This window comes from Triturus cristatus, chromosome 7 (assembly GCF_964204655.1).
Source record: "Triturus cristatus chromosome 7, aTriCri1.1, whole genome shotgun sequence".
In the NCBI taxonomy this organism is placed as follows: Eukaryota; Metazoa; Chordata; class Amphibia; order Caudata; family Salamandridae; genus Triturus; species Triturus cristatus.
Genome location: NC_140590.1, coordinates 330417101 through 330705458, shown reverse-complemented (window position 1 = coordinate 330705458; position 288358 = coordinate 330417101). Strand labels below are relative to the sequence as shown.

The 288358-nt window shown below is 45.7% G+C and overlaps 1 protein-coding gene across 2 annotated transcripts; it reads right to left on the bottom strand.

The window, feature by feature from the left end:
• Positions 1-104805: 104805 nt before the first annotated feature.
• LOC146809601 (uncharacterized) lies at positions 104806-282672 on the bottom strand. Of its 2 annotated transcripts, XM_085616441.1 has the most exons (7): positions 282355-282507; positions 230586-230698; positions 220218-220352; positions 172207-172234; positions 163264-163281; positions 124822-124898; positions 104806-106537 (listed from the first exon to the last, which is right to left on the bottom strand). In XM_085616441.1, the coding sequence occupies exons 1-6, from the start codon at positions 282389-282391 to the stop codon at positions 124828-124830; spliced, it is 402 nt and encodes a 133-aa protein (XP_085472567.1). In that variant the 5' UTR covers positions 282392-282507; the 3' UTR covers positions 104806-106537; positions 124822-124827. The 2 variants fall into 2 exon arrangements, with proteins under 2 accessions (XP_085472567.1, XP_085472566.1); XM_085616440.1 differs by lacking the exons at positions 104806-106537; positions 124822-124898; positions 163264-163281 and having other exon boundaries at positions 169902-172234; positions 282355-282672.
• Between the last annotated feature and the right edge of the window lie 5686 nt (positions 282673-288358).

The following is a 288358-nucleotide window of genomic DNA, read 5'->3' as shown; positions in this document are numbered from 1 at the left end:
ACGCACGCCAACAGCCAAGCACCAGTCCACGCACACCGCCAGCCAAGCACCATTCCACGTACACCGCCAAAGAAGTGCCAGTCCACACACACTGCCAACACATTTAGGATTTTTTTAGCCAAAAATAAAAACACAAACAAATCACAAATACATAAAAATCTACAAACACAAAATCAGTAACTTAACACATTGCACTAAAGCCAACCTGGAAACAGAAACACATTTTCCAAAGAAAACAAACCAATCAGTTAACTTTACCACTCATGATTGCTCCCAAAACTTCTTTTGGGTATGGTACGCTCTAAAACAAGCAGGGACACACAGCCCAGGTTTAGATGGACAGTCGGAGCAGTACATACGAGTCTCCTTCCGCTTATCTCTTCGCCAACAGACTCTACATCTCCTAGTGGGAAAATCTTTTGCCGGTGTGGGAGGGATGAAATCAGGAAAGTGGCGATCTTTCAATCGAACCACATCCTCCACCACTCCAAATCTAGGAACACTTGCCTGTTCCACAACAACAAGGCTAGCTATCACAGAGTGCTGAAACTGAATAAATGTCAACTTTGACGCAGGAGAACACTCCTTGAACACAATAAAAGCATTGAACATTGCTAATTCGAAGAAATGGATGGCCAACTTCTTATACCAAACATAAGCCTTACGAATAGCAGAGTAAGGTTCCAACCTCTGATCTACTCTGTCAACACCACCCATGTGCTTATTGTAGTCTAGAATGCACACAGGTTTGCGCACTTCAGCAACCTGACCCCAAACAGCCACAGGTGAAGTACTCTCATCATGGATGGTAGTCAGCATGTACACATCCCTCCTGTCCACAAATTTCACAGCTAGTAGTTCATCACTACGCAAGGAACTGCACTGCCCCCTCTGAAGTTTTTTGCAAACAAGCTCTTTCGGATAAGCTTTACGGTTAGAGCGGATTGTGCCACATGCAAAAGTGTCCACTTTATACAATTCCTTAAATAATTGCACAGCAGTATAGAAGTTATCCAGGTACAAATGGTGGCCTCTGTTAAACAGTCTCCTAGCAAGATCCCACACAATTTTCTCTGCAACTCCAAAAGTGGACGGACATCCTGGGGGGTCAATGGCAGAATCTCTACCAGTATACACACGAAAATTAAATACATATCCTGTCCTACTCTCAGACAACATATACAGCTTAATTCCATAGCGTGCCCTCTTGCTAGGGATGTACTGCCTAAAAACCAAACGGCCCTTGAACAAGACCAAAGACTCATCAATAGATATTTCTTTCCCGGGAGTATAGATCTCAGAAAACCGATCCACAAAGTGATCAAGAACGGGCCGAATCTTAAAAAGACGGTCACAGTCAGGGTGATCTCGTGGCAACGCCATTGAATTATCAACAAAATGCAGCATACGTAGCAAAAGTAAATACCGATTACGAGTCATAACTGCAGGAAATATGGCAGTTGCCAACAAGGGGCTAGTAGACCAATATGAAGCCAAGGTTGGCTTCCTTACCACACCCATCAATAAAGTCAAACCCAAAAACTTCTTAATCTCTTCCAGATATGTGGGAGTCCACCGGGTAGCTCTAGACTGGGGCCTAAGTTTGTCACTGTTGATCCTCAAAAACTGTTCAGCATACAAATTCGTCTGCTCAACAATCTCACCCAAAAATACATCATCCATAAACAACTGAAAAAACTGAATAGGCAAAAAGTTTTCACAATTCACTGTACACCCTGCAACACCACTAAAGGCAGGCAACACCGGCTGCACCATGTTTGGATCAACCCAAAGTCCAGCACTTCCAGTAGGAAGCCTAGCAGCCTCACACTGCAATCCAGATGCCTCTTGCACCATCGGCACAGCAGTTTCCTCCTCTAAGACAGGCACTTCATCCGCACTGAGAGTTGCTTCATCCACACCAAGAGTACCTTCATCTGCACTGAGAGTACCTTCATCATCCGATGATTCCATGTTGAGAGAAAACTCACTGCCAGAATCTTCCCCTCCCTCCTCTCCCTCAGACGCACTGTCAGTCTCATAATCATGATCAGAGGAAGATTCAAGAAGCATACCGACCACCTGTTGAGCAGTCATTCTACGGCTAGCCATATTGCTTACTAATAAATGTAACTTGTCAACAACAACAAACTCTTTGTAAAATAAGTAATAAGCAAAAAGCACCTTTATCAAAAACTCAAATATACTCCAAAACAATACCACTCACTTGCCAGAGGCAGCAAAACTACTCACCACCACCTACTCTGTACAGACACAGTATGGATCAACAATATCCCACTAAAAAAGAAAGAGAAAAACAATTACACATAAGACTATGCAAAACACATCGCAAAGATTTTCATGCTCAAACCACTAACTAAATATGCCGCCATTATGACATCACTTACAAAAAAAATCATTCGGACATTACATTATTACTCATTTGGTGTAAATACAACAACAAAAAAATTCTTACCAACACAATGCAACTACACAAAACTGCAGAACAGCCACCGTTGAAAAGCTTTAGTCTAGAAAAAAAAGAGGAAAAAAAACTTTATTGTAACATATACATATAATGCTCTAGACCATCACGTACTGCGCAAAATGTTTTGCTTGACCCTCCCACTTTCAAAAAGGAAAGATTGATGGCCCAATCCTTTACAAGCAACGCGGCAAGATTCTGGAACTGAGCCTCAGCTCCGGACCACCCCCTCCCTCTTCCCAGTCCTTCAAAACTAACCTCAAATTTCTCCTCCTGCAAAGACACTTCCAAACTTAATTCACACCCTCTCCATTGTGTGAAGTAAGTCTTTACATTATAGGAAATTCTGTTCTCCATGCCCGTAGAAGTGCCTACCCAGTGTGTTCCTGTGTTTTGCGTGTCTGCCATTTATTGCACTTTTATACCTCTAGTCTTAGCACAAGCAGGTGTAATGTAGTGGTGTCAACTTACAAAGAGTATAAAGTACAACCATGGTGCACATTGTGTTTTCCAATTCACCCATCAACCAGGTATTGCAGTACCTACAGAAATGGTAACCTCTCCCACCCTAGAAACAACAATGCTGTTCAAAGGAAGACGAGAAAATGAAAGTAGCAAAACACTGGCAAACTCTGACGCTGGTGTACTTGGATGCAAATAAAATCAATCTGGCCACTTTGCAACCCCTCTGTCTTACATTATTTCGCCCCCCCTGGAAACAACAATGCTGTTCAAAGTTAGATGAGAAAACGAAAGTAGCAATACACTGGCAAACTCTGAAGCTGGTGTACTTGGATGCAAATAAAAACAATCTGGCAACTTGGCAACCCCTAAGTCTTACTTTATTTCGCCCCCCCTGGGAACAACAATACTGTTCAAAGTTAGGCGAAAAAACTAAAGACGCACTGCACTGGCAAACTCTGATGCTGGTGTGCTTGGATGCAAATAAAATCAATCTGGCCACTTTGCAATCCCTCTGTCTAACTTTACTTCGCCCCCCCTGGGAACAACAATACTGTTCAAAGTTAGGCGAGAAAACTAAAGACGCACTGCACTGGCAATCTCTGATGCTGGTGTGCTTGGATGCAAATAAAATCAATCTGGCAACTTTGCAATCCCTCTGTCTAACTTTATTTGGCCCCCCCCTGGGAACAACAATACTGTTCAAAGGTAGGCGAGAAAAATGAAGACGCACTGCACTGGCAAACTCTGATGCTGGTGTGCTTGGATGCAAATAAAATCAATCTGGCCACTTTGCAATCCCTCTGTCTAACTTTATTTCGCCCCCCCTGGGAACAACAATACTGTTCAAAGTTAGGCGAGAAAACTAAAGACGCACTGCACTGGCAAACTCTGATCCTGGTGTGCTTGGATGCAAATAAAATCAATCTGGCCACTTTGCAATCCCTCTGTCTAACTTTTATTTCGCCCCCCCTGTGAACAACAATACTGTTCAAAGTTAGGCGAGAAAACTAAAGACGCACTGCACTGGCAAACTCTGATGCTGGTGTGCTTTGGTGCAAATAAAATCAATCTGGCCACTTTGCAATCCCTCTGTCTAACTTTATTTCACCCCCCCAGGGAACAACAATACTGGTCAAAGTTAGGCGAGAAAACTAAAGACGCACTGCACTGGCAAACTCTGATGCTGGTGTGCTTTGGTAAAAATAAAATCAATCTGGCCACTTTGCAATCCCTCTGTCTAACTTTATTTCACCCCCCCGGGAACAACAATACTGGTCAAAGTTAGGCGAGAAAACTAAAGACGCACTGCACTGGCAAACTCTGATGCTGGTGTGCTTTATTGGAAATAAAATCAATCTGGCCACTTTGCAATCCCTCTGTCTAACTTTATTTCGCCCCCCCAGGGAACAACAATACTGGTCAAAGTTAGGCGAGAAAACTAAAGACGCACTGCACTGGCAAACTCTGATGCTGGTGTGCTTTGGTGCAAATAAAATCAATCTGGCCACTTTGCAATCCCTCTGTCTAACTTTATTTCGCCCCCCCCTTGGAACAACAATACTGTTCAAAGTTAGGCGAGAAAACTAAAGACGCACTGCACTGGCAAACTCTGATGCTGGTGTGCTTGGATGCAAATAAAATCAATCTGGCCACTTTGCAATCCCTCTGTCTAACTTTATTTTGCCCCCCCCTGGGAACAACAATACTGTTCAAAGTTAGGCGAGAAAACTAAAGACGCACTGCACTGGCAATCTCTGATGCTGGTGTGCTTGGATGCAAATAAAATCAATCTGGCCACTTTGCAATCCCTCTGTCTAACTTTATTTCGCCCCCCCCTGGGAACAACAATACTGTTCAAAGTTAGGCGAAAAAACTAAAGACGCACTGCACTGGCAAACTCTGATGCTGGTGTGCTTTGGTGCAAATAAAATCAATCTGGCCACTTTGCAATCCCTCTGTCTAACTTTATTTCGCCCCCCCTGGGAACAACAATACTGTTCAAAGTTAGGCGAGAAAACTAAAGACGCACTGCACTGGCAAACTCTGATGCTGGTGTGCTTGGATGCAAATAAAATCAATCTGGCCACTTTGCAATCCCTCTGTCTAACTTTATTTCGCCCCCCCTGGGAACAACAATACTGTTCAAAGCTGGGCGAGAAAACTAAAGACGCACTGCACTGGCAAACTCTGATGCTGGTGTGCTTGGATGCAAATAAAATCAATCTGGCCACTTTGCAATCCCTCTGTCTAACTTTATTTCGCCCCCCCCTGGGAACAACAATACTGTTCAAAGTTAGGCGAGAAAACTAAAGACGCACTGCACTGGCAAACTCTGATGCTGGTGTGCTTGGATGCAAATAAAAGCAATCTGGCCACTTTGCAATCCCTCTGTCTAACTTTATTTCGCCCCCCCTGGGAACAACAATACTGTTCAAAGTTAGGCGAGAAAACTAAAGACGCACTGCACTGGCAAACTCTGATGCTGGTGTGCTTGGATGCAAATAAAATCAATCTGGCCACTTTGCAATCCCTCTGTCTAACTTTATTTCGCCCCCCCTGGGAACAACAATACTGTTCAAAGTTAGGCGAGAAAACTAAAGACGCACTGCACTGGCAAACTCTGATGCTGGTGTGCATGGATGCAAATAAAATCATTCTGGCCACTTTGCAATCCCTCTGTCTAACTTTATTTCGCCCCCCCTGGGAACAACAATACTGGTCAAAGTTAGGCGAAAAAACTAAAGACGCACTGCACTGGCAAACTCTGATGCTGGTGTGCTTGGGTGCAAATAAAATCAATCTGGCCACTTTGCAATCCCTCAGTCTAACTTTATTTCGCCCCCCCAGGGAACAACAACACTGTTCAAAGGAAGACAAAAAAACGAAAGAAGCACATCACTGGCAAACTCTGATGCTGGTGTACTTTGATGCAAATAAAATCAATCTGGCCACTTTGCAATCCCTCAGTCTAACTTTATTTCGCCCCCCCTGGAAACAACAACAGTGTTCAAAAGAAGACAAAAAAACGAAAGAAGCACATCACTGGCAAACTCTGATGCTGGTGTACTTGGATCCAAATAAAAATAATCTGGCCACTTGGCAACCCCTCTGTCTTACTTTATTTCGCCCACCCAGGGAACAAGAATACTGTTCAAAGTAAGGCTGAGAAAACGAAAGTCGCACTGCACTGGCAAACTCTGATGCTGGTGTGCTTGGATGCAAATGAAATCAATCTGGCCACTTTGCAATCCCTCTGTCTAACTTTACTTTGCCCCCTGGGAACAACAATACAGTTCAAAGGAAGACAAAAAAACGAAAAAAGCACATCACTGGCAAACTCTGATGCTGGTGTACTTGGAAGCAAATAAAATCAATCTGGCCACTTTGCAACCCCTGTCTCACTTTCTTCGCCCCCCCTTGGTACAACAATGCAGTTCAAAGTTACAGGAGAAAACGAAAGTAAAACTGCACTGGCAAACTCGGATGCTGGTGTTTTTATAAGCCAATAAAATCAATCTGGCCACTTTGGAACCCCTAGGACTGTCTGTATTACGCCCCCCACCCCCATCCCACGCTAGCAGCACCCCCCAGGTGAAACAGACAAAGAAACGAAAACGAGCGTTTTTTTTTTTCGAAATTCGCATCAAATTGCCTGCGCTTTGACGATCAAAGAGCAGAAACAAAGCAGAGATCTCAAAAACCCACTTACACCCCCCCCCAACATTGTGCCCCCACCCTACCTAGCGCACACATCCACTGATACCCCCTCCCCAGCCCCAAAACTGACCTTTACTCTCCGACGCGCAGGAAGCAAATGGCTTCCAGCGCCTCGGAGAGCAAAGGGGAAGCCTCTGGTGACGTCAGCGCGGCTCCCGCGCTGACGTCATTGATGACGCGGGCGGGGGGGGGGCGGGGGGAGGCAGGGGAAGGTCTTCCCCTGCCTCCCAAGCAAAAAAAAAAAAGATCGCGGAATCACGGGGGGAGCGCCAGCGCTTCCCCCAAGGGTGGGTCCCATGACGAGCTGGACTCGTCATGGGCACAGCGCGACTGTGCTCCATGACGAGTCCAGCTCGTCATGGGCACTGAAGGGGTTAAACATGAACCACTAGTGAACTAATAGGAAGATAGTTTAGATGAAAACCCTGTAGGAGACCCAGATTGTTAAAGAGCAGCATTATAGTCTATTAAATCACACGCAATAGCTTTTTGTACATCTGGTATTCTGAACTCACATATTGAACAGTGATTCCATGTGCAATAATGAAGAAAAAGGAGTTTTGGTGAAATAGAATATTTGCCTAAGATCGCAACATTTAAGCAGGGAAGCTGTGATTTTACCAGGCTTTGCTTTGTCCAAATCAGCCACTAAGTGTTTATCTATTTGTCTTTGCTTTTTTATGCTAATGCTTTGATTTTACTGCTTTGTGCATTTTTGCTGTTGTGTTTATTTGGGGCAAGGCATTGGAACATTTAACATGAGCACCAGTTACATTGTTTTTGTGAACATGGGGCGATTAAGTGATTTGCCCAGAATCACAGGATGGTGAGCCGACGCTGAGACTCAAACTTAGTTAATCATCTCCTAAGTCAGCAGCTCTCGCCATAATACCACAGAAGCCACATGAAAGCTCGCTGACAAGAAATCAGGTTTGAAAGGGCTTGTAAAGGTCTTAAGTGCATCTACATAAGAATGCACTTCACACCAGCAGGTGAGCAGACAACATTGGTAACAGCCGCCTGCCCCTAAAGTCATACCTTCCAGAGGCTCCCATCAGAACAGTTATGGAAGAGCAAGTGTACTGCTCCTATAACAGCACGCACCAAAAGAAAGCTTCCTTTAGCGCTAATGATTTAAAAACTCTGGAAGTCTTTCTCTTGATGTGCGCTCCAGCAGAGGCCATGTGTGCCTGGATACAGTAGGGTGCGCACACATGCACCTTACGGGGAACATAGCTCTGCACCACTCCATACCACTGCACTCTATTCTACACTTTTGCTGCTCCACTCAACACTGCGTCACTGCACTCTTCTCTGCACCACTCCACTCTACACTACTCCACTCTGTGCCAATTGCACTCTACCCCACACTACTCTACTATTCAGCACTGCACTCTACAACACTCTGTGCCACTACACTCTATGCCATCCTACTCTGCAACACTGCGCTCTATGCCACTGCACCCTACTCCAATGCGATCTATTTTGTACCACTCCACTGTACACTAGTGCACTCTATGCCAATCACTTCTACGCCACTGTACTGTACGCCACTTCACTCGACTCTGAAACAATTCACTCTGTGCCACTGCAGTCTTCGCCACTCTATTCCACTCTATGCCACTGCACACTATGCCACTCTATTCTACACCACTGCACTCTTCACCAATGCTCTCTACACCATTTTACTCAAAACCAATCCACTCTATGCCAATCTACTCTGCAACACTGCACTGTATGGCACTATACACTACTCTACGCCACTCTACACCATTGCACTCTCACTTTACTCTGCACCACTCTGCCACTGCACTCTACACCAATGCACTCTATGCCACTCTAACGTTCACCACTGCACTCTACGACACTACTCTGCAGCACTGAACTCTCTGCCACTGAACTCTGCACCACTCTACTCTGCTCAACTCTACTGCACTCTACACCACTCTAATTTACTGTGCACCACTTCACTCTATACCTTTCTACTCTGCACGACTTTACTCTATGTCTGTGCACTCTACTATGCACCAGTGCTCTCTTCGCCACTGCATTCTACACCACTCCAGTCTAGGCCACTCCACGCTATGCCACTCCACAACACTGCACTCTATGCCACTATTTTACACCACTCGACTCTGCGCCACTTCACACTACCCTGAAGCACTCCACACTACTTCAATCTACTCTGAAACAATCTACTCTACACCACTGCACTCTGTGCCACTGCAATCAACGCTACGCCACTCTACTCTGTACCACTGCACTCTACCCTGCACCACTATACTCTACCCTGCATCAGTCCAATCTGAAACAGTCTACTCTATGCCACTGCACTCTACTCCACACCTCTGCAGTCTATGCTATGCCACTGTACTCTAAACCACTGCATTTTATACCAATGCACTCTACGCTTCTTTCCTGACACCTCTTGGACTCACCCTTTTGCCAAAACAACCATACAGTAGAAGTTAAGGCTGACCTTGAGACAGGGGCGTAACAAACACCCCTGCAGCCCCCGCGGTGTTGGGGAGCCCCCAGTCTTCAGTATGTGAAGGGGCCTCCTCAGCTCATCGGTAGAGAGCTGTATGTTTCTTGCTCTAAAGCAGCTGCAGTGTGCAGCCGGTAGAGAGCTGTATGTCTCTTGCTCTAAAGCAGCTGCAGTGTGCAGCCGGTAGAGAGCTGTATGTCTCTTGCTCTAAAGCAGCTGCAGTGTGCAGCCTGCTCTGAGCTCCTGTGCTGACCCAGGACTGAAGAGAAACAAAGTAACAACCTACATTCTTTCTCTTCAGTCAGAGCCGGTTCCATAACAAGGATGGGGAATGGGGCCCTCAAGCCTGGGATATGCATTTACAGGGATCTCTGTAAGTAGGCATGTTAACCCAGTGATCTTTCTGCGTGGGGTGGGGGGGATTTGGGTGACCAGGATTGCATCCTCATCCCAGCTTTGAGGCTGGAGTTTGATGCAGTTTCGGTGTAGCTCATGCCTGGCATTTATTGGATACTCTGCTGTAGTCTTGTAAACATGGAAGCATATATTGTTGGATGAAAACGACACAATTAAAAAAAAATAAACCCATTGATTGTTAGACTTAATAGTCAGGGCCGCTAGAGTTATATTGCAGTGGAAGACTGATTATGAGGAAGGTTTCACTCCGTTCTGCGTCAAGTTATTCTGCACAATGCTGGGCATTCTGCGGAAGTATTATTTTGCAATTTTAACGCAGAGTGCTTTAACAAATGTGGTGTTTTTTTGTAACTTTTGACTTACACGAGCTAGTAAATTTTTTGCCAAAATCAGCAAATTATTCAGCAGATGGTAGTTTATGTGACAAGTACGGTAAATGGATAATTACGCAGGAGACAGATAATTCCGGTGTCCTTGATAAAAATGCTTCTTGTAAAATAGAACACTAAAATATGCATATAGGGAATGCGAGAGCACTGCACATGTAAGTATTTTCTTTTCCGATTCATTTCTAGTACTCAGTTCGGCGAGGCTACTTGGGAAACTGTGCGTCAGAGTGTCTTCTGAATAACGTTTGCAGACAGTTCTACGTTAGTAAATACATTCATTGCCATTTCAGACTGCGCCAAAGGGTTAAGCGGAGTTGTTTATCCGCACCGCTGGGGCCCACAGTCTCAGCTTTGTCGAGGCTTTCAGAAGTTCAACACTACAGTCCCCCGTGCAGGCGCGAGGCTGGCCATTTAAATCATGCAGCTTCACTGGTAAAAAGGGCAGTGCTTCCTGCAGACTGCACATGATAAAGCATGCCCCGCCTCCATGCACACCCTGGGCCCACCCACTCCCTGGTGCCAGCACAGCCTGGCAGGCCTCGGACCCTGCACATCAGAGCCCTCCCCTGGTGCAAGCACTACCTAGCAGGCCTCGGACCCTGCCCACAGCGAACCCAGGAGCCCCCTCGGCAGGACCCAGCCCCGAGCCATGGCGGGGCCCTTGCTGCTGCTGCCCCGGGCCCTGCATAGCCCCTGCCTGCTCCTCCACCTGAGGACCCCCTCTGTCGTCCTGCAGCACCCCCAGGAAACCCCTGCTGCTTTGCAAGCGTGGGTGTAGCGCTTGGCACCAGCTGAGCTGCTTCAGACCACTGGAAGGCGAGGGCAAGTTGGCAATAGATGAGAGGATAAGCAGGTGGCAGAAAAGAGAAAAGTTTGAGTGTAAAGTAGACGCGCCCCCTTCCCTCTCCAATACCTAGCAAGCCCTCCCGATCCTGGCTTTTGGTACTCTCTGCAAAACCAGAGAGGCACAACTAATTCAAGTCATGCACACACGTGTCCCAGCCTTGCACAAACCTGCATGCACACACGTGATCCCACCCAAGAACCCCTACCTTCATATACCCACGTGTCCAACCCATGAAACCCTACCTGCATGTACCCATGTGTCGCAGTCGTGCACCTACTTGCATACATCCACGTGTCCCACCCGTGCACCTACCTGCATGGACCTGTGTGTAGCATCCATGCACCTACCTGCATGTACCCACGTGTCCCACCCATGAACCCCCACCTGTGACTGCACCCCCCGGCCACCACCTCTGGTTGAAATTTATGGCATGTCCCCTGCCTACAGGGATCATGAGACACTCTGTGCGCCCCAGGCGTAGCTCCACCCCCACTCCCGGGCAAGAGAGGTGCTACCCACGCACCCTATGCAGGGCCTTATCAGTAATTAGGAAGTGCCTTTGAGGAAAGACGGAAGACGGCCAATCAACAAAAGCCGCCCAGGCACCAACTGCAGGGGCACCCAGCCGCTCACTCCTCCTCAACATCCACACGGTTTAGTAATCCTGCGACCTTCCTGTTACTGGGTCACAAAGGTGTCCAGAACACAGCCATCCAATCGTTGGCCTCTCTGTAGAGCGCACAGAGCAATTGGTCACTATTCCAGTTGCGATTCTGTGTAATGTTCGCGCTGGAGATACACAGTTGTCCAGGGGAGGCTGGTGCATAGGGGCGAGATGGGCGTCGCCCTCCCACCCTGGGGGACAAAAAAAATGCCTGATGAAAAACACTGAGCAGCTAGCAATAAATTGTGCTGGCTGCTAGTGCTCAGTGAACAAACATGTGAAAATGTGGGTTTTTCTTTAGGGGGGGTGGGGGGATGGCCTTTGCTCTGCACATGCTTTTGGCTGGGCGAAGATTTCTTCGACCTGGAGCCAGAAAGCAGGGCAGTGACGACACACTGGTGGGTGCAGCCTGTGTCTCATTTACAGAATAGCATTTCGATTTTGGGCGTTATCCCCTTGGCCCAGGGAGGAGTTGGAGACACTCCATTCATTCCAATGGCTGGGGGCGGGGCTGTCTTGCAAGCTTAGAGTTTGTGGGGGTGTGGCAGTGGCCTTTGCCTCTTCCCCCAGACCCAGCAACAGTTGTTGTTGCTTTCAAGTGATTGGTTTGCTGGGGTCTGGGGGAGGAGTCCAAAGACAAAATCCAGTTTATTCAAGTTTTTGGCTTGCTTCGTCGTGGCTTGTGAGACCTGCGTGCTTTCATACCAATTCCACGCTGTGACCTGCAGACCCGAGGAGCCCGGCTTAGATGGACTGAGAGACTGAACCAGGCCTGGAGTCCTGGATTGAACAACATCGAGGTGAAGGAAGGTCATCATCACGTCGGAACATCGGTAAGTAAAGTAAACAGAATCTGATAATTTATCACTTTACTCTGACGCCTGGGGGCCCGGCCGGCAGGCAGGGTGACCTTGATTATGTGGTGGTGGGGGGTGGCTGTAGAGAGGCCTTGCCTTGGCGGCGCTTGTTAGTGTATACAAGTACTAATGAAAGCAGGTGTGTTTTGTGGAAATGTTCACACCGAGCCTTGAATCCGCTGGAAACCCCTCTAAGAAGAGCCTGTTTGCGGGGAAGGTGTCTTTTCATGTACATGTGTGTGTCACTGCGTTTTTCACACTCTTTACTGCCAAAACATAGAAATAGTTTGGATGTGAAACGTGGGTGGCTTCTGTAAATCACCGAAGACGTTTGCTGTAAAGTAATTTTCGCCGCATTACAGGTGCATTTTTAATGCGTGTCTTTTTAGTCGTTGTAAAATTCAAGCTGAAATGAAATTCAGGAGGCTCCAGATGTAGGAAAGTAGTTGCAAGTTTATTCCAGTAAAAGTGATCCCATCCATCCAGGAGAAGAAGTCAGCTGCAACTGACAGGTAGCATTAGAAGCATCACCACACCAGGTTCCATCACCATGGTGCGCATTCCAAGACAAGCAACATGTTAATAAATTGTACAGGAAGAAACTGATAAATACATAAATTGTGAAACTGAATAAGAAACTATATATATACAAGTACCAGATATTACACACCTTCCCCCCTAAACACCTAACACAAAATGAATTAATACATTGAAGATGGCATTTGGGAACCAATGCACATAATGCATGAAAAGTTAACAATAAACTGAGAATGAAACTATAACATAATCACATCTGAAACTCATTAAACCTTGAAGGTAGTTTAGTGAGCCTTTTTTCCCTTGGAACACTCACAGGGTTATCACCTACATCTGTATTTAGAGAAGTTCTATCTGAACCATGTTCATATCTATCACCATTCAATTTACTCTTTTTTATAACAACCACTCTGTTGAGATTCCAAACACGAGAATCCTCTGTTTTGATAGCGTTAGTCCATACTTTGACAACCTTGTGAGGTTTTTGAAACAGACCCGAACCTTTCTTCCCAAAAGGAGCTCTTATCATGACTAAATCACCTACATTAACCTTGGTGACTTTCACAGCCTTCCTCAAATCATAGTTTATTTTGCGTGCTTTTATTTTGTCACATTCCTTACTCCTCCACTTATCATCAAAATGTTCTTTACCTCTTTTGGATTCAGTATCGTTAATCCAAAAAGGAGCAACTAAGGTATTTGCATACCTCCCCTTGAGTAGCTCAAAAGGAGTTCGACCCGTGATTGCATGAGGAGTGATTCTGTAAATCTCAACCTTCCTGATGGCTTCTTTCTTCCAATCTAAATTGTTACTTTTTGCCAAGTCAATGGTTTCTTTCAGAACGCGGTTAAAGCGCTCCACCATTCCATTGCTTTCTGGGTGGTAAAGCGCACACCTTTTATGTTTAATGGAGCATTTTGACAAAAAGTCTTCCATTTCACACGAGACCAACTGCGTTCCATTATCAGTCAATAATGCTCCAGGTAACCCCTCCCTTCCAAAAACCTCCTTAAGAAACTCAATTACATGCATAGTATCAATGCATTTGGTGACTTTTATTTCCGGCCACCTGGAGAATAAATCAACTAAAACAAACACATAGCTCTCAACGCCGTTTCCACGAATGGGACCTAAGATATCAAAAGATAACTCTTCCCATGGCTTCTCCGGCCTTTTCCTGATCACCATGGGTTGGACCCTCGGCTTCTGGCTCTTCTCGCTTAAGCAACAAGCTATGCAATCCCTCACAAGGCGCTCGACTTGCATGTCCATCCCTGGCCACCAATAGTTGAGTCTCAGTCTCTCCTTGGTCTTGGACATACCTAGGTGACCTTCATGAGCCATTATGAGAAGTTCTTCACGCAGGCTCATAGGAGGGATTAACCTGGTGCCTCTAAAAATGAGACCTTCAGACACAGCTAATTCGTCTTTCACCATCCAATACTTATCACACTCGCCATTGACTTTCTTGTACCATCCATTCTTAAGTAGTGAGACCAACTCAACAAACTCTTTATCCTTTGCACATTCATCACGCCATCTGGTCTCTTTAAACCCATCGGCCTCAATGCTGCAGACCCATTCATTCATTTGATCTTCCTCCACTTCACACTTATCATCATTTTGTCCCACTAATCTTGAAAGTGTGTCAGCAACACAATTCTTAGCACCCGGCAAGTATTCAACTTTAAAATTATAGCATTGGAGTGCTACCACCCATTTAGAAATCCTCCCGGATATGGCATCAATGCCCTTCTTGTTGAACACCTGGCACAGGGGTTTGTGATCTGTCCTAACTTCAAATTTAATACCCCACAACAAATTTTTTAGTTTCTTAATTGCCCAGTGTACCGCTAGGGCCTCCTTTTCTATTACGGAGTAACGTAATTCTGCCCCCCTGAGACTTCGTGATAAAAATAACACAACATAGTCAGATTCCCCATCATTTTGCTGTAAGACACCACCCAAACCTTTCATGCTGGCATCAGTGATAAGCACCGTTCTTTTGCTGGGATCGAAGCTTTTCAATTTTGGAGTTTTCTTTAGGATATTCTTAATTGCAACAAATTCCTTTTCACAATCATTGGACCAAATGAAATTTACACCTTTGCAGAGCAGTTTTCGCATGTTGACACACATTCCAGCAAAATCCTTAATGAACTTGCTGTAATATTCAGACATTCCCAAGAATTTCATCAACTCTTCCTTATTGCATGGAGAAGCTAAGTCTTGGATGGCACTCACAAGTTCAGCTTTGGGCTGTACACCATGCCCAGTAATCGTGTGGCCAAGATAATCTATCGAGGATTTTTTAAAGTTACATTTATTCATCCTCACAGTAAGATTGTATTCTTGGAATCTCTTAAAGACCATTCTGAGTATCTTATCATGTTCCTCCTCATTCTTTCCATACACAAGTACATCATCCTGATAAATTTTCACCCCTGCAACACCTTTTAAAACCCTTTCTAAAGCTCTCTGGAATACAGACGCTGCGGACACAAGTCCAAATGGCAGCCTGACAAACCTGTAAGTCCCAAAAGGCGTGATAAAAGCTGTAAAATCTTTAGACTCATCCTCTAGTTTTATTTGATGATAAGCAGATTTTAAATCTACTGTGGAAAAAACACTTGCACCTTGCAAAAGCATCAACATGTCCGAAATCTTAGGCAAAGGATATTTGTCTATGATAACCTGCTTATTCAGTTCTCTTAAGTCTATGCATAGACGCAAATTACCGTTCGATTTGCGTGCGGCCACAACTGGCGCCAACCATCTAGTACCTTCAACCTCCTCAATGATACCATCTCTCTTCAATTTCTCCAGCTCACCTTTCATTTCTTCTCTTACTGACAAAGGTACACCGCGAACTTTGCAAGCCACAGGAACCGCTCCAGGAATCAGTCTTATATTGTGTAAATAACCTCTCAAACACCCTAATTCCTCTTTAAATACCTCTGGATATTCTTTCTTCATTAAACCAGCAAAACCTCCTTCACAATCTTGAGCTAAAACATCATTTACCTGGAAATCCTTTTTTAAAATAACAGGAGGGTCGCTGTTGGGATCTAACATCACCCCAAGATCCCTCTGGTGGAACCAGCTGATAATGCTGTCCCCTTTGTGTGAAACATATATCTTACCTGTGGTATATCTACCTCCATATTCTACCAAGCCAATAAAGTAACCCAATAATTTTATAGGTTCCCCCCCATATCCAGTGGGTTTTATGTCAGCTTTGAGAAGTTTTACGGTTTTGGCGAGGTTGTTTACAAAGAACTGTCTCGAAATGATGGTGATTTTTGCCCCTGAGTCAAACAAAACCCTTGTGAGCTTCCCTTCCACCTTAATATCATCTAGGGGTCCTTTTTTGTGATTGTCTGAGACTTGTGAAACTATTTGTCCACAATAACAATCATTTTCACTATCACTGTTGCTATTGGCATCATCCACAACTGCAGAAACCTTGTTTTTGTGTGTTTTAGCTTTACAAGAAGAAGTATAGTGTCCAACTTTCTTACAATTAGCACAAGTAGACTTGTGCCCAGGACATTTCTTATCATTGGCCAAGTGACTATCACTTCCACATCTGTAACATTTAAGTTTCAAATCCTTTATACTCTTCTTCTCCCACTTCATTGTTGTATTTTTCTTAAAGTCTTTTCCTTTATTTTTTACCTTTACGGATTCAACAGCATCATCTTTATTTTCACGTTTAGTAATAATGTCTACACATTTTAAGGAGTGTTCAATCTGCTTGGCAATGGAGAGCACTTCCTCCAGAGTGGGTTCATCCTTTTGCCAAAGATCACTCTTGACCTTTTCGACATTGCACCCCAACATGAATTGGTCCCTTATTCTTTCCTCTACCAAAGCACCAAATTTACATGAGGAAGCTAATTTTCTGAGGGCAGTGACATAGTTCTCCACTGACTCTCCTTGATGCTGTGTTCTCTTTCCAAAGTGATACCTCTCTAATATTGTACTCACTTTTGGCAAATAATGTTTGTCAAGCTTTAAAATACATATTTCATATTCATTTAATGTTTGATCATCCACATCAGGTAAATGATCAAACACTTCTTGTCCCTCAGAGCCAAGACAATGAAGGAGAAGAGCCGTGCGTCTTTCTGCGCTAAGATTGGTCCCGCAAACTTTCGCGTACCTTTCGAAAACCTTTTTCCACTTTTGCCATTTAATTGGCGGATCACCTGGAGTGGAAAGGAAAAAAGGAGGGGTAGCTACATTCTGCATGACGCACACCTTTTTTTTCCTTCTTATTCTTATTATTATATATTATTTATTTATTTATTTATTTATTATATATATATGTTTTGTTTTTGTTTTTTGTTTTTTGAAAAATTGAACCAAATTTCAATTTACGTAAGACTTAAAGAGTAAAGGGAGTCAAACCATTAAATTATCATAAAGGAACACACTCACACGGTAAAACACCTTAGAAGAGAGTAATGGGGACTAGCTCTGAAGATTGTTAAGGCTATAACCCAATAGCGATATAAAATAATGTGTATGTGTAAATGAACACCGTGGTTAAAGATGTAAGAACAACAAATATCTGAGGCAAAGTATACAAATGGAACGTGAATGACAACTGGAAGAAGAAAAAATAATAATATTACAGGCCAATAGATGGCGCTGCACTATAATGAAAGATATAGGGTTACTTGTTAAGTTTCCAGACGATTTTCAACACGAAAATCCATAGCTTGAAGATCTATTTGTAAAACGCTTTACAATGCATGTTAAATCGACAAGTATGTTGAGATTTCAATGGTCCTTTTGCCTCACGACGAGAGAATCTGTAAATAAATTTTAAAAAAACAAAGATGTCTCCTACGCAGCTTCACGCACGTAATGTAACGTGACACGTCAGGAGAGTGTGATGACAGCAACGAAGGGAATGATGGAGCAGAAAGAATCCTTGCAGCACGGAGAATGGAACTGTCACGTAACCTAGCTGCAGGTAGGCAAAACAACTGTTCCGAATGAACTTTGAAAAATGTAAGCGTGTGAAGTTTCAAATGATGCAGAGTTCAATTTTCAGCCCGCACCTCACAGGAAACAGTTTGGTTGGGTTCCTAGCACCAAACAAAATAGTCCCAAGTGGGAAACTTCAAGTGAGGGGAATAAAAAAAAATGCTGTATGACTTCCAAAACGCTGAGTCTGTCAGATGGTATGCAATTCACAACGACATGAGCCAGGCCTCTCAGCACCCCATACATTGAAGTCAAACAATGAAATTCGACCCCATGCAAGACAAAGTTCAAAAAGGGCACATGAAAAGCAAGTTTAACCTTCTGTTTTCATTCACCATCACTGGAACACTCGTGCTAAATCCTTTCTTTCCGTTCACCAGCCCAACAATATTCCTGATGGAATTCAATAGTGTGGCCACCTTTTCTCCTTTGACTTTAGGAAAGGATTTCAACAGCTCACTACTTGATACAAAAGTTCATGAGTTATTGGGATGATGAGCCACTAATTAAATTTAATGTCCATGGACTATCATCACTATATAGAGCCCGCACCGAAATCTCCCAACCATAAATGATTTTAAAGCTGAAGAGGTGAGATGTGCGGCGGTTGCTCAAAAGGTGATATTTGATTAAAATTGAAGTACTCACTTTAAAGAAGAGAACTTTCAGTTCTTAGCAAGTCCAGTATATGAGTTGCATAAAAATTAATAATTTGATGTTGGGATCACAGTCCTGGAGCGTGGGAAGAGTCCACTCGTCGCCAGTGTAAAATTCAAGCTGAAATGAAATTCAGGAGGCTCCAGATGTAGGAAAGTAGTTGCAAGTTTATTCCAGTAAAAGTGATCCCATCCATCCAGGAGAAGAAGTCAGCTGCAACTGACAGGTAGCATTAGAAGCATCACCACACCAGGTTCCATCACCATGGTGCGCATTCCAAGACAAGCAACATGTTAATAAATTGTACAGGAAGAAACTGATAAATACATAAATTGTGAAACTGAATAAGAAACTATATATATACAAGTACCAGATATTACAGTCGTCTACCCAAAGCAAACGTCACGTTTGCTTTGGGTAGACGACTAAAAAGACACGCATTAAAAATGCACCTGTAATGCGGCGAAAATTACTTTACAGCAAAAGGCTCTGATCGTCTCAACTGAGCCCAAAATAGTCACACATCACTACGGCTGCTAACGCCTGATCGGCTCGGATTTTACCAGTGACATGATTATTTTGTAGACCTCTGCAGTAGGTAGCCCAATCACTGAGCAGCATTCCCAGGACATGCTGGAAATAGGCAGGACAAGATAAGAGGTCAAGCCGTTCCTGGCAGCCCTGCCCATGGGGTGAAGATTACAAGCGAGCTCACTCCCTTCCACCTGGCAGAACATGCCGTCCTGCCAGCGCCGTGCCTTCGGGGCACACCCGGTATCCATGGAGGGCTCCGTGCCAGCAGTTCCCCAGGAATGGACGCTCGCCAAGGCCCTGGGAGCTCTCGCCGCGGATCTCCAGGTAAATACTGGGCGCAGTTCCGCACACGTGCATGCAGGTGTAAACAGAGCAGATACGGCCCTGTGGTGCACAACAGTGGAAACTGCTCAGCGTGCTCCCTAGCCATTCTCACGTGTGCCACCTGCAGCTAGTCATAGGGATGCAGTTCTGCGGCGGCCATTTTAGAGTCCTCTGTAACGTGCTGATTTCTTTTCTCCACCTAAAACCGGAACTAGAATCAAATGTGTTTTTTTAAGATGGCAGGCTTGAGGCTGAGTTAAACCTCCTTTCCGACCCCAGTGTATATTGCAGTGTTGCTTTTAGCGCAGACAAGGGACTTTGGCCATCAGAAGTCTGTGCAAAAGAACGGTAGGGTCCGCACAGGTGCATGAAATAGTGAACAGGGGTTCCATGGTGCGCATAGAAGTCCTCGGGCACAGGCCCCCATTCTCAGTATGGTGGTAATTGGAAGCGGAGCTAGCAGGCCCATGGAAACAGACTCTGGCTGGTATCTCGCCTCCTATCACGGATCATTCTGCCTTCTTTGGCTGGAAATAGAGAATAACACGCTGGGCCTGGACTCACCAGATCCGCCACCACATAGGATGGACTCTGTGCACATTTGGTTTTACAAGTGCATTCCTGTACCCAGTAAAGTGTAATCATGGAGGCAATACTTCTGTCCCCCAACACCCACCCAACACACTGGTGACACCAGTCCACCTGACGCGGAATGAGGCCCAGTGATACAGCCACACGCGGTGCAGGTCAGACAGGTGCAGACAGGGGCAGGGCCCAGGCACAAGGGGAAAGGAAAGAAAAAGAAACGGCAACATGCATTCGGTTTCTGTGGCTCCCGGTGCTGCCCTCAAGCCATAGCCTTCTATCCTGCAGGATTTTTTATGCACAGTCAATCCCCACACGAGAAGGCAGCGCGGCGCCTCGTGGCACACAGCGTGGTTCAAAGCCCCCACTCGTCGGGAGTCGGGCACTGTCCTCTTCTTTTCTGTGCTGGCAGCTGCCCCCTCCCCACTTTAATATTATTCCCTCTCTTCCTGTCTTGCTCCTCACTTACTGAAAACCGTAACTTGAAGAAACGGTTCACAACCTCTTTCCTTCTTTCATAGTTGCTTCCCTGTGAAATGGATCCAAAAAAGAAAAATACTCTTTGCGGGAAATGCCCTTTTTCTGACATTTTTCTATTCCAAAGAAGTGCAGCGGGATGGAGAGAAATAGAAGGTTTTAAATATGAAAAATAAATACATAACTAAATAAAGCAAGACAGAGTGGTTGCAAAGTGGCCAGATTGGTTTTATTCACATCCAAACACATCAGCCTCACTTTACAGAGTTTGCCAGTGAAGCGCTACTTTTGTTTTCTGGTCTTTCTTTGAACGGCATTGTTGTCCCCTGGTGGGGAAGTGTACCATTCCTGGAGGTACTGCAATACCTGGTTGATGGATGGATTGGAAAACAAAATGTGTACCATGGCTCCGTTTATGGATGTGGTCTTTTTAAACCATACTGCTTACGTTTATTAAGGATATAAGCAATGGACATTGAAACGGTTCCCTTCAGGGCCCTGTAGTCATGTCCTTAACTTTTCAGGTAAAACCACTCGCTGATTTCTGAATAGTGAGTGAGAGATCGTTAAGGTAACCATGTTGTTTCTGCTTACATTTCACATGCTTTACTTAATCTAGCATTCCCTATGAGTGTTTGCTTTTACTTTTTAGGCAGCATATTACTCTTATCAAGTGCATAATTTGAATTGAGCCACATCCAAGTGTTTATAGCGGGCACAATTAGGTTGTAGCTGAAGGCAGTGCGAGTTTCTCTCAGTGGGGCAGTATGGTGTTCAGTGGGGGAGAGGATGTGGCACTATGGCCAGTGCTGTCGAATTTGGAACTGGGGAATTGGGTTCAGCCTTCATGACCAGTCCATCAGACCACTCTACTGAGGGAGCATATTCCCATGCTAGACCTTAGAAGGCCCCACTAGACCTTAGAAGGGTTGATGTCTTAGCACAAGCAGGTGTACCCTAGTGGTGTCAATTGTGAGTTAACCTTGAAGGCCTGTCCACCACAATCCATACTAAAGTTCATCTCCAATCTTGCGGACAGGCCTACGAAGCAGCACACCCTAGAGCAACAGTGATCCAGTCACTGAGATTCTGTCACTGAAGTCACATGAACCTTGAGCAGGTTAGGGCGGTGCAAACGGTGTGACCGCACTGGGTACCTATTTCGGGTGGGTGCGTAGTGTTTGCAAGTATATTATGCTTTAAAAAAAACTTGCTGCCACCTTCCTGGCCTTCAGCAATTTTCAGAAACAATAAAAATGTCATGATAACTTCGGTGATTAATGTTCTTCCTAGAGAGAGATCCGAGTTTTGTCTAGTGGAAGGGTTGACTCCTGGAAAGGTAGCACAGAGGGTTAATATGCCTGCTGCAAAGAACATGTACCATGCAGATCACAAAGTGCACACCTTAAATGGGGGGACCATGATGAATGGTCATTTAATGTAAAGCTGTAGATGATGGATCCCTGAACAGTGTCATGTATGTGCATGTTTGCATTGTGCTGAGGGGGTTATCAGGTAATTGTTCACGCAGCTCTCTGATGGATGTCACATGCGGTTTTTCTTAGTCCCCAGATAGATCATGCAGTCTGTGTATTCTCTTGTGTACTGCCAGTCACTGCCAATCACCGGTGTATTCAACTGTGTAGCCTTGGACCGTGTCATGTATGTGCATGTAACTTGCATGATAGAGGTAACTATTAGCGGCGATAGTACGTGTCTCTCGGTCCTCTTTCAAGTGCTTGCCGTCCTTTTTTCCCCAGCAACCCCCACCCCCCCCAGGGGCGGCAATCTGAGGGATAGCCCCGGGCGCCATAAGCTCTAGCTACGCCTCTGATGGGGTCTATGCTGTTAACGATCAGGCAAGATTTCCATATTTGTGCACACTTTATTTGTGCGTGAGGTATGTTCTTAGGCATGGGTTGCAAGCAGCATTTTTCCAAGGGCTATAAAGTCTGGTCTTTGACCTCATACTAAAACATCTGTGCCGAACTTCTGAAGACTGTTTAAAATGAAAAACAACACTTAAACAGTTAAACTTTTTAAGTGTTGTTTTTCATTTTGTCACTGCTGCGATAATTTATTTTACTGACGCCTTTGGGGCTCGGCCGGCAGGGTGACTTTGATTCCATGATGGGTAGTTGCGGGGGTGGGGTGGTGGTGGTGGGGGGGGTGGAGGGTGGCTTTGAGGCCTGCTGCCTTGCCCTGGTGGCGTACGTACATTGTGCAATTTGTTGGTAACTTTTGGTTTCGTTAGTTGGATAGCAGACATTTTGAGGCCCTGTGCGCCTTTGTGTGCCATTTTTAACAATTCCATTCATAAAGATACAAGGACGACTTATCAACTTCAAACGATGGCACTCTAATACCAACTCAAACCCTGCAATTGTGGCACTGTGATATAAAAAACGGGTAGCGATTGTAGGTTTGAATACAGCAAACCGTGCTAAGTTAAATAGTTAATATTAAGGAGGTGGTGGTATACGGCTCGGAAATTCCGAGTATAGCCCAATAAAAGCAGATAAGCTGTCTCTTCAGTGATCACACACTCCCAATGCCACTCCTCTGGTCTAATTCTTACAGAGTATGGAACACATCCTTTTTTATGAGAATGACTCACATCAGGCAGACCATTCAAATCAAAACCATTTAGGACATAGTTGATACCCATATGGTAACAAATCCAACCAGATGGTCATTTGACTCCGTCAATTAATCAGTGTTAAAGCCCAGTTATGAGCAATGTGCAGCAGCAGCTGACTGTCCAAAATTCATGTAAATCTCCCCAAAAAATATTGCAATTGATCTGTAATAATAATTCCTAAGACAGAGGCCCGCAAGGCCCGTGACGTCTGCCCACTTCCTGTCCTGTGTCCGATGCCATATCTCAGAGTAGGTGAATGTGAGAAGGCCAGAAGTCGAATGCATTACATTTATTTTGCTCAAATGTGCAGCATCGCAGAGGAGAGTGGGCTTGCCCAAAGCTTTAAGTGGGCAGAGTCTGAACCCCTGCAGTTTTTTAATGGGGGCCTCGAAACAGGTCTCTAATCGGGCTCTGTTTTGTGCCCTGGCACAGGCAGCCGGCCCGTTTAGTTTTTACCAGACTGCAGTGACAACACATCATTCACGTAAGGTTCCTTTAAGTGATCAGACGGTTATACTCTGTAGTGCAGGGAGGGAGAAATCGGTAATCTGAAGCAGCACCAAAAACTTACAGAGGTACAACGCGGAGAAATCTCTTTATTTCACCTCATTTTTATTTTTTCTATGCATAGTGCCTTCTGCAGCACACAGGGAAAGAGGAAAACGCCTCTTGTAATTGCCCGCAATGCAGGCACCAGTGCACCATGGTGCAACAGTGCCTGCATTGGCGCACAGCAGCTTATTGTGTGCCGGTGCATGGTGAAAGGACAGGAATGCGCCGTATCTGCTGATTGATACGGTGCATTTGTGCCCTTTTCTTTTGCTGTAGGGCAGGGCAGCAGGAAGGCCTACTGTTCTGCCCTACAGCAAAACCTCATAAATGAGGCCCTAAATGCAAACTACTTTCTTCACTGATTTCAATTTTTTTTCTTGTAATGCTCTACATTTATATGTTTTATAATTTATGTTTCAATTTAAAAATTAAACTTATTGTGTTAACTCCTTTTTCTCTATTGTAAATTTTGAAACACTTTATAAACCATATCTGTCTTTTTCAGTATATCTTTGCTTTCCACCCAAAATCTTGTCGTCAGGTTTGTATGCTTTGCACCTCAATTTCTGTTATGTGGACTTTCTGTCAGTGTACATTTATAGTATATAAATGCTATATTTCGCAAAATAAACACAGTTTGCTGGAATATAATTTCTGTTTGTCTGACTAATCTTAGAAAAATCAAGGATGAACTGCAATCCTTGGATGGATCTCTTTCGCCATCTAATTTTCAAAGTATTTGCAATGTACGGTCTTACCAATGGTGTGAGCCTTGATGACTTAATTAACCAATACAGTAAAGAGGAAGAGATGTGTTACAGGTAGAAAACACTTAGAGGGCCTCTTCCCATTGGCTGCATGTGCTTGGCTTGGGGGTCGTTTTGCAAGCAGACCAGTTAGAGGATTGGGCACATTTTTGATATGTTTGTAATGTTTTCTTCACACTTGTGCTTTAAAATGCTATATTTGGATCCCGTTTTAGCAAAAATTTACAGTAAACATGTGGTGTAAAACCCACCATTTGAATACATTATTTGCAAAATTTTCTCCTTTTTCAGTTCGGGCTCGCTCGCTACGCTTGCTCGCGCATTGTACTAGGGTACACATTTTTCGCCCCACCAGTTTCAAAATCCACCAGCCGCCCCTGCAGCTGTCCAAAGGCTGATAAGGCCAAATAAAATACAGTGTTTATAGGTGAGTGGGTGCATTGTGTGTTTGAGCAATTAAAACACTGAAGATCACTACAGCTTCCACAGGTCCCACAATTTCAGAATTTAAAAAAATCAATAGTAATTATTTACAACAAAATAATCGCGGTTACTCATTTATCTTGAAAACCTAATGATCATTGATAGAGCCAATAGTCCTGGCTGATTTTAGGTTGTCAGTTGTGTTATATATCTGGATACAAGTACAGAAAGTTCAGAGAGAACCAACATACCGATTGGTTGGCACACTATCAGAATCACAGAAATTTAGTTTACTTCTTTAAGTCACACCCTTAATTACATTGACCATCCCCTCTTTTTTGCATCCCACGTAAAGCCCTTGTCAGTGGCGACAAGAAGGCTCTGCATGGGACTGGCTGCATCATTATGTATTAGGCCGGTCTCTACACATTCTTCTGCCGTATCTCGATTCTTGTACGTGAAGTCTTTTATAGCGCTTCGCAACCCACTTAAGAGGCTCTAGTTGGGTCAAGAGGATCACGTTTCTCTGAAAGAAGTATATGCATTCTCTTTTTTACAGAGCACAAAATGCAAAGCCAATCTGTTAAATGTATAGATTTTGTCATTTTTTTGTAAACGCAAGCACACAGCCGGTCTGCTTTTAGTTATTTAGGCTCTCTCAATACAAAGAAGGGTGTTTGATGTATTTCTTCACTAGCTTTGATAGTTTGTGACTTTTTGACTATATTCCTAATTAATTTTGTAACTGCACTAGATTGTACCGACTCTGTTTAGGAAAATTAATAACATCTCCAAAAATGCAACATGCTATTGGCTTGAACTGTCTGGGGTTTGTCAAACCTGCATAGTTCACTTGGTGGGGTGTCACATAATTTTTTTATTAAACAATTTTTATTATCAAAAAAACAAAATGTCGGCACATTACATGAATCATCACTTTGAATTCAATACCCACACATTGTGATCAGCGCTCTATATTCCATACATTACCCACACGTTATCAAACTCTGCAGACCCTCTGGCCACAGCCCACAGCCCCCGGGGCACTTTACTAGGGGAGGGCGTCAGGACAGGGACAACATAAACTTGTTTGGGCTGTGTGGACGGTAAATTTCTACTCTGGAGTGGGTGATGCCACAACCTCAGCCGCCAACTGGTCCAACATCCTCAACCGCTCGCGCCGCAGCTCTATCGTAGGGGAGACACAAATCCCACCTCGGTATCTGTTCCACTTGCCCCACCGGTGGTCCCACTTCCCAGGGCAGCCCCGCCTCTTGTATACCGTTTTTTCAGCAATCATAGCAGCGTCCATATCATTTGCCCATTCTCGTACCAATGGTGCCCCATCGACCCCCCACTTCTGTGCAATGTTGCGTTTTGCGATAGCAAAGCCCATTGTAGCCCATGCCTGTTCTGCCAGGGAGAGGTCAGTTTCCGGCCATATATTTAGCAGGCAGAGCCGGGGGGACTTCCGTAGCGATTTATCGCACGCTCTCGACATTTGACGAGTGACTGCATCCCAATAGTGTTGTATGTGTGGGCATTCCCATATGATGTGGAAAAGGTACCAACTAGATTACAATGACGCAGGCAGAGCGTGTCCGGACGTCTACGCAGCCGGTGCAAGAGCTTGGCGTCAAAGTTGACTCTATGGAGGATCTTCAGCTGGACCAGCCGGAGCTGCATGGGAATAGCTACTTCCCTAGGTGAGGCCAATGCGTCACGCCAATCTTCCTCGTCCAGGATGCCCAGGTCCATTTCCCACCCCCCTTTCAGCTTCTGCATAGTATCAAGGCAGTTATTAATAAGTTTTTTGTACGTGAATGAGATGGCCTTGCGGTCCATGGGGTCCAGTAGCAACCTATCTTCCAGGGGGGATGAGTCTGGAAGAATGGTTCCACTCGGTATCGCTGTCGAAATGGCGTGCCTAATTTGAAGGTACCGAAATGCCTCCGAGGGCGCAAGCTGGAATTTGTTCTGGAGTTCACCAAAGGAAGCCATCCTCCCCGCCACCCACACATCCCCAACTGTGGAAATACCTATTGTGTCCCATTTATCAAACCCGGGGCATTGACTGAGTCGACCCAGCCTATCAGGTTCCCAAAGTGGTGTCGCCTTAGTCATGCGATTGGACCACCCCATTTGTCGTGTAGCTTTATGCCAGGTCTCCACCGTGCGTGCGGTGGGGCCAGTTAGCTGCAGTTTGCGGGGAATCGTGTACAGCGCCCTATTGTAACCACCTTTCCCCATGAGACAGTGATCAGTTCGGAAGCTGGGGTCATCATATCGGCCAAACACCCAGCAGTTAATGGCGACTAATTGGGAGGCCTGATAGTAGAGTCGTAAATTTGGCAACCCTATTCCCCCATCGTACCAACCCATCGTGAGCTTGGATAACGAGATGCGTGGGGCTCTGTCTTCCCATAGGAGGCCCGGGAGAACACCGTCGATCTGGGCGAAGTAGGACTCAGGAATACGTGTCGGGGCGTTTTTTGATGCATATAAAAAGCGCGGCAGAGCTAACATCTTGAACAGGGACGCCCGTCCCAGGAGTGTGAGGGGGAGCGACCTCTAATGAAGGGCATCAGACTTAAGACGTTGGAGAGGCCCGACCAAATTGTGTTCGTGGAAGAGATCAGCATCGGGGGTGACGAATACACCCAGATAGCAGAAGCCGCATCTCGCGAACGGTATCTCATAGCCCCTCGGGCTGGCAGGAGGGGCACCCCGCAACGCGAACATTTGGGACTTAGACCAATTTATACTGTAGCCCGAATGAGAACCAAAGATATGAAAAATATGTAGCACCCGCCTTATCGACCGCGCGGGGGATGCCAGATACAGCAGGATATCATCGGCGTATAAGGAAATGCGGTCCTCGTGGTCCGCCGTCCACCTAAGCCCACGAATCTCCGGATCCCCCCTGACCCAAACCGCCAATGGCTCCAAAGCCAGGGCGAAAAGCAGGGGAGACAGGGGGCACCCCTGTCTCGTGCCTCGGTGCAGTGCGAATGTGGCCGATCTATGGTTGTTCACCGTGACGTGCGCAGTAGGCTGTGTGTATAGTAGTCTGATCCATTTCATCAATTTGGGACCGAACCCCATGCGCGCCAACACTGCAAATAGGTAATCCCATTCAATAGTGTCAAACGCCATGCTGGCGTCTAAAGATAGAAGAATCGCATCTTCTTCGATAGTAGTAAGTCTACCAAGGACCCCATTCACCCTCCGTAAATTACGGGCCGTATTTCTGCCCAGCATGAAGCCGGATTGGTCGGGGTGGATTAATTCCGGGAGATACGGCAGAATTCGATTTGCCAGGAGTTTAGCCAAGATTTTAGCCTCAACTGTGAGCAGGGAAATAGGGCGATAGGATTTACAGTCTTCCACCGGTTTGTTGGGTTTATGGATAACCACGATGGCGGCATTTCGAACGTCGGCCGGGAGACTTCCTGATTCGAAACACTCCTTATAGAGGTTAAGCAGATGGGGGGCCAACATTGCAGACATGGACTTAATAAGTTCAATGAGGAGCCCGTTTGGTCCCATAGCATTGCCAGAGCGGACTCCAGAGATAGCCTTTTGGATCTCAGTCACAGTGAAATCCACCTCCAGCGCTTCCCGGTCATGCTGAGAGATGCTAGTAATACCCATGGTGGCCAGCAGCTCATTAGACAGTGGCGCTTGAGAAGTCGGCGACGCGGCGTAGACCTCTCTAAAATAAGACGCGAAAATGTCTGCGATGAGTTGGGGATCTGTAAGGCGTGTACCATCTGGGGATACTATGACACGAACCCACCGGGCGGCCTGCTCCTTACGCTCCAGCCATGCCAGGAGTTTGCCAGTACGCTCCCCATGTTCATATATCCTATGTCTTGAAGAAAGCACGCGCATTGTGGCCTCTTCTAAAAGCAACTGTTTGTAATCTTGCCTCTTGACTTTGAGATTATGCTGCACCTCGCGGTCAGCATCGACCGCGGCGGACGCCTCGAGCGTTAACAGTTCAGCCTCCATCTCGCCCCCTCTTTTAGACCTCTCAGTTCGGTACCCCACCACCAACGAGAGGGCGCTACCTTTTATTACGGCTCCAAACGCGCCCCATAGAGTCGACGCCGAGGCAACTGTTTCCACGTTTTCCACAAAATAGTGTTCAGCGTCCTTCCGCAATGCGTCCTTAATATGGGGGACCCTTAATGTCCATGGCTGCACAGCAAGGGTGTCCCGGCTTCTAACTCCAAGTAGCGTGAAAGATGTCTGGACTGGGGAATGATCCGAGATCCGACTAGCAAGGCAGGTGGCTCCCACAAAGGAGTGTATGTCTTGGGCATGTGTAAATAAGTGATCAATACAGGATTGGCTACCATGTACCCCTGACTGAAACGTATAGTGTGTGTGAATAGGGTTGTGCCATCTCCAAATATCAACCACCCCCAAGGCGTTAGTGAATTCGAGCAGTTGTGAGCCTCGCAGGGGATCCCCCCGAGGTGGCAGTCAGTCATGAGACCCATCCATGGCCAAGTTGAAGTCCCCACCCATCACCAATGTCCCCATGGGAAGCTCCAACAGCAAGGCCCCCACCGCTCGTAATGTCAGTCTCTGCAACACCGGAGGGGCATACACAGAAACAATATTGACAACCCTCCCCTGCCATGTACCAGTGACCGCCGCGTATCTGCCCTGTGCGTCCGTCCAGGAATCATGGACAATGTATTCCCACTCCCCTGGAGCCCGAGGTAAAGCCGGAGTGGACCAGAAGCCGGTATCCTTTCCTATTTAAGGCTCCACAGGTGTTGCCAATGAGGTGCGTCTCCTGTAGCATAACTACATCAAGCCCCTGTCGTTGGAAATACTGCAATACGATGCCCCGCTTAATTTTATCCCCAAGACCATTAATATTCCAGGTTGCCAGTTTGAGCGTATCGGCCTTATCCATCATGGGGGTCGAGGGATGATCAGGTGTACACGCCTGTAGCCATATTCATGTGACGTCCCCCGGGCATCTCCCCCCCCGAGATCCCTGCGCCAGGGCCAGAGTCCACCGATATGGAGTTTGTGAGCGCTAGAACTATTGAGACCGTTTCGAGTGTGTGAGCGATAAACACAATCGAGCACCGACATATAACAAAATACAGCAATAAACTTTAACCTTTCTAAGCACCAACACCCCACCCAACCCACCTCCCCAACTACCACTCCCCTCCCTGCTTCCCTGCATACCGGACTTAAAACTGCCTGCCATCCCCAACTTGCAGAGTGCCTGTCGCCCACCCCAAACATTTCAAGAAACGTGAGCCAACCCCATTCCCTAAAGCATCAAAAGGGGAAGACAGTGCCCGCCCGACCCATCAGCCCTCTTATAGTAAGGTATGTCGCGACCCTATAGCCTCCCCTCTTGCTCTGCCGGTCGGCCAATAGTTCTGCTGCTACAATCTGTTCCACCATTATTGTCACCCCTCCTCCCCCAAAACCCCAAGTTCGTAACACAGCTGAAGTGTCCCCCTTAGGAAAGAAAGAAGAAATCAAGAGCTTCTCAAATACAGTCCTTGTGTGTGAATAGTGGGTGAGAGGGAACCTCAATCTATTTAGATGAGTGAAATACTTGCTGTTCCGAGTCCATCACCCCTCAGGGGCGCAGGTCGTCGAGTCGTCTTGTGTCAGCGCCCTCGGTTCGTGGCCACGCTCCCGGGGTCTTCCAGCGTCCCCCCGGGCCTGCGGGTACCCCTGCCAACCGATTCTCCAGCCATCTAGCCACTCCCAGGCCTCCTCCGGCCGGGTGAAGTACCAAAGCTTCCCTTCTGATTCGATACGAAGCTTAGCTGGAAACACCATGGCGTATTTGATCTCCTGCTCCCTTAAGGCCCGCTTCACCTCAAGGAAACTACGCCTCAGCTTCTGGACCTGCACCGTGAAGTCCGGAAAAAAGGTAACCTTGCTGTTATCGATGACCACCGGGGGGGCCGCCCGCGCTATTTGTAAGATTGTATCACGATCGCGGTAGTTGAACACCCTCGCCAAAATGGGCCGGGGAGGAGCCCCGGGCCGAGGACGGCCCCCCGGGACCCGGTGGGCACGCTCAATGGAGAAACTTTTTGAGAGGCCTCTTGGTTGAAGCTGCTTGAGAATCAGATCCTCCACATATAGGTCGGTCGCCGGCCCCTCCGTTCGTTCCGGCACGCCTAGAATGCGGATGTTATTGTGTCTCATCCGGCCTTCATAGTCATCGAGTTGCAGCGTTAGCACTTCTTGCGCCGTTTGGAGTTCAGACACTTGGCGCTTGAGAAGATCAGAATCAGTTTTGAGTTTGTTTGTGGTCACCTCAACTGCTCCCACTCGCTCTGACATTTTGTGCATATCCGCCCGTAGAAGGGACACCTCTGTCGCCACAGACGCTATGCTAGCTTCAAGGGAGGTGCGCACAGTCGTGATTGCCGTGAAAATGTCCTGTAGTGTGGGCTCCGGTCGACCTCCCTGGGCTTTGGGATTAGAATGTTCCCCCTCCTGACTCCCCTGCCACGCAAATTTATCAAGTTTGGCCTGGACCGCGTTGTGACCACCGCGGCCCGTCGCCATCTCGGTAGACGTGCTTCTCAGTCCGTATCATGTCCGAGGGCCAGCCCGCACCGGCCTGTCGGTTTTTGCCCGCACGGCGCTCCCCCCACCCCCAACGCGCCCAAGGACGCAGCAGGAGTCAGTAATAGGCAGGATGGGTGAGTAAATGCAGTCTCGCCGACAGTCGCACAAAGTACGGGGGGACAAGTCTACACTTTGAGGGCCCGGAGCAGGACCCGACGTCCGGCGCAGTTCGCCACTATCTCATTACATGGCGTTGTGGCCCTACCATGCGGAGAGAGGCGCAGCAGGGACATGCGTCCTCCCCTCCTCCAGTCCGCAAGGGGCCCGCCCAGCGGGCACCGCTCACCGCAGGGCCCCCACGCACCCTATTCCAGGCGTCCTGTAGATCGATGTGTGGCAGGATTCGGTTGTGACCACTCCGGGCACCGACTATATGGGCGACCTCAGCGGCTGGCAGGAAGGGGTCAGGGGTTCCAGCTCCCACCTGCGTCCCCACGCCGCGACCTCGGCGTCAATTAACTCCAGTAGCGGGCCCGGGCCGAGAGCCCCCAGGGCCCCTGACGCACCCCCACCCTAAGTGAGAGTTTCGCACTTGCCCCAGGCCGCCCTCGACGGCCCGCATGGGACCCACCGCTTGAGTTTGTTCACGGTGCGGAGCGCCACCGTCCCCGGCCCCCGATCTCACCGGCGGCAGCAAAATCAGACTCCTCCACCTCCAGGAGATGAAACGTCGCTGTCCGGCGTCCGCCGGCGCAGCCCTCGCACCACACCGCGTCCTCGGCGTCGATTTGCTAGCGGGCCCGGGTCCACACCGCTCCGCCGGCGTCTCAGGTCGCGCCGGAGGTCTGCAGCTCGCTCCGGCGCCTCCGAGGAGCAGAAATCGGGTCCCGTCTCTGGACACCCGGTCGCTGGTTTCTAGGCAGTAGATAGGGCGACGTTGGCCCGGGCAGGCAGCGATTAATCGGATATTACGGGAATGGCGCACCAGAGCTTTGCTACAGTGCGGCCATTTCCCTCGGCAGTTGGCCACGCCCCCACATAATTTATTTTTAAAAAGATTTTATAATTGCAAAGTTTGGCTCTGTTCTCAATATCTATCAGATATACAATCTCCTCTTCATCAGGCCCTTAGGCTGGTATTAATGTATAGTAAGTTTACCAGATAGGCCATGTCACCAGGGGCACCCTATTCAGGGCCATCTATTCCTTTTACAAAGCATTGTAATTTGGAATCTATCTGGCCAAAATAGAGAAATAAGGCTTTACATTTTTAGGATCATATATTGTATTAATCTTTGCAATCAAGACAATGAGGAATGTTTTTTAGAGCGTACATTGCCAGGATGAATATATTTATTTCACAAAACAGAAAGGGGCATATCAACAACAACCGGCGATAATTATCGCTAAGCGCACTTAGCGCTAGGATAATTATCGCCGGCTAGTGTTGATTTTTATCGCTGAGATAGCGTGCTATTAGCAACGCTTATCTCAATAGCGATAAACATCCTCACGCTAAGTGGCTAACATGAGATTATCGCTGGAAATCCAGCGATAATCTCACGTTAGCTTGTTGATAGGGACAGACAAACTTAGCCATGATATCCTGCTTCCATAGGATATCATGGCTAAGTCAGAAAAATACCAGACGTAAAGAAGCAGCGTTAACCGCGGTTAGCGCTGCTTTTTTTGTCTCTAACAGGGTTAGCGATATTCTTGATAATAGGAGAAATGTCGCTTAGCATTTCTCCTATTATTTTACTCTGGAACGCCCCCTTTGCATCTCATTAGAGATGCAAGGGGAAGCGTAGATTAAATGGGTGCTAACATGCAAATTTGCATGTTAGCACGCTGTTGTTGATAGTGTGCTAGTTTTATCTCTGCTTTTTTGGCTTTTAAAGCCAAAAAAGCAGAGATAAAGCCCTTGTTGATATGCCCCAAAGCGTCTGACACATGAAGTTTCTGAAAGTAAACAGTTCTTTTCGGCATCTTGTTTGCCTTCTGCTTTTTATTTTGATCTACCTGCCATGGGTCACAAGGGGAGTGCCATTGGTAGCAAGGTGTCGCAGGAGCCATCCTTGGCGACTTCTAAATGATAGCCCATATCTGCATCCTTCCTCTTGATACTTTTCATAGTCTCCTGCCTCTGTTGAAGTGCCTTACTAGGAGCCCCTGCTTCACAGCTAGCACTGACTACTAGAGAAGAGCACAAGCCACCAACCTCTGGAGTGCCTAGGATGACTAGGTGTCCTGGATTCGCCAGGACAGTCCAGGTTTTTCACCAGCTGTCCCATTAGATGTCAACAATTTTAGCACATGTCCTGGTTTTCAGAGAGGGTCGACTAAAGACATGTGTTTCATGGGCAGTATGGCGCGTCGCTGGCCTGAGAGCTCTTGACTGGCACGGAGAATGGAGGGCCATCTCCATGTACCTTGAAGGGGGGCCCCCCTCAAGTCTCGTTACGCCACTGCCTTGAGATGCAAATAATCAAAAGGGGGGAAGAAGAGGTGAGGTACAAAGGGGACTCGACCTCCTGTCACTTATAAATAACCAAAAAGAGTCCGCTTGTTTATATTAGACCATCATATCGTTGTACATCTCAATGTGTTTCTTAAGAAAACAATGAGTTTTCCTAAAATAACCCTCACCCACCAAAGTGGCCCATGGTGGCATGCTTCATCATTGGGTTCTTCCCGCCCAGCTGCAGGACGGGGCGTGCTACGACCGATGAAGATGTGGGAGCACTGGGGGGCATATTAACAAGGGCTTTATCTCCGCTTTTTTGGCTTTAAAAGCCAAAGAAGCGGAGATAAAAATATCGCCCTATCAACAACAGGGTGCTAACATGCAAAATCGCATGTTAGCACCCTTTTTTACTACGCTTCCCTTTGCATCTCTAATGAGATGCAAAGTGGGCCTTCCAGAGCAAAATAATAGGAGAAATGTCGCTAAGCGACATTTCTCCTATTATCAAGCTTCACGCTAATCCTGTTGGAGACAACAAAAAGCAGCGCTAACCACGGTTAACGCTGCTTTTTTTCAAACTTAGCCTTGTAATCCAATGGGAGATGGCTAAGTCCACCATGGGCTATCAACAAGGATATCCCTATCCTTGTAGTTTAATCGCTGCATTACCAGTGATAACCTCCCAAAATGCCGCTATCGCTGGATTTTTTATCGCCTAGGAGGTTAGCGTTGTTAATAACACGATAACCAGGCGATATTATCCAGCGATAGCAGGCGTTAAAAATATTAACGCTAAGCGCCCTTAGCGTTAATTTTCCCCGTTCCTTGTTAATATGCCCCTTTGTTGGTGTATGACTAAGAGGGAAGGGAATGAGAAGGACAAGTAGATTCGTAGAGTTAAAAAGTACCTGGCTATTTGTAGTTAATGATTTATTAAGTCCTATAGCTGGTACTAGCAAAAAAGGGTTTGGGAGACGTACACTGTAATGGGTGCCTGTCCCCTGGTCAACATGTTTCAAGCCTTCCCCTGAGGCTTTTCATCAGGACCGATGGATATGATCCCATATGCCACTCCTATATCACTTGGTGGTCTCTCGATATGAGTTGTAGTGTTGCATAAAAAAATATACATATATATGCTGATACATGTACTCAGGGCCGGCTCTAGGCCAGTGCGTTCGGTGCCTTTGCACCGGGCGCTGACTTGGGGGGGGGGGGGGGGGGCGCAATGTTAATTGTTCTAAAAGCACCTTATGCCACGTTCCTTGTCCCAGCAATAAAAACGTCAAGAGTACTCATTTGATTAATGTTCTTCCTGGGGAGAAACCGGAGCTTTGTCTAAGAAATGTTGACTCGTAGTGCAGAGGGTTAACATGCCTGCTGCAAAGAACGTGTCCCATTCAGATCACACATTGCATATAAAATAAATTGGTCAATGGGTTAGTGCATATAAAATAAATTGGTCAATGGGTTACCGCTTTTGTCAGAGAGATCCTTTTGTTATTGCAGTTTATACCTTAAAATCTTACGTATTAACTGTCATCAAAGAGCTGCATGCAAACTGAAAGGAATATATTAGAGCTATGTGTTTTTTTACCCAGTGTTTTGTTATCCTAATATTGCAAAAAGGGTTCATTTAGGTAGAAATCAATTATTATTATTAAAGAAAACGATGGTGTTACATTTTAAGTTCTGAATTTGCGTTTTACCAGACCAGGGACTCAAAGTATTCTGCCTACCAGAATGGATGACATGTGACTCCAACCCCTTCTAGGCCTCTGTCTTATGGAACATTTCCTATACACTCATTTACTCATGTATGATTGTCTCTGTGCAATGTGTGTGTGATGTAAAGTGTTCTGACACCTTAAACTTGTATGAGTGGTGCTATAAAACTAAATGATTCTGAGAGATAGTGGTTATGGAGACTGGAGGGGCACTGTACAAATGGTGGTAGTGAGGGAATCTGTGGCTGAGGTGGTCATTGGGGGGCGCCAACAGACATTGTTGCACAGGGCGCCACCAGTGCTAAAGCCGGCCCTACATGCAGTATATATACCTACTTGGTATGTATTCTCTTACTAGAGACCTACTTCGTGCATATTTTCTATTGATACCTGTAACGATGGAACATAATTATACCAGGCATTGTTAACAGTTGAAAGGATCAAACACATCACCATGTGGTGGGGATCGAAGTGATATATTTTTCACATGTGCACGACTAATCGATTGGATTTACATATGATATGTGGCTTGCTGCCCTTTGACGTACAAGACAAGACACAACAAATAACATAAATCACACACTCTATAAGTATTTATATCGATCTCATGTAAGAGAGTATCAGAGATCGTGGTATTATTTTATGGCTGTGGAAAAAAGATGGAAGAAATCGTGCAGAATCATTCTCTAATAATGGCCCCATGAGCTCTGTCCTGATTGGAAGGGGCGCTTGTAGTCACACACTGAGAAAATTAAAAAACGTAGGACCAAAAATTAGCATATTGGCTGGCGCTGGCTCGCTCGACAAACCGGAGTTTGATCGTTATCCAGGGGAAGAAAGGGGGAGTCTTGCATTCCTTGCGGCTATGCCGTACTTATTTCGTCAAAGCGATTCCCTTGCTCGACATAGTCTGCCTTACCCGTGGCTCCGATGACAGTAGACTGGTCGGAAACATTCCTAATAAAGTGTGCTTATGCTGACGTTTGCTCACGTCCGGGAGCGCTAGAAAGATAACTTTCCAAAATGACCGCCTCTAATGGCTTTACTTCCTTTGTACTTCACGAGGTGTTGGGTGGTTCGAGTAGCTTGTCTACCCTGTTAGTGGAGCAAAAAGTACTTTAAAAAAGAGGAAATTGAATATTCCAGTGGGCTCTGTCTGAAAAAGTAATAAAACTGAGTTGCATGGTTGATATGGGTGCCTTGACCCCTGAGTTCTCTGCTTTACTTTGTGCGTTTCAAATCCAATGCTCATGTCATGAGTAGAAACAGTGGTCGTGGGTAAGTAGTAGGGTTCCTCTTGTGTTGAAGAGAAAAGTACAAAAATACAAATGGAAAGAAAAAGAAACATTGTTTATGTTCAGGCTAATTAGACTTCCTTGGAGCAAACTAGGTTGAGCTGGAGAGGTACTCGCGAGCTTGTTTTTACGAGAAAACTTTATTGAACAGATTGGTGTGCAGTAAGTGTGACCGTATACATAAAGGCTCAACTAGCTGGAGTTGTGTTCTGCAGGGAAAGGATTCTATGTCAGGACCGGAGGCTCCGATTATGCTTCTCAGCAGCCAATCAGAAAAGTAAAAATAAAAATACACACTACAATACCCATAAACCCTAGTGGGTATCACATGACAACCATAGAGTAGACCCCTATATAAGGAGCACAAGAGAATACTACATCTTCTTTCTTTGCTGCTCCGCAGCCAGTTAAGTGTTTTCCCTTTTACTTTTGTCTGTGCATGCATGGTGCTTTCTGCTTATGTCTGATCGCTTTATATTGCAATTTACCTGTATTTTGATTGTGTTGCTATGCGCACTGCTCGCGCTGCCGTTTCCTTAGCTGTGAGCGCTCCATGCGCTTTGTCTATTGAGCGCTTCGTGGTCACTCGCGCTTTGTTTCTCCTTGTTTTTCGGCGGTTGCCGCACTATTTCTGTTTATGTGCTGATCCTTTTCAGAGGCACGCATCGTTGGAAGCGCTTCTTGCCTCCCGGTCCCGGGCGCATTGTGCCCGTGATCTGCATTGTGGAGCGGGGGATGGGGAGTGAGGACGCGCGCGTTCTGCTTGCGCAGTCCTCTTTCTGGCTCCGGTTTCGGCCGTTCCGCGCATGCACGGCGACCATTTTTGCATACCGGGTTTCCCTCAGATCGTATACTGGTATTTCTGAAGCGCAGGAGCAGCGCTTTTCATTGCTCTAAACCCACGACCTTTGCCAGACTCCCAGCGACGTCCAGGTCTTCTATAGGGCTTGGGCTGTATAATTGGCATAGGCTCTGCCTAGAGTGGCATTGCTAGGCAAGCCCTCCCTCCACATTTAGATATCAGTGCACACTTTGGAATTTCTACATTCCTGTGTTGCTTGGCTTGCCTGTGGTTAGCCACTCCCCCTTACTTGTCACTGTCATTACCCTTGAAGTTGTTTACACCACTGACAGTGCTTATTCTCTCCAATTTTTCCTCCTGTGGGTATATTTTGTCACTTATCAGTGCCAACAATGTCTGAATATTTTTATGATGAGACAGACTATTTTGAGGAGGAACCCTCTGGGTCATTGGAGCATGAGCTCGTCGAAGCTCTGGATGTGGGAGTCCAGCACTCCGTTAATAAGGCTATGGTCAGGGCAATTGAACCCTTGAAGCGCCATTTATGTAATAATGCCTTGCAGCAAGGCTGGTTACCTGGCTCAATGTCCCGTTCTTCATCTGGTGGTAAGCGTTATAAAAACCCCACACTCTTCAGATTTTGCGAAGCTAGCAAAAACCTTGGCCTCTGACCATTCTTATGGTTCTACGTCCAAAGACACTTCTTCTAGCTCGCCTCACAGAGATGATGGTAATACCTCCTCTGGTACGAAGTCTGAGTCGGAGGCTTCGCCTCACCCCGCTACGAAACCACGCAAAGAGCGGTTCGTGGACGCTCCCTCTCATCCTAATTTACTATCCTTTGAGCCTTCTGCGATTGTCTACCCTAACTCTTCCTCATGGCTCCCCTCTACTGAGGTTGCAGACTATGTACACTCCCACTTGCGTCAACCATTTGATAAGGATGTTAGAGCGCGTTTGCATTCCGAATGCTCACGTCCAGATCTGGCAGACAAGGTGGCGGATACTCCGGAAGTGGATCCTTCCATGTTCATATATCTAAAGAAATACACGAAGGATCCAAAGAAAGGTATAGATCGTGCATGGAGGTCCTGCCAGGATAAGTTGCTCGATTTGTCCGGCCCCCTAACGAAAATTTTGGATTTGGGTTTCAAATCCAAAGACTCAGGGCAGATCATAAATCCTGATGATTTAATTGGATGGGCTCAACGTGCCATATGTCTATTGGACAATGCCAACTGTGCCATGTCCAGTGAGCGCCGCCGCTCTATTCTTTTAAAACTCGATCCTAAATTGGCGGAGTTGTCTTCCTCCGAGTCAGGCCCTTTGGCTCAGGGTCTCCTCTTTGGTCAACCTTTTTTGAAGGAGTTGACTAAATTTGTCGCAACCTTCAGTGGCCTTGACTAGGCATAAGGTTCCTTAAAGCGGACTTTTCGTCCGGTTTTTGGACGGACCGGTCGACATCGGGGGCGATCACTCGGCCGAAGTTACCAACGAGGCACCCAGCGAGGCTATGATTCCCAACGTGGGAAGTATCAGGATTCCACTTCTTCTGCCAACTTCTATCCCACATGTGGATCCCGCAACTACAACAAAAAAGGACGCTATGGGGGTAACCAAGGAGGTTAACGTGACACCGCTGCTTCAGGTGTGCTTGATTCCCTTTTCAGAGGTTCAATTGGGGGGCCGACTCCAGTATTTTCTCAACAAATGGCAAGAGATCTCGCAGGATGCGTGGATCCTGGTTTCGGTGCAGAGTTCCAAAATAGAGTTTTTTCATTCCCCCTCTCAGACTCATCCCCCGCGACTGATGGTTTTTTCCCATCTGGATCAGGTTTTCATTTCCAGCGAGATCGAGTCTCTGCTTCAGAAAGTGGCCATAGTGCGGACGGTTCGTCATCCCCAGGGCTTTGTCAGCAACGTCTTCCTAGTTCAGGAGAAGGGGAGGTGGATCCAGGCTTGTCTTAAATCTCAGGGAGTTCAATGGCTGGGTGGTATATCGTGACTTCAAGATGGAGGGAATCCATCTTCTTCGCGATCTCCTTCAGGAAGGGGACTGGATGGTCCGGCTAGATCTGAAGGACGCTTATCTCTCAGTGTCCATTTACGGGCCTCATCGTCGTTTTCTTCAGTTCCAATGGCAGGGAATGTGGTACGAGTACAAAGTCCTTCCTTTCGGCCTCTCGTCAGCACCTTGATGCTTCACGAAACTTCTGAGGCCTGTGGTCGAGTTTCTTCGCGCCAGAGGCGTTCGCCTCATCATTTATCTGGACGACATTCTCATCATGGGTCACTGTCCTCGTCTAGTATTGTGACATCTTGCCTGGACCATAGATCTATTACAGAATCTGGGATTCTTAGCCAACCCTTAGAAATCTGTGTTGATTCCCTCTTAGTCTGTAGAGTTTCTGGGCTTTCTAGTCAACTCCCTCACTTGTCAACTTCTCTTACCCAATCAGAAGATCAGATCGATCAAGAGAGAGTTGAGGTTGATTTTGAACAAGCCGACTGTGTCCTTGAGGTCTGTAGCCCGGGTGGTCGGGTTGTTAGCTTCCTCTATACAAGCAATCTTCCCTCGTCTCCTTCATTACCGAGCACTTAAACGGCTCAAGATACGCCATCTCCAGAAAGACCTCAAGTATTCCGATCAGATTCCCCTCTCAGAGGAGGTGAGGTGGGAGATGTTGTGGTGGTTGGAACATATGGAGTCGTGGAACGGTCGAGCCCTATTCGGTACCACTCCGGAAGTAGTGATCGAATCCGATGCCAATCGGTGGGGTTGGGGAGCCCGATGCGGTCAAGTGTCCACAGGCGGCCGTTTGTCTCCGGAGGAATTGAATCTCCACATCAATTGCCAAGAACTTCTGGCGGGCTCCTTTGCGATTCGATGCCCCTCGCCCCGTCAGACGAATTGTTTCATTCTTCTCCGCATGGACAATGTGTCGGCGGTTCGTTATGTGAACAAGTTGGGCGGGACCCGGTCCCGCCTTCTAGCGGAGATTGCAAAAGACTTTTGGCATTTTTGCCTTCAGAACAAATTGTTTGTGGTGGCGGAGTACCTGCCAGGGTGCAGCAATGAAGTTGCGTATTGGAATTCCCGACATCTCCAGGATTTGCCTCCAGACTCAACAAACAGATTCCGGTGTTCTTCAGCTGGCGTCCGGATCCGGAGGCTCTTGCCACGGATGCTTTTCAGCAGGTGTGGCCCCCACCACTTTGCTATGCTTTTCCTCCGTTTGTAATGGTTCCAAGGGTCCTGGCCCGAGCCAAATGTTATCAGTCGGAATTGATTCTGATCACTCCTCTATGGAGGGCTCAACCGTGGTTCCCGGTACTTCTAGAAATGTTATGTGCGGTTCCAGTCCTTCTTCCCCAGTGGTGGAATCTCTTGTTAGATCCTCTCCAATCTTCGCATCCATTGATAACATCAGATCAACTCATGCTGGTCACTTGGCGAATTTCGGGGATCGCTGGAAAGTCCCGGGCCTTTTGAGAGACGCTACCAGATTCATCGACGAGGCTTGGTCGCCCAACACACACCAAGCGTTATGCTACAGCATGAAAACGATGGTGTGATTGGTGCTCTCAACGGGAGGTGGATCCCGTTACAGCAGATGTCTCCTTCGTAGTGAATTTTCTTGCGTCCTTAGCCGCTTCAGGCCTTGTTTATCGCACTGTCAATAATTTCCGATCTGCCGTCTCTGCGGGGCACGTGGCCATTGATGGCAAACCTCTTGGTGAACATCCATTAATATGTAAATTACTTAGAGGTATCCGGCTGGTAAAACCTCCCTGTCCTAAATATTCTGAGCTTTGGGATGTCTCCATTGTCTTACGTTTCTTGGACTCCTGGCCCGTTAATCGTTGTTTATCTCGTAAGCAGCTTTCTGCCAAACTCACTATGTTGCTTTGTTTAGTATCCTGCAAACGCGTTTCTGATGTTCGCACTCTAGATCTCGTGGGTCGCAGATTCTCTCCAGAGGGTGTTACTTTTTTGGTCACCAGACGCACTAAGTAACACTACTTCTGTTACCTATCCTGCATTTCCTGACAATCCAAAATTGTGTGTTGTACAGTGTATCCGGGATTACGAGGTGAGTACTGCAGGTCTTCGTCAAGATATGGGGGGTCAATTGCTGATCGCTCTACAGAAACCTTTTCGCCCAGTGACCCCAGCTACACTAGCAAGATGGGTGTGTTGGCTCATGGGCGAAGCTGGTATTGATGTTTCCTGATTTGGTGCGCATTCTGCTCGTGGGGCTATGGCCTCCAAGGCCTTTTCTGTGTGAGTCAGTTTATTTAACATTATGAATGCTGCCGATTGGTCCTCTGACTTCACTTTTAAAACTTTTTATTATAAACCTATTGTGAATGTTGCATCTGTTGTGGTGGCTCAGCTTTGAACAAGCATAATCGGAGCCTCCGTTCCTGACATAGAATTCAAAATTTGCGAACATTCGTGACAAGAATTTTCAATTCTATTAAGGACACGGAGGCGAGGATTATCCCACCCGTATTTCAGTACCGTACTATCTGATTTGAGTTGTTTATATACTACAATGTATGCCTATACTGTTATGACCCTCCCCTTATGCTTTATCTCTTCCTGGGAGTCTGGTATTACGGCTTATCTTTCCGTTTCAGGTTCTGATCTCAAGTAAAGTTTGCTGACTTTCGCCTTTGAAGAGAGTATTCGAGGTCTCCAAGAGGATGCTGTTTCGTTGAAGCTGCCTTCAAGTTTATGGTTGCTGTCCGTTGGCCTGGGGTTCTTTCCTTATGAAGAATGGATTTTTTCTTTTCCGCTGTTGCCGGATCTCAGACTGTGTTTTTTCTTGGACTTAACTGTTATTTCACACAAAGAAAGAGGTTGTAATATTCTCTTGTGCTCCTTATATAGGGGTCTACTCTATGGTTGTCATGTGATACCCACTAGGGTTTATAGATATTGTAGTGTGTATTTTTACTTTTCTGATTGGCTGCTGAGAATTTTCAGTAATGTTAATGTTAAAATGAAATGGCTTGTATAGCGCATGAATCACCCCCGGGGGGGGTCTCTCGGCGCTTGCGGAGTTGCAAAAGAAAGTGTAGTGACGTGTTATGCCAAAAAGAGAGTGGATTTCAGGGCCTTTCTGAATTTCAGATAATCCGGGCATTGTCTTAAGGGCAGGGGGAGCTGGTTCCATATTAGGGGCGCCTGATAAGAGAAAGCTTTTCCTCCTGTTCGTGTTTTTTTTATCCTGGGGATTTTGAGCAGGGATTTAGACCGAGATCCCAGGTCCCTTATAGGGATATATTGGTGGAGCCTCTCCTTCTTCTAAAGAAAATGAGAAGCATAATCCTTGCCTCCGTGTCCTTAATAGAATTGAAAATTCTTGTCACGAATGTTCGCAAATTTTGAATTGGTGTGCAGTAAGTGTACCTTATACATAAAGGCTCACCTAGCTGGAGCCATGTTCTCCAGGGAGCAAAGTGAAGTTGCCCTGATCAAGACAGCTGCTAGTCTTTTATTCTGCAATTGTGTAAAAAGCAATGTGGATCTGGTGTGGATGACTGCTCCTCTGGTTCAGGTGGTGGTGAGTGGTAGTATCTCTTGGGCTATCCTCCTCAACCTGATTCTGACCTTGTTGGTGGATAGTTCATATGCCACAATGGTGCAAGCTCTGTGCAAAGAAAAGTATAATTTATGGATCCTCTCTCTGTTCGGTCGCTGGAGGTGGATCTTCAAGTATGGCCATTTTGGTGTCTATAACTATATTTCTCATTGCACCTTAATAAAATGGTTCCATTGTATGTCATCATTCAATCTGTTAATGTGTGTTCCCAGGCAATAGACCCAGGGGAATATTCTCAAGGAGCTATCGCCACGTTATCGACACTTTATCGTAGCCAAAGTCGTGATAAATTTACCGCCCCATTCACAAGCCGGTGCTAACAGCCCATATCACCAGTTTTTCAGCGATAGCATCCTCAAAAAACATCGCCACGGATGACCCCGGCAACTATCGCTAATGAGATGCAGAGTAGGCACTCCCAAGCAAAAAGCCGCGACAACACCACTCCACAACATTCTCAATGACCAGCCAGATCGGCGATAAGATAACAAAACAGGCGATAAGGCGAGTTAGCAGCAGGAAACTAACATCTGCTCTGACCTGGTGTAAAGTCGGACAACAACCGGCAGCAGCCAAGGGAGCACAGCTCATAGCCAAACATGAAGAACAACAGATTCCCCCGAGCAACTGAACATGCAGCCCGGAGCCCGAATAGGGCAACAACACCCACCCCCACCACCCCCCCGGACCTCATCAAACCCGCCCCCTCCCTTTGGACAAAGAGAATGCACATCAACACCACGAAACCATGAACCAAACAAATCCCCTGAAGTCGCACAATCACAACACCTAACATACAGGTGCGGCCAGAAAAATGGAAATCATACATCCAAATCATATAATCCAAATAAAAACTTTATTGCAGATCAAACAAAAAACAACAATCTTGTAGAGGCACGGCGGGTCTTCTCTGGGCATTCTGTAAGTCACAGCCTGCAAGACAGAAATACACATAAGAAGGTATGTCATGCGCCCATCACAGTACAGAGAGAGTGAAAGAGAGAGAGAGAGGGGGAGAGAGAAAGAGAGGGAGAGAGAAAGAGAGAGATAGAGGGAGAGAGAAAGAGAGAGAGAGAAAGAGAGGGAGAGAGAGTTCCGACACTGCAGACCCAGGCCTCACTGCTCACCTGCAGCCACCGGTGTGTCTCCAACCACGTGCCGGTACACACTGCAATCCCCCAGGTCCCTCATCTGAAACAGTTGCCAGAGACATGAATGGCCATACAGTAGCACACGCCATCCGCACTTGCCCACCCCTGCGCACACAGGCTGCTGCACTCCAGCCCCTCCTGCCGCCCAGCAGTGATTGCTCACCCCTGCGCAGCCAGGCCTCCCTGCTCACCTTCCGCCACCGGCGTGTCTCCAAGAGGGCCCACCACGTGCCGCTGGGAGCACCAAACCTGGGGCCTGCGACCATGGCACCCTCCACATCATGCAGCCGCACCGCGGGCCAGCAGGTCACACTCTTGATTCTGGGTCTTGATTTGGCTATGGCAGAGAACATATCAGTGCACCCGGCCTCATCGCAGGCTGCACACCCGCTCAACACTAGAGGTGCCACTAACTCTGTGAACAGCGAGGCGACGCCACATAGCAGTAGGCCCGCACTGCCTGCTGGCTCAGGCTTACACTGCGGTCCAGCAGGGCTCACACCAATGCCACCATTCCGGACCGCCTGGAAGGTGCATCATCGCGGGCTGCACACCCACTCAGCACTTACGGTGCCCCTACCTCAGTGCACCTAAAGACACCGTCCCGTGGCGGTGTGCCTGCGCCTGCAGCTGTGTATCCGGTGCCACCAAGTCTGTGCACCGCAAGCCATGGACCTTTTATGATCGAGTCCCATGGTGCGGACGCCATCATGTCACGCCCGACACTGTGCAATGTGCTGTGGCAGGGCCCTAGGCCCTCAGGCAGACAGGATACCCACACAGAGAAACCCAGTGACAGAGTGGAAATGGCGTCCAGCACGTGCGCCAGACCCTTTTTATTGGCAGGGTCACATGTCCTGTGACGCCGGTGCTTAATGGGTGTGGTGTGGGTGTGAACCAGCCGTGAGGGAGTGGCTGTGGCATGCTGACAACTAGACCTGTGAGCAGCAGATCCCTACAGGGAAGACCTGGGACATGTAGCGTTGTCATCCCCCCTGTGAGCGTAAGCCGAGTGGGCTGGCCTGGCGCATGCCAGTCCAGTCCAGCATAAGGGTGTAAACAATGACCCTGGGGCTCTGGGCGTGCTTCTGTTCTGGGCTGGACAGGGAAGTGACTAATGCGTGTGTCTCCGTTCTAGTGTTGGCGCCACCCGGAACGCAATTGGCAATGTGTCATCCTGTGACCCAAGTCCCACAACGTGAGCAACTTGGACGTAAGGGGGAATCATTGACCCTACATTCATCCATACCTCCACACTTGCAAGACCATAGACATGACACATCGGTGTGACATTGGATGTTTAATGCACATTCAATGGAGTGTCGTAGCTGGAGCAGTACAGGGCCATGCAAACCCCACGCCATATTGACAGCTCGTGGAGGGCCAGCCAGTGTCCTTCAGGGAATGACAAGTACATCAGAAGAGGAGGAGTCCAGTCCGCAGTCTGATAGCTATGTCATTGGTGACCAAACAGGATATGGCAGTCCATGTCGAGGTCCAAGGTGAGTGTCGCAGAGTGCATCGGTGGACAGTGGAAGGTGATGATGCAGAGGACAGAACCAAGCAGAAACAGGCCATATGGCGGACATGGATGATACCGCTTCCTTATGACCACAAGGTCATATTAATTCGCATCTTCGTCCTCTGCTGTTTCAGGTGCCTCACATGTGGGTGGTGGTGTTCTGTCTCCAGCACTGTGTGGCACTGACATATCGGGGGCCGGGGATGTGGATGGAGTGGTAGCAGCAGCATGCATCAGCACCAGGCCTTGTGGCAGCAATGCCATGAGGAGGGTCTTTATGGCATTGAGGGACCCAGCTATCTCTCACTGGTGTGCAGCCATGGCAGCCGATCTTTCCACCCGCGTCCGCTCCATGTTCTCCATGAGCCTCTGCATGAGTCCCAACTCCCAGGAGAGCTCGCTGGAGCCACTCTGACTAGACAGTCGTTCTTGTTGCAGAGTCAGGACTCTGGTGATGTCATCCATGGTTCATTGGAGTGCATGGAGCTGATTGTCGGTGTCCGTTAGGGACTGTGAGTGGTTCCTGATGGGACTTAGACACCCACGTATGGCATCTAGTCTGTCTACCATGCGGTCGAACCCCATCTGCAACTGTCCAGCCAGCTGCTCCTGGCACCCCAACACACAGCGTTGGAAGGTCATGTGTTTGTCGTGGGCATCCTGGGAGGCAGCCATGGTGGTGGGTGCTGCCTGCTGTGTGTTCTGTGCAGGGGGTGGGTTCTCCTCGTAGCAGCTGGGCTGCCCTGCTCCTGGAAGTGGGCTGCGGAGGCTGTCCACGAGCAGTTGGAGGGTGTTGGAGTCAAAGGTGTCGTGGTCCTCTTCGTCATCAGAGAAGAGAGGTTGAGACTGCTATGCAGGAGGTGTTGAATTTCCATCTTCAATGTGAAGGGGAGATGCAGTGTAACAGTGTTCACATGTATGTTGTCGCTTTGTACATGTTTACATTCAGACTGCATGACAGTGTACATTGTGACTGTTTGTGGGGGGCTGCCTATATGGTGTGGGACAGTTGACATTCCAACAACATCACGGATGTGTGTTTGTACTTGTACATTGTCAACTCATATTTCCCTGCTATGCCACATGTGAATGGCCAGTTTCTGCACACAAGGGACACCAGTTGTGTCCTCTGTTCTGTGGTGGACGTGTTGCGGATTGTGCCACATCGTTGTCGATGTGCTCTGCAGGTGATGTGTATGTGCCGCACTTTGGGGGAGTCGTTCCTGCAGCTCTGATTTGGCTGTCCCTTATCCCTTACATGCAGTGTGCCTCTGACTTCTGTGCTTATACAGTTCTGAGATGTTGCATACTTGGATGCATTGGTCTCTTGGTGGGACTTGGGGGGGTCTGGCGAATGGTTTGTCCGCAGCTGTGCTATGCTTACTTGTGCATGTGTGCCATGGTGCCCATCTTCCCCCGCCCCCCCAGTACCTGGTCGTTACTCACCCTGTTGCTGTTGTGTCCGGTCAGGTTGAGCTGTGTCCGGGCCCCCCGACTCCTGCCACAGTCTCCCCACTGATGACTGTGGACACCATTTCCTCCATCTCGTCCAGCTCCTCCTGTGGCGCTGGGCTGCCACCTCCAGTCTGCATTGCTGCCTTCCCGTTGTTTGGGAGTTTCTGCTTGGTTTTGCGCTTGACATCATTTCAGCACCTCTTGACCTCTTCCATTGTCCTCTTCAGCACTCCGACTGCATTCACCTTGTCCACAATGGTCTGCTATATTCCATTTTTAGTTGCCAGTGACACAGTGGAGGTGACAAACAATAGTTGATGGTGTTCTATCACCTCCGTTATCAGGATCCTATTTTCCTGCGGACTGAACCTTTTCTTCCTACTCGTCTTCTCCTTGCCCTTCCCTGACCCCGAGGTCCCAGGCTGGTCCTCCAGGGGGCTTGTGGGGTTCTGGTTGTCCTCTGCACTTGCTCTGGTTGCCTCCATTGTGCTTCGCTGTTGTTTGGCTTTTGTATGTGTTTTTTTCCCCAACTTTTGTAGTGCATTTTCCCACATGTCGCGTTGGTATTGCAGGCCTGTGGCTGTTTTTCGCTGATTTCTGTATTGTGATTTGCATCATCGCCGCTTTTTTTGTGTTGGTGTTTTGCATTTTTGCGGCGTCGCGTTCATTTTAACGCATTCATTTGTCGCGTTGTGGTGGGTCTATCGCATGGTGCCGCCGTGTCGTGAATACCACGTTAACACAGTGTTATTTTCCCATGATAGACTGCGATGTGAAGAGTTGCGTTCAGCTACTTTTGCGGTAGTTATCACGCGTTCTTGAGAATATCCCCCCAATGTTCCTTTTCATAGAGTTGGGATTCCCTGGTGATTTGCTCGACGATAGTCCATTGTAGTTCCTGCGTGGTGTGTCCTTTTTCAATGAAATGAGGGGACATCTTAGTGGTGGTTTGTTCGCATCTCAGATTGCTGCGATGTTCACATATCCAGGGCTTGACCATACGTTCAGTCATGCCGATATATGAAAGTTGATAGGGGCACGTGATCATATAGATTACGTTTTTTGTATTGCAGTTGGTGAATTGTCATTGTTCCCAGGTGGTGTTATTGCTGAATGTTATCTTTCTGCTCTTGGTGGTCAAATGGCACATGCTGCAATTGCCACATGAATGGTGGCTAGATGGAGTTGGAATATAGACAGAAGCTCTGTCTTGGTTGGGGAAATTAAGTGTTGTTGCACTGTCTTTGTTTGTGCATGGTCTAGTATGAGCTATCATATCGCTCAAATTTTTGCCCCTTTTGTGGGAGAACATTGGTTTTGGGAAATGGAGAGTGCCAGAGTTCAGGACTTGCCAATGTTTATTAATGATTTTGCTCATTTGGTTTGAGGCGGTGTTGTAAGTGGTTACACATATGGGTCTCTCCTCTCTTGGTTTAGGTGTTTTTTTTCTAGAAAGGCCTCTCTGTTATTGTTTTTAGCCCGTTTCATGGCCTGATCAATGATTTGAGGTGGATAGTTCCTGTCGGTCAGTTTTTTCCGAAGTACGTCTGCTTGTTTCTTGTAATCTTGAAGGTCTGAGCAGTTCCGTCTGAGCCTCAGGAACTGGTCAAAGGGGAGGTTCTCCCGCAGGTGTCTGGGATGGAAACTGTCGTAGATAAGGAGTCAATGTCCCTTCTTTTGCCCTTACGTTTAAGTCTAAAAAGACCAGCTCTTTATTAGAGACAGTGTTGGTGAATTTTAAAAGTTTGTTCTGTTGGTTCAGCTATGTGAGGAAACGATGTGCTGTCTCTTCATTCCCCTCCCACATGATCAGAATGTCGTCGATGTAACGTTTCCACATTTTTATCTGGGTCAGGAAGGGGTTTATTTAATTGAGGATCCTGTGTTTTTCTAAATGGTGCACATATAACTCCGCTATGCTCGGGGCGAAGGTGCTGCCCATGCTGGTGCTGTGTCTTTGTAGGTACCATTTAGAAAACACAGGATTCTCAATCAAATAAACCCCTTTCTGTCTCAAATACGAGCACTATGCACTATATCAGTGCTTCATAGCAACCATGTTCCTATTGCATACGCAGTCAAAGTGCGTCACGTATGTCGTAATCCAATAAATTCTGAGTGGACCTGTTAAATAAAGTGTAGACAGAACTAGATGATTCGAGATGAGTCCACTCCTGGGCCCTATAGGTGAGGTGATCCAAGGGTGGATAAACCCAAGTGGTGGGCACCAGAATTTGTGCCGGCAAAGCATCAGTGCCTCCCCAGAGCCCACAGCTAGTCGCTAGGCTTGTTTGCCAAACAATAGGAACGTGGTTGCTATGAAGCACTGAGATTGCGCATAGTGCTCGTTATTGGATTGGCGGTTTTACTATACCATCAGTATACACCTCAAATTTTAGCTTGCCCTGAAGAAGTCCATTGTTTAGGACAAATAGACTCTGAGACCCCGGAGACCAACTCAACAGAATCCAGTTGGCCAGGCGAAGAAGGTGAAAATTAGCCAAAAGTACCAGAAACATCACAGAAGCCAAATGCCCCTGCACCATCAGCCATTCCACTGCCGGAAGAGCCTCTAGGGACATCAAGGCCAGGACCTGTGACTGAAGAGAGACTAGGCGCCGGTCAGACAGAGTAACATGGACGACCAGAGTTTGAAAACGAGCCTCAATGAACACCATGTCTAGAGAGGGGGACAAAGAGGCCTTTTCCTAGTTCACCAAAAAGCAGTGTCCTTGAAGAACCTCCACGGCCCTCTCGACATGAGCGAGCAAAAGAGACTCTTTGGCTGCATGTAGTAAGAGGTTGTCCAAATAAGGATGAATGAACACCCCTTCCGCAAGAAGGAGAGCCAAGAGAGGCGCCAGGACCTTCGTAAAGACCCTGGGTGAGGACTTGAGGCCAATGGGAAGAACACAAAACTGAAAATGGGCGTCTCCCACTGTGAACCTCAGGAAACACTTAGATGAGGTGGTGACAGGGACGTGGACATAGGCGTCCTCGAGATCCAAGGAGGCCAAAAACTCGCTTGGCCGAACCAGGGGAATAATCGCTTGAAGGGTCAACATACATAAGTGAACAGTGTGAACCCAGGAGTTGACCCATTTGATATCCAGAACTGGCCAAAAAACGCCAGACACCTTCTGTACCAGGAACAAAGTGGAATAAGCCCCGATGCCGATGTCTGTGACTAGAACCCAGCGGATGGCCTGTTTGGCAAGCAATCTGGACATCCCCTCCAGCAGAGCCACTCTGCGTGGACCGGAGACTGGCACAGGAAGCATCCGAACCCCTGTATCTGGAGGAACCTACCAAAAGTCTATCACGTAACCATGATTCACAGTGTCAGTACCCAGCAATCCGAAACGTCCTGTTGCGACCTTGGAAGGAAATGCCTCCTACTGGAACCGTCTGGACAGTAATTGTCAGGGACCCTTCTTGGCAGAGCCCTTAGGCGTGGAGGCAGCGTGCTTGGGAGAAAAATGGGGCTGAAAACGCCTCCAACGGAAAGACTGACGAGACTCATGCTTCGGGGGTGACTGGGAGGCCCTATTCCAAGGCATACCAAAATAAGTCACTCCCCCCTTATAAGGCAAGGCATGCTTCTGCTCTTTGAAAGCCTTAGAAATCATGGCTGGCAACTGATCCCCAAAGAGAGCCTGGCCATCAAATGGCAATTTCAACAAAGCTGCCTTTCCCCCGGATCAGCCTTGCAGTGTCGGAGCCATAAGGAACATCTAGCCTCCACCGAGGCCCAAGTGGACATAGCAGACGACTTAATAATGTCAGAGGAAATGTTGGCCAATAGCTTAGCCTGCTGCTCCATCGCAGCGAGAAGGTCAGAGCATTCAGAGCCATCCTGAACAGCCACCACCAATTTCTCGAAATCTTGCACCAAGGACTGTGCAGAATAAGCAGAGAAAAGGCTAGCCCGCAGCACTAAGTTTTCTGCCGCAAATGCCTTTTTAAGGCCAGAGTCCACCTTCTTATCAGTTGCATCAGTCGGGGTACAATGCTCAGGTTGAATTGCCAATCAGCGTGGCCAGGATAGAGCCCAACTTCACATTGTGTGTCAAGGGGCCGTCTCCCTCGAACAAGTAGAGTTTCTGGAGGAAGCGAGAGACCTGGAATTTGTCCACCTCACGCCATTCCCTCAGCACATCTCTTTCACAGGGTCCTGAAAGGGTATGCCCAATCGGGAGGGCTTCGTGTACTGAGGAGAAAGAGTCCCACCGTCCTCGCCCAGCTGGAAAGGAGGAAATCCTAAATTGTCCCTCACACGAGGCAGAATGTCCCCCATCTCGTCCCTGACGACATTCTTTATGCCAGAGGAGGTAGAAGCAACCTCACCATCCGATAGGGATAAATCGCCCGCAGGATCCAATGTACGAGGACGAGACGGACCAGAAGGCCCAGGATGAGCCTGCAAAGCTTGAGTCACAGCAGGCTCAATCATGCCCTGCACCTACTCTTTAGACATGAGAGGCTTGTCACCCCCCCGCAGGGCCCAGGCTTCTAGAGTGCTTCAGGGGGACTGGAGATCTATCTGGAGATGAAGAGGAAGAAGATGACAGCAGGTTGTTCCTTTTGAACAACCTCTTGCAACCCATGGTTGCTGTATAATGAAGAAGCCAACCTACAGCCACCAAATATATATGGCAGAAACCAATCCTGCCGTCATCCAATAAAAAGCATACAAGAAAATACCCCCAATCAGGAAAAAACATTCATTTTCACAGAAGAAATAAAATAACGAGTCAAAACCCATCCTACCAGGACTCACCGATGCGTGTAGACTCGGGTGCAGTGGCCGCATCGCAACCCTGACCCGGAAACACAGCCCCAGACACAGGAGGACCACCGGACTGCGTCACAGCTTCCTTAGGTAGTGTCCCGTCCCTCGACCACGTGGAGACCGTGGAGACACTGCATCACCAGGAAAACGCTACTGAGGGCACCACCAATGCAGAGAACCAGAACAAAGACTCCCCGGCACCGCCACAGAGAGGAAGACTAAAGGTAAGTCTCACCTAGGGAGACATAAAAAGAACAGGAGGAGGTGGGGGTGGGTGGGGTTTTTATAGGCTGTGGTGGGTCTAGAGGGAGGCGTGGGCCTCACACGTTGAGAAGGAAGGCAAGGGAGGGACAGGAGTTCTTGTGGCTATGCTGGCATTATGTACTGTCTTATTGTGGTTCTTGAGCAAGCCTTGCATTATGAGAGCAGTTTTACTTTCAGCAGCTTCAGAAAAATGTAATTAATTATATTGTGTCAACATTCTACAGACCTTTACAGTTGATATTTGGTATCAAATTATAAAGGTGGCTTCCACAATATCATTGCTTCAGGCAGTTTTCTGATGTCAGTCAGAGGCCTATTTGCCAGTGCCAGTCCATCGAGACATTCGAAGGTTCTGCGGTTTGCATCCTCTTAGATAGGTCACTTTCAGTTCTGAGTTCTTCTCTTTGTTTTGAAGTTGGCCTGAAATTCCAATTCATTACAAAGGTATTGAACCAGTAGCAGGTCTATCTCCTGCATCTGGGAGGGCATTTATGTACATCCTTATGTGAACGATTAGTAGATCAGTGTTAATTCTTTTGATCTGCTTCTGGTGCACATTGATATGGTGTATAAAATGCTCCTGCCTTTTGACTGGATCTTAAATCAGGGGATTGTCAAACACATGTTCCTATCTTCAGGGTGTTCATCGGTATGCAGACTGCCAGGGCTGAGAAGAGTTTGGCTGAACAGGGCTTCGGTCTGACAATGGCTGTGTTCTCTTCCTATGGTGGCTAGTGACAGCCCATCTTCGTGATCTTTGTGTAGGAGTTGTGCTTTTAAATCAATTTCCTCTAATTAAAACACCAAACGCCAATTTTATGATTTGTGATGCCATCCTGGACTCTGCTGAGGTTCTATGGCCAGCTGAGGAGTCCTAACGAACTGAAAGCTGTCTGGATGCGAGTGCGGATATTTGGCATTCAGATCTAGGCAAAGGCTATTATGGCGCCGGGTCACAAACTCACACATCAACAGGTGCTCTAGATCGGTCTCATTGCCACTCGTAATGCACTTCGTATTGATGTGTGAAATCCTATGTTCCCCTCCAGGCCTCCAACATCTGGGGGAGTAGAATGCCCATGATGGTGCTCAGAGTTGGGTCTTAACATCTTATGATGGAAGTTTCTCTCAGGCTGAGGATTTTTAAGGTGATTAAAAGACAATTGGGGGAGTAGAATGCTCATGCTGGTGCCCCGAGTTGGGTCTTAGCATCTTATGATTTTTCAGGTGGTTAAAATAGGTCCTCAAGGCGAACTCCATCCCCTCCTAGAACAAGGAATCCTAGTCCTCACGGCATGGAAGATTTCAGGCGACAATGGGAGATCCCTGGCCTTTCGCTCGATGCTTTTAGACTCATATCTGAATCTTGGGCACCTGGAACAAGGAAGGCATATCGACTGGCATGGAACAAATGGGTTCGCTGGTGTCTTCAACGGCATTACGATCCCGTTTCAGCTGATTTAGTTCACGTTCTTAATTTCCTATCGGAGAGATTTGCCTCCGGACTTAGTTATAGAACCGTTAATGTCTATAGGTCAGCAATAGCTGCAGGCCACTCTCTAATCGATGGTGTTTCTGTTGGCCAATCTCTTTTAACTAAAAAGATCATGAGAAGCATGCGAGTTCTCAATCCCCCAACACCCAAATACACTGCATTATGGGACATGAGAAGTATTCTACATCTTATCTCCTCCTGGGGAGATAACTCTTCACTCTCTCTCAAACTTATTTCTTACAAACTTACTGTCCTACTTTGTTTGGTCTCTTTTAGAAGAACATCAGATGTTAAAGCCTTAGATATCTCTAGCAGAGCTTATCAACCCGAGGGAGTTTGTTTATATCTTAAAAAAAGGACCAAAACTATGTCTTCATCTATTTTCTACCCTTTCTTCCCTGAGAATGAATGTTTGTGTGTTGTTAAATGTCTTAAAGAATATGAAAAAATAACCCTTTGCATAAGAGGAACTGACACACAACTTCTGATCTCTTATAGATCTCCTCATAAACCTGTTTCCTCCCCACGCTCGCGAGATGGGTGAAAGAAGTGATGCGTGACTGTGGTGTCGATACTTCTATTTTTGGCGCACATTCTCTTAGAAGTGCGTCTGCTTCCAAAGCTTTTATGCTTGGTGGAGGGCTACAAGATATTCTAAGAGCCGCTGACTGGTCTAATGAAAATATGTTTAAAAAATGCTATTTTAGACCTATCATTAATGTGATTGACAGTGTACTCAATTCACTTTAAACTTGCATAATGTTGGCCTCCGTGTCATGCCATAAAATTTAGATTTTTCACAGCCTGATGGGCAGAAAATCTGGATTTTATTAAAGACACGGAGGCTAATATTATCCCTCCTCTATGTTTACCCTTCCTAAGGAGATTCTTGTTACTTTAACCTAATTACTTCTTTCTTTCAGAATAGAATCCTCTCGTTTTGGATTAATGCACTCCTTCAACGTTATTTAGAAAATTTGGATTTGCTGATCTTTTTCTTGGATTTGCAGCTTTGAACAAAGAAGGATGATAGCTGTGTGCTCATGGACTTTATACTGTTTTACAGAATGTTCACAAGTTCTATGTTCTCTTCATTGTTACTGCTGAGCTGTGGCAATAAAGGAGAATTTGCATATTAGCCTCCGTGTCTTTAATAAAATCCAGATTTTCTGCCCATCAGGCTGTGAAAAATCTAAATTTTGTGTTCATCTGGGCCAAATTTGACGCCATGAATTTCAGGGTTAGCTCTTTTCTTTGTTGCCAATGGCTCTATGCAGAGGGCGAAAAGAATAGGGGGAAGGGGGCACCCCTGCCTCATCCCCCCGTGAAAGCGGGACGATTTCAGACACCTCTCCGTTCACAAGAACTCGTGATCTGAGGGAATGATAATTAGCCTGGATCATACCAATAAAACTCTCGCGAAAACCCAAAGCAGCGCAGGGTGCGACACAGGAAGGCCAATCAACCCGGTCGTAGGCCTTCTCTGCGTCCAATGACAGGAGGGCAGCTGGAACACGCTTGTTCTGCACTTTATCTATTAAATGTATTATCCTGTGCAGGTTATCGTGGGTTTGTCAACCCTTAATGAAGCCCGATTGGTCGGGATGAATTAGCGTGGGTAGGAAGTTCTCTAGCTGGTTGGCCAAAATGTTTGAGTATAATTAGCGTCTAAATTTAAAAGGGCTATAGGTCTATAGGACGCACATAATTGCTGGTCCTTCCCCGCCTTATGAATTATTGTAATTAGTTCTTGCCCCATTGATGGGTATACCTGTTGTTTAGCAGCTATTTCATTGAAGAGGTTTGTCAAATGTGGGGCCAGCTCCGCCACAAATGTTCAGTAGAAGTGAGCTGTTAGCCCATCGGGGCCAGGGGCTTTCTGGAATTTGAGGGTGTCTATCGCTTTCTGTACTTCTTACAACATGATAGGAGCGCTAAGCTCACTATTGATGGGGGCGGGAACCAGTGGTAGGTCCAATGAGTCTAGGTAGCAGGCTTGAGCTCGCTCAGATAGGGGATCCGCTCTATAGAGCGAAACTATAGAAGTCTCTGAAAGCGTTTGCCTTCCCTCCCTCGCTAGAATGTATGTAACCCGCGTCATCGACAATGTATTTAACATATTCTTTCTTTTCTCAGAGCTGTTGCACCAACCAAGAGCCTATTTTGTTGCCCCCGTCATAGCCCCGGGCCTGAAGGCATATGATTGTCTTTTCTGCCCTGTTGGTGTATACGGCTTGTAGTTTCTCCCTCTCTGCAGTCACCTTTCTCAGGGTCTGGACAGACCGGCTCTCCTTATGTGCTTTCTCCACCTCCCAGACCTCCCTTTCTAATAGAAGCCACTCTCCTGTCTGCTGTTTAAAAAACGTAGCCATGGCAATGCATTTCCCTCTCACGATCGCCTTAATGGCATCCCAGTTGTTTATGTAGGTTGTGTCCGCGGGGTCATTAGTGATAAATAAAATCCTTTATTGCCTCTCGCAGGTCAACCCGTAGCAATCTGCCTCTAGTTAAGAAATTGGGGAAGTGCCATCTAGCTAGTTTAGATCGCAGGGCCAGCCAAACAATTGACATTTCCAGTGGGGCGTGATCCGAGAGGCAGATCGTAAGCAGAAAAGCCCCCGCAAGCGACTGGCGGAGCATCTGGCTGGTAAATATATGGTCAATCCTGGAGTATGATAAATGGGAGTGGGAGAAGAACGAATAGTCACGTGTTGAAGGATTGGGAGCCCTCCATGCATCTTTCAATCCCAAGCATTGCAAGGACACCTTAAGGGGTTTACTAAAGACTCCCCATGCGGATCTATGTGGGTGGATGGTATCTAAAGCTAGGTCCCAAATAAGATTAAAACCTCCCAGTAGGATTATGTCCCCCGAGGCGAAGCCCTCCAGAGCTAATAAGAACTTGAGGAGAAAGTCAGATAGTCCCATGTTGGATGCATATACTGTGGCGATAGTGCATGGGCGACCCCGCATGACCCCCTTGACCATGAGAAACCTCCCCGTTTTGTCAGAGTGAGTGGCGTGATGAAGAAAATGGACGGAGGAGTGAAAGAGAAGGGAAACCCCATTCTGTTTAGTGGTGGACGAGAAGTGGAATATCAAGGGATAGGATTTGTGTTTTAGGCGTGTGTCTTTCCCCTTCTTTAAGTGGGTTTCCTGTAGCGCCACTATCTGAGCCTGGTGGTTACCCAGGTATTTCCACAGGTGCTGCCTCTTATTCGTAGAGTTAAGTCCTCTCACATTCCACGATACATAACTAACCGACATTTAGTCTAGAGCGCGTAGCACCCTTCCCCATGGTGCACCCATCAGCTGTTATACCCCTCAAACCGGCTCCAACCCCCATCCCCCCCACCCCCCCGAAGACCCCGCAGGGCCTGGTTTGTAGGACACCATGGACAAAACATTAATACACAACAAAAACAATAACTTTGAACTGGGGAGTCTCCAAAGTGATTGATGTTCACCACCCTAAGTAGTTCCAGGGCGAGTCCACGTTCGTCCCCGAGCCCCATTGTATGAGTAATGAGACACAGGACAGTTAATAGACACTTATCCGCAAGTTGGCTGGGATGGCAGTATTCGAAACCAGTGAGAGAGGTATACTGCATGCCGACAGGGAGATCTTTGTGACGATCCTGTCCGAAGAAGGGTACTCCTCAGGATTCACGCGATACACTAAGGGGTCCACCCCTTGACCTCCCCAAACTCCTACAACAATTGCACGGAGTATTGGAATGATCAAGTGAGGGAAGGAAAGGGAGGGGAGGGGACAGCAGGGAGTAGAACCTGAAAGACAAACAACACAATATGAATTACACAAGAGCATGCAACACTACTCTTATAATGTCTCACTAGTATGACCAATTACCTTGGGTGAATTCACACGAGCAGACTCTGTCTTCCTTCAGCCAACACAGTATTTCCTCATACCGAAGCTAGGAAAGACAAAATACGCATGCCACCATTAGACCACCAGATGTACCATCTAACACAACCAAACCACCTCCCCTGAAATCCCTACACACCTGCACTGAGCAATTATAGGCCTGAATAGAAGTCCATAAACGAGACACACTTGGAAGACACAGCACTCCTTCCTTTAAATAACCAAAGGGTCCCATGAAATCTCAGCCCTGCCTACGATGGCTCCTCATAGAGCGTTCTTAGGTCACTGCTGGAATACTCCGGTAAACAATATTGGGTCCGTGTGCAACCCTATGGAAGTTAATTGGCAAAAGAAAACATTCTTCGTTGCACACCCACTGTCCTGTGGGTTCAAAGGATATACAAAAAGAAAAATAGGAAGTTCTCCCTGGAAAGTTAAAGTGGTTAGAAAAGTCACGAAAACAAACAGAGCAACCACCTCGAATCGGGTCCCAACGAGTTCACTAGCAACACCAATTCCGATTGGTCACGCTTCCATGCAAACGGCATAAAAAAAATCCAGACCACTGCTGTAGATGGAAACATGAGACCCAGACTCTAAAGCTAGAGGAATGGAGACAGGGCTGCATTTAGAAATTCTATCAGGCCTTTTGGTTACCAATTAGCTGCTGATTAGTCTTCCTGAGCACTTTCATCTGTTGGATGGTAACAGTGGCCTCATAGTGGAGGAGTGTTGCCCCACTGCTTTTAAGCAATGCAACGTAAAGGAAACATAACATGATAATAACTTTGAGTTATTATCATTTTATATTTCTGTGGTGCTTAGTTTACGGGCGGGCAGGTTGGCGGGGCAGCTCTGCTCTTGGAGCAGGGTGGGAGAGGGTGGTTTGCCCACTCCTAAGTGCACATAACTGTTTGGCCTTGCCACCCAAAACAGTCCGTCTCTCTTTCCCTGTTCTCCATGCCGGCTGCATTACAGCCTGCATGGAGAACATGCCCAGGCCCCTATTCCCTGGCTGAGCGTCGAAGCAGGATGCTCAGACCAATCACAACGCTGCTGAAGTGGGGCTGAAGACATGCAGGTGCAGAAACGCTCCCACCTTTTTGTGCCTCTGTTGCAGGTGCTCAAGGATAAAGGTAGTCCCATTTCTATCTGCTGTGAAAAGCATCACTCTGAATAGAGGCTTTGTTTGTTTCGGACAGTGTATCCAAATCCCCCTGTCTTGAAGTGTTTTATAAGGTTTCCATATTTTACAAGTAAAGCTCAGTAACCCCTAACGAACTGAAAATGTTCATGTCGATTCTTACTGGAAACCACCGATTTTCTGTTTTACATTTACTATTATATATTCCGTAGTCCACCCAAAAACTCTATTACAGCAAAGGTGGGGGGGGGGGGGTGTATTCATTATGTACGGCAGCTTCAACGTTTCAACTGACAGTAGTGGGTTATGCAATCCAGGCTAAGCCCACCTCCTTCCAGTTGGAAGAGTTTTCTCTCTGTTCTAATTTCCTGGCGTTTATGGCATACTCTTTCCCTGACCCCTGCCCCTCTCCACTCAAGCTCTCCCTCCTCATGGGAGTCTCTAACGCGTGAAGCCGCACAAGCAAATCCCTGCCAAGTAAGCGTGGGCTCGAGCATCTCAGCAGAGCTCTTTTGTGACGGGGATGGGATTTGGGTATTATTTTTAGGTCTCGCCTGACCCAGCGCATGCGCTGGTCTGGCGAGACTTATTGAGAGGGCTCCAAAAAGTGCTACCAGGCCAGCCTAGAGCTACAGTGCATGTGCGCGGGCGCGCGCGCCAGTTTTACCGCGATTACTTTCACTTTAGTGGCGGCATGGCCGCTTTGATGTTTGATCGCGATCACTTTCACTTTTTTTGCCGCGCGGCGTTACTTTTACTGCCGCGCGGCCAATGCTTGTTGTTTTTTTGGTCCCACTTGGTGCTTTCGCATGTTAAGGCGTTTCTTTTGTGACTGTAATTTCCAGAGCAGTTCAGGAGTCCGTTTTTCACATCCCTGCTCCTGCCTGAGACCCGGAGGCGGGATCCTAGCCACACATGGCCAGACTGGCAGGTAAAGCCTTGCAGGCTGGGAGCAGCTGTACAGGGCTCTTGAAAACACATCAGCTGCTCGGCGTGCACAAAGAAGCCGGGCTTTCTTATCTCGAAAATACCATACAGGGGCGATGGACTGGTGGAAGTTGGCTGAACGAGGTGTGAGCATTCCTTTCTTCCCTCCAGAAGGGCTACCATTAGATCTGGCAATTGACATTGTGTAGCGCCAGGTTTCCACATATCTGACACTTTCCTCATAAATGTACAGCCTCGCATTAGCTGCAGGTTCACCTTCATCCTTTTCGCTACCGTATTATGTTGTAGATTTACAAAGCACTACCCCGGACAAGGCTTTGAAGTGCTTTGCTAGCGGACTTGCAACTCTGCTGAGCCTGGAGTTACTTTGTAGAGCTAGCTGTAACTGCTGCATTTGGTGGCAAATAATGCACAGTCCCTCGAATTATATGGTAGAGAGAGACAAAATTATGAGGCAAGAAGCGCGAAATTTATGCAGCAAATACATTTCTGGCAGTATTACTTCACTATTTTGTGGGTTTTTTCACAATGTTAACATTTCTGGGGCAAATGTTTCACCTCATTTGCATTAGGTGAACAGGGTTAATGTCTAAACACAGCAACGAGCAACTGGAAAGTGACACTGTGCACTAACACCGATAGCAGCATTTCCGGACCCTTTTAATTGGTTAGAGTTAGAAAAAGACATAGAAGATGCTGGATTATGTGAGCTATCTCAACTCTTTGCCAGGGCCTCGAAGGTCTTTGTGGTCTGGATTCCTCTACATTCGCTTGCCACATCAGTGTAATCTGAAGGGTAGTTATGTGGCATAAGAAATACATTAATAGTATATGTACGGCCTCAATAAGGCTGAGAGATCTCTGACCTGACCCTAGAAGATGCGATCGTAGAGAGAGATAGCTCTGCTGTTTATGAAGGTCGCTGTGAATACGTTTGTAACATGTGGTTAGTTCCTTCTACAGCACGAGAGCAGATTAATTTAAATATTATCGTTTCAAAGCTAGTTTGGCGTTCTCTAGCCATGTTCCTGATCTGGGCTAGCCAAATCAAACCTGGGGCTTGCAGACTTCAGCCTCATGTGACGCCAGTTTTATGGTCAGTTACCAAGAATTGGCTTCTGCCTTGGGTAGGGGTATTGTACAAGTTACAGCGCATTGGCATGCAGCTTTAAGAGAGTTTCATTTTTTTCTTGGTTTGGATGGTAATGCAGACGTGACATCCCTGATACAGTGTGCCAGTCTGTGGCCAGGAGGGCCATGCCAAGGTGGCGACGGGCAAAGAATCTCAGTAAACAAATTACCCTTGTCTGTTCCAGGCCTTCATTAGAAGGGATTCTGTGCTGGTAGAAAACAACCTGGGAAGCTTCCAGCAAAGGAGGGGGTGTAGTCTGGTGATATAAAGATGATTATAGATCCAGGAGACCAGGCTTCTCAACCTGAGTTCTACATGTGACACGTGGTGTGATCCTAAGCACATCAACCTATCTGTCAAAATTTAAAAATAAAATCAAAACGGACTAATGCCTGAAGCTCTAAAGAAATAACTAGACATTTGCAATTTGAGGACACAAGGCTAGGAACGCTCAGTGGCATGCTGTGCATGGATCAGTAATCGCAACAGGTGACATTTCAAAAGTATGACATTTCAATCAATACGCGAGGCAGACGTCTTTGACAAAGACTCATACTGATAAACTTTCTGAAAATGCATACATTCACATCTAACTTCATTAAAAATAGACTATTCAGATAAAATCGCCAACCATAACAAACAAGCATTGGCATAGACAATAGGTCTCGCCTTTGGGACCTTATAAGTGTTTAGCCATGCAACAGCTGATGTTGATGCACCAAGGATATTGTGCTGCATAACTAAATACTTAAAAGGTCCCAACAGCGAGACCTATTGGCTATGCCAATGCTTGTTTTCTTTATTTTTCTTCATCACAATTCATAATAGTATCCAAATAAGAATTCATCAATTTATCAAAAAAAATCAATTATAATACTTGTATATATAAAAAAAAAGATACATATTTTAACAGCAATTGTGAGTGGCAACTCTTATACCTCACGTCAATTAATAAACAAAATAGACAAAAAGAGAAATAAATTAATAAATAAACAATCCTCCTTTTACATGGACAGAGCAGAATAATCACAAATACATGTAGAAACGTATTGAAACTGGTTATAAATATTTTTCTCTTAACTCATTATTTCTAACTGGAGAAGACTCACGAGCCAATAGTTCTGACTATCCGACTCCTTACCAATTCTGCCAAATTTTATTAAAACACTTAGTGGCACCTGCTCTCTTTTCGTAAAGGTCTTAATGATTTTTTATTTTATACATGTGGATACACCATTGAATTATAGTAGGCGCATTTGTTGACTACCAGTTTGTAAAAATAATGATTTTGCTATTAATGTAGCAATAAAGCAAAACTGATTGAATTTGGTAGGGAGATTGTCAGGGCTTGACGGGGTACCAAAAAGGCCCCCCAATGGATCGGGAGAAATCACTCGCCCCGTCTGAATTGATTCCTATTTCATAAAAGATCTTAGTCCAAAATGTACTTAACCTAGGACAAGTAAATATCATATGAAGCCAATCTCCTGGCTGCGACCTGCATCTAAAGCATCCAGCATCGGCTGCTCTGTACATGTTTGTAATATTTTCTGGAGTGTGGTACAGCACCCATTTGCAATAGAAAGCCATAGGTTTAAGATTAGCAGCACAAACTGCTTTCCTACTGAGCTGATTATAATAATGCCAATGTGCCACCACAGCCTGTAACTGGCGCTATTTTACTAATATGATTAGATATTAATTTAGGTCCAGGGTATTGGAGTAATTCTCTATACCAATTACCAGTTCCAGCTAGGCTAGAGATGAAAAAGGCTTGACATATTTTCTCCACTACCTCATTCTTCTCTGTCGAATAGCTTGAACATAAGTGTTTTATTTGAGTAAAACTAAAAAAGAGCGATGGACAAATTAATGTATACTCATGATTGAGCATTTGCCATGAAATAAACTGAATGTTATGAAAAAAATATCTTAATATGCGAAAACTAAAAAATGTCAATGGCTGAGCGCAGAACAGCCAAGCTTTAAACCCAGTCCAGCACAGCTGTCTAACTTCATTTGTAAATGAAAATATGGAATCTTATATTCTGACCTGATATAATTAAAACCTCAACTATTATTCGAGGTGTCTTACAACGGGTCCTTTCTGGTAGTCTTGCAATCTGTGGGAAGGAGATGGGATCGATTTCCGCAGTTCTTCAGCATATTGTTAAGATAGTAATTATCTCCTACAGATACCTTGTTTGAAGCAGGAGTTAACCAGGTTTAGGAGAGCTGCTTGATAATATCTTCTGAGGCAGAGGAGAGCCAAACCTCCCTCCTTTTGTTTTAAGTCATGCACCGAAACCTTAATCCTCAGTTTGCTTTGCCAGATAAATGTGTGAATATCTGTTTCTATAGCTTCAAAAAAGGCACATTAGAGAAAGCAAACAAAAACAAAGGTAGCAATTTATTTTTTATTAGCAAAATATGGCTGATATTTGTAAAAGGAAGTTTGTGCTTAATTAACACAGGTTTTAGCTAATAAGGATATATAATTCAGGGCATATAAGTCATTATAATTTGAGGTGACCTTGATGCCCAAATATCTAATAGGGCGTCCAGCGTGAAATGCCATACGCATAGTTGCTGGGAGCACTTCCGGGGAACGATTAAATAATAAAGCTTCAGATTTCATCTGATTAATTTTATAAATGCTAATCGCAGTAAATTCAGGAATTTTATTAAAAGTTTGCTGTATATTTTCCTGATTGGCAACTAAATATGAAACAGTTTTGTCTGCGTACAGTTTAAGTTTTGGAGCAGGGGTGGAGTAATGGATTGATCTTGTCGAATCGCGCAAGCTAATGGCTCTATAAATAGCGCAAATAAAATGGGGGACCTTTGGCACCCTTGATGTGTGCCACGTTTAATGATTATGTTCCCCGTCAATATATTGTTTATCATTATAATAGACTAAATCGAATGCTTTTTCTGAGTCAAGCATTATAGAAGTGGCTTTACTATTTTGGTTCATGACTCCCCCCTTCACCCGGCCGTCCCAGCGCCACTGTGGTTGCACCTTGTGTGCTAAATCGGATCCCCCTTTGCCCTGAGCCTAAGTGCAGGAGCTTTGCTCCCACAACCTTGTGGCCTGCTCGTGAGCAGCCACCAACCGGAGGCCCCCTATTCCCCATTGGATAACATTGGGCGTCAGCACTCAGCACCCGGACGCCCTGGTGCCGCTGAAGGTCCTTTGAGAGTGCATCCTCGACCCTGGGAGAACCCTGGTTCTAACCCCAGAATAACAACTCCAAAACCTAAGTACTTACTGATGAGCCGATAACACTGTTTTCTCCCTTAGGATTGCATTGACTGCTTTCCTGAGAAAAATCTTTTAAGTGTGGAGTTGGTTTGTTTGAAAACCCTAAGAAACTGCATATGTATAAAAACTGAATTACTTAGCTTTTGTTTAGGAAATGTCCCAGTGTGGTATCTAGGCATATCACACGGAGTAGCAAAAGTTACTTAAAAAGTAATCCAAGAAGTAACATACACAGTAGTCTACAAAGTAACTGAAAAATAATTTTGACTGTTGACTTACCTGTAAATCAACCAACTTCATTGAACCTGCACTCAACTGTAATTTACTACATAACTTGCAAAGTATTATTTCACTTACCTGCACCAGGCCTGGCTTGGTTTTAGAAATGAAATAACTTAATATTTTTATACAAACAACCTTGATCTGAGTTCAGTCTTTGAATGTGTGACATAATTTCTTGTCTGAGTGTGTAGAACAAATGCTTAACACTGCCCTCTGATAAAGCCTCACTGCTCGCCCACACCACCACAAATAGAGAGTAAGGTATTATCTACTTTTATCTCTGCCTACCTTTGGGGTGCCACTGGACTCTGTGCCCACTATACCTTACTTTGGTATAGTATATACAGAGCCATCTTCCTACAATATAGCACTAACAACCAACCATACACCCAGTCACGTTGTGCTATACTACATATCTGAAAATGCACTTGAGCCCCTGACATAAGGTTATGAAGGGCTTTATAACTGTACAATAGAAAACATACAGTATTTCGTCAGCTAATAATTAAAACTTAGCAATTTGTTCGAAAAAACATGTTAAAAACAGGCAAAATGCCATAGATTTTAATATGGGGTTCTGCTTAAATTGCTCAGAGAAGGAAGAGAGTCAGTGAGAGGTAATTTAGCATCAGATGTTCAAGGGCTTTAGAATGGAAGGGGAGTTGGGATACCAGACAGTCACAGTTTTTTTCAGTAGGAACAGAATAAAGAAAAAATTAAAACACTACTGGTAGCTTCCTGAAAAAGTGAATGGTTAACAAGAGAGGAGAGGTAAAGAACAAGTTACTTACCTTCAGTAACAATGTATCTGATAGAGACACAGTCTAGCCGCAAATTCCTTAACTTAGAATATCCTCCAGGTGCCAGTCTGGATCCGGAGATTTTTCAGCAGTACCTCTGCGCGCCGGGGGTCAGCATCCTATGGCTCCGCCCTCTCGTCGTCCACATATACGATGTCAGTGAAGCCATATAGGTCCCTCCCGGCTCACTGACGTTCGTTTTCTACTGTGAAACCTTTCAGAGCCACAACGCGGATCCACTACTTTAATGGATCCATTAATATCATTTTAACGAGAGGGCAATTTGCTTCAGGTGACAAAACGCTAGTAGAATCTACCTTTCTATATGTACTCATTCTGTAGATCCTTAATTTTTCAAGCTGACAGGTACTAGCATTAGTCTTGGTCAGTCACTATCTTTTATAAGACCCTGCAGTTGTTAAATGCTCATTTCAATGAATCTGTGCTGACTCCTTCAACGTCAAGAATGATCTAATATTAATGTAATGCTCTTTAATTTAATTGTGTATTTGAAGGCGCTTTGGGTAATCATTCATTTGTATACTTTACTGAGTGATCCGTTGTATGTCCTATGAAAGGTTATCATCTTTTCTGTTGGTATTGGCTGTACTTTAATCACAAACCCTAGGAAAAAAATTCAATTTTTGACTTTCCTTTTAATTTATGATGAGGCTTTGTGATCAATGTCGTCGTGATTAGCAAGACTGAACTGGCAGGGTCGATGGTTGTGTTGTCATTAATGGTGTTACAGGGCTGGACTATTCTAATTGATAATGAACATTTTTTTTCCAGTCGCTTAATGAGTGAAAGCATTGGCAAAAGTATCGCCACGTGTTGTCAAACCCCTTTGGGTAATTGAGTGATAAAAAGGATCTTTGAGTGTTCGAATTTAGTATTCTATGTTTTTGCAGGCCTTGAGTAATTGGAATTTGAAAGCAGTCAGACATAAGCAATATGTATGGAACATAAGAACTACCCTTAAAAATATTTTTTTTCATAAACCAACTTTATTGTTTTCACATAAAGACACATAGCACTGTCAATAGTAGCAACAATACCCAGTCTACAGACATCAGTGAGAGAATATAAAATACATTTGGCCTCAGGCATATTCTAGCTCGTAGAATACCCACTATTTGCCCCATGTCTTTGTTTGCCTCTGAGGGCAGCCTGTCGCCTGGTAGATCGGCTGCTCCATTTTAGCACACTAGTCCACCACTGGTCTCCACTGTCAGGGCTGGGGTGAGGGGGGAGCTGAGGGGACCTCCATTTATTTAAATGCCCCTCTTGCTGACCATCATGGCCACTCCCACCATCGTCCGTTCCTATCAAGGCCCACCAAGGTTCTCCAATCTACAGAGAAGACCCACTTTCGGAGTCAGGTCAATTGACAGATCCAGAACTTGTGAGGGAGTTTTTGCAATCTCACACCTGAAGCGGGATTTCAGAGGGCAGGTCCATACCATGTGAAAGAAATCTGCGCCTGTGTGAACGCATAGAAAACGCGTGGCGTGTGGCAGTTTGCCTATGCGCCATAAGCGTCGGTTGTGAAGTATGTTATATGTAGGTATTTTAGCTGATTAATCTATGCCTAAAGGCGATGGCTATTTCACAGGGAGCCATCCAAGCATCACATTGCTATGAACATGTTTTTAAGGATATAATTAACCTATCCTAAAGTGGACTTGAGGGTCATGGTTGCTAAAATTCATGATGTTATCTTCAGTGAACTTATCAAGTCTAATTAGAATCTGTGTGTTCTAAGCATGCAGTAGAAACAGAAAGTTGTGCGAGTGTAGCAAGGTGGGGGACTTAAGTGTTAAAAAGTGAGAGACTCAGGGGCATATGTACAAGGAAATGATGTAGTGCGGAGCTGTGGCAAATTTTGCAGAGCCCCGCTTTGCTATTTCCAAAATGCAGAGATGCGCCGTATTTACAACAATACGGTGCACCCCTGGGTTTTACCTAGCACCGGTGTTAAAAATAGCTGCCTAGCGCCAACTCAGCCACCATTGCGCCATAGTGCAAGGGTGCCTACGTTACAGGGAATGTTTGTTTATCATTAGTGGCATTCTGCTTCTCCCATGTGTGCTGCAGAATGCAGCAAACATAGACAAAAACAAGGCGAAATAAAAGTATTTCTTTTTGTTGCGCCATTCTAACACCTGCTACTGCGTGGCGTTAGTTTTTGACGCTGCCCTAGATTGACACCTCCTTGTAAAACTGAGGCAACGTCAAAAGCAATGCGTGTTGCAGTGGAATGCCCACAGCAACACCCATTGCACGCCCCTTTCATGCAGAGAGAGGTCGACTTCCAACCTGGGGAACCGGGTTGAAGTCTCGGCAGGGATGCTCAACATCCTGTGATTCTGGGCAAATCACTTAATCTCCCTGTGCCTAACAAAATGAATGTGCCCGTCTGGTGCTCATGTAAAGCACTCAGATACCTTCGGGTCGAGTTTGTGCTATATAAAACTCAGAAAAAACAGAGACCTGCTTGAAAGAGTACCATATTTACAAAGCGGCGTTAAGCCACAATAAGTGGCTTAATGCCGCTTTGTAAATATAGTGCAGGGCATTGCGCCACGGGAAGATAAAAAACAGTGGCATTCAGGTGGGTCAATTCCCTTGCACGTCCCAACTAGAGGCCTAATACATGAAGCGGAAAGGAGGAGAGTGGCTGCTTGATTGTGAACTATGAGAAATGGCTTTAACCATTCCAATGCCAAAGAACTGGCGTTTATGCAGTGGCTCTTCGTCATAGGAGCGGAGGATCATCGCCCCACTTTCGTGCCCACAAAAGCCTCAGAGATAACAAATAAATTGGTAGTTGATTACCATATTATTTTTTATCGTCCCATCCCGATATGAGCATCAGGACGGAGCGGGCCTGCTGAGTGAGCAGGGAGGAGTGGTGGGCAGAGGGCTGCCTTTGCACTGTTTAAAGTGCGCATGTCTCTTTGACTGGCCGTCTTGAGACAGCCAGCCACACATGTACATGTTAAACCTCTCAACCCAGCTGTCGTAAGACAGCTGGGTTGAGAGCAAGTGCAGGCATCCAATACCCTTGGGAGTACCTGAGAGAGGCTGCTCCTACCAATCAGGGCACTGCTCACATGCTGGTTAACAGAACGTGAGCAGGCCTGGATTGGTCGGGGCAGTTTGCTGGGGCCTGCATTGCAGTCCCAGAAGAAGACGTCCAAGTGAGGAGGACATTGTCTCTCACGATCAGTAAGTATTTTTCTGTTTTTAAATTGTGTTTGCCCACCCTACACCCTCAGTAGATGCCAGCCGCCACTGCGTTTAAGCCCATGCAGTCTAGCAATGAGAATATGGTCGACAATGCCATAGCTAGCTGAATGGTTAGCAGTGTCAAAGCTAGCCTTGGTGCTTTAGCACTGCGGCAATTCAGGGCAATATGAATATAATTTAAGGCTGATACAAGGAATGCCTCACCTCCTTGGGCTGGTAGAAACCTAAGTTGAGTGTTGAAACCAGAAATGTACCCCAGACAGATTTCTTTATCAAAATGTATAAATTAACCATACACCCATAGAAATCAAGACAAAGTATAAGCAGAAGAACTCATCTCCAAACTGACCTGCACTTCTCCTCCAACTACGACAGATGCCAACACAGTGGCAAGCAACCTCCACCAATGGATCTCCAACTGCGCCAACACTCTCGCCCCCCTCCAGAACACCACGAGATGACAACAAGAATGCCAACTGGTTCACCACAGATCTCCGCGAGTCCAAGCGCTCCTGCCGATGACTGGAGAAGATGTGGAGAAACAGCAAAACCCGGAAGCACACTCTGCCTACAAAACAGCCATCCCTCAGGTCAATCTCCTTCTTGTGAATCCGAAATCCAAGTCACGAGCAAGCAAGCTGTTTTGCTTGTGGTTTGGATATCAGACTCAGACAAAGGAGAATGACCTGGGGGTACTACACCACCCATCTTATTAGCTTGATTTTGTACCGGAATTCTGCCTTTATACTTCACTCAATGCAACATTGTGATTCTACCAACAACCTAACCCTGATGAAGTCTGCATGGATGAAATGCGTTGGCTGGGCTGCTGTGCAATTGTCATAATGAATAAACTTAAATAAAGTGGATTGAAACGGATATACAAGGCTCCTGAGGAATTTGATGGGACATTAAGAACGAATATATGTTGATATAGAACTGCATGGAATATGCTGTAATGCTGTGAATTGAGCCAAACTGATTATATAATTGTATGCTCCTTTTCATTTTTGTTTGTTAGTATTGGATTGTTTGGTGAATGCAGGGCAGTGTGGTCATGAAAAGTTGAGCATAGATAAAATAGACTGTAACACAATTTTACACTAGTGCGATGTCATAGGGCCCACACTGCTATCGCATTATGTTTATACCTTATCAAAAGTGTTGCGGTTTGGAGAGGGAAGAGTACATTTAACTGCCCCACCCCAAAGTCTCAGCATGTTTTCCAAAGTGTTTAAATTGGAGTGGGAATAGTAAGTTTGACAGCCCCAATGCAAAGTCCAGCACATTCCTCAACGCTGTTTCATTTTGGAGTGGGAATAGTAAATCTGTAACCCCCCTTTCCCCACCAAAGTCAAACACTTTCCCTAATGTGATTAATTTTGGAGTCAGAAAAATAGATCTCACCACTCTAAAATTCCAAGACTTAACAAAAAGTGGTCAAATTTGGAATTGGAATAGTAAATTTAACCACCCCACCCCACCATCCAACACTTTCCCCAAAGTGGTTTCGTTTGGAGTAGAATAGTAAATTTGACCGGTCTTCCCTTAAGTCCAACACTTTTTGGTAATTTTGGAGTTGGAATACTAAATCTCACTCCCACCCCCAAAATGTAGCACTTTCCCCAATGTGGTTAGGTTTGGAGTTAGAATAGTAAATCTGACCCTACTAAAGTCCTAGACTTTCCACAATGTGGTTAAGGTTGGCGTGGGAAGAGTAAATCTGCTACCTCCCCTTGGCCCACAGAGTCCAACACTCTACCCGATGTTGTTAGGTTTAAAGTTGGAATAGTAAATCTAACCCCCAAAAGTCCAACACTTTACCCATTGTTGTTAGGTTTGGAGTGGGAATAGTCAATCTGCCCCCCCTACAAAGTCCAACAAGTTCCCTAATGTGGTTAAGTTTAGAGTGGGAATAGTAAATGGTATTCCCCCCCACAAAATCCAACACTTGCCCCAGTGTGGTTAGGTTGGGAATGGGCATAGTAAATCTCTCCCCCCCCACTCCCCCAACACTGTCCCCAAAGTGGTTAAGTTTGGAGTGGGAATAGTAAATCTGAACTTTTGCCTTCCTCCCACACCCAAAGTTCATAACATACCCCGATGTGGCTCAGTTTGGAGTGGGAATAGTATAATGAAGTACAAATGGGCAGATAACACGGGTAAGATTAAGAGGCTTTTATTATCACTCCATCCATCAGCGAGTTCGATCAACTGTCTTGCATCGAATCCCCGCACAACACGCACTTGACGTTCCAACATGGAACCAAGCTACATCACACTTCTTCCCTCTTACAATTAACATGAGCTAAGGCAAAACTCCACAGCCTCTTCTCCTTTATAACAAAAGAGTCAACCTGGACCAACAAAAACAGAAGAGAAGAGAAAGAGGGACGAAACAAATCAAGCTGGGCTCCTGTGAATATACAATTATTTCCTCACAAAGTCCATAAGAAATGCTTTGCTTCTGGATATTCTCCCACTCCTCCTTGTAGACCCTGAGCACTCCAACTGAGACGGAGCTCCAGATGATGAGTTAGTGTTGCATGCACTGTCATTCCCTGGCTTTACGTGAACCACACGCCCATGATTCCAGATACGTCCATCATTGGATTTTACTACATTCTTGAACAATTTCACCACTATCTTCACATTTGTGAATTTAGACCAGTCTTGACAGCCCACAGGTGCTTTGATCTTAACTTTGTCTCCAACCTGGAATTCAACTGACTTTGCACATTTACGGGAATCAAAATACCCCTTTCTTTTCCACTGCAATGACTTCTCCTTCTCCATCCACTGGCCAATGCCATTGTCCTTCACTCCTTTGTCAAGCATCATCCACCCAGGACAAATCTTCGTATTTGGAGATCTCCCCATGAATAACTCAAACGGAATCTTCCCAGTGGAGGAATGAGGCGTGAATCTGTAGGCTGAAATCCTGTTTTACAACTCAGTTCTCCAATTCAAACAGTTCACCCTTGCCAACTGTATTCCTTCCTTCAAAGTCTTGTTCAACCTCTCAATAGCACCATTAGTCTCCAGATGATAGAGAGAAGTTTTCTCGTGATCTATTCCACAACCTTCCAGATATTGCTCCATTTCATATGAACAAAAATATGGACCATTGTCCGACAACAAGAATCTAGGAAAACTTTCATGTTTAAAAACCTCATCCAGAAACTTTATCACACATTGAGAAGTAATGTCACACACACAACTCGCTTCAATCCACCTAGAGTATAAGTCTACAGGTACAATCAAATACGGAGTCTGATGCTCACTGTGAGGAGGTCCAATAATATCTATAGTTACCTCTTCCCAAGGATACATGGGTAATTTCCTGCAAACCATAGGTGACTGTCTAGGCTTGAGTATCTTATTACTTACTCAAAGAACAAGGTACACACTCACGCACAACACGTTCCACCATAAGATCCAAACCCGGCCACCAAAAATCCTGCCTAATGCGTTCTTTGGTTTTTGAACTCCCCATGTGCCCTTCATGAGCCATTTGAATGATGTTGTTCCTCAGACTCACAGGGGGAACTAACTTTGTGCCCCTAGTTAACATATCATTACTAACAGCCAGGTCATCACTCAACAACTATCAGGGTTTCTTAAGCTTGTCCCCTTTGTTCTGAGGATCAGCATTGGAGACTACAAGGGAGTCTAGTGGTACGGGGTCCTTAATGTAAGCTGGGACTGCTGGAGCAGCCTTGTATTTTTTCTCGATCCTGGGGTTAATAACCCTAGCCCTGATATGATCTTTAAATACCTCAGGTGCATGCTTGGTAACTCCTTTTAGCATGGGCAAAATAGTGGTGGACCTTTGTGGGTTATCAAAGGTGTCCATAAGGAAATCCTCTTCCACAGGGTCAGTATGTAAGTCAACCCCGTGGTATTGGGTAGCTCTGTGTAGGAGCGGATGAAAACCCATTGTGTCCTCCGGAGGGGAAGGCCTGGAGGGGTAGATGTCATCCTGTGGAGCATTAGGGACATCTGGCGTACTATAATCGTCCCAGGGGTCAGGGGAATAAGGTGGATCCCCTAGTGGCTCATCATCTGCACCCCCTCCTGTGTCATCAGAGGTGTCATCATCATCATCCATTGGTGGAGGAGATGGTGTAGGAGAAGGGTGTGGTGGGGGAGGAGGTGGTGGAGGAGGGACCCTGAGGGGAGATGTGGCAATGTCCCTTTTTTTAGGTGGTGGAGCCGGTGCAGGCGTATCCAATGGTCTCTTGTACTTAAAGTCAGCTGACCAGTTTTAGGGTCTTTTAGAAGAGTTTTCTGTTTAGGGTCTGGTTTAAATAGCTCTTCAACGGTTTTGTGCTCCTTTGGCTTTGAACTGTGATGTTTTACAGTCTCTGCCGCTTGTGGAACCAGGTGTTTTTTCGGATCCAAGGCTTTTTACGGATCCGAAGGGTGAGAATCCAAAGCTTTAGGGATCTGCTTTTTGCTCGGTTCTAAGTGTTTTTCGGAGTCAATGGGGTGGTGTCTGTAGATTCCGAGTGCTTGGATGTGGAGGCAGCGATCGGCACGGAGGACGAGGGCAGTTTCTTTTTCGGTGCCGGTGTCCGCTCGGTATCGATGGTAGACTGACTCGAGCCCGAGTCGCCTGAAGGCTTAGTAGGCTTCTTTGCCGGGCCCGAGGGCGGAGCATGGGAAGCAGTCTCTCGGTGTGCACCTAGGCCCGAAGGTGAAGGTGTGACGAAGCCTTTTTCTATGATGTAGGGAGGGGGGAGGGTCAGGGTCGACGTCTGTACTTATGACCTGCTGCCCAGGAGTGATGTCTTAGAGGTCGGAGTCATAGGCTTCGGAGGCGCTGACGGGGCCTTCTTCGATGCGCTTCTGTTTTGGTACATCAACGCCCTCCTGGAAGATGTCATCGGGGATGGGTGCCGACGAGTGAGCCATTGTTCTCCTGGCTCAATGATCTCGAATGGTCTTCTTCGAGCGGAAAGAGGCACAAGCTGCACAGTCTCTGGCCTCATGCTCCGGAGACAAGCAGAGGTAACACACCTCATACAGATCGGTGTGGGGAAATTTCAACCCACATTGAGGACATTTCTTGAATGGCGTCCTTTCCATGAACCAGATACCAAGGCCCAGGTAGGCCCGAAGGCCATCGTCGACTACCGGAATCGAGGACTTCGATGTTGAAGAGATGTGCGTCGACTAGGGATCGCGATCTAAAACAATACCGGAGAAGGGTGAAGGATTGCGTCGAGAGTGGAATCGGTGATGGTTCCGAACTGGAGCGCGAGAAACACATCCAAGCCCGATGGCGGAAAAAAACAATCTGAAGATGGAGCCGATGCCCATGCGCACTATCATCCAAAGGAGGAGTCACCTATCTCGTGACTTCCAAAGACTTTTCCTAGACAAAAACAAGTGCAAACAGCTGGGCCCAACACCAGATGGCGATCTATGCTTAGTGTGTGATCTGCAACTCATATGCCTCAAACAGAATGTTCTATAACCTACCTTACCTCCTGATAAAACATGAGATACTGCAGTGTCTCCTCTCATAGGTGCCATGTAGCCCCAATACATGTTGATGTGAGTAGTCTGACCCACCTAGAGGATAGTTTACAAACTGATGTTGTTCCATCAGTGTACCCACTGGGACTGCACCTCCTCTTCCTTCGCTGCCCACACCTCCACGACAAACTTGGGTAGATTCAGGGTTCCAGCTGCTTGGTTCCTCTCCAAGATCTCCCCTGCTGTGCAGTAAGGTCTCACATTGACCTCTGGCTTTTCTGGACTGTGCTGTCAGGGCCCTCTTAGATCATTACAATTGTGGCTCCTAATTTCAGGTGTCTCCCTTGCCACGCCACTGATGCATGGTGCTGGACGACATTGCTGGATATTCTGCCTTTGTTGAGGCCTAAGCATTGGGAGCCTCATTTAAAGTTTGGCGGGAGGCCTACTGTCCGCCAGGGGAGCGTAGGTAATAACCTCCACTACCATTGCAGACCACCGCCTGCCATATTTAGAAATCTCTGTATGAGTGGCAGAGGTCTCTATGACTTCAGTGCAGCTGCTGAAGGCATTGAATGATTGCTGAGCGGCCGCCATGTTTAATATGGCCGCTTAGCAGACTGGTTTTAGAAATCCAAATTCCCAAAGCAAGAATTTGTTTCTGTAAAATAAAAAACCAAAAAACTAATGACCCCAGCACCTTGGAGTTTTCATTTTGTTGTACATGTGGTGGCCAAGCTTTTCCACGAGGTGCCAAAGAGGAAAATAAATGCATCAGACTGTCCTACCCCCCAACAAATGACCAAATGTGCGTGTAAGGTGTTCACCAGCAGACCCAGTAGGTGCTCCGCCAGAAGAAATACAAGAGTCCGACAGACTCTAAACAGAGATGGCAGGTCATCAGTTTGGCAGACCGCTTACTGCGCAACATCTGCCGCCGAGCACCCTGTCCACCAAACTGTAAATCATGTCCATTGGATGTAAGTGTTTTTTCCCTGATTTTGGCTGCTATGGTTTTGTAGGAGATTCTGGGGTGGTGTGGGAGCTCGTCACATCTATCTTGCCATGCTGCTTCACCACACTCAAAATAATTAAGCACATTGCTTTCCCTGCAATTAATGCCTGAGTTTTGTAACTTTGGAGTACGAGTAGAACAAAAACTTTTTTTTACTTTCCTTCAATCATTAAAAATGAAACAGTCGGATTTAGTTAATCACTTTGCCGATTATCCTCTCGGTATTTAGATCGATAAACATTTCCATGGTGAAGCATTGAGAAATATACATTGACTAGGTTTACACTTCTGTGTGGTAATATTTGACAGGCTACTATAGATACTGAGCTGTAATCTCCTTAGACCGGATAAAGTAGCTCACATTAAATAATCACAATATTTTTTTCTGAGCCCTTCTGTTCAAAGGCGGAAAATCATGAAGGCATCTAGTTAGCTGATGCTGAATTTCGTTCTCACTTAAAAAGTCTCTTTCCTCTAAGGTGCTGTGCTTATGGATTCTTTTGTTGACAATTCTTTTTACTAGTTTTTTGCTTTTTACAAAAATAACAGAACAAAACCAAAGAAAACACAGTCAAACCCACCACTGGGCCACAGACTGAGTTATCAAGTCTTTAAAGGTAAGCATGTATAATCATCATCAGGGCGTAGCGGTTGCATTAGGGGCAGCGGGGCCTGGAGGCCCACTCCCTTCCTGGTTGTCTCCCTCCTGGTCCCTATCCACTGTTTGTGGCTTCCGCTCCCCTTACCCTGCCAGTTTGCCCCATCCATTCCCCACTGCAGCTGTTCTAGCTTCTCTGTCCTCCCAGGCTAGGTTGTGATAGGCCCTCTATTGTCCCTACACTTTCAGAAACTTTGGTGAGCAACCTCCGCGCCTTGTAGGCCACTCTTTCTGCCTCCATGCAGTGTACCATGCCAATATCCCACTGTCGTTTTGTGGGAGGGCTTGAGCGCCTCCACTTGCTAGCTGTGTCGTGTTTTGCTGTGCAAAAACGCAAGGCACAGAAAATAAGTTGCCTTCTAGGGAGGTCCACATCCCACAAGATTCTTAGTAGCAAGAACTGTGGCATAAAGGGGATGTCAGTTCCCAGGACGTATACGAGCTTGGCCACCACCTCTCCATTAAATTTGCATGTTTGGACATGACCACAGAGTATGGAAAAAGGTGCCCACATCCTGCCCACACTGCAGGAATTAGGGGTCTGTGCCCTACCCATTGTAAGCAGTCGAGATCTAGAGCAGTACACCCTATGAAAGAAGTTGTATAAGCCTCAGGCTAACCTTTATTGCCACTTTCCATGGATGCATCCGGGCTGCTTTCCAGTCCATGTCCTCCACTGGTCCCAAGTCCATTTCCCACTTAAGCCTCAGCGGACCAAGGTCAGGCTATTTTCCAGGGGGGTTTACTGTCTTTCATCTTGTCCCATGTTATGCCTTCCGCTTGTAGTACATGATATATTTGGATATATCAAAACTGCTGTGTGGCATATAGGTCATATTCTGCCCGCATTTCCCGGAATGTTATGATGCCCCCTCTTTCCACCCTATGTATATAAGTGTTGAAATCCCAATCAGGTCCCAATAGGATCTCCGCTGCAGCCTCCAAAGCTCTTTCAATCACATCTCCAAGTCAGAGTGGAGTCCTCAAGGAAGGTCTGCCACTCCATCTGACATAGGTAACTGTCTTATCCCAGGCTTCAAAAGTGCTCGTCGTGGGGCCCACAAGGTGGGAGCGGAATCATTTGCAGTATATATAATGTACATGAGACTTTACTTCCATGAGCAACCTCTCTATTCGTGTTGCAGGGTCCAATTGGGGCGCAAAACACCACTCATTGAGCACTTGGAGTGGGGCTGCCCAGTAATGTACCCTCAGGTCTGGCAGCGAGAGACGCCCAATATACAAGCTCCTCTGCAAGGTCTGGAGGGCAATGCACGTTGTGCCTCATCTCAGACCAGGGCCCGAGCGTACCATAAACTCCATTAATGAATTCCTCTGGCACTGGCCCAAATGTGTTCTGAAGAACATACAGAAATTTGGGCTAGAATGGCGACCTCTCTGGATCCGCTAGTATACCAAGAATGGGCCAGTGTAGTATATTGTCCCCTGCTAAGACAGGGGCACTTGGTTCCAGCAAGATGTGTCCTTGAAGCAGTACCATAACAGGAGCCTATCCCTTAAGGTATTATGAGACCACCCCCTCTTGATCTTGGTCAGGAGACCAGTAACATTCCATGAGGTAATCGTGAGACAGGCTACTATATCCATGTTTCAAGTGATTTTGAGGCTATAGACAGCTTCCTGTGATCCTCCCTCAGGGTGGTATTGTGTCAGTGGTCATCTATGGGATGGATTGCTATCTTCTTACCATTAAGTGGGGTGTGTGCCTCCTGTTCACCCAATGCGTCTATGTCAGTTAGTGCTGGATCTCCATTGCCACCCCCGATATATATAACCTTAGTGTATGGTGCTGTGGTGGTGTGAAACATCAAATAAAACATCAGATACCGCAAATGTAATGGAAAAGGAATTTAACAGCCCATCGTAGTAGTGAGAAACCACAACTCCAAACCAAACTTTCCCCTTTCCCACACTTCTGCCAAAGTAATATCTGTTGCCCCTCTATAAAGTTCTACCCAACATAGCCTAAGAAAAGAAAGAACACCAAACAACACTTGTATTGGGTGTTTCCCTCATATGACTCTTACATGGTCAAACGTCTCCTCAGCAACCCATTCACCACATCTCCGGGGACTGATCAGCATGAATTGGTACCTGTGTGTCCCCCTTAATCAAATCCCACCCTCCTGACCTCCGCGAAGGTCCCCAGGGTTTTATCATTCCACTTGAATTCTCTGGCACGGGCTCCAGGAGGGGCACCTAGAGTGCATCCGCCTGCTTGGGAGTCGGCCTCTTCTCCCGATGCGGAGGAGTCTCTGTGCCTTCCCCCACATCGGTCGAGAGGGCTATTTGTCAACCTCACTCGTCTCCATCGGTTTCTGTCAAAACAGGACTGCGTCACTCTGGAACAACCCACAGACCGCAAATTAGATATGCCTGATGCAACAGCTATCAGGTTTCCTTCCTGAAATATTGAATAGCAGGTTATTAATGCATCTATGATGCCACGTTCGCATACATATTGACACTCTTGCGCCTTGAGAAAGCCCCAGGCGTGCATGCCAAAAAAGGGGGCGAAACACATGTTGGCTGTTCTGGTTCTTCTTTCACAACATTAGTGATTCTGACCTTTTAAGAATCACTGGTGACTATGGGATTTTGTATAAATAAATCGATCATGAATGGAATTTTCAGTGTATTTATAACTTCACCAATTTTGCCATGGTATACTTCATCACTTTGTACACAGGCAGATCAAGCATTTTACTTTCCGGCAAATAAGGTCCCGACAATTATTTATCTCCTAGCTTCACTTTTGGGTCACTTCTTCCTTTGTTCCTACTGGAAATTTGTTAGCTTGACTAGTGGCAAGGTGACATGCATAATCCAGTTGTTGTATCAGTTTCTATGCATGTTTCAGATGTGATTCTCTGTATGTTCCATCCGAATTTTCCCCAAAACATAAATCAGGTTTAAAGTAAATAATTGTTGACAACACAAACTAAACGTTTACTACATATTGTAGAGCGACTCAAATGCCAAGTAATGTGCATTTTAAGCATTCTCTCTGAGAGTCTATTAGGAGATAAGGGGGATTAATTGCTTCCTGATGTTAATGCATCCATTACTTACTGATAATGGAATTACTCCTAGTCCTATTCCCTCGTGTTTGCGAGGAGAGACGGGAGGGAATGGCATTTTCACCTCATTCCTGGATGATAACCTCATCTTGGATATCTCCCAAAGTTGTTTCAGGTCAGAGCACGGCACGGAATACGCACTTCTCGCAGTTACCGAGCAACTTCGTAGTGCCCTGGACGAAGGGCGATCTTCAGCCCTGGCTCTGCTTCATCTGAGCACCGCATTTTATGGTGTCTCGTAAAATGTTACTACAGCACTCACTGACATAGGTGGGGTGGCACTGTCCTGGCTCGCGTCGTTTTTTTTATCTGAATGCTCCCTTCATACCATTGCTCCCCCCTACAGTTCCCAACCCCACACCTTACATCACAGCATTCCCCAGGGCTCTTCATAGAGGCCAACCTTGTTCAATGTTTATATTCTATTGTTGCCACAGGTTATCAAATCTACCGGGATTCGGCTGATATCCTATGCCGATGACACTCTGCTTGAGCTCTCCTGCACAGTTAATCCCAGCTTGACTGAGCTAAAGAATTGCTAGTTCTTGGGGAGTGGACACCAATTGTCTTTGCTTGAATGGAAATAAAATGGAAGTTCTTTTACTGGAGGCCTTCCTCACTTGGGTCCCCTCCTATACCTAAACCAGCCGTCCAAAATTTAGGAGGGGGGGGGCAGATTTACAAGCCCCTTGTGCTGCCAGTGTGACGCACCGGCAGCGCATTTTTCTGTCCCTAAATTACAAGGACACGAAAAGCCACCCTGCGTGGCTTTTCCTGTGCTTCTAAACACGGCCTCTTTACACGTAGCACTTTGCGTGAAAGGGGCGTTCCATGCGTGTTGCTGTTCTCACGCAACACCCATGGAACCAGACACATCTCCAGATTTACAAGAAATCGTAAATCTGAAATGCGTCCGAATGCTACGCCTCCCCAGGGGAGGTTTAGAAAGGCACAACAAGGAGAAATTTATTAATTTCTCCTCGTTTTCTTCCTCTTTCTATGGGTGCTGCATTCTGCAGCCCACATACAATGAGAAAATGATCTCTAATGATTGTTTAATCTACAGGAAGGTGTCCCTTCCTGTACATAAACAATCCTTTATATCAATGGTGTTTTGCAAGTTCTATGTGTGATAATGCAGCACACAGAGAAGTTGTAAAACACCATTTCTGATTGTTTATGTGAAGGAAGGGAACCCTTCTTGCACATAAAAAATCATCCCTGTGACACTGGCCACCTTGCACCATGGTGCAAAGGTGCCTGCGTCGGTGCATTGCAGCAGTTTGTTCGCCAGTGCAGGGGGAAGCACAGAGATGCTACATATTGTTGTAAATATGTTGCATCCCTGTGCTTTAAAACTAATGCAGCGTGGCACAGCAAAATTACATGCTGCACATATATCATTTCAAGACACAAACAGGCATATTTTTATACAGAATCATCTGTTATAACATCATGGGTCCTTGAAATGTATCCGCTTTGATTCACTGCAAATAGTTGTTAGCATATATATCACCTTATTGCACCCCAATAATTAATCTAATGAAACAATCTGGTCCCGTAGTGTACAATTATATATTCTATTTTTCAGTATGCATTTCATTCACATTTTCCACATGGCCGGCCGACAGCCTCGCATTAGATAGGGCAATATAATCTAAAATAATATGTTTACTTTTTAGAAACTTCCAATTATAAACATAAACCTTTGCAGAAGAGTTTTGTAGCTTAGGATTTAACTGTACATATCTGGGGGTCAGAGCCCTGCATGTCCACAGAGGATAAGGAGATGAAAGGGAAGGGCTCTCCCCCTTCAGCAATCTCTATTGTTCGTATAGTCGCATCCCACCACACCGTGTAGAGTTGGAAACATCAACATGGTCCAAAACCACCCACGGTGGGGACAGGACAGAGCCACTATGCTTCATTCTCATCACTTGGATCTTCTCGCTCCTCCGCCCTCTCCTCGTCGCTGGTTTGTGTCGGCTGTTCCCATTACACCATCGCCTATTTCCATTGATCAGCTACAGGTTGCTTTTGCATCCGACTCGCCTCCTCCCAACTCAGTGCTCTACCCTCTGCACCCGCCCAATTAATGACATCCCGCTTCCAACTTTCAATATTGGGTCCCTGTGTTGATTTCCATTCTAGTGCTATTCTGCATTTGGCAACACCCAAGGCTAAATCAATCAGCCTATTTCCAACTTTTCGTTTGTGTGGATGGGGGAAGAGTACCAGCACCCGTGCCGAAGGAGCCAGCCCCCTTCTCAAAACCTCCTTAATTTTGGTAATAGTAGCTTCCCAGAAGGGGCGTAGTTGTTGGTATTCCCATGTCATGTGGATAATTTCTGTGTCAAGTTGGGGACATCTCGGACATTTCCGTATGTACCCCCCATTTGTGATGTTAAGGCGTTGAGGTGTCATATAAGTCATGTGTATGATGTTGAATTGCATATATTGTAGGCATGTGTTAAGAGAGATCTTCTTGGGGGACTACAGGAACTTACCCCATTCAGCATCTGTAAATTCTCCACCCACTATCCTTTCCCATCTCCCCCGCAAACCACATAGCGGGTCCAGGGATGCCGCAAGAAGAGTAGCATAAACCCACTTCACCTGGTGCCCGACCACGCCGAAGGTTATCAGAGCATGTAAGATTGGGTGCATCTCAGGCTCCTCCCTCCCCTCGCCCCATAGGTATCCGAAGGTATGGACTAATGCTGCATAATGCAGAAACTGTCCCTGGGAAAGCCCGCAGCTGTCTACCAGTTCTTCAAAGGGGATTAGGGTTTTCTCCAAATAGCAGTCTCCCACGTTCTCCACTCCTGCCTCCATCCATGGTGCCAATTGGTCCGCAATAAATAGTGACATAGGAATTCCATGTGGCAAGCCCACGAGGGGCAATATATGGCTATATTTCGAGGATCTCTTCAGTTTAGTTAGAGATCTTTCCAGGCCAATAACACAGTGCATTGCAGGACCAAGTGGTATGGAGTATGGGTAGTCGAAACTAATAGTTTAGCTAGCAATAGGCTAGGACAGCTATCAGGCTCGGACAGGCATGTGCCCGCTTCATTCACCCCCTCAAACCATTGTGCCAACAATTGCAGTTGGGCAGCCAACATGTAGAACTCAAAGTTCGGCACTCCTAGCCCTCCCTCGGTCATGGGGCGCTGTAACGTCTTTAAGGAGACTCTCGGACGCCCATCGCCCCACACCAGATCTCGCAGCAAGGAATTCAAAGAGCAGAACCAACCTGGTGTCATCAAGACTTAATGGTTGACAAAATAATACAAAAGCCAGGAAAACAACAATTTTGGATAGGGAGATCCTAGCCGTGATAGGAGGTTACATAAGAGATCGCAAGGCTCTGCCTAGGTTACCTTGCCTCCGATCTTCTAGGGAATGAAAGATGTGGATGGGCAGATATTTAAATGAGTGGGGGGTCCAGAGGATGTCGGATTGAAGGGCCTCCAGTCTGGGTAGCGGACTCACTACCGGAAATATTTACATCTTAGTTTTATTAAACCGGAGACCTGATACTTACCCGAAGCACTCCAAAATCTGCAGTGCCGAGGGTGTGCCCATCAACGCCTTCTCTAGGTAGATCAGCAGATCATCTGCATAAAATGAGATAGTATGCGCCTGCATGCCCATTTTAAGACCCACCCCCTCGCCCCACAATCGAGAGGGGACACCCCTGCCGCGTGACACGAGATATCATGTACTGATTGGATGTTTTTTTCCCGTTTTGACCCTCGCAGTGGGCGCAGCATAAAGGAGCCGTACCCACTTCTCCCAATGCCAAGACCCATCCACAACATAACTTCAAATAAGTACTCCCAGCTAACAGTGTCAAACGCCTTTTCCCGGTCGATTGACAATATTGCCGCCTGCTGGTTAAGCGGCGCTTCTTCATGGTAGGGTATGGAATAGAGTCTACAGAGGTTGTAAGAGGTACAGCGAGAGGGAATAAATCCGTTTTGATCAGAGTGAACAAGGGATCTCAAGTGGGGAAGTAAATTGCATGCCAAGACCTTGCTAAGGATTTTGAAATCTAGATTGAGCATAGAGAGCGGTCTAAAATCTACTACTCCAGAACTTATCTCTTTGGTTCTTAGGGAGTGGGACTGCAAGTGCGTGTCTGGGAGTTTCCCCCGCTTGAGCGTTGCAGTGTAGAGGATTTCTAGCTGTGGCGCCAGGCTAGTGGCGAACTGCTTGTAGAATTCTGCCCGGGAGGCCATCGGGGCCCGGCGTCTTACCCGGCGCCATGGCCCCAATGGCCGCCCAAATTTTGTGCACCGTCACCGGGTCCCCCAACTCCTCCTGTGTCTGGCAATCTACAGTCTGGAGTGGCAAGGGGTCTAGAAAGTCCTTAATAAGTGATGGGCTGGTAGCTGCCGGGGCAGCATACAAGCTCTCATATTAGCGTTAATTTTGTCCGGGCTGTAAAGCAGGTCACCTGTTTCCTGTCTCAGCTGGGTGATAGGTGGACCACGGGGCTCTAGTTTAATTAACCACGCCAAAAGCCATTCAGCTCTCCCTTACTCCCTCTGCACCCTGGCCAGGTATTCCTTGTAACTGTGCATTGGAGTCGGACCAGTGCTTCATGGTAGCTCGCTCGTGTTTCCTGTAACCCAAGCATTGAAGTGGGATCAATCCCCTGAGCATTGTCTAACTGGCACAGTTTTCCCTCCACGTCTAGAATTTCCTTTCGTATTGCTTGTTGTGCCCTAATCGACTGCCCCGTACAGTGGCCCCGTACCACTACCTTGAAGGCCTCCCATTTCAGCAGGGCCAAGGATGCAATGTGAGCATTTGTGCGAAAGACTCAATGAGAGCAGTCAAGGATGACCAATAAGGGCTATCCTCCAGAGCCAATGGATTGAGCCTCTAGGAAGGGATCAGAGGTCGTCTCCCTACAGGTTGGTGAATCCGCAATAGATGGCTGTGATCAGACAGGTTATGCCCCAAATACTCAGTGTATGCAATAGAACCACTAAGAGTCGGGGTACAGAGAACGTATCAAGTCAGGTGTGTACTTGGTGGATCAATGAGAAGAAAGAATATTCCCTGTGTCTGTCGTGTTGCCTTCTCCAGGTATTCTTTAGCCCCAATTGATGGATCCAGTCCCAAAATCCCGCAGCTTTGCGGTGTGGTTGTGCCCCCAGTAGTGGTGGGTGGGAGCGGTCAACCATGATATCTGCAACACAATTACTTGCCCGCTCATATATGTAGCTATCTGGGCTGAAAGGTAGGTCAGATAAGTGACCTGGTCCTGGTTGGGTGCATAAATGTTGCCTAACGTTATCTCTCGACCCGCCAGTCTACTTGTCAGGATTACATACCTTTCCTCAGCATCTATCAGTGCATGTGCAAGATCAAAGGGGACTTCAGGTCTTATCCAAATTAATACCCCCCATAAAAAGGCCGCAAAAGGCATTGTGTATACCTGACCTCTCCAACTTTTAAGGAGTTTTCCAGCTTCATCCCTGGTTAAATGAGTCTCCTGAAGGAGGGCTATAAGTATATCCCTGCGCTTTAAGTAGGAATAAATATTGTGGCGTTTGGCCATGGATCCCATCCCTTGTATATTCCAGATTAAAAACCTTATTGCATTATGTGTATGTGTCATGTTTGCAGTCTTGTTTAACCACTCTATTCTGCGAACATCAAAGAATAAACTAACATAACAACCCCTTTGTTGAACAACTCCCTGGCCCAGGGCAGTCCGACAACGGGCAACCACCCAAACTGCATTTAGAACATCAAGCACAAATTGAGGCCCAACCCTAATCAGGTATGGGTCTCAACAGGGGGCGACAGAGACAGAAATGTAAACTAAGATGCGTGAACTGCCCATGGCGCACCGGCCCGGGCCAGTTTAGGGCAGATCAGGTCCCAAGCAGACATCTAGGGCCCTCCCGCTTCCCCAGGGGCCCACAAAAAACACTATCCCACCTCAAAGTCAAATAATCTCGTCCAATGTTTTAGGAGTCACCACCAACAAAGTTACACTGCCACTGTGGGAAGAGTCTGAGTCGATCCCCCTCCATTTCCCTCTAGGAGCGAGACCCTATCTCCAGGGGAGACTTCCTGCCCTGCACATCTACCGCTACTGCCTGCAGTGCCTCCGCTCTCTCTCTTTCAGTTTGTGAGGAGGTCAGTCGCTTTGGGGCATCCCATCTGGATCGTCTTTTGGTTCTCTTCCTGGGCTCTCGATTCATGGGCGCCGTCGTACTTGAATGCGCAGATTGGGGACTCCGGTTCTATATGTTTCTACCCACTCCCGTGCAGCCTTTGGGTCTTCGCACAAATGTGCTTTTCAATCAAGGAGTATATATAAGTGGGCAGGGAAGATCAAAGAGTACTGGAGGCCCTCTTCTCTCAACACTTTCTTGACCTTCAGAAAAGAGGCTTGCTTTCTCTGGACGTCCAGTGTGTACTCAGGGAAGATGGAAACTCTACTGTTGTCTACAGTGTATGGCCCCTCCATTCGGGCCTTATGTAGGAGAGTGTCCCTGTCTCTAAAGTCGAGGAGTCTGGCCACCACCGGGCGCGGGGGTCAGCCAGGAGCCGGCGGTCTGGCCGGCACACGGTGCGCTCTCTCAAGGGTATGAAAGGTTGACAAGCCCTCAGGGGCCACCACAGTTCGAAGCCATTGTTCCAGAAAGGACACCATATCATTGCCCTCTGCTCCTTTGGGCAGGCCAAGAACCCTGATATTGTTTCTCCTATTTCGACCTTCAGCATCCTCCGCTCTCCACTCCAGGATGCGGACTCCATCTGCGAGGTTCCCTACCTGTGATGCCAAAGACTGTTGTGCCGGTTCGAGATCTGTTATTGTGGACTGCGTGGTTTTCACTCTCTCGGCCAATTTTTTGTGTTCCTCTCTGAGTAGGCCCAGCCCCGCGACACTGTACTAATGTCCTGGTGCAGGGTGGCCTTGGTATCCGCAATGGCCTCTAGGATTTTTGTTAGTTGCTGCTGCACTGGATCATCCAAGTTTTTCTTGTGAGGTTTCTTCGAGGTCCTTGGTGGCCCCTGTTTGCTTTGCTCTTGGTTTGCCCATTTCAGCAGAGAGGTCATAAGCACGGCCCTACTATGCAGGGGTGCCTTTAGAAGTTATTGCCTCGGTTCACCTCCCAGTGTGTGGTATGCTGCAGTTACTTCCCCCACTACCCAGGCGCTTGCCTCTAGTGTGTTTCTGCCCAGGTTCTACATACAGCGCTCCCAAGTGTTCAGACGTGACATCGTGATTGCCCTCTTGTGGTGCTAAATCAGTAGTTGGATATCCAGTTTTAAGAAAGCTCAGCTGCAGGCCAGTTCCTTTAGCAGTCCTCCCCAGAGAGTTATAATTTCAGTGTCACTCACATGGGCCCCACTGACCGAGACACTTGCATGATTTATGCTACTCGGGGCATATGTTGCTCTTCACCGCTAGTCACGTCTTTGTCTGACCCTATCTGAGGGTCTCAGCCTATGTGCAGTCAACTAGGGATGTCCACAGCTACTCGGCGCTGTCCCAGTGCCGGGTCAACCCCCACAGGTTCTCCCACAGCCAGGGCATCCTCAGCATGTAGGTGCACCCTGCCAGGTCCACCACAGGCCGCGGCCAGAGCACTCCAATAGGCCTGCACCACCTCCCTGGGAACTTATCCTCCTCCGAGCTGTGAGGTAATTTCAAGAGGGGTCCCCCGCTCTCTTCAGCCTCTTGGGGCCTGCTGCCAACACCTATCTACTTTGTCCCACTGATCTGTGCCGAGTTTGCTCTTGTCTCTGATCCAGGCTTTGGTGCACCGCCGGACTCCTTACCGCAGTCTGGATCGTGGGGCTTCACCTCCCAACGGGTGCCTCTCATAAAAGTTCTCCCAGCCTCGTTCCCACTTCTGTTAGAGGCGACCAGTCCTCCCAAGGGCCGCCATGGCGATCAGCAGTCTTAAGCCCTCTCGATCACCAGGGCGGGCTGCAAGGGATGTGCCAACCTCTTGTGATGCTCAGGGCAGGTCGCCGCTCATTAAGCCCTCGCATCACCGGTCTCGCAACCAGTGGGAGAACTCGCAACCCACACCGGGTTCCTCTGATTCCCAGGGCCACCCGTCAGGACCCAGCGTGTAGTCCCGACTCCTCACCGCAGGGCCTCACCACTCAACGGTCAGCTCCTGCACAGGTTCTCTGCATATAATTCTCGCCACTGGTGGGTTACGGGGCCTCTCGGCAGAGCCCCAGGATCTCTACCCACGCCGGCGGCCAATCTTCACACGGGCACTCTCTGCGCTGCTCCAAAGCAGTAGCTTACTCAGGGATTCCAGGCCCTTCGATCTCCCTGCGGGTCAAAAGGTCTATGCCGTCATCTTGGAGGTGATCAAGCCGTGTCGGCGATCGCCCAACTATCAACGCATCGGCACCCCCAGGCAGTGGGGGACCCAACAACTGTCTCCGGGTTCTCTCTGTTGTCCTGTGGTTAAACCTAGCTTAGTATTCGGGCCCGTCTGTCGCCAGGATATCAGGGTAATTGCGGGCCAGCATGGAGCTACAGGCTCATGCAACCGCCATTTTCAGCGTCCAAGCCACGCCCCCACCGCGCTGTGTTAGTTTATTGTAAATCTGACCCTAGGTGTCTTCAATCACAACACCCTGGCCTTCGAGGCTCAAGGCAAAACAGTTTCATGCACCAGCTTTGGGCTCCTGAGAAGCCTCAAACCCTTCCTCTTTCTTTTCAACCCGAGCACCCGACAAACTATCATTCAGAAAGTAATCCTGTCATGGTTAGACTACTGTAATATCCTTTATTTGGGAACAAACAAGTCAGTTAGTAGAAGACTCCAACTGGCCCAAAATGCTGCGGGCATGCTGCTTTTCTCCCTTCCAAAAGTTTGCTCCGTTTCTGGTCTTTTTCATAAATTGCGTTGGCTCCCAGTGGATAAGCGCATTCACTTTAAGACCTTGTGTGTCGCTCATGAAATTCTGCACTCCCGGGGGACCCCAATCTTATATTTTCTTACCATCTCTCCGCTCCATATGCTCAGCTAATCTCAATTTGGCCATTGTCCCTCAAGGTAGGAGAGCGAGAGCGGGAAGCTGCTCTTTTCTTGCCATGGCCCCTGTTCTCTTGAACTCACTGCCCCTTTTCATCAGGAACACTGAGAATCACCCGCATTTTAGAAAAACCCTGAAGACATGGCTTTTTTCCATCTAGGATTTTGTCTGTTTTCTTCCCTCGGTCATTCAGCCTTTCCAGTACTACCACCCTCTAGGTCCAGCACTGGGAAACTGCATTCTTGGAGCAGCTACGCGCTTTATAAACACTATACCGTAATATAACACGGCTACTAATGTCAGCATACATTTGACAAACTGAGATTCAAAATCTTCTCCTTGAACAAAACTGAAGGTGAACTATAATGGACAAAGTACCTTTCCCCTCACAAATTTAGCAACAGTTATTGCCTTGTAATTAGGAGTGTGCGCAACTCATGTAATTTGCTTTCGCACAGTTATGTAAAATGGTAAAAAAAATATGCAAAAGTACATGTATTTATGCGATGTATGAACAGCCACTCTCGTCTTTCTTGTTCCTGCAGTCACGCCCTATAATTTTGCCACTAAAAGCAGTGCAATTACGCAAAGTGGCATATAGGCATAATTTCGAGGATTTCACATGACCAGCTTAACTTCATATTCCCAAAATTACATTAATTATATACAACACTGTTGGATTGAGAAAGTTGTCAGTAGTATTGATTCTTTGTACAGGATCCCACCTTATGCAATCAATGTTCTCGAATTGCATACAAATATGATTGGGACCGTTTACAGCATCTACAGGGTGTCCAGATTTTGGCATTCAACAATGCAAATATTTTTGGATCAACCTGAATCAATTACTTTCTATGAGCTCAAGGAGACGAGGTCAAGATAAGACGGACTTCAAATCTCTTAAAAAGAGAAAATAATAGAATTATGCCTGATGTGGGGTGGAAGTTAATTCCACAGGTGTATGACATGGAATGTGCACACCTACAATCAAGTCTTCTTCACACTGGTGATAGCTAGCAGAAGAGCTCCAAGGGACGCAAAAGGGTTGCGGTTGGAATTTGGTCAGTAAAAAGCAGACACATGCTCCATAAAAGTAGTGCCACAAATTTGATTTTGCCTGCTCTGAGCTAGCGAAAGTAGCAAAGTGGCAGGTGAAATGGGCCCTTCTCTTAATAAGAAGCAGATGTGCTTATGCCTTTTGTCTTATTGGCGACTCCTGTGAGATTTGTTATGTTGTATATGAGTCAACGGGGTGTAGCACCTGCTGCCTGCCAGCAGTGAAGAGACCAGACGTGGGGAACTGCTTTAACACAGGACGTGTGCTCGAAGTCAACAAACATCCCTATGTCAGGGCTGCTTTTAAGAAGACATTGCCTACCTCCATTCATTTATTTCCTGGGAAGCCAGATCATCTTTTATACCATCATCCAGCATGACAGAACACATTATATTAATTGAAAAGACCAGTGGGACTTAGTAAGCAACAGTAAGCTGACAACCATTAAAATAAGAAGGTAAACTAAACAGATCCAGCAGTGCTCATATGAAGTGTAATTATTATTATTTATTTTTTTACTTCCTAGGATTCCAAATTACTTTGTGCAAAGTGATGTAATAGGCAACGCTGTTAATAGTGCTGGTATCTGCATGTGTGCCAACTTCTTTCTAAGAGCTCTTATGAGGTCCCATTTCAAATATGAGGTGGTTCGCCAGTCGCGATTTAATCACTTGGCCCTCATTGCAAGTGATGTTATTAGGTGTGCAGCTTTTGCAACTTGTAAGTATTGATCTTGCAGGGGTCACTACTTAGAGAGAACGGTATTTCCTCTTCCTCTTTTGCCTGCTTTATCCTAACAGCCGGCTATAACATATAGAATTAAGATGAACACCAGGACTCAATGCTCTCAGCAGAAGAATGTTTATTAATCACTAAGCAAAGTTTAGACATTGGCAGCAGAGATTAGGAAAAAAACACAGCTTGTTAATACCATAGAAAACCAAAATGAAACATTTTTAGAAACAATACAATTTATAAAGAAAGAAAAATACCATAGCACCATTTGAATTGCGAATGAGTTTGGTTACATAACATATCATGGGCTCTCAACTGTTTTTATAATATGCTTCTCTCCCAACATACAAATAAAAACATTTAATCTCTGCTAAAAATACACAATATTTGTTTTTTGTAATATTGCCAAATAGAAGAAATGTGTTACCCTCAGTTTATGCACACATCATTCATACTTAACCAAGGCTGAGGCAAATATTTCTGGGTGGTTTCAATTAGCAATAGTACCAGAGGCTTGCAGCCTGAAACCCTATGTCATACACTGAACCAATGTAAGAGGAATGAACAATGTTGTCACTTTAAGACCACACTCACACGGCCAGAAATGCTGTTGAAACCAGTGGTAGTGCCAACAGACCAATAAAGTGCATTTTCAAAGGGGACACTTAAAGTTCCTAGCCTGTGAATGAACTCTCCTAGGCAGCAGGTGTAGATTTACTACTGGTAATAAAATGAAGTGAGTTTTATTGAGGAGGAGGAGCACTGCCAATTCAAGAACATCTACCATATTTGATAGACTTCTAAAACAATCTAAGAAACACAGATATTGACTGCAATGCACACATCCTTGTTGCCGAATTGGCAAACATAATGATGACAGGCTATAGCACAGTGTTAATAAATAGCTTAGTATTTTAATTTGACTATATTGTTCTTCACCTCCATTTCCAGACATGCAGCGGTCAGTGCAAAGATACTTTAAGCAGATTAAATTGGATTAATTAATATTGGATATATGTTACGTCATCTGCAATTATCATTATTAAAAAGTTATTTTGGAGGCTCGAAGTAGCCCGGTCTCTGTGGGATTACAACTTCAGTATACCTCATTTCCAGCAAACGTTTTGTGTTACAAACCATTATTATTAGTACAGTTGGTCCAACAGAGGCAATCCAAGAGTCCATCTCCTAGAACGCATACATTTCTCAAATGAAAGACCTGGGGGCATATTACATAAAGTGCCCTGGGGGCGCAACGGGCGCTTGCGCCCACTTTGTGCACCCACCCGGGCACTCTGGTATAACAGAATATAAATCTTAAGGGGGCAGTCCCTCATTTGCATGGGGGTGCTCCCCATGCAATTGAGGGAATCCCTTTGCCTCTATTACAGACGCGGTCACAGAGGCAAAGTAGCTCTCAGGAGGCGCACTGCCAGTGCAGCCCCTAAGAGCAGCCCTCTAGAGGGAGAAAAGGGAGTCCTATGGACCCCCAAGACATCCCCTGGCAGGTGGGTGTAGTCACTGACTGCACAAACCTGCAAGGAAATCTCTAATCCATTTTAAAAGTGCACTGAAAAAATAGAGCAGCTTCAAAGCAGCCACTCCATTTTTCACACAGAAGCGCTGCCCCCAGGGCAGCGCAAGTTCGCAGCTGCCCTCAGAGCAGCACATTCATCCTAATACAGCGCATTTTCTTTATTGCGCTAGGCGCACCTTTTAAAAGGTGCTCCCAGCGCAATGAAGGAAAATACGCCGCATGTATAAAGCGGCCCCAGGACTAGAAAAATGGTGTCCGGATGACCTGAAGAGTCAACCTATGGCAACCTTATGACCCTGTGAGGCGCTGGTTTTACTATGGGTGATTAGGCTCCGCACCTTAACTATCACCCCATCTTGGTCTTCTTTTTTCATTTCTAGATCTAAACTCAGCATTGTATCTTCGAGATCACTGCTTATCTAGCTCTCTGCTTGACTGTGCCCCACCTAAATTTCTCTCTGCCCTGAAGAAATTCCTTACCCCTGCTTTGCTCGACATTCTGAATAATTCACTTAAACCTGGAATGTTTCTAGATTCCTTTACAAAAGGCATATTTTAAAATATATTTTTATGAAGATTTCCATCAACAATAAACCACATTCATACAAACGTTACAGCTTCTCGCTTACGATGGCGCCATGTTCTCACAGTATTTACTCCCGTATACATTAATTTTTTTTCTATTTTCTAATACAATAAAGACCGGCCAAAATGCATTGTTATTCCTCTTCTAACAAAATCTGATACTGCTTGATCCATTATCACCATCCAACTAAGTTTTCACGCTTCTTCCAGCTGCTGCTAAAATGTTAGAATCTTGTATTGGAAAGCTTTTATGTCAATACCTTGAGACTAATTCCATCTTGGATGTCTCTCAAATCGGATTTCGTCCCAAACACAGCTTGGAACTAGCCTTTACTGGCTGTTGTGGATGATCTGCATCTATAAGCTGCCAAGGGACTTTGTAGCGCTCCGCTTCTTCTTGCTCTGTCCTTGGTGTTTGACACTGTGGGTCACCACATTTTTATTGAACGGCTTTTGGCTATTGGAATTCAAGATATCATATTTGTGTGTTTTCTATCAGATAGGTTACACCAGGTGTTCTGACACAATTGTGCTCTCCCTGTCAAGATTGCTTGTGGTGTTTCACATGGAAATACTATAAAACTATCTTTTTAATATCTTTATGAGACATTTAGCTGCATGGTGCCATTGGCGTTAAAATCTACATTTTTGCCAATGATAGATCTTGCTGAGACTTAGCAACACCCCTCAAGATGTTTTACTGTTATACTGTCGTGTAGCTTTTACACGTGAATTAATACCCACTGGTTGAAGTTTAACAAAGACAAGAGTGAAATCATGATTGTTGGTGGTAAGCAGCTCTCACGGCAACTTATCTGCTCGCCTCTGGACTTTTGGCCATGCCCTTCAGTGGCAAGTTGCATCAAAACCCTTGCAATCAAATTTGATACATCTACTCCAGATGGACTGCCAAATAGCAGTAATATAATTGCGTTATTTTCGTCTATGATGCTTTGGCGCTCTATTACATTTTCTTACCTTTGATTGCAAACATCTGTGTATATCTCCTGTAATTGGAGTTCACCTGAACTACTGTTACAGCTTGTATCTGGAAATGAAAAAGCTACTTCTTACTAAACTCCAGGTAGCACAAAATCAGGCAGCTAGATTAGTGACAGGCCCTCCACGACTCCTCTGTGTTTTCCATCTTGCATGAGCTTCACTGGCTCTTTGTGCAAAACGGCGTAGCATTGCTTAGATAACTCTTTATTGTACATCGCTTTCTATATGAAATATACTTCCACTAGACATCTTTGCACTACTGCTTCTACCTCTTCCATTGTTCCCCAGTTCTGTCGCGGCCCCCTCAATAGCTTTGTATTTTCCATTCAGGCTCCACGCCTTTGGAACCTTCTTCCACAGAAGAGCCAACCCATCTTTATTCACATAATGTTTAAGTAAACCCTTAAAACATTTCAGTTTCCTTAATTTCTCTGTCTTTTACCAGTAATACCTGTTTTGCTGTGCTTTAATACAGCACCAAGAGCCATGCAGGTGTTAGAGTGCTTTATAAAACCTAATCTAAGATTCTCCTATCCACTGGGAGTAGCGGATCACTTCCATAACAATCTATCCGCTACCTCTAATCAGTTATTCTACAAACATAGCAGTAGGGCAACAAGTTTGCATCAATAGTGGGGCATAGAATGACTTAACTAACGGCGCTTTATAACATAGACAATATGGCACCAAAATAATTAAATGCCACTTTCAACTACAATATCTTTGTTAATTAAACTGCTTTCTGCTGCTGGCTGCTACCTTTGTTTGCACTGCAACACATGAATTGTGCCTCTCTCCATTCAGTCAATCCTAAAACAAATCCGGGACATGTATTATATTGGTGAAAATCTGGGACGCCTGAGCACCCTGGCACCCTAGCGGTCGGCACCCATATTTATCATCCAATGGACCAGTTATGGGGTTGCTATACACAATAGGAATTTTAATTTAACAATTTTGTGCTGTTTTATACATGATCCATGTATACTGTGGAAGATGCTAAGCTATTGAAAAGCCAAAATTTCCACCCTTAGTTCTAATCAGTTTTAGCTGGTTATTAGCAGACATAGTAGGGCCACAGAAGTAATCGCAATGCATAATTAGTGGCACCAAATTTGCTTCTAACGCTTTCTACAAAATTGGACCACAACATATACTACATCATTGATTGTACAATATCTTCCAATGTGTTATGTACTGTATCAACAATCGGAAAAGCAATATCTTTCTCTCTCCGCCACATTATATACACACCTAAGTAACTAAAATGTACTGCAGTAGAAGGAAAATATACATATGCATAATACACTCTGAAATACTCAATAACCTTTGACAAACAGCATTCATACAATGTCCTCCAAGGTATGATTTGCTATCAAACATACAATACCCCCCACTGCATCTGCATAATATTAACTGAAGTATACAATATTTCCAATGATATATACATATACATATATCTATCTATCTATCTATCTATCTATCTATATATATATATATATATATATATATATATATATATATATATATATATATATATAGATATAGATATATATATATATATACATACCAAAGTCCAAACGAGAACGCACTCAACAGCAATCGTGATTCCTCCGATCTCTTTATTCATGGGAAACCGGCATTAATCCTCCTGATATTCTGCCGCCTGACCGGTTTTGGAGATCCCGCTCCTTATTCATAGGCTTGGCTGTAAATCTGCGTTCTCGTTTGGACTTTGGTGAAATATATATATATATCTATATATATATATGTATACACACACACACACACACACACACACACAGCACACACACACATATACCATCCACTGAAACATTCAATATGCCTTATTACAGAACATATTCCGAAACATAGAATATACCCTATCACATTATTATTATTATCAGATTTGTAATGCGCGTGGCTGCCCCAGCAACGGGGCGTCACAGCTCGAATAGAGACTTGAGACTAAGCAAGGAGAGAAAGGGTTACGCCGGGAAGAGCCATGTCTTTATGGCTTTACGAAATGCAAGATGATTCTGGATCCATCTGATAGAGACTGGTAGCGAGTTCCAAAGTTTAGCCGCAAGAGTACGAAAGGAGCGGCCTCCAGCTCTGGCTCTTAAGACTAGAGGAATACAAACCAGACTTTAATTGGTTGATCTTAAAGTACGCCAAGGCGCATAGAAAGCTAGCAGATTGGCTAGCCCTAATGGTGCTTGTTGGGTCAGAATCCTGTGAGCCACGCAAAGCGTTTTAAACTGGATTCTTTTTTCAACTGGCAACCAATGTAGTTTAAGTAGAGATTGAGATAGGGAGCAAGATTTCAGAAGCGCCAGAAGAATGCGGGCAGCTGCATTCTGTATTCTCTGCAGACGCCGGATACTGGACTTGTTGGCGCCAAGGCAAAGAGAGTTACCATAGTCCAGTCTAGATAAAATCGTCGCCTGAACAATGGTTTGATGAACTTTCGAATCAAAAAAACACAGAAGAGGTTTTAATCCACGCAGGAGCCCAAAACAGGTCCCTGCCACTGCTTTAGATTGGGTGTCAAAAGTGAGACCACTATCGATCCAAACACCAAGATTCTTGCCTGCCACTTTAGGCGAAGGTGTTGGTTTTAGTCGATCTGGCCAGTATTGCTCAGACACATGTCCCGATCCTTCCCAAACATCAGGATCTCAGACTTGCTGGCGTTCAACTGCAAGCAGTTTAAAGCCATCCAGTCTGCAATCTCTAACAAATCCTCCTTAAATTTCTCAAGGTTATGATTACATTTCTTAGAGAAGGCAATCACCAATTGGGTGTCGTCGGCGTACAACACCAATGACAGCCCTCTGCTTTTAGCCACCGCTGCCAAGGGTTAAACATAAATGTTAAAAAGTAGAGGGCTCAATATTGAGCCCTGTGGCACCCCCTGTTGTAGGGTAAGTGCCTGCGAGGGAAAAGGTGGCACCAAGACCTGGAAAGATTTCCCCTCCAGAAAGGAACGAAGCCAGTCCAGGGCCAACCCCCTAATTCCTATCTCCTGGAGGCGCTTTAAGAGTATCGCGTGAGAGACAGTGTCGAAAGCGGCGCTTAAGTCCAAAAGAACTAAGGCCGCAGTGTTTCCGACATCAAGACTGCTCTGATTTCTTCCGTCACAGCCAACAAAGCGGATTCTGTACTATGGCGAGATCGGAAACTGTTCTGCGAGGGATCCAAGATGGCATTATTCTCGATATACTCAGTAAGAATGGTATTTACATGAGATTATACTGTCTGTATACTGACATATACGTTAAAGAATATTGTATGTGACACACTGAAAAAGGTATTATTTTCCAAAACATAGCACATGCCTTGTCCTCCAAAGTATGATATGCTCTATAAATAAGGTACTATCTCCTGTAAATAGCATCATTTACAAATATTATATATGTTCATATACTCTGGTGAATTCTATACCCTGAAACCACTTGTATACTTTAAAACATACAGTAATAACTAACATATTAGATACTGACAAATATATCAAGTTCTTCAAATTGTAACAGACTAAAACCATCAGCATATCATGCTCCCAAACATGACAACTTTCAACATAATACAGCTTAAAGCAACACATACATTATACTTTAGCACACTACAAACACTAAACCATTCTCAGCATTCTATTTTGTGGACAATTAAAGATACAACTGTCTTCTGCTATGTACACTAATGTATATTTTTGTAAATTTCTGACAAGTGACATCTGTGTTTGAAGGGAGAACATACAAGCTTAGAGGAAGTAAAAATTGGGCAGGACATCGCTGCATAAGGTTTTACAGTACTGCATTGTGCACAATGAAAAAAAATGTGTGCATTGCCATAGTTACAAAGAGTCATATGCTGATGAGGTTACTGGGCATGCGCACACAAAAAGTGCCACTTTGTCACAAAGCTAATCATCATGCCATGACACAAATGTTAGTAAGAATTGTCTTGCCTCAAGTTTGACCCTGAAGCACACCATCCACAAATGTTTATGCAACGAAAACCACCCAGGGATAAGCTTCCTCAAATATGTAACGTTCTTGAATTTACAAAATATGCTTGAACATATCAAGCAATATTTTGCTTGCACATTATTTGCATTTGATTTAATTGGGTGTTATAATTTCACACAAAGTGTGGTGGTTTTACCTCCCGCTATCAGGACAGCGGACGACATTATGTTCGCCACTGTGACAGTCAGAGGACTGCCATAATTGGATATCACTGCCGGCACATTGAGATCTGTTTGTACTCTTAGAAAATGCTGCTTGGTTGAGTTAGTGGGAATATCTTGACTTGAAATAATATATTTGTATGATATTATCGCTACTATCTTCCAACTATCTATAATACATGGTTTACTACATACTGTATACTATCTTTATTCTCCCTAGTCCACCTTTCCTATTTCTTCCTTTCCAGGTTTTATGAATACCTCAACTATTGTATCTTTTGATATCTGTATTATCCTTTTTATATTTAAAAATCTGAGAAGGTAACATCTCATAGTAATTTATTGTGTGGCCATAATTTGATTTGTTTATACTCCCGTTTTTATGTATTGTTTATAAACTGACATGTACTTCTCAATAAACATATACCAAAAAAAAAAAAAGAAAATGCTGCTTGGTTCGGGACCACGCACAAAACCTTTGAGTTTTCCACAAAAAAAACTCTCAAAGCCGAAGTTATGACTCTGGGCCCCTGTAAGTTTTCTCCCAGGGAGTGTGGTCATTTTTTTGGTTGTGACCACCAGGTTTTCTCTGGCAGTGACAGACTGAAAAAAAGAAATTACACCACCTGCTCTCAATAGGACGAGCAATCGGTTGCCCTTACTCCAACGGCCCCTACGCTGTCTAAGTTTTGCTAGGGCAGAGCCAGTGGGACACCACTGTTGGAAAACTGACTGCCTGACTCAGACTGGAGCAGGTGGAGAGAGGTTTTGGCAGACACAGTACAACATCACATCTGTGACAGAGTACCCTGTCTGCCAAACTCGAAATCAGGCCCTAAATCTGGATTTAGGCTGATTCATAGGGGTGTTTGGTGTGAACCACTCGGTTACACTTCCTAACGCCTTTGTATAGATTAGCAGGGGTTTGGCATAATGTGACACAAAGGCATTGGGTGATAAACTTGAGTTAACTTTGGATGCAAAATTCTTTTTTTTACTTTAAGGTCGATCAGCGCTGCCCTTTGTGCTGCTTTACATTGGGAAGCACCATGCTAATCAACAGTAAATCTAGGTCCACATTTCTGAGAACTGTACTAAAAAGGAGAGTGGTCTTAATAAATATACCAAACAACTGCTGACATCCACATTCTTCAACGTTAAAAAAGTAAACATTAAAAAATACACACATGCAGCTGACTGCATGAGGAGTATGGGAGCTGCCACTATGGGACAGCGAACAGAACACCCTCTTAAATCGTGGGTTTCTTCAACTGTCATGTCCATGTCCAGAAAAAACAGGAAATTTTGCAAATGCACAATGCCACTAAGCTAAAGACCTTATTCAACACTTGGTAGAGGGAAGCAGCCTCCCTCTGCTAAGCTACCGCCTCCCATCGCACATACACGCCATGCAAGCTTTTCCCCATGGCATGGTGGATGTACGACTCACCAGCTCAGACCTCCCCTTTTATTTTAGTGCACTGTCCACCAGTGCAAAAGGCATGTAACTATGCTAATATTTTCTAAATAATGCTAGTAACAATGACATTTAGTATTTTCTGCAAAACGAGGTCTATAAAAATAAAAGTGACTGTGTGATACTCTGACCCACAGGTTGTGCTTAGAGATATGTATGTTTGTAATGTATGGCCTACAAGTTTGATAAATTCAATCAAGTCCCACAGGCTTAACATTTCTAAATGACTAACAATGATGCCTATAAACTGCTTCACACCTGTTCGATAAGCAACCTGTGTAGTCATAAAGATTGCATGTTGAGAGAGGGAGAGGGCAGAAGGCAAGGGATGATCCAGCAGTACAGAATGAGGGTGATTCACATGCAATGTTCATTGGTTTCTACAGAAACCTGCTACAGACAAATATTTTATGTATGTATGAATGTTGTATTTTAATAGGGTGAACTTAGCCAAAAAGGCAGCGCTGTAGAGGGTCAAATGCAAACAAGAAGTCAACAAGTGATAGGTGAGGTAGCAGGTTATTGGGATTGTTAGTGTATTGTGATGTAGTGTTCTTTGAAGAAGCGTGTCTTCGACTCGTTCTTAAATCAAAGCGGCATTGGGCCTTCTTAGTCTCAAGCCTGATTGTGGCCAGGCTGCCAGGGTGCAGAGAGTCATCAGAGATGGCAAACTTGTCTGAAAGACTGTGGCGAGTCCCTCTTTACCACATTCTAAATCGGGAACTCTGTCATGGGTGGTCGGGTTAATGCAGTAGCAAAGTAAAGCTGAAGACCAAGCAGTCTCTCCCAGAAATACTGGAAGGGCCCATGGGTGCCTTGTGTTATCTTCTGCTGTGAACCAGGCTATCCCAACCATGATTAACAAGCAAAATGGCACAGGTAGACAACAGTCTTTGGCTGCTTTCAAACAACTATCTTAGTCCCAATTTAAGGACTTGGCCAAGGGAAGCTGGGCAGCTGGCACCTCCTTTGTAACTGTCCATCATAGATCTTACTGTTGAGACTAGAGGAATCAAAGCAACCCCCCTAGGACGGATCTTCTCCTACCTATAGAGCAGTTTTATCACTATCCCTCTGTCCTCATTTAATTTGGTACGGCGACATATCCAGGTTTTAGCTTTTCACCATTCCTATTCAGCATCTAACTTGGCTCATTTCCAAGCCCTCATCTTATCCTTCAACCAAACTTGCTCCAACTAGGTCAATGTCATCCCGATCACCCTAAAACTGGCAAACCAATGAATCTAGACAGGTGAGAATTTTGAGCCATCGACTAATTTATTCTGGGTAACCATCTGAAACGTAACTGTTCCAAAACTTAGAACGAAACCTGGGTAAGATGGAAGCATTAATGCCCTACAACTCAACCAACCAAACCCACCACTAGGGACACGGATTGAAGCAATACATAGTAATATTTATTTTATTTATGGCATTTATAAAGCGCTCTATCACCTAACAGGCATTCTGGCGCTGAACCAACAGTGTAAACAATCAGACTAGTGTTCTGGGAGACGCAAGTGACCAATTACGAACTAGGAAAGAGCCAAGTTTTTAATCTCTCCCTGAAAGGGAGGAGGTCCTCCATTTGTCTCAGCTTCAGAGGGAGCCTGTTCCACAGTCGTGCGGCTGCGGTGCCAAAAGCACAACCACCTAATTTTATTTTTTTGTAACTAGGCACCTTTACCAACCTCGCTGTAGAGGAGCGAAGGCTCTGCACCGGAATATACCACGCAAATTTCCTTCTCAGCAGAGTCGGCCCAAGTCCATGCAGGGCTTTAAAAACTATACACAAAGATTTGAACTGGACTCTCTGGAATATCGGGAGCCAGTGCAGCTCAGCCAAAGCCAAAGAGGTAGAAGATCGCCTTGATTTCCCCAGAGCAAGTTCCGCAGCTATTGCCTGAATCCTCTGAAGCCTATCCAGTAAATATCTCGGGGACTCAAGCAATAAGGCGTTGCAGTAATCCAATCTGCTTACGATGGTGCATTGCACAATCAGTGCTCGTGCATGCATTGGCAGAAGTGGGAGAATTTTACGCAGGGCTCTAATAATAGCGAAACAACTCCCCACCGTTTTTTTTTTACCTGCGATTCGAGAGTCAGCTTACTGCAGTTGGATTTCCCTCAACCTGCCCTTATGATCTATGCCCTCAACCTTCTCCTGTATCATAGCCCCTCCAAGGCCATCAATGATAATTTAAATTTTTTCATTGAAAAACCTTGCCAGGCCATCACACAAATCCTGAGTAGGGGGCGTCTGATTCTTAGCACACTCAGGACTAATCAAATTATTCAAAATATTAAAAATGCTTCTGATGCCATTGGGTGCATTTAAAATAGTCCTAGAGAAGTACTCGGATTTTGCCATGATTATTTCTTTTTTATAGCTGGTAATTAGAGATTTCCAGGTGATTTTATCTTTCCCTTCATACGCCCTTCTCCATCTCCTTTCTGCCTGTTTACACTCAAGTGTAAGATTTTTCAATATATCATTAAACCAGGGTGCCGAAGGTCTGCCCACTTTCTTGTGGTTTTTTTAATGGGGCGATCTGATCCAAAGTTGAGATAATCTCTGTGCACAAGGATCCATAGTTCTCCTCCACCTGCCTATTAGTCTTAAAAACAGTCTTCGAACACCAGAAGGGTGTCATGTTTTTTGAAAAGGGATTTCCACTGACATAATTTCCTAGATTTTCTGATATTCAAACCATGAGATTTTAGGTCGGATACCTGGAGCTTAATCAGGAAATGGTCAGACCATTCCACAGGTGCAATGGCCAAGACTCCCAACCAAATTTTATCTGCAAAAATCAGATTGAGCATGTGACCTCCCTTATGTGTTGGTTCGTCAACTAGCTGATATAAGTTAAAACCTTCACATGATTGGAGGAAGTTGGTATGGCCGGAGTCAAATGTTCCATTGCACCACAGATTAAAATCACCTAACACCAGTAGTCTGGCGTGCGTAGCCGCCATATTACTAATGGTTTCAATCACAGACTGTAGTTGTTGCGCACTAATAGCCCCTGGAGGTCTATAGCACATAATCCCAGTCAATACATAACCATTGAAGTCTTTTATCCCAAATCCCAACATTTCAAACCCCTCTGTCGCATCAATATCTATTGCGGTCAGGTTCCAGGTGTCTTTAAAGATTACCCCATCTCCTCCACCCCTCCCGCTTGTTCTAGGTTTAGGAACAACTTTATAACCAGGTGGACAAGCCAATCCTGGCTCTAAGTCGCAATCGGAAAGTGTCCAGGTTTATGTCATGAATAACATATCCAATTCATGGGATTCCAATAACAATTGGATCTCAACACAATGCTTAGGCAGTGATCTAACATTTGGTAGACCACATATAGGGCGATCCTGTTTAATAAGATCTGATAGGGGATATGCAGACTCCTCTATTTTCAACTTTCCCCACTCTGTCCCGGATTCACCTATCCTCTGCAGTTCAGCACCTGAATAACTTAAATGGCGGTCGAGCGTGCCGTTTCCCTGGGACCACCCCAACCGGGCAGCATGGCTGGCGCGGTCTGCTGATGGTGCGCTGACTGGCTTGCATTTGGCGTGCCGGTGGCGCGCCCGCTGCGCTCGTCCGCTGCGCGGCCACGCCAGCATGCGCCTTTATTGTAGTGAGCCCCCAACAACTGAACCGCTAACCTCCAAGATGGCGGGTCTGCTCTAACGAACGGGCACCGAGCGGCAGGAGTCCGCGGGATCAGTCACCGTGAGTAGCCCCGTTACACTCCCACCAGCAATGCCACTTGTGCAACACGATCAATTATTTAAAAAGTTTCCTGGCTGAACACGATTAATTTAAAAAAAGATTCCTATGCTATGTGCAATCACGCCTCAATGATTTAAAAATTCAGTATAGTGTGCAAAAAATGCAATAAAAATCACAGTAGCCCCCGTGCAACACCCTTAAAGTTCTACACAATTTTAGTCTCTTTCTCTAATACATCTGGGAGTTATGAGAGACAAGCCTAACTCACAAAATGCACTTTTCACCTCATGCCTGCTCTTTGATGCATCTTCCCTCTATGCTAAAGGCCACCACTGCTCTTGTATTGTCTTTTCTAGACCAAGCAAATGGTCTTTACCTTGGGGCCCACATCTTCCTACTCGGAATGCTGGAAAGCATCCAAAATGAGGCAAGTTAGCTCCTATACATTTGCCTATAGCAAGCATCACACTGGGGCTGCAAACAGTTCACTGGATCTCTATGCTGTGCATTCAAGGCACTCTCCATTGCCCACATGGCCAACCACAAAAAGGGCCTAGCCTTCTTTAAAGTAATACTCCAAAGATGCTTACAGATCCTAAACCACCACTCTAGAGTGGTCTACTAGTAGGTCACACTCCCTCCCAGAAGGCATGCATCCTCTGTAGAAGCAGCAACATTATGAGATTCCTTTAATAAAAACACAAGAAATAGCCAAAAACCCTTGGAATTCTGGAAGATGTTAAGACCTGGCTCTTCCCAAACAGATAATGCAGAATTACAATGATCAATACAGAGAACCAATCTACCACAGAAGGAAGATATTGACATCAGATTGACCATATCCTCAAAAGAACTGGAACCTAGTCCCCACAAACACAGTAGGCACGCTCACTCCATAACACTCCAGGCACATGTGCAGTTACATAAGCACAGCACTATGAGTTCAGCAATGCACTGCACATCACATAACACCAAAACACTTTCTACATAGGCCACCCTCCAAAACCACACTCTTCCAGCCAGACACAACAATAATTTAAAGCTATAATGTTTTACGCCTTACTCTCATTTGCTCACTACGTGCTTTAGTGCAGCAAAATATGATATTAGGGCACTACTGTGGTCATCATGAATGACAGCAAAACTCTTCTCCATAGGCCTCACGACAAACGAACATACTTTCAATCAAGCATAACACATGTTGCAGTGTGCTACCCACTGACTAATACCCTTCAATGCATTTTCAAATGTATAGATCACTACATGAAACTCAACTACAATACAATACCCTAATGCTCATGAATAAATGCCACATGGTGGGCTGCAAAGCTAATACTTACTGTACAGGTACAAATCCTTAGAACTCACTTTCAAGATAATATGGATCACACAGTAACAAATGATACTGCCTCAAAAAATTATGGGAAACTGAGCTGTAGTGTGCTGGAGATTGCAATCTATTAAGTCTACCCTACAAATGCTTTCCGATTTGGCACACAGGACCAAACATGGGTTGGAATCCTATTTATCTGTGTTCTAAAGATGTCATAGGAGGGTAAAACTTGAAACTGCACAAAGGCTGACAGCTCAGGCTTCCAGGTAACTTTCACCTCACCTGTGGACAAATAAAGTGGCTCTGTATCTCAAAATACCAATCAATACATGTATGTCTGCAACAATTAACCTCTTGAATTGTGCTGAACTTGTTATACCCAACCCACATACTACAAGGACATTAAAAGAAACAGACATCTGGGAAGCAACCACAAACCATACTTAAACTTCATGTTACCGGTGTCTACCTATAGTACATTGTGTTGTGTTTTAGCATTTGTATAACGCTTATAGTACACTGTATTGCCTTTTAGCATTTGTATAAAGCTTAAGACCCTCGATGAGGCCATAAAACACTCAAATTATAATCAGTTTCTTCAAAATCACTCAAGAGTGTGTGTGGTAAGAAGGCTGTTTGATCTGGTGTGTCCAATGACACCGGTGCTGCTGGATGTTTCAGCTGCAGCTATAGAAATGCCACTTTTTCCTGTGTCATGACATGGTCTGACTATAACCGCAAGAGGGTGAAAACCATGTGCATAAACAGTACCAATGTGCCTCCACGGCTTAAAGTACACACCAGTGACCACGCACTGCTATGGAAGTACTTCTTTGTTATTTTATCCACAGAGTGACATAGGCAGAATGTAAGAAATTTGTGTGAAGAATCCCCCAATTACTTCCTTGTGAGGGGTGCATCTTTAGGTGCAATCCTCTACTTTGCCTTAGTAAGATTTGGTTGTCACTAAAATAAAGCAAACAGAACTCACGCATAATTTGGGAGTATAGCAATTCAGAAAGATAAGCTACATTCTTAGAAGTCAATAGTAAGGCACAATTCGTTCATGCCAATAGCATCGAAGGAAATACTTAACTTCCAAAACATAATAAAAATCAAATAAGGAAAAATTAAATAATGTATGTAAAAACATTGAACATGGGATCAGCCTAGTCCAGGAACTAGTCTAACGTACAAAAACTTGAAGATGTTCTATAGTAAAATATTACCAACATTTTCCAAACGTTATCCAGCAACTTTAGAGCCAGCTGATGTTCAGGGTATTCCGGAGGTGTGGATAAGGTTGATGGTGGATACGCTCATCTGAAAATTTGGGTATTAAGTATTCGTTAGTCTGGAAGACTGCTTGCAAGTATAGACTAATGTGGAGTGAAGAGCATCAAAAAATGACTAATATAAGTGGAGAATGAAGGTATTAAGGTTAAGCAGGGAAAAAAGGGTGTAGGAACAAGTAGTTTCCCCTATCTTTAAAATATTTTAGTTATGTACGCATCTCACAATTGACCTTGTAGGCTTAGATCCAGTTACCCCTGCGTAATATTACCCCACAGATGTATAATATTAGGTATGAACGGTGAGGAGTGTGTGGTTTGCTTTCTAAATATGCTGAAAGAACACAGACACCTCGGTTTGTGAGCATCCGTAAATTTATCCATAACTGCTTCCTTTCCTGGAAACCTTTGAAGGTTTCAACTGGTCAGGACATGAGAGTAAATAGCTTTCTAGGGTGCGATTGGTAACGGAATACCCCTAAATTGTGTGGAGGGGAAGGGATTTCTCCATGGGAAAAATAAAATGTGCATATGCACAGCTGCTATGCCTTTGTACAATTCCCCATTGCAGACATGCCAATACACTAAAATGCCACATGAAATCTGCGACTGGTGCAGCGTTCATGTAAAGGTTTGTGAATTTCCAAAACATAAAGGTGAGTTCAAGTGGGAGAGTACATTTCTGAACGTACATGTTCCTTTTTTTTTATGGCACATCATCATGCAGTATTTCTACGAGTGACAACATTATTTCTGGCTATGCCAACCTGAATGACATGGAACTTGCTCAAATTAATGCGCTTGATGAGCACCACCAATGATAATTCCCTGATTTTCAGATGACAGCCAATAAGATGTGAGTTCATCCCAGCCAACACACCCTCTACAGTTGCCTCAGCCTTGGTGCATTATGAAACTACTAACTCACTCACATAACTACCACCTAAACCTCTTCAATTTTTTAAAGAACAGGACTAGTTCAGAGTCAGAATGTGAACCTTAAACCACCAGGAAGAATGTTCTCATTTTCTTTTTGCTGATATTTTACCACTGTGGCATAAACAAAGCTAGTCTTAAAGCAGTTTAAAAAATAAATAAATAAAATTGAATTTCAATTTACATTTGATGCTAAAGTATAGAATATGGATCCAGGACTCTTTTTCCATAAAAAGTTTGAAAAATTGATTTTCAACTAAGTGCAATTTGTAAGAAAGCTTCAGATTATTTAAAAACATATTGCCTTCATTGATTATTCTAGCTAAGCCTAAATATGATGTTGCAGCTACATTTTAACTATGTGCAATTCCGCAGGATAAATGCTATTTCCACAAGATACATCTCCATAAATATTCCATTTTGTATCCAGAGAATACACCACACAAACATAGCAGCAAAGTATTAAAAAAGTTGTAGTTTCCTTCCATCGCACCCTCCACAAGATGAAGTGGCTTGTCTTTTGACCGGTTGATCCAGAGCGTGAGCTACGTCATCTTAGCAGCATACAGTACTGAAGAGGCCTCTGTCCAGTGAAGTTACAGGATAAGCTAAAGATTTCTCCTACTTCCACAGAGAGAAGAGACTGCAGCTTTCTCAGATGCTCTGTGGGAAGAAAACAAAGCAAACTGAGTTACTTTTACTGAGGCGAAAAAACAGCTCTGTGAATTATAAAGAATAAACGGAGACAAAAAAGAGAATCTGGTGGACTTCTCTAACTCCAGACCACATAAGGTTTAAACACCTTGGAAATGCCTGTAACTGGTGCCTAATCATATCTTTAGTGGCAACGTAAGAAAACAATACTGGTAAATTCAGTTGAATCTGATGTTGAAATTTTTACTTTTAGGGCCAGATGTACGACCCTGTTTGCGCTTGTAAATGGGAGATCAGCCCGTTTGTGACCGCAAAAAAGCATAATGGCATGTACAAACGCTATTTTGCGAGTCACAGACTCACAAAATAGCGTTTGCGACTCTCGCTATTAGAAAGGGGCGTCCCTTCCTAATAGCGAGACTCACTGCCATGAGTTTACCACCTACTCAAGTAGGTGGCAAACCACTCGCATACAGGAAGGAGTCCCCAGGCGATCCCTTCCCCTTTGTGAGTGTGTGAGAAAATATTTTTTTAAGAGCCCTTAAAAAATGAAACTGAAAAGTTTCATTTTTCTTTTTTAAATGCAGCCCGTTTTCCTTTAAGGAAAATGGGCTGCATTTTTTTAAAAAACTGCTTTATTGAAAAAGCAGTCACAGACATGGTGGTCTGCTGACCACAGCATGCCACCATCCCTGTGAGTGCTAGCCATTCCCAAAGGGGTTGCAAATTGCGCTTTCCTCATGAACATTGATGCGGCATGCAATTTGCGACCCCATTGGGAATCGCAAACAGTGTCTGAGAACCTGTTGCACATTGCATTTTGCGAGTCGCAAATTGAGAGTCGCAAAGCGACGCAATTTGCGAGTCGCAATATGCAAGCATCGTATATCTGGCCCTTAATGATTTGACTTCTTATGCCTCTTTGCACTATGAAGGTGGTGCATTTCACCTGAAGAAAGACGGGCAACTGCGAGGAACAATACCATCTATCAAAACATAGGGGAATCGGAGAGTGGCTGAGGCTACGGTGGTGAGAAAACCCCACTATTAGAGACGGATGGTCACAGTCAGTGGGCTGGCTGGGGCACACTGGCATAAAGACATTTCCCAGGTATATGCATTCCACCCCTTACGCAATCAGCTCAGCACTGAATCCAGAAGTGAAAAGGGTGCACACTTCCCAGAAATACACAAACACTTTGATGGTTTAAATGTGTGCAGTGTGCACACGTCTTCACCTCCACAATACCCACAGAACAAAAATATTGTCTCCTTATATACATTTGATTTTCTATTGAATGTGGGCTCACAACTATGCTCTATACACAGCAAGTCATATTTACTAGATATTGTGTTTCAATACCAATGTCCTGTAAACCACCTTACTTTTTTATATGACCTTTGCAATGATCTAAAGAAAAACTGATCTCTTTCCTAACAGAGCTGTTACTCTGAAAGTGCAGTAGCCCTTGGCCAAAGTCAACAGTATGACAGGAGGTGCTACTGAAAGACCAGACGAGCTGGGGCACAACCAAGGGGGTGTTAGGTGATGAGGCCTGATGCGCATGTCGACGGCCGTCCTGAACTTTCAGCTGCAACATCTGGAATGTCTAATCACTGTATTGTGGAAAACGTAAGTAATCTGCTTAACTAACGCTTATGGCACGAAACCAGAATAGACAGGAAGAGCTTGCAGAGGATTGGACATTTTATTTTAAAAAGGCATTATTTTTACAACATAAGGCACCTAACAGATCTCTTACCACTTTCATGCTAGAATTAAAGTTCTGTTCAGTCTGAATCAAATTACAAAATGCTAGAGGAAATTTGTTTTCACATTTGATCTCCGTAAGATACGTATGAACGAGTCCGCACATCACACTTACTTTAATGAGAAAATGTCATAACCCACAAAATTGAGCTATGGGTCTCATTTATGGGGAATTGGCGTAGGGCAGCGCCGCAAGTCTTCTTTCTCCGCTGCCCTACGCCAATGTGAAAGGGCAGGAATGCACTGTATTTAAGAAATACAGTGCATTCCTGTCCTTTCCCCCTGCACTGGTGCACAATGTGCTTCTTAGCGCCAGCGCATGCACCCTTACACCATATCCATGAGGCGATGCAAAGCCACACAAAGTGGCTTCAGTTGCCTCATAGATATAGTTGAGAGGTTTACGAAGCCAGAGAATCTGAAAAAGTGACGTTCCGGCAGCGCAAGCCTCTCATAAATAAGCTCCTACAGATGTTTGAGTTGCCCCATTACCCTTAGATTTACTGTCCCCTTTCCCATGTGAGCCAGTTAAAAAAGGTCAGTCATGTTTGCAGTTTTTTAACCACTGTAATTGTGCAGTCAGACACAGCGAGAACTCCAAGGTCTGTATATCCCTCTGTATATCCCTCTGCAGGGGTATCAGTTAGAGAACATGCCCGTGGGAGGAACTGGGAGACAGCAATGTAAGACAAATCCAGGACCAAATTTGCCCTCTAGGTGGATTTGTCTCACTCAGTTGAGCCGTTTAAGGACTTCCTTTCTTGACACACATTTAAAATAAGGTGTTGTTTTAGAAGAATTGGGCTGATTAAAAACAGTAACCAAGCCAGAGAATTACCCACATTGACAGGAGGTTACTGAACAAAACAAGGCAAAAAATGCACCTGTCACTATAAAAAGCTGCTGTCCTTCTTTGAGAAAAAGATCATTAAGCACTGGATGGAGATATTATCTGGTCTATTACAATGCACACCAATTTATCTCCCAAAACCCTATACCCATTCTCATTATTTACAATTCTGGTCAGTGGAGGTACTTGCGACACACAAAGATGGCAAACTTTGATATCTGTTAAAATCCTGCAGGCTCTGGAGTTCTTAGACCCTTGTTAACACAACATCCTTTATTTGAAGAGCCCAATGAATTGGACCCTTCTGGATTCGCTCCGTTGGAGTGTTTCAGGGTGGATAACGGTGGGATGGCAGCAGATTGGGAGCAAGGTGGGGGAGATCCATTGTATCTTGAAGTACCTAGAGCAGTCGGACAAGGCCTCAAGTGATGGATGTTTAGGAAACATTCTGGGTTCTTCGTGGGCTTAGCACAAAGTGCGCAACCTACTGCAATCGAACCGCTGCAAAAAAAAACTGTCTGGGAGCTACTTCGATGGGGTGTAAGCTGCAGTACCTCTCCTTGTTGCCTGCAGCTGGCCCTGGAGCAGGCCGAATGCAGGGGTAAAATTGCTATGCTACTCTAGAGAAACAACTCTAAAGCCTACTAGAAACTGCTCCATGAGACACTCTGGAAGAGGAACCAGCACCGAGAGGTCAGAACAGCACAATATATACGATAACGAATAGTTTCTTACCTGTCGGTGTAGTTTTGCAGCTTGAAGATCTTTCTGGATTCACTATGCTGTGCATTATTCCGCGATCTTGTGGTTGGGTCCGGATTCGTAGTCTTTTCTTTGTTTTTTTTTTTTTTTTTCGTAGCCCAGGTGGGCGGCGACGACCCACCATTTGGTGCACCTCCCGTGACGTCGTCGTGCTTCCTGCGGAAGTCCCACCTTTGGGGCGCCATCTTCGGGTTCTTTTTTCCTTTCCTTTTTTTTTTTTTTTTTTTAACCCTAGGCGATTGATTAATCCTTCTTGTCCATTTCTCTGTACGTTTTCATTCCTTTTGATCTTTTCCATTTTACCCCCTCTTCCTCCAGTCTCATCTTCCTGGCGGAGGTGGGTGGGTTCGCTAGTGAATCCAGAAAGATCTTCAAGCTGCAAAACTACACCGACAGGTAAGAAACTATTCGTTTTGCAGCGTGAATCTTTCTGGATTCACTATGCTGTGCATAGAGTTTGTAGCGGTTTTCCTAATTCTGTGGCGGCTGGGTGGTAGATGAGCGTTGGTCGTTGAAAATGTGCTGAAGCACCTTCTGTCCAACCTGTGCTTCCTTGTTCATCTGAATGTCCACGCAGTAGTGTTTCGTGAACGTGTGCACAGATGCCCAAGTTGCCGCGAGACATATGTCCTGGATGGGCGTGTTCGCCAGGAAGGCAACGGTGGCCCCCTTCTTCCTTGTGGAGTGAGCCTGAGGCCCCTCCGCTAGCTCCTGTCCAGCCTGTTTGTGGCAGAATTGAATAGTGAGGGCAATCCACCTAGCGATGGTGCCCTTAGTCACTGGCCTACCCACGAAGCTAGTAGCAAAGGACACAAACAGCTGCTTCGACTTCCTGAGTTCCTTGGTTCTCTCAATGTAGTGCATCACCGCTCTTCTTGCGTCGAGGGTGTGCAGGGCCTTTTCTGCGTTTGAAGTCGGGTTTTGGAAGAAACTTGGTATCTAAATACTCTGATTCATGTGGAACGCCGACACCACTTTGGGCATGAAGTGTGGGTCCGTCCTCAGGACTACCCTGTCCTTGTGAATCTGAATGTAGGGTTCCTGTAGCGTTAGTGCTTGAAGCTCGCTCACCCTGCGTAGTGAGGTTATGGCCACTAGAAAGGCCGTTTTCATCGTCAACATTTGCAGTGTGGCCTTGTGAATGGGTTCAAACGGTGCCTTCATGAGCTCCGTCAGAACCACGTTTAGATTCCATGCCGGCGGCGGCAACCTTTTCGGAGGGGCCATCCTTTTGGCTCCTTCCATGAATCTCCTCACCACCTGCGAGGTGAAGAAACTTTCACCCTTTTCACCTCTGGTGTAGGCAACGATCGCCGCTAGGTGTACCCTTAGGGAGCTCGAGCAGAGGTTACTCTCTAGAAGGTGTGTGAGGTACCTCAGTACTGTTGAGTCTCTTGTCATTCTGTTTTGCAGGCCCTTTTTCCTGCACCACACAGTGAATCTCTTCCATTTTGCGCTGTTGCATTTTCGTGTAGTTGGTTTCCTTGCCTCCCGTAGCACTCGCATAGTGCTCGGAGGCAATCTTAGGTGTGCGAACTCTATGTCTTCAGGAGCCATGCCGCCAGGTTGAGGGTCTCTGGCTCTGGATGCAGGACCTCTCCGTTTTGCATTGAGAGCAGGTCCTGTCTCCTCTCGAACCTGTATGGATTGCCTTGTGCCATTTCTTGAATTTGTGAGAACCATGTCTGCCTTGCCCACTGCGGAGCCACTAGGATCAGAGTCATGTTGCTGGTTCTGCACTTTTCGAGCACTCTGTGCAACAGGGGTATCGGTGGAAAGGCGTAGGCAAATGTCCTCGACCAGCTTATCCATAGGGCATTTCCCTGTGATTTGTGATCTGGACGCGAAGCTTTGGCATTTTGCATTTTGGCGTGTTGCAAATAGGTCTATTGTGGGAGTTCCCCATCTCCGGAAAAGCTTCTCCGTTTCCTGGCCATTGAGCTCCCACTCGTGCGACGCCGAGGTCTGCCTGCTTAGCCAGTCTGCCTCCACATTGTCCTTCCCCGGTAGGTGAATTGCCAGTAGATCTATCCTGAGAGGTATGGCCCATCTCCAAATCTCCTGAGCCAGAGAGGAGAGAGGGAACGACTGTGTCCCCCCTGTTTGTTGATGTAAAACATTGCCGTGGTGTTGTCTGTTTGAATCAACACCCTCTGGTTGTACAGGTGCCTCTGGAATGCCTTCAGGGCTAGCAGGATTGTTTTCAACTCGAGGTAATTGATATGTCGAACCGCATCTGCCGGAGCCCACAGACCCCTCACTCTGAGGTTGTCCATGTGTGCTCCCCATCCCTTTTGCGATGCGTCCGTGGTAATGGTCATTGTTGGGTTTGGTGGTGTCAGGCTTCTCCCTGCGGTCATGTTGTCTCTGTTCCACCAAGTTATCTCCTCCTGCACTGCGTGCGTTACAACCACTAGATCCTCCCAACTTCCGTTTGCTTGTGACCATTGCTGTTGTAGCCATTCCTGGAATGGTCTCATGTGCAGGCGTACATTCGGCACCAGCTGGATACACGATGCCATCATCCCCATCATCTTGCTCACTGACCTCACTATCAGAGCTTGCCCCTTCTGGTAGAGTCGCGTCTCCTTCAGTAGGGCATCTGTCCTCCTGTCGCTGGGCACCACTGTACTGTTCAGGGAGTTGATTTTTGCCCCCAGAAAAATCTTCACCTGCTCCGGTTCCAGCGATGACTTCCCCCAGTGAATCGAGAACCCCAGATTCGTGAGAGTGTCTGTTACGCGTTTTGCGTGCCTCTCGCACTTCTCGCGTGAGTTTGCTTTGACCAGCCAGTCGTCTAAGTAGGGGTAGACGTGTATCCCCTGCCTTCGTAGGTGGGCCGCGACCGCCGACAGGCATTTTGTAAAAACCCTTGGCGCCGATTTTAATCCGAAGGCCAGGGTTGTGAACTGGTAGTGTTCCTGGTCGATGTTGAACCTTAGAAGGCCCTTGTGTCTTCTGTTTATTGGGATGTGCAGGTAGGCATCCTTGAAGTCCCCGTCTGTTATTTGGGGTAGTACCTCCTGCAGCGAAGTCATTTTGAACCTTTGCGTTCTGATGAACCTGTTTAGGTACCGCAGGTCCAGGATGGGTCTGAGGTTTCCGTCTACTTTCGGGACCACGAAGTAGTTTGAGTAGACCCCCTTGTTGCGTTCCCTGAACGGCACGGTCTCTATTGCTCTCTTTTCTAGAAGTTTCCGTGTTTCTTCTCTGAGTAGGGCCAGTTCTTGAGCCGATCTCTGCCTTCCCTTTGGTTTCCTGTTTGGTTTTTTTTTCTCCAAATCTACGCAGTATCCGTACTGCATGTCGTTCAGTATCCACTTGTCTGTGGTTATACGCCGCCACACCCGAAGGTAGAACCTCAGTCTTCCGCCTACTGGTGTTGTATGCTCCTAGGCCTTTGATTCTTCTCTTCCCCCTGATGTTACTGTTTTGCGCCTCACCCTTGGGGGCATGTCGAGGGTAGGCGTCCTCTTGCGTGCTGAGTCACTTTGATGAGGGCTGGTCACCCCCTCTCCTCCTCTGGCCACGTCCGTTCCCTCTCCCGCGAAAGGACTGGCCCCGAGGTTGGTACTGCCAGTTTTGCTTTTGTTGACCTTGTTGTCCGTGACTTTCACCCTGCTGACCCTGCTGGAACGTCTGGTGCGACGCCCCCTGCTGGCTTCCTCCCCTACCGTAGGGTCTCCTCGAGGGGTTGCCTCGCCTCATTCCCCTCAGCTGTAGGGCCCCCATGGACCTCGCCGTTTCGTTTTCTTTTTTAGCTGGGTGAGTTTCTCGTCTACTGTTGCTCCGAACAGTGTCTCTCCGTTGAAGGGGGTGCTAAGGATGTTGTTCTGCACCTCCGGTTTGAATCCCGAGATTCTTAGCCATGCATGCCTTCTCTCGGTGACCCCTATGGCCATTAGTCTTGCTGAAGTCTCTGCCCCGTCCAACGCCGTCTTTATACAGGAGTTGGCGATGTTTTTGCCTTCGTCTACCAGGTGCGAGGCTCTCTGGCGGTATTCTTCGGGGAGGTGCTTTACTAGCTCCCCCATCTCGTTCCAGTGCTGATACTGGTGCCTGTTGAGGAGTGCATTGGAATTCGCCATGCGCCAGTGCATTGCGGCGTTCCTTCCTGTGAGGTCTATCCTCCTGCTCTCTTTATCAGGTGGTGGGCCCGAAGTTGCTGGTACGTTGGCCCTTCTCCTGGCCGTGGAAGCTATGATGGAGTCGGCGGTGACGCTACCTTTGATGTAAGGGGGGTCCAGGGAAGAGTGCTTATACTTCTTCTCAGTCCTGGGCGTGATGGAACGGCAGGTCGCTGGTTCCTTGAGGGCTTCTCTCCCCTGATTCATCACACTCTGTAGCATGGGGAGGAATTGGCTCCTCGTCTGGATGGGGAGCAGGGTCTCGAGGAGAAAATCGGCTTTCGGCTTCTCCTCGTCGAGTTGGACGCCGAAGGCTGTTGCTGCGCTCCTGACCACCATATTGTACACCCCGATGTCGTCGGGTGGCAAAGGCCTTGAAGGGTACGTGTCCACGGGCTCCTCCGGGTTTTCGGTGTCGAGATCCTGCCATTCGAGGTCGTGGCTGGTAGATGGCGACGAGCCGTAGACCGACTGCTGGTCTTCTTCCTCAGCTTCGCCGTCATAATAGGTCTCGTCTTCCTCTTCGAGATCCCTCGACAGCCCCTCGGTGTCGAATTCGTCCTCGACTTCGACGACGTCCGTCGGTGGAACCGTCGGAATCTTGAATTCCTTCATCTTGGCGTCGAACTCCTTCTTCCTTTGAAGGATGTTCCCCATTTCGGCCTCGAGCCGCCTCTTCTTTTTCTCCATCTCGGAGATGCTTTCGGCGTCGACCGCGGGTCTTTTCGGCGAAACTTGCGTCGACCGTTCCTTCTGCGTCGATCGTCCCGTTTCCTGGGTTGTCTTCGACGACCCTTGCTTTTCGGCGTCTTTCGGCACCAGGGAGTCCTTTTCGAAGGATCCGCTCGGCCTCTTGTCCATGCTTCCCCCTTTGGTCGTCGAAGTTTTCGGCGCCGGGGCTGCCTTCGTGGACTTAGACTCTGATTTTCTCGAGTCACCCTCGTGTTTGAGGTATTTTCTGTTTTGCGCTCGACGATTCTCTTACCTCGTCTTCTTTTTTCTTGTCGGTCTCTACGACCGTGAAGTTTTCGGCTGCCTCGGCGACGTTGTCCTCGTCGTCCGTGGAGAGGCCCAGATCGTAGAGCGACGGGGCCTTACCCTTGCCATCCATGCTGGCGTTGGCTCTTCTCTGCCGATCTCTCACCCGGAGTGTCTTCGGCGCGAAGGCTGAGCAGGCGTTGCAGTCCTTACTCTGGTGTTCGACCGGTAGGCAGAGGTTGCAGACCGGATGCTGGTCCTTCTGCGCGAACTTGTGGTGGCAGTTTGGGCAGAACTTGAATGGCGTCTTGTCCATTACGCTCAGGGCCTCTGAGTGCGCATTCTCCAAGGCCGTCGAAGAAAAAGGCGCTGAACCTCCTTTCTTCGCGCTCCTGATGAAATCTCTTCCTTTCCTGTGATATCTTCTTAGTATTTATCGATGAAACTCGCTTTTCTTTCTTCTTCCTTCGATTGTAATTCTGGAGCTTCCCGACGATGATCCAGACCCAACGGCGGAAAAAAGAATATGAAGATGGCGCCCCAAAGGTGGGACTTCCGCAGGAAGCACGACGACATCACGGGAGGTGCACCAAATGGTGGGTCGTCGCCGCCCACCTGGGCTACGAAAAAAAAAAAAAAAAAAAAGAAAAGACTACGTATCCGGACCCAACCACAAGATCGCGGAAGAATGCACAGCATAGTGAATCCAGAAAGATTCACGCTGCAAAAATCTAAATATTAGCTGCAGGCACGTGCATGATCCATATTTGAGAAGTAATGGGAGAGTGGTGGGAGCGAAACAACTCAGGCACAGCACAGCAACAGGGGTGTGGAATTTAATTAAAAAATCTACTTGTCCATGGGGCAGGTTGCTTCATAAATCTACTTGTGTAACAAAATCCACTTGTCCCTTTTGTGCCATGTAATGCAGCGACATATTATCTCAGCATTCTAATTAAATAAGAGCTCTTATAGCCTCTCTGATTATGCTTGGGCTCAAACCATAGTAAGGTTTGAATATCAGCAATTCCCTTATGTTGCCACTTTTCCACGGATCTACATACTGGGGCTGAAGGTAATGGTAAGCATTAGTTCCAGGGTTGTAATGCCATTTTGAGTCTGTGCAAACCTAGTAATTTGCATGTTTTAAAGGTTTTCCCCAACTCTTCTCTAATCTTTTCCTGTACTGAGAAAGGTTGGAAATGTTCTCCTCACAATGGCAGACGTAAAACTTCTTCCAGGGCAGGGTTGGGATAAAAGTAGTTATAGGGAAAGTGAACTTGGAAACACTAAGATTTTTGCATGAGTAGATCTACACCTGCATATTTGCTCATGCTAAAAATGCAGTTCACAAATATTTTCTAGGAGTACAATTTCTTGGTCTTCTTCTGTAAATGCTTTTGAATCCACGAAAGCCGTATATCTGCAACCACATATGCCATGGGTGCACTTTTGGGACTTTCTTTAAAAATTGGGCCCTTAATTAGGTCTGGAGTTTACCATGAACTTTTATGTTATTTAAATTCTCTCTCTATCTATCCGCTAGCTTCACTGTGAGTGAAAGCATTCTGTTATTTTACAAGGAGCATATCGGCACACAAAGTAGTTTTGGTCAGTACCAGGAACAGCTGTGGCAAAGTGTGCTTTTTGAGTCCAAAATCAATTTTTGTTGTTGCCAATGTTTGTTATAATGGTGTTGGCCCAGCAGCTCCCACACCAATAAAGTTATACAAAACCCATGCCAAAACAAGTTACCCACTGACAAAACCAAAGGGCTTATCACCAATTTTAGACCTACTGGCTTTGCCAAAACTTGTTTATTTTTGTTTCGCATAATCTTAATTAAACTGGTTACACTGATTTTTCATTATGAATATGTTTTGGAAACACAAGCATACATCACCACATTTTACTAATCGATGCTGCAAAGAAATGGTACCTAGAATTTCACAGTAGTTAAGCAAAATGTTCCCAAGGACAAAATACACATGAAAACATGTTGCCCTTTATGTCCTGGGTGTCGGGATATAGGAATTCCATATATCTGCAGCAACGAACAAGCTGAAAAGATGATTGGACTGAATAAACAGCAAGAACTCAGGGGCAGTCTGCTTCACATATCCAGATCATGGCAATACTTTGAATTTGTACTGAATAGTGTAAAGGGCGGGAGACAAGCCCTAGCTTGGACAGAAAAATAGAAACAGTTCAAGCACAATGCCCAATTCTCATAAACTAGCAAGCCTCACAATGCCCCAGGAGTCTACGACACCAGGATGGGCAAACCCAAACTCACATTTTAAGGTTCGCTCCACTTACAAGGACCATAACATGAAAGAGAACGAAGCACCTCAAACCAAGGCAATAAGGAGGACCAGGAAATTAAATAGCTGTTGCAAGAAATGAAGCAAAACCTCCAGGCAATCAGCAGGAAAAAAGGAAAATAGGTTCTAAAATAGACCAAATGTCAGAGTGCCTAGACCGTCAGGCCTCGAGAATGGACATGGCCAAGATATGCATTTCAGATACTGAAGATGATATGTCCACATGCAAGGAAAAGGACATCAACTCCAAAATTTTGGAAACCATCAAACCAAAAATGGAAGTCCTGGAAGTGTGCTGTAGGCTCAACAACATCAGAATTACAAATGAAGCAGAATCAACCAATCCTGGCAACCTTAAAACTTTTGCTGTATCCCTCCTAGTAGAATTCTGTGGCAAAGATACATTTTTCATGGTCTTGATTGTGGAAAGAGAGCACAGATTAAAGGCTGCAAGACCTGCCTCAAGAGCACTTCCTCGACCGACAATTGAATGTCTGCCCGATTGAGGAGACTGAGACACAGCTCTAAGTCTAGTTCAACAGCCCCGATAATTAGTCCATAATGGTGTCTCAATATCCCATTTTCTGATTTTACACCACCCATATAGGAGGCCACGAGATCATTCAATAGCGTCAAGAACAAACTGCAGACACTGAACGAGCAATAAGCCAGGCATTACCAGGCCTGGTTCAGATTTAGTGTTGCAGATAAAACTCTTGAGCAGCCCAGCTTTTTCGTAAGATCTATGCCAGAGAAGGACGGATCTCACTCCGCGACAGAATATGAGACAGACGGGGTGGACATGAATGATTAATGTGGGGACATGTGGGGTCTGTCTTAGAAACTAAATGTAGCATCACCAAATTAAGAATTAATGTGGCACAACTTAATGACACAAAGTTCCCTTTTCCTCTCCTTGGCACAACATTTGCTTTGAAATATGTTTGGAAGGGATTAGCTCTGAAATTACAAGACAACTTGAAGCCATGAAATAAATTGACAGATCCATTAAAATTACTAGGCAACCAACACTGTGGTGTATGTGTGCCCATCCTGGCGCCCCCACATGCCCTGCATCGCTGTATGTTATTGCAAGTTGGGTGGGAATAGCGAATGCACTGATAATTGGTGTTTTCAGTGTTTGGTGGCTCTCAAGGTTGTGTTAGAAGGAAATAACTGAATAGCACGCAGGATTTTGGCCCTTCTATGAGAGTTACAAATCGGCATATGTATACAGATCAGGAAAAAGAGGAATAACACAGTAGCAATTGCCATTCCACCGGACTACTGAAGGCCTCAACAATTCCAAGAAGGTTTACAAAGTTCTAATATACGCACCTAGAAATATAACAGATGTAACATCTTTGAGAAAAAAACACTTATCCAGAGAAAGAAAAGAGACAAAAAATGGCTAAAACGGGTGACCAGTATTTTTCATATTCTATAGTAAACAGCAGATTCCTAGATGAACTATATTTTGCCAAATCTGGCCAGCTCATGGAAGACACTCCCTAACTCCGTAACTAGTTTGATAGCTCTTTCTCGATTCTATGGGTGGTGGTGCATGGCCGTTCTTAGTTGGTGGAACGATTTGTCTGGTTAATTCCGATAACGAACGAGACTCCTCCATGCTAACTAGTTACGCGACCCCCAGCGCCGATCTGACTTTTTCTGTTATTGCCTATGTTCATGCACCAAAAGTCACCTTTTAAGTCACCTGCCTGGGTTTAGGAAATCGGCTGGTTTCCCCTTTTACCCTGTCACCGTTAGCTCACTCACCTGTTTTGCTTATTAGTAGCTTGTGAAACACAATTAAATTGCATTTATTATTATTCTTTGCATTGACTACGTGTATAAATCCAATTTCTCATTGTATTAATTGTGATACTTTATCTACTTTTTGTGAATGGGACCACTGTTCCTTATAATATATGTCTACCCTTGGTCCCGTCCGACTTCTAGGGTTTCCTTGTCTCCTACTTTGCACTTTATAAAAGTGTCATTTTGAAACACACAATTTAAAAGCCACCTTTACTAAAAGATGCGTTCTTACATTTTGAGTTCAGAGGGCCTAATCTACATTTCTCTATCTTATCCCAATGGAAAGTTACACTTGCAAGATGTTACAAGGCAGCTTCCATGTTCACCTATGAAACATACAGCCTTTCATTAGTAAAAAACAAAATGCACAGTATTTCACTATCCGGTTGGACATGTAAAACACACCACTACATGTCCTACCTTTCAAATACACTGCACCCTGCCCACAGGGCTACCTTGGGCCTACCTTATGGGTGTCCTACATGTAAGAAAAGGGAAGGTTAGGGTCTGGCAAGTGGGGGCATTTACCAGGTCAACATGGCAGTAAAGACTGTGCTCAGAAACTGCAGTGGCAGGTCTGAGACATCTTTGAGAGGCTACTTGGGGGTGCTGCAGGACCACTAGTAGCATTTGATTTACAGGCCCTAGGCACACACAGTGCACTGTACTAGGGACTTACCAGTAAATCAAATATACCAATCATGGAAACCCAATCATAACGCAATTTACAGTAGGAGCACTTGCACATTAGCACTGAACAGCAGTGAAAAAGTGCGTAGAGACACCAAACCAGTAAAAACGAAGTCCATCATACCATCAAAAACAGGAGGTCAGATGGCAAAAAGACCGGGGAAACATTCCAAAAGATGCCAGCTCTAACACCCATCTTCAGCATTCCCTTTATCAGCAAGATCATGCTAGAAGTGGTCATACAAACTCAGAATGCTGACAGTATTGCTGGGCGAAGGCATGCAGGAAAGTCCATAAAGCCACCTGGTATATCTCTGCAATCGGTACACCTTTTGCAAGGGCAGAGTTGGTACATTTGGCACCAGTGGCATGTGCCCTGACCCCTTCTGGAGGTTCCTTCTTGGCTAAAGCATAGCAGATCTTGATGCAGAGGATGATCAACCTGGATAGGGTCCTTTTTCAGTACCGCTTTGCCTTTCTATGCATCACAGTAGCCCACGAAGAGTGGGTCATTCAGTGGTGTTCCTTGGTGCAATCTGGGCACAGTTTACTGCCCACCTAGGATTCAACCTGTGCAATCACTCCTCCTCCTTAGTGGTATGGGGCGAGGGATCAAAGGTTGGGAGGGGGTGATGGCCTGATTTAGATGGAAGTCACCAGCTTTAGCAGCAAAGCAGCCTGGATCGCCACACCAACTTGTCAGGATAAAAGGAAGTAAAAGGGGTATGGGAGTTTGCTTACTTGACTTGCTGAAGTGATACCCACCAAAAACACTATTTTTAGAGTCAACAGCCTCAAAGGACAACTATGAAGTGCTTCAAATGGAGTCCACGTGAGAAAAGTTAAAACCAAATTAATGCCCCGGTGGGGCACAACAAAGTGAGCTGGAGGATACTTAGTTGTTGGCCCTTTCAGGAAGTGCATTACAGTGGTCGATTTGAAAAGGGACGGCTGGTCTGGCAAACAGAGAAATGCTGACAGTGGCTGCAAATACCCCTTGATAGTACCAAATGCACAACCCCTTTGGCCAAGGGTAAGCGATAATTGTAGAACCTATGAAAACTTGGCTTGCAAAGGGTCTATGCTACTGTCAGCGCACCACTCAACAAAGTTACACGATCGGCCAGAGTAGGCAGATTTGGTAGAGGGACATCGCTCTGATAGAATGTCATTCACTTCCGGTGGCAGTGGAAAGAAACCTAGATGTCCCCACTTATTCTCCATGAAATTGGGGTGCAGAACAATTCCTACGGACTGGGTCCATTCTGAATGGCAGCTTGAACCGGGCATAAGTGGAGAAGTACAGAAGGTCCACTTACCACACCCTCCTTGGCCAATTTGGGGCAAAAAAATGACTTGGATTCTGAGGAAGAAGCACCACAGGGCCCAAGGATTCAAGGATATTGTTGGGGGAAGTGGATTGGGTAATTGCATAATGCATCCGAAAAGGTCCCACTGAAATGCATCCCCCAAGGCTCCACTTAACAAATACTGAAGGGCACAGAACTGCTGGCGCTGAGCATTTTCCAATGAGGCGAACAAGGCCACCTGAGGAGTGCCCCACTGGGCGAGGATTTTCTGGACTATCTCTGGTAAAAGACCCCATTTGTGATCAGCAAGATAATACAAGCTCAGGTTATCGACCCTAACATTCAGAGAGACGCTAGGTTATTGGAGGTGAGCCACATCCCCTGGTGGTTTGTCCATGTTCAAAGTCTCAATGATTCCTGGCAAAGGAGGCTAGACCCTACTCGCCCTTGTTCGCTGACTTGCCATTATCACTGTCATTTTGTCCGTCAAGATGTGGACAGACCAACCCTAAATGGAGGGGAGGAAAGCTCTGAGCTCAAGCCAAATCGTCCACAGTACCAACACACTGGTGTGAAGAACCTGTTCCTCCTGAGACTAGTTTTCTCTAATCTCCAGACCCTCTAGAAGATTTCACCACTCTGAGATCGAAGAATCTGCCACTGTTTTGATTTTTTTAAACTTGGAAATAAGGAGCAACATGTAGAATTGGTATTTAATTGTGATTGAAATTGATATTTAAAACAAACACAAACTCCACTTGTTTTGCTCTTTACCCGGGTGTCTTACCCGGATAGATTTCAGCAGATTAGACCTATCATGGGAGAACAGTCAGGTTGTGATCATTATAACACAATTTGGAATAACGATCCGTGTCCAAACTCCAGGGATCTGAATTTAAACCCAGCATGTAATCAGATTATTAGTAGGAACAATTAGGTTAGCAATCCTATGGTCGCAAACCTGAGTAGCCAAGGTTTTCTCAAGCACATATTTGAAGCTAGAAATGCAGATACAGCATTCCTGGTACACTAAAACTGAATGCCCAACCTGTGGTTAACCTTCAAAGATTAATAGAAATTTTGTTTTGCAGATATACAAAGTGGGAAGGTTAATATGTGATACATATTTAAATCAGAAGGCCGTTACATTCATTCCTTTGACAATATTATTCTACAGCACTGCACTTAGATCAACTAGGAGGACTTCAGGTCTCTTTGATTTTACTACAATATTTACTAAGTCAGTAGGACAGATGTGTTAGAGCAAAGGAATCCAATGTAACAACCTTAATATGATATGCCTGGTACTGTTTTAATCAGCTCTGGGTATAATAAAAATGTGCAACTCAGTGACCTGAAATCCCAGTTGCTTTGTTTTCAGTTTAAAAATTGGTAAGTCCTTTCTCAAGAAATCCAGCCAAAACAACAAGTGTCCCATCCAAGCAAAACCAATTATAGTGTTTTTAGGCCGCCAAGAGCCTTGATGTGCAAGTCAATAATGGCCCGGGGTCTTGTAAGCAGTGTCCAGTTTGCATTTTACACAGTAGTAAACGTCTAAACCAGTGTCATACTTGGAACTGGAGCTGATGTAGTAGTGTAAGTAAGTACTATAATGCCCTCTGGGGATACCTATATTTACGTAGCTATATCTCAGCTGCTACAGGTTACAGTCACATGGCTAGGTAAGGCACTGGGAACACTCATTGGATCCCAAACCTTCTTTTGTTCCCATGGAGAGCTAGACGTTTGGGGTGAGAACCAAAGGCAACTTAAAATGAAAACATCACCTGAACTATGAAAGGCCAGGGAAATTGTTCCTACTGTTTCAGAATCAGGATGGAAGGCACTTAGATCAGGTAGCATGACAGGGTTGTGATGACTTCATAAACTCAAGTTTCTGTGGGATTTTAGAAAGGCAGGTACAGGCATTTTAAGGTTGCAAACGTGTGGACTCTCTACGGATGTTCCAGAAAAGCCTCTCCATGATCCAAGTGATGCTTGTATATAATGTTGGTTTCTTATAGACCAGATAATATTCAAAGATCTTGGCTCGCCTGGCTAGTCTCAGTTTCTGTGTCAGATAGGGGATAGGTAGACCTTCCCGTGGCATCGGTTCCTCTCAACGCAGGGCAGTACAGCTCCTTTTTAACAGATGGTGGCACAATAGTCGCTATAAAACCACACTTGTCTTCAACCTGAGGAATAGCAATCTCTAGCAACTATTCAGCGCCACACAATGTGTCTGGAGGACACTGGTCTGAAAGATTCTCAGTTTTCAGATGTTGTACCAGCTATTGGCTTGATTGGACCGGTATTTATACTCCTTGTAATAGCTAAAGGAAAACCGGAGACAGAAACGGTCTACCTTTTTCAAGTGAAAAGTCCATCGCTCAATCAGGAAGAATTACATATTTATTCTTTGTCTCTAATATGTACAGGTTTCCAAAGCAAGTAATCCACAGTTTTACCAATATACACTGGTCAAGGCTTTGGACCGATCAAAGTAAAGCCCTGGTACAGGGGTATTGTATCTAGGCCATGGCCAGAAACATAATAGAGTAAGGGTGGGCTGTACTCTAAAAGGGTAAATCTACCATGAACGTAATAAGGGATTGGAAAGCGTCACTTCTCCTACCATGCAAGACTGGTTTTAGTCAGGCGGTCTTCATCACAATGATGCACAAGCAGTTTTGTCCACTATGGACAACTGGAGACAACCATCATGTGCCTGCAGGAACACGGTGTCCGATGACTCTGTTACAGGGGAAAAAAAACACCAAGCGCATACACATATATCCCACAAATGATATGCATAGGTAATGGCTCTCTGATTAGGTGAAAATGTCTGTGTAACTGAACTATAAGAGAGAGACCAGTAGCACCCATACTCCTCACTGAGGTGGGGGGTTTCTTTGCTGATGAACAGCATAGTACAAATGTAGCACACCACCTGTGGACTCTGATGTCCACTGTAAGAAAAACACAAGGCAAGCTGGAATTAAATGCACATGGCAGGGTGGCAGAGCCTTTTCAGAACATGCAATCCAATTTTGTCGCAAATGACAAACCAATGTAGGACAACAACTGTACTTGGGCCCCTCATTTCAATTGCCGTTCTAATTACTGGAATGAAAACAAAAGTTTGCCCCTGCGTTGTAATTACTAACATTGCACAAATGTCAGGCAGATCGCACCCCCGTCCCCCATAACATTTTGGCACGTAAAACGTGATGACATCTTTGCAAAGTACCATTAAATATATTGAGAATTGCAGCTGGGAATGGGGTAAAACATGCAGCATTACCACTATGACGAGCTGAGGTTTTGAGAATGGTGCAGCAATATTGCGCCTGGGACAAGCCAAACCCCGTAGTATGGGAATAAACCCCTTAGTGCCCATCAAGGGCCCCCCTTCCCTCTCTGGAATTAGTGCTGAGGTTTCCTTTCCCAGCATGCAGCAGGAATTATGAGTAATTGCAGAGAAATGGTGGTATAAGGAACTGGTGCCTCTTCACCTTATGGACACCATGCATTCCTAATGTCTGCAGCCGCCTGACTGTTGGTGGCACAGCTTCCTTTTGTTGTGGACTACTCTTTAATATAAAGCAATAAGCTAGGAGCACAGTTCTACATCCAATGAAAAATAAATGCATAGCTCACCTGTTTTTAAATTATAACTAGAAGCAGTGCTCCCAGTAGAACATATAGCATGGGGTATGGCATGTGACTGGAACGGCCTGTAAGGGAATGCAGAAAGGGTCTCAGTTAGTCACAAGGCAGAAGGAAAACCTGTTCCACAGAAGAAAAATGTACTTACCTTCCGGTAAAGGCTTATCAAATGCTATAGCTGCAGGTGCCCCCATTCCATATACCTGGAAGGGGGCAGTGATCCTTCCAATTCATAAGGGATCTCGAACAGACCCTAGTAACTATCGCCTAATCAGCTTTATTTATTGATAGTTTTCTAAAGATTTTTACCAGGCTAGTTCTTGATAAATTAACATCCTGGTTGTTGTGAAATTACATTAATAGCCAGAGATATAAGCACAGTTGACCAAGTGCTTTGTTTGATAAAATGGAAGACTGAATCTCTTGCGGGGTGTAGGGGTCGCCTTTACGTTGTCTTTGTAGACCTTTGCACAGCTTTTGACATGGAGTCACGAAGCAAGCTGTGGGAAGTTCTGCGAGATATAGAAATCCTCCCAGACATTTTAGATTTACTTAGCCAACTACACTCCGACAGCTATGCTCAGGTCGGTGGGGCCCAAACGGCGAACGTGTCCGTAGAATTGAAATAAAGAAAGGAGTACTACAGGGATTTGTTTTGGCTCTTTGTTTTAACATTGAACAACAGATTTAGTGTCTAAATTTTTTTTTAATCCAATGTGCAACTTTATCGAAGCACGCTTTCCAAAGAGTCAGAAAATTATTGATGAATTTTGATACCTTCTCTTGAAAAATAAGACAGTTTCTCGCAAAATCCAGGGAGGGCGTGATCACACAACTGCAACCCGTGGGGCCAGAAAAGATTTCTCTGTGAGCACAGTCTGCTGAATTAAATCTCTGAGAAAATACCTCAGCCTGAGTCTTTCTTATTGATTCATATCTTTTTATAGCTACTTTGTAGATCACTTTATCAGATGGAGAACAGTTCCTTCTCCAGGTTCGTTCTCATTGCGATTTTCAGCCCAGAGGTCGGCAGAAAACCAAGGGGCTGAATATGTTCGACATAGGGAGGATTTAACTCAGAGGCAGAGAGGTGATATATGCAATCGAGACAGAAGTCCTGGTATTTGCCAAGCACAACAAACAAGATACAGTATAAAACTGGATCAATTACATGAACATTGACAGTTTCAATCCCCTACTCTCACTGAATGCCAAATCACTTGGATGCACCCTGCACACCGACCTCTCTCTCCAGGAACACATTGCCAAAATCCAGACTGCCTTGTACCAGCTCTCTCTTCTAAAGAAAGTCAAACAGTGTTTTTCTAATCATTCATTAGAGACGTAGGAACTGCTGTTCATGCCCTTGTAATCTTACATCTGGATAGTGGTAATGTCCTTCCTCCGTGGTCTCTCAGACTCCACACTGGCATCCCTTAGAGACATCCTACATGCCACAGCATAAGGCCTAAGAAATGTGATCACCCACACTCTAAAGGGACTCCATTGGCTTCTCTTGCAAGCCACTATCATCTTCTTCAAAACTAGCTGCATCATTTACAGAGCCCTCACAAATAGCACCCCCACTTATCTTGCAGGCATGGTCACATTCTATGGTGGTTCTTGACAAACGCACAGGACACAATCAGACTGCAGACTAACATGTGCAAAAAAAAAAGAAAAACAAGACAACAGGCCTTTCCCATCTATGCACCCAGGATCTGGACAATATCCCAATATCAATCGGGACCACCCCCAATGCTGCTCCAAGTTAGTAAAGAGTTGAAGACTGACCTCTTTAAAAATCACTACACCACAATGCATTAACCTTCCATGACTCAGCTTCCTTTCCTATTACTTGCTGACTTAAAGTTGACCTTTGACCATGTTTCTGATTCTGCACATAATTGGGGAGATGGACAATATCCTATTCTAGATGAAGGTAGAGAAGAAGGTGGCCCTATACAGTAGTTCGAGAGCATGGTCTTCACACAAGAGTCGGGAACCATTCATTTCGGAGGTAAGTTCTTTATTCCATGTTAGGTCCATATATTACAGCAACAGCAGGCATCTCTTGCAAGGGCTCCAATATTCCTCCAACTTTAATCAGCTGCCAGGCTTCACCCAGTCCATCACCAGTATGTCAAACATCATCACATTCTCACAACGTTCGCACGCAACATACTACAGCACGCCCACCCAGTCCACACAAGCACCTCACATCACCTTTCAATTCTAATACGTCTCGTTCAAGTCAGAGATATGTGAGAATCTTGTACGTGCTGGGATGCTCTGGAAAACATTTTCTGGACAAGACGAGGGCCGGTATTTTCAGCTTAGTTAAACTCAGAAGCCTGGTGGGATCGCTATGATGGGAATTCTTGCATCACATTTCAAAAGCAAACCAACGAAATTCCTTCAGGCTAAGTATGACGCTTTTTTCTTCTGTAAATTATATGGGTTTCAAAAAAATGCAGTTCTCTGAATTCCCCAAAACTCATTTTTTGCACTTTGTCTTCTGAGGACCTGCTCCTCTGCGGCTGTGTCAACTAAGAATTGGAAACCCGAGGGGAGGAGCCTAGCGCGCAACCAAGATGGCCGCGTAGGTGCGAGGCTCCCGAGGACCACCACGACCTCCTGAATTAATCCTGCCTATATCCTGTCCTTGTTGAGGGGACTGCATCGGTGAACCCGAGCTGAGGCGCCATCCGTTTTTCGTTTTCGAATCGGACCCCGGACACCGGTGGGAGCACCGATTGAAGGTTGCGGCCTTCTCCGCGCTGGCCCCCCGGATTGGAGTAGTGGGGCGATCCGGGGACAAAGCGAACAACAGCGGCGGGCAGGGCTGGGCGACTCGCGTACCCCGTGCTTTCACTTTCGCTTTTGCGCTCTCCTTGCCCTCAAGCGAGGTAGGGTTGCGGAGCGGGGTGCGGTGGTGTGGCCTTGTCCAGGTGCCCGGCTGACCCGCCGGCCGTGAGTCGTCCTGCGGCCCAGTGGTCGCCCTCCCCCCCCCGGAACCCGTGAACTGGTTTATCGGCCCTTTCGAGGAGATTGGCACGACGGTGGGAGAGCAGGCATGTCCACCAAACAAGATGGCGACCGGGCGAAGGTGAAGACGACCCGCCGCGGCCCGGTGCCTCAATCCAACAGTATGGACCGCTACACCCTCCAGAAGGGATCTCCGGAGACATCGCGCACATCCCCGGCGGGCCCGACGGAGGCATCTGCTCAACCGGTGGATCTGACCCTCCGGGACGTCATGGGCGCCATCGCAGAGATGAAGGCCTCGGTGGACCAGCGCTTCGACACCCTAGCGCAAAAGATAGACTCGGTCCTGGTGGATGTTAGCCTTGTGAGGGCTGACTTGTCCAAAACCAACGACCGGGTCGATTCCCTGGCCCACACCACAACGAGCCTCACGACGGACGTGGTGGCCCTCCAAAAGGAGGTGCGCCGGCTTGGCCAGGCGAGCGCCCTGATGGACCGGCGACTGGAGGATTCCGAGGGTCGGGCCCGGAGGAATAACGTTCGCATTGTGGGGGTGCCGGAGGGACGAGAGGCGGAGGCGGCAGATCTTTTTGTGGAAGAATTGATCCTTACCCATCTCCAGCCCCGGGGGCTGAGTAAGCTTTTTGCGGTGGAACGTGCTCACCGGGTCCCTGGGGGCAGACCTAAGGCCGGTGCCCCGCCGCGGCCTCTCATTGCCCGGATTTTTAATTTTCGGGACAGAGACGCTATCCTGCAGACCTCCAGGCAACAGGGACCGGTCAAGCTTGATAACATGGATGTGCATTTCTACCCAGACTTTACTCCGGCGGTCCAAAAACAGAGATTGAGTTTTCTCGGAGTTAAACGTCGCCTACGGGACCTGAACCTTAAGTACTCAATGCTTTTTCCAGCTAAGCTAAGGGTGGAGGTGGATGGGCGCACGCACTTTTTTGACCGACCCGAGGCGGCTGGGGACTGGTTGGACACTCTGCCTGGAGATCGGGGCCGAGGGGGTGGGGGGGGTGCGGTTGGCGGGGAGGGCCCGCCGGATCAGAACTGAGGGGTTACGAATAGGCCTGGCTCTGGACAACATTCCTTCACCATTTACGGATCGTTTATGTTCCCCTCCTATGGAGGTCGTGTGGGGTCTGTTGGGGGCTTCCCTCCTCCTCTGGGGGACTAGTTAGTTTTTCATCTATGGGGCGACAGGCACACTGCACTTTGGGGGGGCTGTCTGGGCTCATGCAGGGGTGCAGGGAGGGGGGAGTTCTGTTGGGATGGGGGGGTGGGGGGGATGTGTTGTTTGTTTGCACCGCAAGGCAAGCCCTTTACTGTATTGTTGCTCTCGAGATGCTCTGTGGGGGACGACTGATTGCTTCTACGTATGATGGGGGGTAGGGATTTGACTGTGTTGTCATGGAATGTTAACGGCCTGGGGGACAGGATTAAGCGTGGTGTGGTCCTGCAGTACCTGAAACGTATCTCACCAGATGTTATCTTCCTGCAGGAGACACACCTTATAGGTAACTCCTTTCATGCCATGAATCGGCGAGGCTATCGATTGGTGGCCCACTCGGGCTTCACCTCGGGCTCGCGGGGGGTGGGTATCATGATTAAGAACTCGCTCCCGTTGGAGATTGATGAGGTGCGCCATGATGAGAGGGGACGCTACACTGTTCTGGTGGGTAGAATGGAGGGTAGAGTGTTTGTCTTTATATCAGTGTACGTCCCGCCTGGGTTACAATCTACTACATTTGCGGACTTGGGGCGCCTCCTCCTGGACCTCCCGGGTGGCCTGCTGGTGGTTGGGGGGGACTTTAATGCGGTAGTTTCTGGGTCTATGGATCGCCATCCCCCTAGGGACCTCCCCCGGGCACGGGCTTGGCTGTCCGGCCTTTTAGATACACTGGGCCTGGTGGATTGTTGGCGACTAAAGCATCCCGCACAGCGGCAATACACCTTCCACTCGGGTGCCCATGGTAGCCTCTCGCGGCTTGATTACATCCTTGTCCCGGCGGCCTATGCTGGGAGGGTGGGAGAGGTGTGCCATCTGGCGCGGGGCATTTCAGATCACTCCCCATTGCTGTTACATTTCGATGTCTTCCCTAGGGGGGAGGGCAGGGTGGCTCCAATCAATGCTTGGTACTTGCGTGACCCCACTATTCGTGCCGACTTGATCAAATCCTTACAGCGATACTTTGATGAGAATGTGGGGTCTGTCCCTTCGGCCATCTCCCTGTGGGAGGCTTTTAAGGTAGTTCTCAGAGGGGAGGCCCTCTCCTTTATCTCCCATGCCCGGAGGCGCGAGCGGGAGGAGGTAACCCGGGTGGAGGCCGAAATTGTGGAACTAGAGGGGGACCTGGGGAGCGGGGTCACAGACGCCAAGTTGCATGTTCTGCACCTCAAGCAGGCGGCCTATAGGGCCCTCGTCACGGAGGCGGCCAGGGGCCTCAGTAGAGAGCAACAGGGGCGACTGTATGATGTGGGTGATAAGGCTGGTAAATTGATTGCGTGGTTGGACAAGAGGGAGAGAGCGAGTCGTGTGGTTCCTTTGATTGAGGGGATGGATGGTGTGCCTGTCACCGAGCCGGAAGCCATTGTCTCCTGCTTCGCGGATTACTTCCGCGAGGTGTACTCCCCGGTCTCTCCCTGCTCGGAGGAAGATTCCCATGCCCTGCTTCGGGATATCGCGCTGCCCTCCCTTACGGTGGAGGACAGGGATTTGCTGGACGCTCCTCCCACCTCGGACGAAATTGCCCTGGCTATTCGCTCGGTCGCATCCGGCAAGGCCATGGGCCCCAATGGTATCCCCATCGAGCTTTACAAGCTGCGACCGGATGTACTGGCGCCCCACCTGCGCGCGATGTTCCTGGCGGCCCACTCGCAGGGTTCCCTCCCGCCGGACCAGCGTCTGGCCACAATCGTGGTGATCCACAAGGAGGGGAGACCCCGTGAGCGGGTTACATCCTATAGGCCTATCTCGCTCTTGAACGCGGAGCCCAAAATCCTCGCCAAGGTACTGGCCAACCGGCTGGTTGGCGTGGTGGGCGATTTGGTCCACCAAGACCAATCTGGCTTTATACCCCATCGTAACACGGCTCTTAATCTGCGACGCTTGCACGGGGTGCTCGCGCGTGTCCCGTTTGTGCGGGAGCCGGCCATCTTGGCGTCCTTAGACGCCACTATGGCCTTTGACACGCTTGAATGGCCATACATCTGGGCGATGCTGGCGAAATTTGGATTTGGACCGGGATTCATTAGCTGGGTCAAATTGTTGTATTCGGGCCCATTGGCGCAGGTGGTGGTGAATGGGCGAGTCTCGGCCCCCTTCGCGCTGGGGCGGGGCACGCGTCAGGGTTGCCCCTTGTCACCACTCTTGTTTGCATTGGCCTTGGAGCCCTTGGCGGAGTGGCTGCGGTGGCACCCCTCTATCCGTGGTCTCCGCTGGACCCCCGAGCATGAGGACCGCGTGTCCCTCTACGCCGATGATATCCTTTTGTATCTCGCCTCCCCGCGTAACTCGCTGATTGTCCTGGTTGATGTTCTGCGCTCCTTCGGTCGTAACTCAGGCCTTGTCATCAACTGGGCGAAATCCTGCGTGTATGTGCTTTCCGGGGAGGCTCCGGCCCTACCACGGGACTGCCCGATCCAGATTGCCTCCCAGGGGTTCCGGTACCTGGGTATATATATTACTCTAGACCCGGAGGCCCGCTACGAGCGGAACTTGCTACCCCCCCTCCAGCGCTTGCGGGTGGACGTTGCGCGTTGGCGGCGTCTTCCGCTTTCGCCGCTTGGCCGAGCGGCCTTGTTTAAGATGATGTCCTTGCCGCGCTTTCTGTATGCGCTTCAGAACACTATGGACTTGGTTCCGGCGCGCTACTTCCGTGAGGTGGAGAGCCTGCAGCGGCGCCTGTTCTGGGACGGGAGGCCGCGTATTGCTCTGGCTAAATTGACGCTCCCGTGGTACGATGGGGGAGTTGCCCTCCCGGACATTAAACGGTATTACTGGGCCTCCCAGCTAGCTGCGATTAATCATGGCCTTTACGGGCCCGCCCTGAACCCGGCATTTGAAATGGACAAGATGCTCCTGCCCGGTGGCGACTACAATCGAGCGCTCTACTCTGGCGCGCCCGACTCCCGTCTGACGGGACCGACGCGTGTCATGGTGCGTGTCTGGCACGCGGCTAATGCAGCTATGGGGTGGAAGGACCGTTTGACCCGGGCGACACCGCTATATGCGTCTGAGAGGTTGGGCTCCCTGTGGACATCGAAGGGCTTCGAGAAGTGGGACACGATCGGAATCAGCACAGTGGGAGACCTCTGGACGAGGGGTGGATTCAAAACTTTTGAGACGCTGCAGACGGAATTTCAGCTGCAAGGCAGTGAGTACTTTCGGTACTTACAAGTCCGCCACGCGCTGGGCTCCGTCTTCCCTGATGTCGCGTCCATTCCGGAGTCTTCCCCCCTGGAGGACAGAGTGCTGGATGGCCATGTCCCAGACAGCACGATCTCCCTTATATATAAAAAACTGATCAACGACAGATCGTGCCTGCTGACTAGTCTCCGCGAGGCCTGGGTTGCCGACGGGCTGGAACTGGACGACGAGGACTGGATTTCCGCGGTGGCCTCTCCGAAGGAGGTGGCCATCCCGGCTCGCCTTCGCTTCGTCCAGCTTAAGATCCTCCACCGGGTTTACGTGACGGGGCCAAGGCTTCTACGTATGGGCTTTGTTGGTGACGGATTGTGTAAGCGTGGCTGTGGTGCCTTGGCAACTTTCATGCATATTCTGTGGGAATGCCCACAGGTGGAGCGATTCTGGCGTGGTGTGCATGAGGTCCTGCGTGTGGTGACGCGTGTTGCGCTGTTGCCTGAAGCGAGGAGATGCTTGCTGAATGTGTGGGAACCAAATGACTATTCGGTCCCGCAGACGCGGTGGGTGACTCTGGGATATATGATAGCTAAGCGTGACATTGCTCAATTGTGGGGATCCCAGAGGCCCCCAGCGGTGTTGGCCTGGAAAGAACATATGGATTGGTGTATGTTTCGTGAAAAGGTAGTGTATGTGGCGAGGGGTAAGCCTGGGGCGTGGGTGAAAATCTGGGGCCCCTGGAACGCCTATCGCGGGGGTATTTGTGAGCCGCCACTGCTGCCGGCCGCCTCACCAGCTCCGTCCCCCTAGCCGACCCCCTCCCTCATCCACGGGCATGTGGTTCCCCAGTCCCTGATCTATTCCCATTCCCCTCTTCAGAGTTTGGCTGCTGGTTGGGATCCCCCACTTAAGGAGCACGTGCCGTCACTTTGGATGGCGGGTTGCCTTGCGGGTGTGGTTTTTTGTGTTGTTTTGTTTTGAAAAAAGGAAACCGTATTGTGGGCTTGGAGTTATGTGGCCTGCGCTATTGATATCTCCTGATTTACCGATCTGCACCGCCAAGAGACTCTTACTGTATGTATGTCATATGCTTCTGCCACTCTAGCGGCCGGCCGGATGGTTGTAGGCCCATACTTGTAACCTTTTTAAAATGTAATAAACGGTTTCAAAAAAAAAAAAAAAAAGAATTGGAAACCCAACAGGAACAATGTATTAGGCTAGTGAGAGCAGGCGTAAGGGGTGTGTTTAGCTGGGTGGGCAGCATATTGTGAATGGAGGAGCACAGGGTTGGGTTATTAAGCTTAACCCCTTCCCCGCTCATGACGGAACCACTCCGTCATGAGCCACGGTTGCGCTGTGCTCATGACGGAGTGGTTCCGTCATGCTGCGGCCGTTGGCGGCCGCTCCGCCCACGCGGCGCTAATTCCCCGCCTGTGCGGGCGATTAGCGCAGTGGGCGGAGACGTGACGGAACCACTCCGTCATGAGCACAGCTCAACCGTGACTCGTGACGGAGTGGTTCCGTCACGAGCACAGCGGACCCGTAACTGCCCCCAAAACCCCCAGCGCGCGACGGAATTCCTGCCGCGGCGAAGGGGTTAAGGTTCAGCAGGCAGCACAGCGGTGAAAGCTCTGGAAGCTGCCGAAGTGGGCTACGTTTCCCATCATACAATTTGTTATGGGGCACCACTGTATTTCAGGGAGCCTGGGCAGAACAGTGTATACAAAAACCCAGTGATCCCTTCAGAGATAGTGTAAGCCTAGACTTCTGTTGTGCTCTGTACAGGAAGACACTGGTAGCTATGTTGTAAGTTTCTAAGTCTACTTTATTAGATCCGCATCAGGGTATTAACAATCTTAGTCCAGCCAGCTCTAGATAGGTACAAGTCATGTACCAGCTCCTACACCAGCCCCACCAGGAGCAGCTGTTCAGTCCTTGAGTACGCTTGGGTCCATCCCATCCTCGTCGCCAAAATTAAAAACCCTGGGGACATGCTTGCTACAACCTCGAGTGAGATTCATAAGGAGTATCTTTCATATACCAGGCCACACCTCTACAGTTTGATTCTACACTCAAGATGACATATAACAGAATTTGCTGTGTTGTTTGCTGTTACGCTGCATCGAGGTGATGTCTGAGGCAAAATGGATTTGCTTGGTCTCTGGTAATGTGAAGTGGACACACCTGTCACCTGCCTTTAATTCGTGGGAAAATACAGGTTTCAGTGGATCGTGTACTTGTTGTGTACATGCTTGGAGTCTACGCAATTCTGAGCACTATGTTTGGGTTTTATTTTTGAAAGTTTTATTAATTTCTTCATAGATCACAACATTTATTTTGGCGACGAGCTGACTTGGACCCTAGAGACTCTTGGTACAGCACAGAAACAAAGGAACTACAAAGAAACTTAAAGAGAGACCAAGAGATCTAACAAGCAACTACATCTACAAAGAAAGTATTTCCAGGCAAGCCAGCGCCAGCCCCACCAGTGTCCTCACCAACGGACAGCCCCACAGAGTAGTGTCATCACCAAAGGACACTACGGCCTGGGAATACTACAGCTAACCTAAAGGAGTACAGTGAGTTGGAGAAGTAGTTAAACTACAACCGCATTTGGTGTGCCAGCCACAACGCTTTCTAATGAAAGGATTACAGTGAGTTGGAGGAGTAGTTAAACTACAACCGCATTTGGTGTTCCAGCCACAACGTTTTCTAATGAAAGGATTTTGTGATTTGGAGGAGTAGTCACTACAGCCTTATCTGGTGTTCCAGCCACATTTATCTACAAAGATCACAATGTCTGTCAGTCTTACTGAATGTACTTTACAAGCGCCACACAGGAGTGGTTTGTTTTTGCAAATACTATTGCTTCGGTAATTCTTGGAAAGCACAGATTTGTTTTAAGCAAACTTTTTGTTTACTTTGGAAGTGCCCTTTATGGTTAGTGCCACTGCCCTGGATAACGATGCTTCTACTCTGTGAGGAATGGCTACACAACGTGTGCTTATGGTTTGAAACCCCATACTGTAGTGTCTCTGCATGTTTTACTCGTCATGCTATTGAGGATCCTTTCCCTTGCTTGGTTTCGTTGCCTGCGGAAAGTCGGGACAATCTAGGTGAGTCAAATGCTGATTTATGACATCCTATCGCCAGAAATGACTTGCTGACTCTGGGGCACGTGGAACTCTTGTGTTTCGTTTGGAATTTGAATTGTGGCCGGAGCACATTTCTAGAGTGCTTAGACATACATGTTTTGTGAGTTTTACATGGGTTTTCTTACATTTGTGGCAGCAATGGCAGTTCAACTGCAACAGCGCATTTTAAAATGGAACGCGCGAGCACGCTTACCTTCAACTTGGGGTTCGCGTGCTGTTTCTTCGGTGAAGTAATTTCATCACGAGTGTGGAATCTTCAGTTGTGACGTGTCTGGCAGGTTCAGCTCTGCCTTGGACGTTTTGCTGCACGGACGCACCGTGAGCCACTCGGTATTACAAACTAGCAATAACCCCATCCTTCCCCATGAACATTTGAAAATAGAGTAGTGAAGGGTGCAAACACCCCACGACCAACACCCGAGGTCAGAAACAGACAACAAGGGTGAACCAACACTACAGATACACGTGTACCACAATATGGACAACATAGAGAGTACACACAGTGAGGCGCAGGGCGACTTACACACGACCACATCTGAAGCGCGGGGCGACTTACACAGGACAACACGTGATGCGCAGGGCGACTTACACACAACAACTGAAGCGCAGGGCGACTTACACAGGACAACACGTGAGGCGCAGGGCAACTTACACACAACATCTGAAGCGCAGGGCGACTTACACAGGACAACATGTGAAGCGCAGGGCGACTTATACACATAACAACAGCCAAGACGTGCAGCGCAAGACGACTTACCAACACAACACAAGAAGATGGGAACCAACCACCAAGACCAGAACCACCCTCATGTAAGGGATAACCTGTGAAGTCCACCCACCAGGAGACTACGACGTCCCAACCATAAACAGCATAAAACTGTGGAATCACGACATAAAATTGCTGTAAATGTTACATTTCTAACATAAACTTTAAAGAATGCGACCTATATTGTTGATACAGTGTAAATAGGCTCTGTCGTAGAACATTACAACAATACAAGAAAATAAAACACTGTAGAACACCAGAAAACTGTGCCATACGCCGGTGAGCGACCTCTCACCTGAGTACTACAATGTGCAATAACATCACCTTTATAAAAATCAACAGAATGTTGGGACTTCATATCCGTGTGTAACTCCAGTACCATAAGTTTCACTGATTAATTTTCCTTCATCCTTGACCACACGACTGTGTGCAAGAATTGTCAAAAGTATAGTGCAGAGAACTAAGTACCTGTGGTTTCCTGGTGCTCAGCCCATCTGCAACTGCCAACACTCATCCACTCAAGACACCCAGGCATTCCACGCATCACAGGCACACCAACATTCTATGACCATCTCACGCACTGGCTGAGCAGCTAGTGGCAGCAGGGCTGGACTACAATGTTATTCAATTAAGTAGGATATAACAACTTCCTTAGCTGATTGGATATGAATAACAAATGCTTTGTGAAAATATAGTTACATTTATTTACTGTACGATTTTGTCATTCATTTGAAAATAAAAGCACACTGCATTGTCATGAAGGTGCGCCAACAAAACGGCGCAGTGAAAGTGAAAAGTGGTAAGTGCGGAACAAAGTGTGCTGTGCTATATACAAGCATGTACACAATACTGGGGGCTGATAAAAATATGTATTCTTAGCAACACAACATAAGAGTATATTGTGCACATTACCATAGCGGATATCAGTCCACTAGTGCAATTGACAATGTTTCTACCCTAAAGAAATATTTTGAACAGGGCCACCATCAAGGCCAAAATGTGGTAGAAACCAGTAACAGAGCGATGAATCAATGAGAGTTATAGTTAAGTAGGTCCCCCAATTTGAAAGCACAAGTCGACTGAAAAAGAGAAGTTGCCAAGAGGTCGATATCAGATGCAGAGGATCAGTAAGGGTAAGCCCATATTTGTTAGGCAGTCGTGGGCAGACGCCGACTATCGGTAAAGCTGTCTGCTATGCGTGGCGGAGTGTCTAGGTTGGCAGGTCTTTTGAGGAAAAAGCGCATTTCCTTTTTTTCAACCATTATCAGCATTGATTTTATGGCTCTAAACTGTTTAATGGACATTTTCATAATGAATGGCATTTACCTTTCTGTAGAAGCCAATTCATAGAATGTCTTTTTTGTCAAAATTGGCTTTTTAATGCTTATTTTTTAAGTGTAAATGCAATAGTTGCAGGTCTTGCTTTCTGAAACAGTTTTGTTGGAGATATTTATTTCAGTGTTTCACTTCAGGGGACATTATTTCATATTCATATCTTTTACATGGTCAAACAATTACTTTGGTTGCTGATCCTTCACAACCGTCCAACACCATTAATCCCTGCCCCTTAAAATCCCTCATCACACCTAAAATACTCATCCCCGAAGCCTAAAAGCCCTTTCTACCCAAAAATACACCATCCCTGAACTATAAAATCGCTCACTACCTCTAACTCCACCCATTCCTGAACCCTAAAAGCCCCTTTCTACACCCATCCTATACCCTAAAACACCTCAGCACACCCAAACTCCACCCATCCTTGAAACCTAAAAAACCCTCACGCCTTTAAACACTAGCCATCCATGACCCATAAGAACTCCTTAACACCTCAAATTACTCATCCCTGAACCCTAAAAACCTCTTTCTGCATCTAAAGTCCACCCTTCCCTGAATCCTTAAAATCCCTTACCACTCTAAACTTCACCCCATCCCGAACCTTAAAAACTCATCACCCCAGCGGCTACCCATAACTGAACCTTAAAAACTCCCCAGCCCTAATCTCTGCCCATCCACGAACCCTAAAACCCATCACCCTTACACTTCACCCACCCCTGAAACTTAAAAACGCCTTGCACACCTAAACACCAGTCATCTGTGAATCCTAAACACCCCTCTGCACCCGTACACTCCACCCATCTCTTTACCCTAAAAGTCAGTTTCTATGCTCGAACATCAATTATTCTTGACCCCTAAAAACTACTCCTCATCCTAAACATTACCTATCCCTGAACTCAAAAACCACACAGGAGTCCTAAACTCCACCCATGTTTAATCTAATTTAGAATTTTTCCTTAAAATTATCTTTCCTTTAACTTTTGATTTTTTGAATTTCCTAAATGGTCTTTCCTTAAAGGACAATGTTACTTACCCTATAAGCATCTGTTCTTGGCATGTAGTGCTGTAGATTTACGTTCTCTGCTTACTCCTGCCATCTAGTGTTGGGAACAGATGTGTGCAAGTTGTTCTTGTTCAAAGAAGTCTTTCAAGTCACGAGGTAGAGTGACTCCTATTCTTGGTGTTAATACGCATGAGCACCAACTCCATTGTTGGATTGTTTTTCCGCATGGCAGCTGAGGATGGAGTGTGAAACGAAGTGATAAGTAAAGAGATGTCCATGCATAAGAGGAAAAGTAAATATTAGAAAATATTGCAATGGCCGCAGGAGTCTGGGGAGGAGGGTGGGTGCATGTGAATCTACCGCACTACATGCCATAAACAGATACTTACAGGGTAAGTAACATTTTCTGTTCGAGTCATGTGTGGCTGTAGATACCCATGCTCTACATAGATGAAAAAGCAGTCCTCCTTAACAGTGGTAGCTCGCCTGCGGGGGTTGCAGGGGTTTGTAAAAGTGTACGAAAAACTGCCTGAACAACATTAGCTTGTTGTCGGGCTAGAACATCCACACAGTAGTGTTTTGTGAAAGTGTGTGGTGTAGACCAGGCTTTTCATATATCAGCTATTGGGATGTTCCCTAGTAAGGCCATAGAGGCTCCCTTCTTTTGAGTAGTGTGTGCTCTAGTAGGAGTGTGTAGAGCTATTTTAGCTCTACCATAACAAGTTTGAATACATTTAACTATCCATCTGGCAATGCCTGACTAGGATATAGCCTTCCCTTTATGAGATTGGCAGAAAGCCACAAAAAGTTGTTGTGTCTTTCTTAAAGTTCTAGTTCTATTGATGTAGTACATAATGACTCGTTTTACATCCAACGTATGGAGAGCCTTCGAGTCTGGTTGTGGGAAACAAATAGGTTTGTCGATTGACTGATTAAGATGGAATAGAAACACTATCTTAGGTAGGAATTTGGGGTTGGTGCGGAGAACCACCCTGTCCCTAAGTATTTTTTTTTTAATTTGAAATTTTTCTTTAGACACCATACATCATACATAAGTACCAATTCATACAAAACCGAGTATTATTGATGTCTAGATTTACACTTACATTACACCCTGACCCCCCCCAACCCCTTCCCCCACCCGCTGGATCCAAAAGACACCAAGTTAAATATAATAAGCTAAATATATACTTTGCATGATCTTTAGATATATATTCAATATTTTGCATTTATATTTATATTGCCACAAGGCTAAATTCCTAATTTATCTGCTCAGAATTCATTAGATCCACGTTAATCCATCTCGTAATAGGTTCCCAGATTCCAAGACCTCTTGTCCTAGCTCTGTTACCTCTTCTTTTGTATACCGCAGTTTCCCACCTGTATAAGGATAGTAGTTTCCCAAACCAGACATGGTATGGAGGAGGGACAGGATCGAGCCATGCATTAGCCAGGCATAGCCTTAGCACCATCAGCAACATTGACAATGTTTTTCCCTCTGAGGCGGAAGCCGGAGGTTTGCTCTGTGTACTTTTGATGATTTAAAAACGATTGATTACTATATTCGTTTTTAACCTCTGTAAATATTTTAAACAGGTTCTGTTTTATATTCCCGCCCCCCCCACCCAGGCGAGACTAATTCGCCGAGGCTCGGGTTCATTTTCTTCCCTCAGCGACGCTGTTCACGCGCTGGGGAGCTATCAGCTTGACTTTGGGCGCCATCTTGTGTTGGGAAGGCTGCCCGGTTTGCTCGGCGCCCCTCCCACCCTCCTCTCGCCCGCCCCGCTATGTATATTAACAACAGAGCCGCCCGACCGCGCAGCGGGCGGGCGCAGCGGGCGCGCCGGCGGCGCGCCAAAGGCAAGCCCGTTTGCGCCCGTCCGCGCCTGGCCCGGGCCCAGGGCCACCCCCCCTGGTCTGTCCCATCCTACCCCTCGTATCTGTTACTCAGCCGCTCAGCTACAGTCTTTTCGCCCCCCGACCAGTCATTTATGTTGCATATTCCACCCTAATGCCCTGCCCACAGAGCTTGCAGCATACTGCCCTGGCTGTCACGCCATTTGCAAATCTTTTCAGATTGGTAAGCACCATCCGACGAAATCTTACACCATTGCGCTCACAAACGTCCGCTCGCTTGGCAAACACAGCCAGGACATCCATGAACTGATACAGGACCATAAAATAGATATCCTGTTCATGACGGAAACTTGGATGGGCCAAGCATCGGATCCGGATCTTGTCATAGCCGTTCCTGCTGGGTTTGCCACTTATAGACTGGACAGGCAAACCAAGAAAAAAGGTGGCGGCATTGCCATCATTGCCCGTGACACCTATATTGTAAGGCACACGCTAATTCCCCAGACTTCCTGTGAAGCCTTAGAATTCGCAATAAAACTGACCCCTTCCTATACCTTCAAAGGGATCCTCCTTTATCGACCACCGGGACCCAGGTGTGACTTCCTGGGGGCTCACAGATCCTTCCTGGAAACATCCGCACTGGAGAACTCCTTCACCATTCTAGGTGATTTTAATTTCCATTTTGATGTGCCCAACAATCCTGACACAGCCACGTTTTTAGCTGACATGTCCACTTTTGGTCTATCCCCTTTGGTTCATTCCCCTACGCATGAAGGAGGGCACACACTAGACGGCATTTTTTCTAATGCCTCGGGCCTCAAACGTACAGAAATACTCCCTCTAATTTGGTCGGATCACCATCTCATCCTGGCTTCACTTCCAGTGGGCGACCCCCTGGTCGACAAGCCCCACCCTAATTCCTGTCTCCCCTACCTGGCATGGGATGACTTAGATGTACGCAGGCTGGAAACCTTGCTTAATGATACCCTCCCTACGTTATCTCCGGACCCCAATAACGCCACGTCCCAATTTTACAACTGGGTGAGCTCAGCAGCAAAAGATCTGGTCCCACTTAAACAACGGTCACGCAATAGATCTACCCCCTCGGCCCCGTGGTACTCAGAGGAACTGCGTACCCAAAAACAACAGTGCCGAAATAGAGAGAGACACTGGCGGAAGGACTACACACCCGAAGCCAAACTCTTATATAAAGAGTCAGTAGCAAAATACAAACATCTTATCTTGGGCGCAAAAAAAAAGTATTATTGCAATAAAATTGAAACAGCACAAAACTCCAATAAATGTCTATATGAGACCACCAAACAATTGGCGGGTTTCTCTGTGGATCTCACACCTCCCCCGTCCCAAACCCTTTGCGACGCTTTATCTAAGTTCTTCTTCAGCAAAGTTGATGACATTTACAGGGTTTTCGCCAATAATGTCACTCTCTTCCACAGCCCATCTATTCAACCTGAAGGACCTATTCTCTCGCAGTTCAGCGAGGTCACGTGTCCGCAGGTGCTAAAAACGATATCCACCATCAAATCGGGATCGGCCCTCGACCCTTGTCCCTTGAAGGTCCTGAGACCTATCATGGATGCAGTCTTACCCTCTATAACCAATATCTGCAACTCCATGTTTAGCACCGGCATCTATCCCGAGACACTAAAGAAAACCCTAATAAAACCGTTGCTCAAAAAATCTACCCTTAATAAAGAAGAACCCAAAAGCTACCGCCCCATCGCCAGTCACCCACTATTAGCAAAAATTGTGGAAAAAATTATGAATGCCCAACTCTCCTCCTTCATCGAGGATAACAAATGCCTAGATGAATCACAGTTTGGCTTCCGTCGCTTCCACGGAACCGAGACGGCCTTGGTCAAAGCGGCGGACGACATCAGATTTATCCGGGATGCGGGAGGTACCGCCGTCCTGATATTACTAGACCTGTCGGCGGCCTTTGACACGGTCGACCATACCACCTTGGTCGACCGTGTCGAGAGCATAGGCATCCAAGGTAACGCCAAAAATCTTCTTGCCTCCTTCCTGGCCAACAGGACCCAGGTCGTCACTGTGGGACCTTTTGAATCCTCCCCCCTGTCACTACCGTGTGGAGTTCCCCAAGGCTCATCCCTTAGTCCGACACTATTTAACATTTATGTGTCGGACCTTGCCAATGTCATCAGGGCACATGGGATGAGCCTCACTTCATACGCTGATGACACTCAACTGGTCCTAGCCGTCAAAAACGACGGCCTTCAGAAAGCCAACATGTTCAACCAGGGCATGTCGGCCATCGGGAACTGGATGTCACACAATTGTCTGAAGCTAAACTCCGACAAATCGGAGGTTGTAATCTTCGGCAATCTCTCTCCGGAGTGGTCCCCCCGTTGGTGGCCGTCATCTATGGGCCAGCCCCCAGTCCCGGTTGATAAAGTGAGGAACCTGGGAGTCATGTTTGACAACCGTCTGAACTTCCTACCACACGCCAATCAGATATCCTCTTCAGCCTTTCATAAACTTAGGCTCATCAAAAACATTCTGCCCTTCTTACCTGAAAACATGGCGAAAACGCTGGTAAGCTCCCTGGTGCTTTCCACCCTAGACTATTGTAACGCTTTGTTTCTAGGGGCCCAGGAGAGAGTGTTAACAAAAATGCAGTCCATACAGAACGCGGCCGCCAGGCTCCTAGGGCGAATCCCCAAATTCCATCCGGTTTTACCCACCATGAAACAACTTCATTGGCTTCCGGTGAGGAAGAGGATTATGTTCAAAACCTTGTGCCTGGTATACAAGGCTTTACACAACGCTGTCCCAGCGTTCTTCACTCAGAACCTTACCCCCTACTGTCCATCCAGACAACTGCGCTCTTCCAGCTCCCTGGACCTGGTGATCCCCCGAACTAAATCTGTCAACTGGGGTGACAGAAGATTTCTTGTGGCTGCTCCAAAATTATGGAACACACTGCCTCATTTCATCAAGACCAGCACGTCCCTCTGGTCTTTCCGAAAAAACCTCAAAACCTGGCTTTTTAATCATTGATCTCCCAGTCCCCTTGCTGGCTAAACATTGCAGTTACTTAGCGCCGAGATGCCCACGGGCCTTCGTTTCGCGCTTTACAAATGTCAAAATAAATAAATAAATAAATCGCTATAAATACCAGGCTCTGATTTGATTCACCCATTTCTTGATTACTATTCCCCAGTAGTATAACCTGAGGGGTTAGTTCAACTGAATGTCCCAGCAGATTAATAAGGCATTGCCCAATTTCAGTTATCAGTTGGGCCAGCCTTGGACACGTAGCAAACATATGAACGCAATCAGCGGCCAACATTCCACACCGAGAACAGTGTATCCCTGAATTCCCCCCCCCCCCCCCCCCCCCCCATCTATAGATCCGTGCTGGAGTAATAAATAAATTACACCAAGTTTTAAAACATTGCACTTGGAGGTTAGCCGAGATAAATGCTGTCTGACTCAATTGCAGAGAATCTTCACAATCTCCCGGTCCCACTTGTACCAAATCTTGCCACCTGTTTGTCTGTTTGACAAAATCATCCCCATTTCCTTGTTAATTAATTTGTATATTGTAGACATAGATGGACGTGTCCCCCTTAACAAATCTAGTAAAGGTATTTGATTGCAGTCAGTTATCGTTTTGGAGATAAGTCCCTCACCTGCAGATATTTAAAAAAAATGGATTATTCCCCTTCCCGTATTTTTCCTTAATTAAATCAAATGAGAGAATTTCCTTATCAACCATTAAATCCCCCAAGTGCATCATCCCTTTCTCAATCCAGATTTTCATATAACCATTGTGGAATATGTCTGGGAGTAATCTATTAGCTACAGAAGAATATCTGTGGATTCTGCCGATCTGCAATTTTTTCCGGACTGATGTCCAGACTTTAAACGCACCCACCAAAACCTTAAATTTTACCCTTTTGAAATAAGCAAAATCAATATGACGCAACAGACACCCTTTGGCTTCAGCCCCATGGGTAAGCTCATAGATTGAAATTTTTCTAGAATCCCCGAAATCCCTTCCCAGCAGGTCAGCCATTTGTTTCAAAGCTGCAGCCCAATAGTAAACTTGAAAGTTAGGGACAGACCCCCCCCCCCCTCCCCTCCGTCTCTAGATAAAGTCATATATTTTAATGCTCTACGAGGTCGCTGACCTGCCCATAGAAACCCCGAGATCAGTTGATTCAACTTTAAAATCCAGAATGTACTTATTTCTAATGGGAGAAATAACATTGCATCTACCGACCAATGCGCAATGTAAATTATTCATCCTGTTAGAATCCGTCTTCAACTTCTGCATTAGTGGATCAAAATTAGTGTCAACAATCTCTTCCACGTATGCACTGATCTCAACCCCTAAATATTTAGCACTCCGCACTATCTAAATTCGTATTATTATTAATGACAATTTGGGTTTTGCTTTTGTTGAGGTGAAACCCCGAGAGCTTGCCGAATTGACTCGTCAGCTTATTTATTTCCAGAAGGGCATCACAAGGAGTGGGCGTGATTATCGCTAGGTCATCTGTGTAGGCAAGGATTTTAGTTTCCCCTCCCCTGGAACACAGAGCTTGAATTCTAAGGCTCTCCTCAATTTTCCTGACTAAGGGGTCGATGTAGATGGCTTACTGTAGAGGGGAACAAGGACACCCTTGCCTCGTGCCGCTTGTGATCTTAATTATATCAGAGGAGACCCCCATCAGGACTATCCTAGCGATCGGTTCCCGATACATACTTTTAATTGCCTTTATGAATCCCTTTCCAAGGCTACTTTTTGACATAGTTGCCCACAAAAAGGGCCAAGAGACCCTATCAAATGCCTTTTCGGCATCTAAGAGTATTAAAGCCATAGGGTCTCCAATTACCTTAGTGTAGTCAAATAGGGCAATAGTCCGGCGAATGTGGTTGATGGTCTCCCATCCGGGGACGAATCCATGTTGGTGAGGAGAGACTAATTTCTTGATTACGGATGCCAATCTATTGGCCAGGATTTTTGCATAGATTTTCATATTGCTGTTAATCCGCGTAATAGGTCTGTCTATATGACCCAGGTTCGTTTGCTGTTTTTTTTTTCTTTTCAAGAACACTACAATATTAGCTGAGTTCCAAGTTTCGGGGGATGCCTCATCAGCTTGGACTCGTCTTAAAATCTCTAGCATCACAGCCAATAGTTGATCCATGAATTTTTTATATAATTCCCCTGGTAGAAGATCTGTCCCTACAGCTTTGCCGCTTGGAGGAAGTGAGAGTGGCGATAGAGACTTTACCCTTTTAACTGGAGCCTCTAATATGTCTTTCTCCATAGGGGAAAGTTGTTCCGCAGTTGGATCATTAAGGTATTCCTCAATCTCATTCTCTATCCCCAGCGTATCCTCTGTGTATAATTTCTGAAATGTCGATAGAATTGCGTCGGGGTCATTGACTAAGCCAGCATCAGGGTCAATGATTTCTGTAATGCGAGTTTGGACCGCTTTTTCTCTAGACCGGACTGCAAGCATATGGTCCAACCTTTCATTGCTCTCATAAATCTTTCTCCGCCAGGCCATGTATTTGCCAGCTGATTTTTTATGTGAAATTTCTATAATTGCAGACCTGGCAATTGTTATCCTTGCAATCTCTGGGTCACCACCCTCAGAGAGAACCTTTATCAGGTACGCTTCAGCCTTATCGAACACATCATATAGTGTAGTTAATGTATCCCTCTCTTCTTTTTGCATCTCCCAGCCATACTTAGAAGTCTCTCCTCTGATGCCCGCCTTTAGGGTGTCCCATACAGTTTGTATACTAGTGCTGCCCAGATTTTCATCGATGAACCTAGGTATCCACCTCTCCATATGCTGAATATAACCCTGATCACTTAGCAAAGCCCTGTTGAATGTCCAGCGAGTTACTTGTGTTTTTCCCGAATATTGATCCCCAGAACCAAAGTATTGTGATCTGACATTACCCTGGGATACAGAGTTATTTTACTGCCATGCACCATCTCCTGTGACACAAAAAAATAGTCTAATCTTACATGAGTTTGTGAGGGGCAGAGAAGTATGTATATCCCAGGTCATCCTTAACTTGTTTTGCCCACATATCTGACAACCCGTGTAGCACTCTTAATTGAAGCAGAGATTTAAAAACTTTAGGTTTCCGCCCTTGATACCTTATCCCAGGATAATTTGAAACTGAGCAGCTCATATTTATATTAAAGTCTCCGCAAACAATAATGGGAAGGGGCCACCTAACTAATTCAATATTCAGCCAATCAAACAGTGCTGGATCATCTAGCACTGATCCGTAGATTGAGCAGAGTGTAAAAATTCTATTGTCGGGGGCCGTGGCCGGGCAAGATGGCCGATCGGACGTAGACCTTCTCGGCTCCCGGTCCACGCGCTGTTCCCGGTGCGAAAAAGGGCGGTTGCAGCAACCTGAGAGCGCCGCAAATGAACCGTCTCTGAAGCGGAAGACGTGACGCGTCGGTGGGGGCAACTTACACAGCTCGATCGCAGCCGGAATCGCCCTGTTTGGCTCCGCGCTGCCTCGGAGGGGGATCGGCAGTGAAGGCCAAGATGGCGGCATGAGGCCTGATGCAGCGGCGGGAAGCTCTCCTGAATCCCTCTTGATGAGGCAGACACTGGCGCCCGCATATGAGGAGCGGAGAAACTTGTGAGGTGAGAGGCGGCATTGGGGTGATTGCAGCGGCGAGCGGTGCTATTCTACACGGCTGGACTTTCTTTCCACCGCGCGTGCCTGACCCTAAGATGGCGGCCACGTTGCACTAAATGGCAGCACCCGCTGCCACTCGCGACTTCAAAGGCGGGTCCACCCGCTGATCTCACCTGGAACGTTAAATACACCACCGAGCACAGCGACTGACCCACTATGACTGCTGTTGATCTGGCGCCTAATAATAAATGCAATGACAGTCTGCCTCGCTCAGTCTCGTCACTCCAATGGGGCTTATCTGCTAAGACCCCTCCTCCACACCTACTGATCGCCCTTGCGGCGCGAACCACTACCCACATGCTCATATGCCCATGCCTGGGACATCGGAATTTGAGGCTACAATCACCTCTCTCAGCGCTCGCATTGCAGCTACTCCACGTCTGCCTCGGTTTCGCCGGTTGAGTGGTTCTGAAGGTTTTCTTCTCCTCCAACGTCATTCACTTCTACCAGGCGGCCCTGCTCCCCAGTAGCGACCGCGGCTAACACCGAACTCTGGGCGTTTGGTCGGATGAAGGCAGAGTCTCGCTGCTCAGGACCCAACACTTACCTACTAGCCCATACAGCACCTTCATTGGAGTTTGGCGCACTCACACTACTCTTGATAGTCCCACACGATTCAGGGTCCACATCCATATACCGCCCAAAAAGACGGTGAGCAAGACGCCGAACAGGGTTCCCAACTTCTTCTCATCCTTCGAGAAGCGATTGCCGCTCCGAGGAGAAGCAGGCGCGGCAACAATGGCTCTCATAAAGGCGGACCTTCTAACAATGTTCAAAGACTTCAATTCTGAACTGTGCAATGAAATTAGTCAAGACATCAAATCATCCATGGAGCAACTGCGGTCGGACTTGACAGAACGCCTGACATCCCAACAACACGATGTGGACTCGGTGGGCACTAGGGTTCTTGACCTCGAGACGCAACACCAGGAACGAGAACAACTCTCCAACGAACTAATGGACGATGTACGAACCCTCAAGGATCAGCTGCGCCAGTCTCAGCTTAAAACAGAGGACCCTGAAAATAGAGCACGAAGAGAGAACATACGAATTTGGGACCTAGAAGAAGGTGCGGAAGGGCCTGATCTGGAGGCCTTCGTGGTGGGTCTCTTCTCGGAGGTTCTGGCCTCACAGTCTCTTAAAATAAAATTGGATAGAGTTCATCGAGTGGGATCCTTACAACATGGTGAGAAGAGGAGACCCTGCGACATCCTGGCAAAATTCCACTTTTACCGAGTCAAGGAGGCAGTGCTCCAGGTGGCACGGGCGAAAGGCTCCATCTCATTTCAAGAGCACTTTTGCACCATCTACCAGGATGTGGCACCGTCTACCTTGGCTCGAAGGCAACTGTTCAGACCCGTCACCAACAAGTTACGCGATGACAAGATCAAATATAGGTGGACCTATCCATTTGGGCTTAACTTTGAGTTCCAGAATAAACAACACCACATTACCGATCTGCAGGAAGGTTTAGAACTGCTGGGCCTTCCCTCTGAGGGGGACGGTCCCCCCCGGGGTAGGCAAGGAGAATCTGCCTGAGCAACTGCATCAACTTCAGTGTGGTCTGTTGGGTCACGCAGGGGACGCCCATGAGCTCTACGGGTCTGCAGCACGAGATGGAATCTCACAGTCTCGGCGGCGCTGTGGTGGTGGCAGCCGTCTCCCGCAACGTTCAGCGAGAACCCTGCTTATTCCAGGGGTGCTTTTCCTCTGACTTCCTTGCTGTCCTTATGCGAACTCCCTCGACCACTTGCCCGGGACAAGAGGAGGATATGGACTCTCTTGGCATTCTAATCCTGGGCTGTGCTGTTCTCGCCTTTATATTGTACGGCAGGTTTGCAAGTCGCGGTTACAACAGCCTCTAGATATGCGTCACTATTCGGGGTGGTGTTGTATGTTCTTCTCACCGTTGCAGATGCCTTACCAATGTTGTTCTTTCAGGTATCGGCTTGTTCTATGGTCTGCTGCTAGGCTGCACAAATATGTTTCCTTTACATTCTACCACCGGGACGGATGTGGACGGGGTCCTCGGACCTGCTGTCCCTCCCCTGGTCCCTGCGGGGTCATTTAGACCCTACAGGGGGATTACGCTATAGAGTTTTCTTTATTGTCTCATTGTTAATATTTGTTTTCATTCTTTTATGGGTCAAAGGGTAGGATTGGGAGGGCTGTGGCGACGGCTTTTTACTAATTGATTTTGAGGGTTTGTCTGACTTATGGAGGGGCAGGAACGGTGGGCTCTGGCACTTTATATCCGTGGAGGGCGATCTAGGGTGGATGTCCTGTGGGGGTCTTTAGGACTCCAAGAGAGATGTAGTTTTTCCCTATGACATGATACCGATCGTTATTGGTACTTGGAACGTTAAGGGTCTTAACTCCCCCCAAAAGCGCCACAAAGTGTGGAAGGAATATGCTACTTACCAGTATGCATCTGTTCTTGGCATGTAGAGCTGCAGATCTACACACTTGTGCATAGATCGCCATCTAGTGTTGGGTCCAGATGTTTGCAGTTTGTTTTTCCTGTTGGAAAGTCTTTGGAAGTCACGAGGTCGGTGACTCCTCCTTTGGATCGTATTGCGCATGGGCTTCGGCTCCATCCTCAGATTGTTTTTCGCCAGCAGGGAAAGATGGAGCGTAGTAATAATAGTGAAGATGCCCATGTGTGTGTATCTAAATAAGATAAACTGGAACAGATACCGGCAGCCGGGGAGACGGGTGGGCGTGTGTAGATCTGCAGCTCTACATGCCAAGAACAGACGCATAATGGTAAGTAGCATATTCCGTTCGAGGCATATGAGCTGCAGATTACACACTTGTGCATAGATTATATAGCAGTTCCCAACCTTAGCGGCGACCACCCGTATCTGTTGCAGTGGTTTGAAATAATGTTTTGAGTACAGCCTGGCCCACACTAGCCTGTTGCTTAGTTTGCACATCTACACAATAGTGTTTAGTGAAAGTGTGCGGTGTTGACCATGTAGCTGCTTTGCAGATATCATCTAATGGGATGTTCCCTAAGAATGCCATGGAAGCCCCTATCTTCCGTGTAGAATGGGCTTTAGGGGGAACGGATAGCGTTCGCTTTGCTTTGTGGTAGCAAATTTGAATGCATTTTACAATCCACCTAGCAATCCCTGATTTTGAGATAGGGTTGCCTTTGTGTGGTGGAGAGAAAGAGACAAACAGTTGTTTGGTCTTACGGAAAGGTTGTGTTCTCTCGATGTAGTAGAGTAAGGCTCGTTTGACATCTAGAGTGTGAAGAGCCCTTTCTGCAATGGTTTGTGGTTGCGAGAAAAATACTGGTAGTTCTACTGATTGGTTTAGGTGAAAGGGAGAAATGACTTTAGGGAGGAATTTTGGGTTGGTACGGAGAACAACCTTGTTATGGTGCATTTGGAGAAAAGGTTCTTGAATGGTAAGTGCTTGTATCTATCTGACCCTTCTAAGGGAAGTGATGGCTACAAGAAAAGCGGTTTTCCATGTTAGGAATTGTAGTTCACATTTGTGCAGAGGTTCGAAGGGAGGCCCCATTAGCTTTGTGAGAACGATATTTAAGTTCCACACAGGTGAGGGTGGCACTCTGGGGGGAATTATTCTTTTAAGGCCTTCCATAAAGGCTTTAATGGCAGGTACTCTAAAGAGTGATAGATGTTGCCTGTTTTGTAAGTAAGCTGCAATAGCTGCGAGGTGTAGTCGAATGGACGTATAGGCTAGATTGCACCTTTGTAGGTGGAGTAAGTAGCCTATGATGTGTTTAATGGACACGTCCAGGGGATTGATGGTGTTGTTATGGCAATAGACAACAAAGCGTTTCCACTTGGCGGCGTAGCACGCTCTAGTGGTAGGTCTTCTAGCTTCTCTGATGACGTTCATACAGTCAGGGAGAAGATTTAGGTACCCGAATTCTAGGATTTCAGGAGCCAGATCGCAAGGTTGAGCTGAGCTGGGTCCTGGTGTCTGATCTCTCCATGGTTCTGGGTTAAGAGGCGTGAAGAGAGGTGTAGTTTTTGGTGCGGTACTACAGATAGTTCCAGCAGTGTGGTGTACCACGGTTGTCTGGCCCACGTTGGAGCTACTAGGATTAGTGTGACGGAGTGTTGTTGTAGTTTGCGCACCACAAGTGGAATGAGTGGGAGAGGCGGAAAAGCGTACGCAAATCTGCCTGACCAGTTCATCCATATCGCATTTCCTTTGGACAATGGGTGTGGGTATCTGGCGGCGAAGCTTGGGCATTTGGCGTTTTCGTGGGTGGCGAAGAGGTCTATCTGTGGATGTCCCCATATTTGAAAGTACGGGTGAAGAACTTGTGGGTGAAGTTCCCACTCGTAGATCTGTTGTGTCTGTCTGCTGAGCAGATCCGCCACATTGTTTTGGACTCCTGGGACATGCTGAACTAGGAGAAAGATTTTCTGGGGTATGGCCCATCTCCATATGCTCTGTGCTAGTTGAGAGAGCTGTGGAGAGTGTGTGCCGCCTTGTTTTTGAATATAATACATGGCTGTCATGTCTGTGCGGATCAGGACTGACTTGCCTGAAATTTGTGTTTGAAAAGATTTTAGGGCTAAGAAGATTGCTAGTAACTCCAGATGGTTGATATGGAGTAACTTTTGTTGAGGTGTCCATTTGCCCTGTATGGTGAGATGTAATAGATGAGCTCCCCAGCCGGAGAGCGATGCGTCCGTTGCCAGTACTATCTGAGGAACCGGGTTCAGGAACGGTCGACCTTTGGAAAGGTTTGTGGTGTTCCACCACTGCAGAATGCGATGGGTGCGACCGTCTACCAACACCAGATCTGTTAATTGAACCTGGGCCTGGTTCCACTGTCGCGCTAAGCACTCTTGGAGAGGACGCATCTGGAGTCTTGCGTGAGGTACTATGAAGATGCAAGAGGCCATCATCCCTATTAGTTGCATGAACACTCGAGCTGGAAGGGAGTGTTGTGCTATGAATTTTGTGCGTAGAGCTTGAATGCTTGCAATCCTGGCAGGATTGGGGTAGGCTAGCGCTCTTGAGGTGTCTATGGTAGCACCGAGGTATTGCTTTATGTGGGATGGTTGTAGATGGGACTTCTCGTGGTTTACTGTGAAACCGAGTTGGTGAAGTAGCTGAATAGTGGTGGATGTGTGTTGTACACACTGATTGTATGACCTGGCTTTTATGAGCCAGTCGTCTAAGTATGGGAAGACGTGAATGTGTTGTCTTCGCAAATGTGCTGCCACCACTGTTAGGCACTTGGTGAATACTCGTTGCGCTGTTGTGACTCCAAACGGGAGCACTTTGAATTGGTAGTGTTGTCCGTCCACTACAAATCTGAGGTACTTCCTGTGAGCGTTGGGCACTGGAATGTGGAAATAGGCGTCTTTTAGGTCCAAAGTGGTGAGGAAGTCGTTTTGGGAGAGGAGCGGAAGTACCTGCTGAAGCGTCACCATGTGAAAATGGTCTGAGTGTATGTATTTGTTTAGGGGTCGGAGGTCTAGGATGGGCCGTAGAGTCTCGTCCCTTTTTGGTATGAGAAAATATAGGGAGTAGACTCCCATATTTTGTTGGTTGGTAGGAACGTGTTCTATTGCCTGTTTCTGTAGGAGGGAGATTACCTCCTGCTTTAGGAGTATTAGATGTTCTTGTGACATTGGGCGTTGTCTGGGTGGAATGTTTGGGGGGGTAGATATTAGTTCTAGGCAGTAGCCTGACCGATTTATTTGTGTCACCCATTTGTCTGAGGTGATAGTAGCCCAGGCAGGAAGGAAGTTTTGGAGTCTGCCCCCGACCGGAGTGGGATGGTCTGGGAGGAATGGGGGGAAGTCATTGGGTAGGTGGCGTGGCAGAGCGGGCGTTGTTTGTTTTGCCTCTGCCTTTGTTATTGTTACCCCTGTAGCCGCCTCTTTGATAACCCCTTGTGAAGGTGGACTGAGTGGGGGATTTGTATGAAGTGGAGGCGGTGTCTGAGGAGTAGCCTCTGGATGTGCTCCGAAAGGAAGAGCGGGGAAAGGAGCGTCTGGGAGGGTGTGATTGCAAGGCTCCCATAGATTTTGCCGTGTCCGTATTCATTTTTTCTAGGGCCTCATCCACTTTTGGCCCAAATAGATGATGTTGGTCAAAGGGATGGTTGAGGATGGAGGCTTGTACTTCCGGTTTAAAACCTGAGCTCCGTAGCCAGGCATGGCGACGGAGGAGGACGCTAGTGTTGATGGCACTGGAGGCTGTGTCTGCTGCATCTAGGGCACAACGTATGGAGGTATTAGTAATAGTTTTGCCCTCCTGAATTAGTTTGTTGGCCCTAGCTTTATATTTCTCAGGGAGGTGGTGCATTATGCCTTCTAATTCGTCATAATGGGCCCTGTCATATCTGGCTAGTAGCGCTTGAGTATTGGCGATACAACATATGTTGGCAGCTTGGGATGCAGTACGCTTGCCTGATGCGTCTAATAGTTTAGATTCCTTGTCAGGTGGTGGTGCTTCACATGACGCCTGGGAGTTTGCCCTTTTACGTGCGGTGGATACTACCAGAGAATCTAGTGGCGCTGGCCCTCTGATGTAGGAGGGATCTGTGGGGGCGGATTTGTATTTTTTCTCGATGCGCGGGTTAATGACCCTCGCTTTAACTGGGTCCTTAAAGACCTCTGGCGCAAGCTTTACAACTCCTTTTAGCATAGGCAATATGGAGGTGGACCTATGTGTGCTGTTGAACGTGTCGAGGAGGAAATCTTCCTCCACGGGGTCGGTGTGTAAATCTACCCCGTGATAGTGTGCCGCCCTCTGTAGTAGGTGGTTGAACCCCAATGAGTCTTCTGGTGGAGAAGGTCTGGAAGGGTAAAGATCGTCTTGTGGGACGTTGGGGATATCAGGGATATTGTAATCGTCCCATGGGTCTGGGGATCCTGTAGGGGTGGGGTCCCCTGTGGGTAGGTCCTGGGGCACATCCCTTATGTCATCATATGGGTTCCCCTGATCATCATCGTCCGGAGACGGGGTCGGGGAACGATGAGGTTGGGGTGGAGAAGGCGGAGGAGGTGGAGGAGGAGAAGGTGGAGGAGGTGGGGAAGGTACTCTGAAAGGAAAGGTAGCAGAGTACTTTCTCTTTGGAGGTGGAGGCGGAGCAGGTTTGTCCAAATGTCTCTTTTTGCTAGAGAGCGTTAAATGTCCAGTTTTGGGATCCTTGGTCAGTGTTTTTTGCAAGGGATCCGGTGTAAAAAGTTCTGGTGAGGCTGGTTGGCCCGTCGGCGCCAAAGGCGTCGGGGCTGTCGGTTTTTGGGGCTTTTCTGTGCCAGTTCGTTGTTTGGAACCCGGCTTGGGAACCTCCGGTTGTTTTGTAGGCGCAGAGATGGGTTTCGGCTTTGAAGTGTCGGTGGCCCATTATTAAATAATTCTAATTGGTTTTTGGGACCAGAGGGACAGCTTTTAAATATACACGCATTACACCATCACTGCACACTCACCTTGACAATAAACCTGCTCCGCTGCACACTTGGGGTACTTTCGGTACCCCTAGTGGGGGCCGATGATGAAGCATGCCACCAACTAGGTTGGTGGGGGAGGCCTTTCTTAAAAACCTAAATGGTTTCCCTTGACTAAAGAGACTGTTCTGTTTCTTCATATCTACATACACATATCCCCCTCGACCGTGGGGCTAGTTCCTTTTGATTTTCCACATTTATGGTCTGACATTACGCATTTCAATCCCTCCTCAGAGCTTAGGGAGGTTCACCTGAAGACCATGATGGATTGATACCTGCACCCAGCCAAACTTAGACAGATCTTCCCCACCACTTCCGATAGATGCTGGAGGGGGTGCGGATTTCTTGGGGACTTTCAACATATATGGTGGGACTGCCCGACTATCCGCCCCTTCTGGGAAGAAATTTTAGCACATATAAAAGATATGCTGGGCTACCCCATCCCTACTACCATGGCGAATGTCCTTTTGGGGCTCCGCGATGCCTCCCTGGAACACCAAACCCGAGCTGATAAAATGAATATGTGGCTTTGTCTTGGAGCGGCCAAGATTACTCTAGCAGCCGCCTGGAAGAAGAGGGAGGCGCTGGCTATTTCCGTCTGGCACTCCCGCCTTTGGCACCTGCTCAGTCTAGAACGTATGTCTGATGTCTTCAGGAACAACTACAAGAATTTTTTATTTAAATGGGGCCCCCTAGTTACCTTCCTTTCGCGAGGCCTTCCATCAGCTGTCTGCCCCTCTACCATTAAGAGGCCTGCATCTCTTTCAATTATGATTCGAACTCTAGTGTCATACACTTTCGGCACTATACAAATGTAGCCGTCACCACAGGGAGGGTGGGGGTGGGTACAGGGTCGGGTTTATTTTGTTCTTTCTTTATATTTAAGTTCTCATGTTTGGGGTTTGTTCATATGTGACTTATGTTCACTTTGTATAATACCTTCCAGTTGGGAGGCTTGGGGAAGTTACTGCTGCAAGAAGAAGAAGTAACGCCGGTCATATTGCTTGCTCCTATTTCGTGCTCGATTGACTTTATGACATACTCCATTATTGTCAGAAACTGTATTCTTTATTTGAGCTACCCACGAGGAAAGGAGTTTGATTTATGTTGCACGCTGCACCTTGACCAGCAATCATAATCCTGCTGAATTATTCTGCTCCCCTGCGTGGGATGCTGTGGTGGTTTTCTCTTACATTGTCTGCTGAAAACTTAAGAAAAATATCTTTGAAATAAATTAAAATGCTATTGTCTACCCCACATTGTATAATTGCCCATTTTATCCGCAGTACAGCGTGAAAAACCTGCCAGACCCCTCTGGGCGAAAATGGCCACCCCTCTCGTCCTAACTTTCTGTGTGGTGCAAGAGATCAATTGATAGCCATCCAGAATCATGACCCTGCTTCTAGAAGCCTTGATGTGTGTCTCTTGAGGGCAAATGATATCAGCCCTCAAGAAACAAATGTCTTGATTAATTCTGCATCTTTTTGCAGGGTTGTTTAGCCCACAAATATTGATTGAGGCAATCCTAAGCTTCCCCATAGGTCATTGGGTGCACCCCTGATGCCCTGTGGCAAATCTGTAGCATATCTAAAAAACAACCAACACAACCTCCCCTTAAGAAACTTTTGGATCACTCCCCACACCCTATCCGACCCACCTCATCCCTCTCAATAGGGCAGAAAAGGTCCGTAGACCCTTGCGATGCCTCCTGCATTCCACTGTGCTTCCGCACCCTGAATCAAGAAGACCATAGAAAATACCAAGTAGACCCCATCATAGTGACTTATGCCCAAAAAGATTAGATACCTAAGAAACAAAAAACAAAAAAAAGGAGAACATTAGAATCCATAGCTAAAATACCCTATTATCCCTTTGTGAGTTCCTTCAAGTGTTCCGTGGCCTGAATTTCTGAAGTGAATAGTCTAGTGTTCCCTTTATGGATACCCTTGAGTCGAGCGGGGTTCATAAGAAATACTACACAGCCAAGCTTCTGGAACAGGCTGATCAACTGGCGAAGCCTCCATCTTCTTTCTACCGTTGAGTGACAGAAATCTGGTCGTACAAAGAAAGATTGTCCTTCGACTGATCTCCTGGCGTCCGGTCGTGGTTTCTCAAATATTGTTTGTCGTAAGAGGAAATTTCCAAAGAAGATAAGAATAGCTCTGGGTTTATCACTTGCACCTGTTCTGTTCCTCTTCAGCATCAGTGGGAACCTGTGTACCCTCTGCACCTTGGTCTCCCAATCCCATTGGGATAGCCCCGGAAAGGCACTTTTGAACAGTTTGATCACAAAGCCTCGTATGTCATTACCTTCAACGTTTTCCTCTATACCCAACAGTCTCAGATTATTTCTCCGCTGCCTGTTTTCAAAATTCTCCAACTTCCAGAGGACATCACCCATTCTGGCTTCATTTGCCTCCATTTTTTGCTCCGTGCCCTCAACCACAGTCTCCAATCCCACCACACGCTCCTCTAGCGCGGTGGTTCGGTCCGAAATTTCAGAACAAACTTAAGTCACTTTACGGATTGCCCCCTGAAGTTTCATATTTGCTAGCTGTGCCCTCTTAGGATCCTGTCGGGCCTCAGACTGCATTTGTTTTAAGGTAGCATATATTAACTCCATAGAGGGAGGGTTTTCCAGCTTCCCAGTACCAGCGTTAGAATCTCTGGGGGGGGTTTGTATCATCAGATTCTAGCACGAGCTAAGTGGCAGAATAGTCGCATTGTAATTGGCCTGTGTGACTATTATCTGAGTTTGAGCCAATGTCTTTGTTTTCCCCCTTCTTACTCCTTCTCTTAGATTTTTTAAGAACCCTCCTCTGTGTATTCATCTTAGAAGGGGAGCTGCTGCTATCCTCCCCCGTGGCCTCGGGCTCTGAACCCTCCACTTTGCTCACATTTGTGTGGTCAGATTCATCAGTCAAAGAAAAAAACTTATCTCCATCAGGAATTCTATTGGGATTTGCAGGTACAATACTGTTTAGCGAGTTATCAATAAACAGCTGGGCTTCGTTGCCTATCATTCCATTAGACTCAGTGTTAGGAATATCTGCAATAACTTTATCAGTTACAGAAATCTCTGACATTTCCTTTGCCCATGAAGTTTTTACCTTAATTGGGGGGCCATGAGATGGTAACTCCGTATCTGTAACGCCGGCCGCAGTCTTGCTGGACGTCTTGCCTCTCATTGGCATTTTTGCCTGCATGCCACTGTTCCCACGACCGGAGAACATCCCAGGCACCATCTGATACTTGGGCCTTGTTGCCGGGTCGACAGGAAGCTTTTCACCGCCAGGAGTCCTGCCGTCAATCTCAGCCCCTTCCGGAAAAAGCGTGGGAGCAGCGTCTCTGCCATCCAGCTCAGCGGTCTTCCTTGCCAAGGAACTTGTCTTCGTAGCGGTCAAGGCGCCGTCCTTCAAAGGCTGTTTCGTCTTAGGGGACATCTCGAGCTCACCAGACCCAACCAAGTTCCTTCGTGCAGCGGCGAGGATCAGAAGAGCCCTTCCACGCCAAAGGTACACGGCGAGTTTCAATCGATGTATGCCTATGCGAAATGTTTGCACTGTCCGTATTACCAGACCCCCCCTATCCTCGTGCTGTACTCATCCGGAGGCATTGAGTATCGTGTTTGAGTGCTTGCGGCATATTCTTCAGGTTCTAATATTCTATTTAATGGGGTCCCTGCTGTAACCGGGCTACTGTATGACAAGGGAGGGGAGCAGCGTACGCAGCAGTCAAGCAGCCGCCATCTTGCCCATTTCCAATGTCCCTAAGTATTTGGAAGAAAGGTTCTTCCAAGCTTGAAGCTCACTGACACACCTGAGTGAGGTAATAGCAATTAAGAAATGCCAGCTTCCAAGAGAGGAATTGAAGGAAGCAGCTGTTCAGGGGCTCAAATGGAGGGCCCATGAGTCATGTAAGCACAATGTTAAGATTCCATAAGGGTGCTGGTGGAATCCTGGGAGGAAACACTCTTTTGAGACCTTCTGTGAAGCCTTTAATAACTGGTATTTTGAAGAGAGAGATGTGTTGTCCATTCTCAAGATGGACAGCTACTGCAGCTAGATGTAAGCATATGGAGGTAAAGGCTAGCCCAGAAATGTGTACAAGAAGCAAGTAGCAAGCAATTTGTTTTGAGTGACAGTAGCAGCAAAACATATTCCATTTGGCCCGTAGCAGGCATGGGTGGTAGGTATGCGGCCTTCCTTGAGAATGCTCATGCACTCAGATGGCAGATTAAGGTTTACAAATTCTATGACCTAAGGAGCCAGAGCGCAATTTGAGGGATCTGGGTGCCTGATTTCTACATGGTTCTGCGTGAGAAGATCCAACCTGGTCGAGTAGAGTTGTGATCTATGACTGGTGAGCTTATGTGGGAGCTACCAAGAAGAGTGTAAGAGACATCTGCCGAAGCCTTCAAACCACAAATAGAAGGAGAGAGAGACGTGGAGAAGCATAGGCAAATATCCCTGACCAATTCATCCATAGTGCATTGCAGCTGGACTGCGAGTGTTGGGACCCGGAAGTGAAGTTTATGCATTTGGTGTTGTCTGTGGTTGAGAACAGATCTATTTGAGAGAGCCCCCATTTGTGAGGTTAACAGGAGAGGATTTGCAGATGGAGTACCCACTCGTTGACTTGTTGCCGCATCCTGCAGATGAGGTCGGTAAGATTATTGTCCATCCCCAGAATGTATTCCGCTAACAAATGAAAGTTGTGTTGGCCAGCCCAACGCCAAATGGTCTCTGAGATAATTGAGCCAACTGTGGAAAGTGTGCCCCCACGCTCACCGGTTTTTGAAGGTAGTACATGGCTGTCATATTGTCCATCTGGACAAGGACAACCTTACCTATCAAGAGTGGCAAGAAGGTTTTTAACACTAGGTGAATGACTAGAAACTCCAGTTAGTTGATGTGGAAACCCTGGTAAATGGTCTCCCACAGAACCTGTACCACCAGATCCTGTAAGTGTGCGCCCCACCCCAAGAGTGAGGCGTCCGTTCTAACGATGGTCTGCAGAACAGGGTCGAGGAAAGGCTGCCCCTGCAATTGTTTGTTGGTGTTCCACCACTGCAGAGAGCGATGAGTGTGGCAGCCATTCAACACTAGATCATCCCAATGACCTTCTGTCAGAGACCACTGTTGCACTAAACATATCTGCAACGGACGCACCTGAAGCCTTGCATGGGGTACTATTGCTATGTAGAAGGCCATCATGCCCAAGAGACGCAGGACCATCCTAAGAGTTGTTGATCTGGTTAGAACATGGGAATTAGTGCTTGAAAAGACTGGATCCTTGCAAAATGGGGATAGGCCAAGCCTACCTCTGTGTTGAGAATAGCCCCTAGAGAAGGCTGGATCTTTAGGGGTCAGAGGTGGGATCTGGTGGCGCTGATGGTAAACGTCAAGCAATGAAGTAGATCTATTGTGGTTTGTGTATGGTTTTGACACTGGTGACAGGTGGCAGCTTTCATGACCCACTCATCCAGATATGGGAAAACATGAACACCCTGTCTGCTGAGATGGGCAGCTACCATCGCAAGGCATTTGGTGAATACCGGAGGTGCAGTAGTGACCACAAAGGGGAAGACTTTGAACTGACAGTGCCTTCCGCCAAACAAAACCTGAGACTTTGACAATGACTCGGATGTATCGGAATGTGGAAGCAGGCGTCCTTTAGGTCTAGGGCTGCCATAAAGTCATCTTGCTGGAGAAGAGCGATGATATCCTGAAAGGTTATCATGTGAAAGTGCTCTGACAGGATGTATTAATTTAGGGGCCTGAGGGACCCACCTTTGTGGGTATGAGGAAGTATAGTGAGCACACTCCTGTATCTTGCTGATGGTTGGGGATGGGTTCTCTAACGCTAAAGAGAAGGAAGTCCTTGACCTCTTTAAATAGTGTTTGATGTTCCTTGGATAGTTTGTGTTTGCGAGGTGGAATGGTTGGAAGTGTAGTAGTGAGCTCCAGACAATAACCATGTTGGATAATATCCAACACCCACTGGTCTGAGGTGATGGTTTACCATGTGGGAAAGAACCCTTGTAGACGTCCCCTGACAGGTGTTATGTGGTTGGGAGGAAGAAGAGGCAGTCAGAATTTGGTGGAGGGTGCAGCTTCTTTTGAAGAGCTACCCTTGCGCCTCTGGAGTTATTGCCCGTATAGGACCCTCTATAAAAAAAAAAAACCTGGGATAGGATTTTTAGCCCTGGGTACGTTGGTAAGAGGGGGAGGCTTCAGAGGAAGTGGTCTTTGAACCTCCGCAGTAAGATGGGTGACGAAATGAACTACGAGGAGCTGGTGTTTGAAGCGCCCCCATTACTTTTGCCGTCTCCATATCCATTGTTCATTTTTTTTCTAGAGTTTGGTCCACCTGTGGGCCAAAACGGTGTTCCCCCATCAAAAGGCATGTTCTGCAGATTGTGCTGAACCTAAGCCAAAAATACAAAGCCATGAATGTCTGCGGAGAAAACTAGTATTCAACCCCCCATATCCCCCTCCCCCAGCCGCGGTGACAGCGGAGTCCAAGGCACAGCAATTGGAAGTATTAAAAATGGGCTTGCCCTCTGATACTATTTCTTGGCCACGTTTCTTATGCTCGTCATGGCGGTATTGGAGAAGCTACTCCATTTCATCCCAGTGGGCACGGTCACATCTTGCAAGGAGACTTGTGGAATTTGCAATACACCAGTAGTTGGCTGATTGCACTGCTACCCTTTTCCCCGCCGCATTCATGTATTTGCTCTCTTGATCTGGCGGCGGATCATCTCCGTTGGCCTGGGAATTTGCTTGTTTACGGGCGGTGGTCATGAAGAGTGAGTCAGGAGGCAGCTGACAACAAATAAATATATGTATGTACATATATATTTATTTGTGGTCAGTCATGCTGCCAGATCAAGAGAGCAAATGCATGGTCACCGTAGGTATTATAACCTAGCTCTGATGGGATCTTTAAAAGTGTCAGGGGTGTGACAAAGCATGCCCTCAAGCAGTGGAAGATATTGGGCGGTGTGGTGAGTTGAGGAAATGGTTTAAAAAAATACACTCCTCTTCTAGGGGCTCCATGTGGAAACCCACCTTATGGTAGGAGGCAGCTCTATTAAGGAGTTCTTGGATAGATGTAGAGTCATCAGGAGGGAAAGGGCAGGCAGGGTAAAGATCTGGGTTGGTGACTATATTGTAAGAGTCCCATGGGTCCTCCTGTGGAGGAGTATCAAATTTGTCCCTCCCTCCCCCCAACGTGCCCACCTGTGTCAGAATGTGGAGAACCCGGAGGTGCAATGTCATAGGGGATCCTGTAAAAGGAGATAGAGAGGGAGAAGGCAAACATGGGGGAATGGGTGGGGGTGATGGTGGTGCAAGTGGCCTTATCTGCTTTCCTGTGTACATTTGCAAGAACAGGAGCGTCCAAAGCTTCCTGGAAGGATACCTGCCATTTAGAGGATGGAGCAGCAGGTCCTGAAGGGCGGGCAAGAATGCGGCCAGTATGAGGGTGGATGACCAGCTGCTTTTGCCTTGAATCGAGTTGTTCCTGTAGCTTATGGTGCATGGGCTTGAATGGTGTGCTGATGTCGGACTTGGAGGTCGACTCAAAAGTTTTCAGCTCCGAAACTGGATTTTGTTTCGGCACCGATAGTTCGCTCGGATGAATTCAATGCCGAGGGTCAACTCAGTGCCGGGGAGGTTGGAACCGAAGCGCTCGACCTGGAAGGTTTTTTCAGTGTCGAGCCTGATCTGGGCAGGGTGTTCGAAATAGTTGCTGTGCACCAACCATGGCCTGAAGGGATTGGTAGTCCAAAAGCTTGTCTCTGATGTTCCAGAGAGGCTGCATGCTTTTGGCAGAAAGCTGCTCAGGATAGGGAGTGATATACTCACGGACTGCTGAGTAGGTGGAATGTCTCCAGGTTGGAGCTGGAGTGGTCTTCAAGAGAGAAAACCTATTCAACTGCAGTCAATGGCTGTGGGTGTTGTTCCCACTCGACATCACAGGGATCAACAGGTCTGGTGTATCTTGTACTCTCCAATGCAACATCTTGAATCGACGGTCGTGAAGAGTCTTTTTGAAGCGGAAGGAGCAACAGGCGTTGCAGTTCACCTTGTTGTTCCTGTGACGGACACAAATTACAGACCTGATGTAGAGCGGTCCAAAGGTATTTTGCATGACAGTAAGGACAATAGCGAAAAGGTGTCCGCTCCATCACCATCGAGACATGGTGAAAAGATATGACAGAGGCGGTAGTAGGCTCCGCCAGGCGAGGCCCAGGAGGGGCCGTGGTCGATACGAATCCAGCTCGATCGAAGTATTCGAACGTCGACCGACACAGGAAAGAAGAGGAACGTGATCGTTGTACAATTCCAATGGAGGGAAGGTACCGTGTGAACCGAAAAGAGCACTGCAATGGCATTGAACCGAAGCACAGGAGCACACGTCCGAACCCGGCAGCGGAAAGAAAACAATCTAACAATGGATTTGAGGCCCATGCGCATTATCACTAGGAGAAGAAGTCACTCTACCTTGTGACTCGAAAGACTTCTTTGACAAAAAACAACTTGCACATATCTGGGACCAACACTAGATTGCAGGAGTACGCAGAGCATGTTTATCTACATCCACAAATGCCTCGAACACTGTTTTTTCATTATTTAGTATCCTACAATGTGGTTTCTCAGTTTTCTTTTTACATTAATTCGTACACATCACCTTATACATTGCCCCATCCCCCACTTACACGGTTACTGCACCTGTGGAGACACAGCTTTGCTAATAGTTACCTGAATTCTGCATTGCACCTGAAAATGAAATAAAATAAGTTACAGAAGTTCCATGTCTTGTAAGTTACCAACCATGTGCTAAATTTGTACATGCAGTTACTTTCATACACTTAGCATTCAATAGTATATGCAATGCCATAACTCTTATCTTACGGTACACAGATATTCCAAGTGACCAAGAAGGAAAATGCTACTTACCAGTATGCATCTGTTCTTGGCATGTAGAGCTGTAGAATATCATACTTTTGCATAGATTGCCATCTGGTGTTGGGCTCGGATGCTTGCACCTTGTTGTTGTCTTGGAAGAAGTCTTTTGTGGTCACGAGATAAGTGACTCCTCCTTTGAACGATAGTACGCATGGGCATCGACTCCATCCTTAAATTGTTTTTCGCCATGACGGGAAATGATGGAGTTTGTAAGAAACAGAAAAGATGTCCATGTGAATTTATCTAAGTAAGATAACACTAGAACAGATACAGGTCCCGGGGAGGCGGGTGGGCTTATGATATTCTGCAGATCTACACGGCAAGAACAGATGCATACTGGTAAGTGGCATTTTCCGTTCGAGGCATATGAGCTGCAGAATTCATACTTTTGCATAGACTGTACAGCAGTGTCTCCCTTAGCAGTGGTCACCTGTATCTGTTGCAGTGGTTTGGAAAAGTGTCTTAAGAACAGCCTGCCCTGCAGAAGCCTGTTGCTTCACCTGCACGTCCACACAATAGTGTTTGGTGAAGGTGTGTGTGGTAGACCATGTTGCTGCCTTACAAATGTCTTCTAGGGGAATGTTCCCTAAGAGTGCCATGGAAGCCACTAGTTTGCGTGTTGAGTGTGCTCTATGGGGAATTGTTGATGTGCGTTTTGCCTCCTGATAGCATATTTGAATGCATTTGACTATCCACCTGGCAATTCCAGCTTTGGAGATGGGGTTTCCTTTATGCGGCGGAGAGAAAGCTACAGACAGTTGATTTGTCTTTTTTTGACGTCTAGTGTGTGAAGAGCTCTCTCTGCAATGGAATATGGGTTTTGGAAAAACACTGGTAACTCTACAGATTGATTAAAATGAAAAGCAGAGATTACTTTGGGAAGGAATTTTGGATTTGTTCTAAGAACCAACTTGTTACGATGTATTTGTAAGAATGGTTCTTGTATGGTTAAAGCCTGGATCTCACTCACTCTCCTGGGAGAGGTGATTGCGACAAGGAAAGCTACTTTCCATGTAAGGAACTGCCGTTCGTTCAAATGGAGGACCCATGAGTCTAGTAAGGACAATGTTTAGATTCCACACCGGAGAGGGCGGCAGTGTGGGAGGAATTATCCTTTTAAGGCCTTCCATAAATGTTGTCCGTTTTGCAGGTAGGCGGCAAGGGCAGCCAGATTTTTGGATGAGTAGGCTAGATTACATCCTTATAGATGCAGTAAATAGCAAATTATGTTTTGTATTGAAGCATCTAGCGGGTCAATTTTGTTGGGATTGCAGTAAATGACGAATCGTTTCCATTTGGCTGCATAGCAAGCTCTAGTAATAGGGCGTCTGGCTTCTTTGATAATGTTCATACTGGTGGGAGGTTAAGGTAACCAAACTCTAGGACTTCAGGAGCCAGATTTCTAGCTTCAGTTGTTCTGGATCTGGGTGCCTTATCTCTCCATGGTTCTGCGTCAGCAGCTTTGGGGAGAGATGTAGTTTTTGGTGTGGAACTACTGAGAGTTTGAGGAGTGTTGTGAACCATGGTTGCCGTGCCCAGGTGGGAGCAACTAGGATCATCTTGAGAGACTGTTGCTTGAGCTTGCGTACTACTAACGGAATGAGTGGGAGTGGCGGAAAAGTGTACACAAATCTGCCTGACCAGTTCATCCATATCGCATTGCCCTTGGACAACGGGTGTGGAAACCAGGCGGCGAAGGTTGGGCATTTTGCATTTGCGTGTGTGGCGAACAGATCTATGTCTGGGTGGCCCCACATTTGGAAAAATGGTTGAAGAACTTGAGGATGAAGTTCCCATTCGTGTTTCCGCTGTGTCTGACGACTTAGCAGATCCGCAATCTGATTGTGCACTCCTGGAAGATGTTCTGCCAGGAGATATATGTTTTGCGGAATGGCCCATCTCCATATGCTTTGCGCTAGAAGAGACAGCTGCAAAGAGTGTGTTTCTCCTTGTTTCTGTATGTAATACATTGCTGTCATATTGTCTGTGCGGACCAGGACAGTCTTGTTGAGGAGATGTGCTTGGAATGACTTTAACGCTACAAATATTGCTAGTAATTCTAGGTGATTGATGTGGAGCACTTTCTGTTGAGTGGCCGACCTGCCCTGAACTGTGTGGTTTAGGAGATGGGCTCCCCAGCCGGTGAGTGAGGCATACGCTGTTAGCACTATCTGTGGAACTGGCTCCAGGAACGGCCGCCCTCTGGAAAGGTTTTGTGTGTTCCACCACTGCAGAGAGCGATGTGTGCGGCTGTCCACCAACACCACATCTGTAAGTTGACCTTGAGCCTAGTTCCACTGACGTGCTAAACATTCTTGTAAGGGGCGCATCTGAAGTCTTGCGTGAGGTACTATGATAATGCAAGAGGTCATCATTCCTATGAGCTGCATAAACACTCGAGCTGGAAGGGAGTGTTGGGGTTGAAATTTTGTGATAAGGGTTTGCATACTGGCTATCCTGGCTGGATTGGGGTATGCTAGAGCTTTGGAAGTATCTATCATGGCCCCTAGAAACTGATGTAGGTAGGAAGGTTGTAGACGTGACTTGGCGTGGTTTATTGTGAACCCCAAGTGGTGTAGCAGTAGAATTGTTTGGTGAGTGTGATGAACACACTGACTGTGACCTGGCTTTTATCAGCCAGTCGTCCAAGTATGGAAACACATGGATCTGCTGTCTTCACAAGTGTGCAGCTACTACCGCGAGACACTTTGTGAAGACCCTGGGTGCTGTGGTTACTCCGAATGGGAGAACCTTGAACTGATAGTGTTGGCCATCCACTGTGAATCTTGGATATTTCCTGTGAGCAGGGTGTATGGGAATATGGAAGTAGGCGTCCTTGAGATCTAATATGGCAAGGAAGTCGCCGTGTTGATGCAGTGGAAGGACTTGTTAAAGAGTGATCATGTGAAAGTGATCTGACTGTATGTAGAAACTGAGAGGTCTGAGGTCCAGTATCGACCTGAGAGTACCGTCCTTTTTTGGGGATTAGAAAATATAGGGAGTAAACCCCTGTCCCTTGATGCTCTAGGGGAACTGGTTCTATTGCATGCTTTTGAATCAGTGAGAGAACGTCCTGTTTGAGGAGCGTTAGATGTTCTATGGACATGGGATGATGTTTGGGCGGTATGTTGGGGGGAGTTGCAGTAATTTCCAGGCAGTAACCATACTGGATAATTTGTCTTACCCACCTGTCTGTAGTGATGGAATTCCAGACAGGTAGGAACTGCGAGAGTCTCCCTCCGACCGGTGTGGAATGGTCTGGAGGTAGTGGAGGGAAGACACTGTTTGTTAGTGGGGGAGATGCGAGTGTTGTTACCTTTGCCTCTCTTTTTTATTTCCCCTGTACCCACCTCTGAAATATTCCTTGTTGGGGGTTGTCTGTTTGGGACTTTCGTTATGAGGAGGAAGCAGTGTCTGTGCTGATGTTCTTGGATGCGCTTCTACAAAAGGAGGGACGAAAGGAGCCTCGTGTAGATGGAGACTGTAATGCTCCCATAGATTTTGCAGTCTCAGTGTCATTTTTCATTTTCTCTAAGGCTGCGTCTACAGCTGGGCCAAAAAGTTGTTCCTGATTGAACGGGTGATTCAGGATAGTTGTCTGCACTACTTGTTTGAACCCAGAAATGCGCAACCATGCGTGCCTTTGTAATAACACACTAGTGTTGATTGATCTAGATGCAGTGTTTTCTGCATCGAGGGCACATTTAATGGATGCGTTTGTTATGAACTTGCCCTCCTGAATCAAATCATTGGCTTTGGCCTTGTATTGGTCAGGCAAATGCTGCATTTGGCCCTCAAGCTCGTCGTAGCGAGCCCTATCGTATCTGGTAAGTAATGCTTGTGCATTAGCTATCCTTCAGTGATTAGCTGTCTGGGAGGCAACTCGTTTGCCTGAAGCGTCTAGCAATTTAGACTCTTTTTCTGGAGGTGGAGCATCACCGGAGGTCTGAGAGTTGGCACGCTTCCTAGCATTGGTCACTACTAGGGAATCTAAGGGGAGTTGGCCCTTAAAGTAGGTGGGATCATTAGGGGCGGGTTGATATTTTTTTATCAATCCGAGGATTGAGAATCCTAGTCCTGACAGGGTCTTTGAAGACGTCTGTAGCATGTTTAATAACTGACAGGGTCTTTGAAGACGTCTGTAGCATGTTTAATGACCCCCTTCAGCATGGGTAATGTTTGTACTGTCTTTTGTGACAGTGCAAAAGTGTCTAACAGGAAGTCTTCCTCTGTGGGGTCTGAATGCATTTGAACGCCATGATATTGGGCAGCCCTATCAATGAGCTGACTAAAGCCAACGTTGTCATCTGGGGGAGAAGGCCTTGTTGGGTATGCATCTGGATCAGGAAGGTCTGGAGGATCTACAGGGTCATTGTAGTCGTCCCATGTATCCTGTGGTATGTCAGTGTCATCATCAGGTTTATTGAAAGGGTCATTATTTCCACCACCACCCCCTTGGTCATCATCGTCCTGTGGTGGTGGTGAGTATGGAGGAAGTATAGGAGACTTTGGAGGAGAGAAAGGCTTAGTAGGAAGAAAAGGAGAAGAGGGTCTTAATGGTGAAGTTGCACAGCCCTTTTTCTTCACAGGCACCTCAGGAATGTGTGGGGTGTCCAATTTTCTCTTGTTCTTGGAAATACTGACAATATGGCTTGTTTTAGGGTCCACATGCAGTGTTTTGTACTTCGGATCGATGAGATCTGGTAGAAACAGTTCTTCCTCATCGGCGTGTGCTTTCGGAGGCGGCTTTTTCGGTTCCGAACGAGGTTTGGATTTGTGCTCTGGAGCCTTAGAAGGGGTTTTTGGGTCCTTCGGCTTAGGTGTAGAGTCCAAAATCTTGTTCGGATCCAAAGGTTTTCGAGGAGTCTTCGGATCCGAGGCCTTTTGTTCTTTTAGTGCCGAAGCGCTTGGTGCCGAGGCCTTTTTGGAGACAGCGGGAGTAGGATGTGTTCCCGCTTTCAGCACTGACTGTGTCTTTGGGGCACTGACGTACGGCTTGCACGGTCACGAGCCGCCGGAAGGCTTTTCCTTTAGCTTCAGAGCCGGGCCCGTGGGCGGGGCTTCTGAAGTCTTCTTTTGGTCACGACTAAGGCAAAGTCTTGACCGGAGCCTTCAGTTGAACTCACTCATTGACCTGGAGTGATGTGGTCATCGGAGTCGGAGTCATCTGCCTCAGATACGATGTCGAGATCCTCCGAATCCTATGCCTCTGGTATGTTGGGCCTTCATCGAAAATGTCTTCTGGCACCGGTGCAACCTGATGTGCCATAACGTGACGTCGAGCCCGGCGATCACAGATAGTCTTCTTGGACCGGAAGGAGGCGCAGGCTTGGCAATTTTTCTCTTCGTGCTCGGGCGAGAGACAAAGGTTGCAGACCTTGTGTTGGTCGCTGTGTGGGGATTTAGCTCCATTTTTTGAATGGAGTCCTTTCCATTAGCCATAGGCCCGAATGGTGTTGCCAGGCCCAGCTGCCCGCGTTGACGACCGGAATCGAAATTTGAGTTAGCGTGTCGAGAGGCACGCAAACGAGAACAATACCGTTGTGTTTGCGATGGTTTGCGTGTCGAAATGGTTTGGAAAACACAGTACCGGAGCGCTGAAGTTACATCCGAACCCAATGGCGGAGAAAAACAATCTAAGGATGGTGTCGATGCCCATACGCACTATGGTCCAAGGGAGGAGTCCCCTATCTCATGACCACAAAAGACTTCTTCCAAGACAACAACAAGGTGCAAGCATCCAAGCCGAACACTAGATGGCGATCTATGCAATAGTATGGATTCTGCAGCTCATATGCCTTGAACATATTGTTGTCAAACAACAAGCCCGTATGTACGCGTTCCTTAATGGTCACAGAATTCCCAGATGACGTGCCATATACCTTTACATACGTTAGGTAGGGCACACCCTCGATATTATAAACCATGGTAACAGCATCTAGCACGCGCTTTAATACTTGCGGTCATGCTTTCTCTGATGGAAGAGATACTTTGGTTGCAGATAAGCAGAATAGAGCATATGCACTTTGATCTAATTAGATCAATGTGCAATTGTAATTTGTTACAAATGTTTCATGCAGTCAAATAAAATGACTTTGAAAGCTCACCTAATGCACAGTAACATGCAGGCGCATGTTTGATCCTCTGATCTTTATTCCAGTAGTGCAATAAATAAAAATAATAATATTGGTTATTAATGTATGTTCTTCAAAAGAGGTTAACTGGAACCCTAAATGTACCAGATTTAGTAGCAGTGTTTCTTAAATTCCTGTTCTCGTCTGTGAACGTTCATTATGACATTAGAACTCAACTGAAATAATAAGGTTGACTTGTGATGCCATTTTCCTACAGCAGGCGAGTTGTGATGCCACCACTAGAAATAATACATTTGCTTATTATATAAGCAATCCAGGAATCTATTTTATTATATTGCTGTACTATAGAGCTTACTGATGAAAGTTTGAGGTGCTGAAAAGGACCTGCGATTCATATATCCTCTCAATGAAGCAAAGTACTTTTATGAGGAATTTGTTTGGAGGGTGACTTCCTGGCAGGCCGTGCCTCTGGATTCTGAGATAGTTCATTCATTTACTAATTTGCTACAACTTTAATTTTAGAATGTCCTTATCCATCATTCCCCACCAATCATCCTGGATCCATCTTGCCTGATCCAGCATTCACTATTCCTTATCCATTACTTCGTGTCCATCTCTCTTCATCCGTTACCCATTATTCCTCATCCCTCATCTCGGATTCTTCTTCCCTCAGCCATCATCCATTATTCCACATCCATCTTTACTCTATCTTTCTTCACCTGTTAGCCATTATTCCTCATCCATCATCCTTGATCCATTCTGCCTCAGCCAATATCCATTATTCCTCATCCATCATACCACGTCCATCTTTCCTCATCCATCATCCTTCACCTGTTATCCATTATTCATCAACTATCAACCTTGATCCATCTTGCCTCAGCCCTCATCCATTATTTCTCATGCCGCGTCCATCCTCCTTCACCTGTTAGCCATTATTCCTCATCCTTGATCAATTTTGTCTCAGCCAATATCCATTATTCCTTATCCATCTTTCCACGTCCATGTTCCCTCATCCATCGTTCTTTATCCGTTAAACATTATTCATCATCCATCAACCTTGATACATCTTGCCTCAGCCATCATCCATTATCCCTGATCCATTTTGTCTCAGCCATCATCCATTATCCCTGATCCATTTTGTCTCAGTCATCATCCATTATTATTAACCCATCATTCCTTGTACACCATCCCTCCTCTTATGACCTGTGCTCTTCTAGGATCTCTCTGCCATGCCCAGCCCACTGCTGCTCTTTCAGAAGCCCTATGAGTGTAATTCACTTTCTCTTGCTCGTTCTCCACATCACAAAGGGAGTTACTTCCTGCTTTTGGACTTTTGTGGGTCGATGGTTGATGTGAGTGTTCCAAGGTTTCTGGGCCAGCTTGTACTGTGGCAAATGTGCCCCAGGCAAGCTGTATGGCCTATTAACAATCTTCCATTGAATCAATAAAGTAAACTAATGAGATGATGTTCCTTTTCATCTTCCAGCCATCCTTTGATCTTCCTGCTACAGACACAAATTGATCCCTGTGATACCGGATGGGTGCAGTGTAAGATTCATCACCAGAGTGCTCTTAATTATTAGCATCGCTCAGTAGCAACAAATTCACAATTGGCTCACAAGGAAAGCAACCTCTGGATAGCAGTGGGCTTTGGAGAAGAGTCCAAAGGCATTTCGTTTTGCAGCATTATACAATGCAAACTCAAATCGAAGGTTTACATGAGCACCAGTTGCATTACACAAGGTCACATTATTTTATTAGGCTGGGGGAATAAATGATTTGTCCAGGATCACAGGATGTTGAGATGACACCAGATTAGAACCTGGTTCCCCAGTTCCAAAGTTACAGATCTGGCCTTCACGTCTCATTCTCTACCCATATTCATACCATGTCAGTCAAACCATTGAACCTGCAGTTAAGATAACTCTAGGGGCAGAAAACGATGTGTACTTACCGTCAGCGCTTCAGATCCCAGAGTGCCTTACGTCTTCCCGTGGATGACAAAGTCCAACGATGGAGCCATGTGACAATAATGCCTTCTAACACAAACACTCAAAATGGGCAGTAAACAATTACTATTCCCACGTGCCTTTTTAACCTCAAGTAATTGAAAGAAGAGCTGCGTCGACTCGGCTACGTCTGTTGAGAACACCGTTGAAATACAGCAAAGCAATAATTTTGTGGCAATATATTAAATATGTGACAATTCATTTAATTATCTCAATGAATGCATACATGAGGAGATGTACACAGCATGGTCTAGGGCTGGGATGGTGTCACCTTTTTCCACTCCATCAACTAGTAAAATGGCCAAATTTCATGCTCCCAGGTGCAATTTTCCCCCGTCTGTGGTAGTTCCCAGCATTGCCCTGTCCTACAATTGGCCCTCTGTCCATGTTCGAATGGATTAATCTCGAGCAGGGCTAATTCTAAGGTAAGGCAATTAAAGGTCACTGTCCTGAGTACCCTCAGGGGAGACACTAGGTGTAAAATTACTACTACAATTATTAAATGTTGCTCCGTTGCAGGCGAGGGGACTGGCAAATTGCACTTAGGCTATGGCAGCAAAAATCCATGGAACTGTCAGAAACAACACAAAGATTTACAATTTTGTATTTCAGTAGATAGAGTATAAACTTACGTGGACGAAAATAGATATGTAGCTCTTTCTGAAAGAGAAGGAAAATGCAAATCAGAAGAACAAAAAACAAATCCAATTGCAATTTTTCAATAATCAGTCTTGTGCAATGTGAGAAGTATATTTTTGAAAAAAGGGGACCCCTACATAACCAATAAACTTGCTATACGCAGGGACTTGAACAATGATAGGAAAAAGATAGATAGCAAGTAGCGATCAAATTATGACAACAAATACCAGGTATATAAACGTAACCAAAAAGCTGTGCTCCACATATAGATCAAAGACACAAAATTAATATTGAAAAATGTACATATAATTTTATTTGTATTCATCAATTATTTTTCTATATAAATAGACATCTTTTTAAATTCATCTATTAAGATAACTTCCTTATTTTCTTTTCAAAAGGTAGAAAAAATATATACACAATGGCAATTATTTACAAAGAGTAAATCACAAATATCAAGAGTTGTATTTGGGAAAGAAATGCATAAATTCGTATAACAGTTGATGTGTAGTTGATGAGAGCAATGCGGTAGATGGAGACTACGCGCGTTTCGGCAAAACTTCCTTCATCAGTGGACCGTCTATTGCAAAACAACTATGTGGAACATAAAAATAACATAGATAAGTGGTAAATGGGACTGCATCACTGACTTGCATTACTTTTAGAATTCTTGTACATACTGTCAAAGTGTTTTTATTTCCAACATAAAGGGGATCAATATAGTTGGTAGGAACCTTTACTGATTTTTAACTGGACCTGTCCCACATAATCCTCTGGCCTCAGCCTTTACACCACTGGGCTGCTTGAAACCCTAGAGGCCAGTGTAATGCAAAAAGGCATTGCTTCCCACGAGGACAGCTAAGTGTCCAGTTAACGTTAGCAGACCATCCAGGGCACCGGTGCCACAGAACTGCTTGTTCCACCTCGTCCCCTACTCCCTACACCTCCTAATAATGCAGTTCCAGGCATCTCTAGAGGATGCATAGGCCGAAGCACATGATTAGTATGGAACAGGCACAGGCCCAAGGGGTACTCAACCAGGAAGGTCTGCTGTCATTCTGTGCATGAGAGTGTGCCAACCAAGCTGTGTGAAATGCAGTTTTCTACGACTACAGGAGATTACTTTGTATGACATATTCCTAGCAGGTGAGTTTTCAGACGAGGCACTGAGGCTAAAAGCACACCGGCTAACAGCTGGCCCTCGTCTACTGGCCCATCGACGAATTCCCGACCTCCCAATCTGACCCTGCTTCCAAGACCCATAAATCCCTGATATGTGCACCTGAACAATACAGAATATTTTGCCCATTAAGTCGTAATTGACCTCGCTTCGACACTCTCACAGACATACTTCATTGCACTGCTAGACACTCACCTGTGCCACCATGACGTGTCCTCCTGCGGTGCCAGGGTGGTCTAGAGAGTGTGTTTGGCCAGATTGTTGGGAAGAGGGTCACTCAAGCTGCCGGCAGTACTATGTAGAGTGGCTGTAGGTGGCTGTATTGATGTAGTGACACTCGCTGCCACTGCGCTAAGCTGGTTTCTCCAATTGTGTCCCTCTGATGGCCTTGGTCTGGTGGGATCCTCTTCCAGGAGCTATGGTGTAGGCAGGAGACTGAAGGCAGCTTTCCTGTGTGCGTGTGCCGAGCTGGGGCCGCATTGGTAGAGGGCTGCTTTTACAGTGCGTGGCTCAGCTGGACTGGGGTCCAAGGTTGAGATTGTTAAATAATCTTGCAGCATCGCTAAATTTAATTAACATAAAAGGGCCGACAGGCGGGGCCCCCGTACCAATGTCTGGTGGTCACAGGCACCAGGGGGCTGAGTGTGCAGTAGGGGCGGCCTGCAGGACTTGAAACTCCAGGCAGAGTCTGGCCTGGCTAGTGGCCTGGAAAAATCCTGCAGCCTACGACTCGAGGGTCCTCCTCACAGTGAGCATGGATTGGGAGGGAGAAGCAAGGGTCTGCGCAGGCTACAGTTCCTTCATTGTTGGTGGGCATACTCAAGTGGAAAAGAAAGCAGCAGGTCCACCACCTGAAATCACCAATGGCAGAATACTGTATTTTTTTTCCTTTTTTACAATTATATATAGCACAAACTTGAGGGCGGAAGCCGCTTTTCATTTTTTTTGCTCCCCGTCTGTTGAACATCGGCACTGGCAGCCGCTTGTTTGTAGTTGCAGCACGTCATGCTCACTTTCACTTTATGAGGCGAGTGCTGTGAGGTACAGCAGCTATTTTTAAAGTGAAAGTGGCATGGCGCGCTGCAAATACAAACAAGCAGCCACCAAAACAACAGGAGTGCAAGACAAGGGAACACCGGCTTCAGCAATGGCGCTACTTATTTGAATTTGCAGGGCGCCATGCGCGCTTTTACTTTAACAAGGCAGATGCGAGAAGGCATTGGACTGCGGGAGGGGGGTGGGGGCACACCATAGTGTATACTGCTGCCTGCACCACACTTGACGGTTAGCTCTGTCCTTGGCCCCTTTGCTTTCTGCCCCAACTCTACAGCCAGCGGTCCTAGCTGAGCCCTGTGCAGCGCCCTGCTCCCTGCTGCTGGTCCGCAGTACTCACCCCTATGGTTCTGCTTCTGGCAGAGGAAAGAGCTGTCAGGACAGGGTAACAATGCAGCAACTTTCAGGGGTGTCAGGGCAGACCACTTCTGGAAAATAGATGAGTGTGCGTGGAAGGGGCCGGGGGCAGAAATGGGCAGCTTCGAGCACGAGGTGTCACTCTGAGTGACACTGTATGAATGGAGAAATCCGAGTGCCCGGGAACAGGGAAGTAGGTGTGTTGAGGGGACGGAGCCTGCATCTTACCACAGACGGAAGAAGAAAAGAAACGGAAGTGAGTTCATGGCTCTTGTAGTCCTTCTTTAAAGTGGTGTGAGACGAGGAAACTGAATCAGTCACACTTCGTTTATCGGGCCGCCATCTTGGAATGGCTTTTTTTCCCCTATTATTTTATAATCAGCGACCTCTGGCAGCTTCAATAGTATCTAAAGCTGGTTTGTTATTTATGCAGTTTACTTTTGGCTTAAAAGACGTTTTCTTATTATACGGAGGCAGAAGTCGATTTGTTTCGAGGTCGGTAGACATTTTATGTTTTTGTAATGTGGTATTACCGTAGACTATCTATCCGATAAAACAAGCATTTGTAACAAGAGTGCGGGTGCTGGCGGGGGGGAAGAGAAGGCATGGACTACGGGGGAGGAGGGAGGAGGAGGAGACTGAACGTAAGAAAATAGTGCTTACAATTTTTTTTTAAAATAAGCATTTGCAATGCAACACGACTCGCATTTACGCGAGCGGTATTGCATTACAAATATCAGTGCGTGTGTTTAAAAAGGCACGAATGGGAGTGGGGAGGGTCAGGGTGGTGCCAAAAGTTCCAAACTGTGGGAGGGTGGGTGGGGGGACACAGGACACAAAATAGTGTTTCAGTAAAGGGGCCAATAGCCTCGGAAGTATACAAATGAAGACATGGACGTCAGGAGGAGGGACTAACAAGTCAAAAGCCAATCAGAAGGCAGCATTTAGGCTGTAAGCCAAAGAAAAAGATGGGCGGGGGAAGTGGGCGGAGCTTATGCGAAGCTTCCCCCTAAAGTATATACTGCATGTCTCGGAGAGACAGCGCATGCGCTGCCTAGGCGAGACCTAAAACAGGCCAGGCACTCCGATCTAACATGAGAAGTTAAGAGGAGATCTGGTGTAAAAAAAAAAAAGTCTACAAAACAAAAGTCACTGTGCACGTGCAAGAAGCAACCAGAAAAAAAGGAAAATATAACCAACGATACAAAGTGATAACACTGCTAGGTCTCGAAATACACGTGTAAACAAAGTTTACAAAAGTGCAACAGCATACAAACCTGTAATCTCCGGCACATACCACCACCAATCTACCCTTACCACGTGCAAGACCTGTGTCGAGGCAAATGCACATGTAAACATGCATCCAAGCTACAACTGCACCCCGTTAAACAAACAAAAGCACAAGTTTCCCCCCATCCGCTACTCGGATGTTACTCACCAGGGTTGGAAGTCGGCAGCAGGCATGAAAACCTAGGCTCTGTGCTGCTAACGCCCGCCCTCTATGACATGACAAAGGGGGTTTAAAAGCCACTGCTACGAGAGGAGGCAGGCACACACTGGGCCGGCCTGCCTGCCGCCCTGTGATGATACTGTGTGTGCAGGGTACGCCGGGCTCCCAGCCTGCCCTGGCTTGGGCAAAGGGATAGCACCGTCACCTCTAGGGCACCTCTACAAATAAAAACTTCTCGAAACTGGTTGCCACACAGCAAGGCACCGAGCAAACTTTGCAGCAGTGCACGTGTGAGGCAGGAAAACCAAATCTCTGCAGGTAAAAAAGCTTTACAACAGCGATTTGGTGTAGGAAGAAAGTGGAGACGGAGTACTAACACTTGCACTCGTATGTAGTGCAGGGAAAATAAAAAAAAATAAAAACATTTAAAAGTACCTCAGATGCGCACAGCAAGTGGAAGGACACTGGCCATCAGCCACTAGTTTGAAACAGTACTTGGTCCAAGCGCCAGAGAAAAGCAGAGGAAAGAGTGAAACCTGATGACGTGACCCTGATGCTGCGGACCAGTGAGAAGTAAGAAAATAAGAGTGACCATGAAGCCTATGAATAGTAAGTAATGGGCATGCCCCTTTTAAGATTTTTAGTTGGTTTTTTTATTACATGAAATTTCACACGTGCTGTGCAGGCGAAACCTAAAAAATAAGAATGGAAAATAGGGATCTATACCTCCTTCACAACTACTATTTATTTCATTTATTGTATGGCAAGGCAATCTCCAGAATGCTCCCAGTGGTCACCAGACTCCCACTTTTATGTTGCCAAGAAGCATTAAAATACATTCACTGGTACAAAAAACCCAAAGCAATTACCCCTCTCTGGCGAGGTTCTTGGCTTGCCCAGTCAGCTGGACTGTCTGGTGAAACCAGTGGACATGATGGGTATATCAACGTTGGGAGATGTGTGGCGAACTGACAATATCAGGTCTTTTGAAGATCTGGCCACAGACTTTCACTTGCAGAAAACTCAATTTTTCCAATTCCTTCAACTGAGGAATGCCCTTCACAGACAAGGGAGCCAATTAGCTACACTTTCAGAATTCAGTATTCAAAGCTAAATTAGTCAGTGAGGCTTTGGGAAAAAAAGAAATCTAACCGATCTATAGATCTCTAGGGACCAATTCCCCAGATCCCAACTTAAAATTGAAAGAGATATGGGAACTTGATCTAGGCACACTAGATTAAGATGATTGGATACAGGTAAGGATAGTGTTGCGGGTGCTATCCAACTTGGCCTGACTACGCCTCGTCCATTTCAAATACATATAACACTTATAGCATATTTATACCACTAAAATCTCTCAAAATTATGGCAAATGGGAAAATATAGTAAGTACTCCTAACCACCAGAGGTGTAACTCTTACCTCGGCACATGTTACTAAATGATACGGCAATGCTCCAGAATGAAAGAATATTAACACCCTTGTGACATGCTGGGCAGGAGAATATTCCTGGACCACAGGTGATGATACTTTATGTAACATTTAGGTGCACCTTGTTACACCTTTATAGTTATAGCCATTGACTTTGATAGCCAAGAGGGATCTGGCCCACCAAACGAGAGTAGTAAATACCACCACACTAAAGGAATGAACGTCTGTGGGACTACAGAAGAACTTGTTTACATGGACCGTGGGGTGCAAAAGAAACATACTAAACTATGGTGGAGTTAAGAGAATGATGGGTTGAGATGTCCCAGCTTTTGCTCTGTCCGGCTCCTGCAATTGTGTTCATGATATTATTGTGGTCTGTTGCCCGAATGAGTGCTGTAATTAATGCTGCAGTGCCTGTTAATGACTCATTCACATCCAGTTGTGTATTTTTTTTGTTGAAATATATAAAAACGAAGATTTACATAAATAAAAAGAACTAAAAAAGGAAATGGGTTGGGGTAGCTAACTGTAATGAAGTTTGACAAATTTTACAGGTTTTGCACAGGGGCGCATATGTGCTCAAACCTTCAAGTTCAAGTTGCATTTGCAATGTTTTTTGAGACGGAAGTTCCAGAAATGTATGTTATTATACAGCTAAATTAAGAGAAAGGAGTTGGAGGATAGGGGGGTAGGTTTTTCTCCTCCTATTATGATTGTCTACCAGGCGCGCAACACCCATTGGACTCGCAGGGCTTCAGCCCCCCCGTCGTGTGTGGCAGCCCGGGATGAGACAGCTTCCCGGCGCTCACACAGCCGCACCTGAGCACTTCACAGGTCTTTAAAAGACCATTTGTATGTTAATGAGGCCTCGCTGTTGTTTCACCCCTTCTAAGAGCCCCTGCAGCTCCACTCTGCCTATGGCTTAAAAGATTCAGCCCCCCCCCCGAAATTTTTTCTTAGCCCCCCCCCCCGAAATTTGGTTCTAGTTGCGCCTCTGATGTCTACCAATAGAATCCACAAAGGATCCCAATAAAAACCTACCCTAGATTAGGTCCTCTAGAATTGGTAGAGTCCTATACTAATTATTCCTGGAAAAACACTTGTTTTTCTAGAGTCCCCTCACTCACCTAGGGTTGCCCCAGGGTGACATGCTTCATCATAGGGGTCCTCCCAGGCATCTACTGTCTGGGGCGTGCTGCAACTTGCGAACTACGTAGGAGCACTTTTTTGTTGTACTATGTGTAGTGCTGTGCATGTGGAGTGTATAAAGTGAAAGATAAAAATTACCTAGATAGTGAGCCCTGACTTTATTCTGCTCCTATCTGGTAAATATATGATAAAATGGGGCTAGTAACAGAGAACAGTAACAGTTATGTGAAGCTGTCCCTATTTACTTGGTCGACATGTTTCGTGGTTACCCCAACCACTTCCTCAGGACCACACAAGGACCAGACCTGTGTGTACCACTCCGTGCCTTACAAACTTAATAGCTTGTATTTTAACTTTTATAGCAAACGCACTAAGTCTGCTAAATACATACGTTTCCCTTATGGAAAGATTTTCTTGGTTGCATAAAGTTGATGTATTTTTTAGAAAGTAATACTATACTCCATGGTGTTGCTGGGGCGGAGAGTCTCTCGATACTTGTCTAGGTGGAACCTCCAGCCGTCAAGCCTACTGACTCCCAGGAACACCGCAGAGGACCTAATCTAGGGTAGGTTTTTATTGGGATCCTTTGTGGATTCTATTGGTAGACATGTCATTATACAGCACCTTCCTGAGAGCCAGCAGTGGTGTAGATGACCTTTGAATATATATGTTCACCAATTCACAAGATATTTTGGTAGTGGATATGATGCATATTTTTGGCATGTTGTACATTAGCTCTCACAGCAACGCGCGACTTTCATGTTTTGGACTATTGCTTTAACAGAGGGGTTTCGCTTCGTAAGTGCAAAGCATTCAGATTTGGTGGATATTTATAGGCCAGTCCTAAATGAATGAATGAGCTGGTTAGGCTTTGGGTATTTGTTGTGAATAAAGGGCACCATCTGTTTTACTTATCGTAGGGTGAAGAAAGCTGAATGAACTACAGAGCTGATGTGGCCCTCAAAATTCAAATCTGCATCCCAAATGATTCCTAAGTATTTAGTGAAGGGATGTTACAATTCTAAAGACAGAGGGGCTGAGGAAGATTCAGTATTTCAAAGTCTATTGCTTGAGGCCAAACTAAGCACTTCAGTTTTTGCTCCACAGAACCGGAGGTCATTTCTATTCATCCAAATGACCACATAGTTCCAGCCTTTCTTGGCCCCTTTAGTGCTGGTGTCGGCCAATGGCCAACATCCGCATTCCCTCCCCAGTCCATCTGGTAGCCATTGGCTGACCCTGGGGAGGGTTTAAAGGAGACCTCCGGTGCTTGCACCAGAGGTATCCTTTTTTTATGGGTGGGGGGTGAAGCGGAATCACTGCTGCTTCTGCTCTTTTTCCCTCCCATCCATCTGTGACATCAGCATGCAGCAAGGAGCGCTAACATCACAGACTCTCCAGGCCGAAAACTGCCTCCTCAGTTTTGAAGGAGACATCATTGGAACTGAAGAGTCTACCCTTTCCAATTATGCCTTCCTCAGTTTCCAGCTTGTTGATCGTGGTTGCAAGACACCAGGGACTCTGTGTGTTTGGGATGTCGGCCACCCATGAGAAATGGGCCAAACCTCCAGGGGAGCAAAGACATAATTGTTAAAGTATTTTTTCCCCTTGGGGTAGTGATAACTCAGAGGGGGAAACAATGGCAGCCATATTTATCTTGATTTTGGGGTTGGGGAAGGAGGGGTTGGCCCACATGGGGAATGGGCTGATTCCCCAATGGGGAACTGCTCCCCACGGAGCAATAAATATTAATTTAGAACTAGGTTTTCTCCCGGGGGGAGGCCTAATCGCACCCCCAATGAGTTCTGCTCTCCCCAGGTGACGCAGAGCAGCAGCTTTGCTCAGTGCATTGCGCCACTTCTTCCATGAAGTTTGTTGTGGTATTGCATATGTGCCATGTTGGAGTAAAACTTTCTTTTTTTCCCACTTTTTTTTTACTGTGTCTTTGACGAAGATGCAGCAGCATTGATAAGCTAAGTGTTTTTTTCCTTTTACACTTTGACACACACATCTCACAGATGCACACACCTGTTTAGAACCATTATTATGTCTTTTACATAGGACAAAGTGTTTTAGAAGAAAGGTTTCTACACGGGTTTTGGATAGTCCACAGGGATGGCGTCTCAGTGGATGACTGCAGCTCAGGCCCTAACTTGAGTTCTGGAGGACAGCTCTGACGTAAGATCAGATACTAAGACAGCACCTGAGGAGAAGAGAATGGAGCAGAATCTAGGAGCGATTTTTCAATCGTCGGAGTTCCATTGAATGACTCGTTTTCCAGTGATTCTCATCATGACGTCCCTTTGCAAGCAATCTGTGCAGGAAAGGAATTGTTGACTAGCCCAGAGAGCAGGTAGGTGCTGTGGTAAGCACAGACCAAGTGCTCTCTTGGCAGCTCCCAATTTAGTGCAGGCCCTGTTGACTGCAGACGCTGGAAGTAGAGTTGATATAGCAATTTTTTGGCCTACTGAGTACGTCTATCTCTTTTTGGATGTTGACTTCCTCGAGGAAATTGTGCACAGAAATATGAGTGATGAACAGTTTCTGAGGGAACATGGAGGCGTTCTTAGACCTCATTCTAGAGCACACTGGTGGACTCCAACTTTACTTGGGAGTTGAAGACATTTCTAGGCCTTAGCCTCAAAATGGGGATAGTGCACAAACCAAGCATACAGTTGTACTGATCTATCCCATGGTTTGGGTAACACCAAGCTTCCCACCGGTCAAGAGCAGAGATCGGTTTCTGCCTGTGCTGTAAATCAATAATAATTCAGCTGCAGTGCCCCGGGACCATTAAGTTGTTCAGAATTCCGCCTGTTGTAGAACATTTATCTGCCAGGTTTCCAGAAACGTATACTCCTGGAAAGAATATAGCAATTGGCGAGTCCTTGAGGCAGTTCATACCAAGCAAAAGAGCTTAAAGAATATCAAAATGTACATTCTGTGTGATAGCTCTACAGGTTATGTACACAGCCTGAGAGTGTATAAAGGTAAGGACTCTGCTCTATATCCTGTAGGTTCCGCTTTCACGCTGGGGGTCACAACTGTCACTGATCGACAAGACAGAACAGTAGCAGAACCCTCCACAGAAGTCCGCACACCCCTAGCTAAACAGAAACTGCTGTGCCATCCTTTGCTCACACCCCCACACCTGTTGCAGTAAGCACCTTGCCTTTGTCAAGTGTCCCAATCATTTTACCGACTGAGGAATCTGTTAGTACCATTCCAAGTCAACCTTTTCCAAGTATATCCCAGGACCCAACCTAGAGCCCTGGAAGGATGGCATTGGTTCCTCTACAAGGAGGGAACTCATTCAGTGGGGGGATAGGAGGTCAAACAACCAGCACTGACTTTTCAGTTAGCTTGCCAAGTGCAGGGCAAATCCCACAACAAATCAATCTCACGCAGCCAAAAACCAAATATGAGGTAATTGTCATGGGTATGTGGGAATGGATTATCTGGGTCATTACGGGGAAAATGAATTGCTTTACATGAGCAAAAAAGCGGCAAGAGAGGCGCATGCAATGATGGAGAAGGTGGCAGATGTATGTGGAATTGATATAACCCTGTTGAGGAAGAGTGCTAGGATGGCAAAAAATGATAAGGAGCTATGGATGTTGAGGTTGAGAGGACTAAGGACACGTGAGAGAATTGATTGAAAACAGTAGAGAATGGAGTGATACTGAAAAGTTCAGAGAGTTTTGATCCAAGACAGAGAAGGTCAAGGTGAAGCAAATAGAGAGAGGGATCATGGGAAGGTGAGGAAGGAGCCAGAGGAGGAGTGGCAAAAGAATATCTTTTACTGGAGGCGCAAGGGAGAGCATATGTACATGTCTTATGATCATATTCAGACCTTTTCTACTTTACAAATACCCTTCTTAAGCTTAGAAAGAATTCCGATAAAGGTACACCCAGATGGAACAAATAGTGACCATCTCCAAACTTTTGTGGGAAGACCTGGATGTATTATTTGAAGTGGCCATCCTAAAGAACCTGTGAGCAGAGTATAAAAGGGCAGTTGACTGGCCAACACAAGTACCGCCTGGGGTAGCAGGGAATAATGCCCCTTCGCCCATTGTTAAAACCAAGTACGATGAGGTCATAAAGCGCCTGAAGACAAAGTCCGGAGGGATTTAGGGGCACATGCATCAAGCTAGGCAATAGCGATTCCTTATTAGCGATTATTAAGGAATCGCTATTAAGGAATCACAATTGCCTATGCATGTAGGTTTCACTAAAATATTAGTGATTCCTACATACTCCTTAATTGCGAAACGCAAATTGCGATTCACAATTAAGGAATGGCTTCCCATTCATTCCTATGGGCCAAGTGGACCCTTAGGAATGAATGGGATTGCGTTCGCAATTTGCGAGTACAAAATAGGTACTCACAAATTGCGCACGCAATTTCAAGGTGCAAGGAGGCCAAAAGGCCACCCTGATACACCCCCAAAATAGGTAAGTATGCACTTGTGGTGCACACACATGCCCTTAGGGCATGTGTGTGCACCACAATGCAATTTGAAAAATGTATTTATTTGCATTTTTCAAAGAAATAAGCAAGTTGATGGTAATTTGCGTTTCCAAATTGCGAAAACGCAATTTGCAAATGCATAGTGCATCGCATTTAGGGAATCGCAATTTGCGATTCCCTAAATGCATTCGAAATGTAGGTAATCGCAAAAAATTGCAATTAACTAATTTAAAAATGCATTTTGTTTGATGCATCGCAAATTGCATTTTGCCAGTCGCAAACGGGCCGATTCTGTGAATCGGCCTGTTTGCGACTGGTAAAATGCTTGATGCATGTGCCCCTTACTCTCTAATGTATGGGGAGGGGGGGAGGGTTTGTATTTTTTATCCACCCAGGGGGTGATTAACTAAGTTTTAACCAACTACATGATAAAGTCAGTAGCAGTTGTAAGCATTCTCTAAAGCATGGGGAGGAATTGTAGGGAGCGCTGGGTGGATGACATCCTCTCCAAAAGAAAATCCTTGTTTTCCTTGACCTTATGCATCTTTACTATATGAAAGGTGGCGGCCTGATGCAGAACTTCTTCGTAAGAGGTGGAGCCATCTGGCAGGGACAGTTTGGCAAGATAAAGGTCTGGGTCAGTGTCCAATAGGTCGTCATTGGGCTAAGGGTCAAACGGGGCATCATACAGATCCAGTGGGTAATTTGGACTCCCACCCAGTAAAGGCGCGTGGGGAACCCTCTGCTGACTCAGGCAGGGGTGCTCTCAGTGCCTATTCTAGAGCTTTTTTGCTCTGAAATGGTGGTTCAGGCTCCAATGCAGGGTCCTTCTCAAAAGTCAACTTCCTTTAGGGAGGACTAGGTGCCTGTGTCTTTGGCGAAGGCTGGGTGAGGATCCTGCTGGTTTGTGGATGTATGAGAATCCTTTACTGTCAGGCATTAAGTTCCTCCTGTAAGTGCTGCAGGATGGGGTGCTCCTGGCCCTCCAGGGGACAAGGGGTTTTGTGTCGGGGCTGGATTCTGACTCGCTGGTGCCGAGGCCGGTTAGGGCAGCGAAGTAGTTTTCAGAGCCAAAGAAGGTTTTGAGGGTGTTTTGGATGTCAGCATCAAAGGAGGTGTTAGTATTGAAAGTGTTGTCTTCTGCAGTGGTTTTAGTGCTGGCGAGTGGCTTGGAGCCGGATCAGAGGCATGCTTTTGGTGCCGACAATGGCTTCAGGCAGTGTCAGACCAAAAACGGATGCTGGGGGCTTCAGGCCTGGATGCTCAACCCCCTCAAGGACAGTGCTTTGCCTCGGTTCGATGACTGGTAGTTGGTGGAGGGAGAGATGGTGTACTCACGGTCGATGTCTTCCGACCTGAAGGATCTGTGATTCTTCAGCCTCAGAGAGCGAGTGAGATCTCAGCTCGGGCGGAACTGAAGTGGCTGTTAGCCTGACTGCCCTGACCCAGTCTCCTACTCGACGTCTCAGTCCCCAAAGAGGTCCAGGGTGTCGTCTCCCTGCCGCTGCGCCATAGGCCCTCAAGCACAATCTCGGTAGAGCAACATCTTACTGCGGAAGGCGAGGCAGGTGGAGCAGGAGGCGTCATCATGCTCTGGGGGACAGAGAATGCAAACCTGGTGGAGGTCTAAAAGTTCTTTATCACGTACAGTGGGATACATTCTCAGTCTGTCAGCCAATGGACAATTTTGAAACTGAGTTCTTTCTATCACGAAGTCACCATTTTCAGTGAGTCAATGAAAGAGTAGGCCCGAGGGGGTGAGGACCCCAAAGGGTGTGCAGAGTAGAGCCCGGTCGCTATTACACCAAAAGTGCTGCAAGCAACAACTGTTGTCATGGACGGGAATGGAGCAACTGAAAATGCTCAAAGACGATCACCGCAAGATGTCGACCCAGAGCTCAGTGGATGCACGTCCAAACCCCACGGGGAGAAAAGCAATCTAACAATGGAGCGGATTCCCATGCGCATTCTCAGTAATTGTGTTCCAAAGACTTCTTCAAAGAAAAACAGGTTTCACACGTCCAAGCCCAACACTAGATAGTAGGAGTATGCAGAGCATACCTATCTACTGCTACACATGCCACAAACATGTGGTTTTGCATCTAAATTTGAGTTGGGCTCCTGAAACACTTTTTCACAATCTTGCCTGCTGATGTTGTAACTCATATTGATTTTCCACTTAAATGCAATTCTGACATAAATGCGATTCATGGTCATAAAGTTTCTCTTACTCCTGTTGATGTTGAACCTCAATGTGCTGTGAACCAAGTAGTAGTGGTACCTATAATCAAATTAGCAAGTGTCCAAAAGAGGTGCAAGTGAACATGTATTATATGGTTCCTTTGCTGACCTGGAATCAAAATGGATTTAATTTCACCATACTAACACACATATTTAAAAGTATCAAATAGAAATTATTTATTTATCATATTTAGTCAGAAATGGTTTACCTTTATCAAGTGTATACAGAGTAGCAACCTATTTTGAATGATGAAAATGATAACTGAAGTAGAGAGGAAAATGAAAGTACAATACTGCTTATTAAAGAATTATTTTATATTTGTATGTAGTATAAATCCTTATTTGATTAAAACAATAACCATAAAAAGATTCATATTAACAGTTAAAAATCATAACACCAAGGTAAAAGTTATAAAAGATTAAGAATAAAAAACACAGAAATAAAATTCTATAAAAACAGGTGTCCAACAAGACCTTAATGAAACACATAACATAGGGTCCGACCCACAACTGGACCATTATAATATTCAAAACAGTACTGTTTTCAACTTAAAAAGATACCTCAAGCATTACAGATAATATAAGGTGCCTCCACTGGGTCCATCAGGCTCTAACTGAAACACAGCCGCCATCTCATGTCCACAGTAAAATTAAATCCATACCTCCCGTAGCTTAATTACACAACTCAAATAGTTGCCTACACACACATGCACAGGTATAGACATCCTTGAGCATCAGAAGGGCTTACATAGCCAGCCTCACTTGTTTGAATTTTAAATCTTTTAGAAGAGGTATTAAAAATAAATTACTGGGCCAAATAAAGTATGGGCAAAGCAATACAAAATGAACAATCGTTTGGGCCGATAAATGATCACACTCACAAGGACTAATGGTACCATAAGCAAACCAACCCTTGAGAAAGCTCATCAGCTGTGTCACGATTCCCCAGCGGCGCGGTATGCATGTGGGTAGGTAGGGATGAACTACACCACCCAGCATGCATCAGGGCAGGCAGCCGAATCTTACCTGGAAGGTTGAGCCGCTATTAAAGGCCTTCCTCTAGGGGGATCCGGTGCTTGTCACCTGCTGCAGTATCCAGATCTTGAGAACCAAACAGACTGAGCCTTTTGTTAAGCGGATTTCATTCACGCCACGAGGAGGACGCAGCAGAAGCCTTGGAGGCTTGTACCGGAATCCAATCCATCTAGAGCAGCTGGGAAGCTGCTTGCGTTGCTGCCTTTGTAACCAAGCATGTCGGCTTCAGTTGAGGAGATTCCTGAGTGGTCTGGAGTCCCACGAGTGCACTGTAAGCCACCAGGTCTCCTGAGACTGTTTTTAGGTCTCGCCTGAGCCAGCGCATGCGCTGCCCTGGCGAGACATTTAGTGAGTGGGCTTTCAAAAGTCCGACCACAGCTTTTGGGGTGGGATAGAGCGTGCGGTTATGCACACAATGACGAGCAGAGGCGCCATCTGGCTTTCCTCTCTCATCATGGTGCACGCACATCGCTCGCGATCACTTTCACTTTTGCCGCGAGCACCACTCGCAGGCTCACCTCCTGCTCCCCCTCTCAGTTAACAGTTCCTCCCCCGCCACATAGCGCGTCTCGCGGCCGCGCGTCTTGTTGCTTGTGTTTGCGAGTTGTATTTTATATGATAGAGCCACGTTCTGGGCAAATCTCCCTTCTGTTCGATCCTGACAGACTGTTTGTCAGTTAAACTCCCCCTGTCATGTATCCCAGGCACTGCCCACTCATGCGCGGAGACCTTCACTTTTACTGCTACCACTTGGACCCTGCGCAACCCTGCTCATTGATCACTGATGCAGGCCAGTGCCCCCGTGTTCTTCAAGTGCCCACACAAGTAATGAGGTGCTTGCGCTGTAAAATTAAACTGTCAACTGTCAGCGATTGATAACCACAGCAAGAGCTGACCTAGAACACCTGCACCCGTGGCCAAGACAGGTGTCACGCGTTTGATCGCTGAGGCCTGCTAGTCATTGTGACCCGAGAGTGTCCCTCCTGGGCTTCCGTTCACGAGGCGGCTGTCGCGGGCCAGATGTACATTTCAAACCCACCTCAAAACAGTCGCGGTGCTGGAAAAAAAACTCCTATTGTTCGTCGTGCCTTTAGTCAATAAACAGATTTGAATAATGGCGCTAATATTTGCAATCTGATTGGCAAGACAACTTTCTGAAAATGTAGGTCTGATGTTCCCAACAACCACGTCTACAGGCGTGCAAATGGCAGCACCTCACCTCAGTGATTTGCTTGGCTGCCACTTCTCCATCTGTCAGCGCTCTGTCACCCCCATCCACTCCTGTGTTTGCGAGCCAGCCAGCTCTCAGCAAGTGTCCGTCCAACCCACCCTTCCTCCCGCCTGAGCAGACTGCGGCAGAAACAACAGCTTCTTTCTTTATGTTTCTTGGATGAGGTGGCGGGGGATCTAACATTTTCATTTGCTTTACTGTGAAGAACAAAGTACTCCTAAAAAAGGGGAAATGTTTTATGAATATCTTTATTTTTTCTTAAAAGTATGAGATGTTCCCAGTAAATTGCACAGTTTAAGAAAGCGCTTTGAAGGATCTCGCCTTCTTTTAATATGTTACAGGAGTCTACAGGGTGCTTTTGTTACTCTACAAGCCTGACAGGAACAGTGCGAAGATTATCGGCTCCACAAGCAAAAATGTATTTTTTTGTCCATGACTTTCCAACCACAGTCAGACTGGCCTATACGGCAATCAGGCAGTGCCCCATGGGCTGGTCTGACAGGTCAGTGTGTGAGCCTGTTTTTTGGGTTGTTTGTGGGCCTGTTTTATAGTCAGCCGGTTTCTGCTGCTGATTTCCCTGATATTAAAACAAACATTGCCTGTAGTCAAGCTCAATTTTATCTAGTCATCCATAACTTGCAAAACACTTACACAGCTTGTGTTCAAAGTTTAAAACTGCAATCATTATGCAAACATAGGACACTTTTTAGGCATCTAATTCAGTAATTGATGCCCGAACATATATTCTGTCGTAGTCCAAGCCTCGCGTCAACAAAAGTGCCAAATTTGCATTTCCTTCCAACAGTGCAGTAGACCCAGCTGCCAGCGTCTGGTGGCACCATCAGGCCTTCACCTCATGGGCGTATTGGCATGCAGTCAGCTTTTACAGGATGAAGCAGGAAAGACCACGGGATACACTTTTGAAATCTATGAAAATAAAAGTCTATTTAGACTGATTACAATGGGATCTTGAGGGAAAACTTGTAACCCACGATCACCTCTGGACGTTTCGGGCAGGTGGTGTGTTCGAGCATTTTGGGACCTTATAAGTATTTAGTTATGTAGCAGAATATCCTTGGTGCAACAACACCAACTGCTGCACGGCTAAACACTTATAAGGTCCCAAATGGGAGACCTATTGGCTATGCCAATGCTTGTTATTGCTTCCGTTGCCTTTGCGCGGCGCGTGCAGATAACGTGCTCCTTCAATTGTCAAATGGAAGGAACCATTCCGGTTCCTATTTGAAAGGATATTTGTTTTGTTCGGCTGTGTGACAAGGGGAACAGACCAGAGTGTCACACAGAAGTTCAGCGTTTGCTGAGCAAATCATGTTCATTGCACACGTGTGAGACGTATCACAACAACGTTTAACTCATTTTCATTACTCTTGACATAGCGCTGACTCTCATGGAGAGAGCCTTTCCGTGCTAATCGAGTACTTTCTCTTTGACTGATAACACCTCCGCTAAGCTGCCTACTACAAGAGGGCTAGCATGAAAGGGTTGCATGTAGGTGCACTGGCAGACAAGGAGGGATGACCTACCATTAGAGAGTGAGTGAGTGAGTGGTTACTGTATTAATGTTTGTTCTTTCTTTTATATACAGCGCGCTGTGAGCTGTTCATGAGAATACCATAGTGTGAGCATATTCCGGTGATCCCCGAAGTAGGACATTCGTTAGCAAGAGTGCAGCGGAGTTTCTTTTCATTATCCCTTGTTTCTCCCCTTTCCCTTGTGCACTGCAGTGCAGGGTGGAGTGGAGGGTTTCCATCCCTCTGTGGGGTAGTGCAAAGGGGATTTGGGATCTACCCATCGCCCCTGCTGGATTTGTCTCTGGAGGTTACTTCAAACCATTAATTGTAACCTGACAAGTTGACAAAGATTTAACCTGAACCTTGCCAATAACTGATGGTGAAAAACATTAGTCACCCACGTCAGATATGGTTCGGCTAAAGGTACTGTTTTTTTTAAACAGTAAGCATGTGCAGATTTCTGCCGTTCCTTACTTTCCTATAGTGCAGCAGCATGGATGGCAAAATTATGTTCGACCCACTCTAAATCTGCTTTGGTGATCTTTTCAGGGCAAAGATATAAATCGCTCTTACATTATTCAGAATAAGATAATCCCTAATGATCACTCTGTTTAGGGTCAGCTCACTTTTGCGCCACACCGATATACACCATACCAAAGGTCATAATGCAATTGTGTCTGAGATGTATTTGAGATGAAGTTTCCTGTGGAGGGCAAAAGTTGAGGTGCTTTGTGGACTGTCAGGAAACCTCTGGCGGACATATTTTCCTCAACCTGGATAATACTATGGTCCTTGAAGCCCCAGATAGCACTACCATTGGTTTGCGGTATACACACAATTAGCACTATAAACTAGGGGTGGGCGGCATTTGCGAAATTGCTCAAAATCTCTGCAAGCACACGGAACTTTCGCGAAGATGCAGAGATTGCTTTTCCCGCCCGTTCGCGAGTTGTTTTTGCATGCTAGCGGGGAAATATATCTCCAACTTGCCCATGCGGTCGCTAATGGGCGCGGCCATCTTGCTCGCGATGCTGATTTCCTGTTCCGGGTCGAATTACGTGTTCGCGATCGCAAACTCTCGCAGGATAGCGCAAGCGGCTACCAACAATCCAACATCTCGTGGCGCATGCGAACGAATAGGAAAACTCGTCGGCGAACGCAGGGACGCGGTAAGTCATGACCGCATTTTTAAAGCGCTAACAAGAAAAATACTTCCGTTTTGCGGCAGATTGCGAAAGTTTTGACATTTTCGCGCTCTCCGCGGAACGCGAAAATGTCAAAATATCGCAAATTCCGCGAGCGGAACGAAATTTACCGCCCAGGCCTACTATAAACTTGAACAAGGGGCTTAATTGGTTTCCTGCCCAACTTTGCGCCAAAAAAAAACATAACCGCCCCCCATGAAATGGCAAGCAGTAATCTTTTGGATGTAAGAAGAGGAACCCAGGCATTTTTATTCGCAAACAAAATGCCCAAATAGTTGAAGGTGTGTACTTGTGCAATATTATATTAGTAGCAAAAAAAACAGGACTTTTTGTTATCTGGGCTTCACTCCGGCAACCATTACATATGATTTCATATGGTTTATAGAAAGATGTAAATGATCCATGAAATCTGAAAAGGTGTTGAGTAATATTTGCATCCCCATGGCCGTTCGACATGAGGACGGCATCATCTGCATAGAGCAGAACTGGTATCAGACGGTGGCCCACATGAGGAACATCACACTTCTTACCTATGAACACTGCTTCTAGCCGATTAATATAAATGGCAAACAAGAATGGGACCAGAATACATCCCTGTCTAACATCAAAGGTTATTGGGAATGATCTTGTACAACAACCATCCCGTCCGTACCTTATAGACATATACATGTGTATGTTCTCCAGGAAGAACACCAATACTGGGTCTACCCCCATTGACAACAGCATGGGCCAAAGCTTGGTGCAGTATACCTGGTCGAAAACAGAGGTAAGGTCCATAAAACTTACAAAAGGGTGTTTTTTTTGGCCACAGTATACTTCTGGATTATTAAATGTAGGTTCAGGGACTGGTCGATGGTACTTAGGCCACGCCTGCACCCATACTGAAGGTCAGATCTGATGCTATTCTCTTTGGCCCACAGGGATAATCTTTCCAAGATCACCTGACCCAAGACCTTGACAGTTGCATCAATCAAGGAGATGGGCCTGCAACATCTTGGATCGACTCGGTCACTCTTTTTAAGGAAAGGAACGATAATGGATTGAGCCCACAAGTTTGGAGGCCAGAGTATCACAGTGGCATTTACTACCTTAGATAACAGGGGCATCCAAATAAGAGGATCATTTCTGAAGAGGTCTGCTGGGATTCAGTCAGGGTGCAGAGCCTTATTGCCAGCTATTCTCAGAATGGCACCCGCAACTTCTGCAACAGTGAATGAAAGCTTAGAATTTCCTAACTGCATGGTAAATTGGGATAGGGATCTGACCCTAGCTCAAGGGAATATATGTGAGAAAAATGGTCATACAGGTCAAAGTGGGCCCATACTAAAAATGTACTAATAATGACCCTCCAGAAGGTGGCACTATTATGGGGGTCACAGGCACTGGAAAACTGATCCCATTCATTGTCCTTGAGGGATTTATTTCTTTCCTTAGAGGCCTTTCTGTAAAGGCTAAATAAGACTTTCACCTCGTCTTTATCATTGGGTGAGTGTTTGAGGGCCTTCTTTAAATCACAATGGGCTGTGGAACATGCCTGATCAAACAAGCGTTCTACCCTAGAAGCAGCTTGGTCTCTACTGGTAACAATAAGGGCATCCCTCACACTTTCACAAAGTACAGAGAAACCATTCAGAACATCTTTGGGCTCAGAACCAGGAATTGGACAACATTCAAACTAGCTACTTCTCTGACCAAACAAATTACCAAAGAACTCCTCTGGGATCGCTTTTGTCTAGTTCAGATACCTGCCCTGATCTGCAGGTGCAAGATGTAGAGAGGCAGGAGCCGGCAAGGGCTGCTTCTGGTGTGAGTGCTTTAACAATAGAAGCAAAGTGTTATGATCACTCCAACCAGACCCTAGAACCCTGCACTCAATTAATAGGGATGAGGAGATTAAAGTATAATCCACAATAATTTCACATCCCCTGCCAACATAGGTGGGATACCCCAAAGAGCTTGGTATAACCAGATTCAGGGATTGCACTAAACAATTTACCCTGTTCCTCTTGAGTGGTGTGCTCAAAATGGGCACTTGAACATTCGATCCCCCAAGCATGAATCCTGAAACAACTGAAACATTTTTGCAGGGATGAATGGAAAAATCACCCATAATTACTACTGGGATAAAAGAGATAGAACTTGGGCCGGACTCTTGGGAGCATGTCTTCATTTTCTCAATGACCAAAGCAATAGAGTCGATGATAGGGTCGACATCTCCTGAGGCTTGAGCCGGGAGATCGAGGCTGTTGCGCAGTGCGTGGGGTACTGGAGGTTCTCTCTTGCTGTGTGGCTGTTTTATTATTGTATTTTACTGCCGTTTTTAGCGTGGGCATTCACTGCTATTCTTCGTGTTTTTAAACATTTTACTGAGCTCACTTTTAAGGTATAATTTCAAGGCATACTTACTGTTTTCCTTGCTCCCCCTCCCCAAGACATCTCAATCGCTGTACTCACGTCTCCTGGCTGCCCGGCCGCCATCTTGGAGGTAACGTGGGGAGCAGTCTAGTGTCTGCTTCCCACACGCTTCTTAGAGGGCTATGGCGCAGGCGCGCAGCGGGCGCGCCGGCGGCGCGTCAAAGGCAAGCCCGACACATAACCATTCGAAATGCATATATGCATACAGTAGGTCTGAACTCAAGCTTCTTCAAGGTGAGTGTCGCCTGACCTGCCCCTATAGGAGGCTGTATCCACTGGAAGGGCCCTTTTCATGTATTCATTGCAAATTTCAAAGCAACTGCGATGTTGAAACCCCTCTAACTGCCCTTAACCCACCGGCTTTTGGACAGTGTGATATTATACTCTCGGCTCCCCCAGACACTAATACTGCAGGCAATATCCCGATCCCTCAGACCACTCAGGGCCACTCCTTGAAGGGCTTTCTGGGTAATATTAGGTCGCTTCCAAAACACGTTCTCGAGATCTGGGATATTTTAAATACTGACTCTCCTGATATGGGTTTCCTGACTGAGACCTGGTTGAAACCCTCCAGCTGCCCCGATATTAAAATCGCTATTCCAGTAGGGTACAGAATTTTGCAGCTTGATCGGCAGCAAAAATCTTGGGGGTGGGGTGGGGGGGGGGGGGGGTGGGGGTTGGGGGGGGTTGCAATTATTCATAAGGAGCATGTACAAATCACGATGCTTGATCTGCGTATCAACCCCCAAATTGAAATTTTGGTCTTCAAGATGGTAATCGGTCCACACGACCTATGGAGAGGGGCTTTGGTGTACCGACCCCCGGGCCCTTTAATAACTTCTCCACACAACTAATGGAAATAATAGCCCCTCATGTCATTGCCTCTAATAATTTCCTACTATTAGCAGATTTTAACATACATAGTGAAAATCTTTTGCTTCCCGAAATATCATCTTTCTTTGCTGATCTTTCTACCCTCCACCTCACAAAAAAGAATGATGGCCCGACACACACAGCAGGCCACACCCTTGATATTATCTGCGCCAATACTGAGCGGCTTACCTGTGGTGCCCCAGCCTTATGTGCTGGACGGACCATGCACTTATTAACTTTCAAGTGCAGTGTTCCCAAATGCCCATTATAACGGCAGCACACACACAACTTACCTACAGACAATGGTATAAAATTAACCATGAGTCCTTCTCATCGGTTTTCATACCCCCTAGCTATCCCCTGACTAATAATATCGAAGGAAATCTCACTCTCTTTAACAACTCGGTCCTAGCAACCATTAATTCCATCGCCCCTGTAAAGACGTGTACCAAAGCCCCTAGGAACACTTTAGCTATCTGGTTTACCCCCGAATTACGCACGACAAAAAGCCGCTGCAAACAACTGGAAAGAAGGTGGCGTCGCACTCACCAAGACACGGATAAAGCAAACTACAGAGCCGCACTTACCCTTTACCATAATGAAATTAAACAAGCCCGTAGATCGCATATAGCCCAACAACTAAAACAGGCAGGTAATTCTCCCAAAATTCTTCACCAAATTTTGCAAGATTTTATATGTCCTAAAGCCTGTGAATTGGATAACAACTTATCCCAGTCCCTCTGCAATAACATTAGCTCTTTTTTTATACAAAAAATTGACTTTATCTATGATAAATTCGCCAGTAATTGTCACGCACCCTTGCCTGATTACACTTTTAAACCCCATAATGCCACCACTACAACATGATCGACCTTCCCTCCCCTCTCTAGGGATGAAACCATCACACTTCTGTGCAATGTCAAATCTGGCTCCCCTTTAGATGTTATGCCTGCAAAAACTGCGGCACCCCTTGCACATGGACTCGCAGAATCTGTTAGTCCCCTTCTTAACTCCTCCCTTGATAGCGGTCTGGTCCCCTCCACTTGGAAAGCAGCCCAGGTCATTCCATTGCGGAAAAACAAGAATCTTCCAATGGATGACCTCTCTAACCTCCGTCCTATCTCTCTTCTGCCCTATCTGAGCAAGGTCTTGGAGAAGCATGTGAATAGACATATCTCCAACCATATCGAAGCAACCGGATACTTGGACCCGTCTCAATCAGGATTCCGCGCAAACTATAGCACGGAGACTGCGTTGGTAGCCGTAACCGACTACATTAGACTTATTCTTGATCAGGGACAGTCTGCCATCCTGGTCCTTTTAGATCTCTCCGCTGCTTTCGATACGGTGGACCATCCGACCTTGCTTGGAAGGCTAAAGGAGACTGGTCTCGGAGGAATGGCGCTGAACTGGATTACCAGTTTCCTTTTCAATCGCACACAAACACTTAATTTAGGCCCTTTCCGCTCTACCACCGAAAATCTGTCCAAGGGTGTGCCACAGGGCTCTTGTTTAAGCCCCACATTATTCAACATCTATGTGGCCCCCCTTGCTTCTCTTTTAAGATCTCTTGGGTTCATCCCCGTATCCTATGCGGATGATACCCAACTTATTTTTCCATTCAATAAATCCTCTCTGACAGCCCATTCATCTTTTGCCTCAGGTATGTTGGCCATCTCGCAGTGGATGAGTAACAACTTCCTCCAATTGAATGCAAATAAAACGGAGATCATCCTCTTCGGTGATGCCCCCATCCTGTGGTCTCCCGCTTGGTGGCCATTGGAATTGGGACCTGCTCCTCCGCCCAAATTAACAGCAAAAAATTTGGGTGTGCGCTTTGACCAGGCTCTGTCTATGAAGGACCATGTATCCTACACAGCTGGCGCATGCTTCTTTACTTTGAGCCTCTTGAGGAAAGCCCTCCCCTATCTCCCGGACTCGCTCCGTAAGACACTAGTGCAGGCACTAGTACTGAATAAGTTGGATTACTGTAATGCCCTCTTGGTTGCCGCAAATTAATCCGCTCTTAGCAGTTTGCAAGTGGTTCAAAACACAGCGGCACGACTAGTCACCAATGCCCCATATAGATCAGCTTCACTCCCACTGCTCCAACAACTTCATTGGTTGCCAGTGCGAAAACGGATTAAGTTTAAGCTTTGCTGCCTGACTCACAAAGCACTGTGGGGTCCCGGCCCCCAATATCTAGCTGCGAGACTCCATCAATATACTCCCAGACGCGACTTGAGATCAGGCTCTAAATCTCTGCTACTTATTCCGAGAATTAAGAGAACTCGGTTAGGAGGTAAATCTTTCTCCTATCAAGCTCCTATGATTTGGAAACAGCTCGCCCTTCCCCTAAGGCAATGCTCCGACTACCTTAGGTTTAGAAAGATACTGAAGACAACCCTCTTCGTAGAATGATTTTGCCCCAGCCGCCCCGCACTGCCCACTAGCGCTGAGAGACCCCCCTCGGGGTGATTCACGCGCTTTATAAACTATTAACATAACATAACACATAACATATTGGAATGTACCGACTGGCCATTTGAGTTGTAAATGTTTAAAACAAAAATGTGTGATTTATCTGGAAACATAAGAAAAGCCGCTCAAAGATTAGAAGAATTACTTTACAGCTTTTTTATTAAATAATTCAAAGACAGTGATATTAGAGTACACCCCCACCTCCCTTGGCCCGCCCAGAGGACAATGGAATGCCTGTATGGAGAAAAAAATGGACATAACCCTCTAGGAAGGGAGTATTTCTAAATGACTAAGCTTCTTGAAGTACAACATACAATAATGTCTCAAAAGGGTGTTAATTGGAGGTCAGTTACATAAAGCACAATTAATTGCTGAGAGCTGAATCAAAAGGGGAGAAAACCAGGGAGACAAATGTCTTTTCTAACATAAATTGTATTTTAGTGAATATACATATTTGACATATTTAGCTTCATATGATCAAACATATGGAAGGGTGGCACTGCGTTACATTGAATGACATGTAACCTGTGGGATACTTTGCAAGTGCTCGTGAAGTATTGTGACGGCACAAGTGACACGTTAGGAAGTATGTACAGCGATAGGGGAGGGCGAAACAAAAAACAAGAGAAGGTGAAATTCACATAGTCAGGATAACCGAACAATAAATGGCAATGAATACACAACTAATCAAGTGGGGTATCCTTTAGGGGAGCGCCGAGAGTTCCGCTGTAAAAGTCGATGGCGTTTCAGCTTGTAGAAGTATTAGGCCATCATCAGGACCAGCTTACTGTTACTTATATGGCAGTGCTCGGGATAAAGAGATATACATATATCTGTATACATCTGATAATTCCATGTGGACCAAGGAGAGAGGAACAGGAAGGAGATACTATAAGAATTATTCAAGATTGAGCCCAAGTAGGGGAGGAAAAGGGGGGACATGGGTTGCCGCAGACAATTACCGTGTGACTAGGCTCAGAGAAAGATTGTGCGAAAAAGCGCTAGTCCCAACGAGGGAAGACGAGTTACGCGAGAGGGCGCACTGTCAGAAATCCAGGTGGGGCAGAGTCCAAGGCAATCAAACTAGGAGCTGTGGAGGTACTGTCTGGGGGGAGAGAAAGGAAGAATTGAGTGAGGGTATGATGCGGGGGGGGGAAGAAGGAGGAAGGAACAATTGCCCTCATGCCTACCGAGATCCTGACATTTGAAAGACGGGTACTACATGAAATGAAGAACATCCAGTCACAACATGAGTATGTCCCAATGTACTGCTCGATTTTTCCGGTCTTATTGTGTTGAAGGGTGATTTAGGTGACTTCAGTCTCTTTCCATTCAAGTCTAAGGGTTAGAGTAGTGTATAGAGCCTATTTATTAGGCACTTCGACATGATCCTGTGTTCTTCCCCATAGATTAGGGTTTGCACATATATCCTAGAGGATAGATCCGTTAGTATTAGGGGTAATCTGTTCTATAGTGAGGGTATTTCATGGAGTCGTGCTGAATCCAGGCCTGGTAGGCCTTAAACGGGAGAGACTCCATCTTTCTTTCCTCTCCGGTAGCTTGGAAAGTTTCTAGGTCGAGGGTGATGTTTTAGTTACGAGGTGTTATTCGCTTGGAGAGAACCGGTTCAGGCCGGCCCTTATCGAAGGATTGTATTTTTCTTCATGCCGAAGACACTACATCAGGCCGGCCGGCTGGGAACGTGTCCTTGGTACGGGGAGGTACAAGAATTTGGTGGGCGGCAGGTTACGGGCTGGAATTTTCCATGAGAAAATGCACCTCTATATTAGTGAAAGTCTGAGGCAGATACTGGCACTTGCTTCTTGTCCATGGGCGGCACCTGGCCGTTAGTAGTAAAGCTGCTACTCATTCCAGGGAAGACAGATGACAAACTTGGAGGTGGAGAAAAACCGAGAGATAGATATTCTAAAGAGAAGAGAGTAGCCGATGAGGAAGAGGTCCCAGTGACTCGGAGAGGGAGACGGGAGTAAACCCGTGCTTGCGGAGGTGTGACTTCCAGGCGAAGCCGAGGCGCAGACGAGAAGGGAACCTAGATGACCATTGAGTGCAGGCTACATACGACCAAGGTGATGTCAACCCCTTACTATTAGAGTGTACAACTTAATCTTTCACTTTTCTTTGCAGGTCATGTGATATGTATTATGTTCCGTGAGTGTGCATGTAATAACTAAATAAAGTATTCAGTTTGTAGTAAAGCAATATGTGCTACGTGTTCTTGTGTAAGAGGGTAACCTATTCTTCTAGTCAGCTGTGACTTAACATGGAATCCTGATCAGGTAGGTGGTAACTGAATAAGGGAGAAAGGAGCCCTTCGAACTGGGGAACAAGTTGTGCTCAACTAGCTGTCTTTGTGTGATCTGATATATAGTAACACTGATGTTGTGGTAATTATAGGATGAACTCGTGCTAAGGCTGCCGTCTGGGCAGGAAGTCTTGGGTCCGTTTGGGACCGCGAGGCTGTGACTGCCGTCTGGGCAGGAAGTCTGTGGCTGCCGTCTGGGCAGGAAGTCCTGGGTCCGTTTGGGACCGCGAGGCTGTGGCTGCCGTCTGGGCAGGAAGTCCTGGGTCCGTTTGGGACGGCGAGGCTGTGGCTGCCGTCTGGGCAGGAAGTCCTGGGTCCGTTTGGGACGGCGAGGCTGTGGCTGCCGTCTGGGCAGGAAGTCCTGGGTCCATTTGGGACCGCGAGGCTGTGGCTGCCGTCTGGGCAGGAAGTCCTGGGTCCATTTGGGACCGCGAGGCTGTGACTGCCGTCTGGGCAGGAAGTCTGTGGCTGCCGTTTGGGCAGGAAGTCCTGGGTCCATTTGGGACCGCGAGGCTGTGACTGCCGTCTGGGCAGGAAGTCTGTGGCTGCCGTCTGGGCAGGAAGTCCTGGGTCCATTTGGGACCGCGAGGCTGTGATTTGTAGGTCTTGGTATATATATATAGTAGGAATTCCCTGTCCTTAGGTGGTACATATATGTGGTTATTTAGGTGTGAACAGGCCCTAGGGAGGGGGTAACGTTCTGGTTTGGGTTAGAGAGGCTCTGCTGAGCGGGTTCTATCTGATCCGAAAACCCAATAGCAGAACATTTGGCGTCACGAACCGTTTACGAAACCTGTGTGCGTTGTGTTTGTCTTGTGTTTGCTTTCGGCGCGTGCGTGGTTTTGTTTGCATTTTATTTTTGTATATTTGTGTGTATAATTTTTATTTTTCTTCCTTCTTTTCTTTTTCTTCTTTTCTTCTTTTTCTTTTTTCACAATGTTTTCTAGAAGGTCTAAATCTACTTTTAAGTTGCCCGTTGATATTCCTGGATGGGATTCAACGCCTTATGAAGCCTTGGCCCGTGAGTGGGCTGATTCCACTGGTTTGAGTGAGAATTGGAATTCTTCTTTGGAGCTGGCAGAGCCGGCTGATGTGATTGCTTGTTTGCAGAAGGCACCCGTATCGAAGGGTGAGGAGATTCCCATTTTGGGGCGCAGAGGTTGGATTCTTTTGTCTGCATACAGGATTCTGCATGAGAGATTGTTGAAGTTACAGATCTCTCTTAAAGATGTGGAAGCGCACTTTGTTGAGATTCAGAATTCTCATACTTTGTTGCGGTGTCAAAATAAGTTGCTTGCTGATAAACTTGAGACTTACCAAACTATTGCCGAACGGGCGGCTGTGCGAATTGCTCGTTATAAATACAAGAATCGGCGTGGTTGGGTTTCGACGCGAAAGGTGCGTCTGGTCGTGGCGACAGCCGGGCTGGATTGGAATCCTGATGAATGGGATGGTAATATCTGGAACTCGACTGATTCTTGTTCCTCGGGTGAGGAGTCTGCCAAGCGCGAGTCTTCTCGCTCCCGCCATGATTGTAAATCTGCTCCTCGCACCTTTGATGGTGCACCCCGTGATTACGCTCGTTCTTCGAGTGGGATCAATGCCTCTTCCACTGATTGTCCCTCTACGAGTACTGATCGGGCTCCTTATGATGCTCGTCCCGCGGTTTCTGCGCATCCAGTTTTCCGTCGGAAGTTGCAGCAGTCTCCCAATGCTCCGCAGGGTATTTCTTTGGACTGTTTAGAAGACTTTACTCAGCAGGAAATTAGTGATATTTTGCAGCGATTTCGGCAGCGAGCTGGTGAGTCCTTGCTCACATGGATGGTGCGCCTTTATGAACTGGGCGCTGCTGGTATTATGTTGGATACTGGCGATTGTTTAAAGTTCTGTTCCTTGAGTTTGGATTCTACTGTGCAGGATCATTTTCGTAACTATACTGGTGTTGGTCAGATTTCTTTACTCCAATTGGCGACTGAGGGTTGTAATCTAAAATATCCTACTGAATCTGACTGGCCTGTGAATGACAAGCCGTGGTATACTTTGCGTGATGCTGCTCAACGTCTCAAAGAGGAGGTGATGAAAACGGCAATTTTTCTGGGTACTGCTGACAGGTTGCTTGATGGTTCATTGACATCTTCTGTGCGGAACCGTATCATTCGATCTTCCCCTGTTGCCTATAAGCAGGTCATGATGACTTTATTGATTAATCAGACTGGTAACGTATTATCTACGGTTTTGGAATCGGTGCGCCAACTCGGTGAGTTGGGTGAGTGGTTTAAACCTGAACGTCAGTCCCGGCCTGACACTCGTACTCCTGGTGAAAATAAACTTACTAGACGTGATATTTTTTCTGGTCTTCTGGCTGATGGTGTGCGGAGGGAGGACATTGATGGTGAGACTACTGCTCGTTTGTGGGAGTTGTTTCGCAAACGTGGCTTGGATCGAAAGGAGGGTGCCCGGCGTGTTCGGACCACTGAGTGTGATCGTGGTGGTTCTGACGGTAGCGGTGATGACGACCGCCGTGGGCGCTCTGTTCGTCGTGATGATCGACGTTCTGCACGTGATGTGTCCCCCCGTCGAGAGAGAGACAGGGAGAGAGAGGGGGAAAGAGAAAGGGGGAGAACTGACTATGTTTACAGCAGACGTAGAGATGATAGGGATCAATCCCCTGAGTTGAGGAGGAGAGAGGATCGTCACAGTTTGGTCGATCGTAACCCGCAGTACAATGCAGAGGATACGAATCCGTTCCGTACTGGGAATGGATATGAACAGGAGGTACCGATACCTAAGAAACGTGAGAGTCTTTATCCTGATCTATCCTGGTACACAGAATGCAGTAAGAATGACTAGGAAATAGGTCAAGCTCCGGTACACAGATGGGCTCACAGAGATAATAGACCCTATGTAGATATTGATATTTATTGGAGACATCGTAATATCCAAAGGGCCCGAGCATTGGTAGATACAGGAGCGGAGGCCACTCTTATTCATGGAAAATCAAAGAAGTTTACAGGTCAGCCTTTTACTATTACCGGATTAGGTGGAAAAGAAACCCCTGCAGTTCAAACTTTGCTTGAAATGAGAATAGGTAGAATTCCTAGAAAAGAGTATTCTGTACTAGTAGTGCCACTTCTAGAATTCATAATTGGGATTGATATTTTGAGAGGAATTACTTTGCATCTAGATGACGGATGTTACCAATTTGGAACAACGCATTATATATCGTCCAGACCTATACGGGTTGGTCGTTTAAGAATGCCCCCCATACAAGTTCCCCATGCGACAAAAGTGGTTTGTCAGAAGCAGTATCGTATTCCAGGTGGTCATGAGGAGATTAGTACCACTATTCAGGAGTTAGTGGATGCAGGAGTCATAACCCCAGTTACTTCTGCTTGGAATAATCCTGTTTGGCCAGTGCGTAAGAGTGATAACTCTTGGCGCATGACCGTTGATTATCGAGAATTGAACAAGCACACACCCTCTTTGACTGTTGCAGTACCGGATGTTATTACACTTATTGAGAGAATCCAAAAGCATCCAGGTACATGGTACGCGTCCATTGATATTGCTAATGCTTTCTTTTCAATTCCGATTGCCCCAGAGTGTCAGGAACAATTCAGTTTTACGTGGAACGGGCGTCAGATGACGTTTAGAAGTCTTCCCCAGGGCTATGTGCATAGTCCTACGATATGTCACCGGCTGGTGGCAGAGCATTTGGCTGAGGTACCGGTTCATCCCCAAATTCAGATATGTCATTATATTGATGATGTTTTGATCCAAGGCGAAACACAAGAGGAAGTTCAGACCCAATTAGACAGAGTCATTGAGTGCCTGCGTGAGAAAGGTTGGGAAATCAACCCAGATAAATTGCAAGGTCCGTCCCAGGCTGTAAAATTTGTGGGTATTAATTGGCATGAAGGGCACCGTGAAGTGATCCCTCAGGTTAAACAGAAGATTCTTGATTTTGCAGTTCCTAGAAATAGGAAAGAAGCCCAGAGCTTCATTGGTCTGTTTGGCTTTTGGCGCCAGCATATTCCTCATTTGAGTCAAATATTGGCCCCCTTGTACCGGGTCACGCGTAAAAAGAATGCATTTGAATGGGATAAACCACAGCAAGATGCGTTTAGTCTGGCAAAAGAGGCAATTCAACATGCTCTGGATTTATGGCCTGTACGTGATGGTGACGTGGATTTGAATGTGTCTGTACAGGGCCTTTATGCAAATTGGAGTTTGTGGCAGAAACAAGGCAGGAGTAAAGTACTGTTAGGTTTTTGGACCAAAAAGTTACCTGATGCTGGTGAGCGTTACACACCCTTTGAGAAACAGTTACTTGCTTGTTATTGGGCTCTGGTGGATACCGAGCAATTGACTTTGGAACATGATATAGTTCTGCGTCCGGAAATTCCTATCATGCAGTGGGTTCTGAGTTCGCCGAAAACTCACCGAATTGGACACGCTCAAGAGGCGAGTGTGATTAAATGGAAATGGTACATACAAGACAGGGCACGTGTGGGCCCGAAAGGAGTTGCTTCTTTACATGAGCAGGTGGCGCGAGCGCCATCGACTGAGACTGAGAGTGAATGTTCCGTACCTTTAGCACAGGAGTCTCCTGTCAAGTGGGGTAAGCCTTTTGGTGATTTGTCCGCAGCGGAAAGAAACCATGTTTGGTTCACTGATGGTTCAGCGAGGTTTATAGGGATGACACGGCACTGGAAGGCGGTGTCCTATAATCCGATCACACAGAAATTATTGAGCACAACTGGTGAAGGTAAAAGCAGCCAATTTGCCGAGCTTTACGCTGTTTACCAGGTTTTGAAACAAGAGTTACCTGGTACATGTCATATTTTCACTGATTCTTGGTCCACTGCCAATGGACTGGCTGTTTGGTTGCCAACTTGGCATTCCCATAATTGGAAGTTACATTCCAAAGAATTATGGGGAAAAGAGTTATGGCAAGAAAGTTGGGAGATGCTCCCACAGAGTACTGTTACAATCTTCCATGTGGATGCTCACACCCCGATAGATTCTCTTGACAAATTTTTTCATAACATTGCAGATGAGAAGTCTAAAATTGCTGAGGCAGTGGTGGACAGGCAAGATTCTGATATTGCTGGATTGGCGAAATGGGCACACCAGAAGGCAGGACATTTTGGAGAGAAGGCCACTAGCAGGTGGGCTGCTGATCGAGGAATTTACATTCCCTTAGATTTAATCAAAAATGTTATTTTACACTGCCCCGTTTGTCAGCATATCAGACGGCGTAAGGTGCCCCAAATTGTTAAAGGTCATTTACATCGCGGCAAATTGCCCGCTCAAATTTGGCAGATCGATTACATTGGTCCACTTCCCATGAGTAGGAATTGTCAATATGTTTGCACTATTGTTGATACATACAGTGGCCTGCTGGTAGCCCTTCCCTGTAAGCAAGCTACCCAATTGAATACCATTAAAACATTAGAATTAATTATGATGTACTATGGTGTGCCATTCCAAATTCAATCTGATAATGCATCCCATTTTCGTGGAAGATTGGTACAGGAGTTCTGTGCGGAAAACAATATTGAATGGATATTCCATATCCCCTACTACCCACAGGCCTCGGGCCTGGTGGAGAGATTGAATGGTCTGCTAAAGGACCAGTTGCGTAAGTTAACGGATGACAAGTATAAAAATTGGCGAGACTTTTTGCCCCAAGCACTATTGATTTTGAACAATCGTCCTTTTTTAAATGCTGAATCTCCACTCATGCGTTTGTTTCCCCCGAATGCTGAGGCTATGCCTAATGAAATCAGAGAAACCGTGATGTATTGGGAAATTACTCCCGGAGCTTTGGCTCCATGTAGAGCGACCCCAGGGTCGGCAGGTTTAGACTTGCATGCTATGGATGACATTGTTATAAAAAGTAGAGATCGAGTCATCATAGAGACAGGTGTTGGTGTTCAGATACCACCTGGAAATTTCGGATTGATCGCCCCTAGATCGGGGCTGGCTGTAAAAGGCATTCAGGTGCTTGGAGGAATTATCGACAGTGATTATCAGGGAGAGATTAAGGTGCTCCTGCTGAATAGCAGTGAGATTGACTTACTGATACATCGCACTGACCGAGTGGCTCAATTACTGATAATGCCTGTTTTCAGTGGTGTATTAATGAAAGGCACTGCTCCAACGTTGCTAACTGTACGTGGCCAGAAAGGTTTTGGCTCCACGGATAATCCTGGGGCCAGAGTTTGGGTGCAGTCGCCTAAGAATCCCCCTGAACAAGCAGAGGTCATTGCCACCGGTCAGGATAATACCATTTTGGTTATGAGACCAGGGAAAGATAGCTGGGAAGCGGTCCCGGCTGATAAATGTTATTTACGAGAATGATTAATGTCTGTATTTGGTTCTCTTTCAGATCATTCTTTGGATTGTTGCTGCAGGATGTGTCGGAGCCGGACTGTTTTCGGACTGGTACGACGAGAAAGGAGGGATCCTATCAACCCGGGATGAACTGGGAACCCGAGTGTTGCGTTCCTTCGCTGCATGGGATTCATCATCGAACTTTTGGACCGCACTTGCCAAGAGGGTGACTGACGCCCCTCACTTCTGTTTGACACTGATGAGATCTGTCCATGACATTCTGGCGACCTGCCTGGTTGCTGTCCCCGCCTCATTGGAAACTTTGACTGATATTTTTAATGTCTCGAAGGCCCGTCCCAATATTCTCCTGGGTGATTTTGCTACCCATGTATATTGCCCCCTATGTATTGAATTGCCGAACGAGCAAACCCTCATCCAGTCCCAAATACTTACTTATAATATCACACAAGGTGATTTGTGCTTCTTTCTTACGTGTAATCCTAGTGCGATCTCTGAATGTCTACGCCTCAAACTAAAAGGCGCCTCTTCATTTACCGCTCACGAACGGGCTTTGTGCTTTCAAAGGACACCGACCACATGTGTTTCAGTTCAGAACAATATGACCTGTAATAGTTTGGTAGTTACCCCCAGTCACTATCGCACGATGTTACTACCTGCCGGATGGCTTTTCTCATGTGGTAATACTTCCTGGCCATTTGTCCCTGCAAACATTTCCGGAGGCCCTTGTGCCATTACGAGACTCAGTTTGTTGATGTTTGCATCGCACCCGAATGCCAACTCTCGTGTGCTTCGAGATACTGTAATGTTACAGGAGGATTGTGACCCATCTTTGCATTTATATTCCAAGTCTGAATACCTTAGCTTAGCTGTTTCAATTATTGGTGTTCCTGCTTTGGCGGTTTATAATGCCAAATCTATTGGGAAAATGGCCTGCTGGATGGTGAAATCTATTAATCATAATTCTACAATTTTGTCTGACATGCTATTAGACGCCCAGGGTGAACGTAGGGCCATTTTGCAAAATAGAGCAGCCATTGATTATCTTTTGCTTAAACATGGACATGATTGTTCGGACTTCGAAGGTCTCTGTTGTTTTAACTTGTCTGACCATACACAGTCCATTCGTGCCCACATCGACAAGTTGCGTGACTTAACAGAAGAAGTTAGAAAACACATTGACCAGGGGTGGTTTGACTGGCTCTTTAATTGGTTACCTGATATACACGCGCTACGCCAAATATTAGGTGGTATTTTGATTGCTGTTGCTGTTTTGATTTCTATCTGTTGCTTTATTCAGTGTATTCCTTCATTATTTCAATTCTGCACACTTGGTACTAGACATAGATCAGTTAGCTTTGTTTCATATTATTCTTCCACAGATGTTAACTCCATTTAATGAATGTATAATAGACTGAAGTCAAGGGTGAAATGTACTGCTCGATTTTTCCGGTCTTATTGTGCTGAAGGGTGATTTAGGTGACTTCAGTCTCTTTCCATTCAAGTCTAAGGGTTAGAGTAGTGTATAGAGCCTATTTATTAGGCACTTCGACATGATCCTGTGTTCTTCCCCATAGATTAGGGTTTGCACATATATCCTAGAGGATAGATCCGTTAGTATTAGGGGTAATCTGTTCTATAGTGAGGGTATTTCATGGAGTCGTGCTGAATCCAGGCCTGGTAGGCCTTAAACGGGAGAGACTCCATCTTTCTTTCCTCTCCGGCAGCTTGGAAAGTTTCTAGGTCGAGGGTGATGTTTTAGTTACGAGGTGTTATTCGCTTGGAGAGAACCGGTTCAGGCCGGCCCTTATCGAAGGATTGTATTTTTCTTCATGCCGAAGACACTACATCAGGCCGGCCGGCTGGGAACGTGTCCTTGGTACGGGGAGGTACAAGAATTTGGTGGGCGGCAGGTTACGGGCTGGAATTTTCCATGAGAAAATGCACCTCTATATTAGTGAAAGTCTGAGGCAGATACTGCCACTTGCTTCTTGTCCATGGGCGGCACCTGGCCGTTAGTAGTAAAGCTGCTACTCATTCCAGGGAAGACAGATGACAAACTTGGAGGTGGAGAAAAACCGAGAGATAGATATTCTAAAGAGAAGAGAGTAGCCGATGAGGAAGAGGTCCCAGTGACTCAGAGAGGGAGACGGGAGTAAACCCGTGCTTGCGGAGGTGTGACTTCCAGGCGAAGCCGAGGCGCAGACGAGAAGGGAACCTAGATGACCATTGAGTGCAGGCTACATACGACCAAGGTGATGTCAACCCCTTACTATTAGAGTGTACAACTTAATCTTTCACTTTTCTTTGCAGGTCATGTGATATGTATTATGTTCCGTGAGTGTGCATGTAATAACTAAATAAAGTATTCAGTTTGTAGTAAAGCAATATGTGCTACGTGTTCTTGTGTAAGAGGGTAACCTATTCTTCTAGTCAGCTGTGACTTAACATGGAATCCTGATCAGGTAGGTGGTAACTGAATAAGGGAGAAAGGAGCCCTTCGAACTGGGGAACAAGTTGTGCTCAACTAGCTGTCTTTGTGTGATCTGATATATAGTAACACTGATGTTGTGGTAATTATAGGATGAACTCGTGCTAAGGCTGCCGTCTGGGCAGGAAGTCTTGGGTCCGTTTGGGACCGCGAGGCTGTGACTGCCGTCTGGGCAGGAAGTCTGTGGCTGCCGTCTGGGCAGGAAGTCCTGGGTCCGTTTGGGACCGCGAGGCTGTGGCTGCCGTCTGGGCAGGAAGTCCTGGGTCCGTTTGGGACCGCGAGGCTGTGGCTGCCGTCTGGGCAGGAAGTCCTGGGTCCGTTTGGGACCGCGAGGCTGTGGCTGCCGTCTGGGCAGGAAGTCCTGGGTCCATTTGGGACCGCGAGGCTGTGGCTGCCGTCTGGGCAGGAAGTCCTGGGTCCATTTGGGACCGCGAGGCTGTGACTGCCGTCTGGGCAGGAAGTCTGTGGCTGCCGTCTGGGCAGGAAGTCCTGGGTCCATTTGGGACCGCGAGGCTGTGACTGCCGTCTGGGCAGGAAGTCTGTGGCTGCCGTCTGGGCAGGAAGTCCTGGGTCCATTTGGGACCGCGAGGCTGTGATTTGTAGGTCTTGGTATATATATAGTAGGAATTCCCTGTCCTTAGGTGGAACATATATGTGGTTATTTAGGTGTGAACAGGCCCTAGGGAGGGGGTAACGTTCTGGTTTGGGTTAGAGAGGCTCTGCTGAGCGGGTTCTATCTGATCCGAAAACCCAAGCAGAACACCCCTACAATCTCACACTACTTGAGATGCAAGCCCTAAACAACCTCAAAAGTAACAAAGATATAATCATCAAACCAGCCAACGAGGGCACAGAAATCCTACGACAGTTAGACAATACCGATCACTATTGTGCCCTACCATCTGATCCACTACCAGGGATAAGAACCAAAATTCAACAAATCACGACACTGGCATGGTCCAACGATTTCATAACAGACAAAGAAGCAATCTACCTCAACAACAACCATCCCTGCACAGCTTTGCTTTATGTCCTACCAAAAATCCACAAGGACCAACGGAATCCTCCTGGCAGACCGATCGTGTCAGGCTGCGGCTCGATCCTCGAACCAATCGGAAAGTACATCGACAGCATCATCAAGGAATTTGTTCCTCTCGCGGATACATATATCCGTGATAGCATGGATTTTATCAATCTCATTGAGGACACCCCCTTCACACTAGGAACCGATTTCATGGTTGGGATGGGCATTGAATCACTTTGCACCAATATTCCCCACCAAGAAGGCCTGTCAGTAATAAAAGAAATCCTTGACCCACGACCACAACCCGCTAGGATCCCAACAGACTTTGTGATGACCCTCCTGGAGATTGCCCTAGGAAACAACTACTTCTTATATAAGGACACTTACTATCTTCAGATCAAAGGGGTGTCAATGGGTGCCTGCTTTGCCCCACATTTCGCCATACTCTACGTCCACCATCTGGAGAAAACAAAGATCTTAACTGACCTCAACTCATTCAGTACCAACATTTCCTTCTGGCGTCATTACATAGATGATATCCTGCTCATTTGGACAGCAAACAATGAGAGCTTACTACAATTCATGGATTGGTTGCATACCTACCAACAACACCTTAGGTTCACAATTGACCCTAAAGAAAACTATTTACCGTTCCTTGGTCTTTCACTACAAGTAGAAGAAAACAAAATCGGAACAGCATTATTCAGAAAACCAACTGAATGAACCACCCTATTGCTATACTCCAGCTACCATCCACAGGGATTACGTGATGGGTTACCCTTCGGGCAGTTTTAACGGATGCGCCGCAACTGCAAATGGAGGAAGGACTTCTTCAGGTAAGCTGAGGTCCCGACTGAAAAATTCATCGCCCGGGGCTACCCAAAGAAACTGGTATCCAGAGCGCGCAAACGCGCATGGTAAAACCACCGTCACACCTTGCTTGCACCTAAGGAAAAGAGGGTGAATTCACGCATCCCTTTTGTCTCCACTTTCTCCCTCACTAGCAACAAAATGTCAAAAATCATTAAAAGAAACTGGAACACCCTTGCTCCTCTAAACCTATTCAATGAACCTCCATTGTTCTCATACCGCAGAGGTAAAAATCTTTCGGCCCACCTGGTACACGCCATTACATGGCCAAAAACGAACACCAGAGACGAGTCTGTGAGGGGGCCCATGGGGCCTGCCACCTCTACTTGGACACTACAAATGTCAAAGATGTACAGCGTGTCCCACTTCACTCAACACGAAATACTTTGAGTACAACAGACAGAAACACCAACTAAGATCTCCCACTAACTGCAGATCCCAAAATTGTATCTACACAATACGCTGTCCGTGTAATCTTCTATATGTCGGTCAAAACACGCAAATGATCAAGGACAGAATCATCCAACATCGAAGTCGCATAAGATGTGGTGTGTTGACAGCACCCATTGTCACACACTTCCAGGAACACAACCATAATGACACAATTAATCAATCAATCATGTAACTTGTAAAGCGCATCACATCCCCGGGTGGGTTTCAAGGCAGGGGGGGAGCTGTTAGTGCTCGAAGAGCCAGGTCTTGAGTTGTCTCCTGAAGGTCAGCAGGTCTTCGGTTTGACGTAGGTGGAGGGGGAGGGTGTTCCAGGTCTTGGCGGCGCGATGGGAGAAGGATCTGCCTCTGGAAGTAGTTCTCCAGAAGCGTGGGACCGTGGCCAGGGCGTGGTCAGCGGAGCGGAGTTTTCTGTTGGGTACGTAGGAGAGTCAGTTGTTGAGATAGGCTGGGCCGGTTTTGTGGCGTGCCTTGTGTGCGTGGATCAGGAGCTTGAAGGAGATTCTTTTGTAGACGGGGAGCCAGTGCAGGTTCTTCAGGTGGGGGGTGATGTGGTCGCGGCGCGGGACGTCGAGGATCAGGCGTGCAGAGGCATTCTGGATTCTCTGTAGTCTGCTGATGAGCTTGAACGAGGTTCCGGCGTAGAGGGCGTTTCCGTAGTCGAGCCTGCTGCTGACCAGGGCCTGGGTGACTGTTTTCCTCGTGTTTGTCGGGATCCATCTGAAGATCTTGCGGAGCATGCGGAGGGTGTTGAAACTGGTGGAGGAGACTGCGTTGACTTGTTTGGTCATGGAGAGTTTCGAGTCGAGGATGACTCCCAGGTTGCGTGCGTGGTCGGTGGGGGCCGGGGGGGAGCCCAGTGATGTGGGCCACCAAGAGTCGTACCAGGCGGAGGGGTTGGACCCAAGGATGAGGATTTCAGTTTTGTCTGTGTTCAGTTTGAGGCAGCTGTCCTCCATCCAGTCGGCGACGGCCTTCATTCCCTGGTGGAGGTTGGATTTGGCGGTGAGGGGGTCCTTGGTGAGGGAGAGGATCAGCTGAGTATCGTCGGCGTAGGAGATTATGTTGAGGTTGTGCTGTCGGGCGATGCGTGCTAGTGGTGCCATGTAGACGTTGAACAGCGTTGGGCTGAGGGAGGATCCCTGTGGGACGCCGCAGATGATCTTGAAGGCCTCGGAGCGGAACGGGGGGAGGCGGACTCTCTGAGTTCTGCCGGAGAGGAAGGAGGTGGTCCAGTCCAGGGCCTTGTTTCAGATCCCTGCGTCGTGGAGGCGCGTGCATAGTGTGTGGTGGCAGACGGTGTCGAAGGCGGCAGAGAGCTCTAGGAGGATGAGGGCCGCCGTCTCGCCGTTGTCTAGCAGGATCCTGATGTCGTCTGTGGCGGCGAAGAGGGCGGTCTCGGTGCTGTGGTTGCTGCGGAATCCTGATTGTGATGGGTCTAGGATGTTGTCTTCGAGGTGTCGCGTGAGCTGGGTGTTTACTATCTTCTCGATGACCTTAGCTGGGAACGGGAGCAAGGAGATGGGCCGGAAGTTCTTGAGGTCACTCGGTTCTGCCTTGGGTTTCTTCAGTAGGGCGTTGATCTCTGCGTGCTTCCAGTTCTCAAGGAAGGTGGCGGTCTCGAAAGAGAGGTTGATGATTTTGTGCAGGTGGGGTGCGATGGACTTGCTGGCTTTGTTGAAGATGTGGTGTGGGAGGGGGGTCGGATGGGGAACCGGAGTGGACTGATCCCATGGTCTTGATTGTGTCCTCGATGCTCACGTTGGCCCAGGTTGTCAGGGTGTCGTGGGTGGTGGGGTGCGGTGGGTTCGGTGCGGTGTGGTCGGCAGGGGTCATCCGGGGTCTGAAGCTGTCATGGATGTCGGTGACACAGACTTCACCTGGATGGTTATTGACCAACCTACCTTACCCACCAGAGGCGGCAATATTCAGAGGCTCCTGGACAGGTGTGAATGCCGAAGGATAGCTCGCTGCAATACAATGAAACATGGCTTGAACACTTTGGATGAATGGAACACTACACTCACATGAGCCATCCATTTCTTGCTTCTAACTTGATATTCCTGATCACACGGAGCGTTCCCACCATTGTGTTGTCCCCGAACATGTGTCTATTTAATTTTTAATTTCTTCAATCACAGACTGCCTACATTTCAATGTAACAACTACCTTTACTGTCTTGTGATTAATTGTTCCTTTCTGTGCTTACGCAAATGGCTGACTTCACAAGCATGTTTTCTAGCAATTTTCTTAACACGTATGTGCCTGCAACCTCTACTTTTCATAAACCACTTAAGCAATATGAGTCATCTCCAAGAGGCTGTTCAAACTATGCTGTTTTAAAAAAAACATGAATCATATCCAATATGCTGATCAAACTATACAGTCAGTACATAATGTGTTCCCTCAAACAAGGTTTACCGCTCCGCACCGAAATACCTTCCAGTGGGTTAGTTGACACTCCCACTAATTGTCTAACAGCTTCGCATACATATATCAAGCGCCAATTTACACTTATGATTACTGAATAGAAATTATTAATATATGTGGGTGGGTGTTGGAAAGTGGCTTATTGGTAGGGGCAAATGTAGGTCTGCCACTGGCAATAAGGCCACTATCACCTGGCAGGACTCAGCATAGGTCTTAGAAAATTATTCCTATGCTCAACCCTTGGTAGCTTGGCTGCGAGCAGGCAGGCTTAACTTCAAAGACAGGTATGTAAAGCATTTAAAAACACCAATTCAGTAAATAATTAAGACACAACACATAATAAAAATCCAATACCAATTTATTAAAATAGGAAATATGTTTATCTTTAAAAGGACACAAAAACGCAAAAAAATCCAATGTAGGGAACCAGAGATATGGATTTTTAAAGAATTAGCAAAATATAGCACTTAGAAGATTATAGCACCATATTGGGATACCTGCTCGCGCTAGACCGGGTCAAAGTCAAAGTTTCAGGCCGACCGCGATGGAGCCCTGGGCGGCTACAGCTCACGGCAGGTCCTGGTCTCAGTTTCTACCTTCACAATTAGAAACTTTACTGGAGCTTTTCTCCGAAGGTCCCTCGAAGCTCCAAGCCAGTCCAGATTCGGTGAGGGTTCGCCTAATTGCCTTTCGACGAACTCCCGGTCAACTTCCCTGGAGCAGACTTAGAAATGTTTTCTTTAGCGCTTCAGCTTGGCAACCCAGGAATCCAGGCCGACACGCGATTGAAGGCAGGCGGCTTGGCATTCGCGGTTGCTCCCGGTCACCTTTTCAACGAGCAGACTTAGAAACTTTTCTGGAGCTTTTTCTCACAGGGTCTCTTGATGCTCTTTATGTAGCCGGATCCGGTGAGGGTTCGTCGGCTTCAGATTTCTTCTAGTCCCGGTCAAACTCTGGAAGTTGGACAGATGGAGCTTTTAGCAGAACGAACCTGGATGGCTTGACCGGCTCGTGGTTGAAGGCAAGCGGCCTGGCTGGCCAGGATGAGTTGGTCCCTTTATGGAGCTTTTTTTCCAAAGTTGCTCCAAAGTTCTCCAAGCTTCTTGAACTTCTTCCTGAAGTTCCTCAAGGGGTCCCCATGTGTCTCAAACTCACTCCAAGGGTCTAGAAGCTCCAAGATGGTCCTTGAAAGTTGAGGACTTCAGTTCCCACAATCCACTGGTACAAAACCCTTACAAATACACTGGTGGTTCTCCAAGGTGCGGATTTAGGTGGTGATGTTCCAGATGAACTCTTTTAACCTGTAGATTTCAGGGAATCCACTCTTTAGTTCTTATTCAGCAAAATAATCTGCAATGTCTTGCTTCAGTAAGTTTCAAGCAGCAGATCTGGAGGGCTCTGCCCCTCTCAGATACTTATTCCAATTTCTCTGGGTCAGGCAGAAGGTCACTTCTGACCAATGGGAGCAGGGTAACTCCTCAAAGATATGACCACATCCTGTAGAGTGCGGCATTATTTTGTCCCAGAGTGCATCAAATCTTCCAAATCTATAATGGCTGGTAAGAGCTGGCTAAACACACCCCTAGGATAGCTAATTTACTTAGACTCTCCCTCCTGCATCTGCTCATACCTTCCTTAATCCTACCATCTGCCTAAGGTGGACTGTTCAGAGTTTTAAATTACACTGTTCTCTGCCCTCCTCTTTGAAGGACATAGTTTACGACTCCTCCCCCTGGCCTGGCATTCCTATGGAACAGCATACTGCCCTGCCAGCAGAGCTGGTTGTCCCAAGGAGCTCTTTATCACCTCTTCAAGGCAGCCTGGCTAATCCACTTAACTCTGACCAATCAGGGCAGACCACAGGAAGGCTGAATCTGGACTTACAAACAAGAAAGTCTTTTAACTTCTTGTATGTACACTTTAGGAAAAATTCAACAATATCATATATTTTTGAATTTGTTAATACCATTCGGAAAAGTCTTTGAATGGCACTTCTAGTCCTCTCCAATCAAGTGTTATTAATCAATAACTTCCTACCATGTTAACCTACGTAGCAGGGGATTTGCAATGGGAAAAATTACTTGGGCCATTTTTACAGCACTATGGCTTACAAAAACATATTTTATAAGTACTTCACTGATTTCTACAGGACCCCCACCCCATGTGCAACTAGGGGAGTCTTTAGGGGTTCTGAATCTGTAGAAATATTGGAGATTCTCCCTCCACAGTGCTCCTAGCTTCAAAGTGGAATTTGAGCAGCACTTCACTACAATGTGGGGAGTGAAATGTGAAATTTCAATTAACCCAGGGCATATAAAACTCATTTTATATGAGTGTCCCTTATAAATATCTGACCCCCCACCCCTGGGACACCTAGGGAAGACCTTGGGGGTTCATAATATGCCAAAACATTGTAGGTTATCCATTTGTAAGTGCCCCTAACCCTAAAGTCGAGTTTGGGCACAATTTACTTTTTAAAAGCAGTACTGGCACTCAGGGCTGCTTTTAAACTGGCCGCAAGCTTCAGCAGTGCACACATGCAAGTGCAAAAAGAGCTGCTGGCCACTAAACTGCCAGGCCCTAGGGTACTAGGGACGTCTAGGTAGTTTCAATCCCCCTGCCCTATTACATACTAGGGGCGTATAGGGTAGGTCATGCCAATCACAGGGGTACCCCACCATACCCTTTTGTACTTTAGTGTATGTAGGTGTTTAAACTGTATTCTAAATGAGTCTCTTCCAGCATATCACTGGCCCTGGGCCTCGTTAGGCAGAGCCCAGGATAAGTCAGAGTCAGTTACCACCAGCATCATTCAGCAAAAAGTTGGGGGGGTGCCCAGGGCACAGGATGACTTTGCAACAGTAGGTTTACTCGCAATTCTTAATGTGAATACCCCCAGTCTTTTCTCTCCGTCTTGCACCACTGCCGATTTCTCTGCGCACGTTCTAGTTTTCCCTCAGCCAGAGCGCACCACGTGACCAGATTGGAGCATTTAGCTGTTACACGCTGAGAATGCACACAGAGCCTGACTTTTGCCTGCCCCGTGATGCGCCTAGCAATGCCTGAAGCTGACTTCAACAAGTAAGTGCTGCCCCCTGCCACATTCTCCCGAGTGCCGCCCATGCTGACCACGGCCCTCATGGCCGGTCCTCCGCCCGATATATTCATTGCCTGACCACTATATGACCCGCTGCAGTAGCCCGTCAGCTCCCCGCCTCGTGAGTACGTCCCCTCGCAGACTCCTGCTCACCTCTACGGAGGTCCTCCCTACCTACAAATTGGCTCTGCGCCCCTCTCCTCCCAGACAGCCAGGTGGTTCTCTGCCATCGACCCGGCGTTGTTCAGCACACGCCCGTCAGTACCTGCCCTATTTCATTGCACCACGCTGGAAGGCTTGACCCACAAAACCTTCATTGCGATCCCTCACGACCACCTCCCCCCCTCCTACTGCCCCCCCTCACCTCCCACAAAGCCAGCACACTCGAACAGCGAGGGGACACAGGTTAGGGGCCTACACCTCCGCACCCTTGCTCTTTCATAGGACCCCCTACTGATCAAGCTTTTTTGCTTTTTTAGGTAATCTGACCAGCAGCGTTTGGATTTCTAGCGACTGGGAGCGATTACCTGTGTCTTTTGCTGGAATTCTTGGGACCCCAATTTACGTCCCTTCCTGTAAGTTCCAGGCAATTGTTCCCTCATCCCCCTCCCTCCCCGCATCATACCCTCGCTCAATTCTTTCTTTCTCTCCCCCCAGACAGTACCTTTGCAGGTCCTAGCTTGATTGCCTTGGGCCCTGCCCCACCTGGATTTCTGACAGTGCGCCCTCTCGCGTAAGTCGTCTTCTCACGTTGGGACTAGCGCTTTTTCGCACAATCTTTCTCTGAGCCTAGTCACACGGTAATTGACTGCGGTGACCCATGTCCTCCCCTACTTTGGCTCAATCTTAAATAATACTTATACTTTCTCCTTCCTGTTCCTCTCTCCTTGGTCCACCACGGAATGATCACATGTATACAGATATATGTATATCTCTTTATCCTCATTACTGCCATATAAGTAACAGTAACCTGGTCCTGATGATGGCCTAATACTTCTACAGGCCGAAACACCATCGACTTTTACAGCGGAACTCTCGGCGCACCCCTCAAGGATACCCCACTTGATTAGTTGTGTATTCATTGTTCGGTTATCCTGACTATGTAAATTTCACCTTCGCATGTTTTTTGTTGCGCCCTCCCCTATCGCTGTACATACTTCCTAACGTGTCACTTGCGCCGTCACAATCCTTCACGAGCACTTGTGCAAAGTATCCCACAGGTTACATGTCATTCAATGTAACGCAGTGCCACCCTTCCATATGTTTGATCATATGAAGCTAAATATGTCAAATATGTATATTCACTAAAGTACAATTTATGTTACAAAAGAAATTTGTCTCCCTGGTTTTCTCCCCTTTTGATTCAGCTCTCAGCAATTAATTGTGCTTTATGTAACTGACCTCCAATTAACACCCTTTTGAGACATTATTGTATGTTGTACTTCAAGAAACTTAGTCATTTAGAAATACTCCCTTCCTAGAGGGTTATGTCAATTATTTTCTCCATACAGGCATTCCATTGTCCTCTGGGCGGACCAAGGGAGGTGGGGGTGTACTCTATCACTGTCTTTGAATTATTTAATAAAAAGCTGTGAAGTAATTCTTCTAATCTTGGAACGGCTGTTCTTATGTTTCCAGATAAATCACACATTTTTGTTTTAAACATTTACAACTCAAATGGCCAGTCGGTACATTCCAATATCATCGACTCTATTGCTTTGGTCATTGAGAAACTGAAGACATGCTCCCAAGAGTCCGGCCCAAGTTCTATCTCTTTTATCCCAGTAGTAATTATGGGTGATTTATAACATTCATCCCTGCAAAAATGTCAAGCTATCCTGGCTGAAGAGGGTTGAAACCCTGAAACCGGTCCTAGGATGCTTGATTCCGGTCCAGGGAAGACATGGCTTGGCAGTTCGGGCTGGACTGTTCCCATGAGGCACAGGGTCAAGACTGATTTGCATATGGCCATGTCTGAACTGGGGTGGCGTGGTGAGAAAAATAACGATGGAATCAACCCAGATCTGTGACTGGGGGTGAATGTTTTGCCAATGTGTAACATTCCGTCCATCATCTTGTGTGTTTTTATGTAAATTTTACCTTCACTTGTTTTTTGTTTCGCTCTTCCTTATCGCTGTACCTACTTCCTCACGTGTCAATTGCGCCGTCACAATCCTTCACTAGCACTTGTGTACAGTATCCCACAGGTTACATGTCATTCAATGTAACGCAGTGCCACTCTTCCATATGTTAGATAATATGAGGCTAAATATGTATATTCACTAAAATATAATTTATGTTATAAAAGAAATGTTGTGCTTTATGTAACTGACCTCCAATTAACACCCTTTTGAGACATTGTTGTATGTTATAGGTGATTGCCCTAGTCTCCTTAAGGTATATGGCTACCTCCTGTAGTCTGATACTGCTAAGTTTCTTGAGGGGCATATAAGCTACATCGTCTGATGAAATCTAACCAGTTCTGATCACTAACCCCCTCAAGTCCAGCTATGTTCCAAGACAAAAAGCTTAGGTGATCAACAGCGTCAGCCTCTATGAGTGGAGAATCAACATCCTTCCTCTGAGTGTATGTACATCATTACAACTAATAATAAGGGGTAGTCAGTCCACCTCCTTAAGTGTAGTGAGTACAGCGATCCGATTCAAGAGGTGGAGAGAAGTAACCTTTGCCTTAATAGGCATAGAGTGAAACCAGCGATGATTACCTATTTCTTAGTCCATGCCAATGCACGTATTCTGCAAGGCAAGCAGTGGCATGGCTTTGGGAGGTGAGGGAGCCCCCTCCAAAACAAGGAACCCTGGCCCCCTGCATTGCGGGAGCCTCAGTCACACCACTGATTCATGTTTACACTCTCAGCTGCCTATAGCTGCCGGAAAAAAGATAGACAGGAAAAGAAAACAGTGTAGAAAAAAAAGGTGCCTCACAGGAGCACAAGAGGGCGAACTGAAAAATCATAGACTGCCATATGTGTCTCATCATTGGTGTTTGAACAAGTATAAAGACCATGCTTACAGAGGAAGGTCATTCAACTGTAGAATGTGTACTGTGTTGTCTCCTGTCGCTGTCCCTGCCTTTATGGGGCTGCGTCATATTTGTTCCATCGCTAATCACTTTCCTTGTCCTTAGGTGAGTGAGGGTAGGGAAAGCTAACCGAGCCTAGTCATTGTTGTGCCGTGTGATCAGGACTAGAAAATATTGTATAATACTCTGAATTGACCACAGGCGTAAGTGTGGTCAGGTAGATAGTATGACATTTCGATATCCCTCTGCTTTATCAATAATGTGACACACGTATTGACCAAGCTACAGGTGTATTGTCAACTTTTTGTCCTGTTCCAACTGCAAGGGGATGTACAGCTCAACTGTCACCAGTGGACACTCACAGACTATTAGTTGTTAGTGAACACGGTCCTATAAGATATTTTCAGGCCTGATCAAATGCAATATCTAAAATGTTTTTGCATAATATTATAATGGCAACCATAGCTTAAATATATCAGGTCAGAGTCCAAGATGCATGTAACAATAACTGGGAGATGTTATTTCCCAATATGGCCTACACAGAAACTACTCGAAAAAGCCCTGACGGCTAACCGATAAAACTTAATCTGTAACAAATCCCACCGCATCATATTGGGATCCATTAAAACTTAGTTCTCTTTTAATAGTAAGGACATGCTCTGTTGGAATGATAATACCTTATTTTTTTTTTTATTTCCAAGTCTCAAAGAAGACAAAAATACCTCCTGGGCAAAAATGTACATTCTCAGGTTGCCATAACCAACAAACGGAAACTACACATCACCCTGTATATAAATGGAAAGGTCAAGAGCTAATCTTTGAAGATGGTGCTCTATATGTTAAACACCTACTTGATATCCTAAATAACCTAAAAAAACATTTACCAGAAAAAGGCTGCGAACCAAATACTTATAAAGAAACATCACATACAAATCTCTAAATCTCTCATCCTGGCCAGATCACTTCCTGATTCTTTTAAAATCCCGATCCTAATGCACTCTTCCTATGCTAAAGTAGAGATTGAATCTAGAGACCTCAAACACAACAACAGGCATTGCCAAAACTACGTTCCAGAACGAATACGCAAAACAGGCATGCAGCATCGGAAACGTGTGCACAAAGTAATAGGGCACAGCTACAGGGGCCCAAGAAACAGCCAGGTTGTATGGAAAATGCCCCCCCAAAAAATCTATACACATTTGTGTATGACAGGGTTTGCATATAATAATACATTAAGGAAACATCTTGCCAATATTTGTTTTAAGATTATATCTAGCAAGTTATACTGAAGTGGTACTCAACATTAGTGCAGGAATGGACACTAGGGGTACTATCAAAGAGAAAGCCCTCTCTGATGTTTGTGGTTACAGCTGTGGAAAGCAACTGTTAACAGATGATGTTCTGTGCACACTGACGCTGTGTCGCATATTAGGAAGATATGTGCAACATGTTCTAGAAGATGGAGAGGTCAACTACAGAAATTGTTTGACTTTTCTCAAAGTTCTCTTGCTGCAGGCAAACGTTTTAATCAACAATGTCCTAAAGGAGGGAAAAATTACCATTAGACACATCTTACACCCATTCCCAGCCACTAACACAGGCTCTCACACAATTGGTGCCAATAGCTTTTGTGAGATGACAGCCTTTTTAGAAGTATATAAACGTCCTTCTAGGCCAGAATGTCTATTTTGCAGACATCAGATTTTTTTTAATTCACAGGGAGGCACTCACGACTCATACATTTTCTAGTAACATGTATACACACATTAAAGGATTGTAACCATTACACACCAAACCGGTTTCCTAAGCTCACCTTCCCGTAAAGGATCTTGCACACCGTCTCCTTACAATTTGGGAGAGTAATGCTGTGAATGTCAACCTTTATCACCCACGACAACTTTCCAGTGTTACTGATGTTAACCAGGTCCACTAGAGCAATGGTGATGTCCTAAGGAAGAGAAAATGGGGTGAATTACACATTACCAAAAAGGTGGGCAGAAGTAACGTTAGAACAGTACCATGCAAGGCAAAGGGGATCCCTTTTGAGGACACATACAGAAAAAGGTACACAACTGCAAATAGCCGGAGAGCAGGCTTTCAGAGTTTAGCTATTTTTTTTCAGCAAAGGATTATATATATATATATATATATATATATATATATATATATATATATATATATATATATATATATATATATATATATATATATATATATATATATATTATCTACTGGCGGTCGCCAGTAGATAGTTATAGTTAGGACCGTGTTTCCATAGGAAATCCGCAACATTCTATTTGGAATAACTTTGGCGCCGGTTGACGAATCCTCGTGAAATTTTCAAAATAGGTGGGGCGCTGAAAGTCTGAAAGTCTCGGGGGGATTCGTCAAGCGGGGGCTGAGAAAAAAGGGGGGTCCCAAAACGCGTTTTCCCCATGCAGTTTTCCATAGGGACCTTTAGTCCAAGGTACAGCCCGAACGGCTGAACAGAATTACTTGAAATTTGGCAAAGAGGTAGTCCTCGGGTCGGGCATGTGCCGTGTGCATATACGGTGTCAATCTGTTCAGTAGTTCCTGAGAAAATCAAAAGTAAAATCACATACATATCTGGGCGGAGCCTAACCACACATCTCATCGTGAGATCTGATTGGCTGTCAGTACTTCATCCAAGAAGTGTTGGCAGCCATCTTGGGACCAATATACATGATAGTAACTAATTACAAGCATTGCAGTTAATAGAAGGTTTTAAGACTTTAGTTACATTATAAATAATTTGTTGATGGTACCATACTCATTTTAGGAATTGTGGTGTGTTCGAAGGTGATTTTACCATGTGAAAAAGCCTTCTGCTGTGATTTCACAAACCATGTTTGAGAGAAAACTATTTTCTCATACTTTTCCCACAGAGGTTTGGAAGGTGATCTATAAGCTAAACTGAGAGCATATTTTCTGTAAATTCACATTATCTTTCTCAGTCATGTAAGAATGAAGTCTGACATTCTCAGTAAAACATGTACATCCAACAAGGGCAGAGACTGTCAGTTGATTCCTTTGTGTTCTACTGCAGCTTCCCAAAGTGCTCTAAAGAACAACTAGAGCGCTAACAGTCTTACTTATGACAAAAGTATGTCACACCTGAAGCCATCTTGATTGGAATAAAGTGGTAACACTTAAAACATTTAATTTACAAAGGAACAAAATGAGGGGGTTCATTTTGCCATATAAATTATGATTAGTGCTGCAGAAAGAAAAACTAGGGCACATTTTGACTTCTGAAATCCTCTTTTATTTCATAAAAACATTCTGACATGCAGACTGAAACATGCACTTTGAATACCAGCAGCAGACTTGCCTGGTGAGCAGTAGCTTTACTACAGTGATCTAATGAGCAACTAGAGTGCTAACATTCAGAATTTATGGAAAATGTGTGACATCTGAATGCCTTCTTGATGGAATCAAAGTAAAAAACTGAAAGTATTTCCTACTGAGGAGACTGCAGTAAATGAGGAAATTAGGAAACTTCATAACAAATAAATCTCCCAAGATGGCCACCAGAGACAAAAGAGCCCAAATGTAGCCCAAATATCATCCAGATGTAGCCCAAGTATAGCCCAATGACAGAATGTCCCAGAGTGTTCTTAAGTACAACTAGAGCGCTAACAGTCTTACTTATGACAAAAGTATGGCACACCTGAAGCCATCTTGATTGGAATAAAGTGGTAACACTTAAACCATTTAATTTACCACGGAACAAAATGAGGGGGTTCATTTTGCCATATAAATTATGATTAGTGCTGCAGAAAGAAAAACTAGGGCACATTTTGACTTCTGAAATCCTCTTTTATTTCATAAAAACATTCTGACATGCAGACTGAAACATGCACTTTTAATACCAGCAGCAGACTTTTGTGGTGAGCAGTAGCTTTACTACAGTGATCTAATGAGCAACTAGAGTGCTAACATTCAGAATTTATGGCAAATGTGTGACATATCTGAATACCTTCTTGATGGAATCAAAGTAAAAAACTGAAAGCATTTCCTACTGAGGAGACTGCAGTAAATGAGGAAATTAGGAAACTTCTTAACAAATAAATCTCCTAAAATGGCCACCAGAGGCAAAAGAGCCCAAATGTAGCCCAAATATCACCCTGATGTAGCCCAAATGTAGCCCAATGACAGAAGTGTGCAAAACACTTATTTTGTGTGTATTTGCAGTTTTATATAGTGCAGACTTGTCAGGTATTGGAGTGCTTTACATGAACATTGGTTACATCACACAAGATCAAATTCATTTTGGTTGTAGACATGGGGAGATTAAGTGATTTGACCAGAATCACAGAATGTTGAGCTGAAGCAGAAACTCCAACCTGGTTCCCCAGTTGCAAAGTCTGCAGCTCTGGAAGTAACACCACACCCTCTTCCCTTGGATGCAACATTTAATCAAGTGGTCAACTGGATAAAAAAACTAAGATTACAAATGATTTAAAAGTTCTTTGTCGCTATTTGAAAACTCAGAAAATATGTCTTCATTTTAGTTTTTTAGAGCACTAACCATAATTGTGATGCAAATAAGACCCTCTCATATATGTAATTTCTAAAGGAAATGCTCTAGGCATTACAGTTTTGATTACATCAAGATGACGTCAGGCATTCCACACTTTTGTAATAAATATAGAATGTTAGCAATCTAGTTGTTCATTGGGATACTGTTGAGAGGCAGAGGCCAGGGGCACGGACTCTGAAAATTGAAGGCAGGTAGGAGAGTGCAGAGGCAACAATTTGACCACACTAGGCAGGCAGGAAGGGCAGTGGCAGCACAACAGACTATGGAGGGCAGTGGAAAGGGGGGCAGGGGCAACAAACCAACAATACAGGACTGGCAAGAGAGGCTGTGGCCATATAATAGACCATTGTGGGCAGAAGGAAGAGGCAGTGGTCATACAACCATACATGCCAACAGACCCGTTTCAGCCAGGAAACGTCCAATGTTTTTAAGCTCAAATGGGCTTTACTTGATCTGTTTCCTGTCTACAATCTTCTCTTTTTCAATGTAACTCAAAGGGGAAAATCAATACCCCAGTTTTATTTCAAAATCTCCCTCTTACCAAGTTCAAAATGTTCGCAAGTATGGTACATTGGATCATGGTAGGCAGGAGGAATTGGGGTAGGGACATGGACTCGGATAATAGAGGACAGGAGGGACTTTGAGAGGTGCACCAAACTGACCCTACAGGGCAGGCATCAGGGTTTGCAGCAGCACAATACACCACACAGGGCATGCGGGACGGGAGTGCAGCACAACAATCCATAGAAAGGAATTTGGAGGGGACAGGACCATGCACATGGACAACAGACAACAGAGGGGAAAGAGGCAATGGTAGCTAGCTGACCATAATGGACAGACAGGAGAGAAAGCTGCAGCATAACAGACCATAAAGGGCATGAGGGACGGATCAGGGGCATTACAATGGAACCGACAAGCCAGGAGGGAGGGAATAGGGGTCTGCACATGGTAACAGAGGGCTGGGGGCAAGGGGGCAGGGCAGGAGCAGCAAGATGACCATGGAGGTCAGGCAGGATGGGCACTAGAAACAAGACACACCATGGAGAGCAACAGTGAGACTATGATGGCATACACACAGACCATGGAGGGAAGGTGGGAGGGGGTCAGGAGCAGCTAGCTGACCACACAGGGAAGGTGGGAGGGGCCATGGCAGCACAGAAGACCATGCATGGCAAGCGAGAGGGTTAGTGGCAGCACAATGGCTATGATGGGCAAGAAGGAGGGTGCAGGGGCACGCACAAAGGACCATGGAGGATAGAAGGGAGGGTCAGGACCTGGGCACAGACAAGAGAGTTCAGGGGAAGGGGCCTCACAACAGACCGCGCGGGGCAGGCAGGAGGAGCAGGGAGGGCAGACGGGTGTGGCAGTAAAATGGACCGTGGAGGACAGGAGGAAGGGGATAGGGGCATGGCATGTGGACAGGCAGGGTGGAGGTGGCAGGGACAGGTTACAGTCATCTGACAATGCTAGGCAGGTGGTAGGGGAGTGGCAGCTCAACAGAACACCCAGAGTAGATAGGAGTGGCAGGTCCATGGAACATGGTGGTCAAAAAGGATGGAGCAGGGGCATGCACAAAGACATCGGAGGGCAGGGGGAAGGAGAATAGGGGCAGCAAGCAAAGCACAGAGGCTAAGCAGGAGGTCAATGATGGGCCAGAGAATTGGGCAATGGAGGGCAGGATGAGTGGACTGGTACATCATGCTAAATGCAGGGCAGTGGCAGCACATCAGACCATGCATGGCAGGAGGGAGGAGGCTAGTCCATGGATTCAGACAACAGAGGATAGGGAGGAGGGGGATGGGGCAGCAAGCTAACTGTTCATAGAAGGTGGGTATTAGGAACTTTATTGTTTTGAAAATGTGTGTCTGTGTGAACTACTTAAAATATGAACAAGTATGCAGCATAATCTCACTTTTATTCAGGAAGAAGAGGACGTTTGGGACTGTGACTCCGGGCTCACTTGGCAGAAACATCCCCTGACCCTCCACCCCCCATCGCAAAATGTAATGCCCGTGAAAAGGGTAGGTGGACGCAGTGTTATATAGAACATAGTCCTGAGAGCACGATTGAAAATTAAAACTAGATATAGTATATGGTATAAACTATGCACCAAAAAGTGTGATATAAGATGAACCGGGGCGTGAAATATAATATGCAATACATTGTGCGCAATGACAGATTCATTGGAGAGCGCGAGATAGCACAGGCACTAGCGCTTGCTATGTGATATGCGCCTTGGAGTGTAATATGCACAGGGCAGTGTTGTGTAACCTAAGTAGTCTCTAAAGTTGTAATATAAAATATGTGCTGGGTAGTGTAACATTGCATATGCACTGTGACAAAGATATGGATCCCAGATAGTAATATGCATGGCATAGCGCTGTGCTTTATAACATAGGCATCGAGGAAGGCACGTTAGATGGGGCAATATAACCCCTGCGAAGGCAAGTGTGGCATGACATATTCACGGGGTGGTGTTACAGTGCACATGGGCTAGAGAGTGTCATAGAATACCCACTAGCTGGTGGAATACAACACAGAGGTGTGTGGCACTCGGCGGGCACTGGTGGGTGTAACACAGCATTGGGCTCAGCCAGGAGCACGCTGTGACTCTCACGTGAGGTTTGTCTCCTTTCCAGAGAGTAAAATAAAAAGTATTACACATCCGGCGGTGGATGTGTGTTTTATAATTCGTGAGGGGGTTTCTTGCATAGTTTGGTCGAATTTTTGTCGAATCCCCTTTGAATGGCTTGGTGTGCATGTGTATTAAATGTGCCCGTCAATAGCTACCCATGTTTGTATAAATAAACGACAAGGGTGTCTACTTGGAGAGTACCCACCAGTGGGGGCGCCGGGATTAGGCACGGTAGGGTGTCAGACATGTCAGAGCTTCACTAGCGGTGTGAATACATTCTACGTGGATTCATTGTATGCATAGTCGCCTTTTAATGAATATCACGCAAATCGTCATGGTGATAGGTACATACGGTTTGTCCAGCATGTCCTAGGTGTTTCTATAAATATATATATTTTTTTAAAAATAAAAAACAAAGGCCGGCACCGGGGGATGGGGTCCCCGGGGCCATAAGTGGCCTGAGGAGGGGGCAACACAGCCCCCCTCCTAAAGAATAAAAAAATTTAAAAAAGGCCATGACCTGGGGGTTGGGGTCCCCGGGGCCGATTAAGGCCTTGGGAGGGCCAAATTAATTTTTTTCAACAAAAAAAATTGGGGTGCAGGCCCTGGGGGATGGGGTCCCCAGGGCTAATAAATTAGAAAAAGAAAGGGGGCCACACAGCCCTCCTTCTTAAAAATAAATAAATAAAAGACCGGCATCGCGCCGGAGGCCACGCCCCCTCCTTGCAGCACTCTGCAAACGCGCCCCCTGACCAGTTGTACGTTGAGGAATTAATTCCCCTTCAATACTGAGGGTCCCTGAGGGCCAACTAGCCCAACAGGTATCTCCAGTATGCGCCAGGGAGCTGCGCTGCAGACAGGTGTTCTGAGGCCACGCCCCTTTTTACACCTCCATGCAACGCAGCTCTGTGGCGCTTACTGGAGGTACCTAGTGGGCTAGTTTGACCCTAGGGACCCTTAGGATTCAAGGGGACTTAATCTCTCAACTCAGAACGCCCACAGGCCCTGTGGCGCATTTTTAAGTTGGGGAAATAATTCCCTTTCAATCCTGAGGGACCCTGGGGTCCAACTAGCCCACCAGGTGCTTCCAGTAAGCCCCACTGCTCTGCGTTGCAGAGAGGTGGTGCAGGCCGTGCCACTTTTTACACCTCTCTGCAACGCAGCTCTGTGGCGCTTACTGGAGCTACCTAGTGGTCTAGTTGGACCCTAGGGACCCTCAGGATTCAAGGGGACTTAATCTCCCAACTTAAAACGGCTACAGGGCGTGTTTACACAGTGGGGAAGGGAGGGGACGGGGCATGAGGTGACGTGTTCAAACACGCCCTGTGGTGCGTTTTAAGAGGTAGTTTTAATCCCCTGCCCTATTATATACTAGGGGCTTACAGAGGAGGTCATGCTAATCACAGGGGGACCCCAACGCATAGTGTGCCCTAGTGTATGTAGGTGTTTTCACTGTATTCTGAGTGTCTTAACATAGCACTGGCTCTAGGACTGGTTAGTCAGACTCAGTTACCACCAGTATCCGTCTGAAAAAGTTGAGGGTACAGGATGATTTTGCAACAAGGCTTGTTTCTGCTCTTCTGTTTGTTCTTTCTGCACGTTATACTTCTTCCTGCACTTTGAGGACTTCTGTTGCTTCTTTCTGCATTTCTTTTTTTTCTTTCTGTGCGTTTTTCCTTCTTTCTTTACATGTCCTATCTCTGTAGGCATAGCTAGAAATTTTAAAAACCTTTGAAATTCACTGAAAAAAACATAGGTTTCAGGCACGTTATAGCTAGGAATTAGCATTTAAAAAACCTTAGAAATTCACTGAAAAAACCATAGGTTTCAGGGGCGTTATAGTTAGCTGGACTTTTCACTCGTACAAAACCATAGAAATTCCCCTGTTATAGTTAGTTCAGCTAACTATAACTCGCGCGCCCGCAATGCACTGCTGATGACGTCACATATTACATCACTCATGACATGGTCAGTGACATCACTGATGACATCATCCTTGTGATAGAGTGGCAGACCTCCTCTCCCCCTAATATAACCTTTGATACACACATTCAAAAATAGAAATTAAAATTTTCAAAATAATGGACATACCAATACCAGTTACAACAACCTATTCAGTAATTGTAAGATCCACATCCACTCATTCACCAACAGTCCTATACAGTCACTCATACATGTACTCACGCATCATATGTACTCATACACCTATACATCCTGTTACACAACGCCACTCATCCATAAAGTTACTCACACACATAGTCACTCATGCTAATAAAGAATCAAACATCCGTTTACCTGCATATACAGTTATACACACACCACCACACTTACTGCTACAGAAACTTACACATACTTAGTCTTTTTAACAATCACTTATAGAAACACATACTTATTCATACAGGAACTCTTTCAATCTCTCACTCTCACATATACTCACTTATATACACCAATAGTCACATATACTAGTTTAAAACATATGTAGTTACTCATAGAGACACTATTGAGACAGTCATTCACTCACTAACACACCCATGCACACACTCATCCACCCATACAGTCCTGCACACATGCTGTCTTCAACACATACAAACAGTGAGTCATTTCCCAAAACAATCCGTTAACCATTGTGCATATGCATAATATGTTAACATCTCGAAGTATGTATACTTTTTATGTGTGGGTATGTATTTATATAGTTTCCACCTACCGCAGAGGGAAACAAAACCCTTTACAACCCTCTCCAAATCACTACTGTAGGACTCATCCTAAACCTCTTTCGAACTATCCCACTACCTCCACTCTCGGACTCATCCCAAACCTCAAATACTACTATAAACTCCCAAAAAACGCTTTCAGAACTCTTCCCTCCTTTATCCTATTCATCCAACTAATAGGCGCACATGTCCACCACTCCTAATAGCAATCTATATTTTCCCTCTACTAAGCCACCTTGCTTTCCAGACTAGTGTGCACCTCCCCGAAAAGCGCTGCAATGCCTCATTAGGGGTAGTAAGTGCTAAATAAATGCAATTACTTTGCTAATCAGTCCCAACAGTCTTTAACATGATTTTAATCTGCCAATGCCTGGCGACCTCAAATGTGCATGCAAACCACTGAACTGAAGGGAGAGAGGGGTGCCCTTTTCAGGCCTCCTCCAAATTCTGATTCTCAATTACTTGCACCTAAACTGCCAGAAAAGATCAGGAAAAGGCAAAAGCGTAAACAATGGCATTATGAATTGGCCTAATGGAGCGTGGAGCAGACGTCTACATCATCGCCATGCTTTTGTAAAGGCACTTTTATACAAAAACACAAGGATGAGACAGTTACCTAGAAATGAGCAACAGAAATGGGAATGGAGGCTTAAATTTGTCTACACCTGCATGCAAACACATCAACTGAACTAATAGGAATAGTTGTTCACCAGCTCAAACCTATGCATTATTTTCTCACATGTGGAATACAAGCACTGCAAAATCTAAATTAAGCCAATGACGTTTACAACACCAAACACACACAAACAACTCACGTGCAATAAACAACCTATGCAACAAATCCTTATGTACAGAGGTCAGCAAAAAAAATGACAAAGGAAGGTAGAGCAAAAAATAGGACCATGTGCATTTAGAATAACTCAATTGAACAGCAGCACATTCCCACTGGCCAAAATCACCATGCAAACATGGAATCACAACACTGCACAACATTGTACCTATGCCCATCGTACGCATCGACCTCAGCCACCCACTGAAAGAGGAAGCACAACCATCAATACAAACTACAACAAAGAGGAAGAATGACATACAATTGGTCCATACGTTTACCTTTTGAGACAGCTGTGCCATGGTACACCTCCACATAGCTAAAATGAGGAGAAAGGCACACTAAAAAGGTACATTTAAACAACATAAAACATTTTCCAGTGTAGTCAGTGTACATGGGTTGGTCTTTAAATCCAGTCAAGTACATTGATTTACCGATAGGCACAGTTTCATTTTTCTATTACTAAAATGCTAACTTTTCGACATTGTTAATATCTCATACTATAGAGGCAAAGTGTTTCTTAAATGTTCAAAAGTATGTCTAAATCAGATTCTTTGCATTTTGCCTTATTTAATTTTATAGAATCCATCTTTCTCCATTCTCTTTGTTGGATACTCTTCTCTGCAGCAAGTCTGTCCATTTTGTTGGCGCGTTTTTCTAGTGTAATATGAAGGTCACCGTCCTCGGCATACAAAAAAAGCATAGTACTCATTTGTGGCTTCTACAAAGGACCGTGAGAAGGACAGGGTGGGTGTCTGTTTATCTGTTTCTAGCCTAGTGACCTCTATATATTAACTTGATGCCGAACCACTAAATCACCAAATAATTAGAAAGACAGATTATGGTACTTGCAATGCTGTAGTCCTAGCATGTAAGGCAAAGCTGTCAGTACAAATAGGTTATGAAAAACAAGATTGGATGAACTATCCACACCTGACACGGGACAACATGCATTCGCTGAACTCACTACCAGGAAACCCCCAAACATCTTTTTCTAGGATTCTGGTGGTTACTGAAAATTTAAATCCAACTTATTTCTAATATATAATATGGAAAAAATGTATCTTAGCCAACTGCTGTCATGTTGTACAATGCACAGTGCAGACATCCTCTCCTGTGTACACAAGAGAAGGACTGAAGTCCATCTTCACATACCTCCCAGAGACTAGGCAGTTCTGTTCAGTCAGTTAATCACCCTCTAGAGAGATACTTTGATTTTGCATTTTTCTTGGGAAAGTCACACTTTAGGAATGCAATGATTTCACGTATGGACTTGTTTTTGTGTGTATATCTGTTAAATGTTATTGGTATACAGCATACAGTTGAAATCACGATTCATAATGTGCAACCCTTCGTTTTGCCCACTTTAAGGCTCTTTTCAGTTTTGGAAGGTGCCCTCTGCTAACTTTTACCTCAAAAGAAAAAGGAAATTATCTTACGTCTTGGAGCCAGTCAATCTCCTTAGCATGGGTTACGTCGGCTTGAGGTAGCTCAATTCTCCGATCCTCACAACTGAAATTTAGCTCCTTAGTCTTGACATCTGCCGCAAGTGCTGGAAAAAAAAAAGGTTCACATATTATTCCTGATGAACAAATTTCCATGTTTAGAGTCCAAAGTCTTCTCAGTCTTTCTAATCTAGGGTTCCTATAGAAAATGCACAATACCTCTGTCACAAAAATATATCAATAAATGTTCCCACCCATAATATACCTTATAAAGAGACTCAGGATTCACTTTAAAGATTTAAACACTAAAAACAACATTACACGCACTTACAGTACAATACATCCCTGTGGAGTGCACTTTTATTTCAATTATAGCATTATACCTTGAATCGGAGAGCCTATAGCAGGTGTAGCTGTGAACACACTTGATATCTAAAAATGTGGCAGCATTAAAAAGTGGTGGGTACCACATCAACATCCTCCAAGTAGCACTCCACTCTGTTTAGGTTTCAGTACAATAGTACCCAGTTATAGTCAGTCATAAACTTTATTCGGCCAATTCGAAAAGCCATAAAAGTACAGACTAAACTAGTTAAATTACAATTTAGGACAAACACACTCTTCACCATATTAGTACCTAGTCATCTTTATGTGGAACTTGCACAATAGATTGAAGCATGTAGGACCTCAGGCACTCTTGAGATCCCCGCCTATTTAAGGTCACAAGACTAGAAGTTCCATGAGAATTCTGGAGTTTGTGAGCTTTTATTAAAACTTTGAACCAGAAACCCCTCAAAATGAAGTGTTGTACTCTCAGGTTTTAATGACTGATTATGTCTTTGCCCTCCCCAGCTCACCCCCTCCTACCCTAAGATAGACTACTATGAAGTCTGCCTGTTCGTTCTTTAACACACTAGTTACTTCTGTGACTTTTTGTAGTTCCATCTTGGGAAGTTTAGGTCAGTGTTTGTGTTCTAGCCCTCGGATACTCCAGGAAGATGCTCCCTTGGGCATAGAGCATTAAAAAAACAGACAAAAGACCAAACAAAGAAAAAAGATCTGTGTGTTCTGTAGCAGATGCACTAAGTGAGTGTGTCGGCAGGCAGAAAAGGCAAGTCGGCTGGACCTGTATCGAATTGACTAAAGCCAGGTAATGTGCAGTAATTTTCAGAAATAGGGGGTGAATTTTTTTTACAGGAGCCCCGAATTGCATTTTTCTTGTCTTCTTTTGGAGAGGAATGTATGGTACCACTCTTGAAACTTGATATTAAAGTATTTGAGGTGAAGGTGAAAGCAAATTCTATCAATTGAATGCTGCTAAGCACTTGTGCATCCCGAAACATGCACAGAAGATACATGTGTTGATGCTATGTATGTAGCTCGATGTTCTCTTGGTTATGGGGAATACTCCGGGCCGACCATTTGAATTGGACTCATCAGTTAGCTGTCATGCTTGTCAGTATAAAAAAGGAGGAGATGGCATCGCTGTAATCTTATGGAATTATTTTGTATCCTTTTTGGGTGACCTCCCTTCCTCACTGAAGCGCAAATCTCTGGTGCTAAACTTTAAAACCTAATCATAAAGGACCCTCTCTATAAAGGTGATCTGCAGGCAGACTGGGTGCAAAACTAAATTTTCTGGCCAAGCTTTGCTCTAGTCCGCTTCTAGTGACTGGCGATTTTGTTATATGGCTGAGCACAGCCAAAGATTTGACAGAACATGCGCAAGGTTTCGCTACTGGTCCAGCTCACACAGGGAGTCATACATTGGATTTGATTCCTGATCTCGGAGCAGATGTTGCCAACATCTTAAATAATTGGCTTGGTAGACTATAATTGGATTTTATGTTGTGTATCTAGGCACATTGAAAAGGGACGTGTCTCCAGGAGACCTGTGCTGGTTAAAGCAGAGGCCAAGCTGCGACTCACTTATTTTGAACTTGGGAGACCCCTCCGGACAGAGAGAGCGATATCAATCTCCTATATTGATTTTCATGAGTTGATACAAAATGTAACTAATAAGGTTTTGCCAGAAAAAAACATTAGGAAAACAATGTTACAAATAAAAAACCCCACTGTGCAAGTACTCTTCTAGTCTTAAAAAAAGGGATAAAAAAAAGGACTGGAAGCTATTGGATGAGTAACTATGATGCCCACTCTGTAAAGCTATCCTGAAGAAATCAAAAAAGACCAAGAAAGATGTCTGTAAATATCAATTACAGACCATACTTTATCAGCAAAGAAAAATAAGTGGACTATTTCTAGGACTGTCAACGATCCAGGTACTTGCTGTTTCCGCGATTCTCGCATCACAAGCTTTCTGTATGACGTTTCTGACTTATTTGAAGGTAGCATTTTAGAAGTTTGAATGCGCATGAACAGATGGAGACTGAGGAATGTCCAAGCACTACTGGTTGACATTTAATGCGGATTTTATATTAAATAATTTACTGAGTGAGCTACTTATGCCATGACTGCAGGCTGAATACTAAACATGAAATGTAGAATGATGCAATTACCATACACCAGTGTCCCTGTGGTAATACTCCTTTTGGCAGTCACTCCCAGGTCTTTGCAGGAAGCACAAAGATATCTGTGTGAAAGCCCGAGGCTTGAGTGTTACAATCTCCTTTCACTTTCTCCCCCAGGGTGTTTGTTACTAAGAGACTAAAGCAGGTAGTGCAGTTGCCTCGGGGTTCCCTGTGTGACTGCCATGGGATGTATCATTTACTCCTATCTCCCTGCAACTTCACGTGTACGGAGTACTTCTGGATTTTGTGGGTTCAACGCCCCCTTTTTCCCCAGCATGATGCTGCCGGCAAACTGGGGCACCGTACTCGCCAATGTGCAGGATCACATGCATTCACTGGTGTGCAGTAGCGTCTGCCACTGGCCTTGCGGTCTCTTGTACTGTTCTCTGGCAGCGCAGTTGAGTGCAGCCAGTCAGGACAGGCAGGCTGATGATGGGGGTCAGAAGCAGTAGTTGCCTGGGTTGACCTGGGGCGGAGGGATACCAAGCCGTCTCTTGTGAGATGTTCCTCTGATCGTATGCTCAAATCACACAAGCAAAGTAAAGAGCTCAGCTCATTCACAACAGTGATCTTGTTGAGGTCGAAGATCTAGGGAAGAAATCCACCAACCCATTATTTTGGGGTGGGATACAATGGAGAAGTGGTAGATTACTCCTATGTGCTCTCATATAGCCCTCATGTATAAGGAGATACAATTAGTCCCTCTGTCAATTGTCACACTTCTAGGAAATACAACGTGGGACAGGATCTCAAGGAGGGTCTTAGCCACTACCTTTGAGCCATCACTTTGGTGCACCGGGTGCATGTTTCACCACAACCATGATATGCTTGAGGCAGGGCGAACCAAATGGGCAGACAATGTCTGTGCCAACCTTCTCAAACATCTCACTTACCAACAGTACAGGCAACATCAGTTACTTGGGTTGGCCTCCAGACATGTCACTCACTAGACAACCATCTCTACCTCTTGACCCAGAACTGGCCAGAGGAACAAAGGCTCTAACCGGTCTTTGTTTTTAATCCCCAGGTGCATGGCTAATGGTACCGCAATGATTACAAAAAGAAGTTCCTGTGTGTCTGCTGGGCTACCAGCCTTTTGCTGGCACAGAGTTCTGGGTCCACAAGCTCATTGTACAGTAGGCCCTTCCCCTTACATCATGCAGAGTTTGTCGACCTCTCCAGTGACAATCTGCCGTGGACCACCTTCTGCAGGCCCACCACAGTAGGGGACTCCTTTTGTGCCGGAGAGAACTCCTCTCTTGACGGTTCACTAGCTACTAGCAACTGTCCTAGGTCAAGCACTGACCAGGACTCAATACTCTGTCTGCCTCCTGTTCCTCTTCTCCATCAGAAGCAGGGGTGAAGGCCTCCGTGGCACTGGTGAATAATAAATTCTGATGCAAATTCCGATGGCTTCTGCCTTATACTTTGTGGTCATAGATCGTGTATTCCACAGGTCCAACTCTGGGGTCGGTTTCATGCAGGTGCTGACTTTCCCATCTTACTTCCAGACTAGCCACTCCACCCTATCTGTCCTCTATTATCATTATGAAGGAGGACAGGAGCAGGGAGCTCTATCTAGGTCCGGGACACCCAAAACAAAGGCACAAAAGAGAGGGCCGTGCTCACTCAGCTCCTTCTCAAGGGGTCGGGTAACACTTCTAAGGATGAGTTAAGCTGGAAGAGGAGCAAAGGTTGTCCTGGCACCATCGAGGAGCCCTCTGTCTTTTAAAGGACAGTAGAATACTTTAGAGAAGCCCTAAGATTCACACTGCTCTCTGGCAGGTTACCTCCAACCTCGATCTTGGGTATCATTCATACACTGAGCGCACCATTACATCATGGCAAAAAGCATTAGTCCCAAAAACTCACAAGGGCATCTGTGGAACCTCAACTGAAAAGCCCTCTCCCTTGCTAATTTCAACAGCAAGCACGAGATTGTTCATACATGGTACACAATTATTTTTCAATCTTGCACTAGGCTAAAAGGTGTGTTTTTTTCAAAACTATTCCAACATTTTATAACAAGCATTGGTGAAGCTAATAGGTCTCACCTATGAGAACAACTGGCTTTGATAAAGTTTTGTAGCCGTGATGTACAGAAGCGTGGTTAAAACGAATTTTAAAAAGCACTATGACGCAACCGGTGCTAATGTACTTCTTTATGTACATTAGCGCTGGATACATCATAATTCTTTTTATTATTATTTTTAGTAATGCTACACAGCAGCCATGCTGCTATATAGCAAGGCTACAACTCATCGCCAAAGTCACTCATGCTGTACAGCAGAAAAGAACAAGCATTGGCATAGCCAATAGGTCTCGCCTTTGGGACCTTATAAGTGTTTAGCCATGCAACAGTTGATGTTGTTGCGCAAAGGATATTGTGCTGCATAACTAAATACTTATAAGGCTCCAAAGGCGAGACCTATTGGCTATGCGCTAAATCAACCCGGAGGTACCAGAGCGCTTTACTTGAGCACCAGTTACATGACAGAGGAACACATTCATTATTAAGGCACGGGGAGATTTGCCCAAAATCACAGGACGTTTGAGCCTCCTGCCATACCCGAACCTCGTCCCGAGCTTCAAGGTCGGGCGCTCTAGCCATTAAACCACATCCTCTCCCGTATTGGAGATGGTGATGTGGCCCAGTAAAAATCATTTCATTTGTACAATGAACGAGAGTTGTTTGAGCAAGTTATGAGAATACTGCCTATAATAAAAAGTTTCATTTATTTTAAACCAAGACTAAGTAAAACCTACATTTTATATTGACTTGAAAGGCGCGTGCCTTCCCAGCGGCACCAGAAGCAGAATCCTGTGAATGGAACGCTTATGATGCAACATCACTGTAATGTCACGAGGCGCAGGGGGAGGCCGTCCCAGCAGTAAAGAGGAAAGGAGAGACCACTGTTGAGGAAGGGTGTCGGATAGGAGGGGGATCTTCTTTCAGGTTCATCGCAGGAGCTTTTGTCATGAAATAGTGGGATTTACTTAACGAATTCCGCAATATCTTCCGAAGTCTGAAGTTAGAGGCAGTGGGACAATAATACGGTACTTACTTCAGGAGAACGGGGGCAGTGTGTGAAAGAGTGGGGGCCTCTAGATAGTCCCACGCCAGGCATCCCGCGAGCCCCCACCAGGTACATGAAGATATTTTTTGCCATAAGTGAAAATTCGCGTTTTCACATATTTAAGAGGGGGTCCACAGTCACCAGCCTCCCAGAGCCTACCCTCGCCCCCTAAGGGCAGCGCCCACTCGCTCCTCGCCTTGGCACTGGTTGGCACAAGCATGATGACATCACCTCACCCCCCACCTTGCTGAGGCTGTATGGGACAGGCACACTTTACAGGTGGAAGGGTTTTCCCTGCGGAGAAAGAAGTGCAACAAAAACAAACAAGCGCGGTAATAAAAAGCTATTGCCACGCCACGTGAAGACAACAGGCTTGCAAATAACCTCTCCTGTGAAATGGATCCAAAAAAGTCAAGCGCGCCTTACGCTGACGAGGAGAGGAGGAGGCAGCAGGGGGAGGGGAAGAGAGGAGGGTGCCTATGCCGGATTCCCTTGCGGGAGTGAGCAGGAACCATATGTCAAAGCTCGCTCCCGCAAGGGAATCGCCAAACGTGCACGCGTTGCAATTGAAGGCAATGCAATGCGTGCACGTTTTTGGCAGCCAAACTGAGTCGATGGCTAAAGGTCTTTTTCCTATGCAACGCATGCGCGCTGCGTAGGCGAGACCTAAAAAAATATATTTACCAGTCCATCAATGGCCTAGAGGTTGATGTGATTAAGGTGGAGCTGCAGGTACTGCCCCAGGAGGGCTGCCACTCCTCTTTTATCTCCTTCCACACAATAAAACTCCCGGTAGTTTGTGTTACGACAGAGGACAGGCTTGAGAGGGGGAGTGAGGCACACTCAGTCACTTCCTCTGACACTCTTCCATTCTTTGGTCTGGGCAGTGGGCAGCTTGAGACTGCCACGCCTTCTCTCCTGTACTGCACAGCCCACAGTCGCCCAGGTCACTCATCTGCTTCAGATTGCACTGCTGCCAAGGAAGGACTACCACTGGGTCTTGATGCATGCCTCACCCGGCTGCTGCCTATACTCAGTTTCCTCACATGGGTCTGATAGGGAACAGGTCTGAAATATTGGGGCCTCACCATTTAGAGCACCGGAACAGGGGAGTTCCTGGTGGTTGGCACCCAAAAATGGAAACATTTAGTACGACCTCAGGTCACATGGTGGTTAGATAATAAAATGAGGTAGCTGGACTTCTGATGGCAGGTCTGGTAATGATCCTGATGCTGTGTGTGTCCTTTGTTCCACTGAGTGGCCTGCACCAACACCACAGCATGCCATGCCATGCTCTGTGCCCCGCAGAGAACACAACAAACTGGCCCCGAGATGAGTGTTCGCACGAACCCACTGCCTGCCATTCTGAATAGCTATGGTGCTGAGCTGCAGTTAGCAGCCAGCCTCACCTTCCCTAGAGGCCAAAGTAGTGCGACTCCTCTACCATTCTGGAAAGCCCCAGCCCTCCTCCTTACAGCAGCTGCCGCCCGGCGGCAGAGGCGGGCCAGTGGCCCAGGTGGCCACTCTCTACGTCTGGGCCCTTAGGAGGAGACAGCGCCGGGGCCCGCTCAGCAGTTTTCCTGGTGCAGGAAACACACGTGCATGATGGCATAGGCCCCATGGGAAACAGTAAAGCCCACCTTGGCCAAGTACGGGCAGGACAAGCGCTTCACAACTAATCCAGGCAGCCATCCACCAGTCATGCCAAGACCCCACCACTGAGGGTGCCATCAAACCGTAGGTACCGCCGCATGACCCGTCATAACTAACGGGTTTGAGCCACTACCTATCCATTCACTACTGTGCCCTCGTCATCCTCAATGAGGTGCACACCACATGGTTACAGCCTTCCTGCCATGCCATCCATCCCATCCATTGAACCTTTTGTTGTGGTGGGATCCCCAACATCGCAGGATTCTAAGTGGAGGATATGCGTCGAATGACAGGAGATGTACTTAGCGGCCCTGGCGATGGAAGACGACAGGATGCATCGGCTGCTGGTGCTTCTGGCAGGGGGAGCTATATACAAACTGTCCAAAAATGTAATTGAAGTTGACCCAGTACATCTACAACATGCTTAAGACAGCGATGACTGCATATTCTGTACCCCTTGCCAACCTAGATTAGAAGTGATTCATACTGCGCCAAGCCCGCCATCTCCCAGAGGAATCAGTCAACACATATTATGCATGTCTCGGGGAACTGACCAGCTCATGCACTGACCCAGACAATCAAGATGAGAACATGGCACAATTTAAATTCAATTAATCTTTATTCGATCATACCAAAGTAGATCATAAAAGACAGACATACACAAAATGTGTACAGTTAAAACAGTGGTTAAGATTTGTTTAAAAAAAAGACATGCCACAATAAAATATCATTTAAACAATAACGCCAATAAATATACGATATTTCATTTATAACAGGAGACAGCCTATAGAAACAGTGACAATATAATACAATATCGTAAAATAAGCCCTTGTTTTAAACAACATTGCCTTTGTTTGGCCAAAAATACATTTCAGAAAACAGTCAACTGCATGACAGGTATCAAAGTTGTTGGAGGAAGAGCAAGGAGGCTGTGCACTTAGAGAATTTATATTTTCCGCAACAAGGGCAATAAAAATCGCCTTGTGTATGAAATGTAACATTTGCAAAAGAAAACAAAGTGCAATAATGACTGGGGTAATTGCTCATCAGTCAAACAGAGACAAATTGTGGCATTCTACACTGAGTTGTTGCTAAGCAACATGTAACATGACCATGTCACATTGGAATCCCTGAGGTTATAGATTGTTGTAAATGGGAAAGTTCTGAAAAGTCAGTTGTCTGGAGTTATGCTAGCTGATGGATGGGATCTTCTTTCATGGAATAAACTCACTACAACTTTATACCTGAATATGTGATTCTTTGGATATTAAGAATACTTCACTGGCGTAGTCGGCTCAGGAACAGGCGAAAGTGATATATAAAGAAGATAAAGAAGAAGATCTCAACAATAATTTTGCTGCATTCAATAATTAAAGGAGAAATTCAACTTTAAAACTCCTGTTGAAAATGTATCCTGTTGGGAAAATGTATTTTTAAATACAGCTCTTGCTTTTGGAGAAAGATTCTGCAACGTTTTAATTTCTTTCAGCACAACGGATGGTTATTCATCATTTGCAGAACTCAATTCAATTCGATGTTTGGATTATCGTTACGTTTGGATTCGTTACCTCGTTGAGGGTTGCGAGCAGCGTGGGAAATCAATGCAGGTTGGAACAGAGTCCCTTCATCGCGTGTTTCTCAGAGGACATATGCTAAGAATCGGTGCTTAAGCAGTTGCGGTAATACATGTGTATATGCGTATTTATACATGTGTGGACTGTGCCTGTCGGTGATCTCAGTGTTGTGCAGCATCCACGGCATGAATGGTTATTTGTAACTTTGTTGTGGTGGTTCCCCGGCGTGCGATGACATTTGAAATTCAAAAGTAAACCCTAGATGACGTCGCATCTTCCTACCTGGAACTTGATTTTGCTTGTTCCATATTCGGCTTCTTCATCGTCAGGGGATAGACTCAGCGCAGTTCCAGCGTCAGCGTCAGCAGTTCTTCGTACGCTCTGAAGTGTGTCATCACGCACCACGCTACTGTCTGCGCGTGCGTGGCGGCCATTATTTACCGTTTCCTGGCAACAGCACAGATTAGCGTCAGCAGTTCTTTGTACGCTCTGAAGCGTGTCATCACGCACCACGCTACTGTATGCGCGTGCGTGGCGGCCATCGTATTTACTGTTTCCTGGCAACAGCAGATTTTATCATGGAAGTGTCAATTTCATTTTAAAGCAGGCGTAAGAAGTCACAACAAGAACAGAGACTGTGTGGCATATAAAAGCGTCCAGTAAAACATTTTATTTCTAATTAGCATGTGGTAAATTCATAGGGTATTTTGTTTTCCTCAACAGTTTTGTTATAATTGCTTACCCAGTATATCATATACTGTATCACACACTTAATAGCGCATAAGTTTTTGGTCATTATGTCTTGGAAACAAGGTAGTTAATTGCATGCAACTCTCTGTGTTTCAACACTGAGGTTATATTGGTTGAAGTTATACCACGTAAACATGCAGAACGTTACTGCTGCTCCATTTTTCTTGTCGTGTCCTGGGTCACCTCCTATTAAGTGGAAAAAATGGAAGGTGGTTTTTGAGAGATATGCCAGAGTGTGTGGACCATCTTTGAGCGCGGAAAGGAAGTCAGCTCTGCTTCTGCATTGTTTAGGTTCTGAAGGTCAGGACGTATTTGACCATTTGCCGGAACTTTCAGATTCAGAGGTGGGGAGATTGAACGATTATGAAATATGTATTAAGAAACTTGATAACCATTATCTTCCTAAAGTGAGCACAATTTTAGAAAGATATCAATTTGCAAAGAGGATGCAATCAACTGAGGAAACTATTGAGGATTATATAACCCAATTAAGAAAATTAGCGTCATCATGTAAATTTGACAATTTAACGGATGAACGCATTAGGGATCAATTTATGTTTGGGTGCTCTATTGAGAAAATTAGGGAGGAATTGTGGTTAAAGGATGAACCAACACTGGATGAGGTGTTAACAATTGCCAAACGAATAGAGCATTCGTTAAAGTGTGTTGCTGTTATTAAGAAGGACTCGGAAAAAGGGTCCAAAGTGGAATCTGTTAAAGTAGAGACAAAAGATCGTAATAACGAAATGAAAAGTAATCCAGATAAGGTGTGGTCTGAAAGAAAATGCTACAGATGTGGTAAAGCGGGTCACCTTGCTAATGACAAGAAGTGTCCTGCGCTCAATCAAACATGTTCCAAATGTAAATTAAAGGGGCATTTCACGGCGTTATGCAAAACAAAGTATAAACCTAAGGTAAAAGAGGTTGAGATATATCAAACGGAGTTAGAACAGTCGGAGGAGCATGTGTGTGGGCAGATAGTAATACAGGTTGACAGTAATGGCAAAACTAAATCTTGTCCTTATGATGAAATTGTTGTAAATGGAGAAAAAACTAGAGTATTATTTGATTCTGGAGCAAAGATTACTATCGTCTCTAATGAATTCTACAACACTAAGTTAAAAGGGAAGATCAGTTTATTAAAAGCTGACATCATTCCTTTGGCATATGGAGGGGAACCTATAAAACTTCATGGATATTTTGTGGGATTGATTGAGTATAAAGATAGGATGGCATCAGGGAAAATTTATGTGTCTAAGCGAGGTGATAGTATTATTAGCTGGATTCACCAGGGTGATTTGGGGGTGTATTTAGATCCCAACGCAAATCCGTGTATACAGCTAAGGGATAGGATCCAATCAGTGGATAGGAATGCAAATGAAGAGTATGTTCAGAATCTAAAGATGGAGTTTCCAAATGTATTTAAGGAGACTTTAGGTTGTTTAAAGGGGTATCAACATAAAATTCAGCTAAAAGGAGATACAATTCCTGTGTGTTGTAAAGTGAGAAGTGTGCCATTATCAGTTAAGGAAGACATGAAGATGGAAATACAAAAGTTAAGCAAGTGTGGAATAATTGAGGAAGTAGAGGGGTCTGAATGGTTGGCTCCGGTTGTGGCGGCACGCAAACCCAATGGCAACCTGCGCTTATGCATTGATTTAAGACAACTTAACAAAGCTGTAGTAGTGGATAGGTATCCATTGCCAAACATAACTGAATTGTTGACCTTACTTGATGGAGCTAAAGTTTTTAGCACCATAGATCTCACTTCGGCATATCATCAAATAGAGCTGGATGAATCATCGCGTGACTACACATCTTTTGTCACGCCCTTTGGGACGTATAGGTTCAAAAGAATGCCTTTTGGTTTGGTGTCTGCCTCTTCAGTCTTTCAGAGGGTCATGGAGAGGGTGTTAAAAGATCTACCAGGGGTATGTGTATACCAAGACGATATCTTAGTGTTTGCTAAAGATGAAGTGGAACATGACATTAGGCTGAAATCCGTATTGAGGAATTTGTGCTTATATAACCTTACGGTTAAGGTGGAGAAGTGTAAGTTTAGATCTAACGACATCAATTATCTGGGACATAGTATTTCTGGGGATGGAGTGAAACCTAAATCTGATTTAATTGAGACCATTACCAGGATGAGTTCTCCTTCTGACAAAACTGAATTGATGAAATTTCTAGGTATGATAGAATACTACGCTAAATTTGTCATGGACTTTGCTGTGGCAACAGCGAACATGAGGCGGTTGTTGAGGAAAGGTGAAGAATTTGTATGGTCTGAGATGTGTGAGAATGAATTTATAGCTATTAAAGAGAAGCTTAGTGAAGCTCCTTCTTTAAAAAGTTTTAATCCTGCAGGTAAATCCATCTTGGTGACTGATGCGAGTGAAAAAGGTCTGGGAGCAGTTCTGAAACAACAGGGGACCGATGGCGTGCGCACAATAATGTTTCTGTCATGGAGTCTCAGGGATCCGGAGACACGATATTCAGTGGTGGAAAGGGAAGCTTTAGCGGTATTTTGGGCGGTCAAGAAGTTAAAGAAATTTTTGTGGGGTGTTGATTTTGAAGTACATACAGATCATAAACCCTTGATTGAAATATTCAGTAAGAAAGGGCTAGACCTTATTTCTGGAAGGATAACTAAATGGATTATTGGCCTACAGGAATATAATTTTAGTATAAGATATATTCCTGGCATTGAGAATGGAATTGCAGATGTACTTTCACGCCTAGTTCCAAAGAGTAGTGTGCGTGAAGACCGTTCTGATGAAGATGAGGAGGATGAAATAGTGTGTGTAGTAGATCATAATATTATTTCTGAAGAAAGGTGGTTGAAGGAATTAAAAGGTGATGTGACATTGAGTGAAGTGGCATCTTTATTAAAGAAAGGGTGGATGTCTAGTAGAGAAGGGTCTGAAGGCACAAGATCTTTTTGGAAGGTACGTAATGAGTTATCTGTTGATAATAACTTGCTGTTTAGGGGAACAAGATTGGTTCCTCCTGCTAGCCTTAGAAAAGAATTAATTGATTTAGTGCATGTGGCGCATTCAGGTTTGTCAAAAAGCAAAGAGAGACTTCGCATGTCATATTGGTGGCCTGGAATGGACAACATGATAGAGAGAATTATCAGGGACTGTGTTACTTGTGCTGTGAGTGATAAAAATAAGAGTGTTCGTGTGCAACCTATGGTCTTGAGAAAACGCCCTAATGGTCCATGGCAGGAAATTGCATTGGATATTGTTGGTCCTATTCAGGAGAAAGGTTCGCAGATTTATATTTTGGTCGTTATTGACATGTTCTCTAGGTGGCCTGAGATTTTCTTTCTATCGTTGATCAATACTTCGAAGGTGATTGAATGCTTGAAATTCTTATTTGCTAGAGAAGGGTTCCCAAAATCAATATTGTCAGACAATGGTGTTCAACTGGTTTCGAAGGAAATGGAACAATTTTTAAATGTTAGAGGTATTATTCACAAGACCTCTGCTCTCTATCATCCTGAAGCCAATGGGATGGTGGAGAGATTTAATAAGGTTATAAAGGAGACCATTGCTTTGGCTAAAGGTGTGGGGTTGGATTGGAAAAAACAGGTTATGGAGAAAATTGAAGAGTACAGATTGACTCCCCATGCAACAACAGGGAAGTCTCCTTTTTTGTTGTTTCGTGGTAGACTACCCAATACTAGTGTTGAACCCTATTGGGTTAACAAATATGAACTTGATAAAGGTAAAGAGGGTGTGTGTGATGGTGAATGCATGCTAAGGCTAGAAGATGAGAAGGCTAAATCTAGAAAGGTTTATTTTGATGTGAAAAATGCAGTAAAGAAAACTAAAGTAAATGTTGGTGATTGGGTCAGGATTAGATGCCCAGGGTTGTTGGGGAGTTCTGGGTCAAAATTTATGAAGCCCATCAAAGTAATTAAAACATTTAGTAATGCTATTCAAACGCAAGACCACAGAATTTGGAATTTGAATAGAGTTTTTGTATGTAATAATACGCTAAATTTAAATGAAAAGTTAGTTTCTGCAAAGGATGTGGAGGACAAGGAGTTAAACTCTCAAAGAAGGTCTTCAAGAATGGTTAAAAAACCAAGTTATCTTGCTGATTTTGTTTGAAGTAATTTTGCAGTTTTTATTCTAGGAAGGGTGATGATGGGCTAGGTACAAAGATGAGGTTGTGTTAAGATGATTTAGAGTTTGCTTTATATTAAGTTCTTTTGTAGTTTTAATCTGATTTGCTTCTAAAGTTTTTAATAATCTGTTGTGCTTATATGTTCTAATAATTTAATGTGCTTCTATGTTCTCTTATGAGGAAGGGAGATGTGTGGCATTCTACACTGAGTTGTTGCTAAGCAACATGTAACATGACCATGTCACATTGGAATCCCTGAGGTTATAGATTGTTGTAAATGGGAAAGTTCTGAAAAGTCAGTTGTCTGGAGTTATGCTAGCTGATGGATGGGATCTTCTTTCATGGAATAAACTCACTACAACTTTATACCTGAATATGTGATTCTTTGGATATTAAGAATACTTCACAAATGTCATCGGCAGAAAATTGCCCATGAGGAAAACATAGCAACCAACGACAAGACTCTAATCTGAACCTAGTTAGGAGCATTTGTTTATAGACATTCGGCACAAAAAGCAGATGGGGTGCAGTACCAACTGCCATCTGTATCACACAGTATTCTCTTACAGTAGGCTTCGCTACCTCGGAAGCCTCCTTTTGCTTAAAGAAGTAATCCTTGACCCAGGCCTTCTTTTTTTATTTTTTATTTTTTATAATAGACTCCGGTTTATTAAATTAGTAAGCACAGCCCAGTGCTTGGGTTGTTTTTCATATATATTTTAGCCATGGGATGTTCAGCCCTTGGCCACAGGAGATACAATCTCTAAGAATGCCCGATTGAGTTCCACTTCCTAATTTTCTCAGATTGAACACTGAAGTACCAAAGTGGATGCATTAAAGAGGTCCTGAACATAATCAAGACCTAATTCCAGATGCAAGGGAAAATGAGGTGTTGAGAGGGGGACAACCAACAGACCTCGACAAAATCAATTTTCTTCCACCTGGATAGCCCTAAAATCTCTGCAGCCCATACACCCATCCCATAGGTGACAATTCGGAGGCATTTCCTTTTATAAATTTCAAGGATCGATGCAACTGATTCTTTCCCCAATACATGCAGCTAGAGAAAAAGTGATTCCCACTGCACGTAAAAAGAGAATCAACCTGCTTTTGAGACCAAGACACCAAGAGCAGGCATTGTCAAAAGCCAGGTCAAGGTATGGGAAGGAATTCACCCTATCCAGTTTCCTCCCTCCAATACATAAGGTGCAGGTTTTGGTATTTCTTGAGTCACACACCATTATGAATGTCTTCAAGAAGTTGGTTTCCAACTTGAGCCCCTCCATAAATGTAACAAAGCTGGAGATCAATGTCTTTGGACTATCTGCCATACAGGCCAGAAGTACTGCGTCATCCCCGTAAAGTAAGGTGGGAACGGTTTGTCAATACGTGGTACGTCTTCCCCAACAGAAATCAGGATTCTTTCTAGGTCATTGATATATAGTAAGAATAGGATAGGGCCACGTACACAACTTTGGCGCACCCTGCAGTTGACTTAAAAGAAGGCATCCACTTACTGTTTTCCCCAAATCTGACTATGCTCTGCGAGCTCTTGGTGTAAGAGTTGTAAAAAGGCAACCAAACCTGCCTTGAGGCCCATAGACTCAAGTATATCCCATAATTTGGAGCAATTGACAGACAAGAATGCACTCAATAAATCCGTGAATACAAGGTGGATTGACGTGCCCTTGACATATTTATATTTGGCACTGTTCGATTGTCTCAAGGGCCTTGCTAAAGTAGTTTTGCACCTGAGAAAGAAATGTATTATTCACCTTTATCCATGAAAGAAGTCGCTCCAAAATGTGGTAGAGTTGAGTAAAGATATTTGGCAATAGCACTGTGGGTCATGGGCGTTACTCTTTTTAGAGATAGGAACAACTATGGATATACGACAAGAGGGCGGGGCCCCCACCCGGCATATGGAATTAAAAACACTAGTAATAACCGGAGACCAGAACCAAAGGTCTTCTTTAAATACATCTAGAGGGATCCCATCCAGGCCTGGAGCCTTCTTTAAGGGGATATTTTGGATTGCTTTTAGAACTTCTTTTTCAGTGAAGATCATGCTTGGACATGCTGAGCATTTGACCTGGTCCTCCACTGGGGTCACAGCATTAGAGTCATAGATGCCAGAAGAATGCTCAGTCCAAATGTTAGAGGTACTATGAACAGTGACCTTATCTGAGGACAGCCCAGGGGTTAAATCTGCCCGGACTGCCTTCCAAAAGGTCTGGGGATCTTTATTCCGGCAAGCAACTATGATGGCCTCCTAATTCTCATCCTTGAGTGCTGACTTCCTTTTTTTCAAGCTATGCCTTCCTACAGGCCAAGACTGCACTCTGGTCCCTGGGATTTTGCTTTATGTCTAAACACAAGTTCTCATTTGACACTCTACAGTATTTATCAAACCAGAATTTGTATTTAACAAACCAGAATTTGTATTTATCGAACCAGAATTTGTATTTATCAAACCAGAATTTGCAGAGGAGGAGGACTCTCCGAGCAGGTCTAAGCAGCGGTTCTTTAATGCGGGAAATAACTTCAACAAAGCTGCGTAAAACAACACTGGGGCATTGAGCATCCAGGAGGCAGGACGTCACCAAATCCACACTACTACTTGCTTCATTCAAGCGGAGTGCCAGACCAACCTGCATCCAGCATCCTTGATAGTGAAACCCTTGCTGCTCCATGCGGTAGTGTGCTGGTGCTTCAAAGAGTTTGTAATTTGAAAAACTAAGGGGTTGTCGTCACTATAAATTGAGGAAATAACCTCACACCCCGAAATCATAGGTTGTAGATACCGAGAGGTAAAAGAATAAATCAATTGTTAACCCACTGCCCCTCCCAATGAATGTTGGAATTGCTAGAGTATCAGCTGTGGAAACCAGACTTACTAAGTAAAAGGACACCAGAACCATCAATATCCTCAGGTTCTATTTACTCACTTATGGGATCAAAAAGATGGTAAAAGGGAGGGTGTAATGCCCAGCTTGGATTTAAAATCTCCAGTCAATAGGAGGTTGAAAGGTCTAACAGCCTGTAACTAACTCACTCTCGGCTAAAGAGTCAACCAGAGAAAACAATCCAAGAAAGTTTAATTTATCCTTAGTTGAGAAATCATTATTATAGAAATTCGACACTGGAGATCAAAAGCCTGTACCACATCCTCTTCTGCAAATATGGGAACCATTTTCAATCCAATATTCAATTTGAACCAGGCAGATAAGCTCCCTTTACCACGACCCACAGCAGAAGGAATTACAGGAAGGTTAAAGCACATGTATGCATCAAAAATAAAATTCAGAGGCTGCCCATGTTTCTAGCGTAAACAAAATATCGTATCATTAATAAACATCTGCCAGCCCTCGATGTGTAATTTCGAAGCCAGACCAGCGACGTTCCAACTAAGAAAGGTTACATTTGTGCTGACCCCGTCCATAGGAGCACCAATCACACCCGTTTGTAAGCGTCCAGGCTCAACCAGCTGCTCTGGGAAAAAAATTGCTTTTTCAGCGTATTGAGCGAACTTTGACACTAGGTCCAAGAGTTCAGACGGACCCGGTCTGTGAGTGTAAGTGTACAGTGAGCATAGGGGGACCCTGGAGCTCGGGGGCCCCCGCACCGCAGGGGCTGCGGGGGGCCTTTGTTACGCCCCTGGTCCCACCCCAGCATCTTTGGGAAAACTACAAGTGTGTGCGGGCAGGTAGTGCAGGCAAGTGACTGCAGATAAAGCTTGCAATTTATACAGGGCTGTTCCTTTGGTGCAAAACGGAGAGAACAAATACTTCAGGACGCAGGCAAGTCCATGTAGAACATTATCACACTCACTTGTTCAAAAGAGCTCTCCGAAGCATGGGCCTCCCATATGGAATCAGCTCTCCAACAGCCCATAAAGCCCGAGCTAGTCAACGAGGTCTCACGCAGGCCCCCAGCTTGACTAACCAACAGAAACATCCACAGGCAAACAGACCCTGCCGGTGGTGCAGCAGCTCATTCCCCCACCCAGGAGAGCACCTAGCGATGGGAAAGAAGTGCTTGGCATATGAGAAGCTAAATCACTATGCCAAGGTGTGTAGCTCCACCCACTCACTGCATGACCAACCGAAGAAGCTGTAAATGCTGTGGAGGCCCAGTTCTACCATCTGAAAATGAAGACATAAACAATGACAACACTGAGAGCATAGTCTATGTCATCCACGCATTGGAGTTATTCCATCACCAAGCCTACCTGGTGCCCTAGTGCTGCGTAAAGGTAGGAGGCCAATCTCTGACCTACCTCATCTGCACGGGGACATCGATTAACATATTGAAGCACATACAGTTAAAGACCCTGCCAACACAACGCCCCACTCGACAAACACTCAGGTTTGTGAGTTTGGAATGAGCACACACCTTCCGCTCACTGGCGTTTTCACTACAGTCATAGCACACCAGGAATGCTCAATACGGGTCAAGTTATATGTTACCAAAGGGGAAACTGCATGCCCCTAAGCTGCCAAACAGCGGAATGCCTGCAGCTGGTACAGTTTGCGTTTGGCATCCACATCATTGCCATAGAGACCCCCCTGGAGGAATTTGAACCGCTATTCAAGGGCATTGGGTGTCCGAAAGGTAGAATGGTTCATCTTACTCTTGAAAAGTCTATCCAGCCGGTAGCCCTGCATCACAGAAGAGTGGTGTTCCACCTGAGGCCCAAAGTGGAGATCGAACTCTGAAAGCTTGAAGCAGCAGAAATCACTGAGAAGTTCAAGGCCCCACCCTGTGGGTGTCCCCCATCGTGGTGGCCAGAAAACCGAAACAACCAGGCGAAGTGTGGCAGTGCACCGACATGCGCATACTGAACATGGGCATCAAAAGAGGGAGGCACCTGACTGACAGTAAAAAAACAATGTGGGTGGAGTCACAGGGTGGTGCTGGTTCTCTAAAATTAATCTGAGGTCAGGGTACCACCAGATCCTGCTGGTGACGGAGTCCCACCATGTCATTACATTTTCAACACACCTTGGACAAAGACGCTATAAACGCCTACACTTTGGCATTTCAAGTGCTGCCATGGTGTTTCAAGGCATCATTCAAGGAGTTCTGGCAAGGCATCCTGACATCTGGTGTATGCGCCAATCGCTTTAGCCTGCTAACTGCGGTATTCCTTCAGCTGTAGGACAGTGGACTCACCCTACACCATGAGAAATATGAATTCCTGAGGGAAAAGATCTGATTCTTTGGATATCAATTCTCTGCAAAAGGGGTGACCCCAGATCGAGCCAAGGTCCACAACATCAAGTATTCCGGGGTCCCACCAAAGTGACAGAATTCTAAAGTTTTCTGGGGATGGTCAAGCACTGTGTCCAGTTCATGCAGAATTTACCCACACTAACTGGGACTTGAAGAGATGCACAAGAGAAAGCCTTCCAAACCACCAAACATGCATTGTTGGTACACTCTACATTAGCATACTTCGACCCCCAAAAAGGAAACAGAACCATCCATCGATGCCAGCCACACAGGCCTTGGAGCAGCCCTCTCAACAACTAAATTGCAGAGAGTCGGTTTTGGTCACCTATGCCAGCCGTGCTCTCACACCCACAGATCAAAGACACTCTCACATTGAGAAGGAGGCCATTGCAATACACTGAGGCTTCAGACATTTTCACATATACCTCTATGGCCACTCCCACTCCTCAAGGCTACCCGCAAGGATGGAAAAGTGGATTATGCAGTTGTAACAGTACCAATTCACAGTTAAAAACAAGCCCAGAATGCAAAACTCTGCTGACTATCTGTCCAGACATTGCCAGGCCAGGCACGACACGCAAAGAAGTGGAAACATTAGAGACGAAAAAGTACATCAGGCTGATCGTAGAACGATCCTGACCCTTCCCAGTGTCCAGGGCCGACATCAAAGAAGCAACCAAGAATGATGACTGACTATGAATAGCCGCTGCCAAAGTGCATTTGGGGGACTGGAAGCTGCTCACCATTGACGGAGCGTGACAGACAGAGGAGTCCAGGCAAACACTGTTGTCACTGTACCACATGCTAGACGAGTGTGATGTTACGACTGAAGGCTGCCTTCTGAGAGGTTCTCATCTATTTATCCCAAGAAGTCTGTCTCCACGAGGATTGGATCTGGCACACAGCTCTCATCGTCAAAATGAAGAGCTGACTCCAAAGCAAGGTCTGGTTATCAGGACTCGAGGAGCTAGCAGAACAGATGGCCTAGGACAGTGAGCAATGCCAAGGCACTGTGCCTCCTGATCCACTAGTTCCTATCATCATTCCACTATGAGCATTTGGCACCAAGCCAGTGCAGACTTCAAGAGCCTCAAGAATGGAAAGCACATGTTGGTTATCATCGACGTCCTAAAATACCCTGAAGTGGTGATGGTGGATTCGACATTGGCAGGGGAGACAATACCTAACCTAGTGAAAGTCATGGCGACTCATGGTCTGATCAAAGAACTCCACATGGATAATGGCTAGCCATTCCCTGGACAAGGAATAGCTGACTACCTTAAACCCGAGGTAACTAACATAGAAGGATAACACCGAGTTGGCCTGAAGCAAATGGAGAAGTAGAACGTTTTATGAGGACCCACACACAAGTAATCTCCATTGCTCAAGCCAAAGGACATAGTCAAAGGGGCAATCTATGCATTCCTGAGAGAGTATTGCCTGATCCCGCATGTGACCACAGGGGTGGGACCCAGTATAATGTGCTTCGGCAGGAGAGTCGAAGACAACATTCCACATCACCTGGCCGCAGCAGCCCCACCAGTCAGCAAAACACCTCAACTTCGGATGGATCAAAACGCCAGAGCATCCAGGAGGAGAAGCGCCCGGCTCAGCCGACTGCAAGTCTGAGAACTAATAAGGGGCCAACACCCTGGGAGCAAGCTCTGTCTCTGAGCAAGAGCCATGGCATATCATAAACATTGGAGGCCCCATAGTGCACCCCGAAAAGGGGTAGAGAAAATCAACAAATGTATCATTCTTTAAACTGTTTCACCTGCCACCAGGAGGTCAGTGACGGGACCGTGCAAAGTGACCGACAGGAGAGGAGATGTTGAAAATTATTTACCGAAGACATTATTCGAGGTAGAAAAATCCCTAAAGGGGCGCCTGGGTCTCCAGGGCCCACAGACATGGGCTCAGTGCACAGACCCAAGAGGCAGTGTCAGGAACGGTCGACCCTGGAACAATGGAGATGCAAGTAAGTTAGCAGGAAGACAGAGATTGTGGCCTGTCAAAGTACAAACTCCAGCCCAACCCCTCTCCTTCTCAGAGGTATGAGGACGTCATCGTGGACTGACCATGCCATCGCTGGAGAGTTCATCGAACTCTAGGTTGCTGTGTGTGCCCTGTGTGATTTTTTCCATTTTTAAATAGGGCGGGCCTACCTTTTTATGTGTGGACTTCTCTTTGTCTCTTCTCTTTCTTTGTCCCTTTTGCACTGGGTAAAGGTTTTATGAGGAAAAAGAAGTGCCAGTTCCTACGAGTGAGTAAAGGTGGCCACCACCTGCAACCACCTGCACAAATTAAGCACTGAAGGTTTTCATTTGATTGTCAAAGCTTATTGTATTTTTCAGTAATGCATAGTTGTCTCTGTGCTCAAGGGGGGCAATCTGGATTTTCCATCGTACGTGTTGTGCGGGCAGGAAAAATCATTTACAGTAGTTCCACCTTCAATAGGGTCGGGCAACTTTCACTGCTACCTTGCGACCTCTTGGTGGAAGGGGCACCAGGTCAAAGGATTGCACCGGTAGAGTCGCCAGAGTCTCTGCTGCTGTAAACGTAGCACCCCTGACTCTTAAAAGAGTGAACGACCCTTACTGAGACCATTTATTTCCACTTAAAACACAGAATCAATCCATATCAGTGTGCCTGATTCATGTAAATGGCTTCTCGTCATCTGTACCATAAGGTGCAAATGAACTCTGGTGAACATTTGCTGAGACAATACTCACTGCATTAAAAGAAAAAGTGATAGTATGGTTTGAAGTCAGCGTTCTTGACCCTCCCACTGTATAAACTCTGACAGGACTCCATATTTTTCGATAACTAACTCTCGCTTTCCCTGTTTCGCATAGTCTGTAGATGTGATTTCTAAAATGCCAGGGGCAGAGCACATGTTGGCACCGTGTGAGTGGAGCGGCTAGGCTGCCATGCATTTCTTGCCACCTCACTCTACAAGCAAGGGAATTTGAGACATAAAAGATCTCTAGCCTGAGGAAGTGGTAGAATTCACTTTATGGGACGCTAAGTTTTTGTTGCTGGTTCGCAAAGGAGCTGGGGTTCTAAAATGCTAATAATAAAAATCAAAAATTCAAAAGCCCACAAACACCAGACTTAATGAGCTGAAATAGGCAATTGTACACTCGAGATCACAGGGCTGCAATGATATACAAACTACTGTCATTCAAAAGCCTAGGAGAAAACACAACTATACAAAAACAGGAAATTGACGATACGAATCAAGGAATGCAAATAGCTTCTGGAAATACATAGCTCAACATATGGAAACACAACACCAAGGCAAGCATCTCACAAATCATTTCTCATTGTAAATACTGGTAATAAACCGAAGCTTCTGGACGTCAGACAATCTTTCTAAAACAGGACTTGGCGAATCTGACAAATTTTGGAATTGTTCAGAAGACACTAGTGATTTTGAACACGTTCTTCTGATGAAAATTACTTGCCCCTTTCTGGGACGCAGTAAACAAAACGATCAATTAAATTTTCCCGCAAAATATCTTGTTTAACTCCATAAACATAGCCATAGGTCCCTGGAGTTATCCTCCACTCCTAACCATCCAAACTACTGATCCTCTGTAACGGAAAGATTACAAATCATTTGATATCATAATTGGTGGGCATGCTTATACTACTCAAGGTGTGTAGATTATATCCTCTTTAACAAGGAATATGATCAGAATTATTTTAGACACCTTTCATCTACCCTAGTTCTCTACCTACAAAAATCAAACCCCGCTGACTTCAGTCTGCCGCAAACAACACCGCCTACTCATGAGTTACTTATTAACACCTCAGATAAGGATACACAAACATGATGAGTAAATACTTTCTCCAGGGAAGCTCTAACCTTACACTCTCATTTCCCCTTCCCTATTTCCAGTCCTAAACGCTCTGTCTTCCTCTATTTCTCTTTTGCTCCAGAGACGCAAATAAGCTAAACCCACAGCACAACATTGTACTGTAATGTGTCAACTCCTTATTAATATACAATAACTGTACAAAAATTGTCACTGCTTCTCTGTATTCCGTTTGTTTTTGCTACGAAAATTAATAAAAACATTTTTTAACATAAAAAAGAAGATAACTGTGTTGGAATCTCCTGGATTTAATATATGCCATGGGATGACATAATGGGCCTTATTACAACTATGGCGGTCCATTAGACCTCCGTAGTCATGGTCCACCCACCATATTCTCACTATGGGCTTAATTATTAGTCCACGGACTACCTGACTCGTGGGGGCGTGGCTGTGACAGTCTCCCGACCGCCCTATTACGATTAGAGTGGTCAGACTGCCATTGCCCGCTGAATCACGATCCCTGCCAGTCTCGCAGCAGTGTGAGGCTAGAAATATGCTGGTGGTGCTGCCAAGCATATTACTAGTTTCCTCACTGCCACACTTTCTATGGCGGTGAACCCACCATGAGTAGTGTGGCAGTGAGGAAACAGGGCCCCCTGTTGTCTCTGCGCCATGGGTCCATGCCATGTCGGAACTGGCTTTGATGCTGCCATTGCGGTGCCTTTTTCAAAGGCACCGAGGTGGGACTGCCAAAGAACTGCCCGCTAGAGTAAAAATACGTTGTACTCTGGCGGGTTGTCCTTAATGAGTTTGGTGGTCTCTGAGTGGGGCAACCAATGACCTCCTTTATGCATATCACCAGAAAGAAGCTTCCTTTTCCTAGCACAATTGAAAACTTCAAAAGAATGGAATGAGATGAAGAAGCATAAGCTCCGGCGATGCAGATATCCTCAGATGTGGTACATTGAAGAATTTCCACCATTTGTAAAGCTTCACTCTTTAACTTCCTGACTCTCATTTCTAAACAAACATATTGTGATAATAAATGTTGCAAAAAATACTACGTACACAAAATCGATTTTACATGCTTTCTACGTAAAAGTTAAAAGAATATTAATTATTATTATAATTACACAAATATATTGGACCAAAATCTAATTATAAAATGAGCAAGTATATCGGATATTAATGATAACTTAAAAAAATATTCTAGCTTTTAAAAAATATCACATATATATATATATATATATATATATATATATATATATATATATATATATGAATCCGGCAAATTGTCCCTGCGGGAGGAGCACTGTATAGCTGGTGCGGGCGGCGAGGTAAGGACAACCTCGAAAATATCAAAAAGCAAGCTTTGTTGAACACAAAGACGCCGCACTCTTCCTGAATTTTAAAGTATTAAGGTTTTATTTGCTCTTCACCTACGCGTTTCGAACTATGGCAGTTCTTGGTCACGGTAGTAAACAAGAGTCCCTTCTCACTTTCCTTATTTATACCAAAACACCACTATTACCTGCAATGAGGCATTATGGGTATGGTAGTTCTTTAGACACAAATTGTATTAATTACATTGAGGATTTGGCGTCGGGTCTGAGTGACTGCGTGTGCACTTATGTCAAGGGTGAATGGGGAGAAAGAAAAACTGGTGGAATTTATATCAATATTGAATCACAATGAAGTTGGCCTTAAATTTACTTTTAACATACAATCAACTGAGATAGAGTTTTTGGACACAAAAATCTACATCAAATCGAACAAGATTCAATCAACAGTCTTTAGAAAAGCGACATCCACAAACAGCGTCCTTCACGGATCTAGTTTTCATCCACAATCCTTAAAGCAAAGCATCCCGTATGGTGAGTTCCTACGGATGAAGAGGAACTGTTCTGAGCCAGAGGAGATGGAGAGAAAATTTCTGGACACCAAACAAAGGTTCGCTTCACGAGGATATAAACAGAGTGACATCACACGTGGAGAAAACAAAGCTAGACAAAAAACAAGAGCACAAACTTTGACAGTAAGAAAGAAAGCAAAAGAAACTACTGAAGAAAGACCTCGACTAATTTTGACTTACTCAAAGGAGAGTTACAACATCAGAAAAATCTTGCTAAAATATTGGAACGTCATCAAAAAGGATCCTGACATTGGACCCACAATCGGAAGTCATCCTCTAATATCATACAGGAAGGCACCGTCACTTCAAGACACACTGGTGAACAGCCATTTCGAAAATAGAACAACGAAATCTTGGCTTGAAGTAAGACAACAAGGATTCACAAAATGCATGACATGCAAGGCATGTAAAATAGGCAAGAATTTAAAATCCATCAAAGACCCTCGAGATCGCACATTCACAATCCAAGACAAGATTACCTGTGACACTCAATTTGTGGTCTATTTGATTGAATGCAACTTGTGTGGAAAAAGATACATTGGATCGACAATATGCCCGCTGAAAAAGCGTATCCTTGAACATATACGCGCAATCCAGAACAATGACATGACATATGCAATGACTAAACATCTACAGAGTCATACTGGAAAGACCTGGCAAGACATCAAGTACTCGGGCATTGCATGCATCAAAGAACATGAAAGAGGTGGCAATAGGACTCAAAAACTGAGACGTTTAGAATCAAAACTAATCATCCGTTTTAAGACAAAAATCCCTGGAGGATTGAACGGAGATGATGAACTTTATGTACATTTGTAAAAACTTTATGAACATTTGACATTTTATTCCAGACAAAAAGCTCCCCTGGACACATTTTGAATTGATAGAGTTTAACTTAAATGCAAATTAGTTCACTAAGATTATAATTTTTGTATATATTAGAGGATTACTGTCGATGTCAGAGGCACTGCGTGGTCATCTTATTGTCACAACAAGGAAACATAAGTTCACCAATGGTATATCAGCCATATTGTCTATCTGTATAATCTTTAGCCACGTTGACATTTACACATAACTTCTATGGATATGTTTTGCGACTAAACGCTAAAATTCAGATATTTACTATAAATATCTTTATTGATTTGTTATGTCAACTTGCCCAAATAGACAACTTTGCCACTAAGGCACCACATTCACCCTTGACATAAGTGCACACGCAGTCACTCAGACCCGACGCCAAATCCTCAATGTAATTAATACAATTTGTGTCTAAAGAACTACCATACCCATAATGCCTCATTGCAGGTAATAGTGGTGTTTTGGTATAAATAAGGAAAGTGAGAAGGGACTCTTGTATACTACCGTGACCAAGAACTGCCATAGTTCGAAACGCGTAGGTGAAGAGCAAATAAAACCTTAATACTTTAAAATTCAGGAAGAGTGCGGCGTCTTTGTGTTCAACAAAGCTTGCTTTTTGATATATATATATATATATATATTCACTGAAAAAACCATAGGTTTCAGGGGTGTTATAGTTAGCTGGACTTTTCACTTGTACAAAACCATTGAAATTCCCCCGTTATAGTTAGTTCAGCTAACTATAACTCGGGCGCCCGCAATGCACTGCTGATGACGTCACATATTACATCACTCATGACATGGTCAGTGACATCACTCATGACATCACTGATGACATCTCAAATGACATCACTGACGACATCACTGATGACATCATCCAGTGAATGTGTGTTTTTCTGAAAATTAAATATGTTTTATATACGTATATCTCAAGGTCGATGGAAGAATAAATGGGTATATAAGTGTCTAAATGGATGATTTGTTTTTGAAAAATTGATTGTGTAACTGACTGATTAAGTGTATCATAGTGAATACATGGCTTAGTGAGTAATGTTTAAATATGTAAATATCTGTATCAGTCTCTCACTTTGTGTATAAGTGGCTGCATGGGTTGGTGAGTAGCTACATGGGTGTCTATATAGGTTATTAGTTGGTTTTTTGAGTATCAGTCTGAGTGTCTGCATGGTTCGGTGGGGGGTATTATGTAGTGCATAGGTGCATGAATGAGTGACTCACTGTTTGTATGTGTTGAACACAGCATGTGTGCAGGACTGTATGGGTGGATGAGTGTGTGTATGGTTGTGTTAGTGAGTGAATGACTGTCTCAATAGTGTCTTTGTGAGTAACTACATATGTTTTAAACTAGTATATGTGACTATTGGTGTATATAAGTGAGTATATGTGAGAGTGAGAGATTGAAAGAGTTCCTGTATGAATAAGTATGTGTTTCTATAAGTGATTGTTTAAAAGACTAAGTATGTGTAAGTTTCCATAGAAGTAAGTATGGTGGTGTGTGTATAACTGTATATGCAAGTAAATGTATGTTTGATTCTTTATTAGCATGAGTGACTATGTGTGTGAGTAACTCTATGGATGAGTGGCATTGTGTAACAGGATGTATAGGTGTATGAGTACATATGATGAGTGAGTACATGTATGAGTGACTGTATAGGACTGTTGGTGAATGAGTAGATGTGTATGTGGATCTTAGAATTACTGAAGAGGTTGTTGTAACTGGTATTGGTATGTCCATTGTTTTGAAAATTTTAGTCTCTATTTTTGAATGTGTGTATCAAAGGTTATATTAGGGTGAGAGGAGGTCTGCCACTCTATCACAAGGATGATGTCATCAGTGATGTCATCAGTGATGTCATTTGAGATGTCATCAGTGATGTCATGAGTGATGTCACTGACCATGTCATGAGTGATGTAATATGTGACGTCATCAGCAGTGCATTGCGGGCGCCCGAGTTATAGTTAGCTGAACTAACTATAACGGGGGAATTTCAATGGTTTTGTACAAGTGAAAAGTCCAGCTAACTATAACACCCTGAAACCTATGGTTTTTTCAGTGAATTTCTGAGGTTTTTTAAATGCTAATTCCTAACTATAACGTGCCTGAAACCTATGGTTTTTTCTGTGAATTTCAAAGGTTTTTTAAATGCTGATTTCTAACTATGCCTACAGAGATAGGACATGTGAAGAAAGAAGAAAAAATGCACAGAAAGAAACAAAAGAAGTGCAGAAAGAAGCAACAGAAGTCCTCAAATACGAAGATAAGTGCAGGAAGAAGGATAACGTGCAGAAAGAACAAAAAGAAGAGCAGAAAGAAGCCTTGTTGCAAAATCATCCTGTACCCTCAACTTTTTCAGACGGATACTGGTGGTAACTGAGCCTGACTAACCAGTCCTAGAGCCAGTGCTATGTTAAAAGACACTTAGAATACAGTGAAAACACCTACATACACTAGGGAACATTATGCTTTGGGGTCCCCCTGTGATTAGCATGACCTCCTCTGTAAGCCCCTAGTATATAAGAGGGCATGGGGATTAAAACTACCTCTTAAAACAGGCCACAGGGCGTTTTTGCACACGTTAACTCAGGCCCCGTCCCCTCCCTTCACCACTGTGTAAACACGCCCTGTGTCCATTTTTAGTTGGGAGATTAAGTTCATTTGAATCCTGACGGTCCCTAGGGTCCAACTAGCCCACTAGGTACCTCCAGTAAGTGCCACAGAGCTGCGTTGCAGAGAGGTGTAAAAAGTGGCACGGCCTGGACCACCTCTCTGCAATGCAGCTCAGTGGCGCTTACTGGAAGCACTTGGTGGGCTAGTTAGCCCCCAGGGGCCCTGTGTTCACCTACCCTTTTCACGGGCATTACATTTTGCGATAGGGGGTGAAGGGTCAGGGGGTGTTTCTGCCAAGTGAGCCCGGAGTCACAGTCACAAACGTCCTCTTCTTCCTGAATAAAAGTGAGATTATGCTGCATGCTTGTTCATATTTTAAGTAGTTCGCACAGACACAATGTTTTAAAAACAATAAAGTTCCTAATACCCGCCTTCTCTGAACAGTTAGCTTGCTGCCCCATCCCCCTCCTACCTATCCTCTGTTGTGTGAATCCATGGACTAGCCTCCTCCCTCCTGCCATGCATGGTCTGATGTGCTGCCACTGCCCTCAATTTAGTATGATGTACCAGTCCACTCCTCCTGCCCTCCATTGCCCAATTCTATGCCCCATCATTGACCTCCTGCTTAAACTCTGTGCTTAGCTTGCTGCCCCTATTCTCCTTCCCCCTGCCCTCCGATGTCTTTGTGCATGCCCCTGCTCCATCCTTTTTGCCCACCATGTCCCATGGACCTGCCACTCCTATCTACTCTGAGTGTTCTGTTGAGCTGCCACTCCCCTCCCACCTGCCTAGCATTGTCAGATGACTGTAACCTGTCCCTGCCACCTCCACCCTGCCTGTCCACATGCCATGCCCCTATCCTCTTCCTCCTGTCCTACATGGTCCATTGTACTGCCACACCCTTCTGCCCTCCCTGGTCTGTTGCGCTGCAGCCGCTCCTCCTGCCTGCCCCGTGTGGTCTGTTGTGAGGTCCCTTCCCCTGAACTTTCTTGTCTGTGCACAGGTCCTGACCCTCCCTTCTATCCTCCATCGTCCTTTGTGCATGCCCCTCCACCCTCCTTCTTGCCCATCATAGCCATTGTGCTGCCACTAACCCTCCCACTTGCCATGCATGGTCTTCTGTGCTGCCATGGCCCCTCCCACCTTCCCTGTGTGGTCAGTTAGCTGCCCCTGACCCCCTCCCACCTTCCCTCCATGGTCTGTGTGTATGCCATCACAGTCTCACTGTTGCTCTTCATGGTGTGTCTTGCTTCTAGTGCCCATCCTGCCTGACCTCCATGGCTATCTTGCTGCTCCTGCCCTGCCCCCTTGCCCCCAGCCCTACTCCCTCCCTCCTGGCTTGTCTGTTCCATTGTAATGCCCCTGATCCGTCCCTCCTGCCCTTTATGGTCTGTTATGCTGCAGCTTTCTCTCCTGTCTGTCCATTATGGTCAGCTAGCTACCATTGCCTCTTGCCCCTCTGTTCTCTGTTGTCCATGTGCATGGTCCTGTCCCCTCCCTCTTGCTTTCTATGGATTGTTGTGCTGCACTCCCGTCCTGCATGCCCTGTGTGGTGTATTGTGCTGCTGCAAACCCTGATGCCTGCCCTGCAGGGTCAGTTTGGTGCACCTCTCCATGTCCCTCCTGTCCTCTGTTATCCAAGTCCATGTCCCTATCCCATTTCCTTCCATGATCCAATGTACCATACTTGCGAACATTTTGAACTTGGTAAGAGGGAGATTTTGAAAAAAAACTGGGGTATTGATTTTCCCCTTTGAGTTACATTGAAAAAGAGGATATTGTAGACAGGAGACAGATCAAATAAAGCCCATTTGAGCTTAAAAACATTGGACGTTTCCTGGCTGAATCGGGTCTGTTGGCATGTATGGTTGTACTACCATTGCCTCTTCCTTCTGCCCACAATGGTCTATTACATTGCCACAGGCTTGAAGGAGGGTAGATTTTGTATCACAGGGGGCCCCTGGCCCGTTCTGTCCACACCTGAAGTATGAGACCCTTGTCCTTGCCCTGCCAGCTGCATTTGTAGGCCGTATTAAATTGACCAGCGGGTCCTGTGTTGCTATATAATTATCCTGAGACATCCTTACCACTCAGCCAGTATAAAACCCCTGTGTAGGCCCTTCTGTTCAATATGTAGGCCTCTTTGTTAAATTGACCATAGCTCTGCAATTTTAGTGTATAGCAGTCTGAAGGCAGGTCTGCGAGGCCTTCTGCTCCAAACCAGTAGCCCCCACCCTACCCGAGTGCTCCGTGCTCGGTATCAAAGTTCAACATCCCCCTGAAGCTGTCGACATACAGTAGGCTGCATCCTGGACTGGTACTTGCTTCCTGGGCAGGTTTCCCGCTTTTAAGGAAGTAGCAACCGCAGAGCGTCAAGTTAGGAGAACTGAGGAGATTTTATACATGAATATATTGAATTCCCGTACAATACCCATTATTTTCTGCTTGCTCTATGGAACTTACGATAAGCAATTGGCCTGAGAGACTGACCTTTTCACCCAGTCCATTGTCAGCATTAAGTGGGTAAATGGCGAAATGTCTGGTAAAATCTGCAGACGAAGCTTTTGGGTAGCATACGTAGGTAGATGTAGCGTGCAAAGGAGCCCACAAAATGATATAAAAAGGGAGCACCCACAGATATCGACGGAATACCTCGCCGTCTGTATGTAGGTTAACAGGCAGTGCAGGTTTTCCCCAAGAGCTGGGAGCTCTTGTCTTCCTTTGCTTAAAATGTCTTGCTCTGCTTTGCTTGAAGTATCTTATTCTATTTTACCTATATGAGATGTCATGTTATGTTTAACCATTGTTCTCTTTACTTTTGCATTTAAAAGATTTTGTATTGTAATTGCAGGAATGCTTGCTCTAAGAGTAAACGTGAGTGTTCCTAGGTAACATTTTCCTTGGTGTAACTTGTTTCTCATGATGCATTTATAGATGTGTTTTCTCTCTCTCTCTGTCAGTACTTTAATTGAGATACAGAGAATATCATGACAGCTGTATGATTATCTGGATTCTGTATTTTGTACTTTATGTCTCTATTCTGCGGTTTCTTTGAAGTTGCATCTTCTCATTAAACTGCCATTGTATTCTGCCTCCAATTCCATGTCTCATATGTCTGTTTTCTTCATTTTTGGAGCAAGCGTTCCTAGGCACCCCGGCTCAAATTAAGGTGCCCCTTTTGTCCCTGACTCACTCTCCTGCTCAGTTCTGTGATGGCTCCCGGGGATCTGGGGACCGCCCCTAGCTTCCTTGACCCGTACTAGATCTTGCCTCCAACAGCCTCTCTTGCAAGTCCTGTATTGTTGGTTTGTTGCCCCTGCCCCCCTTTCCACTGCCTTCCATAGTCTGTTGTGCTTCCACGGCCCTTCCTGCCTGCTCAGTGTGGTTAAATTGTTGCCTTTGCACCCTCCTACCTGCCTTCAATTTTCAGAGTCCGTGCCCCTGGCCTCTGCCTCTCAACAGTATCCTAATGAACAACTAGATTGCTAACATTCTATATTTATTACAAAAGTGTGGAACGCCTGACATCATCTTGATGTAATCAAAACTGTAATACCTAGAGCATTTCCTTTAGAAATTATATATATGAGAGGGTCTTATTGGCATCAAAATTATGGTTAGTGCTCTAAAAGGCTAAAATAAGGACAAATTTTCTGAGTTTTCAAATAGCGACAAAGCACTTTTAAATTAATTGTTATCTTTATGTTTTTTTATCCAGTTGACCACTTGATTAAATGTTGCACTTAGGGGAGATGATGTGGTGTTACTTCCAGAACTGCAGACTTTGCAACTGGGGAACCAGGTTGAAGTTTCTGCTTCAGCTCGACATTCTGTGATTCTGGTCAAATCACTTAGTCTCCCCATGTCTACAACCAAAATGAATGTGTTCTTGTGTGATGTAACCAATGCTCATGTAAAGCACTCCAATACCTGACAAGTCTGCACTATATAACACTGCAAAAACACAAAATAATAAGTGTTTTGCACACTTCTGTCATTGGGCTATATTTGGGCTACATCTGGGTGATTTTGGGCTACATTTGGGCTCTTTTATCTCCGGTGGCCATCTTGGGAGATTTATTTGTTATGAAGTATCCTAATTTCCTCATGTACTGCAGTCTCCTCAGTAGGAAATGCTTTCAGTTTTTTACTTTGATTCCATCATGAAGGTATTCAGATATGTCACACATTTACCATAAATTCTGAATGTTAGCACTCTAGTTGCTCATTAGATCACTGTAGTAAAACTACTGCACCATGGAAGTCTGCTCCTGGTATTAAAAGTGCATGTTTCAGTCTGCATGTCAGAATTTTTTAATGAAATAGAAGAGGATTTGAGAAGTCACTCAAAATGTGCCCTCATTTTCTTTCTTCAGCATTAATCATAATTTCTATGGCAAAATGAACCTCCTCATTGTGTTCCTTTTTAAATTAAATGTTTTAAGTGTTACCAGTTTATTCCAATCAAGATGGCTTCAGGTGTGCCATACTTTTGTCATAATGAAGACAGTAAGCGCTCTAGTTGTTTTTAAGAACAATCTGGGACATTCTGTCATTGGGCTATACTTGGGCTACATCTGGGTGATATTTGGGCTACATTTGGGCTCTTTTGTCTCTGGTGGCCATCTTGGGAGACTTATTTGTTATGAAGTTTCTAATTTCCTCATTTACTGCAGTCTCCTCAGTAGGAAATACTTTCAGTTTTTTACTTTGATTCCATCAAGAAGGCATTCAGATGTGTCACACATTTGCCATAAATTCAGAATGTTAGCACTCTTTTTGCTCATTAGATCACTGTAGTAAAGCTACTGCTCACCAGGGAAAACTGCTGCTGGTATTGAAAGTGCATGTTTCAGTCTGCATGTCAGAATTTTTTAATGAAATAGAAGAGGATTTGAGAAGTCACTCAAAATGTGCCCTAATTTTTCTTTCTGCAGCACTAATCATACTTTTTATTGAAAAATGAACCCCCTCATTTTGTTCCTTTTTAAATTAAATGTTTTAAGAGTTACCACTTTAATCCAAGCAAGATGGCTTCAGGTGTGCCATACGTTTATCATAAGTAGGACTGTTAGCGCTCTAGTAGTTCTTTGGAACACTCTGGGAAGCTGCAGTAGAACACAAAGGAATCAACTGACAGTCTCTGCCCTTGTTGGATGTACATGTTTTACTGAAATGTCAGACTTCATTCTCACATGACTGAGAAAGATAATGTGAATTTACAGAAAATAAGCTCTCAGTTCAGCCTATAGATCACCTTCCAAACCTCTGTGGTAAAAGCATGAGAAAATATTTTTCTCTGAATCATGATATCCCAGCAGAAGTCTTTTTCACATGGTGAAATCACCTTAGAACATACCACAATTCCTAAAATGAGTATGGTACCATCAACAAATGATTTATAATGTAACTAAAGTCTTAAAACCTTCTATTAACTGCAATGCTTTTTAATGAGGTGCTATCATGTATATTGGTCCCAAGATGGCTGCCAACACTTCTTGGATGAAGTGCTGACAGCCAATCAGATCTCAGGATGAGATGTGTGGTTAGGCTCCGCCCACATATATATATGCTTTTAAATGCTATTTTCTCAGGATCTACTGAATATATTTACACCAAACCTACAAAAGGCACTTCCTTGACCTGAGGACTACCTCTCTGCCAAATTTCAAGTAATTCTGTTCAGCCGTTCGGGCTGTAGCTGTGTCTAAAGGTCCTATGGAAAAATGCATGGGAAAAACGTGTTTTGGGACCCCCCTTTTATCTCAGCCCCCGCTTGACGAATCCCCCCGAGACTTTCAGGGTAGGAGCGGAGCGTAGCGCCCCACCTATTTTGAAAAATTCGCGAGGATTCGTCAACCGGCGCCAAAGTTATTCAAAATAGAATGTTGCGGATTTCCTATGGAAACGTGGTCCTAACTATAACTACCTACTGGCGACCGCCAGTAGGTAATATATATATATATATATATATATATAAAATATAGAACATGTAAATACATTTTATGAATTTACTGCAATACATTTTATTAATTAAAAATAAAAATACGATTAAGAATAATTCAAAACTATATAATAAAAGTTCAAATGCATTTAAAGTAACTTTTAAAATAATATAAAACATAATATAAAAAATTAAATAAAAATATTCTAAATAAAAATATTCTAAATAAAAATATAGAATTGAAAAAACAATTTAAATTACAAAAAATGTGTTAAAAAAATAATCAAATAAAAATTAAAATTAAAATTAGAAAATTAAAATTAAATTTGAGGGCTCAAATTCACGGTTCTTACACCAAACTAAGCAACATTGGGGAAAGAGTTGAGTTTTAGAAGGCTCACATTTAACTTTCCCACTCCCATCTGAGCAACTGTAGGTAACGCTTTGGACTTTAGAGGAGTCAGATTTACTATTCCGACTCCAAGCTGAGCAACAGTAGGAAAAGTGTTAGACTTTGAATTGATATGATTCACTATTCCCACACCAATATATGCAACAATAGGAAAAGTGTTGCACTTTTGAGGGGTCATATTTACTATTCCTTCTCCAAGCTATGCAACTGTAGGGAATGTGTTGGACTTTGGAGAGATCAGATTTACTATTCCCACCCCAACGTATACAACAGTAAGGAAAGAGTTGGTCACATTTCCACTCCAACCTCATAACACAACAACAGTAGGGAAAATGTAGGACATTGCAAGGATTGGATTTACTATTCCCATTCGTAATAAAAGAAAAATAACTAAATATAGTTGAAAAATAAAAAAACATTTCAACAAATATACTTAGACTGTATACTGTTTTTCACATTATATAATCAATGTAATACAAAATTAAGTTTATAAAATCAAAAAAAATTAAAAAGAATGTATAAATGCAAGAATGCAATATATATATTGATGTGATCAAGGCCATGTGCAGTGAATGAAACCCGTAATGGCGAGTTGAAGTGAGTGAAATAAAGAAGAGTTGTTTGCACTTATATTGGAGTCCGTACCCATTTATCCGTATCAAGTGGATGTTGTTGGGAAACGTCGTGATATATATATATATATATACACACCAATCTTGTGTTCCTTCTGCAAACAGGCACTGACACTGTGGGTTTTGAAAATCCAAATTTATTTACAGAGAAAACCTTGATGTGTTTCGACGGCCTATCCGCCTTGATCACATCAATATATATAAAAAACATAACACCTACTAAAAGAAATAAAAATAATACCAGAAAAATATTAATAGTACACAGTAATTAATAAAAAATAATATAAAAGTAATATCAAAACATAACACGTTTAATGAACATAAGTTAAAACAATTACTTTTTGCTTAAAACAACTTATTTTACAAATAAAATAAATGACATAATCAATAATTAAATCAAATAATTTATTGAATACATTATTTAGAAAAAATATCAAATATATTTTAAAACAATCTACCCACCCTGCTCCCCTACATACCCAACAACTCACCAATCAATAAATAAACTCAAATACAATAAAAAACAAATCTTTAAATATGTAACTCAAGCAAAAGAAAATATACAATACTGAAAAATAATTGCACATTGGGCTTTTTTACGAGTCCTGCAGTCCACGGGCCACCAGACTCGTGACAACGCGGCGGTGGCAGTCTTTTGACCATCAAATTACGACCAGGGTATTTGGGCTGCCCTAGGACCACCACAACCACCAGATATCAGAAATCCCTGGCGGTGGGGTGGTGGTCTTGAGGCCGCAATATGCTTTGCGGGCGCAGCATATTATGAGTTTCCTAGCCGCCACACTTTTCACCATGCGGCTGCCATGAATAATGGGGCGGTGAGAAAACAAAGGGGGTCCGACAGTGCCCCCTTGTGCCTCACACCATGTTGATGCAGCACACTGGGGCACACAACATGTGTCCCCCTGTATGCATACACATCAGTACCTATATGGCATGGACTGTAGCAGTCAATGCCATGCAGGTACTGCCTTTGACGTTCCCATTGCGGTGCATATTTCATAGGCACCACTCTGTAAATGGCAATGAACCTTCCGCCAGACAGGAGAAAACTCCATGGGTTTGGGGGTGCAGGAGCGGGGCGGTACCACTCTTGCACCGCCAAACTCATAGTGAAGTCCATAGCTAACCATATAGTAATAACTTTTAACACAAAAAGGTTTTAAAACATAACACAATAATTAGAACAATATACTGTAAATAACACATAAGAAAATTAAACCTGTAATATTCTGTGCCATGATATTCTTGATCTCACAATATTTTTGACTCAATTATATTTTTGCCACAAAACTAATATTATGCACCAACGTCTGTCGTCACAAGGATCCATTATTTCTAAAGAAGTTGTGCCTTCAAATCCAGTTTAAAAGAAGGCGGATACAGCTCTAAATTTTCCAAAACACCCTCTAACTTTGTGGTGTGCACCAACACCTATTTCATCTACATCATCTAATTCCCTCCAAAATATTTCCAAGCCCTAGGGGACCCCTTGCAACAGGGTAATGATGGCACAAGCATCACGTCCTTGATAGAGCAAAAGGTGTGCTTCTTGGCTGCCATTTTCTATGATACATCAAGTGCAGCAGCTGAAGATTCAGATACAGTGATTTCAGCTCCTGGGAAGAAAATGTGTCAAATTAAACGGCAGAAGGAGTCCTCTCGCAGTCCTACTCTTTTTTTAAGGAATGGATTGCTTTCTAGGTTTAGGTCTTTAGAAGCGAACAGGTGTTAGCAGTTGAAGAGATAGCTTCCAGACTCTTGAAGAGGGTCTTTCTGGGATGTCTAGTGTTTCATTCCCCAGTTCCTTCCTGTGACCCGACATTGGTTCATCGGGCTTTACAGAGTCAATTTTTTTATCCTCTTCCTATGGTAGAGATAAAATTACTTTCCTCTGTCGAGGTCTTCGAGTGGGGGAGTTGCCAGCTTTATTGTGGGAAGATCCCTATCTGCAGTTTTTCCAGATACAGTGATTTTATATCTATCCTCAACTTTTTCTTCCCAGGTCGGTGTTCAATTGTTCACAGGACTTTTTCCCTCCTTTCATTCGTAGGGCCTTATAATGACCTTGGCAGAAGGCTAGCCATACCAGGGCCTCCCTCCCACACCACCTACTGAAATCCAGGTCAGGAGTCCTGCGGCAGCTTGCCCACAGCGGTTACTGTTTAAAGGCTCATATGAGGGCCGTAACAGGCACCACAATGGAAATGCCATTGCAGGTTTATGCAGGGCATGGACTGTCAAGTCCATGCCCTGCAGGAACTGGGGGTGCGTGCAGACAGGGGAGAGCACACCCTAAGCCCCCCTGCATGCATCCCCTGGCTCAGAGGCAACAGAGGGCCCTGTGGGGACTCCCTTTGTTTCCTCTCTGCCACCTGTGCCTCTCTCTGCCACTGCTATGAAAAGCATTGCAGAGAGGAAGTTTGTAATATGCTTGGCAGGCAACAGCGGTCCGGCCATCCATTAGGTGGCCACAAGACCATCACAACACCACCAAGGATCTCTGATCCTTGGCGGTTACGGTGGTGCCAATGTGGTTCAACCACCCAAATCGTAATGGGGCTGACCGACCACCAGTGCAGCGGTGCCCATACCGGCACCATGGCTATGGTGGTCCAATGGACCACCCTAGTCATAATAAGGCCCTGCGGGTTTATTATGACTTTGGTGTTCTTGGAGTAGGACGGCTATGCCGCCGCCCTGCTCCTAGACCACCAAAGCCATAAAAACACCTGCCAGAGTACGACTTTTAAAGTCTCTGGCTGACAGTTTTTGGGTGATCCTGTGGTGGTGCATTCGAAAAAGTCACTGCAAGGGGAGCATCAAAGGCAGTTCCTGCAGGACATGGCCTGTCAAGGCCATGCCCTGCAGGAACTGGGGGTACATGCAGACAGTTGTGCCTCCCTGCATGCACCCTATGGCAGAGGCACAAGTGGGCCCTGTCGGCCCCCCTTTGTTTCCTTACCGCCACACTTTTCATAGCGGTCGCACCGCCATAAAAAGTGTAGCAGTGAGGAAACTCATAATATGCTTGACGGGGCTGCTGCGGCCCCGCCCAAGCATATTGCAGCCTCAAGACCACTGAAACATCGCCAGGGTTCTCTGATCTCTGGCAGTTGCGACAGTACCAATGTGGTCCGACCGCCCAAGTTATAATGGGGCGGTTGGACCACTGTTGCGGCGGTGCCCGCATCGCAACAGTGGCCGTGTCCTAATAAGCCCCAAAACTGTCATCTGAGATTGAGCAAAGTTTACCCACTCTAGAGGTGTAGAGACCTTTGTGTATTTACACTGAAAAAACTGCCACTTTATGAAAATCTAATAGTCTTTTTGCGACTTTTTGAGTCTTGTAACAGGCTAAACAGGCATTCGCAATGCAATAGGTCTCGCATTTGTTAAAGTTGGAGCTGTTGGCATTGAAAATGACTATGTTCTTTAATTTTTCATTTGTATTTGCAATAATAAATAGACTCCTTATAAGCAAAGTAACCTATTAATAATTGATAGAAATGCCAAAAGATAGAGCAGGTTATGCAGATGATATGAAATATATGCAATAAAAAGTAGTTAGTTGTTAATTTTAATACTGTAAAAGTTATGCAAATAGTTTTTAAAAATATGCGCATTTGGGAGCCTTACAAATATTTGGGTTGATGGTGGACGCCGCCACTGCAGTTTCTGGCCTGCATTTGGCTGGGGGCTCCATTGTTTTAGCTCTTTGGGGTTGTGAGGGATGTGATCTGTAACCGGGGTATCAATTAGTGGTCTGGTTGCCCAGCCCACCTCATTTCCACAAGCTGGGGGCCCTATAGGGATGACTTACTTCTGGCATGGTTATTATAGATTATTATCTGAGTGACTGAGGAAGCAATATTTTGGGGAACATTCTTATTACGGGTGGGATCTTTTATCTGGTTTCTGGGGATGTTAAGAACCAGGAGAGGAGTCACATAGTGGGCTCACGAAAATTGTGAATCGGGCTGGTTAAAATGAACATGTCTACTTTAGCGTAATCTGTATGGGGAGCATTAATATTTGCCAAGAACTGTAACTTGTTGAATGGTGAAGTAATTGTTTGTCAGTCATTATTGTTTTGCAAAATATGTTCTTGTTAAAAACAAGGCGAGAGATGTTTATTTCCAACAAAATAATTCTACCTCAGTTCAGTTCTTGTGTTGGCTGGTTGTTTCTTGGGGCTCCACGCAGCACGTCAAGGGTCCCTTTCTTATGTTAGTGATACAAACTTATAAGATCCGAATGACAGCTCAGCTACAGAACGTGTTTCATCTGTGTAATATTACCTGCAGATCACGTTTTTTAATAACTGCAAGTCAATTGTGGCCTGTCATCCTTCCAAGGTTAAACAAGTAACTAAGAAATAATCCAGAATTACAAAAAGAAGAGGTTGAACCTCGAATTCCCGCAGTTCTAAAGACAACACTTACACAGAAATATACTATTTCTACTTTAAGTACTGGTTTTTATCTATGACGCCCGGACAGAAATAGCAAGCTTTAACAAGGTCATATGTTGAAGATTTTTACAATTAATATTTTTGATATTACATGGCGTAATTTTGACCACAGACCATTTTATTAAGTTACAAGCTGCTTAATGAAATGTATTTTAAATTATTAACAGGACCACCATTTATTGAACATGCAAGAAGATGTTTGGCTTTTCTGTATAACCGTTTACATTTGTGTAAAAAATGAGGTACTGATCATTATTTTAACTCTATCTGGCACTTTGTTAGGCTTAACTGTCTAAGGGCCAGATGCACAACTGTTTTTGCATGTACAAACGGGTTTACGAACCAGTTTGTGCATGCAAAAACAGCATGGGCCATGTACAAAGCCTATTTAGAGAGTTGCAATTTATTTGCGACTCGCTAAATAGGTTTTGCGAATAGCTATTATAGGAAGGGGCGTTCCCTTACTAATCGCGAGCGCAAGCCTGTGTATGAATGTTTTGCGTCCGCAATTGCTGGCACAAAACACTCGCAAATTACCACCCTCTTCAAGAGGGTGGTAATGCACTTGCAAAAGGGAAGGGGTGCCCAGGGAACACCTTCCCCTTTGCAAATACAGGAAAAGTTACCACACAAGTAACACTTATGACTGACAGAGAGGTCAATGGCGTGGTCTGAAGCCTAGTATTCTGTGGTACGACCATGAAATAGGAGTCCTAATTCAATTGTGTCACCAGTGACGTAGCCAAGGTATCATGGGCCCCGAGTGCAAGGAAGCAAATGGGCCCTTTGGCCTCTGTTTACATTCTAAAATTCAGCAATAATGAGGGTTCAGTGGGCCCCGGTGCCACTGCACCTGCTACCAATATGGTAGTAATACACCCCTGTGAAAATCACTGCGTAAGCTGTTGAAATCAATGAACACCACGTGCTCCCTAAAACTGTCCACAAAACTTTCAGGGGTGAGCAGGTGTCCTGTCAGTTTTACAATGCGTGCCAGGCGAAGCTAAACTGTGAATTCCAAATGTGGTTCGAGTGCTCCTTATGTTGCACAACACGTGGAAACTTGAACCCTGCTTCTAAACACGTTCCATGGACACGTTTCAGCAGCCAGGTCTCGGAAATGTACCGTGGAGCTGAAAAGCACACTTGGCGCAGGAACAATTTCCCCAAATAATATTTTAAAGACTATGGTGCAGATTTACAAGCCCCTTGCGCCTCTTTTACGCCGCCGTTGCGTCACTATTGTGACGCAGCGGCGGCGCAAAACCAGCGCCATGCTGCGGGGTATTTACAACGTGACGCATCTGGGAGATGCGTCACGTTGTGAAGCCCTGCGCCAGAAGTAGGCGTTCCTGTGCAGGCAGGGGCGTTCCGGCGCAGGAACGCCTCCTAAAAGTGGCTGAGTGAAATCTACAAGATTTCACTCAGTCACTTTTAAACCAATGCTGCGTCAAAACCCTGCGCCTGCTTGAAGCAGGCGTAAGGATTGATGCAGCATTGTAAAGATAGGGCACCCCGGAGCCTTGCTGGAGCTGCGTCACGCTTGCGACGCAACTCCAGCAATGCGCCACCTTTACGGCACAGATGCGTCACGCATCTGTCCGTTTTTGCCCCATGGTGCGCCGCATTGTAAATGCGGCGCATCCATGGTGGCGGAGCCGTGACGCACAATAACTGGAGCATCTCTGCTGATATGCAGGGATGCGCCAGTTATTGTAAATCTGCCCCATAATACATATAGGTGCTCTCAGTGTGCCAAGGTAACATATTTCACCAAAGAAGACACCAGTGGGAGGAGAACCTTCAGTTCTCAAACTTCCAAAGTCGATGAGTGACAAACTAATCCAGTAAAGGTTTTTGCTTTGCATTCTGGGATTTGCAGTCCTGTTGGCCCCGTGTTTAGCTCAGGGCTGCAAGTGCCAGAATAGGAAAAACATGACTGCATCAGCTGTTTATGCAAACAAATGGAAAACCTCAAGGCTCTGTATGGATACAATGAAGTCTGTATTTGACACCTTACAAGAATCTGATTTTCGCTCTACAAAGCGGAATTCTATGTATGTATGTAATCTCCCGAATGCCTTCAGGCTACAGGGATAGCGTAATCAGCAAGGGTTTGCACGACACCTGGGTGCACAGGCGGGGCGCACGCACTAGCAGCACTTAAGAAAAGTCTGGCAGGGAAAGTATTTCTGGGTCATACACTTTCTCCCTCGCTCTGCGGGGAACCCGAACTCGGCCAACAAAGTCATGCATGAAAACTAAGATCAGTCCAAAACAAACCAAACCCGCGAAACACATTTCGAGGAACCAAACAAAAGAACAAAAACATGTTAAAATTAAAACAATGACGAATCGCTGCCTTCCAAGTGCCTCACTGAATGTTTCCGTCACATTTCATAGGACGACATTGATTTGAAAACACAGTTCATGGCATTTTGTCATGTCCAGTGAATGCATGCCTTTTGGTGTGGAACGCCTTTGTTTTGGTAAGTGAAGGTATGTTTTGAGCTCCCTGTCACGCTTGCTACTCCGCAATCACTGATCAGGATGTTCTCGGAACGAACTTCTGTGACGTATATACACATCACTGTGTAAAATGCTCGATGTGGCGAAGTAAATACAAACAAAACAAAATCGGCTCAGCTGTTTGAACTGAGCATGAGAGCAGCCTGATCAATTAGCAGCCTAAACATTTTTTTGTGGGTGGCAACTACTGTGCCACTGTAAATCACACAGACACCTACGACAAGGTATGAAGCGCTACATTAGTAAAAGTCAACAAAGCAATAAAGAACAGTACGATGTTGCATCATGTCAGGAGTGTGTAGGGATGGCTCTCAGTCCTTTTTGCCCCCTCCCGGTACTTATAGATTTACTTTCTTCGCTGTATAAGCAAGACTACAATACCCAGTATGCACCTTCACAAATATGACTGGATGATCTCTTCACGCCTGCAAGGGAACATCTTGGGATCACTAATGCATTACGAATGCTATGAAAGTTCTCGGGTCCAAACAGGTATGATTAAGGTCTGCTGGGTCTTCGGTAATTTGATCCCCAGCGCTCTCCCCTCCCCCGACCCTCTCACCGGCTGCACACAAAAACTCACCAGCATCCCCTCACATCGGTCCAGAGCCTGGAAAAGCCATAGGACATGCCTGTCTCCTCCTGGGGCTCTAGACAGGCCGCTTGGTCCTCCTCCTTCGTGGCTGCTCCCCCACCTCAGCAGTGCTTCAGCCCGGCAGTGTCAACAACACTTTACCCCACCACTTCCTGCAAAGGCTCGGGGGACCTCCAGCTCTATGTAAATATGCCTCCCTATGTCATAGGATGCTCTCCTCAAATCAATACGCAGCACCCCTGCTCCAGTGTCCTAGACTCCCCCCAACTCCTCCCGCAAAGGGCCATACTATAGGTGTCTGGTCAGGCGCAACTTCACCCACGCATCCGCGCGCTGTCACGCGTCCTACCTCCGTCGGGTAGCATTACCTGCACAGGAGAACAGGTGTTATTAGGCAAGCCCCTGTGACAGCTCCAGTCCTGTTCCAGACCCTCCCTCCCCCTTCCATCTCACAGATCATACTCCAGACCCCTCACTGCCAAGCATCGCTCCTGGTCCAGCCCTCCCCACTGCACAGCTCCTAGTCCAGACCCCAACCACCGAGCACAGCTCCCCCCGCCCTCGCTACCAGAGCACAGCTCCTCGTCTTGACTCCTCACTGCCGAGCACGATAATTGAAACCACATGATGGCCGGTGCGCGTAATAGACACCAATAGGCCATGGGCGGAGCAATGTGCCCGCCTTTGGCCTATTGGTGCTGTCTTAGAGAAAAACACGCATGCAAAGCCCAATAGTGTGCCCCTAAAGGAAAAGCACACGCTCGTGTGTGCCATTCCTAGGTCAGCATCTGGAACCCCATTTTTACCTACTAAATGTCTCGCGCTGCGCGAGCAGTGCTACGCACTGCAACGGTAGGCGCGAGACCTAAAAAGCAATGGCAGAGACAATAGTCTCAAAGGGGAGCTCTATTGACTTAATCTGCCAATGCATGAAAAATAAAACAATTCATTTGGCAAAAAAATCCGAACAGATAAAGAAATAAACTTCTTCCATGCCTTAGTGAAAATACATTTGAAAGCAGATACCATCTGTTGTCACTATAAAAGCAGAAAACATCTGTTGTTACAATAAACATCCGTTTCAAAGGAGAAAAGGGCTTCTCTTAAGTGTGTGTGTGGCATAATAAAACATACTGCAAATGGCAAGAGGTTCAACAAGGACAACAGTGAAGAAGGAAAATAAAAGTAGTACCTCAATCACGACGAGATCAGCAATCAAGCTGAACCAATCAGTACTAGGTCCGTGCTTCACCCGAGAGAAGAGAAAGTGAAGCCTGGCTAATTAGTATGCAGCAATTAAGAGCGACAGTGAAGCCAAATAATGTTAAGCAACAGATGACTGTTAGCCCCTTGTGGGATACAAGATCTCTTGAAAGCAAAAGCACATCCAGTGCATGTGCTGTCGCAGGCGAGACCTAAAAAAATAACCATTTATATATGTATTTTATTGTCTATTCATAGCAAGGGCACACATTGAAACTGATGGTGTGTAGAAAAGAACCCATGGCATTTCAAAACAACACTTTTGGCATATTTATGAGTGCTTCGCGTCATGCTTGCACCACGCACTGCGATACATGTGTGACGCAAACCTCTAAGTCAGATTTATGAAGCGACACAAAGCCACGTTGCGTGGCTTTGAATATATTAAAAGATATGGAGTAGGCAACGCACCACAAAACGCCGAGTTGCCTTACTCTGCACAAGCGAGGCATTCCATGGGAGTTGCAGTGGGTGTTCCAACGCAACTCCCATGTTTTTGACCCATTCCCAGATTTAAGAGGAACTGTCAAATGGGAATGCACCAAAAAGAAACGCCTCCCCAGGAGAGGCGTCACCAGGAGAAACATCTTTAATTCTTCTTGTATTTTCTTCTTTCTATGTGAGTTGCATCCTGCAGCACACAGAAAGAGGAAAATACCTCTCAGGTTTTGTTGTGCAGGAAGGCCCCTTCCTGCACAAAAATAACCCTGCCTACAACACAAGCACCTTGCACCATCGCGCAAGGGTGCATGCGTTGGCGCTAGGGTGTAAAAACAGAGCCAGCTCAGGGAGAAAGGACAGGAATATGACTTATTTGGATAAATACAGCTCATTGCTGCCCTTTCCCTGTGATGCAAGGCAGAGCAGCACGGTAACGCTGCACCACAAATGTTATAACTATGGCCATAAGTTCCTCCTAAAAATGTGCTTCTATAGCCTTATAGCCCGTCGTAGCGGGCTATACCGGCTATTAAAGGCCCGCTGCAGCGCTAAAGGCCCGAGCCGAAGGCGAGGGACTTTAACAAGGCAGCGGGACTTTAATAGCGGTATAGCCCTGCTACGAAGGGCTATAAGGCTATTAGAACATTCTGCCACTAGAGGGCAGAATGTTCTAACAAATTAAACAAAGGCCTCTCGAAGCTCGAAGGGATTTAAATCCCCTCGAGGTTCGAGAGGCTTTTGTAAAACATTGGAATGTTTCTCTGCTGGACTTTACCGGCCCGTAGAAGCAGGGAGAACTCCATTGTCAACAATGGAGCTCCCAACATTCCAATGTTCTAATAACCTTTAAACCGCTTTCTTATAGTCACCCAACTCATCTCCTGAAGCTCCTAATTGTAACTCAATTTCTTGTAATTGGTCAAGTGAATATTTTGGGAGTTTACCAACCCCTACCACCCCTCTACCACCCAAGCAAAAGAATGTAGGATTGGGTTTCCATTTTTGTCCTATCAATAGCTACCAAAAAACGAGTCAACAGCCTATACCACTGACTCCATTTACAAACACAACTGGCTGGAATTAGTAAAATAGTTGACTAAACTGTAGTAAAGAATATGAAACTATCAAAGGTTAAAATCATATGCAAACAAGTTTCAAGGTTTACTTGCAGGTAGCACAGGACTGCAAAAAAACTTTTTGTAACAATTCTCAGAATGCAATACCCACCAATCGCAGTGACTGGCAGGTGATTTCAGTCAGGATCACAGGAAAGGTATAGGCATGTGAAGTTCTGTACACAAAAAAATCTGCTTCCCAAATATTGAATCTCTATGGTATTGTAAATATTTCCTAGTTTCCTGTATTCAACCAAGCTTCTCTGCAAAGTTTCAAGATGGCCCTTTAAAACTTTAATTTTTGCGTTAATATGATTTATGTGAAGCTGGTCACCTTCCTAAGAAGGTGCTTATAGACTAATATCTCGCAGTAGTTTCTGGGTTTACATCTACATAGCAACAATTGGTGGCATGGTGTTGTTACATGTACCTGACTGGGTCAGAAGTCAAAGTGAGTTTTGGGACGAGATTCCATCGTTCGGTTCACCAACCCAGGAAAGTGCATGTCGGTCCACATTGGAACTCACTGCTTGGATGCCCTGATATTCTTCCTTCTAAATGCTTCAGCAATACTCTGATTCAGGTTAAGAGGCCTGGCCCATAATGCAGGGCGGAGGATGCAAATTGATAAAATCGATATAAAATATTGATTTCCTTCTGAGTGCATAAGAAAATTAGACCAGGGTTAACTTCAACCTAAAATAAAGCAAAACTCCAAAAAAGGCAAGTGCTGTGTAAATTTGGTACAGAGTACAACACACAATCAGTCAAATAAAACTCAGTACCCATTACAATATAAAAGGATGTTTTAATTAAAATGCTTTCTGAAACCTTAGGGTCAACACAGAAAATTGTCTAACAAACTAAAAGGAATTCTGTTCTGACTTAATTCCCATATTCACCAGAATGCAGGGGGGCATCATGGGTTGCTTATTTCCTGATAAATGTTGTTTTGGGTTTTACATTTCCAGAGGCCCAAATTCTTATTCGCCAGCGACTAGTATGGAATCAAACATTTCCTAATTTAAATGCACTGGATACCGATCAATTTCTGAACAGTATTGTTAAAGACAGGAAAAGCATGCTTCTGTAGTACGGAGTGGAGATGAATACAATGCTCAGATTGTTGATAGGGAATGATTATTGTGTGATAAATTGTCTGTTACTTAGTCCGATAATTTTATAATAAATAATTGGGTTTCCTGCTTCGTTACTAGTGTGACTATTTAATAGCATGTTAATTTGAGAACGCTTCTTTGTCAAATGCTGCACACAGTCTTTCAGATATCACAGTTTTTAGCATATTTTACAAGTTTAACATGTCTGTTTCCAACACATCCATCTTCTTTTTCAGTCTACAATTTATGCAATTGAACTTTTATAACAAGTGACAACTCTCTTGTAGCAGCAATATTTTCTACAAGTGAATGCACTGTTTTGAACGAAAAGTTTACCTTTAAAATGTCATTAAAGGTGCACCTAGTCTGGGCATGCCAAACTGCATTTGACACTACATATTTTTCCAAGTGTCTTTTATTCCACAGGATTAATGTTCTCCAGGAAACGAAGGACAAAGCATGACAACCCTTTCTTACCTATGGAGAGGTTTGATTTACAGAATGCTCAAGTGACAGGACCGCTCAGACATAAATAAAGAATACCAGAGTTACTCACACGTTAGTGAGAAGTGGTTTCCAACAGCTCACAGCCATAAACTACAAACATAATATAGGTATGTTATCATCTGCCTGTATAAGCATTTGTTCTTATGAATAGGCCTGGGCCAAAATTCCGTTCCGTTCGCGGAAATTGCAATAATTTGGCATTTTCGCGTTCCGCGGAAAGCGCGAAAATGTCAAAATTTCCGCATTCCGCAGCTTAGCGATAATTTATTTCTTGCTCGCGCTGTAAAATAATACATTCTCGCGTGAGCGCGATCGCCTTACCTGAATCCCCGCGTTCGCCGACAAGTTTTCCCGATCCGGTCGCGTTCTCCACGAGATGTTGGATTGTTGGTAGCCATTTGCGCTGTCTCGCGACAGTTCGCGCCCGCAGTAACGTCATGTGTCGCGCGATCACGTCTTTCTTCTCGCGATCATGCACCGCGAGACAAGTGAAAATAAGATGGCCGCGCCCGCGAGCAACCGCATGGGTAAGTTGGCGAGCCGCGACCACGCAGAAAATACCGCGAACGGGCGGGAAAAAAACTTCTGCATCTTCGCGATATTTCTGCGTGTTTGCGGAGATTTTTTACTTTTTCGCGATAATTTGCGAAAGTGAATTTCGCAAATTACGCCCACCCCTACTTATGAATAGCCCCAAACTGTTTACCAGGATCACACAATACAGTCAAATTATTAAACTAGAATCAGAGCCCAGGGCTTCTGTGTCGGTGAGAAACAGTTTAAACACTACGCCATACTGCCTTAACATTTATTTTTAACCTGTTTTATAAATGTGCAGAAGACCCACTGAACAGTTTTGTATGAACAATAAACAATATTTAATAAAATATGCACACATAATATGTATTTCGATAACACAAAATAATATATTAACACTATTAAACAGTTGCCTAAAGTAAACAGATTATGCAAGGTGAAAAGTATACAGTAATATCCAATACTGCCGGACAGCTCGAAAGCTACAGCAAAGAAATACATGCCTTTCACAGCTGGAAGTGCCCCTTAAAGTGCAGGCTCTCGGATCTATTCTTAAAAGAGGCAGAAGATGGATTGATCCTAAATCTGGTGGCATGGAGTACCACATCCCAGGAGTACTTCTCAATAAAGAATGCATAAGAGTTTTTGCCACAGAACGTGACGGACGATAAGTGCACCTGGGATGCACATTTTTCTTCAGAGCCGTCCTCTTGCAACCAACAGAAAATTCCAGGTCAATCTGACAAACAGGAACAGTTTTCTAACAAAATAGGATTAGCAGCAAGCTGCGGGAAAGCATCCACTTGGGCTTACATGTTGTCCAAAACCACCCATCCCTGGTTATTTTAACAATTAAGGTTATTGGTGCACCATTGGCGGCCAGACAGGTTCATAAACATTTTGTCCCCATACTTTATTTTCTAGAAGAAATACTTTTTGCCATTTAGTGGAAGGATATTACAATTTAGTGATGACTTCTGTGACCAGAGGAAGGAGGCCAAAGGCTCTGTTCCTTTACAAGATTACGGACCTCCACAGTGACTTGCAATATCCTCGTTGCGTAGGCCAACAGTATTTTATTAATTCGAATACATGGTCACACCACCACTCTTTCACCAACCAATTTAAATCTTTGGGTTCTTGATGGACTACATTTCTTTAGCTCACACTATCCACCCAGGGTCTCTTGCCACTACTCCTTCATACAAAAGGTATTGTATACTTGCATTGCAGTTGTGTAAAATAAATTAGTAATCTACATCGTAAAAATAAACGCACCAACATGTACTTTGTAACATACACATATAAGCAGCTGAATGTAAGAAAATATAAAAAAAACCTCAATGTGTGTTTACATGCGCATAGATTCCTGCAGTCGCTCAATGAACTTTAGCAATGCAATCAATAAACATACTGTTATGTCTCCTTAACTGCTAAGGCTATTCGGTTTCAGGTAATTGTGTAAACAACAGTTACAGTACTACATGCATGTCAACAATTTCGAGCACATAAGAAGATTTAGGGAAAAATTGTGAGAATTGTAAATGGAAGTATCGAGAGAATTGTAAATGGAAGAGAGCTAAAATAAATACATTGAAGGATTCCAATTGTGAGGATCAGGCCTAAATCAGTAGTCTCTGGGCCTTGCAGTGGGCACAGCTACAGTCATATTATTACAAAAGATCAGTGATAAGGAAATTAGAGATATGGTTTCTACATATAGTGCAGTTTTCTATGTTTTATACTTTGAAATGTGTTTGTGTCTCCACCCTCACCAAGTATCTCTGCTCTCTCCCCCTCCACAATGAACGTCGTCATCAGTTTTCTAAAATCATCCCCTCCACCCCTCTTCAGCATAAAAGTGCCGCATTCGTTAAGGTCACAATTAGGCAGCCCCCCAAAAAAGTGGTCCACATTCTCGGATCGCGACCTTTCATGAAACACCATTTGGTTAGTCTCTATGGAATCATTTTTAGATAAATGTTTGGTAAATTACGCATTTTAAAGATTATATAGCCAGTAACATTGGCAGAAACTAGAAGCACAGCACTTTGGCTGGGTGGACAAGGTGAAAAAACAGCCGAAGAGCCACAACACCTGAGGAGACTAGAGTTGCCAACTGGCAACATGACCGGTATTTTAATGTCCTGGCTGGTACGAAAAAAAAGAAATTCGCCTGAAGCCGGCCTTTCATTCCTCTGATCACTGTGTTCTTCGAACAGCAGACATAAAGCATAAGCTCTTAGAAATGTGTTCTAGCGCAGACTCATGACGGATAGTTAAACTAAACAAAGGCATAAAAACCATGTTTAAAAAAATGCAGACTTTTTATGCAAAGAGAGGTTCTTAATTACCATACTCTGGCATTTGCAGAACCGTAAAACATGATCAAATAGTAGTTTATTTTTTTGTGTAGTTTTATATAGTGTGAATGCAGCCCAAAGGCACCGAAGCGACTGACTAGTTACATTACACAGGATCAAATGAATTTTTATTTTAGTCTCGAACTGATTTACTTAGAATCACAGGATGTTGAAACAAGCCGAGACCTATTGGCTTTGCTAATGCTTGTTTCGTTTGCCTTTGGGAAAGATGATGTCACAGTAGGCCTATGCAAACATAGCTCCCCATCCACCAAGGCTTGAAAGACACTGGGGTCGAGGTGACAGGGGAGGGGATCAGGGAAAGTACACAGCCTCTACTGCTCCAGCAACAGAAAGGGGGGGGCAGGGCCACAAAATCACCTGGCTGCCAACGAGGCTGATGCCTCACTGCTTATACTCACCCCCTCCCCAGCCCACCATAGCCTAGGGAGGATGACTGGGAAGGGGTCAAGAGAAGCACACAGCTGCAATACTGGGGGAGGTGGGGGCCCGAGAGAGGGCTTTAAGTGGACCGGGTCCTACCAGTGCTTCTAGAAAGCAGGTGCGGAGGCGGGTCCCTATCGGGCTCTCCGTTTTTGCCCTCACCCTCTGGGTGAAAAAAAATCTTAACTCTGCAGCAGGGCCGCCCTTCACTGCCTTTGATATAACTTAAAAGAGATTCGTTATGGTTCTTGCAGTCTCATCATTTCAGAACTGAAGCATTTTCCATGTTATAAGCAACAACTACAGCTTCGTTGTAGGTATGATGTTATATGTTGCATTATATATCTGGATGCAATGACAGAAGCATACAAATAGCAGTCAGGCGGAACACTATGCTAAACAGAGATGTTTAGCTTATGTGTTTTTAAGCCATGCCCTCAATTACAACGGCCACGACCCTTAGAGAGCTCCTCCCTCCCCCCAGTTTATCCATCCCACTTAAAGCCCTGGGCGGAAGTGAAGACGACCCAAAGGACCCAAAATCACCTGCTCCAACGACCCCCACCCCGTACATACTCACATCTTCCTCGCCCGCCACGCCCTGGCAGAAACGGACCAGCAACCCCCTCCCTCCCACCCCTAAGGGCCAGAGCACCACCTGCCCCCCAGCGAGGTTGCATCTCAGACTCATGCCCTCCCCCGCCCATCAGAGCCCTAAGTGCGATGACATGACAGAAGAATGAAGGAAAGGCCATGCCCTGGCATGACTGGTCCGGTTAACAGAGGCCCTAAAAAACACAGGTCACTCTAAAGCACTGGCCCATCGCCCAATGCCCGCCTTCCCAACCCGACCCTGGCGTTGGACCCTCAAAAGTGCCTTATCTGTCGTAATGAAGCTGCCAGGTTAAATGGACCAGGTTCGAGGCTGGGCGTCGGCTCAACATCCTGTGATATTTGGCAAATGACTTAATATAACTAGTGGTCTTGTAAAGCGCTCAAATACCTTCGGGTGGAGTCCGCGCTATGTAAAATTGCAAAAAATAAATGTTAAGAATGTTTTTTTCCTCCTTGATGTCGCGCGGCTGCCCAGGGCTTAGCCCCCACCCACAGAAAACAATCATTTTTTGCTACAAAGTGTTTCCGGGCCGCCAAAATAAACCTCAATAAGAATGAAATGTACATGTGGCTCACCTGACAAAAACATAGGAATCGATAACAGCAGTAGCATAGTAGCTCTTAAGCGTCTTTTAAAAGCTCCTGTAAAGTGCTGCGCACGAGCAAGGAAAGTTTTTCAGGGTTTAGTAATATGAGAAATCCCCTTCCAGTTCGCCTGTCTGTCCCCTGCCCTTCGGCTATCTTCGGGACTTCTCGCGCTCCACAGGCTTTGGTTTTGACAACGCCTTGTCGTTGCAGACCGGCTCTTTCCGAGTCCGGCCTGAGTGATCAGCAACGGAGGAGGCAGCAGCCAAGCCGTTTTGAGTCGGGACTCGGCAGTGTTCTCATTGAGGCTAGGCTTTCAGTGAGAGTGTCTAAAGGGGAGTGGAATGTGTAACGGGCGTGGCTAAAACGCATAAACTAACTTTTTGGGATCCCTACAGTGTGCCACCCGATCGATATTTTGGAGCAAGATTAAGTCAGATGTGAAATATTAACAAGGACTAAACGGCTGACACTGATTATCTTAACGTTTTTAGGTCTCGCCTGACCCAGCGCATGCGCTGGTCTGGCGAGACTTTTTGTGAGGGCTCAAAAAAGTGCTACCAGGCCAGCCTAGAGCTATAGTGCATGTGCGCGGGCGCCGTGCTTGATCGCGATCACTTTCGCGGCCGCACGGCCGCTTTGATGTTTGATCGCGATCACTTTAGTTTTTATGGTTGCTTTTACTCAGGCCAGCACCCAGCATGGGCCGAACTGATTAGCAGAGTAGCTCGCTGGCGCTGTTCGCACGTCCTGTTAGCGCACTTTAGTTCAATGACTTGTTAGCGTTTCTGGGTGCTCAAATGGGGATCATTTCTGATATTTGTGTATTCCTATATGTTTAATTGCTTAATTTTTGCTCGTAAGAAACGGTCACTCGTAGTCTTGGAAATGTCACTCCTAATTACACTGACATTATGAAAATGTCATACATCGCAATCTAACTTTGGCAGCTATGAGCTGCGCAGCCAGGCAAATCAATACCACGTCGGAGATGTCTTTTGCAGGTCATTGTCATTGTTTTCTATCAAGGTTGCCCCCCCCCCCCCTGTGATCACGGCTTGCAGGGGGATTGGCCTCCTAGGCGGCCATTCATTAGGCGGGCGGCAGTTGTGTTTGTCCTAGCGCGCGAGTCTCTGGCAGAGCAGCGCCTTATCTCAACTTGAGAGCTAGAGTTGCACTCAGACTTGTGTTGGACAAGACTGTCGGGTAGGAGGCAGGTTTTAGCTCTAATTTGAGTCGTGTAGGGCCTGTAATAATGCACCCCACATGAGGGGCACTAGGACCTGCCCGAGGGAGGACGCGGGCGGGCGGAAAGGGAGGAGCCGGGGGCCAGGAACGGCAGTTAGCCGATACCCGAGATATAGCGAGGTCGCAAATAAAGAACCTCCACAAGAACCAAGAGTGTCCGTGTTCCTTTTGTCCACGCAGGACACTACATCTGGCGACGAAGGTGGCGGACCCAACACACGAGGGAAGGCTAACTCGGTGTGGCCCCTGGGAAAGGGAAGGACCTAGCTGCGTGGGGCCGGAAACCGCGTGGCAAGTGAGCAACGGCGCGAGCGTCCTCGCGTGCTGGGAGCCCACCCCAGCCATCCGGGAGTGTGCCAAACTGCCCGGAGCTCGCACCGCGTGTGCATGTGGCATGTACTGAGGGCTAGAGCCTGCCGCCTGCCTACTCGCCGGGAGCCCACCTCGGCGGTGACTTCATTCGAAAAAAAAAAAAAAAAAAAGGGGGACCGAAGAAAGAGCTGCCTCACCTGGTGCCTGGCCGGAGAAAGTGCCGACTGAAACTGACAAGCGGTGAGTGAGAGAGAGCGTGAATAAATAATCTAGTCCCCGGTGAAGAAAAGGCCAAATCTCGTTGCACATGAGACTCTTGCGGCGGCCATTTTGAAGTCAGGCAGTGTTATCCAATCCCCTGTCAGGGATACTCGGCGGCCATTTTGAAGTCAGGCAGAGAACCTGAAATAGCAAACAAGCACTGGCGAGTGCAATGAACATAGCAAACAAGCACTGGTGAGTGCAACAAACATCATAAACAAGCACTGGCGGGTGCAACGTACATAGCAAACAAGCACTGGCGAGTGCAACGAACATTATAAACAAGCACAGACAAGCGCAACAAACCACGAGATGACGGAGTCTGCTCCGGCTCCCATGGGTGTGCTGGGAGTCTCGTTCCTATGCCCTCCAGAGCCCCTCACTCTTGAATCAGGCGGGGGCATGGGCCTGCTGTGGCAAGAATGGCTAGAAGATTTCACGGACTTCATGAAAGGGTCTCAGGTAACGGACCTGGAACAGAAACTGATTGCCCTCAAGAATCTGGTCGGCAAAGAAGTTGGACAGATCATAAAAGAGCTGCCTATTGAGTCCGCTGGCTCATATGATAAAGTCTGTGAAGCACTAAACCGCAAGTTCCTGCACAAAAAGAATGTCGACTATGAGCGATACACCTTCAACCTAGCTTCACAGGAAAGAGGTGAACAAATGGGTGTATTTGTCACACGTCTGAGTCGCTTGGCAAGATTCTGTGAGTTTGATAATTTCTCCACCGAAGATGCCCTCCGACTAAGGATCATAGAAGGCTACCTATCAGAGTCCCTGAGGCGCAAACTGCTAAAGAAAAGCTACCCGCTAGAAGAGATTGAAGAAATGACAAGAGTTGAGGATCAAGCCGATGAACACGCAAAGAAGATGGAAGCCGGGAGAAGTGAAAAACGTGAACAGGCATTCAGAATGCAGTCTCGACAAGCGCATGGACGGTCCTCACCTCAAGTGCGCTCCTCCAGATCCAAGAAACAATACCACTCGTCAAGCAACTCACACCGAAGCGCGAGCCACACTCAGAAACGATCGGAAAGACAATTGAAATGCTACAGATGCGGCTACGACTTTCCGCATGCAGAAGCATGCCCGGCACTAGGACAACAATGTCGGAAATGTGGCAGAAGCAACCACTTCGAAAGCATGTGCGGTACATCACACAAGCATGACCAACGAAGACAGCCCCGGCAACACCATCCCTCGGGCAGTTGTCACCACGTCAGAGCAGTTCAGGATAGACGAGACTCATCCACAGGGTCGTCACAATCCAGCTGTCACTCCTGCCGGACCTGTCAATCTCGACAGTCGTCATCGAGAGAATCCAGCTCCCTCTCACCCATCCCACAAGACCCAAACGAATATATCCACTTCGTGGCTGATCCTGACCGGCTAAAAGAATACCCACGGCTAGACATCAGAGTTGGCTCTCATCACACCAAGTTCGTACTGGACAGTGGGGCGTCACTAAACTACCTACCTGTAGTGGAATATCAAAGAATGAGGCCGCCTCCCAAACTGGTCGACGCCCATGTGCAAGTGTACACGTGGATGTCAAAAAAAACACTGCCGTGTCTTGGGAAGTTCGCAACCGATCTATCGTATCGCGATCGCACGATACAAGCCTACATTCACGTTATTGAAGGGCCTGAGGCAGACAGTTTGTTAAGCCTGCCCCCTGCAGAAAGACTAAAACTGATAGACATACTATACAAAGTGGATGAAAAACTAGATGTCATTCAAAAGTTCCCCAAACTTTTCCAAGGTCTCGGAAAAATGAAAAACTGCCAAGTCAGACTGCACATCAACGAACAAATCACACCGGTGGCCCAACACCACCGAAAAATCCCATTTCACCTGCAAGCAGCAGTAGAGAAGGAGTTGCAAGACCTACTAGAGGCTGACATTATAGAGAGAACCGATGGGCCCACACCATGGGTCTCCCCGGTCGTAGTAGTCCCAAAGAAAGGAGAGACAAGCCAAGTCCACCTATGTGTGGACATGAGAGCATCTAACACAGCGATAGAGAGAGAGAGAGACACCCGGGCCCCCACATCAGCGACATGATCACGTCACTCAACGGAGCAAAAATATTTTCAAAACTAGACCTCAACAAAGGATATCACCAATTAGAGCTGCATGAGCGGTCCAGATACATCACGATGTTCTCAACGCACCTAGGGCTATTCCGGTACAAAAGACTCCGTTTTGGGGTGTCCTCAGCAGCAGAAATATTTCAAGAAGCAATTAGAAGAAAAATTCATCATGTGCCTCATGTACTAAATTATAGCGATGACATCCTGGTATACGGAGCAACCACTCAAGAACATGACAGAGCACTAGATCGGGTTTGTTATGCACTGACAGAGGCAAACCTCACACTCAACAAGGACAAGTGTGAATTCCACAAGCCAAGGCTGAACTTTTTTGGACACATATTCTTTGGAAATGGCATGAAGCCAGATCCTGAAAAGGTAGCAGCGCTAAATGACACACCGAGCCCAGAGGACGTTGGCGACGTACGTTTGTTCCTAGGCATGGCCAGCTACTGCTCCAGATATATACCAGACTACGCCACAATAAGTCACCCCCTGAGAACGCTCACCAAACAAGGGCAGCCGTTCCTGTGGTCCACTCATTGTGAAGGGGCGTTCAGAGAGATAAAGAAATCGGTAGAGTCGGCTAACAACTTGGCCTACTTCAATACAAAAAAGAAGACAGATATCACAGTGGACGCCAGCCCAGTGGGGCTAGGAGCCATCTTAGCGCAATATGACAGAGAGGAGGACCGATGGCACATTGTAGCATATGCCAGCAGGAGTCTAACAGACACAGAGAGAGCATACTCCCAGCCAGAAAAGGAAAGTTTGGCTGTCGTATGGGCGTGTGAACATTTCCACATATTCATCTTCGGAAAACACTTCACCCTGGTCACTGACCATCAGGCTCTGATCACAATCTTTGGAAACCCTCGAGCAAAAATGCTGCCACCGATAGAGAGATGGGGCCTCAGGCTACAAGAATACACGTACACCATCATACACAAGCCCGGAAAAGCTGAAAACCCTGCTGACTATATGTCCAGACATCCGACCAAGACCAGCCGATGCGAGCAATCGATTGCGGACGAATACATTCACTTCGTGGTAGATCAGGCTAGACCCCCTGCAGTTCCACTGGAAGCCATCCGCGAAGCGACACAATCTGACGTCACCCTACAAGAAGTAAAGAGCAGGATACAAATGAACAGCTGGCGACAGGCGCAAACAAAGGGACAAAATGACCAAGAGATGGCAGCGTTCAAGCACGTCCACGAAGAACTGTCCATAGCGACCAATGGTCTCATCCTAAGGGACACGCAAATTGTGATCCCACGACAACTAAGACATGGGGTCATAAACCTAGCACATGAAGGACACCAGGGCATAGTAGCAACGAAAAGAGCACTCCGCGAAAGAGTCTGGTTTCCAACACTGGACCAAATGGTGGAAACAACACTGAAGGACTGCCTACAATGTCAACTGGTGAGCCCTCCAGATCCCCCTGCACCGCTACAAATGTCTCCACTACCGGAGGGCGTCTGGCAACACGTTGCCATTGATTTCTTTGGGCCATTCAAGTCGGACCAATATGTGTTGGTCATCATGGACGAATATTCCAGATTCCCCATTGCACAACTATGCACATCCACGAAAGCATCCAGCGCCATATCAATACTAGAGGAAGTCTTTGCTGCGTGGGGCATTCCTCAAGTGGTGAAATCCGACAACGGGCCCCCATTCAACAGCCACGACTTTGCCGACTTTGCCCAACACCTCAACTTTAAACACCGGAAGATTACACCACTATGGCCTCAGGCGAACGGAATGATTGAACGTTTCATGTCCACGATCAAGAAAGCAATACAACAGGCGGACCTCACTCGAAAGAGCATCCAGACAGCACTGAACGAGGTACTAAGAGCCTATCGAAACACACCCCACTCCACCACGGGCAAGTGTCCGGCCACCCTCATGCTAGGACAGCCCGCGTGCACTAGACTACCAATGATAGGTGTCCCCGCGAGTGAACAATACCCCGACTCTGACCATGAGGAAATTGCAGCCACAGACAGGCTGAAGAGAGAGAAAATGAAGGACTACGCGGATGAACCGCGACATGCCTCTCCCGCTGA

Excerpts from the sequence above, each read along its gene's own strand:
- LOC146809601 (XM_085616440.1), bottom strand. The coding sequence starts at position 282,391 with ATGCTACTGCTGTTATCGATTCCTATGTTTTTGTCAG. Across the intron at positions 220,353-230,585 it reads AGATTGACTGGCTCCAAGAC|GACATCACCATTGCTCTAGT; the intron begins GTAAGATAATTT and ends TCTCTTCCTTAG. Across the intron at positions 172,235-220,217 it reads GCAAGATCCTTTACGGGAAG|AAAGAGCTACATATCTATTT; the intron begins GTGAGCTTAGGA and ends CTTCTCTTTCAG.